Source organism: Martes martes (genome assembly GCF_963455335.1).
Source record: "Martes martes genome assembly, chromosome: 9".
In the NCBI taxonomy this organism is placed as follows: Eukaryota; Metazoa; Chordata; class Mammalia; order Carnivora; family Mustelidae; genus Martes; species Martes martes.
Genome location: NC_137896.1, coordinates 126,262,987 through 126,551,344, shown reverse-complemented (window position 1 = coordinate 126,551,344; position 288,358 = coordinate 126,262,987). Strand labels below are relative to the sequence as shown.

General features: G+C 40.4%; 4 protein-coding genes across 6 annotated transcripts; 2 read left to right on the top strand and 2 right to left on the bottom strand.

Moving 5' to 3' along the window:
- Nucleotides 1–21,911: 21,911 nt before the first annotated feature.
- Nucleotides 21,912–29,246, bottom strand: RAD51AP2 (RAD51 associated protein 2; the record flags this gene model as incomplete). Its single annotated transcript, XM_080814256.1, has 3 exons — nt 21,912–22,030; nt 25,559–25,639; nt 25,982–29,246. 3 exons carry the CDS (start codon nt 29,244–29,246, stop codon nt 21,912–21,914), a joined length of 3,465 nt encoding a protein of 1,154 aa, XP_080670382.1.
- Nucleotides 29,247–50,574: 21,328 nt separating this feature from the next.
- Nucleotides 50,575–151,584, top strand: VSNL1 (visinin like 1). 2 transcript variants are annotated; one of them, XM_080814181.1, is made up of 4 exons: nt 50,575–50,712; nt 93,711–93,877; nt 148,596–148,811; nt 150,358–151,584. In XM_080814181.1, exons 2-4 carry the CDS (start codon nt 93,716–93,718, stop codon nt 150,553–150,555), a joined length of 576 nt encoding a protein of 191 aa, XP_080670307.1. In that variant the 5' UTR covers nt 50,575–50,712; nt 93,711–93,715; the 3' UTR covers nt 150,556–151,584. The 2 variants fall into 2 exon arrangements, with proteins under 2 accessions (XP_080670307.1, XP_080670306.1); XM_080814180.1 differs by lacking the exon at nt 50,575–50,712 and adding an exon at nt 52,365–52,631.
- A 5,790-nt stretch (nt 151,585–157,374) lies between these two features.
- Nucleotides 157,375–234,351, bottom strand: SMC6 (structural maintenance of chromosomes 6). Of its 2 annotated transcripts, XM_080813222.1 has the most exons (27): nt 234,144–234,351; nt 225,486–225,628; nt 223,727–223,844; nt 221,530–221,635; nt 214,210–214,346; nt 213,550–213,611; nt 209,790–209,870; nt 208,222–208,323; nt 203,843–203,962; nt 203,646–203,744; nt 200,509–200,655; nt 200,143–200,231; nt 199,801–199,965; nt 199,002–199,180; nt 197,643–197,847; nt 194,424–194,538; nt 193,053–193,213; nt 188,116–188,251; nt 186,958–187,038; nt 185,708–185,878; nt 175,130–175,267; nt 173,846–173,991; nt 169,459–169,584; nt 166,260–166,365; nt 163,084–163,236; nt 159,750–159,847; nt 157,375–158,982 (listed from the first exon to the last, which is right to left on the bottom strand). In XM_080813222.1, exons 2-27 carry the CDS (start codon nt 225,621–225,623, stop codon nt 158,868–158,870), a joined length of 3,294 nt encoding a protein of 1,097 aa, XP_080669348.1. In that variant the 5' UTR covers nt 225,624–225,628; nt 234,144–234,351; the 3' UTR covers nt 157,375–158,867. The 2 variants fall into 2 exon arrangements, with proteins under 2 accessions (XP_080669348.1, XP_080669349.1); XM_080813223.1 differs by lacking the exons at nt 223,727–223,844; nt 225,486–225,628; nt 234,144–234,351 and having other exon boundaries at nt 214,210–214,341; nt 221,530–221,633.
- A 298-nt stretch (nt 234,352–234,649) lies between these two features.
- Nucleotides 234,650–264,338, top strand: GEN1 (GEN1 Holliday junction 5' flap endonuclease). The gene is made up of 14 exons (XM_080813221.1): nt 234,650–234,888; nt 242,263–242,438; nt 243,111–243,297; nt 247,194–247,370; nt 248,977–249,087; nt 251,330–251,403; nt 254,483–254,571; nt 256,480–256,630; nt 256,927–256,963; nt 257,055–257,135; nt 258,791–258,921; nt 260,433–260,494; nt 262,213–262,353; nt 262,874–264,338. The coding sequence occupies exons 2-14, from the start codon at nt 242,278–242,280 to the stop codon at nt 264,184–264,186; spliced, it is 2,715 nt and encodes a 904-aa protein (XP_080669347.1). The 5' UTR covers nt 234,650–234,888; nt 242,263–242,277; the 3' UTR covers nt 264,187–264,338.
- The last annotated feature ends 24,020 nt before the right edge of the window (nt 264,339–288,358 follow it).

Sequence of the window (288,358 nt, the reverse complement as noted above, 5' to 3'; positions counted from 1 at the left end):
AGCATATGCTAGAAGGGCAGAGATCTTTGGGAGACTTTTTCAAGAACAAAAGTGCTGGTGGGTGCCATTTCCCACCCCAACTCCAAACTAGACATAGGACACCTGAGAGTACCAGTACAGTGCAAACACTGTCCACCTAGTTTGTTAAAAGCATACCCTGAAACCACAATATTCTGCAGATCTCTTCCCTCCATCACAGACTTGGCAGTTTTCCCAGATGGCTGCAGGTCCATTCCCCCACCAGACCAGCTCAGATTTTGTTGGTAGCATGCACCCTGCCCCAGCATTCTCCTGCAGACCCACTTATCCCACATGCCACTGGGCAGGACTCTTGCCAAGTGACACCACAAGCATGGAAATATGCAAGTGCCCCAGTGGGGGCTAGTATCACGCCAAGGTGACTCCAGCCCCAGGGAGAGGGTAAGAAAACCACATACACCAGTTCAACTGTGGCCCCAACCATAGGCTGTGGGCAGACATCTGGTCTGACTACAGACCCCACCCACCAAAGAAAGCTTCTTGGAGACAACCCTGAGAAAACACCTGGTGAATGCCTAGCCTGATTCAACTCATGCCCCAGGTGATCCCAGACTGTCTGACAAACAACACAGGAAATAAACCCAACCTATCAGAAACACAAACAAGAATGCAGACAACAGGACTGAAGGCAAACATGGCTTAACCACAACAATAGGGTGCATGCAACACATGTAGGAGGAGCCCCTAAAGTGCCATGTTCTGTTGAAAAGGAGATGCTGCACTATTGGACACTACAGGATCTATTCATGAGGCTACTACTTTCAAGAGTAGGAGACGTAGCTGAATTTCCTAAAACATAGAAACAGATACAGAGAGATAGACAAAATGAGGCGACAGAGGAATATGTCCCAAATGAAAGACCAGAAAAAATATCATATAAGAAAGCCAAATAAAACAGAGATAAATAATATGCCTGATAGAAAATTTAAAGTAATGGTCATAAAAATAGTCATTGGACTTGAGAAACACTCAACACAATCGCTTATCGGCCTTTTGGCTAAGATCAAGTGGAGAAACACTCAACAAAGAGATAGAAAACATAAAAAGGAACAAATCAGATATGAAGAGCTCAGTAACTGAAATTAAAAATACACTAGATGGAATAAATAGTAGACCAGAGGAATTAGAAGAATGGATCAGCAACCTGGAGAAGAGAGTAATGTAAAGCAATCAAGGCTAACAGAAAGGGAAAAAGGAATAATAAAAAATGAAAATAGATTTTTAAGGGAACTCAGTGACACCAACAAGCATAATAACATTTGCATTATAGAGATCTCAAAATGAGAAGAAAGAGAAAAGGAGGCAGAAAATTTGTTTGAAGAAATAATACATGGGTTGCCTGGGCAGCTCAGTCAGCTGGGCATCTGCCTTTAGTTCAGGTCATGATGCTGGGGTCCTGGGATCAAGTCCTGCATTGGGCTCTCTGCTTAGCAGGGAGCCTGCTTATCCCTCTCTCCCTCCCCTCTGCTCATGATCTCTCTCTCTCTCTAATAAATAAATAAAATAAAATAAAAATAAAAACTAATACATGAAAATTTCCCAAATCTGGGGAAGGACACAGAAATCCAGATCCAGGAGGCACAGAGAGCCCTCAACAAAGTCAACCCAAGGAGGTCCATATATATAGTAATTAAATATAATAAAATACATAGTAATTAAAATATAAAATTAAAATATATAGTAATTAAAATAACAAAAAATAGCGATAAAGAGAGAATTTTAAAAGCAACAAGAGAAACAAAAACAATTACATTACTATAAGCTGATTTTTCAGCAGAAAGTGCAAGCCATAAGAAGACATGATATATTAAAAGTTCTGAAAGAAAAAAAGCCTGCGGCCAAGAATACTCTATCCAGCAAGCCTATCATTCATAATAAGAGAGATAGAGTTTCCCAGAATAACAAATATTAAAGGAGTTCATGATCACTAAATCAGCCTTGCAAGATGAGGACTCTGAGTGGAAAAGAAAGACCATATGCAGGAGTAAAAAATGCAAGAACACAAAAGCAGTAAAATTAAGTATATCCATTAAAAATCAGTCAAGGGATTCACAAAATGGAAGAATATAAAATATGACACCATATTCCTAAAACATGGTAGGGGAAAAGAGAAAATTTAGTGTTTTTAGAATGGATCCAAATTTAAGTGACCATCAATTTAATATAGACTACTATATGCATTAGATGTTATATATAAACCTAATAGTAACCACAAATCAAAAACTGGTAATAGTTATGCAAAACGTAAAGAGAAAGAAATCCAATTATGTCACTAAAGAAACCAGCAAACCATGAGAGAACAGAACAAGAGAAGAAAGGGACAGAGAACTACAAAGACAACCACAAAACAAGTTAAAAAAAAAAAAAAAGAGCAGTAAATACATACCTTACTTTGAATGTAAATGGACTAGATGCTCCAATCAAAAGACATAGGGTGATAGAATGGATAAAAAAGCAAGACTCATCTATATGCTGCCTACAAAAGACCCATTTCAAATCTAAAGACACATGGATTCAAAGTGATGGGATGAAAAACCATTTAGTCCAAACAGAAATGATAAGAAAGCCAGAATATTAATACTTATATCAGACAAAATAGACTTTAAAACAAACACTGTAACAAGAGACTAAAAAGGACACTACATAATCATAAAGGGAACAATTCAACAGGAAGACAACAATTGTAAACATTTATTCATCCAACATGGGACCAACCAAATATTTAAAGCAGCTAATAACAAACATAAAGGAAGTAATCGATAGTGATACAATAATAGCGGGGAACTTGAACACACCATATACCTCAATGGATAGATCATCCAAACAGAAAATCAACAAGGAAACAGTAGTTTTGAATGACACATTGGACCAGATGGAGCCAACAGATATATTTAGACCATTCCTTTCTAAAATAGCAGAATACACATTCTTTTCAACTCCACATTCTCCAGATTAGATCACATGTTAGGCCCCAAAGCAAGTCTCAACAAATTAAAAGAGATTGAAATCATTCCATGCATCTTTTCTGAATACAATGCAATGAAACCAGATATCAACTACAAGAAAAAATCTGGAAAGAACGTAAGTACATGTTCTTTAGGTTAAATAGCATTCTACTAAACAATGAATGGGTCAACCAAAAAATCAAAGAGGAGATCAAAAAATATACATAGACAAAAGAAAATGAAAATACAACAGTCTGAAATCTTTGGGATGCAGCAAAGAACTGTTTTAAGAGGGAAATTTACAGCAATACAGGCCTACATCAAGAAGCAAGAAAATCTCAAATAAACAATCTAAACTTACACCTAAAGAAACTATAAGAAGAACAAACAAAAACCCAAAATAGTAGAAGGAAGGAAATAATAAAGATTAGAGCAAAAATAAACAAAATAGAAACTAAAAAACAATAGGACAGATCAATAAAACCAGGAGGTGATTCTTTAAAAAGATCAACAAAATTCATAAACCGTTAGCCAAAATCATCAAAAGAGAGAGAAAGAGAGAGAGAGAGAGGAAACTCAAACAAAATAAGAAACAAAAGAAGAAAGTATGCCTGGGTGGCTCAGTTGGTTGGGCATCTGACTCTCGATTTCAGCTCAGGTCGTGATCTCAGGGTTATGAGATAGATCAAGCCCTGCACTGGGCTCTGCGCTGGTCATGAAGCCTGCTTGACATTCTTTTTCTCCTCCTGCTTCTCCTCTACCCTTTGCACAAGTGTACACACATGCTGGGTCTCTCAAATAAGTAAACAAATAAATAAATAAAACTGTAAAACAACTTCAAAAAACAACAACAAAGAAATGAAAGAGGAGAAATAACAACCAACCACACAGAAATACAAAGGGTTTTAAGAGAATATTATAAAAAATTATATGCCAACACATTAGACAACCTAGAAGAAATGGATAAATTCCTAGAAACTATAACTTCCCAACACTGAATCAGAAAACAATAGAAAATTTGGACAGACAAATTACCAGCAATGAAATCGAATCCATAATTTTTAAAAAATTTCAAAAAAGATGTGCCTGGGTGGCTCAGTTAGTCAAGCATCTGCCTTTGGCTCAGATCCTGGGTTCCTGGGACTGAACACTGTGTCCGGTTCCCTGTTCAGCAGGGAGTGTGCTTTGTCCTCTCCCTGTGCCCTTCCTCCTGCTTGTTCGCTCTCACTCCGTCTCTCTCTCAAATAAATAATAAAAGCTTTAAAAGTTTTGTAGATGAAAAAAACACTTCCCAACAAACATAAGTCCAAGATAAGAAGGCTTCATGGATGAATTCTACCAATTTAAAGAAGAGTTAATACCTATTGTACTCAAACTATTTCCAAAAAATTGAAGAGGAAGGAAAGCTCCCAAGTTCATCCTATAAGGCCAAATTATGCTGATACCAAAACCAGATAAAAACACTGTAACAAAAGACAACTACAGGCCAATATCTCTGATGAGCATAGATGCAAAAATCCGCAATAAATATTAGTTAATCAAATCTAACAAAACATTAAAAAAATCATTCACCAAGATCAAATAGGATTTATTCCTGGGTTCATTATTCACAAATCAATCAATATGATAAGTCACATCAACAACAAAAAAGAGAAAAACTACATGGTCTTCTCAATAGATGCAGAAAAACATTTGACAAAGTACATCTATTCACAATAAAAATCCTCAACAAACTAGGTTTAGAGGGAACATACTTCAACATAATAAAGGCCATATTGAAAAACCCACAGCTAACATCATACTTAAGGGTAAAAAAAACCTGAGTTTTTCTTTTAAGATCAGAAAGAAGACAAAAATGTCCACTCTCACCCCTTTTATTCAACATAGTACTGGAAGTCTAACCACAGCAATCAGACAAGTACAAGAAATAACAGTTATCTAAATTGGTAAGAAAGTAGAAAACTTTCACTATTTGCAGATGACATATTATATAAAGAAAACCCTAAAAACTCCATAATAAAACTACTAGAACTGATAAATGATTTTAGTTAGAATGTAGAATACAAAATCAATATACAGAATTCCATTGCATTTCATACACTAATGACAAAGTAGAGGAAATAGAAATGAAAAAAAAAAAATAGTCCCGCTTACAATGGCAACAGAAATAATAAAATACCTAGGAATAAACTCAACTGAAGAGGTAAAAGGTATGTACTCTGAAAACTCTAAAACACTGATGAAGAAAATGAATATAACACAAATGGAAAGATATTCTATGCTCATGGACTGAAAGAATAAATATTACTAAAATGCCCATACTACCCAAAGCAATCCACAGATTTAATATAATCACTATTAAAACATCAATAGCATTTTTCACAGAACCAGAACAAATAATCTTAAAATTTGTATGGAACCACAAAAGTCCCCAAACAGCCAAATCAATCTTGAGAAAGAAGAACAAAATTGGAAGTATCACAATTCCAGATTTCAAGATATAATACAAAGCCATAGTAATCAAAACAGTATGGTACAGACAGAGAAATAGACATCTGGATCAGTGGAACAGAATAGAGAGCCCAGAAATAAATCCATGATTATATGATTAATCTTTCACAGAGGAAACAAGAAAATACAATGAGGAAAAGGTTCGTCAACAAATGGTGCTGGGAAAACTGGACAGCAACATGCAAAAGAATGAAACTAGACCACTTTCCTACACCATAGACAAAAATAAACTCAAAAGGGATTAGGGAGCTAAATGTGAGACCAGAAACCATAAAGGTCCTAAAAGACAGCACAAGCAGTTATATCTCTGACATAGGCCATGGCAACATTTTTCTAGATATGTGTGCTGAGGCAAGGGAAATAAAAGCAAAAATGAACTATTGGTACTACATCAAAATAAAAAGCTACTGCACATTGAAGAAAACAACCAATAAAACTGAAAGACAACCTACTGAATGGGGAGAAGATATTTTCAAATGACATAAATAAAGAATTTACACAACTCAACACCTAAATGAATAAATAAATAAAACAGAAAAGACCCCAGATAATCCAATTAAAAATGGGTAAAAGACATAAACACATTTCTCCAAAGAGGACATACACATAGCCAACAGACTCATGAAAATATGTTCAATGTTACTAATTATCAGGGAAATGCAAATCAAAACCACAATAAGATGTCATCTCGTACCTGTCAGATAAATAAAATAAGCTAAATAAAAATAAATAATACAGTGATGTCTCTCTCCTTTACCCAGATTCTGCTTTTATTTAACATCTTCTAACATACCATATAATTTACTTAATTGTTATGTTTACTGTTGGTTGTCTGTCTCCCCTAATTAGAACATAGAATCCACAGGGCACTGGCTGGCTCAGTCAGTTAAGTGTCTACCTTCGGCTCAGGTCATGATCCCGGAGTCCTGGACTCAAGCCCCATGCCACGCACCAGGCTCCCTGCTCAGGAGAGAGTCTGCTTCTCCCTCTCCCTCTGCCACTCCCCTCCGATTGTGCTCTCTCTGTCCCTCTCTCTCTCAAGTAAATAAATAAAATCTTTAACAAACAAAAAAAAGGGATAAAGAAGATAGAGTCTACAAGAATAGTAAATTCTATTTTGTTCATTGGTATATCCTAAGTGTCTAGAACAGTGCCTTGTACGTAGTAACTGTTCAATAAATATTTTGGGGTGAATTAGTAAATTAATTCTATTAGTTCTTACATTAATAAATAATAATAAGTATTTGAGCAACTGTTCATGACAATGCTTAATTCAATGTTAATGGCTAAGAGACCCTGGATGGCTCAGTCAGTTAAGTGTCTGACTCTTGATGTCAGCTTAGGTCGTGATCTCAGGGTCATGAGATGGAGCCAGAGTCAGGCTCCACACCCAGCTTAAGATTCCCTCTCTCCCTCTCCCTCTGCCCCTTCCCCCTTTATCCCTACCCCCACTATCACATGTATGTGTGCTGTCTCTCAAAAAAATTTTTTGTAAATAAATATTATTGCTATTGTTTATTAAATGCCTACCATGAACCAAATAACGTTTGACAGTTTACAGACTTTATCCATAATTCTGATAAAAACCCTGAAAATTGCATTTTACTATCAACAATTTACAGATGAAGAAACAAGAGAATCCAAGAAGTTATTATGGATTGGAGCCAGATCTAGCTCCAAAACCTCATGTTCTTTCTGCTACAATATGCTGCTTCTGCTTTCAGTTTATGTGTTTCACACCCTTTTTGGAAATGCAGAGTATGATGTAACCAAAAGTCATTGCGATGCATTTATTTTCATCTCTTGTCTTATTCCTTTTCTACCACAAAACCATTACCCAAACTGCTGATTATGTCTCCACATGTCAGAGAAAGAAGTATCAGGCCACATTTTTCCACAGTACTCAAGTAAGAAGAACATATTTTACAAAAACTAGATATTAGGTTAGAAAGAAGAAAATTTAACATAGACTTTATTTTAAACATCAGTGAGGCCAAAAGGTAGCATATCCTTACTAGGAGAGAAATTTTTATTTCTCCATCTTGCTTAAGAATAGAAAAATGAGGCAGGCAGATTTTGTCAAATTCTGTAATTTCCAAAACTAAAAAGTCTTTCATGGCTGAAGGCCCAGCAATGTTAAAAATTTAAAAACTTGAATAGTGAATGTATGTATCAAGCAATCTTTTAAAATGTTTAACTCTTTTTACTACATACATTTTACCTCATATAGTTTGCAATTAGAAACAGAATGAAGTATTAAAAAGGATTCTTTATGAACTCATTTTTAGGGATTAACTAATGTTAAATAAAATCCTTTCTTACATATTTGTGAATATTATCAAAATATGACCTTATTATTCTAATCTTGTCCAGTGACTACTTGACAATTTGAGAAGGTTGTATTTTAATTTTTTAGTTTTATGCTCTATGCAATAGAACTTTCCCAATTGGAAAGCTATGCATCAACATAAATAAAACTAGGGTTAAAATATATGCATATATATATTTAAAGCAATATGAAAATAAGAAAATATGGACATGAACATAAATGGATTATTTTATATAATACTTCATTAAATAATTTTATATGCCTGAATTGAAAATATATATCAATATATTTATTAATGTCTCATTTTTTGCAATAATTTTTAAAAGATTTTATTTATTTGTTTGTTTGTTTGTTTATAGAGCATAAGTAATGGGAGGGGCAGAGAGAGAAGGAGAGAGAGAATCCCAACTAGACTCTGCACTGAGCACAGAGCCCTACGTGGGGCCCTATCTCACCACCTTGAGATTATGACCTGAGCCAAAATCAAGAGTCAGGCACTTAACCAACTGAGCAACCCAGGTGTCCCAGTCATATTTTTAAAACACAGAACTGGCAAAGTGCTAACATTTAACTAGTGGGTAATACAGACCAAATTTTTCTAGTTTGCTCATCAAGAACCCATAAACCATAACATCACTTAATGCCATGCTATGTCATCCCATTAATGTTTAACATAAAGATATTTTAATTAAGGAAATTAAATTTAACTTTTTCCTTAATATGTTTTTCATTTAAGCCAATGCTCTAAATTATGAAAATTTAAAATATAGTTTCATGAATATAATTGTAAACATGAAAATATGCTTTAACACTTAAAAGATTAATTAACATACTGTACACTACAGATAGATGAAACTTCTTTGGAGTTCTCCCTTTCTACTTCTTATCTATAAGATTTAAGAAAAAAGAACACTAGCTTTTATTTTTATTTAACTTTGTAATGTGTGACTACTGTTTCTCCCCAAACAGGTAGTCAACCTCATGAAAGCAAACATGTTTTATACTCATTATATATCCAGCAGTTAACTTTATGTCTTAGATATAGTAGCACTCAGTAAAAAAGGAAATGGGAAAATAGGGAAGGAATGAAGAAAAACAATAGGAGAGTAGGTTCCTTTGTGAATTTAATGGGAAGAGCATTAGCCCTAATTTCAGTTCAACCATTATTTCCCTGCACCAGGTACTATGTTAGGATCTAAAGTCTTATAATCTGCTTTCTTGAAAAGGTTGCTTAATCTAGATATTAATTTCATTATCTGAAAAGGAGGTTGGATAATGAACTGGTGAGAAGATTTAATGGGGCAAACTATAGAAAGCGCTATAAATTTCATAAAAACTATAGACATATACACAAAGATGATAATGATGAACTAGCTACAATTTTGCAAACATAATAATGAAAAAGAAACTCGTAGTTTAAGAGATAAAGTTAAATTTTCCAAGTTTTTATAAAAGAACAGCAAAATAGAAAAAGATATCCTAAAAAGAGGTGTCTGAAATAAACATTCGTTTTGCATTCCTCAATTATTATGTACTTATAAAGAAGGTAATTAGAGACAAAAATTAAATCTTTACCATCAATGATCTCATGGTATAGCAAGGAAGATGGTCCAGTAAAGTGTAAAACAGTTGAGGGTAGTAAGTCTTATACTATTGTGGAAATATTGATCATGAAGTTCCTTTCAGTCCTAAAAGCTTTGACTCCACTGACAAATAGTTTCCATCAGGAGAATTGTAAAAGTAGATACAGAAGCAGATCTAACCATGGGTATGTTAGAAAACAAATATGATTCAGGAGAGGGAGAATATGACATAAAAATAAAGGTAAAACCTTTGAGAAACTGAATCAGGATAGAAAGAAGAGAAGAAATAGAAAAAAAAAAAGGAAGAGAGGAAGGAAAAGAGGGAAGAAGGAAGAAGGGAGGGAGGAAGAAAGAGAAAGAAGAAAACTTGAGTTTCCTGCCTTACCTTTGAGTTACTCTCAGGGTAGAAGGCTTAGAGAATTTATTCAAAGGCATATGAATCACTTAAAAATGCAAGCATTCCTGGGGCACCTGGGGGGCTCAGTGGGTTAAAGCCTCTGCCTTCGGCTCAGGTCATGATCCCAGGGTCCTGGGATCGAGCCCCGCATTGGGCTCTCTGCTCAGCAGGGAGCCTGCTTCCCCCTCTCTCTCTGCCTGCCTCTCTGCCTACTTGTGATCTCTCTCTCCGTCAAATAAATAAATAAAATCTTAAAAAAAAAATGCAAGCATTCCTTATTCTTTAGGGGGGCTATACTGTGAAAGACTAAAATTTAATTTGTTCTAAATTCTGGAATTTCAGTATACGCTTCTTATCTCAGAAAGCCTCTTTAAATCTTCTCATTTATTGAACACAAATCAAATTCTCAAAATTAAAAAAAAACTTCAAAATATAAAATAAGAATTTTTTATTATAAGGGAATGAAGTCCTTCAACATATTTTCTTTTTAATCTATAATCCTCCGTAATTTTATAAAATATTAAAATAAAATACATAATTAGCAAGTTCATAAATCCTCAGCTAAACAAAATTACTTATCTTCACTCTTCCCCTCCCCTATCTTAATCTATAATTATTAAAAATCATGGGGCACTTGGGTGGCTCAGTCAGTTAAACTTCTGCCTTTGGCTCAGGTCATGATCTCAGAGTCCTGGGATTGAGCCTCTAGGTGGGCTCACTGCTTAGCGGGGAGCCTGTTTTTCTCTCTCTCCCTCTGCTGTCTCTCTTGTGTTCACTCTCTCTGTCAAATAAATACATAAAATCTTAAAAAAACAAAAAAACAAAAAAACTTAAGATTTAGTTTAAGTTCTATGTGTTTCACATAAATCTCCCCCTCCAGCCAGAATCAATCTTTCAAATTTCTGCACCCTTAGAACACTCAGATTGTTCTGTTCTATATTATATGCCAATATGTTTTCCCTTCAATTAGATTAAAACTCCATATTTTGTAACTCCCACAGTACTTACCAAGTGCTTTATATATCAAATCTTCAAAGAATGTTTATTCGATTGGATGTCTTATCTATCTTAATCTAACAATATTTCATATTTTCTTTCAAATTTACCAATATACATTATTTTTCTATGCCTTACAAAGCATTTTGTAATTTTATTGCATTTCAAGTGTAATCTCAGCTACTTTTATAATTCTATCCCAATTTAAAACTTTCCTCCTGTTGTACTATCTTTGTAAGAAAAAGCTGTTAAGCAAAGGAACTTTACGTCCAGGTTCTAACAAATACCCAAGCAGTTTTCAAAGACACATAAGAATGTGTTACCCATAGCTAACATAAAATCAGTTTGAGTTAAAAACTAGAAAGAATTGCAAAAGTGAGTTTTCTCCCTTCTGTTGTTATGAATTTATGATGTTGTTTTTGTGATAAAAAAGGAAATCCGAGCAAATATATTTTTTAAATACAGTGAAGTTTGAAAGTACTATATACAACAATGTGAATGTACTTAATGCCACTGAACTGTATACCTAAAAATCATTAAAATGGTAAGTTTGTATTGAGTATGTTTTACTGCAATAAAAAACCACTATATCCTTCTTTTTAATAATGTGTTTATATTAAAAGGACTTCCATGAGACCTGGCAGAGTATATCACACACATGAAAATAAATTGACCCAAACATGTATAGTGTTTAACTTGTTCCTTATAAAGAAGGTAACTTGAAAAGTAAAAATTCAAAACATATGATAGACTTCAATGCATAAAGATAAGTATTCCTCAGCCCATACCTCATAGGTGAGATCTCTTAAGGCATGAGACCCTATCAGTAATCTTTTTATTTACAGCTATAAGGGATGAGAAACCCCTTCTGAAATATTAATAATAGTTACTAGTAATTCTATGCTTGTTATGTAACAGGAGCTGTTGTAGACATTTCATATATAGTATCTCTAACATTGGTCCCATGAAAAGCAATGAAATAACCCCTACTCCACTCTCCAAGTCCTCATAATCATAAACACTGGAATTACTGAAACTTTTTCAAATCTAGTTATGGAAAATATGTCACATCCATAGGACTGTCTTCATGACAGTCTTCAGAAAATCCAAGCAACCATTTTTATGGTCCATCCTTTATTATTGATATAGAATAAGAATTAATTTAAGGGAGAGTTCCTTATAAATTAGGCCCAAGACATTCTGTGGGTAGATTCTCTTTTTTTAAAAAATGCCTGCTCTATAGGAAGAATGATAAGTAATATGCTCTGAGCTTTATAACCAAGAGACTTCACAGAAATAAGATCATTTGTTCAGTTCCATAGTCACAATATGTTCTCAATAAGTGTAAATTGAGGGCATAAATAAATGAATAAATGGATGCATTAGGAAACAGATAATATTCTTCATATTTGAGATGTATGAAAGATAACGGGGCACGTGGGTGGCTCAGTCAGTTAAGCATCCTACTTGGGCTCATGTTGTGATCCCAGGGTCCTGGGATGGAGTCCACCCTCGGGCGCTGTGCTCAGCAGGGAGTCTGTTTCTCCCTCTTCCTCTGCCCCTCCTCCCACTCATGCTCTCTCTCTCAAATAAATAAATAAAATCTTTTAAAAATGATAACAACTACTCCAATCTTTATTCTTTTTTATCATCCTTTAATAGCAAATAAAAATGCTAAAATATCTAAAAATATTTCACATTCTTTGTTTTTTACACTTAATGCCTTTCCTTCTTTATAGTTCTCCTTTTATTTCCAATGAACAACCCACAGTGTATTTCATTTGCAAAACAACAGAATATCAGAAATTATTTTAGTGATTACAATAAGCCAAATGAGGAAACATCTGAAAGCCAAATGCGGCTACATGACATATTCAAGATCATGCTGAGAGTGTCAGAACAAAATCTCGAGTCTCTTAGCTATTCTTTTAGTTCTTTAGTGGGTTTTGCCTCTTAGATTTTGCCAACTAAATTTGTATACTCTCTAAATCAGGCACCATGATTTATATATGCATATTCCATGTAGCACTTGATAAAGTGCTAGAAAATTACTGAGTCTAAATACATACTTGATGATTATTAACATTCAAGTAGTCACAGAATGGGAACTACTAATAGTATTCTGATGTCCATGCAGCACATCACAGGGCCTTCATTATACAAGACATCACAAGAGTAACACATTAACATATTCCCTTATATTGGCTAGTGCTTTTGATTTCCACTTCTAGAAATTTTCCAAGCCTAGCATAGACTTTTACAGCACCATGTTAATGTTGACCATTTAGTCTCTGGTGCATTTTGGCTCCTAAGTGCAGCTCTTGCTAACAAAATAAAAGATAAAACCTTCTTTGGAACCATTTTTTCATGGCTTAAAATGCTTTGAAATGTCTCTGTTCAAAGAGAAGCTTTTGTTACTGTTGACAGTGTAGCTCCTTTGAAGACTCCCCATAAGGAAAATCTATGAAAAAAACTTTCAGAAGTTGATAGGTAGACAGAGCCACAATTTTAAGTGATTTATAATTTCTGCCTTTTTCCCTGAAAGAAAATGGAATGATAGAAGGGAAGGCCTAAAACATTTGGGACTTTAAGTCTTTTACTAGAAAAATACCTTTTGCTAGAAAAGTTAAGATCATAGGAATCTTAAATGCATATTGCCATGTGAAAGAAACCAGTCTACATGATAAATAATTCCAACTATATGGTATTTTGGAAAAGGCAAAACTAAATATAGTAAAAATATGAGTGGTTCCCTGAATTTGGGGGAGAGGGGTAAAGAGAGACAAGTGGGTGGAGCAGAGAGAATGTTTAGGGCAGTGAAATGATTCTGTATGATACTGTAAAGGTGGATATGTGGCATCATACATCTGACAAAACTCAAAACTGTACAACACAAAAAGTGAACTTTCATGTAAACTGAACTTTAGGTAATAATAATGTATCAAGGGGTGCTGGGTGGCTCAGCTGGTTAGGTGTCCATCTTTAGGTCAGGTCATGATCTCAGGGTCCTGGGATTAAGTCCCATGTTGGGCTCACTGCTCAGTGGGGAGTCTGTTTCTCCCTTTGCCCCTTTCACTGCTCATGCTCTCTCTATCTCAAATAAATTTAAAAAATCATCTAAAAATAAATAAAAATGATAATGTATCGATATTGGTTCAACAATTGTAACATATGTACAACACCAATACAAAATGTTAATATTAGAGGAAATTGAGAAGATGGAGGGAGCAGTATAGGGGAACTCTGTACATTCTATTCCATTTTTCTGTAAATGTAAAACTTCTCTAAGAATTAAGTTCTTCAAGTTAGTATTATAAAAATCTTAATGATTTATAAAACTATGCTTTCTCATTTCTTTTTTTTTTTTAAGATTTTATTTGTTTATTTGACAGAGATTACAAATAGGTAGAGGCAGGCGGTGGGGGCGGGGGAGGGAAGCAGACTCCCTACTGAGCAGAGAGCCCAATGTGGGGCTCCATTCCAGGACCGGAGGACCATGACCCGAGCTGGAGGCAGAGGCTTTAACCCACTGAGCCACCCAGGCGCCCCTGTTTTCTCATTTCTTAACAAGAGTTTTAATCTAGCGTGAGAGAATTAATATCTCTTTAGATAAATGTATTTTCAGCATTGATGAATCACTGGTGCTGTTGAATCGTTTGTGCTATTACATCTTATTTCTTTGTAACCACTTCCAAACTGCTCTCTCTTTGTATAGAGCACCTGTGAAAATGTTCCTAGATCCAACTCCAACTCTGCAGCATTCTAATCAAAATACATATACTCTAAGAAATTTCTTCAGTATGTACCTCAAAATTACACATTGAGTTAATTTATATATTACTCTGCCACATGCAAATTAAAACTTTCTGTCAATAAGTTTGTAGTTTGTCATATCCTAAAAAGGAGACTTGAGATGTGCAGAGAAATTTTGTGAACGTACATAAAATATTTGAACAACACGCTACTAAAGTAATTAGAAAATGAAGCACCACCTCTAAGACTCTGACCCACCCAGCAGGCTATAAAAGAATTATTTGTTTGCTCCATTGCAAATAGGCAACCTCCAAATTTTGATTATTGACACTAAGTCCATATGTCCCAAGTTGTCCTACTCATAAAGACCCTTGATGGCTAACAATTATGATAATAATGATGAGGATAATCATTCCAAGTATAGTATTTAGAATAGCAGTAGATTTGTGAGGTACTATTTTGTGAAGCAAACTTTCAAAGACAAGGAATAAATAAATTTGTACAACATTCATTTTTGCCTATAGCTGAAAGCACACATAAATAATTTTGTAAAATTTTATTGAAAATCAGCATTATCAAGAAAAAAATGAGTGTGTAAATCAATTTAAGTAGGTGTTAGTCATATTAAAAGGTATTTATAAAAGCATTGTGAGGAAGAGTTGGGTTCTACTTTGGAGCTGGTCTCAATATTGAGGGGAAGGATAAATAAAGAGCCAAAGATGAAAATATGTCAAAAAGCCCCACTGGATTTATTGTATTTTCTTCTGCAACCAAACAAAGAAAAAAAGCTATAAACTTAGTGGATTTACCAATCAAAACATAAAACCAAACATAAGAAATCATGAAATAAATGCTGTATTAATATTTGACATATAAGCAATAAACCACATTTAATACAAAACCACTGATCAAATGCTTTAGAGACTGACTCTAAAAAGGTTTCTAAGATGATGTTTATGCAGAAGCTTAGAAAAGTAAAGGGATAAATAATATGGACAGGTATAATAAATGTTTTTTAAGTAAATTTTAAAAGAATGCCCTATTGTTATTCATAAGACATAAGATGTTCCAGTTATTGGTGGAAACATTATAGAGGCTGTAGTTTAAGGATAGGTGAGACTTAAATAGGTATAAAAGGAGAGCACCTTAGAAGAGGGAAGGCTGTGAACAGAATAGAAAATATTAGTTGGTAGAAAGTGAAGCATTAATAGAATAGTTAAGTTATAGGGAAATTGTGGCGTAGTCATCTGAAAAGATCACATTATGGAGGTTCAAGTGAATGGACAAGTATGAATAGGTCGGAAAACTCCTAAGGAGAAGAAAGCAACAGGTTTGATAATGGGAAGGTAGGGTCGAGTGGCTCAGTCTGTTAAGTGTCTTGACTCTTGATTTCAGCTCAGGTCATGATCTCAGGGTCATGAAATCTAGGCACCTGTTGGGCTCTGAACCAACAGGGAGTCTGCTTAAGATTCTCTCTCTCCCTCTCCCTCTATCCTTCTTCTTTCTCTCCCAGCCCGCACCCCCCCACACACACTCTGCTCAAATGTGCATTCACATACACTCTCTCTCAAAAAAATAAATAAATAAATAAATAAATAAATAAAGGATTTGATAACAGGGAATAAATGTTAGGTAGGAAACTGAATGAAGACTCATAAGACTTTAGAGTCTACTGAGTTAAAGTTATTGACCCATAGCAATATGGAAATTAGAGCAGTATACTCTAACAGTTAAGACCTTTGGTCTTGAGGCAGACTGCCTGGGTTTGAATTCTTATTCTGTCAGTTAATACTTTATGACCGTAGACAAGTTATTTAAATTCACAGTGTAAAAGAATGATGAAATAGTATTTTACTATGACGTTATTTAAGGATTGAATGATTTAAAATAGATAAAGAGCATAGACTATCTCCTGACTTGAGGCACCTGACTAGTGCTGTTAGTTAAGGACAGACTCTTAGTTTTGGCCCAGGTCATGATCTCAGGGTCATGAGATCATGGCCTGAGTAGTGCTCCACACTCAGAGCGGAGTCTGCTTGAGATTTCTCCCTCTATCCTTACCGCCCTGCATGTGCCATCTCTCTCTCTCTCTCAAATAAATAAATATATCTTTAAAAAAAAAAAAGAAAAAAGACTATGTCTTGACTTATACAATGCACTTAGTGAATATTAAGGTTTTTTTTTAAATTATTGTTATACAATTGAAATTTTAATTTAAGAAAGACATTATTTGGTACCAAAACCATAGATTTGATATGCTAGATGATGCCATGAAAATTGAAGAGGTTTCTAAGGAATATAAAGCAGAAGAAAGGAGCAAAAGGCCATAGACTAAACTGTGCAGTTTGCTTCTATCTCAGAATCAGAAAGTAAAAGAACTAGTATGGTCAGAGAAATAAGGAGTGGTGTATCATCACAGAGTGAAGGTTTCAAGGATGGAAGGCTGCTAACAATCAAAAAAACAAAACAAAACTTTAAAAAAATGCAAACTGAAAAATTGTCAAAATCCTCAGTGACTCTTAAGAGTGTCCTTTCTGGGGGTGCCTGGGTGGCTCAGTTGGTTAAGCATCTGACTTCAACTCATATCATTATCTTGGGGTCCTAGCATTGAGCCCCACATCAGGCTCCCCACTCAGCAGGGAGTCTACTTGTCCCTCTGCCTGTCCCCCTGTTAATGCTCTCTTGCTCTCTCTCTCAAATAAATAGATAAAATCTTCAAAAAAGAAAAGAAAAGAGTGTTCTTTCTGGTCAAAGGAAGCAGGGTAGGATAAAGAAAGATAATGACTCTGAGGAGGGAAGAAAGGGACTAGTGTATAAACATACAATTAGAAGCATACAAAAGAAATGAGTAGAAATTAAGCTACTGGATGTAAAGCAGTGAAATAAAGGAGAAATTGGAATGGCAAATAGGCAGCAGAATCAATCACAAAGATTTTTTTAAACTATTTTATTTTACTTTATTTTAAGATTTTATTTATTTATTTGACAGAGAGAAACAGAGTGAGAAAGAGAACAAAAGTAGGGGGAGTGGAATAGGGAGAAGCAGGCCTCCTGCTGAGCAGGGAGCCCAATACGGGGCTCGATCCCAGGACCCTGGGATCGTGACCTGAGCCAAAGGTAGACACTTAACGACTGAACCACCCAGGTGTCCCAATCACAAAGATTATGGATTATGTGATTAAGCATGTTATAAAACTCTATTTACTGAAATATAAACCTAAGTGTTATGTTAGAGTAGTATTAAGAACTTTTTAAAGTTAAAAGTCAGAATTTCTAAAAATGCTTTAAAATTACCATAAATTTGGCCAAAATGTCAAATTCATTAAATGCATTTGACTTCTTTTCAAGTTTCAGTTTCTTTAGCTTTAAAATATTTTTCTCCTTTTAATCTTATTTTTTTTAAAGTTTTGTTTATTTGATACAGAGAGGAAACAAAACAAAACAAAACACAAGCAGGAGTGAGAGGAAAAGGCGGAGGGGAAAAGCAGACTCCCCACTGAGCAGGGAGCCCAACATGGGGCTCCGTCTCAGGACCCTGAGACCATGGCCTGAGCCAAAGGCAGAGGCCTAACCAACTGAGCCACCCAGGTGCCCCTAAATCTTACATTTTTAACATGCTGAAATTTATAAATTACTGAATTTATTAAGTATGCTGTAAAAAATATGGGTATAAAACAAAAGACAACTAAAAATACTATAAATGCTTATTAATAATAACATATTATTCTTTCATGGAAATATATAGGGGAAAGGAATTGTTAACCATTATTTCCTCGGTTGAGGAAGACTGGATAGCTAAGTGTCAAAAAGGGGTGGGAGTACTTGTATTCATTGTTTCTTTTTTTTTTTTTTTCATCCTTTGCATTTAGTACCATGTCTAGCTATTAACTTTTCAAAAATAAATAATGTTTTAAAAAATAAAGCTTAAGAGATTGTTTAAAGAGCAAATATAAAAGTAAAAGGGCAAAAATAAATAAAAATAATACTTCTTTTGTACTAACACAAAAGAAATAAGTAAATAGGAAATTTTGATTTATTATACTGACTTTATTTATAAAGATCTTAAATGGGATCAGAGATAAAATTGAATTTTGAGAAGTATTTTTATAATTTAGTTTTCTAGATTATACATCCATGTTTTTAGTTTTAACTGATTTTTCTCTACATTAAAATTTAAAGAGAAAAACATTTAAAATTCTGACAAGTTAATGTCTAATTTCTGAAGAAAGATACATAGTTACTGTTCTAGATCCAAGCTTTGTTTTCACATATTTGGATCTAGCAGACATTGCAACAAAGAATACCAAAGAGACCTTTGGTATTCTAGGAGGACAAACAGTTATATGCCTCAAGAAGAAAAGTTTAATCAGAGCAATGTGTTTAAGACATACTCTTGTTGGCATTGTTCACTCTTGTTTTCAACTAACATTTATTATGTCAAGCACCTAGGCACTGGGGATACGGTAATAAAATAGGAAATGCTTTTGCCCTCAAAGAGTTTAAAATCCAGTGGGAAAGGCAGACAATAAATAAAATAAATACATAAAGGACAGAATATGTTGATAGCAAAGTATTAAGGAGGAAAAGATACAAGCAGGAAAGAGGCATATGAATGTCGCAGGAAGAAAAAGCACACTAACAAGGTGACATTTAAGTGAAGTTCAAGGAAGGGAGTACAGAACAAGCTATACAGATAACGTACGAACATTTCAGAAAAAGCAAATGAAAAGTCCCTGAGGCAGGAATATTCCTAATGCATCCAAGAAGCAACAAGGTCAGTGTGGTTTCAGCAGGATGAACAAAGGGAAAATGGTAGAGAGGGCGTTAGGGAAGTAAGAGAGATCACTGTCAGATCATTACATATAAAAGTAAGATTTTTTTTTTCTCTGAGTAAGATGGAAAGCCCAGAGAAGGTTTTGAACAGAGCTGTGATATGTTATGACATATTTTAAAGAATCATTCTGGCTTGTGTGTTCAGAATAGACTGAAGGGCAGCAGGTACTAAAGCAGGGAGACCTATTAGGACTCTACTGTAATCATCCTGGCAAGAGAAGCTAATGCCGATAGAGTTTGTTCATGGGTCAGCAACAGGTTATGAGAAAAAATGAAGTGCCAAGGATTACTCCAAGATTTCTAAGCCAAGTAACTGAATGAATGGAGTGACCATTCAGTGAAATGAAAAACCCTGGAGGAAGAGTTAGGGGGAAATAGCAGAAGCTCAGTTTGGGGCATCTTAAGTTTGAGAAACTTATTAGACATCACAGTAGAGAGGCTGAACAGACAGTTATGAGTCAAGTTCAGGGAAGAAGTTCCAATGTGTCCCTTTTAAAAAAAAAACAAAAAACTGATTTTGTTTGTTTATTTAAGAGAGACAGAGAACATGAGCAGTGGGAGGGGCATAGGGAGAGACTCTCAAGCGGACTCTGGGCTGAGCACAGAGCCCAACTCAGGGCTCAACCCCAAAGGCAGAGGCTTAACCCATTGAGCCACCCAGGGGCCCTGAGACAAATCTTGATTGTGATGAGGCTTGCCTTGTATAAAGATTTAAAAAAAAAAAAAATCCAAATGGGCCTTATAATAATAATAAAAAGAAAAAAAAGAGATATGTGAGGACCCTTTTAGAAAAAAAGGTAAAAGGAACTCAAAGGAATAGGCTTATTCCGGGAAATACTCTAAATCATGATCTCCCTACCCACCCCCAAAAAAAAATTCAAGAAAAAGTCAACCATTCTAAATGATTATTAATTATTGAGTAGTTACCATGTATCAGCATTTTGGTGTTCATTATTGAGAAGTTATTATGTATCAGAGCTATTATAAATACATAACATATACTAGCTCATTTAAACTTCACAATGATCCCATGAGCTATTGTTATCCTGCTTTTATAAATAAGGACTTGCCCAAGGTCATAAGCTATTAAGAATTCAAAAAGGGGCACCTGGATGGCTCAGGTCATGATCTCAGGGTCCTGGGATTGAGCCCTGCATTGGGCTCCTTCCCACTCAGCAGGGAGTCTGTTTCTCCCTCTGCCCCTCCCCATTCTTGTGCGCTCTCTCAAATAAATACAAAAGAAGAAGAAGAATTTTAAAAGACATAGGAATTATGAGCAGGTGTAGAAATTCTTTCATTCATTCAATATTTTATGGCTACTTACAAAGGTCAGGTACTATTCTAGGCACTTGGGCTATACTAGTTGGTGGATAGGAAAGAATCTTGCCTTCAAGGAACTTGCATTCATTCTAACAAGGTGTTTATAGTATTTAAGAAAGTGGTGAGTTCTGCCTGGGAAAAAGAAATCAGAACAAGATATTGAAGTTAGAAAGTGCATGGCTAGGGGGTGGTAATTAAAGACTATAGCTCAATTTGAGATATTTTTTAGTGTGTTTCAGAATCCTAGCTTGTAATAGGATAATTTAATCCATCCAGTCACATATGTTTTGTGAATTGGTACATTTAGTCTTCCTTCTGTATTGTATGCTTTCTGTTTTTTAATGTTTTCTTGATGCCTCCTTCCCTTACTTTTTGTTACATAGCCCATTTTATTCTTATTTCTTTGAATAGTGTTTTGAAAAGTATTATTCTACTGATGGCTACCTTTAAATTATGTATAATCTACATTTCTTTACCAATCTCAAGCAGAGAAAATTAGTTCCATAAAGCAGGCTCTTTACATATCTTCTTCGGTATTCTATCTCTGAATTTAACACAATGGTAGTATTAAAATGTTTCTGTTTTATGAATGAATAAATTATTAGGTATTAACTACATGATCATAATTCTGCTCTGGGGCCAAAGATAGACTCTGGGGAATGAGATAAAAATTATAAAATGAATGCAAAGAAAAGTAGGAAAGAATTCTTCAGAGAGTGCCTCTATCCCAATCCAGACACTAATTTTGTGTTCTTAAAAACTTACCCATCCTCTTTGCACCTCTAGTTTTCACTTGATAAATAAGGGAAGTGGATTGAAACAGTGTTTTTAACCTTTTTTATGAATTACAGATCCTTTTGAGAAACCTATAAAGGCTATCACTCTTCTCCATAAAAGCTTTATACACATATTATCATGAAATATAAGTTGACATGTTTTATGAGATCATGAAAAGCTTTTAATGTACATATTGTAATAATATGAAAACATTAATGAAAATTTTTATAACATTTAAAGGCAATTATATAATTCACACAAAACACACACGCACACTAAACCCTCTGCGTACTTCATAATAAATAAAGCTCAAAACTCTCAACCCAGGAGAAAGCATTTAACCAAAGTAAGAGACAAAAGATTTATAAATCTGTGAAACGTTTTTGAAATATTAAAGTCCAGTGCCTTCTTTTAAGTTCTCATAACATTTACTTCAGATACGGATGAAGTTGTTTAAGCTTAGCTTTTCTTGACAAACCAATTCTTATTGGTCGACTGCATGTCTTAAGAGGTAGTACTCTTGAAATTCCATGTGAAAAATTACTACCTAAAATATAAGACAATAAAAGTGCATGAGGGAATAAAAATCACTTGTAGTTTCTAAGCTTAAAAAATTCTACTTCTCGTCAACATCTAGCAATATTTTCTGAGTCACTGAGCTAAGTGCTTTAAATGCATCAGTTTGCTTATCCTATCTCCATTTTTAAAATGTGAAAACCTCAGCACAACAGAAGTTAAGTGACTTGCCCACATAAGATAGCAACTAAATAAAATCAACATTCCAGTCTGGCAGTTTGACTTAACAACAAAACTATACAGTTAACTTGATGTTGTCGCGTTAGAAACCAAGTCATTTTTCTACTAGAAGCTTAACTGTAGGTTATAATACAGATTATTATCAACAATACTGCACATATACATTTCACTATTATGTATAAATGGAGGGCTCTGATTTTGAAATTTTTATATAACATCATACGGTCATATTCAAAGTTCAAAGCATTTCATGGACCGGAAAGGTAGGCTCAACTATTCTCGATAATGAAACACAAAAATATCTTTAATTTTCCAAACACTTTTTTAAAAAAATAAACAGTGAAGTACATATGTAAAGCTAAAAATGTATCAAACTTTAAGCCAGTTTTAATCAAGTAGTATGATCTTAACATAATAGCATATTTTACTAAAAATGGTGTAATCAACCTAATAATACTTTTAACAAAAGATAAACGGCATGATTTCTACTAAGCTGAACCAAGTAGAAACTGTGTGTTTATCTATGTAAACATTAATGAAATACAATACAAAGTTTAACTGTATATAAACAGGGCGAAAAAAACTTACCACAAAAATAGTTATAAACCAGTTTATGATACTTTGTTCAACACTAAAAGTATGAAGTTAATTATAAAAATAAGAGAAAAAAACATATTACTAGTTTTTTTCAGTTTTTAGAGAAAAAGGGATTGTCCAAATAAAATTGTTGGATCATTTCTGATGCACTGGATTTGTTTATAAATTAGATAATTTCAGAAATTTATGCTAAGTGAACTTCTTCATTATGAGATTATGATTTCAAAACAAAGCCAGAATTAGTCTACTTGATTACTTTTTCAAAGAATAGCCTTCCTCTTTCATAGTCTAATATAAAAGATACTTCTGGGAATTTTGCAATGGGTAGGAAATCACCAAATCACTTTGTATCAACAGCGGGCCCTTTGCAAAGCATATGCCCTTAAAGAGTCATCAAGTTGTGGCTATGAGGATATGCTTCTTTGTCTTGTTGAAAGATTTCCTCCTTTTATATTATAAGTAAGTTGTGATCCCTTTTATTATTACTGTGCACTGGATTAATTTATTGCTTTGTACTACTTAGCAATTCTAAACGTTCAAGCATTAAATTATTCATTTTAAAATTCAGTGTTAACTAACTGAACTTAAATAAGTTAAAAAAGCAGTGTTTTAAAAAAGCCATAAAATGTATTAGTAATCTTCTAGAGATAATATTAACTCAAATGTTTTCTAAATTGTTGCAAGTCAAAATACAGTCCACAGGCTAGCAGCATCTACGTATGCTAGGAGCTCGTTGGGAATACAGAATTTTAGGGCCTACGGCACAAAAGAATCAGAATCATTGAACAGGACACCCAGATGATCTGTATATACCTTCAAGTTAGGGAAGTTTGTGTGCTAAATGATATATAAAGCAGCGAGTGCACTGACTGGCTGTCATATTTCACCTGTTCAAAATAATTTCAAACTACTTTCATTTTCTACACCACAGAGAAAGGAGAGAGAAACAGAGTGAGTCAGGATGCACTGGAAATATTAGGGGTAGTTTTAACTGGAGGCATCATCATGACAACTGGATAGGTATCAAAAACACTTCAGCATCACTGTGGAGCCAACCATTTCCCAAGGCCTTTAAGATCACACTGCATAAGCAGTCACCCACTCTACCTAGGCAGAATTAGTCCTTGTTTGCTAGCTCTGCTTCTCACCATTTCCCAACTTTTTCCTTACACTATGGATTTTAACAAGTCTCAGGAAAATCACTCCATTTTTATGCACTTTGAATGTAAATCCAAGAGGACTGTCTTAACATAGTACTAAATAACTCTGACTGTATGATTTTTCATGTTTCATGACAAGGCTCTTTTTCTTGTAAAGGCACAATAGAGTATTATGGGTTCAGATATTCCCAACAAATGTAACATTTCTTTTCCAATTTGTGTACATACTCAATTTTCCTCATATATCCATTCCATTATTACAATTATGAGCATGATGACAATATGAGTATGAGCTACCTCCTCTTCTTCCTGTCTATCTCAAAATACTTTCCTAAACCCAATCTCTTCCTGTTTGTCCTAGAAGAAACAACCTATTTCCTTTCCAAGCTAATTCTACGACTTTGCTTTGAATCTCAGAGTATCATTGTCTCAATTATTCCCTTTATTCAAAGGAGAAGAGACTACCGAGGGGCTTTTGACCTTCCAAGGAATGGGGTTAATTTTTAACATTATCTCATTGTAAACTAAGAAGAGAGAAACAGGTACAGTTTTCAAGTGACTGAATAAATTTATCAAGGATACATCCTACTGATGATGAAAGGTCAGGAAAAATATTTTGAGAAATGATGCATGACTAAAGATGTTTTGGTTAATATATTCACCTAAATCATTACTCTTTCTAGATCTAGTCTTGTGGTGTAATACCAGCAATTTCTGACCATATGAAAAAGTCATTTAGAAAACAGTTTCCTAATTTCAACCTTACCCCTACCTCACTCCCATTGGTATTACAAGTTAAAGTGGATATTAGGTTGGGTGAGCCTGGTGGTGGGTTTTATGGAGGGCACGTATTGCATGGAACGCTGGGTGTGGTACATAAACAATGAATTATGGTACACTGAAAATAAATTTTAAAAATAAATTAAAAATTTTTAAAAATTGGATATTAAACTTAGTGTGTTTTATTCAAGTGTTGTAGACCTTTTAGGCAATGGATAAAGTTAGTAGTTTAACTTCTCTTTAGTTTTATTTTTTTAGTACTAATCAAATTTTAAATGTCGTAGTCCTAGATCATGTTAACATATCTAAGTGATAATAATTTTTTAATTACTAAATAAAATATCCATATAGAAAACCCCATAATAAGGAACACAGACAAAAAATATGTAATTGGGAATAACATCTCATCAATGAAAATCCAACTTAGATAAATGTCTTTTTTGGTTTTGCCAATTAATGTTACACACATTAGATGTGTGTATTAGCAAAAACAAAAACAAACAAAAAAAACCACACTTCATCACAAAGTTATTGCAATGCATCACTGCAAATATTGAAATATGGTTTTGTAGAGCACATTTCCCAGTAATATTCTAAGTGGCATTTTAATTTTTAACTGATTTGTAACTATTGGAATTTGCATCAGTAAAATTTAATGGTTACAAAAGTGATAAATCTTTGTATTTATCTTCTCACAACCTGAGGATATTCTCCTCATGCTAAAAAATACAAAATGCAAAAATCATCCCTGAAGGTATTCTAGAAAATAACAAAAATCTTACCTCCCTTCAGTAAACAATTAAATTTTCCTTCAAGATCATCAGAGAAAAAAGCAGGCCTTTTAGGTGATGGTTTTTCACAGTCTGCAAATAAAAATCAATATGTTACAGCAAAAAGTAACTTTTACACAGATGTTAATCCTATAAATAAATTAATTTCTCAAAAATGTTTCCTCCTATTGGCTTCTAATATTAAATAAATGAAGCAGAAGCAGGTCTCATCAAGGCTCCCTTTAAAAAATTCAGGGTATTATTTAGTGTTTGACCAGCCAGCCTTTCATAGGAAAATAATGTGCATCTATAAATATTGTCTTACTCTTTACCTCACTCTCCTTTTTTCAAAAAATTATATATTTGGCCTACACAGAAAAAGGCAACATATTTTTTTCAGTCATGAGAAAAACCGTTTTAATACTAATTTCATACCTTCCTTGGATGTAGAATAAAATTCCTCTTCCAGGGTTCTTGGACAGCTATATTCATTTGGAACTTCCTGTTCTCCACGATCAGGTACTGTTTTCCATTTAAATGAACTTTGGTGTCTTTTGGGCATGTTAGGACATGTTATGGTATCACAGAGCAAGGAAGACTCACATACTTTGTTGACTGTAACCATTTTCAGATCTTTCTTTATCTCCATTTTTACCTCCTCAATATCATTATTTTCTCTAAAGTAATTTTCTTGCCCATTGTTTGTTTCCACGGCACTTAGAATTTTGTTTTCCTTACTAATTTTGTGAAACATATGAAGTTCTTCAAGTACTAAATCAAATTTACTCTTCATCTCACAATCATTCACTATTGTCAGAGCTTCTGTTGATAAACACTCAGCAGTTAAGTCCTGAAAACATTCATTGTTCCCTAGACTCAAATCAGTTTCAAATTGATGATTAACACATTCTGTAGAATCATTCTTTGGATGAAAATGCTTTGAAGTAGCCAACTCACTGTCTTGCAAAACACTCTCATATTCATTTCTGTCAGCTACATTATTTTGATTAACATATTTAGTTTCTTCATGATTTACTTTTTTACTCATTAATGAAACTGGTTGCATAGAAAACATGCCATCCACATAATAAAAATTATTTTTCTCTTCCTTTTCTATATTGATATCTTTGTTAACTTGACAACTGTTCCGTAAACTTTGTGCCATGACTTCTACTTCTGCCTTCAAGATTGAGTCATGTTTTTTTCCTTTGATTTCACTTAGCAAGCTCATAACATTTAGCACTTCAATTATAGTCCTAGGATTGGTTTGTTCACTATGTTTTAAGTCGGGATTTGTTGGTATGGCCTGTTGCCTAATATTGAAGAAATCTTCAAATATGCACTTAAAATTAAAGCTACTGATCTTAGTATGCTCCTGTTTTCTTTCAGTGTCTAAATCTGGGTTGTACATATTTATTTCATAAAATTTCTCATTAATGTGTCTATGGTCATTCTGTATAAATGGAGAGCCAGACTTAACATGTGTCGTAACAGTATTAAGATTACAGTGAACCCAATTTTCCTCATTTATGAATTGTTCAGGAAAACTCTTATTCTTGTAAATTTCTTTTGTCAGAGAAATTTCCTCCTCGTCATCAAAATCCATTAAAGGAGGAATTTTTTCATATATTTCAAAAATTGGAATATGTTTGTTTTTAGTTGTCAGACAAAAGGAATTGATGGTTTTTTTCTTAGACTCTTCAAAAACTTGATCAGTTTTAAATAACTTTTTTTCTAACATAGGTTTCATATCTTCTAATAGTTTTGAAAAAGTTGAAACCCTTGCTAGCTTTACAGTATGATTTTCCTCTATGTTTTTTGAATAATGCAAATGCACTAACCATTTGACAATGCATCTCTCCTCTAATTTAGAATCATTTTCAATTCTCATTAAAGATTCACAGTTACTGAGCAAAGAAGTTATGTTGTTTTTCAATATGTTATTTAAAGGTTCTGAAACACTAGTTTGTAAATGTATGCATAACATATTCTTTCTAATGACATTCATATTCTTAGTTATTAGATTTTGAAGATCAATTTGCTTTTTATCCTTGAAAATTTCACACCAGATTAAAATATTATCATCTTTTTGATTTCCTGAAATATTTTCATGAAAATAAAAAATTGCCATAATGAAACTTCTAAAAATATTGTTTAAATGAAAGTCTTTTTGTGTAGTGTATTTTAACTCTAGCATATTACTGTTTTCTCCCTTACCATTTAACCAAAAAAAAATTATTAAAGCCTTTTGGCTACCAAGTGTTCCTATCATGAGCGGTTTTGGTTGTTTTTCATGTGTATTCATGGCTTTTGGATAGTGATAATCTTCTTTGCTTAAATTATCTATTTCTAATAATTGTAAAAAATTCATTTTTTCTCCAGTTGTCTTAATATTTTCACTTTGAGTCTTGTAATTATCCATAATCCAACAACTTGCCCTCTTTTTTCCCAAAACATGTCTAATGTTACAGTCCTGGCTTTGAGATTTTTCTGATCTGGTAAAAATGTAAATGTCCAGGCATGTTTCTACTTCTCCCAAGTTTGCATTCCTTAGTATTATAGTGAAATCCTTTTCAGAGTCTGTTACATCAGATATGATACTACTGTGGTTATAGTAGTTTAAACTGATCAAGTCTTTTTTTCTCACACAAATATTTTGGTTGCTGAGTGACTGGTGGTTACTTTCATAGCATGCAGAAAAAATATTTTCTGCATCGGCTTCCACAATGTTTTTATCATCCTGTAACTTTTGCTTCTTAACATCAGGTCTATTTTTGGACCAGTAAATGTTTGTGAAATCCCTAACATATGCCTCGTTTTTGTCATTCTTTTTCTTTGCTATTTCCTTTAAATAGACGGAGGACATTTTGCTATTTAAATCAGTTGGAAACACGGGGATACTTATTGTGCTGCTATCTCTAAAATAGCTGGGTTTGGCAATTTCTATGCTGGGCTGGTTTTGAGATTTTGATATATTTAGTGTTGATGCTGAAATGTTATTTTCTTTTTTATTTGATGGCATAACACTGTCAACTTTACATCTGTTCTTAATATCATGAAATGTTGATTTGGTTTCCTTGCGAAAGGTAACATCCCCAAATAGGTTTTCTGTCTGTTTTACATAACAATTGTCTTCCTGAATATTGTCTCTCCCTTGGACTAAATATTGTTTTCCGTCAGCGTCTTTAACTCCAGGTAAATCGTGTATAGAGGAGTTGGGCAGCGGCGAACCGGCCTCGGCTTCAGCGCCATCGCCGCAGTGCGCACTGAAAACCTCTTTGTCGCACAGTCCTGCTTCAGGAGACCTTCCAGAAGCCCGCAAACCGGAATCAAAACTTTGTGAGGGGAGAGACTGCAAATAACCATTCATCTCAGATTTGCCATTTTGGCATCGCGGATTTGATATCTGCTCCCCACTGACAGGTTTCCCCGCAGACGAGTCTGTGGAGTGATCAAAAATCACGTTAGTTGAAACAAAGGGCGCCCTGAAGGGTCTGGGCGACAACTGCCAGACTTTTTCCACCTCAGACAAGCGAGGCACCAAAGGGAGCCTCCACTGCGCCTCGGAGGCACTGCCAGGTTCCGTTAGACGTGGCCGCTTACTACTGGGTGGCTGGGAATCAGGGTCCTCGGCAGGCGGTAAAAAGCAGAGAGGTTCCCTGAACTCGGCACCCCGCGCGCTGGAGTGTGTGAGGGACATGACAGCGAGCCGAGATGTTCTGAGGTTCCGGCGGGCTGGTCTTTTAGTAGGCTCCAGGCGACTCCGCCTCACCCCAGCCCTCGACGCCCTGGTCACGCCCCTGCCACGCCCCTTGAGGCGCTTTTGACCCCAGTCTCAGGGAAAGCCCCGCCCTTGCCACGCCCCTGCCACGCCCCAGGGATAGGCCCCGCCCCCACTCTGCCCTCCGCCGGGGAGCTCGTAGTCTCTCCCTCAAAGTACAACGTACCGAGGGCGGTTACGTTTTCTATTTTTAGCGCCTCTTGCTGGTGCCTGGACCGTAGCGGCTCTTAATATTTTCTTCCCTTTGGTAGAATTAAGGGAAAGGTCAGAATCTCTCTCTCTCTCTCTCCCTCTCTCTTTCTCCCTCTTTTTAAGTTTGAAAACAGAAACTTTATTTTTAAAAATTCTAAAATTCTGTTTACCTCAGAAGCGGCTTCTCCACAGTTGCTCTAGAGGGTCTTCTCCTTAAAAAAAAAAAAGTGTAGTTTTGTGAGCGCCGGACCAAACCGCTCCGTGTCTGGAGTAATTTTTAAAAAACGCTCTTAATCACCCCGGTAGCATTTAAAATCAGATTTCCACCTCACTAATAAAGTGTTGTTTAGGGGAAAGAAGGCACTGGTATTTAACAATCGGAATAGTTTAGGGGGAAAAATGTGTGGAAATAATTACGCAGATAATTATTAATCTTCACTTTAAAACAGTAGAAAAATCGTTTTCATATGTGCTGTGGGATTTCCTTCCCCAACATTGTGGATAAAAAAACTTAAAGATAAAAACTGTGTTTCAACTATTCCAGTTATTGTAAGCATAAATAATGATACAGTCTAGACTCCTACCTCATAAATCGTGTGGACATTATTTTTCTTTTTCCTCTGTCTTGAGAATAATTTATTTATTATTTCAAGTCAGTTCTGATTTTTTTTGTCAATTCCATAAAAAGAAAATGATTTTTGAAATGTTTATTATTATTATGTACATATTTATTAAGAAATATGTGATTACTGTTCATTCATCAAAAACCTCAGTGCCCTTAATGGTCTTTTCAAAGTTGGTCAGTTTTATGTGCCCTGGTAAAAATTTATAAGAACCACAAAAATGTGCCTGAGGAATCCTAATTTTGGAACCCATGGGAGCATATATGGCAAAATGTGACTAGCATACTACTTTCCGTAATAAGATGTTCATCAGTCTTGTAAATACTCTTAGATATATTGTGATTTCAATTCTGGGTATTTGCTATTACTTTGGCTTGTTAATTCCTCAAGAGAAATGTTTGCTTGGATTTGTAGAAAGCCTTGCAGTATAAGCACTTCATCAACATTAAGAACATGGCAATTGCTTAAATTATACATCAGTGAGTTCTCAAAGTGCTACTTCTATGTATCTTGAATTCCATTCCTTTTTTTACCACAGACTTGCCACAATTCTACATTCCATAAAAATGCAATCTGTTCTATGCTTGTGATCAGCCCATAAGGACTGACTTGCTTGGCTAACAGTGCACTAACATAATATTAGGAATAAGCTATCTTTTCTTTCTTCCTTCCTTCCTTCCTTTCTTTTTTTCTTTCTTTCTTTTTAAACTCTATCCTCAAAGTGGGGCTCAAACTCATGACCCCGAGACCAAGAGTTGCATGTTCCACTTACTGAGCCGGGGAGGTATCCCAAGAACAAGCTTTCTATTAAATGCCGTAGTTTTGTGCTAGATTGATTTGTAACTTGGTGTTTGTTTCTTCATCTTACTAGTTTTCCAAAAACATACTCTTTTTTTAGATAGCCATGATACCATTATTTAAAAACTATGGATTGTTTAAGGACTAGAATTCAAATAAAACCCAGAAGTATTATTTGAATTCAACAATTGTTTGAGAATTAGGTCTAAGACCCTGTTAGGTGTACAGAAATGTATAGTGTTTGTAGGTTTGTTTGTTTTTTCCTACCCCAAAGAAACTTCTAGCAATGAAGACAGAAACAAGAAGTCTTTTTTTGCATGTACTTATTTAAACATTACACTAATGACCACTGTCATTTCAATCAATGCCCGTTGAAACTATTATGTGTTTTTTGCTTTATTTTTTAAATGTTATCTTGAAAACACACTAGTTATAAGTGAGAAAGGCAAAAAGTTGCATCTTCAACTCATCAGAATCAAAAATACAAATGAGACTTGTTCAAATCTTATCTACCCTTCAAACCCTTTTCCAAATGTCACATAATCACCTTACATGCCTTTTCTTTGAAAGCTCCCACCTCCTTAACAACAGTAACCTGAGCTTTGAGGACAGCACCTGCCCTTCCTTTCAGTTTGCTGTCTTATTATAGTCCAGATCTGAATGAATGAGAGCATGAAGTAAACCCATACAGAAAATATAACACAAGCTCCCCTTAGAGTTAAGTCGTCAATTCACTCAGTACCTTGGAATGTTTAGTCTTATGTCCTAAATGTCATGGCATGGCATGCCAGATCTTCACAATTAGGTCCTACCTTGAGTTTTTTGGGTTCATCTTTCTTTCTTTCTTTTTTTCTTCCTTTTTCACAATTTGCACTGTATTGCCAATACCAGGCTCTTTGTTACTTTCTTGCTTTTCCATGCATGTTTTCAATGTCCTTCTCTTTCTCCAGCTGACAAATTCCTATTCAGCCCTAAAGGGTTCTACTCAAAAGTGACTTCCACTGTGAAAGCTTTACCTCCTCCCTGCTCTATTGGATCCCTGGGCAGAACGACTTGCACCCTTACCTGTGTTCCTATAGAACTTTATTTTTAACTGTATTATAACCCTTAAAACATCTTACTGTTGAGTTGTTTACATCCTCTCCACCAGATTTTATGTTAACAGGCTAAAGATTTATTCACTTTTAAATCCCCAGTGCCTCACATTGAATACTTCTGTTAAGGGGGAAAAAAAGGAAACAGAATATTATTGTTACTATACCTTTACCAATCCAAATGTGGTTTAGTGGTGTCTTGAGAGTGTCTTAAGTTTCCTGTGTTGGTTTTGGTTTTATATGTTAAAAATGGAGACTTGCTTGAGGCTATACCACCATCAAGGCCAAAAACTGACTTTGAATAGTACTGGTTTTAATATCACTTAAGGTTTTGTTTGTTGTTGTTGTTTTAAGATTTTATTTATTTATTTGAGAGAGAGAGAGAATGAGTGGTAGGGAGGGACAGAGGGAGAAGCAGGCTCCCTGCTGAACAGGAAGCCCAAAACAAGGCTTGATCCCAGGGCCCAGAGATCATGACCTGAGCCAAAGGCAGGTGCTTAACTGAGTGAGCCACCCAGGTGCCCAACATTATTTAAATTTAATGGTAGGTTGAGATATTTGATGTGGCAGTTTTTCTCTTTTATGTCTTCAAATAAATTATATACATGGTGAATAAATATACTAAACCTAAAACTTTTAGACTGACAAGATAAATATTTTTAAAAGACTTAATAAGAACCACTAACAAAAAAAAGGTAAACCAAATACAGGGCCTAGAGAGGAAAATATCATCACTGCTAAAAATATTTAAAACAAATATTGTAACATAAATAGCACATTTATCAAGTCGCTAAGAAGCACTAGGTGGGAAAATATTTCAGAAAACCATGATGGCATGTATATCTTCATGAGCAATTCAGCGTTCAGAAGAGCTCTAATGGTAATTTATAACATAAATATAATCTTAAATGAGACAATGTATGTGCAAATACTTTAAACTATAAATCATCACATTATTCTCAATTTTCATTAATGACATCATTATCTCCCCAGTCTCCTACCCTAGAAAATTTCAGTGTTCTTAACATTTTCTCTCTTTCACTCTTTACCCCAAATCCAACTCCTATGTAGACATTCATCAAATCATGTTAATTTTACATCAAACATGACCCTGAAACTAATTCTTATTCTTTACCCATATTATCTCAGCTTTATTCTAGGCCCTCATCATTTTGGGGGAATATTGTAGTAAACTAAATTTTTTATTAGTCCCCCTCAACTTCTACTCAACACTACTTACTATAAGGCTTTTTTTCTTAAAATATTCATCACGTTATTACTTCCTTAAGAATATCTTTTGATTTTTTTGATACTTAAAGAATAAAATACATACTCTTCAGTTGGGCATACAATATTCTTCATAGTTTATCTCCAAACTGTTTTTTCAGCTTTTGTGTCTACTTCCAAAATAACTCTCTTTCCTGCAGTTCTAAACTTCTCACCTTTCCTTAAGTATGTAAGGCAATTTCACAATTTCAATCTTGGGCATATACTGGTTCATTTACCTTAGGTGGAGTGGCAGGCCTTACTCGAAGTCTTTTGAAGTGATTCCAAAGTTTACAGCCACAGTTTTATCTGCAATCCCTTCTTTTTCATTTTTAAATCTTACCTTATTAATGTACTATTATATTTTCTGCATGTTTAGCTAGTCAAAAATAACCTTTTTCTTGAAACCTCAGTGTTAGAAAACCAGGTGGGAATGTTCAGCTATTTACAACCTCCATTTGATGTTCTAATAAATTTCAGCATCAATTAGAAGATTCTTTGCTGCTGAAATAAAAGCAAGAGTCTGTATTATTTTTGGAATTCATGCAATTGTAAATAACAGCTCTTTTAAAAAATAATTGCGAATTCTTTTTAATTAACTTTCCCCAAGAAATCTTTTCAAGATTTCGAGATGGTAAAAGTTCTATCACTTTTTTTTTTATTATACAAACTTGTAATTACATAGATTGCTTTTCCTTTTTGTACAGTTTTCCCACTGAGACAAATCACTTTGTTCTGGTTGGTTGCACAATAAATATTTAGCCGGACATTGCAAATTCATAGAACTACCATTTACCTCCACTTTTTAAGGAATTATACATTTGCATTAAATGCAAAATACATTTAATATGAAAACTATTTTAACTATAATTTTTTTTTTATCCTGAAAGAAATACAGAATAGTGTTTAGGTGATTAGGCTTTGGCATCAAATTGTCTGTGTGTGAATCTGTGCTCCACTTCCTCTTATCTGTGTAATGTGAACAAATTGCTTAACCTTTCAGAAATACAGATTCGTGTAAGTGGGAATTATAAAATAGAACGTATCTCATAGGCTGTTGTGTAAATTAAATGAAATACACCAGTTAGATGAGTGTTCGACATGTAAGTAGGTGTGCACTAAATTTTTTAAAAATTACAGTAGTTATTATTAACATCAAATTAGCTATGCGCTGGGCTAGCTCCTACAGGTTCAGATGAACTGATTGTCAGCATCTCTTCCTAACCATACATTTCAGAAATTTTATGTGAGTACCTTGGATTTGGACAATGACAGAAGTACTTACATCACTGAAACCAGCAAATACCACAAATCAGGGTTTGCTTTTTTCTTCCTTTCTGGAAAGCCCGTTGTTAAATAGTTACCAGTGTAATTCTGAATCAGAATCTATCTTCCATTAGTTCAGATACATTACTATGCAAATCAATTTTCACAACAGAAATGGAGCTGTAGCCAGCCAGGTAGTTTTTTGTATCTTGTCTGGTTGAGGTCAAAAACAATTTGACAGACTTTATATTGATGCCAGCACATACTGCAAAAACCTTATGTAAAAAAAAACAAAACAAAACTGTATTAGTTTGTATTAGTTTATTTTAATCTCATTTGATATTTTTTTAGGAGTGGAGAATCCAGAATTTGCCACAAAAAAGAAAGTATCTATTTCAATATTTTAAGTTGGTTCAGAGTTCTACGATTTCAAGATGGAAATAGGTTTGGTTCACGGAAGAATAATGGATCAAAAGAATGTCTCTTCCATCATTATCTAGAGCAGAGTGTAATCACTCTTTACTATCAATCAATAATCATTGACAATAGAATAATAGCATAGTTTTTAAAGTACTTTTAGTGGATGCTTTCACTTTTAGTGATTTAACTCCCCTTTGGTTTGCTGAACATTTATTATGTGCAAGGAAGTATGCCTGATGCTGAAGTAAATATTATGACATATAAAATATAATCCTTGTCTCTAAAGAATGTATTCTAGCAAGAAATATGCATATAAAAGGATAATAAAACATACATGGCCCGCTATATAAGCTAGTTAATCAGTCATTCACAACTTTGTCCTAAACTACTTTCCAGCCTGATCTCCAGCCATGCCATTTCCCTCTCCAGTACCTCTCACACTCTACCACACTAAACTGCTTGCAAATCCCAACTCATTTTGTTGTTATTGATTTCAGAAGACATAAAAGTATCTTCGTTAAGTATTAGGTATTGAAAAATTTAGTATTGTTGAAGAACAAGCACAATCTTTTTTTCAAGGAATTTGCAGCATAGCAGAAGAGACAGACATACAGAGTTTATTATAGTATAATACAGTATGTGCCACGGTAGAGGGATACCCAGGCATTGAAGAGAAGGGATCAAATCTAGTCTGGGAGCTTAGAGAAGGTGCCCAGACAGAAACAGTTCCCTCAAACTGATTCTTGAAGAATACATTCTTTTATTCTATCCCTCTGAGCTTATAATTTTCCTGGGGCACCTGGGTGGCTCAGTCATTTAAGCAGCTGCCTTCATCTAGGGTCATGATCCCCAGGGTCCTGGGATTGAGCTCCCCATCGTGTTCCCTTTGAGCAGGGAGGGGATTCTGCTTCTCCCTCTCCCTCTGCCACTTCCCACCTCTCGTGCTCTCTCTGTCTCTCAAACAAAAACAAAACTTTTAAAACAAAATAAAAAATTCTCCCTAACCATACTAGTTAATTTTTCATAAATGTATCTATAGCATTTCAGACATCTGTTGTAATACTTATAAAATCACACAATGGTCAGTTGTATATACATTATCTTCTCCAATAAATTATTAATTCCATGACAGTTGAAACAATTACATTATTTACCTTTGTATTCCTGAAGTATAACATGGGATCTGCCATACGATAGACAATTTTTCTTTAGTTGTTGGGTTGAATATATATCAAGTGAGTAATATATAAAATAAGTGTATTAAGAAATAAATAATATAAGGAATTTCAAGAATCATGAAATCAGTTCTAGATAGGGTAGGCGAGAAGGTATCACAGAGGACAGAATTGAACTTGGTCTTAAAAAATGGGATTTGGTGGACTCAGAGCAATAGTTTCAACTAGGAAACAAAAATTAACCTAAGGTCCAGAAAAACAGATCTCTGCTTTCTCAGAACAAAGAAGTAGAGAAATAGCCTTAGCACTAGACTGAGCAGTAGGAATAAAGATGAATTAATCAGGAAAGTCATTGACCCAAGGGATCTGGCTACAGGAAGAACTAGCCAGTCAGGAGGAAAAAACTACACAGGATAAGGGTTACTTGGTTACAGTTACAATGTCATCTTTAAGAAATTATTGAAAGAAGCCTGGCTGGGAATATAATATGTAGCTAAACAGGGACAGAACCACAGTAATCATGGTTGAGATGAAGATCCTCTTTCTGGTATGTGAAAAACTAAAAGATAAGAAGGAGAAGCAGAAGCACTGTGACCATACATTTCCAAGTTGTACTAATTGGAATTTAAAGGAAAAATAAGTAGGCGCATTCTCCAATACAAAAATGATAAAATAATCAAAGGATTATAAATAAAATTTTAGTTTAATATGCTGTATGACCATCCAATTTCTATATCAAAACAAAATAAAGTCTAAAAAGGCACAGAGGTTTTCTTCTTTGCTTTTGCTTATGAACCTCTGAAGGGAGGAAGCAAACAAAAATATTTCAATTCAAAGAATATTTTGTACAGAATATATGCTCAATACTAGACTGGGTGCCATGCTCTTCCAAAAAATTATAGGCTTATAGTCATGAACACTTAAATATGAATATGTCTTCCTACTAAATAACCCTCTTCTTACATGGTAATATAACAGCAATATCATCTTTTCCACTTTCGCTCTTCAAACTCCTCTCTGGTTGAATAACTTCTTTTAAAAAGGCCAAGTATTTCAATATCTACATGCCACCGAAGAAAAGACTGCTTCCATTAGGTTTGATTTATAAATTAATTGTCTCAAACTGTAATTACCTTCCTTGAAGTACTGATATAAGGTCAAACTTTGTCAGAAAATTTCATATGGAAACAAAATAGCCAGTTTAAACTCCAAACAGTAGTCCGTGTGTCTGCAGGATAGCTTGGTGGTGGAGGCTGGCAAACAGAGGGCTAGAAATTAAACTATGGCATCCTTCACCATGAGCCCTTCCTGTAACATTTCTCCCCTAGTGCTGATCTACAAGACCATAAGGGTTTGCATGTGGTCAAAACTGCTTAACTACCCTGTCCAGAAATGTACTTTTACTGACCTTGCCAGAGGATTTGTAGAATTACAAAACTACTTTTGTCTTTTTACATAATTAAAAAAAAAAAGAGAGAGAGAGAGAGATTTCAACTGTCAAGAAAACAACAAAATTCAGGCTTTTTTTCTTTCCTTCTTGTTTTATCCCCTGCTATGGCCTTTTGGGAATGAATGCTATATATTTGAATCAGTTTAAACTGAAATCATAGTAAGAACTTTAAGGTCATGAGAAATGTGCAGAAATCCACTGAGAGACAATGCAGAGAGAGGTTAAGAACTAAGATTATGAACTCTGTACTTCAGAAGTCCCATTCATGCTTCAGTTCTCCACTTCTTTACTTGGGTGGTGTATTCATCTCGTGATATATTTCATTGTGTTGTAAATTCAAGAATGCTATCTTTTTCTGTATCTATGTCTTATACCCACAGAAGGAAGGAAGGAAAGAAGGAAGGGGAAGAAAGGAAGGCATTGATTCTGAAACTAAACTAGTTTAAGATTTGAATCCTGATTCCATAGCTTCCTATCTATGTGACTTTGGATAAATTCCTTAACCCTCTGTGCCTCAAATCCCTCAACTATAAAATGCAGATGATAGTAACGGTACCTACTTCAGGTGGTGGTTATAGGATTTTATGGGTTAATATATGTAAAACGGTACTTCACACAAAGCAAATTCTATATAAGTATTACTCCTGTTAAGTTTACCTCTTTGACATTGTAGAATCAGAATCCTGAGATCATACTTAAAGAAAATCATCTAAGGGGATTTCCCAACTTTTCCCAGACTTTTCATTGATTTTTCAAGTTGCTCATTTTTTCCCCTTTGTTGTATGGAGAACCCCATTGAAATTAATTCTTTATCACTTTTTGCTCTACATTTAACATAAAAGGAAAAGAAATTAAAATATATACCATTGGATATTTCCAAATATTTTAATATCTTTACTGATACATAATTGCCATTCTGCTTTTCAAATATACTATTAAGTCTGTTTTTTAAAGTATTATACATATTTATTCATTAATCCTCATTTGATAATAATTAACCTATTTTTGTGACTATATATCCTAATTCTTTTCTGCATCAGTTGTCATCACTAAGTTTTTTCTTTTTTTTTTAATCTTTTTTTTTTAAAGATTTTATTTATTTATTTGACAGACAGAAATCACAAGTAGGCAGAGAGACAGGCACAGAGAGAGGGGGAGGTAGGCTCCCTGCCAAGCAGAGAGCCCAATGCAGGGCTCGATCCCAGGACTTTAGGATCATGACCTGAGCCAAAGGCAGAGGCTTTAACCCACTGAACCACACAGACACCCCTATCACTAGGTTTTTTAATGGTGCTGCTAAGTATAGCCAAATAAGGCCCTCATTACTGAGGACTCAAAGACGTTTACTCTGGGAGCCAGTTCTTTTTTTTTTTTTTCCCCCAATATTTTATTTATTTATTTGACAGACATAGATCATAAGTAAGCAGAGAGGCAGGCAGAGGAGGAGAGGGAAGCAGGCTCCCCACCAAGCAGAGAGCCCAATGCAGGGCTAGATCCTGGGACCCTGGGATCATGACCTGAGCCGAAGGCAGAGGCTTTAACCCACCTGGGAGCCAGTTTTAATCAATGAAACAATCATTAAGTACTAGTATTTATTATTTATTCAATATTGTGTCAGACATCATACCAAGAGTTTATGACACAGAGCCAAGGCATTAACAATAAAAACCTTAATAACAATATAAAAGTTTTTAAAAACCTTGTATGTAATTTTCAATAGATTATGTAAATGATACATATACATGTGGTTCAGAAGACTTGAGTCATTAAGGACTGGAGTAGATCCAAAGGGATCACAAAGAATATTTATGATTTGGATATAAGAAGAATAGTTGATATATTCCAGATAAGAATGAAAAAAAGCATGACTAAAGGTATAGACAAAAGTGTAAGGTATGTTTGGGGAATAGTGAGTAGGCAAGTGCATTTGAGAGAGAATATTTTTATAAGGAGGTAAAAGAAGATAGACAGAAAAAAAAACTGATTTTAGGGTATTCAGAACCTTGAATCCCAACCTAAAAAAAAAAAGTGTGAACTTTATGCTATAGGAAAGGTTATATCTGTGGGTTTGCTTCAGGAGAAAGACGTATTTAAATAGAATTTTGGGGCCACCTGGGTGGCTCAATGGGTTAAGCCTTTGCCTTCGGCTCAGGTCATGATCCCAGGTCCTGGGATGAAGGCCTGCATCAGGCTCTCTGCTCAGCAGGGTGCCTGCTTCCCCCTCTCTCTCTGCCTGCCTCTCTGCCTACTTGTGATCTCTCTCTCCGTCAAATAAATAAATAAAATCTTAAAAAAGTAAAATAAAATAAAATAGCACTTTAGAAAAATTCACCTAGTAGCCACTTTTAGGATGAATTGGAAACCAGTGGAAGAGCATGATCTCTAGTGAAATTAGGAGCCATGGCCATAGAATCAGAAATATTAAGCACCTGTATTTGAGCATAAGCCATAGGAACGGAAAGGAAGACACAAATGGGAGTGATATTTTTAAGAAATTATTATTAGAATTTGATACTGCTGTGCTGTCATGAGGGTAAAGAATCACCAATGATTTCTAGGATTAAAGCCTAAATGATTAGGAAAGTCAATAGAGATACCATTGATAGAAAAGGGGAATGGAGAGGTTATATTCATTTAAGAGTATACCACAGAATAAAGGTGAGAAGTTTGGGTTTAGGTATACTGCACTGAAGAAATTGCTAGACTTTTTCTAATTGGAAAAGCAGAAACGGAGCTCAACAGCGGGAAAGACTATAAGTGCAAAAGATTTTGTGTCAGTATGTGTGTTAAAATGCATCCGCATGTTTGTAAAGGGCAGAAATATCAGAACTGCATGCTCCCTGCAACTTTTTATTGCTGTTATTATGTTCTAACTATACATGGTAATGAGCAAAAGGATATAATTTATATTCTGTGCTACTTATATATACAGTCACATCACATCCATAAACTGTGTGGGCATAAAAACCTCTTAACTCTTGATGGAAATTAAACCTCATCTCTTTTTACTGGCATGGTTAGCTTGGTTTTAAAACATGATTGCAAAGTGTGATCCTTGCTTTAATATAGTCAGATTTTGACTGTATTGTAAGCTGGCAGAATTTTTACTGGGGGATGATGTCATCATCAAAAGGTTTTTAAGCAATAACTCCTTGAAGATATTTTACTTATTGTTTAATGTGGTAAGTCTTAATGTTTGAATTTTGGAATTCATTTCACAAAAATTAGTTTGAGTGAGTGGCAAAGAATCTTCAAATCTGTAGCATGTGGATTTCAGTGTTCACTAACATATTGACAATTTCTCTCAAAATATAAAAATAAATAACATTTCCCTTAGAAAATATAAAAGGAAAAACTACTCAGCTTTTACAAAGGCCTTGAAAAACTATCTTCATGTCCAAGAGAGCTACCAAATAGAGAAAAAAAAAATTAAGTTTAGAACAGCCTTCATTTCTCAATGGGGAAAAAAAAAAGAGAGAGAGAGAAAAAAAAAAAGAAAAAAAAGGAAAGAGAGGAAAAGACAAGAACAGGACAACTACATAGGGTAGAACAATAGAAAAAAAAACATATTCCTTGTGTTGGATATTATTGCACTGCTTGCCAAAAGGTAGTTCAGTTGTAGTGTCGAATGCCAATTGTAAACACTGTTGCCCAAATAAGCCTAGAAACTCCTGTCAGGTCTAACTCCCTCCTCCTTTCATAAATCACATGGTGTTCATGGAAATTAACTCAAACACTAAGTTATCTCTTCTTTAAATGCTTTTATAAGATATTCCACTATATCTGGCACAAACCTGCATTAAATAATAAAGATAATGAGCATAAAAGTAGGGTTACTATATTCTTTCCTCTCCACCAAAGTGGCAAGTCTTTCACGCAGCTTTTTGGATAGAATGAGCATAAACATAAACAATACCATTCTCTTAGATTAATATGTTTATTAGCTCCTAAGAAGAAAGAGTTTCACTCTATTTAGAAGTATTTAGAAAGAACTACTTGTAAAAATACATGTTGAATTCCTAAAGATGAAGAGTGAATTTTAGCTTTTTCAAAACTGATCTTCAAAACTGAGCCTGGATGGCTCAGTTGGTTAAGCAACTGCCTAGGGCTCAGGTCATGATCCGAGAGTCCTGGGATAGAGCCCGACTTTGGGCTCCCTGCTCAGCAGGAGTCTGCTTTTCCCTCTGACCTCTCTCCTCTCCCGCTCTCTCAAATAAATAAATAAAACCTTCAAAAAAACAAAACAAAACAAAACAAAACTGACCTTCATTCATTGGATTCAAATTGCTTTCAGAAGAACCATATTCCCGTTTCAGTTACTTATTTTTCAAGGAATAGATCGATGTATGAAAATTATAATGGTTACAAGTACCAGAATTTTAATAGCATGTGGCCTTTATAGATTTAATCCTTGGGTTGTATCTATTTGTGAATGATCTTAAAGATTATGATGACAGTAATACTCCATTTTGCTAAAGCACAGATATGAATCTTATGCAACCATAAAGTTGGCACTTGTAACTGAGAACTAAATTGGTAAGTCTAGGCCACGGATTATCCAGTGTCTACAGTTCAATGTAGCCTTGTTGTTCTTATTTAATTTATTGTCTCACTTCATACTCTATAAGGAGGCAATATTATATGGCCACTTTACCAATAAAGCAATTTTATAGTGCGTATTCATATATTGGAGAGTCAAGAGTGTCTTAAGACATAGCCCTCATAAATACCAGGGCCTAAAAAAAAAAAAAAAAATACCAGGGCCTACAATATATTAAAGAAGGAATACAGTTAACCTGTCATTTAGTCTTATTTTTCATCCAATCCACAATCAAAATGCTTGAATTTCTAATACTATGCTACAATCTCCATAATTGAAATTGCTAAGATCTATGATCACTGAATGTTTCTGAAAACATTGTCTTTGCTGCAAACCTAAAATTTGTCTAACTAGTACAGCCAAATTTAAAAAATCATTACATTGGCAAAGTGTTATATAAGTCTAATTTCAAAATATTGTTTAACATTTCAGTGTTACTAAAACTCAATTTTATTGGACCATCTATAAACCAGTCTGGGAAATCTTAAAAAGAATTTATATTACTTCTAGCAATGGTATTGTGATCAATGTACCTAATCTGATTTTTTATGAAAAAACAATATGAAAGGTCTCTAAGGAAATTATTCATAAAATAAACTCAAAACCAAAACCCATTTATTTAATTTACAGGCATGCATACTTCAGAGACATTGTGGGTTCAGTTCCAGACCACTACAATAAAGGGAATATCAAAATAAAGTCAAATGAAATTCTTTGGTATCCTAGTGCTATAAAAATTATATTCAACTTTACTGTAGTCTAAAAGTATGCAATAGCATGATGTAAAAAATGTACATACCTTAACTTAAAAAATCCTTTATTGCTAAAAAATGCTAACCATCTTCTAAGCTTTCAGTGAGTCATAATCTTTTTGCTGGGGAGGGCCCTCCCTTGATAATGTTTACTGATCAGGTTGCTGAAGGTTGGGGTAGCTATGGCAATTCCTTAAAATAAAGCAACAATGAAGTTTACCAAATCCATTGACTTTTTCTGTCATGAATGATTTCTCTATAGCCTGGGATGCTGTTTGATACCATTTTACCCACAGAACTTTTTTCAAAATTAGAGTCAGTCTTCTCAAACCTTGCTACTGCTTTGTCAACTAAGCTTATGTAATACTCTAAATCTTTTGCTGTCATTTCAACAATCTTCACAGCATCTTCAATATGAGTAGACTCCATCTCAGGAAACCATATCCTTTTCTCATCCGTAAGAAATAACTCCATTCATCAAAGTTTTATCATGAGATTATAACAATTCAAATATAGTAGTATTCATAAGTTTAAAATATTACAAGAATTACCAAATATGACACAAAGACACAAAATGGCATATGCTTTTGGAAAAAATGGCAGATAGACTTGCTCAATGCAGGGTTCCTACAAACCTTTAATTTGTGAAGAATGCAATATCTGCAAAGCACAATAAAACAAAGCACAATAAAATGAGGTGTGCCTGTAGTTTTCAGTTGGAAGGAAATAACTCAATATGATCTTGGATGCAAATTAGCACTATTCCTTCACTATCCAAAATTTTGTGGATGCCCAATACCTTGAATTTTGGAACTGTGGAGACCCACTTGTAAGCAGTTTTAAATCTTTCCAAATTTATAAGGAAGAAAATCAAGTCATGGAGGGAATTTAGGGGATTTGCCCAAGACTACATCTAATACATAGTAGAGTTGGTTCTTGAATCCAACTCTTAACTCAAAGTCCACTGGTTCTCATGGCGGGGCTGGGGGGGGGGCAATATCTATTTGTAGAAAACTTTATCTTCCTATTATCTCACTGGCAGAATATTCTTTATTGTAAACCTAAGTGTCAAATGCTGTATTTGAATGCAGTTCTCTCCTCTATATTTCTCAGGGCTTCTGTAACAAGATACGATAGAATGGGTATCTTAGAACAACAAAAATTTATTCTCCCACTGTTCTGGAAGCCAGAAATCTGGAATCAAGGTGTCACAATGGTCTGGGGGCTCTGAAGATGAATCTGTTCCATGCCTCTCTTCCAACTTCTAGTGGTTGTTGAAAATCCCTGACATCCTTTGGCCTGTGCATAACTCCAATCTCTGTCTCCGAAATACACCAAATCAGTCTAAAATAATAAACTGTATTTCAATCACCAAATTTCAGTGGATCACCAAATTTTCAGTGGAAAACTATAGACAATTAACCAATGAAATATTTCCATTTCCATTATATTACAAGTAATTTGAATAAAAGTGGATCCTTTGATGCCTCTAAGAGTGGGGCAAAATGTAAAAATAAGAAATGTTTTAATGAATAAATAATTTGCAGTTTAGGTAAAAAGTTCCCTGTGATTATACTGTGGACTGTTAACAGATGCCCAGCCCCCTGTGTCTTTGGGTTTGTAATGAACTGTGATTTCCTAAATCAAGGAAAACAAAGTGAGGCAAAAATTTGTTTTTTAACTTCAGTAGTCCGAGAAATAGTAATTCACCTTCTTTCTAGATTACAGTCTACTACTGCATGTTCTTGTCATACCAAGCAAGAACCTGAAACTGAAAAGATAGAAACTAGTGGAACATTTTGTCAGTATCAGAGAGTAGTTACTCTAATAGAAATAGATTACCGAATGGCACCTAGTTCTACCACATTATAACCACATAACTTCTAGAGAGCATTACAATTTGGACTTTTAAAAGAGTTGATAATCTCATGTATAAAATGAGGAAAGGGCACCTGGGTGGCTCAGTCATCTAAGCGCCAGACTCTTGGTTTTGGTTCAGGTCATGATCTCGGGGTTATGAGATTGAGCTCTGTGTTGGACTCTGCACTCAGCATGGAGTCTGCTTGGAATTCTCTCTCCCTCTCCCTCTGCCTCTCCCTCTCTCTTTCTCAACCTCTCTCTCTCAAATAAATAAATGAATCTTTAAAAATAAATTAATTAATTAAATAAAATGAGGATAATGATTTCTGGGGATTGTATAATGTAAGGATGGTACAATCATTTAAAACCTGAAAAGTATGGGGTATTTTATTATAGTTCTTTGCTTACAATTTATGCCTAATGTCCAGAAAAGCAAACAAAAAAGAACAGTAGAATAAAAAACTTTGAAAATCAGTTGATTTATAAGCGTTTTTAATTATGGTGAATGTGGATTACCTGTGTGATAGTAATTCAACCAAGGTGTAAGACATACATACATAAATGTTACACATTTCCTTATAGCAGCAACTAACACTAAATTCAATCAAGGACCATACGTTAGTTAAAACAGTTCAAGAGTTTTGTTTTTACACCAATATCATATATTCATTTTACCTTTTGAAATAAAAAGGAGGGGTGCCTGAGTGGTTCAGTCCATTAAATGGCCCACTCTTGGTTTTAGCTCAGGTCATGATCTCAGTGTCATGAAATCAAGCCCCAACTGGTGGGGTTCAACACACAGCCTGGAGTCTACTTGAAATTCTCTCTCTGTCTGCCTCTCTCCATCCCACACTTGCACTCACTTTCTCTCTCTAAAATAAATAAATAAATAAATCTTTTTTAAAAAGCAGACAACATAAAGCTTTTACTTAATAATTATTAGACAATTTACCATTACATCCCATCTTATGTTTAAATAGAGTCTCATAGTTTGAAATATTCTCCTATATACAATTTTAGTTAATCTGGACAACAACCTTGCAAACTATCTTCTAAGGGCTAGGAAGAAAACGATTCCTCTGTTAAGAAATAATATTTTAGCTGAACTTGAAGTATTAATAGAAATGTTCCAGGCAAGGCAAAGTTTCGCAGGAAGAGAAAAAAACTAGACTAGAGAGAAGGAAAAAGAAAAAGACAAGACTAGAGAGAAGTAGAAGTACAGCTCTGCACTGTGCTGGAGCATAGAACACTAACGAGATGTAGCAGGAGATGGCGTGGGGGGTGCGCAAGAGCCAGAATATAAGGAGTCTTGTATGGTATGCTAAGGAATTTTTATTTTTCTCATTTAAAGTGAGAAACTACTCAATAGCTTTGTTCAAAGAAGCGATGTGATTGTATGTGAAGTTTTGCACTCGTCATGAGAATAAAAAAGAACAAGTCCAGCAGGGAGATGATGAAAGGCTGAGTGAACGAACACAGTGGCAGTGAGGAGTAGATTTGACAGGCATTCCGAAAATGGAATTCACAGGATTTAGGAGACAATTTGACAGGAAATGAGAGATAGAAAAGCTAAAGGTGATGTTCCAGGTTCTGATTTAGAGCAGTGGGTTGATAATGGACACCTTCAAAATGCTAGGGAGCACAGGCAGATTGGTGGAAGTGGAGGGCAGAGGAGATAATTATTTTGTAGATACTGAGTTTAAGGTATCTGTGGTAAACTCCCATGTAGATATCATGTAGGTGTTCTGTAGGCCATCATAAATAAGGAACTGAAGAGCAAGGGAAGCCTGGGTGGCTCAGCCTGTTAAGCATCAGACTCTTGATCTCAGTTCAGTTCTTGATCTCAGGGTCATGAGTTCAAGCCCCATGCTGGGCTCCCCTCTGGTCATGGAGCCTGCTTAATAAGAAAGAAAAGAAGAAAGAAGGAAAAAAAAAAAAAAGAAAGAAAAGAAACTAAAGAGCAAGAGAACAGTCTGAATTTAAGATCACCAATAGTCATTCTTTCTCTTCTGGAATATTCCTTTAGGAAGGCATGATGAACTTAAAGGAGAAATATAATAAGAACAACAACAACTAAAAAACACAACAATAACAGAAGAGGGAGCCTTCAGTTTCTATTCTCTTTCATGCAATAGATGAAAAATGCAGGAATGCTGGGAAAGATGGACTTTTTTTTCTGGGCCTGTTTCCTCCCTCTTCCCCTTCCCAAATTCGATGCTCTACAATTAAGGTAGGCAAGTAGCCGTCTGCCACAGGGTGGAAGATTCTGAATACATGACTTAGGGTTTGAAGTTTTCTCAGGAAGCAATGGGAGACTACTGAAGAAAAATAAGATGATCACAGTATTCACAACATTTAGCTTGCACAGGTATATAGATGGATAAAAAAAAGTAGTACTATATAGAGGGAGTATCACAACTTTAATTGGAATGGGATGGAGAAAGAGAAACTGAGCTAACCAAAGAAGGCATCTGGAGATATTACTAACACATACATTGCCTCAGCTCCCTCCTCATCTGTAAAATGGCTTATAATAGTGCCTATAGATAAACAAAGTCATTGTGAAATGAAATACTGCATATAAAGTGCTCAGGACACTGCCTGACACAAAGTAGGTACTCAATAGGCGTCTGATAAATGAATGAGGGAGATCAAAAGGAATTCAACCTGTAGCCATTACCAAACACCACCATTAGTTACTCAAGCATTTTTTCCCCCTTTTAAAAAATCAATACAATCCACTCTCTTTGAGACTGTAGTACGGGTACTAAACCTACATTCTGGAAGGAAAACAAGAATCATTGACGATCACTCTCTCTTCCTAAACCTCCTTAGGAGGGTCAAATGAACTTTAAAGGGGGGATATGATAATATGATAAAACACTAATAATGAGAGAATCCTTTCCTCCATCAAGCAGTAGGTAAAAATATAAACCCAACTGTGAAAATCCTTTAGTAAAAGAGTTGTTTTTGTTTTTGTTGGTAGTCTCAAAAGGAGTGAAGAATTCATTATTTTTATTTTCCTTTATATTTTATGCTAACATTCTCTGTTGAGTTTAAGAGTATCATTAAAAGGAACCATATTAAGGAAAATAAAGACTGAAAGTAGAAACAAGTTAGTAAGATCTGTTTTAAGCAGGAAGGGCTTTTGAAGAGCCTTTGTCATTAGGTGGTTTTCAAAGTATGGAAGCTCCAGAATATGCATCCATGATTATATTTGCAGTGGGTGGCTATTCACACAACTAAAAAAGAGTACAGCCTAGTGTATAAGATCACCTAAAAAGTCACTGAAGGAAAAAAATAGATTTAGCACACTTCTGCTATCCCCCTTTCTTTGGTGTGGTGAAAACACAACAATAATGGTAAAAATTTCCAGCTTAAACGCTCTGCTGGGAATCTATAGATTAGGCCCAAATGTGGAGGGTAGAATGGAATAAAGCCTTTCTATTCTTAAGGCTGCGGAGCACCTGCATTTACCATGACCATTTCTAAGACTCCCCAAGAAAATTCCAGGAAACTCAAAGTTTTGACAGTATTCACTCAGCAGGGATTTAAGGAACTTTTATTGTGGATTGTTCAATTTTTAAGGGAAATTGGTGGCACAGCTAAGAATAATCTTTCAAAATTAATTTAGACTTAGTCATGGTTTAGAGAACCAGGGGTCCACTGGGAGAAATGATCAATGGACTTCATTAACACTAGAACTGCCAATCCCTCATCTACGTAGAGACCTGGAACTCACCCCCTAACTGCATGGGAATCACTCCCTCGTGGTCTTGCATTTTTCCACGTATTCTAGAAAAACACGTAGAAGGAATACAAACATATAGAATGAAACCCTTTCTGTTAGAAAAGTTACTGTACAGTTTTATTCTAGGTAATAATTTGCTGTTGACCTCAGAAAGTTATTTTATTTCGTTCATCTATCCGTGTACTGTTTAAAATAGGATAAATAAAACAGAACAAACATAATTATCTTATGTAATGCATCTCTGTAAGGATTAATACCCATAGCTTTTTGAAACAAAGACAATTTACCTACACAAGAAAATTACTATCATTATTCTGCATGAATTTAAATGAGTTTAAATCCATTTTTCCAATTCCTGTCTCTTTTCATTTTCTAATGTTGACTTTCAAACACTTCATTTTCCTTCCAATTTCCTAAATGCCCCCATGCCTTAAATTCCGCCCTTCTTGGCTCATATATTTTATACACAGCCTGTCTAACAAATAACATTACCATGAGCTCAGAGGACCACAAGCTCAGACCTGTTAGCCCCCTGGCGTTCTGTACTATCATTCTCCGTGTTCTACTTGTCTGTCTCCATTAAAGCGGATGCCAATATTACATGAGGTTGTGTACACCTAAAAAGTCGCTCTTAGTTTCATTTTGTTTGTTTGAATCTGGGAAAGAGTGAGGTGGGGAAGTAAGGCTACCTCGGAAAACAAATTGTGAGGAAAGGAAAATGGCTCCCCAGGAGTGTCTGAGCAAGTGAGGATTCTACTAGGTAGCCCCCCCAAAATCCCAAACTTCTCTACAGCACCTTCCTCTCCTCCCCAACCACCCCACCCCACCCCCGCCAAAAAAAACAACAACAAAAAAAAAACAACAAAAAACCTCCAGAGTATGAAAGCTGATAGGGCTATATCCCTCCACAGTGCTGGGGACGCGGTTTTAAGTACAGAAACTACTGCTACAGCTCGATGACATTCTGCACTCAGAAGGGTGCGGTGTTACTGTCCCTGGACTCCAGGGCTCAGAGCGCTGGACTGAGCGCCTCTGCTCTTGTGGGATTACCAGTGACACCTGCAAATGCGTAAAGAAGGAAAGAAACAGAGGGTTCCCTCATCGTTTAGCGTCTACCACGTTCCTCTTTTCCAATTCATTCTGTCATCCTAAAGAGGGGAACTGCTTTCTGTAATTTAAACGATAATACTCCTTTGTTATCTTTTAGAATTAGCTTCCCTATGGTGATTTCAGGCAGCACATGAAAACTCGACCAAAAGGCATCTCAGGAAAAAAAAAAAAAAAAAAGAAAGAAAAAGAAAAAAGAAAAAAAGAAAAAAATTGACAACAAAACATTAGGGCTTAAGAAAATAAAGTTGCATAATGGCTGGAGGTCAAAAATTAAAATACCGCATTAAGGACGCCAAACAATGCTTCAGTGCAAATGAAACTTTTTAAACATTGTCTGCCCACTGAGACAAAGCCGCTTCACAAAAGCGCACGTATCTAAATCAAATCTCCCTTACAAGAGAACAAGGTTTAAAGTATCAGTTTTCGTTTTTTCCTAAGCACAAGTTGAAAGTAAGTTATCTAAACCCGAACCTCAAAACGAAAGAGACCGCCAGGGCGCAATCAATAGGCACGTCTCTTCCACGCGGAGAAATGGCATCATGACCCCTTCCTTCAGCTGCTGCAGATTGCAATGCGGAGGCTGTTCTCTAGAGAGAAACCAGACAGCCCAGCGTAAAATGCTTTAGGAGGGAAATGGACAAAAGACGAGAAATTACTTTGAAAGCTTTGGAAGCCGTCTCCACGGCCCTCCAGAACTGACTTCTGACCCCACCCCATCCCAAGAAACAGAAAGAATCCGCCGACCGGCTCCGCTGCGCACTGCGCACTGCGGCCCGGGAGCGCGGAGCTGGCCGCCGCCAGACTCTCACTGTGCTCGGCTTGCCGCAGCGCGCCCGGGCGCGCGCCCTGTTCCGCGCGACTCCGCGCTCCGGGTTTCCGAGGTCGCCAGCACCCCGCGAAAGGAGCCCCGCCGGGAGGGGACTTCTGCGAGCTTCGTCCCGGGAGTCCCGAGAGCGCTTCCCCGCTCTGCGCCACCTTCCTGAGGCGTCTGTTCGGGAAAGCACGTTCCTGGGCTCCGGGCCGACCAGGTTAGCTTTGAGCGTCAGGCTGCGGCTTAGGTGTCACTCTGGGGGTCCTCACCGAGCATAAGCATTTAACAGTGCCAGAGACTGGTGGGGTGGAGTTTCTCCTGGTGTTGGTTAAAGTATCCTCAAGTTCTCCCAACCTGGACTCCTCGACTTGGTAGCTAGGAGTAGCTCCCTCCTGGCAACGGAGATTTGTCCGTCTGGAGACCTTCTGCCATGGGAGATGCTCTTGGTGTCCTCAGAACCAAAAAGGTTTATTAACTCTGCAGTTCTCCTGAACGTGCTAAGGTGTGTGGAATTGTAAAAGTGTCTAATTAAGGAGAACCTAGATATTCAATGTGGCCCCCAACCCAGAACTCCCCTTCCTAGAAAATAGAACTCCCATCTGAATGTAAATCTGATGATGGGCTTTTGTTCACTGCATTTATACCCAAAATAGTGGCCAATAGTAAGTAGTTGGTTAATGCATAATTGTTGAATGAATGAATGAATGTGCAAACATACACACTTGAAGAAGCTGATCGGGTTGGAACATCTGGGAATTCTTGTTTTCCTGGTAGGGAAGCGACCAAACATTTACTGGGCACTACTCCTTGCCAAGTCTTCTAGGCTTTGGCAGGACAGTGGGGAGAGGGGGAGGGCTAGCAAACACAGGCGTCCTTAACCGACACAAAAGGGGGCTTTATAATATCACGTAGTCCAAGCTCTCAACCCTGTATTCCAAGGATGGGTTATTCCCTCTCATCCATCCCCTACCCCCTCACCCTGCGGAGCGTATTAAAAAAAAAAAAAAAAAAAAAAAAAAATATATATATATATATATATATGTGTGTGTGTGTGTGTGTGTGTATGTGTGTATATATATACACACATATGTATTATATATATATATATAATACATATGTATTATATATATATTAACTGCACACTGCAGGCGCTGGTTAAATGTTCCTTGATGGTTAGCATGATTTGCCCAAGGTCACACAGGGCAAGAAACCTCGGACCCAGCGTCCTTCCAACATACATTTCTCCAGCCTCTCTGGACAGGACCGTCCTGGGCACTGGGGTACGAGAAGGCCCGGCTCCCCCTACTCCCAGGTTAAGACCCTCGGATGAAATGGCCCAGGAAAAGTGGCCACCATAACCATTCCTTCACAGGGAGCCGGGTACATATGCTCAGAGCTAGCTGGGGATACAATTTCATCTCGAGAATAGGATTTCTGCAGTTTTCTCCGTCACCTTCCAGCCTGACAAAAGGTGGGCCGAGGGCCCTCTAGGGCTGGGAGCGCGGGGAATAGAAGGCTCCAAGTGCCCCATCTCTGGCCTTCGCCTTCATCATCAGACTTCATAACGGCGGGGTGTGGTGAGCCCAACGGGCTCTCCCTACCGCCTGCCCAGGTGCAGGCTGCTCCGGTAGTCTGGCTCTCTTTTCCTATGTACTTTCCTTTTGAGTTTCTGCTAAAATCTGGAGACATGGAATCCACCGCGGGAACTCCGAGCCCCTCCAACTGAGCATGCGCCAATGCCAATGCTTTTGGTCACCGGCTCCAGAGCTCTCCAAGCTGGGGCTGCGGAGCTGGAGGAGGAGGGAGGAGGGGAAGGGGAGGGGGTGCCTCGAGACTCGGCGGCTCGCGCGCCTGCGCATCCAGCTCCAGGGACCCTAGGTTTTCTATGGGATTCCCAATCTGCAGCAGAGACTTACCCGAGCTTGTTGCGGCGGCGGCTGGGCTTGCGAGGCGCGATCCAAGAGGGATTTAAGCAGCCTAGAGCTCCAGAGCCAAAAAGAAAAAGAAAAAAGAAAAAAAGCGCGAGAGAACCGCACAGAGAGACGGCTTAACCGTTTATCTGAATTATACATATATATATAAAGAACTGTTGAGTTTTATCATTTTCGTTAAGTGACCGTGCGCAGCGCTATAACTGTAAGTGGAAAATGCAATCTTCGTTGCTTTTCTGCATGTGTAGTACAGCCAATTGTCTGAGAGATGCTTTGGCTATTGTCACATACTTTGCATAGATGCCTCTGAATGCATGGTGGCAATGGCTTTGGTTAATGCTGGCCATCTGAATGTGTTGTCAGTCAACGGGGGGATCTTTTGGGATAATGGGGGTGGGGGAAGGGGGAGTGTTTATATGCGGCGTGTTTGGGGGATTGTCTTAGGCTGGATTTAAGATAGGTGAAACAGAGGTGGTTTTTTAGTGTAAGCCTAAGCAGATTTCCTTACACGGATTTAAGTAGCTAATTGAGCGATTGTGAAGTTTTCCGGTTGCTGATAAAACTATTGAGCGGTTGCAGTCAAGTACCAACCTGTCATCCGTGGGGCTGGGGCACCATTTTTCTCACCGTGGAAGAGCAGTGAAGGTGTTTGCTAAGTGAAACTGAGTAGACGAGATGCGGTGTGGAAATCAGCGTTGGTTTCCGAGCGGGATGTTCGTGTTCAGAACCACGGAGCGAGGCGCAAAAGAAGCACATTTCCTAGTATTTAGAAACGAGAAGATAATTTTTCGGTTTTGATTTTTCGTCATGACGGTGAATGGGCAAAAAGGGAAAGATGTACAATCACATAGTCAGCCGTTTTCGACAGAGTCTGAGTCTCAGAGCCTCTGAATGGGAACTGTCAGAGCCAAACTAGTTACCTGCCTTTTCATCCCGTGTTCACATTCTGGTATACAGGGTTGAGAAATGTAAGCCCAGATGTGTTACATTTGGTAGTGTTTCTTTAAAGGAGAAAAGGTCGTTTTGTGTTTTGAGTTAAAATGGGTTGTTCCTTGCCCAGAAGCTGAAGCGGGGTCTTTGCAAGGTCAAACCCCCTTTGGAAACCAGGGGCACTGGTGAATGTGGCTGGGGGTTGGAGGAAATGGTGAGGCTCCGTACAAGTGCGGAGCACTGCACGGATCAGTGCCCTGTGAGATGGGAGAGTGGGAATCCATTTTTCTAGAGTTGTGCTCCTGCCCATATTTTGGAGACTAAAATGAAATGGAAATGCTAGTGGGTGTAGAAAACACAAGTGGATACTATCTGTGTGTCACATCTCACTTGAAGACAAGAGGAGGGAAGGAGTTATATTTCTACATATTAATTCTTTAAAAAAGTAAAGGAATTTCAGGTTGAGACAAATTAAAAAGGAAACTCTTGTGAAAACATATTTTATCCCCAATATCATCTGAACTGCTTACATATGTATGGTAGTGGTGGTGGTGGGGGGGGGGTCCTGCATCACTGTATACTTCACCCGTAAGTGTACTCTCATGAAGCTGGGGTGTTTAATAACTCCAGAAAATGCTGCACTGAAGCAGCTGGCAGAATGGCATGAGGTAGGCAGACAAGAGAAGAGCATGGCCAGTGTGAGTTGGATTTCCATGGAAAAAGCAGATTCGATTTCTGTAATGACATAAATTTTCCTTTAAATAAGGCAGTTCATTATTTAGCCCCTCAGCCCTTTCGGCAGTCCACATATTTCAAACACCTCAAAGGAATTTGTAATTTACAATGGATAAAATTTGAAATAAAAAATTCGAGAATATTCTCTCCTTGGAAACCCAAAATGTAAATCACTGGTTCTTCCCTTCCTTACTTAGGGCAGAAGGATCAATCTCTTGTCATAATTGAACCATTCTCCCGGTCATCACTGCGAGTTGGATTCTGCTTCATGAATGGTGCAGGTGTTGTTACACTGCATTGATAAATGGGTAGTGCAGGAAGAATGGGGAATCTGGCACTAAAATTCAGAGATGTTTAGTATCAGATACCCTGGCTTGTAGGCTGACAGTCACATCAGGCAGAGACGTTCAAAAGCATCTAGTCCAAACCCCTTATTTTACAGATGAGGAAACTGAGGCCCCGCACCATGGAGCTTAGAAGAATCAATTAACTTCTAGTCTATGAAATAAACAATTACAGAGTAATGGGGAGTGGGAATGTTCCCTTCTCCCTACACTTTTAGCATCCTCAGTGACATTGCTAAAGTCTTCAAATAAACAATTGTCTGGTCCCCAGCACATCTTTCAAGAGAATCCCAAGGATTCCTTTTCACACTACATCATTTCTCCTTTCTTGTAAGGCCGCTTTCTGTCTCTTTCCTATTGTCCCTCCCTTCCAACATATCCATCTTATTCAATGTTTAACATGGCCTTCCTGGCCTCCTCTGCATGTCAGTAAATTTGTTTGGAATCCTTGGATTTTTTTTTTTTTTTTTTTTTTTTGAGTGAACTGAGCTGTTTGAGCACTGGCCGGCCCCCCTCCATCTCCTCCATGCTCTCATCCTTAATGGACTCCAGCCTTCTAAGACACTGCAGGCACCATCCTCACTCCTCTGCCCATCTTGCATCTTCCAAAACTGCTGCAGCTGCAGGGCCTGCGACCTACCGGAGTGAGGCAGCTGCAGTGTGAACACACAATGGGTTCTGCCAGCTCTCCTCTGGCTCCTAGAAGGCAGAAGCCAAATCCAAGATGCCTAACCCTCCCCAGCCTTCATGGAAATCCTCCAGATGCAGCCACCTGCAGAGAAGGGGAGGGGTGGGGGGCAGGAAGACTGAAAGAAGAAGGCGGGAGCAGCTCAGCCTGAAGTGGGCGCTAGAGAGGACAGCAGTGTCGCTTGCAAAGGCTTTAGGGCTCAGAAAGTACTTGCACAGCTTCCCTCTGTTTTGCGGCACTGAAACTGCAAAGCAGGCAACCCTACCTGCCTACCTGGGCCTTCTTTTCGTTCCTTCTTTTTATTTATTTATTTATTTTTTTCCCTCTCAGTCTTTCGGTTTCTCCCTCATTTTCTCTCCCGAATGCCAAGACAGTAAAGCTCTAGGCCTTTTAAAGATAATCCAAGCCCTCCTGTTCCTTTTTGAAACATGTAATCTCCCACACCCTCAGAAAGATAGCACAGCCACCACAGATGGCCCCATCAGGGGAATGCCAGGAATTTCTACCTGCGAAAAGCTGAAGCATTAGGGAAGGCTTGAGGAAGACAGTCTGAGTTTCTTTTTCATTTGAAAGATGAGTTAAATACTCTTAGAAGTTTTTGTGGAAGCATGGAGGTGAGTTTCTCAACATTCAAAAATTTACAAGTGTTTAAAAATTTTATTTATTTTAAGTAATCTCTACCTCCAGCGTGGGGCTTGAACCTAGGACCCTGAGATCAAGAGTCACATGCTCTACTAACTGAGCCAGCCAGGGACCCCACCAATTAACAATTTAATTTAACCCTTCCCTTCATGGTAAACCTTTGCCAAATTGGGTTGAGCTCCGTCTTGGGTAGAGTCTGTCTCTAACAAATGTCACCTGGTCTTACTATCCCGTTCTGAAAATAGTCATGGCCAGACTGTTCTGAACACCAGGTAGCCTAGGCAGAGACTCGCAGTTGCTAAGTGCCCAGCTTTCATTTGCTATGCTGTGAATCTCATCTGTAATGGGATAACACGTTTAGAAATGTTGTCCCATGCAAGCTATAGATTTTCTGTCGGGGTTGCATATAGGTTTGGATTCCAAACATTGCTGAGGAGCTCCTTGGGGAGTTTCATAAAATGACAGTATAATGTCAATATCAAACAAGTGACCTAATTCAGGAGAGTAATACCTTTTAATGTCATTCTGCAGATCTTTTTCTTTGTATTGAGTGTTATCTATGCTCCTTAGATTAGTAAATATTTAGGAACATTGGACGGTTTTTCTTTCTTTTTTTTTTTTTTAAAGATTTTTATTTATTTATTTGACAGAGAGAGATCACAAGTAGGCAGAGAGACAGGCAGAGAGAGGAGGAAGCAGGCTCCCTGCTGAGCAGAGAGCCCGATGCGGGGCTCGATCCAAGGACCCTGGGATCATGACCCGAGCCGAAGGCAGAGGCTTTAACCCACTGAGCCACCTAGGCGCCCCTGGACGGTTTTTCTTAAAAAATGGATCACATTCAGTTTAGTCTAAGGTTGAAATTAACAATGTCCATCTCAATTACATTTAGTAGGTATAAATGTATCAATTTTCCAAAAGTATCAAATGGTACACAAATAAGTTAACAATTGGTATTTCTACTGTCCCAGTGGTTAATTCATGTAACTAATAGAGTAAAGGAACTTGATGGGATCCATATAAATTACTTAATCCGTCTCTCCAACACATAAAAAGTGCAGTATATCAAGGAGCATTTTCATCTCAAAGACATATCTACAATATCATAGCACAGCCCACAAGGGCAGAGATTTCAATGACCCTTTTCATATTTCCATAAAATTTGTACAATGTCTTTTATAGTAGATATTCTATAGTAGATATTAACATATGTCAAATATATTTAATATTTGTTCCAAGAATCAGTTGTATGCACCTTGTTAATTACATCAAGAAATTAAATTATTTTGACTAAAAATATGCACAACTTACATTGCTTTCAATATTATTATGTTACTAAAAGGAAAAGTAGGTTAAAGGTTATTATATAATTTGTTCTCACTAAAAATATAAAAGCACTATAATAACATCTTTAAGAATTCATTTTAATCCATGAATATTTTTCTGTTGATCTTTTTTTTTTTAAGATTTATTATTTATTTATTTATTTTAGAGAGAGAGAGCACTCAAGTGGGTGGAGGGGCAGAGAATGAGAGAGAATCCCAACCAGAGTCCCCTTTGAGTGTGGAGTCCGACTATGTGTGTGTCTCTATCTTGTGGCTAGATCTCAGGACCACTACCTGAACTAAAACCACAAGTCAGATACCCAACTGACTGAGCCACATAGGCACTCCTCCTTCTATATCTTAATAAGTCAAAATATAAATTATTTTTACCTATTTTCAAGAACTGATATTAACAGGTCAAGAAGGAAATCTAAACCCAGACTGTGGTGGCTATGTGTACCATAGTATCTTGTGCTATGGAATTACGGGTCTCTTGTGCTATGGAATTAGGTTAACATGTTCACACTGTGAAGGGACCACAACGGTACAGTCCTCATTTACAGTTTGTTTCTAAAGATAATTTATGCTCCCTTAAGTGAGTCAAAATAGTTTGAGTTTCTCCCAGGCTGGTTCATTGAGAACTTCACAAATGGGGATCCTGGGGGTGCTTCAGAAACTACTTAATGAATGAAACAGAAATGGAATAGCAAATTAGTCAAGAATCCTCACAGAGGTTTGACACTTTAATAACAAGGTGCCTGTGAATACATTAAGGAGATGTTCTATACCCTTACCAGCTAACTTAAAGCAAACAAGTTGGATAATTTGTCATGATTCTTATGCTTTCTCTGGATTTCTCTACTGCCTTACTTCACTGTGCTTGTAGCACAGATGACCTGCTGGGTAACCACCAACTGTTTATTTTTTTTTTTTAAGACAATGCACTGCACTTATAACCATTTGTTGGATTATTTTCAGGTCAACAATCTATTTCCTTTTGTTCTAAATTACCCTTAAGACTTGGAGCACTCTCATTCACCGACTGGCCTTCAAGCTCAATATATGTGATACAATAATTGCCGAACTTTTTATAGAAAGTAGGGCTCTCTTAATTAAAATGATTTCATTTTTATGAAGTATTACTCATAAAAGGCAAAGTGTTAACATATTGGTTAAATTTACTTGCAGTTATTACAGATCTATAGAGTGAATTTGGTTTTTCTTTATTCTTGCTCATATAAGGACTTTTCCGAAAATGGAAATCTTTCAGTTTAAATATTTTTTTTTTCTCTCCTTTGTTTGGATTTTATTATCGCTTAGACTCTGAAAGACAATGAGCTTTTGAGGAGCTGAATGTAAATAGATTTTTGCAAATGATTAACATGTTAAATGTGCTTTGGAGCTAGGGTGGATTTTTTTTCTAACCCAAATAGCTAGACCCTAATATTTTTGTTGTTTCATATTTTATTGCAATAGGAGATTCTTAAAATAGTAGACTGTGGTGCTACAGGAGTCCTTGGTATTTTATATTTTGTGTTGGTTTTATTAATTTGTGATTAGTGTGTTTATTTCTGATTTCTTGAAACCCAATCCTAAATTATGAGTGAAATGTCTCATTGAAGGCTTATAAAGCATTACCAATAAAGCTAACATGCTTATTAATTTATTTTATTTTAATGTCCCGAATAGTGCCATGCAAGTGCGACTTTCAGTTAACAATTTCTATTTGTTGGAATCCTTTGGCAATTGGTGTTATGAGTTAATGGAAGACCATCAATTTTGTTTATTCCAGAAATTCAAGAGTTTTGAAATTTATACTGAAGACATTTGATGTTTGTTTCTTGCTAATATAGGAAATTCTATACAAAATAAAAAAGACCTTGTGAAATCAGTTTAAATTCTATACAAAATTTTAGCTTTTCTTTTAAATGTTTATAAAGGTATTCCTTCCTCAAAGAGATGAAAATCATCCATTTAATCTTTACGCATTCTTAGTTTGTGAATGGGAGAATTCCTCAGCCCTCTCCAAGGTTTTAACTGGCTCAAAAGAAAGTAGGGTAGGAAATGTGTATCAGAGTTTTCAAGCTTGATACCCTTAGATAAAACCCCAGTTCCACAGGTTATTAGTTCAATGACCTTGTATAAGTGGTTCAAACTCTCTGCCTCAGTTTCCATTTAAAACAGTAATTCACAGGATTCTTGAACAGAACATGAAAGACTACATATATAAATATATAATGTTTCATTTGTGAAAATGCAGTAAATGATAGTTACTATCATTCCTTTCCTCGGAAATCAAGTGTTCTGAAACCATTTTATTCTCTTGAATTGTAGTAGAACCCACATTCGTTGTGGAATCTCTAAGGGAGGTATCGAGCTATGGAAAGCAGTGAACATTCGACAGTGCCTAGCCTACCTTGTAAAACAAGTGTCTAGGGAGTGAACGTGCCAAGCACAGTGTTGTCACTGTGGAATCAACATTAAATAAGATACAATCCCAGCCTTGATGGAATTTATGCCTAGGAAGACAGATAAAAGCAATTCACTAAGTCAAGTGAAATAGAAAGGTGGCCTGGATGCACAGAAAAGAGAGTTTCTGGAAGAAAAGCCTACACTGACACCTCAAACTAACATTTTTCTCATTCTTTCTTTCAGTGCACCTCTTTGCCATTAGACCTTTTCTTTACTATCATCCCCCTGCCGTATAATACCAGCATATAATTGGACCCAAAGAATATGGAACTAATAGCACATTTTTACATTTGTTAACTTATTGAATCTATTTTAAGACCATGTATTATTTTTCAAGGTCCACTTGTCTCCCCTTATCTGCAGTTTCGCTCTACACAGGTACAGTTACCCCTGGTCAACCCAGGTCCAGAAGCTGGTTCTCCTCCTGATGAGTGGTCAGAAGACCAACAGTAGGCTAATGCTAAATCACATGCCTCCATCACTCACCCCACTTCATCTCATTATGCAAGCATTTTATCAGCTCCGGCATCACAAGAAGGATCCGTACAGTACAATGAGATATTTTGAGAAAAAGGGAAGCCACATTCACATAACTTTTATGACAGTATATTGTTATAACTATTCTATTTTATTATTACTTACCCTTGTTAATCTCTTACTATGCCTAACTGATAAATTAAACTTCACTATAGGTATGTATATATAGGAAAAACCATAGTATGTATAAGGTTCAGTCCTATCTGAAGTTTCAGGCATTCCTTGGTGGTCTTGGAATGTATTTTTTGGGGATACAGGGAATGCTACAATAACTGAACGATGTGACCCTTGTCTCCCACTCAAGCCTCCAACCAATCATAGGACTTGAACAAAAACATTTCAAGAGCGCCCCGCCTTTTGATTTAAATATCATACTATCATACTTCTATCCTTTATTACCTTCCAAAAAAGGAATTTCTAATACTCTCCCCTCACCTCCCTTATAATTCAAACTAATTTCATGACTTACCTTTCAATGCCTGTCTGTGGGAGGACTTTTATGTGATCTATTCTTTCATTCTTTCTTCCCAGGGCTTTTATGATAAGGAAAGTGTTATCTCCCAAGCCTTCTTAACTACTGAGCTGAAAACTTGATTCTAACCCTTCTGCGCGCACACACACACACACACACACACACACACAAATCCAAAATGGTTTTCTTTTCTTTAGCTCTTCTAAGACCCATTTTTCTTCTCCTCAGCTTTTTCTCTCCTCTCCCCATATTTCCTGCTTCATTTACCAGGGAATTTCAAATATATTTCTAACCCGTGTTTTAAAAAAGAACATCCTTTTCTCCCTTTGAAATCTATAAAAGTTATTCATACATTCTGAGGCTCTTTTGTGTAGTAGGAGTCCTGGATGATTCATAGAACTGGGTAGGAATTTTGGTCCTAATTAATTTGGGGGGGCTCATTTTCTCACTTGTGAAATGGGAATAAAATATTTGCTTTATAGGGTTGTTGAAGACCATATATATGTGTATATACAGGTATGCATACACACACACACATATGCATACATACATATATATACACATACACACATACCACCTAAAAGAGCTTAGCACAGAGTAATCATTCTTCTCCCACTCTGGACCTCTACCTTTCCTCCTGCCATCCTCCTCGGTCTGCATTTCATCATTTATCTTAGTCGCCCGTTCTATGTTCTGCTCTTTCTAAGCGTATGTGTTCTAATTCGCTGGTAGTTACATAGTAGCTAATACCCACATATCCCAGGGAGCATAGTGAATATGGTCCTAGAAAAAGTATCCTAACTGAGTCAGCTTCTTAGCTTAGACCAGGGCTCTGCATCTGTTTGGGAAGCTCTTCCATTTACTTCAGACATGCCTCCTGCTCAAGCTCCCCCAGCTTCCAATGACTAACGTTCGGTTAATGAACAATCCTTCCCACGCCAGTGACTTATGGCATGCTTCGTAAATAATGTCAGAGGACGTCTGCCAGTGTTTAATTGTCTCCTGCCCTTAATCCTCTCTTTCCTTCACCTTTTGCTCTGAGGTGCCTCCAGCACCTGCGACACATTCCCATGACACCCTTACTTCACTTCTTTGGCCGAGTCTAGTATTATCACTTAGTCCATCTGTTGTCCGTCAAATAAATGTCCATCAAATAACACCCAGTTTATGGCAGAAGGGGAAGCGTTAGTGGCACATGCAATAAATGTTGCAGAATACGTTTGAATCAGGATTAGCCTATCAGAGCCTTCATTTGTTGGGTGTTTGTAGAAGAGCGCACTAACGCACATTGGCTGAGAGCAGAGAATGGTTCTCAAAGCAGAGATGAGGGAGTACTGCACATACACACACACATACGTGCGTATACAATGAGTCCAAGTACTGTCATCAATCGTTTCACATTTTTAAGCAAAATATTTAAGAGCAAATAGCTTTAGAACAAATCAGGACTTAGGAAAAGGTATTAAAAGAAAGGCCTATTGAAAGTTTGCTCATTCTCGGTGAGATGGCAGAGTTGAAAGGGAAGGTGGTTTAAATTTTGTAAGTAAGGACATTTTCAACTTTGTCTCTTTAGAGAAATATTTCAACGACCCTGATAGTTATCGCCCCTCGAAGAGTTTTGTGGAAACTTTTTTTGAGGGACATAACGCTTCCTCCATCCCACTTTCAGATATTCCTAGTGCACGTGTGAATTGAGTCTGAGTGTTCCTCTTGTAGAGAACCTGGTAGTTGTTGAGATTTGTTTGGCCTTGTTTCCAAAGTTTGCTCAGGAGCTTTTGTTAAATTATGCTGGCTACCAACTCAGTGTCTTCTGAGGAACCCAGCTGGTAAAGCTGCTTTAGAAGGACATGAGAGGAACTACGTAATGGAATGCCTATAAAACTGGGAGGCAGGGGCACCTGGGTGGCTCAGTGGCTTAAAGCCTCTGCCTTTGGCTCGGGTCATGATCCCAGGGTCCTGGGATCGAGCCCTGCATAGGGCTCTCTGCTCAGCCGGGAGCCTGCTTCTCCTCTCTCTCTGCCTGCCTCTCTGCCTACTTGAGATCTCTGTCTGTCAAATAAATAAATCAATAAATCCTTAAAGAAATAAAATAAAACTAGGAGACATCACAAGTTATAGTCATCATTCATGTGAATTCCCGGAAAAATTACTTAAACTTTTCTGAGTTTTCATTTCTTCGTGTGAAAATAAATATGGGTGTCAGTTTCTTAGGGTATAAAACACAAGCTATGAACAATATAGTCTATACCTTATGATATTCAGGGGCTTTGCAACTCCTCACAGTTAATCCAGCAAGGAAGGGTAAAGAGGAGATGCTTTCTGAGGTGTGCAGTGTTTGGAAACTTGCGTGGCACATCCCATCTCTCTGTGTGAAGGGCTCTGCCAGGTTCTTTGCTTTACTTGTATATTAACTCATTCATTTTCACAACAATCCAAAAAAAAAGTAGATAGCTCTACTTTAGACCAGGAAATTGGCACAAGGATTAGAGAATTTGCCTAAAGTCATGAGGTTTGTAAGTGATAGCTCTAAGATCAAATACAGATCTGCGCCCTTTCTACCTGCTTTACCCTGTTGTTTTTGTATTCACTATGTTGCTACTATCTATGTTATCAATGCATTCATTCTTGCAACAAATACCTGTTGCATATCTGTCATTTGCCTAGTACTCGATATATGAGGTAAACTAAAATGGCCATAATCTCTGCCCTGATAGAGCTCAGAGTCTAGCTAGAGAAACATATATTAAACAGATAACCACAAAATAACACAAAATTACAAATAAGATTGGGTACAATGGAAGAAAATACATGATACTATAAGAAAATGTGACAGGAAGACCTATTTTGAGCTGTTTGAATAGATTCCAGGGAAATCCAGTGAGATCTAGATTTCCAACTCAGCCTCCTGGGATTGCTACTAAGATGTGGTTATAGCTGCTGGGCCTTGAGAAGGCGATGACTACTGCATTTCTCCTTGAGAACAGGAGAGTAGGCCTTGCTCCCAGGTTTCAGCATCTCCTACTTTATCCATGATTCACAAGGTCCCCAATAATGAGGACAACAACAAAGCTTTTGACGGCAGTACATCTCCAAGAGAACCACGCTGTGATGCATTGTTCACTAGGACAGTTTCCAGACAGAGAAATCTGCAAGCACCTGTGTGTCCAGTGCTTTTGCCAAACCCTTGGCTGCTTTCAAGTGGTATACATATTTGGGTCTTTAAACATGCTTAAATGTTTCTGTAATTCCATTAAGTTAAATGTGGTTTTCATTTATTCAACAAGTGTTTATTGAACACTTACTATGTACCTTGAGGATATAAGACATTGTTTGCGCCCTCTCAGCACTCACATTTCAGCAGTGGAGACCAATAATTGATGGTCTGATAAGAATCATCATGGGAGGAGCATAGAGAACTATGGTTACACTTCTGGGGCACACAGAACCCAAATCTCCATATGGTAAGAATTGGAGATAGGCTAATTTCTGAGATGTCAAGAGAAGGAATTAGCTAGACAATGAGCAAAGGGGAGCAGGGATGCCATTATTGATGGAGGGAGCAGGAAACAAAGTATGTGGTACTGGCAGGAAAACACTTTCAAATTCATGTATCTGACATAACGTTTTAAAAGGTTATAGAATCTTGATCAAATAAGATTAGCCTGATGTTGTGAAAAGAAATATGGATTTTGTAATCAGGCTGTGTCACAAATTATTCTGAATTATATGAATCATTCTATCTATGACATTTAGATAATGATACCTATGTGGCAGTATTATCCTCCTGATTAAATTATAAATATTGCCACATAGTTATCATTTGATGGATTTTAGAGGTGAGTAGTAATGGTGTTTTTAATCAATAATACTACATACGGTTAAGTTATATTGACTTAATTACATGCATGTATTCATCTGATGCTCACAACTCATGCTAAGAATTTTTTTTTTTAAAGATTTTATTTATTTATTTGAGAGAGTGCCCAAGTGCAGAATGGAGCAGAGGGAAAGAGAGAAGCAGACCCCCGCTGAGTGGGGAGCCCAATTTAGGGCTCAATCCCAGGACCCCGAGATCATAACCTGAGATGAAGTCAGACACTTAAACAACTGAGCCACCCAGGTGCCCCTTTGCTAAGAATTTTTATTGTCCCCATTATAGAGATGAGGAAATGGAGACTTAGAAACAGCAAGTGACAAGCCCACAATCACATAACAATAAGTGGCAACAGCAGAGACTGACATTAGAGCTCTTTTCCTGATTGCTTCCCACTGTCTGCTTGCAGTACTCAATACACAACTATTATTATTATTATCATTAGTATTATTATGATAATTATTTTAAATTCAAAGCTCTTGAGACCATAATCAGAATTCTTTTTTTTTTTTTTAAGATTTTATTTATTTGAGAGAGAGAGAGAGAGAGAGAGAAGAGAGCATGTGCAGAGGAGGGGCAGAGGGAGAAAGGGACTGGGGACTGGGGAGCCTGATGATGCCAGGCTCTATCCCAGGACTCTGGGATCACAACCTGAACTGATGGCAGACACCTAACGCTCTGAGCCACCCAAGCAGCCCGATAATCAGAATTCTGATATCAAACGTCTGTTATGCTTTGTTTCTTTTCTTCTTTGTTCTTTGAGCCAGAACTTAGAGATCATCTTTAAGATACTGCATTTACACTTTTGTTGTTCTACCTTGTAATTTACTTTACAGTTAGTATTAGATCCAGCTTAAAATGATAGAAAATCCCAAATAACGAGGGCTTAAATAAGAGAACTTACTTCTCACCCATACAAATAAATCCAGAAGTAAGCAGTCCAGGGCTGATAAGGGGCTTCACAAAATCTCAAGGACTTAGACTCCTTCTACCTTTTACCCCTGCCCTTCTTAGCGTGTGGCTTCCATTTCATGGTCCAATATGGTTGCAGCCTCCATCAGTTAGAAGTAGGAAGGGAAGTCCTTGAAAGGGAAGGGGTGATGAAGAACATACCCCTTCCCTTTCAAGGACTTCCCTGTGCCATACCCAAAATTGATATATGTGCCATTGACCAGAGTTTAGTCCCATTCAGCAAAACTACTGCTAAAAATTAGGGGTTTTATCACTGGGGTAAAAGAAGGAAATGAATCTTGAGGCAAACTGGAAACTAGCTGTAACAAAAATTTAAAATTTTAATAAATACTTTAATTTAGAGGACGCCTGGATGGCTCAGTTGGTTAGGTGACTGACTTCGGCTCAGGTCATGATCATGGAGTCCCAGGACTGAGTCTCGTCTTGGGCTCCCTGCTCAGCAGCAAGTCTGTTTCTCCCTCTGGCCCTCCCCCTTCTTATGCTCTTTCTCTCTCTCTATCAAATAAATAAAAATCTTGAAAAAAATTTTAATTTAGATTTTTAAATTGTCCTTTAGTTATAGTTGTAATATAAAAACAATATAATATAATATTAAAAATCAGCACAAAAATAATAATGTCTTAAATTCATGTTTAAGGTTCTAATCACCAAGACTTTTACGAGGAACATTGTCTCAGGGACCATAAAATCTTTATATTCTTGCCTGAGCTTTACTTCTAGGTTTTCATCTTGATCAAATCACCTTCTCTTGGTGGGCGTTAGTTTCCTTATAGGTAAGAAGAGTAGGATAAGGCTAGAATGTCTCTAACATCCTTCCAGCTCTATCTACTAGTACTGAATCTCATAGGGAAATCTCTTACATTTTCAGAATTTTAAAGACATTCTGTACAGCAAAAATCTAGCAAGGAGTCAATTTCTCAGGAATAGATGCAGATTTGTGTCTATATGTTTATATCTTGCCTTGTCTCAGAAAAGGTTAAATACTTCTATTCTTTATTTGTGCAAAAGCTATATGATAAGAAAATGAAATAAGCTAAATAAATATTGGAAAAAGACTAAATTATTATTTTTTGCTGACTATATATAGAGAAAATTGGAAGACTGGAGTAAAAATAAAAAATAGCGAATATTTGATAAGGAGTTTGGAAGTGAATTAAATTACAAAAATAGTCTTTTCTTTTAGTCTATCAAAAAAATTCAGAAATTGAAAAGTGGAAAAAATATTCTATATATAATAGCAACTAAGGTGATAAAATATTTAAGATTAAAAATTATAAGAAAGGCAAAGTGCCTTGTGGAGCATAACTAAAAAATCTTACTGAAGAACAGAAAATATGATAATAAATGAAAAGATAATATGGACACATCATATTTATGTAATATATAATAATTATAATGTCACAGGGTTTTTTTTTTTACTATAGTCATCATTTATATTGTTTAACCTGGTTTTAAAGTTTATCTGGAACACTACATTCTCAAAATTGAATAGTCATGAAAAGTATTAAAATGAATAGTCAGTGTAGTCCTGCATTACCAGATGTTAGAACATACAAACATTATAGTCAAATTAATATGGAATAAGCATAGGAACAGGCAAACAGACCAGTGGAACAAAGTAAAAATTCTACAAAGATATCTCACTTTTTGTCTTCAATTACCAACAAAAGTGCCATTTTAATTTAGTGGGAATAGCGTAGTTTATTTTATAAATGGCACTGGCACAACTTAGAAAAAAAGAAATTTGGATCCCTATCTCACACTATATAAAATGTATTCCAGATAGAGTAAAGCCTTCAATTTTTTTTTAAGATTTAGAGGAAAATCCAGGTGATGTATTTGTAACCTAGACATAGTAGGAAATAAGCAATCAAGAAACCATAAAAGAGTAGGCATATTTGATTGCATAAAAGATGTCATTATGTTAAAAGATGTCATTAACATGGAAACGTGCAGTATATTTTAGTAAACTTCAGAAGACAAGTTTCTGTATCTGGATCATGATGCCTGGTTCACAGCTGAGTTTTAGATTAAAATATGACAGTAGAATGGGATACTTCACTACAAGAAGTATAGATTATATACTAAGAAAGTTTGGACATGGAAGAGCAAATTTGTTTTCAATAGGTTTCTGAGGTTGTCTCTTTGGGGCTCAAAATTTCTTCTGTAAGAATATGACAGGGGCGCCTGGGTGGCTCAGTGGGTTAAAGCCTCTGTCTTCAGCTCAGGTCATGATCCCAGGGTCCTGGGATCGAGCCCCACATCAGGCTCTCTGCTCGGCAGGGAGCCTGCTTCTCCCTCTCTCTCTGCCTGCCTCTCTGCCTACTCGTGATCTCTGTCTGTGAAATAAATAAATAAAATCTTAAAAAAAAAAAAAAAGAATATGACAGTTAAAATCCAGCTCAAAAAACCTGAACTGATTAATCCAGTTTAACAGACTTTGAGCGCTTATTATGGGCCAAACCCTGTCCTGGAAACATTTAGAAGCAAAAAGACTCTCTTCTGGAGCTTATGGTATGGAAAGGCAGGACAAACAGGTGATTAAAAACTGATCAGCCTGGAAAAAAGGGAAGATTATGTTCCTTTGGGCATGCATAACAAAGAGACTTAGTCCAAGGAATCCAGGACAGAGTCAAAATGAGATTTATGCTTGGATCCTAAGTGGGGGTGGAGGTTAGCCAGGTGAAGAGAGGCTCACAGAAAGAGTGCTCCACTCATGGGTCATATCATGTGCATGATTTGACAGTGAACCCGGTGAGAAACTGACGAGTGGCATTAGATGAGGCTGCAGAATTAGTAGCAAGCAGCCAGGTTCCAGGTTGCCATGAATCTTACAAGGAATGTTAGGATTTTTTTTTTTTCTTTTTGTTACTGCATCCTAAGAGCAGTGAGAAGCTATTGAAGATTTTTAAAAGGGCGTGGCTTGATCAGACTTGAATTGTCAAATGATCTTCCTGGAGAATGAATTAGGAGACCAGTTTGGAAGCAGTTGTAGTACCCAGGTGAGGAGTCATAGGTGATATTGGCTTGTTCTAAAATGGTGCAGCATAGATTCTGGGAGATGTTTAGCAGGTAATTCATACAGGAACATGACTATATTTGTGAAGACAAGGAGAGAACTGTGTTCGTGAGCAACTAGGTTGATAACGGTACAAATCTTCAGATAGAAAACCTATGCCAAGTAGGGAGAGGGTGGTTGGGTTATGGACATTGGGGAAGGTATGTGCTACGGTGAGTGCTATGAAGTGTGTAAACCTGGCGATTCACAGACCTGTTACCCCTGAGGCTAATAATACATTATATGTTAATTAAAAAAATTAAAAAAAAAAAGGAAACCGATGCCAAGTATCTATTCTTTTTTTGTGACTCTTAAAAATGCAGTCTGGAAGTTAATCAAGAAAATGACACCCCTTTACCTTGTTCTAAATAGGTATACTCATCAGAATAAAACAAACCCTCTCACCCAGTCATTGGGGTCTGCAATATGCTCAGCTTATGGAGTTACTATTGGAGTCTGTTGTGTTTCATTTCAAACCTATTGAGGTTTTCTCCAGTCTATACAGGTTGTATTAGGTGTCCTAATCTTTTCCACCACTATTTATAATTCTGGAACTTCTCTTCAATGCCAACAACTTTTTCAAGCTCCCAAGGTTAGTAAGTATAATTTCATTCTTAGCTGCTTTGAAAGAACCCATTGCAACAAATAACTACTTTGAATTCAACAATGTTTAAAATTCACATTTAAAGTTTACATTATTAATAGCAATAGCATTGACACACATTTGAAAAATAATGCAATGTTATATGAAAGATACACTATTCAGTTTCCAAGGCTGGTATTCATACCCACTCACAGACCCTTTTGAATAGCTAAGTGAATTCTCCCACCTCCAGACTTCACTTTTCAAAGCCACAGACCAAATTTAATCTTTCAGATGACCATAAACTTTTTTTTTTTTAAATTTCAAATAAGAAACAAAGCTAATGTTAACATGGTCTCTTTGAGAATTGCACAGTCTTTAGAAATCAAAGAATAAACTTTTGCTCCCCAGTGATGGCATTTAGACAGGATATTGGGATTGTGTAAACAGGTATTCCGTCTGTTCTGGCTTAAGTTGGGCCCTAGGTGTAGAACCTAGAGTCTGTCTCCAGTGAGGGCATACACTGCATTAAAGCGGTTTTATCTTCCTCTGAATAATATTATACAAAGGAGGCTTATTTTAAGGATAAACATGAGACCAAGACCTACAGAACCTTCAGGAACCAGCAATAACTCTAGGGATTTGCCGCTACTTCCTTTTCTTGATCTTTGGGATCCGAGATGCTCCTCTCTCTATGCATAGCCCATCAGCTTCTCTCTGTAGTTTAGCTCTGCATTCACTATTGATGAGGTGTCTGGTACCATCCGTCTTCCATTCAAATCTGTGAAAGAGCAAGTCTGATGACTTCCATCTCTGTGTGCAAGCCCTTCCCACCATCCAGCTTCATCAGCTGGCCTGGGTTGTGCCTCTTTTGGGTCAGTGACCCAGCTTTGATTGGATTTGTAGGCCATTTCTGCCTCAAAGCAACTTAACTCTACTTTCCTGAATATGAAGTATGGATAGGGCCACTGCAGCTCAAAGAAGAGATGGGACATATTCATAACTGATACATTTAGTATGTCGGGCAACGTATAACCAAGAAGATGGGATGAAGGGAGAAGGAAATTATTTCATGACAAAATTAATTCTGGTACCTCACCTACATGTGTTACACAATACACTGTCTTCAGGGCAACATGGGAGACTGTTACAGTAGAAAGACATAAAAATCATCCTCCTAATATTCAAAGCTAATGTGATTATTTGGCATTTTTCTTTCTGGCCTCTTTTTTATATGCTTATTTTTTACATAGTTGTCATGCTAATATAGGTAAGATTTACCCTCTTCTAAGTCTTCCTTTTTCAAACCAATTCAATTCCTTTCATTACCTCAAGTGTTTTTCCAGAGTCCCGCCCGCTCTTCTCCGTTTTCTTTTATCTAGTCGTCTTCCCTGCTTCAGAAAGGATTTCAGTTAGGTCTGGAAAATGTATCTAATACAGTCAAATTTTAAAAATGAATTTTTAAAAAATGAATTGGAAAAGAGAGGTTTCTAAAAAGGAAAACGAGGGTTTTCTTCTGATTTGTTCTATCGCACACTTCTGGTTGTTCAACAGAATTTTGCTTATGTGGTTTGGCAGTGTCCTCTGTATCTCCTCTGAGTCTCTCTGACCTAAAATACACTTTGGAGCCTATAAGCCGAAAGAAACTCTGTAGTTGGCCAAAGATCTTGTTCCGTTTTGGCAAAGAAATGGATATTTATCAAGTGGACTTTATTACACCACCTCATAAGGCAGTTCAGAGAGGCCTTTAAGAAATTATTCCAGGGGCACCTGGGTGGCTCAGTGGGTTAAGCCTCTGCCTTCGGCTCAGGTCATGATCCCAGCGTCCTGGGATTGATTCCCTCATCAGGCTCTCTGCTCAGCAGGGAGCCTGCTTCCCCCTCTCTCTCTGCCTGCCTCTCTGCCTACTTGTGATCTCTCTCTCTCCGTCAAATAAATAAATAAAATCTTTAAACACAAAAAAGAAATTATTCCAATACTCATGCTTAGGCTTCTGGAGAAACAACAACAGCAACTACAAGCCATTACATACTCATTTTATGTTTTAATCCAATGGCAAGAAACCAGGTGACTCAAAGAGTCGCTCTCATGCCAACTCGGAGTCTCTCGGAACCTCTCAAGATGCCTTGCAAATGTTGTTAAACAGCTGTGTCTAAATATGCCTATTCAGGATGAAAACTAAAGTTGTATTAAGTCATTTTTAAAAACACTGAGTGCCCACGTGGTGTAGGCATAGATGAGGAAGATGGGGCCCCCGTTTTCAGAGTGTTCCAAGAGTCTAGTGGAACCAGCAAATAAACAAGTAATTGCAATGCACAAAAATGACCTTGTTGTAGCTAAAGCATCAGGTGCTGCCCTAGATGTATGCATTGTATGTGTTTATGGCAGCATTGATCAGAGAAGTGTTTTTTCCTAAACTGAAAATGGGCTACTTTAAGTAAGTAAAAGTCTTAGAGGATGGCAAAATTTTCTCTTCGGCATTCTGCTACATTTCCTTTGAAACGGACATGACTGCTCTTTATGATAAGAACTGGAGGAAAATATCATTACCCCGAATCAAAAATGATACCCAAGCCATTTGATTCACGAATCTTCAGTGATGTAGAGTACTTCGGAAAAAGCCAGAATTAGAGAGAACTATGAATTCCAAATGCTTTAAAAGAAAACATTAATTTTCTATTGTGAACAATTTCAAACATACATTAAAGTTCAGATAATAACATAGTAAGTATGCACTATCCTACCACAGAGAATTCTCAGATATGAGTGTTATCTTTTGAAATTATGTTCACTTCTCTTCTCAGTTCCACTCACTTCTCTTTTTCTTCAGAAACATTCTATTGAACTTAGCATGCATTTTTTTTTCATGAACATGTTTATTCTTTTTACTAAATACATATGTCTCTACAGTATCATTTTGACTCTTTGATATTTAAACAGATGACATCATACTGTCTCATTCTCTGACTTGTCCTCTCAAAAATATTTTTAGACCACAATTTTTATTCATTTAATATCATTTATTCATTTTAGCTATCATGCAGTAGTACCTCATCAAGTCACTCTACCTTAAATTACTTATCCCTTCCCTATTTGATGATCATTTAGGTTGCTGTGACTTCTTAGTGTTTGCAATTCCAAACTTGCAGTGTACATCTTTTTCGTATATCCCTTTGAATATCTGTGTGTTTCTCTAGGGTATGTGTGTAGAAATAGAATTGCTAGAGCATGTTCCATATACACCTTCTGCTGTATTACAGATTGCCAAATTGTTGTCTAAAGAAGATGTACCAGTTAATATTTCCCATCAGTAATATATTAGAAAGAGTTCATATTTCTCTACATCTTTGTAAACACTTGGTATCAGTCTATTTAAAATTTTTTTATTATCAAACTAATTGGAGAAAATTGTCACTTGTTATTTTCCATTTCTTTACTCTTTATTGGCCATGGAGGATTTCTTCTCTGTAAATTATCCATTCTTATGCTCTACCTATTGTTAATAGGATTGCTTGTGTTTTTCTCATATATTATTTGGAATATTTCTATATTCTGAATACGAACCCTTTGTCATATACATTGCAGATACCTTCTCCTTGCCTGTTACTTATTCAACTTTATTCATGGTTAATTTTCTCTAAAAAATAGTTTTTAATTTTGACGGGGTCATGTTTATCAATTTTTTACCACGATCTGTGCATATTGTGTTCTTTGGGTTTTAATCCATCAGAATACATTTTTGTGACACTGGCATCAAATTTCATTTTTGCCCAAATCTTTGAGCATATAACTGATAATTTTCCTTAAGTTAAATTCCTGGGATGAAGAGTATTAACAATTCAGGGGTCTTGATGCCTATTACCAAAGATTCTATTTTTTTCTTTGCTAGTCATTAACAATTAATAGGCTAGAAAATTGAGATAACAAGTATAAAGTTAAACTACCTTTAAATTTTCGTTTCTTTTTGCTTCCTTACTCATAGTCAAAGATAAGGTTATATCAATAGGTTGACATATAGGTGGACCTTTGAGAGAATTCCCATATTCTTTCTTTTGGGAATGTTTGACAAGGGGGTCTTTTCTCAGTCTCAGATACCTGGCACAATGAAGGGCTACACCTCAAAATCTTGGCAGATCTCCAACGTGAGTATCCCTGTTCCATATAATTTTCCTCATGAAATATAGTGAAATGATTGCCCTTCTCACTTTGTCATCACTTCCCCTCCCCAGCAGAGCAGACATGATTTTTAAGAAGACACTTCCCACAAAGAAACATAGTTTTTTAGTTTTTGCTTTTTTTTTTTTTTAATCATGTAAGAAAGATCCTGCGTGCATGTGGAGGAATGAATATCAACAAAACGGCACTGAGATGTAGATACTTGGGAGAATCACAGCCAAGCTGAGTGATTTATTCCTACACACCTGCCCTGCACCAAGGATGTCTCAAGTACATGATCCAAAACACTTATAAATTGCTTCATTTAATGGGTCCATAAAACAATAGTCAGACTTCGAAATGTTCAATCTCTTAACACCAATGGTTTACTATATTTGGCATCAGAATTTTTTTAATGAATCAATCTGTGAATTATTATAAAACTTTTTCTGAATGCCAATGGAATGTACTGATCAATACCACCTGGTAAGGTAAGCCATAAAAGTAGATACTCTTTGTTGAGCATCTACTATAACAGGCACTGTGTTAGGTTTTTAACTTACGTTAGCTCTCATTTTACGAAAGCCTTTGAGTCATGTGGTATTATCACAAGTTTACAGATGATGAAGCTGAGTCTCAGAAACGTCAGTTAATTGCCCAAAATGTAAGAGTAATATAATCCATATTCAAAACCAGTCACCTTTCCATTGTTCATTCTTGCTTTGAAGACCTCCAAAAGCACTCTAGAATAGCAGAGGGAAAAAATGATGTATAACTTAAAAATATCCAGAATTCCATGATCCAATGGTTTAGCTATGGCTTATGTCAGGTAACTTCCCTGGTTTATAACTTACACTTTGCTCTAGATCCTAGGATACTATCTGGGTCAAACCTAACACAATTAATAACAATTTTTTTAAAACACTGTAGCCTCTAATCTGACTTAAGCCTGTTTATTTCAGTTTTTTCCTGAAGTTGGTAATAATGAAGAACTCTAGTGTGTTGCATATCCCTATTGAGCTCATGAGCAGGGAGATAGGGGAAATTAAATGTGATCTCTCCTTCAAGTAATTCGGCGTACAACGTCTTTGCACTGATATATGAAAGAACACATTCATAAGGTAACTATTAATCACTGTCACTATCAAGAAAGGAAGCTTATGCTTAAACATTATATTGAGTTAAGATATTCATTTTATGACTATTAAATACCTACTCAGTATCAGGGATGAGTCTAGAGAGAAAGAGTGGTACATAAAACAGGCCAGATTCCTGCCTTCATGGTACTAACATTCTATAGTGAAAGAGGAACACAATAGATAATCGTGAATTAATAAGTACATTAGCTAAGGTCAGATAGTCTTAAGGGCTACAAAGAATATAAAACAAGATAATGAGATAGTTATTGGAGAAGAAGCTAGTTTTAATAGTTTAAATAGAAGGATCTAAAAGTGACATTTGACCAGTGACTTGGTGAGAAGTCAGCCATGAAAGATCTTCGAAGTAGAGAATTCTAAGGAGAGAGAAAAAGTAATGCAAAAGTCCTAATGTGAGGATAAATCTGGTGCGTCAGAGAGAAGACACACAGTCTGTAAAGCCACAGCGTAAGAAATAAGGGAGAGTGACAGGAGATAAAGTTGGAGAGGTAAGGTGATGATACAACCCATTTTGCTTATGAAAGTCCTGAATAATACCTCTTGTCCTGGTGGAAGGACAAGACTGTCTCTGAGTGTGCTCTTTGGACAAAACACTATAGGATCTCTCTATTGAAAGTTAAGTAGGGGACAGATTATTTGGTTATAGACAACAAATGAGCAAAAAATTTTAGAGACTAGCTAATAATTGAATTCCTTCTTGTTCCATTGGCCCTTCCTATTTTAATCTGAGTTGGAGTCCAAACATTTTATTTTGATTTAGTGTGATATAGGCAGTAGGATAAGCGAGACATACAGATAAGAGCTGGTTGCTGAGCATACTTTGGAGAGGTTTTTAGATTTAGATCTGCAAGAAGCCCTTTGTCTTACCTAGTAACTAGAGCAGCCCAAGATACTGGTGTCAAACCAAAGAATTAATGATGAGGAAGAAGAGGGGGGAAAAAGGAGAGGAAGACAGATCTCCTATTCTAAGCTATTCAATTCTCAGTATTTTATATTATCTCATGTTTAATTTTCACCATTTTAAGACGAAATGGAAGCTATGAGAGTTTTAATATCTTGATTGGGGTCATACAAATAGTGAGAATTAACTCTGGGATTTGAATCTAACTCTGTCTAATGCTTTCCATTAGGTTATCCTGCCCACCTCAAGCGTTCCAGCTGTCTTCTAGTATTTCTTGATCTCTGCACATGCCATGTTCTTTGGTACCTCACTGTGTCTATAATTTCTACCTGACAATCCCTATTCATACATTGCAAATGTTGCTTCTCATGTGAAACTCTCCTTAATTCCCAGAAATATGGTTGTTTCCTTTGCCCTTCGAAAACAGCCATACAAATCTCTGTTACGCAGTTTTATTCATCCATCTATGCATCTATTCAGCTGTGAAATACAACTGCATACAACAGTGAGCAGAACAAACACAGGACCCAAATTCATTGAGCTTATGGTTGGAAAGGATTAATTAGCCAAAACATCAATGCCATTAAGATATGTCTTTATTAGATTTCCTTTATCTCATTTGTTCATTCGTCTGTTCAGCAAGTGCCTCCTATGCTAACAGAGACATGATAAAATATTGACACATTTTTGAAAATACAAATTCAGTGTGAGTATGAGTCTGGAAGTATGAGACAGGAATAGTAAGAGAGAAAACTGAAGGAAAGGTACTGGCAAGATTATGGCGGCCCCTGTGGGTATTTTAAGGAACTTAGACTTTGTTTTTAGGCAACAAAGAGGCATTGAATGCCTGAAATGGTCAGATATTTACCCTAGTAAAATCAACATGGCAGCAGTGTCAAGAACAAATTTGAAGGATAGAGTCTGCATATAGAAAGACTACTCAGATAGTCGTTGCAAAAAAGGTAGTGTATGAGGTAAAATAGAATTAGTCAAGGCAGAATTTCTGACTAGTTAGAATTAGGGTACATGGAATGGAGAAGCCGACTCCTGTTTGACCTCGACTTGCAAACTCATGTCTCTTCCCTAAATTATTGAGACAGAGATGAGGTCCTGCCCACTGTATCCTCCATTGCCCTTACACATTTTTAGAAGATGAGTAGCCTGTTTCTTCTGTCACCTTCTGTTTTTGTTGATGCACTCCCGGTGAAAGCCACATTTGAAGAGAACGCTGGACTTGTGATCAGGAAACGTGGCTCTGGAACTAGATGATCTTCTTCTTCTTCTTCTTTTTTTTTTTTTTTTTAAGATCTTCTACAGATATTCTCTACGCTCTCAGAAAAATCTTGTGTTTTCTCTAGGCATCGGGTTTCCATCTGGAAAAGGAAAAGCATTGATCTACGATCTATGTATTTACTCTCTGAGTCTCAGCCTTCTCAGCTTTATAATAAGGAAGGTTCATTAGATTTTACAAAGATCTTTTCAAGTTCTCATTTTTTAATATAAGTTAATGTGGTAATGTATAGGAGATCTTTACCCCCTAACATGTGTTACCATAAAATCTTGTACATTGTAGGAATATCCTTATGGCTCCTTATTATATATTGTAGATATATGTTTGCATATTATTTGTCTCTCCCATTGGGTCACTGGTCTCTATGAGAAATAAGCAGCTTTTTATTCATCTCCATTCCCTGTTACGTAACATGATTTCTGCACATAGTGTGCACTTCTTATTGATTTGCAAGGAGGAGGAGAGGAAAAACAGAGTTCATTATTTTTGCAAGAAATAGTTGTAATTATCATGTGTATTCAATATTGTATGTCTGCTTTTTCCACTTAGCATATCAAAGGTGATTTGCCGTGTTTCAAAACTGTACTCACGATTTTATATTCCATTGAGTTAATACACTATAATTTACTACCCATTTCCCTAATGAGGAATGGTCACAGTTCTAGAGTTTTTACCATTATTAAATAAGGCTGTAATAAATATATTCCTTTGTATAACTTTTTTCTCTCAGATTGTTGTTGTTGTTTTTTTTTTTTTAAGATGGCTTCCCCTGGAATCAAAAGCATTGATATTTAATACTTCTTGATTTCTAGTATTTTTTAGTGGGTTGCACAAACATGCAATTTTACCATGTTCGATTATTTGTAGGCTTGAACTTGGCCATTGATATTTCATCTCTGTTCATGTTCTGTTCACGTTGGTTGTCCAGCTTTCTATCAAATTCTCTTACCATTGATTTTTAAGCACCTTTAATATTTAAAATATATTTTTATTGCCTATTTTTTTCCACTTTGATATTTGCCCTTTTTTCAGGTGTTTTTAGACTCCCTAACCTTTGAATTTATGTAGTTATAGCTATCAACCTTATCTTTTATAGTTTCTGCCATTGCTTTTATGTTTAGAAAATCCAACTTAGCTTAGTAAATAGGTTAAACATGTTTCTCTGGGTTCGTTTACCATTTGTGTTTATGCTGATACAAATTTTCTGTTTACACTCTATCGCTTCCGAGTCTAATGATTCCCTTAATAATTGAAATTTGCTTTATATATAAAGCTATGGATAAGTGTGTATATATACACATAGCTATTAACATTTCATCTAGCATACTTTCAATTTCTATTAGTTTTCTTTGACATATTTTTACATTAAACTGTTTATTCCAAATGTTAATGATTTTTTAGAAGATGGTACATACTGTGGTTCTGACTTATATTTTCCCACCAAATTGCTATCAGATGATGATGGCATCATTTATACAATTATATTTCCTTTTCCTCTTGTTCTGAAAAGCTTCCTTGATCATACATTAAGTAATTATGTATAGCCAAGTCTATTTCTAGACTCTCCATTCTGTTATGCTGATCTATAGGTCTATTTTTATGCCAGTAAATCCTTCACTTATTCAAGGAGAGCTCAAATTTCCTTTTTTGAGTCCTTGCTTCTCCAGCTTAAGCATCCTCAGTTCCTTCCATTGCTGCTCTTGTATTTGGCATCTAAGTCCTACCTCAGGCCCCTTGGGGCCCAGAAGCAAGCAGTTGGGAGAGAACAACCAAAGCTTAGTACCCGAAATTGTCTTACTTGGGTAAAGAAATGCACAGATCAGGGCAACACTCAGGCAAGAAAAGAGAATGATGAACTTTAGATTAAGTAACAGTTTCTGTCCTGAAAAGTACTTTCTTCTATCTCATCTCCTTTAATAGAGCAGAATAGTGAACAGTAGATCAGAGCCTTCCAGGGTTCAAGTGCCAGCTCCACCATTTTTTTGCTGTGTGGGCTTGGTCACGTTTCTTAAATTCTCTAAGTCTCATTTGCCTTGATTGTAAAATGGAGACATCGTGGTATCTACTTCATTAAATTATTATAAAGATGAAGTACGTAATCCATGAACACATAGTAAGTAGGATGATATAAACTATGGTTATCACTGCTAAAATATCAGTCATATAGATTTATTGTTTCACTTAAGTTTTCAAAAAATTGCTTACTGCTGTAGAGTTGACCTACGAAATCAGATTAGTTTTGGTGTACAACATAGTGATTTGACAATTATATACATTATAAATGCTCAGCGTGATGAGTGTAGTTACCATCTGTCACCATACAAAGTTATTACAATGTTATGGACTATACTTCCTATGCAGTACTTTTCATCCTAATGACTTACTTATTTTATAATTGGAGGTTCGTACCTCTTAATCTCCTTCACCTATTTCATCCATCCTCCCATCTTCCCCTCTGGCAATCATCGGTTTATTCTTTGTATTCATAAGTCTGTTTCTGTTTTGTGTTTGTTTGCTTGTTTGTATGTTTCATTTAACCTTTTGAGGCACTTATTAGCACAGATATTTAAAGTTGAGTGAACAAGATGAACTTTCCCCAAAGCACCAGCTAATGGAAGCGCTAGCTTGGGATCTCCCTCTTTCTAGCTTCTAGGCCTACACTCTGCCTTGTAGATGGCGTCACTACACAGCATGACGTAAGGTACTTGTAGCTGGTTCTCTGGGTTCTGCGGTGGTTATGTAGCGGTTAAATTCTTAGGTAAAGTTAAGTATAAATAAATGTAAGTAAAAGGTTCAAATGTGTGATACGATATATAGGTCTTACAGTTTCCTCTGGGTTTCAACATGGAAGGGCATTCGATTAAGGGCTTAATCTTAATATGCAAATCGGCTGATGGGGAAACATATCCCTTCAAGTGATTACTCAACCTACTGCTCCAAGTGGCAGTGACACAGCCCAGCGGCATTTGTCATCCCCACGGGGTGCCAGAGGAAGAAGCACTTCCTCTCCCTCAGCACATGCTACCTGTGCTCTCAGAAGGCACACGGTGGCCAGGAGGGAGGCGGGTGGAGGATGCCACGTTAGCAGCCTATGTGCACAACTGCCAAGTCAAACAGCACCGGAAGGTCTAATTTTAGCCCACTCAGCCTTGGCATTGTCCCTTTTAGCCAAGATATTTTTCAAGCATCACAATAAAGTGCTTTGTTCCAGCCTTGCTGGATACTTCACAAAGGCCCAGCAAGGACAGGGCAAGCATAATTCAGACCTGGAAACATATCAAAGACAAGGAACCTCCCTGGAGAGGGTCAGCACTCCTCCAGCAACCTTTGGTAAATATACCCTTTCCATCCACCTCCCAAAGCTACAAGTGGCCCATGGTCGCGTCCTCTTCCCCCAGCTTCTTTGTCAACCTTCTGTGGGCTGCTTATTAACAGGTGTCTTTGCTCTTTCATGCTGGGATTTGCAATTTACTCCCTCTCTTTTTCTTCCTGCCTAACAAACCCGCTTCTTTCCATATATCTGGGTCTAGTTTCCTTTCCTGATGTGTCCAGAAAGTGCCCTAGATTAAGAGCTAGGAACAGTTTTACCACTTACAAATGGCCTCTGTGATCTGTCCCTTCCAATGACCTGGTGAATTAGGTGAGTTGGAAACTTCCATAGAACTTTTGAAGAAGATTGAAGCTCAAAATAGAAGCTGACCTTGGCTGAGGTCACACAGGAAAACACTGATGGAGGTGGGACTGGAACCAAGTTTGGTGCTTTAGGGAAGGGTGTGGTCAATGAACCTGTCAAAGCAGACAGTCAACACAGGACATTTGGGAGGGACCTGGAAAATTTTTTTTGAGAATATCAGTTGGCATCATAGCCAGCAGTTCCAGATTGAGGACTGAGAATGGTGGATTCCTTCAATAAGGAAATCACCATTTCCTTATTTCCTGGAAAGAAGGTAGGGAAGGTTGATCCACAGACACATCCGGCAATGCTACTGTTTCCAAAGTCTTTTTGGGAAGGAAAAATAATTACCCCTCAACCCTTCTAGGTTCTTGGCTAAGATTCCCGCCCCTGACCCCCATAATAAAAGATAGGCTAACAGGAGAAAAATAAACATAAGCCTAATAACTTGTATACCTCCTATAGACAAGGGAGATTCCCAGGGAAACTGAAGAACTCACTGAAATGGCCCAAGTGATCACTTTAAATACTATCTCCAACTAAACACAAAAGGGGATCGTGGGGAGGGGAAGCAGTCTGAGGGTACTGTCAGGCAAAGCACAGTAAACAAGAGTGTGATTGTTATGAACACTTAAGTCAGTTGCCTTCCCCACTGGCAAAAGTTTCTAGGGATTTAGCCTTCTCCCCCTTCATGCTGCAGAAGGAGACACCCTTACAAATGGAGATTTCCCTTATAAATCTAAATGTCTCTTTCTACTCATATTTTAGAGATTCTCCTATGTCTGCTGTTGGTTAAAAATAATCAGCCTGAAAGGATGCTATGCCAGAGAGACATATATTGGGGTAGCAAATTCTGTTCCCTTTCACCTTCTTGGACCTTTCCTTTGACCTTGGAGTAGATCTCTCTGGACCTCATTAGACAATCCTAATCTGGCTTTAGGCAACCAGCAGTGATGATCTATGGGATCATCATTTCTATCTTTGAATTTTCTATCTTTTGAATTTGAATTTCAGTCATTATAATGAACCCTGGATAGTGCTTTAGCATTTATAAAACTCTTTCCTAACACATTTAAACCATGTGCTAACACACCAAGATGGATATTGTTATCATCAATCTCACACATGGTTGAGCTGAGCCTCAGAGTGGTTTCCTGACATGGCAGATCCTGAGGGTCAGGGACTCTGACCTGGACATCCCCCAACACTGTGTCTCCCCATCTCCGGGACATTGAGACAGATCCAGGGTTCTTCTGAGCCGCTCTTCATATTCATTTCTTCACCTAGAGCTACCCAGGATGGGCGTCAGAACTAATGGTCTTTGGTCTGCAAGTGAACCCTGACCTATTCCTGTGAATTAATTGTTGGAAAAGGGAGTGGCTTCAATTGAAAGCACCGTGAAAGAACTTTCAGGACTCCCGAGACTGGTGATTTTATGAATAAAAGACATTTTGTTTGTTTGTTAGAATAACTTATGTATATTTTTCTGATTATAAATGTTATGTGCATTCATTATAAAAAGTTCAGAAACGTAATGAAAAGTGAATTATTACCATCTACCAGCAGTTAGAACCACTGTTAAGATTTTGATGTAAATTGTATCCTGCCCAAACATTGTGTGCACACAAGTTGAGCATGTGTATATATAAAGCAAAGGCAAGGTGATACTGCACATACTGTTTTGTGACTCCTTTTTTTAACTCTAACAGCATATTACAATATCTTCTCTTCTTTTTTCTTTCTTTTCTTGGACCTCAAGTGCACATTTATGTTCATCATACTCCTCTGTCCATGGCACACTGTCATCACTGCCTAACTAAGCCCCTCCTGGGTTTTAGTCTATATTTTTTTCATCTTCTGTACTCATTCCCATTTCCTCCTTCCATTCTATTGTGTTTAATACATGTCCTTGGTTAAGTGTTTATCTTTGAAAACACATAGTTGTTTTGTATACTTCCGTGTTTTAATTTAAATAAATGACATTGAATCAATACCAGTCTATGTCATTAAGTGTAGATCTGTATTACCACTTTTAATGGCTTCGAAATTACCTCTGTGTAATTCTTTTTCTTTTTTTTAAGATTTTATTTATTTATTTGACAGACAGAGATCACAAGTAGGCAGAGAGGCAGGCAGAGAGAGGAGGAAGCAGGCTCCCCGCTGAGCAGAGAGCCCAATGCGGGGGCTCGATCCCAGGACCCCGGGATCATGACCTGAGCTGAAGGCAGAGGCTTTAACCCACTGAGCCACCCAGGTGCCCTACCGCTGTGTCATTCTAACGAAATCAATTTAACTAGTTTTCTATGTGGACATTTAAGTTGTTTTTTGAAAAGGTGCGGTGTTTTAAAAGTGGTTTTAAACAATGCTGGAGGCAATATCCTGGTATCTACATCTCTGTGGATTTGTGCGATTGCTTCCTTGAGATAAGTTTGAAGGGCCACTATGCAAATAATTCTTCACCCAATTTTTCAGCTCCTAAAGTAGTTTTGTTACTGATTCCTTGGGGTTCCCTCTCGCACCCTCCTCTTTCTCTGTTCCTCCCTCTCCATCTCCACTTTGTGCGTGTCTCCCTAATGGCACTTAGCACATTCATCTTTGATCTCTGTTTCATATGTTCTCTCTTATCGCTCAGCTGATAAGCTCCAGCTAGTTGTTGACAGAGACCACACAGTAATTAATTGATTCAACAACATTTCCTGGGCACCTGTTCAGTGTAGTCTGAGGTGAACCTGACAATCACTCTGCCCTTGGGGAAGCCCATGTCTAGTGAGGTGGCAGACATGCCTAAGGCAACCAGATGTGAGGTACGGTAACCACACCCTGGCAGGTGGTATGGTGACAGCAGCATGCACAAACGTCAGGGTGTGAAAGAGGAAGCCAGACAGCAAAGTCACCCAGGTGAGGTGCCTCATCTATGTCTGGTACATGGTTTGGAATTTACTAGAAGGCTAAAGGGGAGCAAATGGCAGCTTCCCTCAAAGCAAGAGGAACAGCTGGTACACACCAGAGGTTTGAGATAATATAGCAAGTTGGAGCCTAGGATGGGATCATACACAGGGGTGAGACCAAAGACATCTTGCTTGTGGGGCAGCGGAGGCCCAGGTGAGCAGGCCTGGAGAGCCTCACTGAGGGTTGGATTCAGAGTGAGGCTAATAGGAGGCCACTGAAAGGGTTCCACAGGACAATGAATGGCATGATGAATTTGGTGTTTTAGAAAGGTCATTTGGCTATAGCGTGGAAGATGGGTTTCAGAAGAGCAGACTGTCAATGGAGAAGCAGGTTTGGATAATGATAAAAGTGAGAGATGATGGCAGCCTCAGCTGAGGTAATGGTGAGAGAAAAGTCAATGGATTTAGCGGGAGAGTTGGGAAGTAGGGTCTACAAATTACTTCACTTGATTGGTGTTGTGAGGAGAGACAGAGTCCTGGATAACCCCCAGGCTCTGAATGGAACCCTGGCAGATGGCAGGGCCATTTCCCCAGAGAAGAGCAGAGGAAGAGATGTTGAGTTTGGTATGGTTGTAGGATTCCAAGGTGGAGAGGTCCAGCAGGCAGCGGGAGAGACTGTTTAGCATCCAGGGAAGGCTTACCCTGGAGATAGATTGGGGAACCATATTTATCTTTGTAATATAGAGTAATATTGAGTAAAAGATTGTTGAATAACTGAATTATTGAATTAATTTCTCATGTCATACTTCCTTCAAATAGAACATTTTACTCTTATCAAGGCACCTCGACATGAGAATTTCAAAGTTCTCTGTATTTAACGTGAGTTAAACTATTTTTTAGAATTTCCGTAGAGATAACAATTTAGGAACATGGTAAATGCAAACAGCTTTCAGAAAGGAAAGACCACCAGCCTAACAGTTAAGAGACCTCAGTGATTCCGCAACTCCTAACAGACACTTGGATATGTCACTGGCCCCTCAGGAGAGCCAAGTCCTTAACTCTGAGAGCAAGGAGAGGGCTGGCATGGCTGAGGCCCAAGGCTGCTCCTAGCTCCGGGACTGGGGATATGCTGGTGACATGGGCGCCCCTGCTCTGTACTTCTCTCCCGCAGCTCCCTGCTGATCCGAGATAAGGACCACGGCCCTTCCCCACTGGGACTTGGCAGCACAACCTAGCACACAATCTGTTGGACAGAAGGCTGTGATTATTAATGAAAGCATTTCCTCTGTTACCTCACAGAACTCAGTGAGGTTCTGACACTGCCAGAGACGACCGTTTCCTTTCATAGAAATTGATGCTCAGACACACAGAGAAGAGTTGGAGAAAGACGCACAGGGGAGTAAAAATAAGATGCGGAAAAGTGGGCGGCTGCTTGAAACCCTCCCAGACGAAACGCTACCAGCTATTAATCAGCTACACTTCTGTTCAGTGGGTGAGCAGGGAATTAGATGGAAACTTCACTCAATAGTTGATGCTTTAGGTCTGTAGGGTCCTCGGATGACTTTCCTCCGTCAGGTGGGACAAGAAACACTTCACCTTGACAGAGAAGAAGCAGGACCACAGCAAAATCCCCCAGGTGTCACCATTTGCGTACTTCTGTTTACATGCACCAGGTGTGGTACACGGTGTACCAGGTGTGGTACACGGTGTCAAGGTTTAGGTGACGCCTAGATATATGGGCCTGGATCTTGAAAAGTCTGCCTCCCCATCGTCTGGAGCAGCCCAGTTTGCTGGGTCCCATGATGAGGCTAATAATAGCTACTGTTTGTTGAACACCTGCTACTTGCAAGGCACCGTGGGTAGGAATTCAGTGTGTTATCTCATTAATTCTCGTAATAGCCCTGTGCACAAATTTCATCATTTCCATCTGACAAATGAGGAAACTGAGCCTCCAGTGGGCCAAGTAGCTGCTCATAAGTCACATACCGTGTGCGCGGCGGGAACATCATTTGACCCCGGGTCTGCCCCCAGCCCACTTTTTTGTCCCACTCAACTAAGTCCAGTGAAAAATGAAAGAGACACTGTGACCAAACAGAAAGGGGAAGGGAACCCGCCAGATGGACTGAGTCAGAGTAGAAACTTTCCCCAAGTCCCAGCTTAACACCGGGCATCAAGGTGGCTTCGGGCTTAACCGTGCTTCCCAGGTGCTTGAGTGATGTTCTTTGTGCCTGGCAAAGGAGGACGAAGGCGGTAGAGTCTGACCCCCAAGGCTGGTCGGGCCACTTGACCCCCTTATAGGTCAGAGTTCCCGAGCACCTGCCACCCGGTTACCAGGAGGGTTTTAGTTTAGAACCACTTAGTCAATGCTTGCTTTGGCAGCACATATACTAAAATTGGAACAATACAGAGAAGATTAGCATGGCTCCTGCGCAAGGATGACACGCAAATTTGGGAAGCATTTCATATTTTTAAAAAAGAACCGCTTCGTCAGATCCAAGAGCTAATGTCCACCAGAAGCTGCCATCTTGGGTCAGGGCTGTCCCCAGGCACTGCCTTCAGACTCCACACCGGAGCTGCAGAGGGAGCACTCGGGTGGGAACTCGGCTGGAAGCAGCTAGGGCGGGCCTAAAGAAGACCACCATTCTTCGCAGCCCGGTCACAGGGACCTGGTGTGGCTCATTCCGGTCCTGCAGAGCCTAGGACCCTCAGCCCATGTCCGTGCCCAAGAGTCACAAGCCTGGGCACCATGGAAGCCGCTGTGTCGTCCTGCCGAGGCGAACTAGTCAGGGCGATGCTAGCTAGGCCCTGTTATGGACTTGCCCTATTCCCTGACACCAGTTCCCTAACCTTCCTGGGACGCTTCTAGAAAATGAAGGGGTTAGAGCAGATGATTGCTCCCTGGGGCCCACTTCGCTTTCACCTTCAAGGATTTATTGTTCTTTCTGGGTTGGAACTCTTGTCACTTGCCCTGACAGGGCCTTTGCCACTGCCGTCAAAACGTTTTCTTCATTGCAGATCAAACAAGGACTCTGGCCTTGAGTCCCCAGGGATGCCGTCTGCGTCCTCCTAACCTCCCGCCTGTGTTATGCTTGTGGGGCCAGACCTCGGCTGCCGTCCCACGAGGTTTAGGGCTTGAGGTAAAGTCATCAGAGAATGCCGTAAGAAAGGATTTCTCGCCTTTTCTGAAGCTTCTCTGGTCCCTAGAGACAGAAAGGCCAGCCAGGGATCCACACTCTGCCTTTAGAGAGATGCTGCTGGGGCCTTGGGAGGAGCCAGGCTGGAGGGGCAGATAGAGCCATCGTGTCAGATAATTGTTCTTATTAGAAAAGAAACCCCCACACAGTGCACTTGGCAACTTTGAGGTGTGGTTTTCAGGGTGGTTTTAACAGTCTCTGGGAACAAGCAACCTAGTTTCATTTGTTTATAGGATCCAAGGGAGGTGGTGATGGAGATTGTTTCAACATCTCTGCTCAGAGATAAACATGTGTCCTGGCTCCTAGGCTTTGGGTGTTTGGTATGGGGACAGCTCACTGCTGGGGTAGGAGGGTGAGAGCACCCAGCTGGGTCGGGAGACCAGGGTTCTCATGCCTACTCTGCCATTGGGGTGCCCGTGTGATCTTGGAGAGCCTCAAACTCTCTAACCTAAAATCAAGAGAAATAAACCAAAAGAGCCTGAAGGCAAATCTTTTCAAGCTTTGGTCTTCTCTAGTTGAGAGATTTTTATTTATTTATTTATTTATTTAGGGTAGGGTTAGAAGGAGGGGTCCAGAGAATATTAAGCAGACTCCGTGCACAGCGTGGAGCCCAACACGGGGCTCAATGTCATGACCCTGAGATCAGGACCTGAGCTGAAATCAAGAGTCAGAAGCTTAACTGACTGGGCCACCCAGGTGCCCCTTAAATCCTTAGTGTTAGTCCTCATTACAGGATCTTGAAACAACATCAGAGGTGTCAGGCAGAGGGAGCGAGACATCAGCGAGAACTTGGGTTATGTCTGTGCTTCTTGGAATGCTTCCTCCTCAGACTGTCTACTTTGATTCGTGTTCATGGTTTTCATCAGTGCTCCCCAAGTTGACCTGAGTCTCTTGCTGAGAGTATAGATTTGCTTCTGAGGGAGGATCTCGTGAAGCTGCATTTTTAACGACAGTAGCAAGGATGATTTTGTACTCAGGCAAGCTTGGGGAACACCAATTTAGAGCTCTCACCTGGGGACCAGTCAGGTGAACTTGCCTGACCTGGTGGTCAGTTGTCGCTCTGTCCCCTGTGCTCTGTATCTCTCTGATCTGAGCACTCGTCTCATTGTACCCCACATTCCAATGGGCAGGAATGTCTCCTGCGTTCAGTTCTGAGCTTTTCAAGAACCACGTCTTTCTCCCACCGTGCCTAGCACAGAACCTTTCTCGTATACAACACCTGCCAATGTCCGCCAAGCTGAGTGGCCCAGAGCTAACTGGGCCGTGGGTCATTATTGATGCAAACCGTTCGATCAAGAAGGAGATCAGGAAGGAGAAGAGGAGCTGGTAAGAGCTTGTGGAGAAGTGTCACAGAGAAGACAGCATTGGAACCTAGCCTGGCGGGAGGAGTGTTGTTTAGACAAGTGGGAAGGAAAAGGAGTCATCTAGGAGACTAAGCATGACAAGGCCTGTCTCTTCCAGTTATTTCGGTGTACAAGTGAGGAGCCCGGGGCTGAGGGAGAGCACCCGCTGTATTCAAGGCTGGCCCCATAATCTGACACTATAGCCGGCTCTGCTCTGCCTGGCGCTGGGCTCCCTCAGCCTCCAACTGAGCCCCGGAAGTCCTTCCTTCCTCTGCTCGAGCTGTACCTCCAGGCCTGTTTCCACACTGGTGTGCTTATCCTGTTGTGTATCCGCACGTGTCCTGAGCCTCTCCATCTCGGCCCCCAGGCTTTGCACGAATCTCGCCAAGGTTCAGCCAGGCTAATGGCCGGATTACCTGGGAGAAGCCAGGCCTGCCGTTCTGTGCACCTCCTCGCACTCAGCAGGCCCTGCTGTGTTCTAGGAGGCTGGACTTAGGTATCGGAGAGGGTAGAGGATAAGCTTGGACCAGCACACACATGCACATACACATGTGCTCCTTGAATTCTCTCTCTCTGAGATCCAAAGGTTTGTGGAGGAACGAAGCTTGTGGGTGTTTATTGCCTCCGTGGCCGGCCTTTTCCTCCTACAGGAAGCCTGCCAGATCTGTGCTAAGAGCACTCATTCACGCTCTGGTTCCTCGGCCCTGCAGTTCTGCTATTGAGACTAGGTAGGAAGTGGAAGAGAAGCAGGCAAGACTGAAGGCAGGCAGGCCAGTGAAAAAGTGGTTGCAGAATCCAGGCAGGAGAAGATGGTGGCCTGTGTTAGGAAACCAGTGGGGTTCTGGAGAACGACTTCTTTCTTTCTTTCTTTCTTTCTTTCTTTCTTTCTTTCTTTCTTTTAAATATTTTATTTATTTGTTTGACAGAGAGAGAAATCACAAGTAGGCAGAGAGGCAGGCAGAGAGAGAGGGGAAGCAGGCTCCCTGCTGAGCAGAGAGCCGGATGTGGGGCTCGATCCCAGGATGCTGAGATTATGACCTGAGCTGAAGGCAGAAGCTTAACCCACTGAGCCACCCAGGCACCCCTGGAGAACGACTTCTGTTCTGTACTAAGCTTTCTCTGCTGGTTGAGCTAAGACAGAGTACCCGTTCCTTCGAGCTTCAAAGCCCTCATCAGTAAAGGGGGGGGGGTGGTAATAATCTCTTTCTTACTGGACTGTTACATGGATAACTGTTGTCGCACGGAGCCTTTTGTAAACTATTGAGTATAAAAATGTGGTCTTTTCTGGGTATCCTTGGGAAGTTGGTGCTAGGCTTTCCTCACCCATGGGCTCATTTCTGCTTCTTTTGCCCACATCAGATCTCCCCCATCAGTCCTGTTCCTTGGCTAACACTGAGTCTCTCCAGTGCCATGCAAACCATGAGAAATCATTTGGGTTGGGGCTTAGCTGGTTTTTATCTTATAACCTGGAATGCTAGCTTTAAAATCATACATCCCCATGTCTGTCCCCTCCCTTCTTAGGCAACAAATATTCAAGTACTGACAGGTACCCAGGTAAAGAACGCACAGAGCCAACACGTGTATACTCTTTCAAGACAAGCCGATTTGAAGTCTGTGACTCATCTTTTCAACTTTACAAAACTTCAGCTGCTGATCAGTGAACGGTGCGGTTGGAAGGGCCTTAAAGGTCGTCTGGTCCAACTGACTTGTTTTTCAAATGGGGAAACTGAGCAACAGAGGAGGAAAGGATCTGGCCCAAGATCACAGAATGAACTAGAAACAGAATGGGAATTACCCGCCCCCCTCTACACACACACACACACACACACACACACACACACGCATACACACACGGATTCTTTTATTTTACTTTATGTGTGTCATGAGATCTTTTTATTGGGAATGCAATAAGTTTTACGGTCATGTTTCCCCTTTCTGTTGTCCTGGGTCCATAATGAGAAACACTGTGGGCCTCTCTCACGGTAGCTCCAGGACCAAGGGGGCAGAGGTGGGGAGTCTTAACCCATCCCTGCTTTCCTTCATGCATCCGACATCACTAAGCACCACCTTTATGCTGAATCCTGAGGATATTGGCTTTAAGATGTTCAAAATTTAGTGATGAAGGCAATAGCAAAAAAAAACCGTCTCTGGGTGGGCAGGCGATTTTCCATACGGTGAAATGAAAGATTCCTCCCATCTGTTGCCTGAGCGTTATATTTATACGTATGATGGCACTGACTCTTCTCTTATACAGATTACTATGAGACTGATTCTCCCAGAAAGGAACGTACTAAATACCACAACTTGAAGAAGACCAGTGCCAAGGTCCTTGAGTCCCTACCTCACAGTGGTTTAGTGTCCTTCGTTTATTCGGTTCCTCAAAAAATATTCGTCGAGCACCTAGTCTGAGGTAGCAGGATTGCAAACATAAATAAAAGACAGTCCTCTCCTCCAAGAAACTAACAACCCAGTAGAGAAACAAATAATGACCAGGGAAGCTTTTACCAGGGAGTGGAGATGCCTGGGAGAAAGGACGCCTACGTCAGCCTTGGAAAGTCCGCGAAGGTTTCACAGAGGGGGCGGTGTGTGAGCTGAGGCTACGTAAAGAAAGAGGAGAAGCCTGCTGAACAAGTGAAAAGACAGATGGGCAGCAAATGAGGATGTGAGTAGGCAGGACAAGTGCCAGGCAAGGGAGAAGGGGCCACATCCTGCAGACAATGAGAAGTGTTGACAGTTAGGGAGAGGCTCAGATGGTAAGGTTTGTATTTTAGAAATTCATTCAGGCAGCCATGCAGAAGGTGGGCTGGAGTCAGGGAGCACAGGGAGGATCATCAATCCAAACAGGGCCTGGCCAGAACTTGATTTTCCCCGTGATTCATCTCACTGCCAGGCACACCTGGCAGATAGTGGCTGACCATGACCTGTGACCAGGAAGCATGATGTTAGGCCTGTGAGTCTCCAAAACTGTGATTCATGGTCCTCACCATGTTCCCTGTGTGAGACCACCCTCTTTTTTTTTTTTTTTTTAATTTGTTATTTGAGGGTGCACAGGTGGGTCAGAGGGAGAAGGAGAGAGAGAATCTCTAAGCAGACTCCACGCTGAGTGCAGAGCCTGTTGCGGAGCTTGATCTCGCAACCCTGAGATCAGGACCTGAGCCAAAACCAAGAGTCAGGGGCTCAACTGACTGCACCACCCAGGCGTCCTCATGCTGTTGGCCTTCTAAAGGCATTTGGGAGAGGCAGTTTTTAATAACACTTAATCCACTTTCCCATCATGAATACAAACTCACTCTGGCTTGTGGTTTTGGTTAACTCCAACAGTCTTTTCCAAAATAGGGCCTGGCAAAGTGATGGGTCCTCCTCTCATCTCTTCTTTCATAGCCAAGAGGCACTGATTCAGCCTCACAAACCTTCCTGCTTTTGCTCCTCCTGTTCCTCCTGAGATGCCTTCCATCCACCTGTCAGTCTGTGATTGTGTACTGGAGTCTTACTAATCCAGGTTCAAGTTCTGGTTCTGCCACACATTACTTGTATGATCCTGTACAAGAGAGCTGCCCTAATCCTCACTGCTGAGCTGTCATAGGGTTAAAGATCGAAGGCATAAAGTTCTCAACACAGTGCCTGTCCCACAGCCAACACTCAGCGTTCAGCAGCTGTTATTGTTAGGGGAGATTCTGGTTCAGTAATGAAAATTTGTAATTCTCGACTGTAAACAACAAAGTGAAGCCCTGAAAGTTTGGTAATGCACCTTTTGATTAGCAGGATAACCACAGATTACAGTTTTCTCGCCCAGATTAATTAAACTTGACACCTGAGTACCCAACTTGATTTCCATATCCAGCTGGGGGATCCCACAGTACCTATAATTAAGAGACAGTTGCTAATAAGAGACATGGTGCTTGAAATTAAGAGCAAAAATAAGTAGAGATGCTCCATGATAAAGGGCATAGTGGCTGATCCTTGGGTCTCTTGTTCAAACAGAAGAGCTTGGAAGACAAATGGCCATTTTAATGATATCCTCTCATTGTGTTAGATTGCGATGATGCAAAGACAAAGCTTTCCTTGGAAGTAGCAAGAGTGGTTTGGTTTCATCACAGTGAAAGAATTGTTCAGTGTTAGGGCAGGTCACTGACAATGGGTATGGAATGTGTTGTGGAAGAAGGCAAAAAATTAAAAACAACAAAGTACGGGATGAGATTACCCCTTCCGGGATGATTGCAAGCGTAGACCTGCCTAGAGCCGAGGACAGAGTTTGTCTCCAGCACGTTGAAGGCCTAGGTCCACGTGGGTAAAATTTCAAAGCCTAATTCAGTTCCTGTATCAGGATTTTGAAGATCTTGTGACACTTTCCTTATTCTGGTGATCCTTCAGATTTTCACGTTTAACTTATTTTTTTTAAAGATTTATTTATTTTTGAAAGGGAGAGAGAAAGAGAAGGCAGGAGGGTGGGACAGAGAGGGAGAATCTCAAGCAGACTCTGCACTGACTGGGGAGCCCGACGGGGGTTTGATCTCACGACCCTGAGATCAGGACCTGAGACATAACCAAGAGTTAGACAATTGACTGTGCCATCCAGGTGCTCCTTGATTTGAATTTTTAAATCAATCTGTGGTTAATTTGTTTAGTTTTCACTCTTTTTTTTTTTTATTGTAACACCACAACATTAAAGGGAAACTTTAAAGAATCCTCTTTAATTTTTCTGCACTAATACAAAAACTATTTTAATTTTAGAATATTGTTTATCGTTATATACCTATTTCTTAATTAGTCCTCACATTTTATTAAGGAAGGAATTTAAGTGGCTCTTAAGGACTGGGTGGCTCAGTCAGTGAAGGGTCTGCCTTGGGCTCAGGTCCATGATCCCAGGTTCCTGGGTCGAGCCCCACATTAGGCTCTCTGTTCAGCAGGGGAGTCGGCTTCTCGGTCTCCTTCTAACCCTCCCTCTGCTCATGTCCTCTCTTGTTTACTCTCTCTCTCTCAAATAACATCTTTTTTTTTTTTTAAAGGAATTTAAGATAAAGCTGTTAACATATTTTTAAAAGATTTTATTTATTTATTTGAAAGAGAGAGAGAGAGAGTGAGAGCAGGAACACAAGCATGGGGAGTGGGAGAGGGAGAAGCAGACTGCCCGCTGAGCAGGGAACCTGATGTGGAGCTCGATCCCAGGACGCTGGGATCATGACCTGAGCCGAAGGCAGATTCTTAATGACTGAGCCACCCAGGCATCCAGCGGTTAATTAATATTGCTCTAAGTAACACACATGATATACAGTCAATAACCTGGCACATAACGGGTATAGGTAACATTATTTTATACAGTTTTATTTTTGCCTACCAGCCACAATCATATCAGAATGGAATTAGGTCACCTGGAATTCACCACTCAATCTCTCTAAAAAGCCACCAAGTTTGTCAACATTGACAGCAACGTCGTAGGAAACCTCTGAAGAAGAGAGGAGAAAGAGAATTAATTTGACTAATAAAAATATGCTGTTTCCATTAAAAAGAAAAAAAAACTGCAATGCTAGAACTAAACCAGCTGAGATTTCCTGCCATCGCCGATCAGATTTCCCAAGTCTGCTTGTAATCATTTGTCTGTAAAGCCCTCTCATTGCGTATGTCAATAATCCCACTTAATATCCTTATAAACTAAATGTGGAATTAGATACCCAGGCAGCAAATACTGATGCACTTTGATTCATACCAGGAGAATATAAACAGTGCCCGTGCACTTTACATGAGCAGCGCAAACAACAACAGCTGCCTCTCCGCGGGGGAGTCGACGCTGTGTGTTCGGGGACACGAGATGCGTGATGGATGGGAAGGAGCCCTACAGCCTTTAGAGCTGCTCGAAGGGTCTTTCTCTCTCATCTCCTTTCTCAAATGGCAGATAGAAGGAGGCCGACCTGGGGCGGCGGCGGGGGGCAGGCGGTTGGGATTTGATATGACACGCTGGAGGGAGTGCCCACCCACGGGCTGCTCAGACCTCGGACTTGGCTCTTAATCAAGTTTGAAATGATCGCGGCTAATTGCATTCATTTGCTTTTCTCCAGGCAGAATGGGGAAACAGAACAGCAAACTGGCCCCCGAAGTGATGGAGGACCTGGTGAAGAGCACGGAGTTTAATGAGCACGAGCTCAAGCAGTGGTACAAAGGTTTCCTCAAGGACTGTCCGAGCGGGAGGCTGAACCTCGAGGAATTTCAGCAGCTCTACGTGAAGGTAAGTGGTTTTCAGTCTCTTGTTTTCTTCAGGCCACGAAGCGCTGTCTTCGCGAGACGTCACAACTCCGAGGAGCCCGTTCATACCAAAAGGGAAAACGGACGTTTTTAAAAATGCACAGCGATGTGTTTTGTTCCAGGCTTAAGTCAAGTGGGTTCTGAATAAGAAGAGCAAGTGTTTAATCAAAACACTGACTAGAGTTCAGATGCCGGCACTGGGTAAAAGCACAGTGGGAATCTCAGAGAATAGTGTTTGCGGATGGTTATTGACGCGCTGCTAATTCCACTATTGCTTGGCTTGTTAAAGGTATCTGCGCCTCTCTCCATTAAAGAGAAAGTACACGGGACGCTTTTTCACCAGGAAATGGCCTCCTATTTGCAGATAAGAAAAAAAACCTAGATTTCCACCACCGCACATATGGAAGGGGGTGGGGAGGTCAGGTGCATATCTGGGCATCAAGGTCTTCAACATGGACTCTTAACTCAGCATTTTGTACTGTGTACGGGTTAATCTTACCCTGGACATTAGGTAAAACCATTCATCGAAGGTATAATCTCTACTGTTGTGGCATTATTTTGGTGCTTCTGAGTTTATCAGTTGGACTGGTTCTAGATTTGGCAAGATCTAAGACGTTCCATTTCGCATCTGCTTATAGAATGTCAGGCTTGTAGAAGAAGGGCATTGTTTTTCTTTGAACTTTTTCTGACTAAAATACCAAATAGTAAATATTACTTTCATCCTTTAAATGTAACAACTGTCAGGGGTGCCTGGGTGGCTCAGTGGGTTAAGCCTCTGCCCTCAGCTCAGGTCATGATCTCAGGGTCCTGGGATCAAGCCCTGTATCGAGCTCTCTGCTCAGCGGGGAGCCTGCTTCCCTCTCTCTCTGTGCCTGCCTCTCTGCCTACTTGTGATCTCTCTCTGTCAAATAAATAAATAAAATCTTTAAAAATAAATAAATAAATAAATAAATAAATAAATAAATGTAGCAACCGTCAGTTTGAGGAACATGAACCATCCATCCACCCGCCTCTCTGTGCGGGGCATGATTGTACCAACTACTAACATTGCTTTTCCCCTCCCAAAGTTGAGTGCTTCACCTTGCCTGTGCCCCAGCAGTTCCGTCCTTGCACGTGTACAAGCAGGGGCACGTATAAGAAAGCTCACAGCTGCACTGTTCGCAGTAGCAAAGCTGGGAAGCAGCCCAAATGCCCATCAGAGGCAGAGTGGAAAGTGAACTATGATCGATTCACATAGCAAAGCATTTGAACAAAGCCCAAAAAGTAAGTCTTAAAATACTTTAAATTAAACACAAATAAGATTTAAAAATATTTTATAGGACTACAAATAAACGTAGTAAAATCGTATTGGAAAGGAAAGCAAGACTGATGGACGCAGGATCCAGACTGATGGCTACATCCAGTGGAGAGGAGGCGAGGGATGGGAAGGGGGTAGGACCCCATCGTTAGATATAGATGGTATCTCAGTGGTAGCTATGGTTTTGGGGGTGAGTTGCAGATGGGTGCTTACTGCATTATTAAAAGCTCGGAAACCCCATAAGGACCACTGATGAGTGTCAGGGACCCAGGGTTATGATTAAGCCAAAGCTGGGCAGCCAAGGGCCCCAAGTACATACAAAACTACCTCCTTAAATGTATGTAGAAAGGTATACCTAGAGTGGCAGGTATAGTATATGCATATATATAGTATAAGACAGATAGTGTATACTTAGAGTATAAGATCACTTGCCATTTCTAAGACCTAAAACATGAGTTTTTATCACATGGAGCTTTTTCATGTAGAAGTGCTGAGAAATGCATTTATTATCCAATGGCTATAGATCGCTTTTGCCGAGAAGCAGGATAGTATGCATTTTTCCTATATTGTTCAACCACTCTCTTCAGTTTTCAAAGTCACATCTTCTCACATTTTGTCACCCAGGAGTGAGCCTGAGCTTCACCACTGTCTTCACTCTGAGCCCCAAGGAAAGTACAGACAAATGAGATTTGTCAAAGCTACTTTCGTATCACTGGAGGTCATGCGAGCTGTCAGTCCGTGTTTAAGAAACTCCGTGTGCCGCATTCCCCACGAGTCGTTTAAAATGAGAGAGGCTCGCCTTTGGAGAAGTAGTTGACATGCAGGAAATGAGGTATTTCCTTTATGTGCTGGAAATACTGAGCACTGGGACAGCACCAGCCTCAAGATGGAGGTGGGGGGGCCTGTAAATGTTAGAGAGAGTCTGCATTTTGGGGTACAACTGATGTATATATGCCAACATCATCTACCTCCTTCACCTTTCCCACCCACCCCAGAGTGGATTTTTTTATTCCAAGAAGAGAGTATCTGACTTTCTGGGTGTTTAGATTCTTGGCAGCCTCTTAACATCCATGTTCAAACTCAGCCTGTGTTCTTGTGTCAAATCATCAGAAAGCAGGAAAAGCCTTTTTTTTTTTTTTAAGATTTTATTTGTTTATTTATTTGAGAGAGAGAAAGCACCAGCAAAGAGAGGGGCAGAGGCAGAGGGAGAAGCAGACTCCCCGCTGAGCAGGGAGCCGGACTCAGGGCTCAATCCCAAAACCCTGAGATCATGACCTGAGCCACCCAGGCGCCCCTGAAAACAGGCACAGTCTTCTCCTTCCAGAGTTGTCCAAGGACAGACATAATACAAAGGAGAACCACAGAGGAAATATGTCATGTATATAGGGAGTAAAGAAAAGACAGCTCGGTAAGCTAGAAGGAAGAAGCCCAGAGAAAGATGTAGATTATGTAATAAGGCTCAAGAGAAGGGCTGACCAGAAAAGACTTCCTTTAATGCTACTGCAAAGTGCAAATATTCAGCAAGGCATCGTCCTTATCCTGGTGAGTAGGCACTTTTCAGTGGCTCCTTCTCTATCAGTGTGGACATGGAGACATTCAAGAATTTAGCTGAGTGAACAAAACTGCCCGTGGCCTCTGCCCACCGTCTGTGTTGTCAGCCTGGTGTGTCTACTGTCACCAGCATGACCCACTGCAGGCTCCAGACAGACACTTCACTGCTGTAGAACCCTGCTCTTGGGAGGGTGTGGGGAGGAGTGGGATAAAGAGAGAGACCCCTCTGCACGGCCAGGAGCATAAACTGTCCACTTTAGAAGCCTTTGTATCCAAAATAGAAAAGAACCCCTTCCTTAGGTCTAAGTTAAAAAATGTTTCAAACTGAGGTTCAGAAAAATGAGGCTTAGTGTCACAGAAAGAGTGAAGGTAGGACACACAGTAAAGATGGGCATGCCTGCTCTCACCGCAGCACACCACCCTGCCTCGCAACGGGCGTCCACGGCAGCCCCCCATCAGTCCCCTCCAGCCCCTCCAACACACAGCTGCTGGGGCGAGCTTCACGGAACACAGGTCTGGGCACAAACCTTCCTAGTTCAGGTCATTCCTTTGTCGTGTAGACCCTAGTCACCCCATTTCAATCAACGTAAGACCCAGTGGTGAGCACAGAGCCTGACACAGCCTGCCATCAGTAAGTGTTTGTCAAATGAATTATAAATAAAATTATATTCTGGCTCTGTACCTCCTTCTCAGGGAGCCTCGTAGTGGAGACATATAGAAATGACTGAAGGATGCGTCCTGCCTGCCCTCCGGGATCTCACAGGCTAATCGAGAAGGCACAGTGAACCCCAATGGAAGGCACAATGACATAAATGCTTGTTGGTGGGGCAAGAGGAGAAAGAAGAGGTTCATTTCAAAATGGGATATTAAATAAGAAGTTAACGAATGCGGTGATGAAAGGCAAACTTCCTTTTCTCTTCGCCTTTTAGAAGATAAAACATCTCTGAATAGACAGTTTTTACCTTTTCCAAGCTCAGTATCATGTTTACTTTACAAAAATATATTGGTGGAATTCCATTCAATAAGTAATTTTCTAGGCCTAAAGCTTTGGAAATATAAGTCTACTCACTAAAACTCTATTTTTAAGATTTTGTTTATTTATTAGAGAGAGAGAGCATGAGCAGGGGCAAATGGAAGAGAGACAAGCAGGCTCCCCACTGAGCAGGGACCTCTCCCCAATGTGAGTTCAATCCCAGGACCCCCGGATCATGACGGAGCCCAAGGCAGACACTTAACCGACTAAGCCACCGAGATGCCCCTCACTGAAATTCTATTGACACAGCTACTCAGAGACAAGTATGAAAAGAAATAAAAATAAATGATATCATAAAATCTGCAGCACCTAAACATTTTATGCTAAAGATATTTTAATAGAATAAGAAAGATTTTCTAGTTAATAAAGTATCACAACCATATTCTATAAATCTCTATAGAGTTTTAGAATTTTACTCACAAATTATGCTCTTATGCTTAAAAACCAGTATCGGGGCACCTGGGTGGCTCAGACGGTTAAGTGTCTGCCTTCAGCTCAGGTCATGATCTTTAGGTCCCGGGATCAAGCCCCATGTTGGGGGGGGGGGGTCCCAGCTCAGCGGGAAGTCTGCTTCTCCCTCTCCATCTGCTTGTTCTCCCTCTGTCTCTGTCTCGGTAGCTCTCTCAAATGAATTTTTTAAAAAAAGAAAAGAAAAGAAAAAGAAAAGAAAATTGAAAAAAAATAATAAAAACCAGTATCAGGAGTAAAGGCATGCTTCCTGAAAGTTAGATGCTAATATATAATAAATTTAGGATTTTAGGCATATAATCTTTGTTTTGTAGACTATAAAATAAAGCATTAGCATCTCATTTTGCCCTGTTTAAGATGTGACTTTGATCTAGTGACTTTGCAGATGAAAAGGTCGATCTACATCAATGGCCAATTCAAACTTGAATGTGTCTCAAAATCACTAGGGCTGACTATTTAATTGCCGGATTGCTGGGCCCCTTCCTTAGGGCTGCTGTTTCACTGGGCCGAGGACTGAGCCCCAGCAAATGGATTCCTAGGAAGACCTCACAGATAGTTCTAATGGAGAAAATCCCATGAATGACATTTTGAGAAGTCTAGAGTTTAACCCTGGAGTATCTTTGGGTAGGTTCCTGGAATTCTGTATACACTGAGATGGTGTGTGAAAGTTTGTACCTATGCTCTCTTGGGATAGCTTTCGTCAGGTTTATAAAATGTTCCACATGGAATTTTCCTTAAGAAAAGTTAAGAACCACTAAAGATGTCTCTAACCATGGACAGGCTTAACATTCTAATTCCCAAGATAGCGGAGTCAGTGGGTCTTAACTGACACTGAGACAAATGAAGAAATATCCCCTTTTAAACTACACTTTCAAATAAACTTCACTGGCAGGAAATAAGAATGAGTTTCTTCTCTGCACCTTGTTAAACTTCTTTCCAGTTTGCAGGTGATGTTTTCATGATTTGGGGCCATTAATTAAATTGTATTTTGTCCAGAGCCCCATGAAAATGAAAATGGGAAGGCCCCAGTGGGATAAAATGCAATCCCTGCTCGCCATCCACTCTCCCGAGCACATCTATGGGCCGGGTTCTCTGTAGGCCCTGTCTGTCGAGAACGTCAGGGTTCCCTTCCTTGGCCCACTGTGGTCTGGTCTGCTGTCAAGCAGCCAGCGGTCAAGTGCAGGCTCACAATGTCCATATATCTGCAACTGTGATGAGGACCACAAAAGATAAGGAAGGGCCTCTGGGCCCGCAGAGGGCTGGAGGGGAAGGTTATATTGAAGCTGATCCTCAAAGGAAGGGTGATTTGGACATAAGGAGCTGTGGTTATGTCTGGACACTCAAAAGTGTCACTGCCTAGAGTCCCAAAGGTGGGAATAAAAAATGGCTATTGTGTTTGAGAGCCCCTTCTGATGGCCTTGGCAGGAGGCCCACAGACTGAGCGTATTAGGCTGAAACAAAACATAACAAAATGAAACAAACGAGGACCCCTTGACTATCGGGCCGAGAGAATGTGAAAACCACCTGTGAAAGAAAAAGCTTGTACACAGCAGGGGCTCCGACCACACCTTTCTTGTTTCTCCCTCCCTCTATCCCTCTCTACGCTCCTTTGTCTAAGTCCCTTTCCTTTGTTGACACTCTCACGTGGTTCTCTCTGACGGTTCGCTCCCTTGGCTCTCACCTTGACCTACCGTGGAAGGAGACTCTGGAGTAGTGTTCCCTCACGTCAGGGCTTAGTGGCTGGAAAGTCAGGAGACTTGCCCAAGGCCCAAGAGAGACCATCGCAAATGAGTACTGCCACCACCTTGCAAGCAGCATTCTCTCCACCTTGCTGTGCGGCCTGTGTCCTCTTGGCTGCATTTAGGAGCAAGCAGCCGGAAGCTTTTCTAGTCTACTTTGTTGCAAAGCAGAATGCCTCAAATGCTCCCTTGTCACTCCGTCCCAGCCATGCTTCCGGGACCAGCTCAGAAGCTTCTCCCAGGAGAGCCGTCCTTGATCTCTCGGTTCTCAAAGCAGGAACAGTCTCTTCCTTCTCAGCCCAGTGACTTCGGTCCCCCCACCTCCTTCTACGAGGATATTATGTCTTTACAACACAATTATGCAAGCTTTTCTCACCTTGTCACTAGTTCGAGCCCTTCTCCAGGCCCCAGAGCCTCCACTGCTCTTGGTGTTTTGCCTGAATACACATAAATGCGGTGGGTTTCCCCGGAAGGCTGAATGTGTACCTGCCGCTTCCGCATGCTAGCCATGTGACCTTGGGGAAGCCCTATGCTTAAGCATTTGTTAAATAAATCAACAAACCACTCCAGCTCTCAGCTTCCTAATCTGTCCAACGGGGAGACTCTTGTGAGCCAGAAATAGCGAGTCATCTTGCCCAGGAAAGATGAAAAAAAAAAAAAAAAAAAAAGTGGCTTGACCTTCGGCACCTGGGCACGGGAGCGCTTCCAGATGCCAGCCTACCCAGAGATGGCTATCATGGCTTCTCAACATCGGATTCCAATCAATTTTGAAAAGAAAACTCTTGGCTCAAAACAGATTTTTGGATGATCAGTTTTCAGGGATTCAGACTCTGCTCGTTCCTAAGAGGTAATGAGGAGTAGACCTTATTAAAAATTTGTTGGGCAGAACTATATACAGAAACATCTTAATTCCTTTCGGGAAACAGATATTACATAAGACACAAAATGTCATCCAGATTGGGCTGGTGGGGACGTTGCAGTTTCTAGTGAGAACCTGGGAATTCATTTCCATTTGGAATGTTTGCCAACATGATCGAGGCTGCACTTCAACTTGAATTAATGTGCAAAAGAAGAGCTAAGGGCTGAAATCTCGAGGAAGAGATGACAATGAAGTTATAGTTCTGGGAAAACAAAGTCCCATGGGAGGCTCCGAAGGCATTTTATTATGGCGAGATCGTCTCAGGGAATAGCTAGCTACCAGAGCGTCTTGCACTGGAGAGAGCATTTATCCCAGAGGGGTGGCAATGATAACCGTCTCCTGCCTCACAGGGTGTGAAGTTATTTTGGATGGCTTCCACACCTTGGGATTTTGCTTTCCGGTGATAGGGCAGGTGTCAGTTCGAGAAATATCAATGGTCATTGCAGCCATGATATCCGAAGGAATGCTCTTAGATGATACCTCAACTCCTCAACTCCTTCGAAATAGCCCTTTCGAAGTTTCTCAGTCCGCCCAGCCCCCATCTCCCCCCATTTTACACAGGAGGAAACCGAAGCCCTTGGAAGTCAGGGGGCAGTCCAAGACTGAGCTACTTCTTCATTGCTTCACACGCCTGAAAGGATGTGTCACAACTCCAGCCCGATTATAGAGGTTACAAGCCAGATGGACATACTCTCCCTTTAGCTATTCTCTGCAGCTAATTGTTAAAGGACAATCCATTTCTCATTGGAAATAGAGCCAAAAAGGCAGAAATAGCCCATTCCTATAGCAGAATTGGACTTGAAGATACAAAATCTCTCTGGACCTCTCATTATAAAAGCTGCTTTACATTACTGGATTTTTCTGACCTTTGAGAGGACCAGAGGGGTTTGGATCTGATACCATTGACTCACCTTGGTGGGAATCATTTCCTCCCTACTTCCGTGCAGCGCATAGAGCACTTGCTGAAAGAATGCTTTCTGTCATTGATTATTCGTTCTCCTGGCTCCACTGGGAATGGGTCTTGAACCACAGATGTTTCCTTCTGAGGGTAGTTACGGAGCTTGGGGTTCCATCCTTGTGACCCCCCGATGTTGCTGTGAATCGTCACCTGTCCTGAGCTCTAAGTCACTTCTCCCCTCTCAGTGGAAATGCAGTCCTAAATGGGGGAGAGATCGGGGGGTGGGGAGTCAGGAGCAAAATAGGGCTAAGTCCAACTACCAAATGTCCAAGGGCCTCATTAGGTCCAGTGGAGGAGAATCCCTCTGTAGATGGTAATTCAGAGAAGCCGTTAGAAGTCAACCACCTTCAACAAGCACTTTGAGCAATATCTATAACAAATCTGTAGCCAAGAGCCAATGGGGGATGAAGAATTCAAGCCAGAACTGTCTCCCCCGTTTAAAGGACTAGCAGCCTACTCGAACAGTCCATGTAGAGAGCCAAAAGATCACAGAGAAAAATGGCATTTGTCCCAAAGCTGGTGCAGGTACTCCAGCCTAGCAAATGTTTGTGTAAATACCTTCACTGAAGATTTCAAGATACCTTGAAATGCAGATAGGATCTGTAGCTTTAAGGATTTCCTTAAGAGGAGGGACAACCTAAGCAAGGGCACAGGGGCAGGGAGACTGGTGGGTGGTAAGGGGAATAGTCAGCCGCTGTTGTCCCGTGACCGCCCAGGTATCAGGGGACAAGTGAGGTTGCAGATATGAGTGGGGCTCAATCACAGAGGTCATCAGGTGCCGGGAAAGCCCTGAAGTTCTGAATCTTGGGGACCAGGTGAACAGGTGCTTTCCTACCAAGAGGTGTTAGACGACCGCAGACGTTCTAACAACCTGGCGCTGTCTGCTTCTTAAGACACCATAATGACGGTCCCAGGCATGAGCCGTTAACTTTCATTTCCCTCGTAAGCGTTCTCGGTGACTCAGTGAGAGAAGCTGCAGGAGCTTGCCGTGTGCCCTCCTGTGAATGGCTTAGGATAGGTTGGCTGAGTTACTCATTGACTATTGTCTGTACCTTGCGTGTACGGCACAAGACTAAAGACAGAGAGAACCAACAGGTAGGACACCCAGGCAAGTCCCCTGGCGTCTAGGGACAGAAATGCCTCGCAAGCAGACAAGCGCGGAGAGCCAAGTGAGGATGTGGGTCCGCCAGATCTTTGGGAGCTCAGGGGAGGGGAAGGAAAATGGAGGGTCCGGCAAGGCTTCCTGGGCAGTGGGGAAGGGGGCTGCGGTCCTGGGGAGAACTTAGACAAAGTGAACACACTCCCTCCACAGAGCAGGTGGTAAGCAGGAGGTGGACAGGGCCCGGATCTCGGAATGATTGGGACCCTGTTCAGGGGCATTTGGGAATTGTCCTTCACATAGCCTGTCTGCCCAGGTTGCCACCCCACCTGTTCCCTTCAGTGGCAGAGGCTGACCCCAGCCCACAGGGCTAGTCCAGTTCTCATCCTGGTCCCGGCCCCAGCAGAACGGCGGGCTGGGAGCCCTCCACTCCCTTGGGGAGCAGGACTTCCCTGGGCCTTTGTTTCTGTCATGGTGAGGAGCCGGTGGTGACTTGCTGAGAAGAAGGTGAATTCATTAAATCTCTTGGGGTGACAACAGTGACATTGGGTGTTCCACGAAGCCTCTGGGTCTGGCTATGACAAGCAGCACCCATGCCATCAGGCCACCACGCCCATCTCCTCTGTAGATGAAATTCCTTCTTTCTCAACTAGAAAGCAAACTCAACATGTTTGGGCTTGAAATTATAGACAAACTAGGTTGTCTTATCAGTGTGACTTACATTGTTTTCGGGGAAAATGGAAGATGTATTTTTGTGTATTTGTATTACACTAAATGACCAAAGGATGAGGGTCAGATCATGCATATTATCATTTTGGGCTTGGATCCCTCTATCAGAGACCCAGAGGGTGGCTTAGAATTGTGCGAGGTATTTGAAAAGGCAGCTTCTTTTGTGGGAAGAGCAGCCCTGGAGCCTGACAGAGCATTTTGGGGAGGGGGGCTTTGACACCTCTGAAGTGTCAGAGCTGCAAATTCTTGCACAGGGCCCTCCACTTCCCTCCACTTCCCTCCACTTCCCATGTCTTCAGTTTTCAGAGCCGTCGAATGATTCTCTGTATGTACCTTGCAAGGGCTTGACATTAAAGGTGCTCAGTGAATGCTCAAGGTCATTCTCATTATTACTGGGGCCTTGGGGACTGGTGACAGGAGCCCAGAAGTGAGGACTCTGGCTTCGCTGTGTGCTTGTGCAGGAGAAATCTTTCATGGTCTGTTTGGCTCTGTGTGGCCTCAAGTGGCCATCTGCTCCGGGGGACTGTCCCTCCCTTTGGAGAGGCCCGCCTTGGCTTACAGTCATGAGAACCAGTCTTGGCCACATTTCCCTGCAAGCCCCCCAGGCTGGCCCAGGCACCACTGCTCCCGTGTGGGAGGAGGGAAGAGAGGAAGAGAAGAGCCTGTCCCAGGCGCAGGTGCTCCCAGCAGCGGACTCACCGGCTCACCGCAGAGAGGAGAGGCTCCCCCTCCCTTCCCCTTGCACTTCTCTGCATCAGACATTAACAGCTCGGAGCTATTACATTAACCCCAGAGAAAGGCTATGGGAGAACAGGACTTCATCTGAACAAGGCGCTCAGGCAGGGTCCCTGGGGCATGCACACAGGCCCCACCGAGGGCTGACCCAGAGGGACAGGATCCCATTTGAGGCAAAACATCCCAACACTAGATATTGAGGCAGGAGGTGGGGACCCTTTCTGTTATCCTAAGGATCAAGTTTACTGCCTGTTCCAGGGGGCTGTCTCCCTCTCTCACACACACACAGTTATCTGGCCAGTCAGGGTGGGGCAGCTGGTTGGCTTTACAACATTAAACACCATAGAAACTAGGCACACCTAAGGTTCTTTCTGGAATAAATCAAAGGATGGCAAGATGCAGAGATGAATAATAAATAGGTAATAATAGCCCGCATTAATTGAATGCTTATTGAGTGTCAGGCCCTGTTCCAAGCACAGTACTCTGCATATATTATTCATTTGTTCCTCACAAGGGTGTATGAGGAAGGTATCATTATTTCCTCCATTTTACAAATGAGGTAACTGAGGCACAAAGTGGTTAATCACTTTCCCAAGGTCATAAACACCAAATGCAGGCAGTTGGACTTGACTGCCGGTGCTCTTTCCTAGGTAGGTGGGTCCCGGATGGAAATCTCAGGGGGTCCGAGCCCTACTCATAAGGATGGTCTCTGTGGTTTATCTAACCATAGTCTTTAATTAAAAACACCCAATAGATGACCAGTGTGGTTCTAGATGACCTCTGGTTGGAACATGGCAGAGGGAAGGAACGGGAGGTGTGGCCTCAGAGCCAATTCCGCGTCCTGGCCCCTCTGCTGCACTGGCCAGTGGGCAATCCTTCATGCTCCCAAGTCCACAGTTCCCCATCAGAAAACAGAAAACCTGCCTTTCCTGCCCCTCAGCATACACATGTGGGCCAAAGAGACAGAGTCTGACAGCATGAGAACTCCTTGTTGGCTGTGCTGGAGTTGGGTCAGTGGAAACCCCAGTGGGCTGACTATGTCTATAAGGTTGGAGAAGCCCACCCACCACAAAGAATTGCCGCATCCTTCTCAAGGACATTTAATGACCATACATTATGGGATCATGCCCATAATGGCTGGCACTGACCCAAGGAGACACAAAGGGGTGGCTTGATTAATTGAGGTGTGAGACACAGTTGGTTACCTACCCAGCAGCCATCTCCCTCTCCCCACGCCTTCTTCTCTGGTTGTGGTCAACCTCCCACTGCAGAAGCTAACGACCCATGGACACACTTTCCTGGTCTGCTTTGCATCTAGGATGTGGGCATATTAACCGATCCTAGTTGAAAGAGCTCTGAGGAAAGATCTGCAGCGGGGCTGGGGAGGGTTGGGGGAAAGGTTTTCTTCTCACTCATAGAAAGACTGGCGTGCCGGTATTTGTGGCATCTGTGTATGACCCTGGAACATCTATAGTGGTGAGAGATATTGCTTCCAAGCTGAACATGGACAGAAAGAAGTTGGACACTTCGTGATATCCCAGATCTGTTGGATCAGTCCCGAAACTGTATCTGGACCATCTGTTGGGTGGGATCATTTACCTTTTATGGTTTAGGACACCTTTAGTTGGCCTTTCTTCTTTGTAGGAGAAAGGATCCTTAATACAAAGTAGAATGGGAACGCGAGGCAGAAATCCCGGTCCTCATCAGGATGCTGCTGCTGACAAGCTGTGTGATTCTGGGCCAGTTAATAACCTCTCTGAGTCATAGAATCTCAGTTTATTGCAAAGCCTGGTAATTCCTGCCCTAGCTCCCTCAGAACATGTGTGGGACCACATGAAACATTTTTTTGAGTCCCACCAGCTGCTTTGTTCTGGAGATCTAGAAATGAATAAGATAAGGCACAGAGGCAGACATGGGAGTGTACTCCGTGTTCGACAGACAGAAGGTCAATATCTGAGCAGAAGAGATTGAGGAGCTGAGAGGTAGAAGGTGAGAGGTAGGCACAGCTTCAGTTTCTTCCTCTGTAAAATGAGGGAGAGAACCACATGACCTCTTAAGTTCACCTCTAATGCCAGGATTCTAGAAGTCAAGTGGGACTGTCACTGTTAGATCTCTGCTGAACATGAATGTCCCTGTACCGTAGGTCACCTGGCATCATAGCAGTTTCCCTGTCCTACAACCCACAGGGACAGAGACTGTATCTTACCCATCTCTGTATCCCCAGCACTCAGTAACAAAAATCAGTTGGTTGATAGAACAAATTAATAACTACATAAAGGAATTTCCCTTATAGATTAACCGAAATGCGATTTGAAGAACAAATGAAAAGAGTGAAACATTTTATAGTGTGTTATCCAGAATAATAAACCACAGAGAGTCATAATGAACCATTTTGATATAGGAAGTTTCAATAAGCAGAATGGAACATAACAGGATCGCAACGCATCCATTCTCAGACTCAAGCGGTTAGCTGATTTTCTTACGAAGATGCGAGGCACTTGCCAGCGAAACAGAGCAGCCAATGAACTTCCTTAAATGTTATTTTCCCAAAGAGGAAATGAAAAGCTAAAATGTAAAACTAGAGACGTCTAGTATCAAAAAGCTAGCTGATGACTTGGAAATTAGGCTGCTTACGTTTGAGTTTGTAATGAGATTGATTGTTAGAGAAAAGTGTGAAAACTGAAAGAGTTTTAGAAAAAATGCAAGGGAGATCATAAAAGACATAGATGGTCTCTGAAAAATAAATAGCCATGTGCTTTCTAAGTAAATCTCACTGCATAGTCAAGGCAGGACTTATTTTTATCTGTATTCTTTTAAAAAAAAATTGTGACATGCCTACCAGGAGCACAATGAATGATGACATCTTGTTAGAGCTAATATATTGTGGCTTTATGGCTTGGCCTCAGTCAAATCTCTTGCAGACTCAGAAGCCGGTGCCTGGAGACATCTTTCAAGATGACACAGCTGGGTTGCCGGGGTAACTTGCTGGTTGAGGATCTAGCCAGCATTGGGAGAGCTTACATAAGACAAAACCAGGGGATGTCCTGGAGCTAAGGGAAGACAGGAGTTGGGACCATTGTCCATTTAGCTTTCAGGATGATGACAAGGTGGGGACTTTGGAAGTTGCATTAGCCACCTGGCTCAGCTACCTGAATGGAAAAATCTTAGTGTTCAGTGCCTTGGGTAACTGAGGATCCTAGTAGATAGAGCATTAACATGATATATATCAAGCAAGGATGAGTTTTCATAAGAATCAGTCTCACCATTTCCTTATAAGGTTTCAAAGATATTGAAGATGCCCTATTATTTTGTGTTAGAGACACATGTTAATATGCATTTATTGTTCAAATGGATGAATGACTTCCTTGAAGGACCAAAACTCAATTGAATTGATAACTGTCAATAGGAGAAAATGAAGATCCTGCTGACTGCGTATGTGTGAGAGAAATTTTATATGTATACACAAAAACACACATACATATTCAATTCATTTACAGACTCATGTGGTGTCAACATGACTGAAGATTGTTTTTCTCTCACAGAAAGTCTAAGCTAGTCTAGCAGCACTGCTCTACAAGCCACCCAGAACTCATTCCCTTTTCTACTGGTGCCCCTTCCTAGGCTGTTTCTCTGATTCACATGACCCCAAGGGGCTCCTCACAGTGTCACCTTCTAGGTAGTGGGAAGGACAAGATGGAAGGGATGGGAGAATATGCCCTCCTTTTAAGGGCAAGACCCAGAAATTGCACACATCACCTCAGCTGTATCCAGAACTTAGTTTCATGGCCACACCCAGCTGCAAGGGACACTGGGAAAGGAGCCTCAGTTTTGGATGGCCATGTGCCTAGTTAAGAAGTCAATTACCCTGGAAGGAGAAAAGGCTAGATGGGGGACAGGTAGCAATCTCTGCATAGAAGGTACGTTCCTGGAAGTCTTCTGTCCACCAGTAGCCTCTCTTCTAAAGGTCAGGTGCGAGATGGACAGCAGGGTTGGCATTTGAGCTTCTTTGTGGATGAGACTTGAGGCCAGGACAAGCAGAAATGGGCTCACTCTGTGTGTGCTTCTTTTTTGCCAAGAGTAGATGGTGCCAAGATCCTCTGTTCTGCAGCCTGAGCTGGGCCTGACAACCTCCCCAGGGCTTCAGTCTCTTTGATACAGTGGGGCCTGATGGAAGCTTCATCCAAATAGAGAGTTAAATTGGGGCCGTAAAGTTCCCAACCATTGGTCACAACTGCGGTTTGTTTTTTAAACATGAGAATCTGTTGTCTATAATTTGCTAATATAAGAATGCCCTGTACCTCTGCCTTCTTCTCGCACCTGGTGCTCGAATCTTGACCCTCACTGAGGTGCCTCTGTGGGGCACACGCTGGACTAGTGGAATGTGTTTAAAGGCTTGCATTTCTCTCCTGGTGTCTGTTTGACAGTAGAGGCCTTTATTTGCCCACATGACTTGAACATCATGTGAAAAGCAGGTCTGTGGTGGCATTTGGCAAATGTAATGTCACATAAGGGACAATCACCTAAACAATGGGTGAGAGAAGCTAAGACATAGGACCTGTAGTCACACTTGTAGTAAGATTAACCAGTGCAGAATATCTGCTTGGTCTTGTATTTCACCCATCCGTCCATCCTTCCTTCCATCCTTCCATCCACCCACCCATCCATCTATCCATTCATCTATCGATCGATCCATCCATCCATCCATCCATCCACTTACCCACCCATCCACCCATCCACCCATCCACCCATTGATCTATCCGTCCATCCATCCATCCATCCATCTATCCATTCATCTATCGATCCATCCTTCCATCCTTCCACCCATCCACCCATCCATCCGTCCATTCATCTATCCATCCATTTATTCATTAAACTTATGGGGCATCTCCTCTACAACACTCTCAAATTAAGAGCTGGGGTCACTGAAATGAACCAACAATGGCTACTGTACTCAGACTGCTCAGCTGATGGGGGAGCCTGTCAAGGAAACTGGCAGTGGTGATACAAGGAGGTAAATGTTGTGCTAGATGCATTGGAAAATGGGTAGTGCTGGGAAGAGGATCTAGGGGAACGTCCCAGAAGAAATCATACTCGAGCTCCATCTTAACATAATGAGCCAGTGGCAATGAAAAGATAGAGTTCCCAACAGCAGCAGCATTCGCAATCTTCTTCTTCTTCTTCCTTTTTTTTTTTTTTTTTTTTTTTTTGCTAGGATTCTTTTCCTGGTCCTAGTCTATAAAATCATCTTACAGGTCAAGATCCTAGCTACTTCTCAGCCACACTAAAAATACATCCATAATCTAATGGAAACAAGCACATTGGCAAAACTTTCCCCTTCCTGCCCATTAGACAGCCCTTTATCAGAACAGGCCTGTCGAGGACCGAGAACATGACATTGGATTGCAACGTGTCAGTGATATGGGGCTGGAAGCATCTGATGACAGGGCCTTGGCTCTCTGTCTCTACTGTGTGTTTCCAAGGAATCTTCCTCTGAACGCTTGCCAGGCCAGGGCCACAGCTCAAGGCCCTGAACCCTGCTTGCTTTGATCCAGTGGTGCCAGGTTTGGCCGCTTTTCCCAGGGAATATGAACATCTTTGTTCCATAAAACAAGTGGTTGTGACATTTCTCTGATCCTGATGGCAATTTTCAGAAAGACAAAGGAAAGGGAGCTAATATTGACTGAGTTCCTGCTGTGTGTCCTGTAGATGTTAAAACAGAAACCGAGGCAATAGGATCCTTTGGAAGCGATTTTGAGTAGTAACAATAAGGAGATCAATAATAATAGCAAACACTTCTGGGTGCTCACTAAGCGTCAGGCACTACTCCGTGTATGTTGTGCGTATTGATTCTTTTAATTCACAAAGCAGCCTTTTGCACTGGGTACCATTACTGTCTCCATTTTACAGATGAGACAACTGAACACGAAGACTAGCAACAAATCTAAGGTCACACACCGATGAATGGCTGAGCTATGTATCGGCTTTAATTTTGCATCTCCCAGCTCTGACCTTTACTGTGTGATCTTGAACAGATTATATAAGCTTCAGTTTCTTCCTCTACACCATTGAGATAGCAATGTCTCACACACAGCTCTATTGCAAGGATTCCAGTTATGTTGAGAGCCCACGAGTGCACAGAGGTAAAATGAGGGGTGATCACGCCATATGAAAAATAACGCTGTTACGCTCTCGTACGGCTGCTTTGGGGCAGGTTTCATCTAGGAAGTGGGGTTTGAGCTCAACCAAAAGGTAGACAGACTTCTTACCGGCTAGGATGAGGTTTGGGGGATAATTCTGAAGAGGACAGTGGTGGCTCCAAGCATGAAATGAGCCAGCTCCGTTTTCCTGTGCCTTATTCTCTGTGCCATAGTTCCCTACCCTGTGCTGTCCTCCACCACCCGTGGCCTCCCCTCACCCAAATGTTTCTAATTAATTTATTTATACTAACGTACCAGTGACTGATTAGACTTAATATGTACACCGTGCTAAGGGATTCACAGTTTCTCAGGAAAGCCAAAGTAATAAAGGTGAGATTTCAAGGCCTGTGGAGGGAACCTTTTCTGGTGCTAAAATTCACATCACCTCCTATGGGTAAGCAATGCAGGGCAAGACTTTGCCAGTCATGAGGGGTGAGGATTGGACAAACCGTGTTCTTCATTACAGGCGGATATGTGAATGTGTGTCAAAGGTGGGGGAGGAATGGGTGTGTTTGAAATTTTTGCCTTCCTTGACTTTGGCTCCTTCAGCAAAATAATCTCCTTGCAATGTAGTCCTTTGCTGGGCTGAAGCTCTCAACCTTTAGGAGGGAAGCAGGGGGTGGCCCCAGAGTGTGTCTGACACGAGGTAATCCCTGTGGCTTGTGAGGGTGTACTGACCAGCAAGAAAATCCCATTCCAGAATAATTCTCCGGTATAAAAGCCCCCTTTCCTGTCCATGAACATTCCACCAGACCTTCATCAGAAACCCCTGGGGTTGGGGTAAGGATGAATGTGGAAAATCTAAGTAGACAGTCAACCCTACAAACCTTACCAAATAGATCACCCCAGATATGACATAGATGAATCCGCTGCAAGGCCATCTCCAGAAGAGGCCAGGGGAGGTGGAAGAATCTAAGAGTCATTTCCAACCCCAGGGGTATGCATTCTTGATTTCCATATGCCTGATGGGGCCCACCCTTCCCTTTTCTGGTTCAATATAAAGGAGGTGAGAGCGACATCTATACTTTGAAAAAGTTCCAGGATAACTCTGAAATGCATCCCAAGGTACCATTGGGCTTTAGCATGATGCTAAATGGGGGCAGATGATTCTGGAGGACAGTAGTCATTTCATTTCCCAGAGAGTAGATTTGCCCATTCTACATTCATTCATTCACTCAACAAAGCGTTCCCAAAACCCATCTTGAAGCCAGACGCAGGCTCAGTCCTCAGTGCTAGGGGACACAGCCACATAAGACACATAATCTTGCCTCAAGTGACCACAGTCCCGTGATGCCATTTCTTCTCCCACACCCTGTCTTCCCACTTCCTTCCCTTTACTCCCTAGGCCACCCTCAAGTCCACTACCCTCACTGTTCCATCTGCCTCTCTCTTCTGTTGCCTTTGGGAGCTTATACTGCATAGTGCATCACCCTTCCCCCATAATCCATGTGCTCCCCCAATGGCCAAGAAGGCCAACCTAAGTAGAACAAGAAAGAACATGGCTATGTACATGTTGCACGAGTGACCTCTCGAATCTTCAACAGAAAACATCAAGTGAGGTAGAAAATAGGGATCATAGAAAGAATAAAAGAAATGGGTTGACAAGTAAAGTAAAATTCTTGGAAAACATTTGATGAATTATACACATGTCTACATTCCTGAGATCATAATGGCCAAATCCAGATGGTGACCACAGACAGGATAGTCAACAAGCAGCCAACAAGCAAAGTGAGCTGCGGGCTGGACGCTAGCAGACGGGGGTTCTAGTTCTAGCCCCACCACTGACCCCCTGAGACTTGAGACACTTCTGTTCTCTCACCACGAAAGGCATCAGGATGAAATTATCTTTAAGGACCCTTCTTCCTGGAGTGGTCACCCCAATGTTTCCCTCATGGTAAGCACTCTTCACTCACGGTAGCCCCCAGGCTTCTTTTCCACCCAGAAGTAAGACCCTATGCAGGAGGGTGCTTGCTTTTCCCCTGACTTGGACACAGCTCCTTGTCCACAGTTCATTCACTCACCTTCTCACTTTCCATCCCGTTGCCCAGAAGCAAAGGAAACACATCTCTCTGACCAGTTCATTCATTCATTTATTCATTCATTTGTTTCATAAAAATGTAAGTAGCTCCTGACATTTAAATGACTTTTAGGATGATCAAGACCTAGAAATCAGATAAGATTTGCCCCCAAAAAGCTCCCAGTCTAAGGGGCAGGACATAAATAATTAATGCCATAAGGTAAAATATGCTTAACTCCCTTCAAAAGGTAAATCACAAAAGGTTAGGGAAATGGCATGGGAGGTGGGAAACAGGCATGGGGAGGGGCCATCAGAAGAGACTTCCGGAAGAGGCCGAGTTAGATCTGGTCTCTGAACTAGGGTGGGATTTCCCAGGAGTGTTGGGGAGGGCATGACACCGGGAGAGCCTTTCCTACGGGCAAAGCCCCCTGGGGTGCAGCTGAGGGCTGGAGAAGACTCAGTGGTCTCCATCTCCACCTCCACTATTGCGTCAGCGTGGGAGGGGGATTGAAGCTGCAGCTTCCCGTTGTCAGACATCCAGTTGGGGGAAACATTGGCTTAACAATGTTCTGCAAATTGCATATTCACGATGAATCCCGTTGGCAGATCTTAGCAGCCCTGAGCACCAGCGATGCCTCTGACAGCATAATTACCCCTCACTGTAAGTTTTGCCAGTTGTCATTTTCCCAAGAGCTTCACTTAACAGTAGGCAAGGAAGCCAGCCTGATGGGCTCCACACGGCACTTCCTTTGGTTTTCTGGTCCCTTCTCCCTTTGCCTCCAAACCCATGCGAGGGTGTCGCTGCCTCATTCACTTAGCTTTGGCCAGCACCAAAGGTGGCAACCATCCTTCAGAATCAGGTCCATGGCATTTTGCCTTTTTAGAAGGACTCACCAGCAAGATGATTTCTGGGCCCCCAAACACGGCAGGGGGTGCTATTACAATAGGCCACCCATGGAAAAATGCAAACCTGCTTGTTGGGGAAACAGGGTCTTTGGGGTAGAAAGAACTGGCTTCTGATTCTGAGTGAGCCTCTGTAAAATGGGAATGATCTTCCAGAGGAGCTGGATAGGATGAAAATGTCTGGCATAGTGCCTGCATTTAGGAAGTTACCAATAGATCTCACTTTCCTCTTTTCATAGGAGAGGTTTTGTCTGATTTATAGATTCATGATTCCATATCCAACTTACCTTCCTTAAGTACAACTCCCACAATATCCTATCTCCTCAAAACCCTCCTGGATCCATGCTACCTCATTGAATGAAAAAGGCCAGTTGTAAAACACTTTATAGAGAGACATAGAGCATGATCCCACTTTTGCAAGATGTACAAGCATGTCTCACCACACCCCTCCCTTTTCATAATGTTTAACTTCTAGAAGTTCTGATGAGAGGGGGCCCTTCACTCCTTACTTTATATACTTCTTAATTGCTTGAACTTTTCATTACACACATGTATGACTTTCATTCTTAAACCTATCTTAGAAGCAACAACAAAAGCTCTTCTATGGGTTTCTTTGCCTACTGGAAAAAGAATGAGTTCCATTTCCTCACTCTGGACCTATGTCTGTTCCTTGGCTACCAATAACCAGAAACCCAATAAGCAGTGGCTTAAACAATGAGAGTTTCTTTTTCTCATATATTAAAAAGAAAAAAAAAAAAAAAGAAGTTTGAAGGGCCACCTCAGTGGCTTAGTCAGTTGAGTGTCCGACTCTTGATCTTAGCTTCGGTCTTGATCTCGGGGTCATGAGTTCAAGCCCCACTCTGAGCTCCATGTTGGGTGTGGAGCCTACTTTAAAAACAACAACAACAACAAAACTTAAAAAAAAGTTTGGAGATGGATGGAGATGGAGTTTGGAAACTTAAAAACTTAAAAAAAAAAACTTTAAAAACTTAAAAAAAAAGTTTGGAGATGGACATGTGTTTGGTAGTAGATCATGAGTTCTGAACATCCCTGGGACTCTCTTGGCCTTACCTTCAAGGATTCCAGCTGGTTGCTTCCATCCCGGGCACCATGTCACCACCAGAGTCTGCCCGGGAAAGAGTCAGGGGGCCAGCAGCATCAGCCCCTTTCTATCAGGAAATAAAAACATCTCCAAGAAGTGCTTGCATCCCAGTCGCCTTCACCAGACTTAACTCTTCAGTCGCTTTGGCCTAAACTATATTACTTGCCAAAAAAAAAAAGAAAAGAAAAAAAAAAAAAGCAAGCAAAGAACAGGATTGCTATTATTCGTTTTAGGCCATTCATTACCTTTTGCGTCAGGCTGGGAACACTGATGCCTTGAACAAAAGCCAAGTGAAAAATCAGGGAAGGGACAGTAGGCAGGTGACAGACAACCTGCCGAAGGGCCCCGTAGCCTCACTGCTCCAGTCCACACACTAGCTAACATGGGCCGCCTGCACCCACCACACACTCTTCAGTAAGGGCACTTCCAGCCCCGTACTCACGCTGTTCCCTAGGCCTGGGACATGCTCCGCTGGGAGGTCGTGGCAAAGGGAACAAGGCGCACACATACTGCGAACATCTTCCCAGAGCGCAGCGCGGCAAGCCTCACACTGTCACTCGACTCCAGGAGTCCCTGAGGCAAGCACCAGCTCCCGTTGTGCTCTCATGTTTAATTGATGAACTCCAGCTTAGTTATCACGAAGGGCTGTGAAATGGTGTAGCGTAGACTTGCCCCATCACTGAGACTATGTCTTCCTTCTACAGCGTTGTGACTAAGTCCCGCAAGGATGGCGGAGGACAGAACTTCTCCAAATATCCCACTGGTGACTGGTGGCACCAGGGTGGGGGCATGGACCGACGGAGCAAAGTAAATTTGCTTTCTAAACCTAGGCTTGACCGAGGGTCCATGTAGACCCTAGATTGCAGTTACCTGGGGGGTCGGTCTCAACTTTCCCGCTGGACTGAAGCTCCTGGGGGCCAGGCGCTAGTTCAGCATCCTTAGAAAAGCGGACGGGTTAACCAGATTGACTTGAGGAGTGCCTCCTGCTTTGTGTGATCTGGACCCCAGAGTTCACCCTGGCCAGCGGCAGGGCTTAAGAGCTATGCTAGGTCCCCGAGGAATAATAAAGGAAGCGACTCCCTCAGAGCTCAGCAGCCGGGTCGTGGACCCATGGCCCGTTCTCCTACTTCATTCACTGTGTACTGGGACACCCCTCTGACAGTGATTAACACAGAGTGCAGCTTCCTTCCACCTGGCTGCTCCTGGGGTCTTTCCTTCTGGTGGAGGAGGCTGGGTTTCAGGAACACAGAGGAATAGCCATCAACCTGACCATTCCTTAACTCCATGCTCTTCCTCAGCCTAAATTTAGCATCTCCCCATGAACTTAATCTCACAGCTATTAGAGGGACTCCCAGGGCTCATCCAGGCCAGCCTCTCTGTTCTTCGCACAAAAGAGGAAAATGGGTTCAGAGGAGGAAAAGGACACGAACAAGGAGATCTTGAATCTAGTGCTCTGCCTTCTATATCCTGCAGCCTCCCATCCCTGTCCTCACACCCTTTTCCTGTCTTTCCGAGTCCATGAAGTTACTGTTGAAAGAGGGAAAAGAGCAGAAGTGCTCCGGGCTTGGGTCTGCCAGACCCTGGCAGGGTGCTGAGCGGCTGAGCACTGGGTGCTGACTGGATTGCCCATGGGCAGAGCTGTGCTAAGGAGGCTGAGAGCAGAAGCCAAGGGATGCTGTTTCCATGGCAACTGCCATTTATCCTGGCCTGCCAGGCTGGGTGTCCTGAGTTGAGCAGAGCTGAATTATTGCCCCTATTGTATGACACTCTTTTTAGTTTTGAGATCCCTTCCTCTACACACATACATGCATACACAATTCCCTCTACTTTTGCCCAGGAGAGAAGAGGTGTGGTTCCCAGCGGTACATTTCAGACATAGTAGCGTCTTCTCAGCCCCTGACAGTATCATTAACCTGATGAAGGACTACGGCAGGGGGTGGCGGGGGTATGAAAGAAGTGGGGGGGAGGCAGCTATTGTCATAGTACCTAGTGATCAAAGGAGTCCAGTGGTCCTATCAGTGTTCAAGAATGTAGTCTCCTGGAGCCTGTTTCCTGCTGCTACCCTAACTAATTAGGACAAACCAAGTGGCTCAAAACACAAATGTATAATCTAACAGTTCTAGAGGTCAGAAGTCTAAAATGGGTTTCACTGGGCTAACATCAGGGGGCTGGCAGGATTGCATTCCTTCTGGAAGCTGTAGGGAGAATCTGGTTTCTTGCCTTTTCCACCATCCAGGTATTGACTTATGGCCCCTCCTCCATCTTTGAATCCAGCTTCTTCAGATCTCTCCTTTTGCTTATGTTTTCATATCTCCTTCTCTCACTCTTTTAAGGACACTTGTGATTACACTGGGTTCATCTGGGTAATCCAGAAAGAGTTTCCCCATCTTAAAGTCCTAAACTTCATCACATCTGCAAAGTCCCTTTTGCCACATAAAGGAACTTATTTATAGCATTCAGGAATCCGAATGTAGTCACCTTTGGGAATAGCATCATCTTGCCTTCTCCATCCGGGTTCTATGAATGTGGGTCTTTAATAACCTATTTTTTTTTTTGAGAGTCATAAATTTCCCACGTACTTAGGACCTAATATGTGATCAGCACTGCTAAATTCTTACACATGTTAGCTCATTTAATCCTCGCTAAAGCTCTGCAAGGATGGTATGATTATCTTAATTTACACGTGAGGAAATTGCATTATGAGACGCTCCATGAATTGGCTCATTGAGTTTAGGTTAAGGAGGAAGAGGAAGTAATGGCCTCAAGTGTCTGTGAATGCCTTCCATTATGCCACCCCCAAATTCTCCCAGCACTTTAGACCAACATTGCTGGTCAGTGTTGTCTCATTTCTAAACACATTGGAGGTGGAAGTGGATGGGAGAGGCTATGGAGAGCGTATGATGGTGGGGCTGAGAACACTGGACCTCCGCCATGTGAGTACACTCTGCTGGTGACCACGTAGGCCGTTCCACTGATGAAACAGTGCCATCACCCCAACCTTAGAGTTGACCACGGTGCCCAGAAGGGTTAAGTAACGTACTTAAAATCACACGATTACTAAGTCGTAGAGCCGGAATTGGATCTGGGCTTCTCTGAGTCCAGGACTCATATCTCTTCCTCTTCTTTCATTGTGTCTGACTGGTTTTCTATAGGGCAGTGAGTTGGGCATAGGCAGAAGGTAACTAGGGTCTATTTTCTCAGAATGCTTAATTTACTTGAAGATTGAAGGGTGATAGAGTAAGTTAACTGTAGATTAATTGTAAACATGTTTTAAATTTTTCCAGCTTTATTAAGACTAATTGGCATTTTAAAAAAACCCACCCATTTCATGTATATAAGGTCTAGAATTTGATGAGTTTGGGCATCCGCATACATCCATCACCACAGTCAAGGTAGCAAACATACCAATCACCTCTGAAATTTCCTTGTGTCCCTTTGCTTTTGTTTGTGTTTGTGTGTGTGTAACAGGGCATCTGCCCACCTTAACAAGCATTCAAGCTCACAATGCCATATTGTTCACTATAAACGCTGTGTTGTGAGCACATTTCTAGAACTGATTTATCTTGAATAGCGGTAACTTTATGCTCATTGAGCAGCAACTCCCATTACTCCTTCTCCCATTTCCTAGCAACCACTCTTCCATTTTCTTCTTTTATATGTTTGACTGTCCTGGGTACCTCATATAAGTGGAACCATGCAGTGTTTGTCCTTTCGTGACTGACTTATTTCACTTAGCCTAATGTCCTTCAGATCTCTCCACATTGTCACATAGGGTAGAATTTCCGTCTTTGGGGTGGGGGGATGAATAACTTTCCACGGCAGGTATATACCACATTTTCTTTATCCATTCATCTGTCGATGGACACTGGGTTTGCATGTTTCGATTTGTAAAAAAAGACATTTTAGGGAGCATAATGCAAATTTCAAGTAAATGTCAAGTAAAATGTGAAACTTACAGGTCAGCAGCTCTAAGCAGGCTGAAGCCCCAGGGGTATTCTCCAGTCTTGGGGCTACTGGTGGAAGCATCTGGGCATGGACCTCAACGTGTTCAATCAGGCCAACTTTCTCACATGGGTCTTTTTAGACAAGGCCCCTTCTCGGTAGAGAAGTAGAATAACCAAGTCAAAAGTAATACTACAGCACCCTGACCCGACTCCCACCTGGGGGTCTTTTTACTGCATTCTCGGCGTCTCTAGGTGTGCATTTCTGCCCTCGAAAAATGAAGTAACTCATTCATTCCCAGAATAAAGGTTTACGACCAAAAACTATACTAGACATCAGGGATTTAAAGTTGGATTAGTTTCGGAGCACCTGGGTGGCTCAGTGGGTTAAGCCTCTGCCTTCAGCCCAGGTCATGATCCCAGGGTCCTGGAATCGAGTCCCTCATCGGGCTCCCTGCCTGCTTCTCCCTCTCCACATTTGTGCTCTCTCACGTTCTCTCATTCTCTCTCAAATAAATAAATAAATAAATAAAATCTTTCCAAAAAGAGATGATTAGTTTCAGTCTGAAAAACAATTAATGCAGTCGCTATCCTCAAAGGCCCCCAGAACGTTGCAGATCCATCGTAAGTGATTATAATAGCAGGGGTCAGTGCCCTGTTGGGAGTCACACTCAGGCTGTTAACAGCATGGAAGAAGGGCACTCAACTTGGGTTTGAATTCAAGCTTCTTTCTTGAACTGAATCCCAGAGGATATGTAGGAAAATGCCGTTTTATTTTATTTTATTATTTTAGAGAGAGCGGGCATTCGAGCATGGGAGTGGGGGAGGGTAGTGCAGAGGGAGAAGGAGAGAGAAAATCCCAAGCAGGTTCCATGACCAACACAAAGCCCGATATGAGGCTCAATCCCAGGACCCCGAGATCGTGACCTGAGCTGAAATTAAAATTCAGATGCTTAATGACTGAGCCACCCAGGCGACCTGGAAAAGGCCATTCTAGAAAGTAATGAGAGTGCCACCTTTCTGTGTCATGGGGAAAAGATGGGGGTAAGAAACTATCTGCCACACACACCAGACAGGTGGTGGTACACTGGGAAGCACAAAAGTTCATTTTGCCGGAGCGTCAAGTGTTGCGATCCAGCTGGGAGGGTACCACTGTATGAATGGGTTACACCCTGGAGAAGTGACCAGGGCCCCTCTCCCAGAGGTTCTACAATTCAGAAAGTGATGAAAAACCCATGAAGTAGGATGACTCCGTGACATTCTTATTTTTAAGTAGCTTGTTCTGGCAGCAGTGTGGACAGTGGACTGGCAAAAAGAGAGGAGCAGGCTAGAGGCAGGAAGGCTGGCTGGCAGGTGCTGTTAAGGGATCCAGCTGGGATTTGAGAGCAGCTGCGTCCCTTCCCTTGGGAAGATGGGAAGTTTGCCTTTTCTGGAAGGTTTTCTGGGTGGGGGACTGTCACTGGCTTTGGTGTAGGAGATCTCTCCACAGATCAAGGCTCTAATTAAAACTGAGGGCCCACTGAAGAATGTAGTCTTCTCTGCTCCCCTGGGAAAAGGGGTGGGTAGGTGAGCAATACGCTACTCGTGATATTATCTTTCGAGAAAAAAAAAATTCACACCCACCACTGTCTTTCATCTAGTGACATTACAAATAGGTTCCAAGCCTCAGCAATCAAAGAGGGTGTATAGTAAAAAATAGCAAAGTTCACACACTCTTCACTCGCTTGTGTAAAAAAAGCACAGAGAGTAACCCCTAATACATTCAGAAAAAAAGAGTAGAGTGAAACCTCTCAATTTAAACTCACGGGGGAAGGCTTATTTGAATTTCACATCATTTCTAAGGAATGCAATTATAAAATCTCACATCTAAGCATAATAAAACCATAAGAGAATATTTGTGTAATCAAAGCTAATAAGTAGAATAAGGTAATAATAAAATCCTAAGAGACTTGTGTTGCATAGTGGTGAGTCACGAGCAGTCTGGTCACTTGGTACCTGAGAATGAAACTGATGAAGGAGAGAGCTTTCTTAAAACAATATCCAGCATCTCATTTCACAGAGAATCTCACTGAACAGGCAGTCCTATAAAATCTGCAGTTGCTGGGGGTGGGGGGCTACTGGTTCTTAGATTGGATTCTTCTGGAGAGCTGGGATGACTCTGAAAAGCCCTAACAGGAGAGGGTAATTCAAGTAGGTAGGGTTTGCGTCATGTCCTTTGTTCTGCTCCATTCTTCTGGGTCCCTTCCTTCTCCCTGGTAGGGGCCCCCACTCGTGTCAGAAACCAGACCCAGAGGCATCCCAAAACCCTCAGCCTGATCCCTCTTCATCTCTTAATCTAGCACCAGTCTTACCTCTACGTATATAAAAATTGTCAATGAGTCCTAATAATCCATATTTAATGCATATTAAAACAATCATTCACCACAATCAAGGAATACCCCCTCCCCAAGAGTTTAAGGATAGTTTAGCATTAGAAAAACTATAAATACTTTATAATATAATTACACCAATATTTTTCAAGCATGCAATCATTTGGATACATGCACTTAAAAATGGCAGCATCCTCTAAAAGAGAAAAAAAAACCTTTAATATCTAATAATGAAAGGAAATTCTTTAATTCGAGGAAGGATTTCTATGTTAAACCTATACTGGCATCACCATCCTTAAAATAAACACCCATTCAAACCAAGACTGAGAAAAGGACACTCTTGATCTTTGACCACAGTTACTTAATTTTGTTAAAGAAATTCTCCTCCAACCACTAAGGGAGGAAATTAGCACATAGTATTAAAAATTAAGAGATTTCATTATCATTATGGAGGGACCATGTATGCCCCCCAAAATCTATGAGAACCAACATAAAAAAATGGGTTGATAATGATTGATTTTATTTCTATTTTTTTGAAAGAGTGAGCATGCACACACATGAAAATCTCAAGCAGATTCCATGCCCACTGTGGACCTTATCTCAGGGCTCCATCTCAGGACCCCCAGATCATGACCTGAGCCAAAATCAAGAGTCAGATGCTTAGCCAACTGAGTCATCTAGGTGCCCCAATAATGACTGGTTTTAAATGGCTGGATATAAGTTAAAGATACAAGTCACTACATTTCATATATAGCCATCAATAATCAATCAGAAAACATATGAGGAAAAGATAACACTTATAATAGCAATAAAGTAAAATGCCTAGAAGTGGCCTTTAGAAAAAAAAAGTGTGGGGCTTATACAAAGAAAAAAAAATTATTTTTAAGATTTTGTTTATTTATTTGACAGAGAGATCACAGGTAGGCAGAGAGGAAGGCAGAGAGAGATGGGGAAGCAGGCTCCTTGCTGAGCAGAGAGCCTGATGTGGGGCTCGATCCCAGGACCCTGGGATCATGACCTGGGCCGAAGGCAGAGGCTTAACCCACTGAGCCACCCAGGCGCCCCTATACAAAGAAAATTTAATTGAGGAATGTAAAAGAAGGCATAAGTAAATGGAACCCCAGTGTTCCTGGAGAACAAAATTACATATTATAACGATACCAAGTATTCCTTAATTAAATATCAATTTCAAGTTATTCTGAATAAATAAGAAGAATAAATACTTGAGAACAGCTGACTCCTAAGTAAACGTCATATTTGCTCTGTTCAATGTGAAAACGGGTTTTTTTAGCTACAGGAATTAAAACAGGATGGCCCTAGTGCTGGGGCGACCAAGGAAATGGCATGAACAATTAGGTCCGAGCCCCCCCACGCCCAGCATTTATAAGAATGCAGTATGTGATCAGACGCCCCCATTGACTGATGACTGTGGGCACAGCTGGTTGTTTTCTCCCCTTCCACCAGACACTACATAAATTCCAGATATATTAAGGAGGTGCTCATATAAATTAAGCAATAAAGAAATTCTAAGGAAAGAGAAGTGGCTGTTAATTCATCGTCTGCGAGTGGGTGATTTCTAAGTGTGAAAGTGATAGGAATTGTCTCTTTGATCTGTAGTCCCACTACACAGAAAGTGAAGGTCGTGTAGGTCCAAATACCACAGGCCCAGCTGAAGGCCAGGAGCCACCTGGAACCGTGCTGAAGATGGACTTTGTGGTGAATTAGCACCAGGACGGAAGGAGCTAGTTGGAAACGCCGATTTCTGCAAGGCACCCCCTGGGAAAGGAAGAGCTCACCCCTTCCAGACTTGTTTCTTGGTTACGGCCAGGGTAGATGTTGGCTGATCAATGTCAGACCGGGTGCTAGGGAGTGCAGGCTCTGTGTCAACAGATGTGCCCAGGACATGACCAGACACTGGTCTGCTGCTTAAACCTGGGTAAACTTGGATTGGTCACTTGGCCTTTCTGTGGGAGGCAGGATAATGTCTTCCCCCAAAGACATCCGCATCCTAATGCCTGGAGCCTGTGAAAATGTTACATTATGTGGATTTGGCAAAGGGGAACTGAAGTTGCAGATGGAACTAAGGTTACTAACATGGGGGGCAACCCTGGGTTATCCAGATAGGCCCAGTGTAATCACAAGCAGCCTCAGAAGTGGAAGACGAGGTCCTAGAGGTGCAACGCGAGAGGGGCTCCACCGGCCATTGCTGGCTTTGAAGATGGCGGAAGAGACCACAAGCCAAGGAGTGTCGTCCCGCCAACACATTGATGTCATGAAGTTGGAGACCCATGTCTGACTTTAGACCTCCCAAAGTGTAAGACAATAATACATTTGTACTGTTGCAAGCCAACCGATCTTGAGGTAATTTCGTACATACAACAGATAATATTCAAATGTATGGCTAAGGTTATTAAACGAGAGCAGAAATGTGAAATGTCTACTCTGCTGGCTGCCACCCAAGGGCTCAGTTCAAAGGACTCTGGTTACCAGAACTATAGCAGCTCTAATGGCACTCAGTATGGGAAAGCAGATTTCCAGAAAAGTCTCCACTCGTTGACATATAAACACAAAGGGATTTTTATTTATTTATTTATTGTAACCGTACTTGGTAACCAAGCTGTGGTGAACTACTCTGACGTGTGTCGTGGTTACTTTGTTGGCATCTTGGCAAGATTCCCTCAGTCTGCAGTCACTATCTGTAATTACAACAGGCCCATTTCAGGTATTTAGGATTCAGTCCTATTTATCTCACAAAATTGCGTCTCCACCTCAAGTCCTAGCTCCCCTGGCCTCCTCCAGCACAGGCTGACTTCTCTGTGGCCGTGGCTTCTAGGGATGGGGTGGAGACGTCAATGACCGGGTCTTAGCGCCCCTCCCCCACCATCCTTCCTCTGCCCCTGGCCAGCTCCTCCACCCCCACCAGTGTGCCGAGCCAGGGAGAAAGTAAGAAAAGGAAGTGATTACCTCCTTATTGAACTGGGAAAGCTACGATCCTCTCGTTGGCTGACCGTCTGATTAGCTCACCGTCTCGGGGCTCCCATGGGCTGGATTCCAGTGCACACCACCTACAAGAAGGAGGCTTCTAGCAATGTCGTGTAAACATCAGCTGCCCTCTGGGAGCTGGGGATTTTAATGCTGCGTTCCAGGGAGGACACAGGGTGTCCCCCTCCAGGAATGGACTTGGGCCCCTGAAGGAACCATCGTCCACCCTGGTTAGGGACTTGGAAGGGGAGCGTCACTGGAACGGGGGCATCCCGCATAGACACAGTTCCCCACATCTCGTCTGTCTCCAGTTCTCTTCCCCAGTCAGAACACACAGGGGCCCACGCGGCAGCCATCTATGGAACAAAAGACCAGTCTTTCCCTTGTACAGAAGCCTCCATTTCCTGGTACTAATTCCCCTGGAGACACCCCTTTGTCTGTGAGGAGGGGAAGCACTCACCCGCCCCCTTCCTGCGCAGGAGGGAGGAGAACAGATTTTCTCAGCTGACCTGGAGACCCTGGTTGGACACAGGACGGGTTCTTGAATTAGCACCTTGTAATCAATCCTATCAGCATATGGCTGACCCCAACTGTGAAGTTAGCATGAGGGGTACTTAACGCCTGTGATTCCCAGTTTGGGGCGTTTGCCACCATTTGAGGACACCAGGAAAAATCTGTCACAGGCCTGAAGCTTCACGAGGATTCTTAGAAGAGGCTTTGTAAAGAGTCATGAGTTTATTCACATGAGGAAGAATTACAGCACTCGTAAGCCAACCTCACTTCCAAGTGAGTCTGACTGTTGCCAGGGCCTGCTGGGTCCAGTACGCCTACTGCACGGACCCAGGATGGGGGAAGGCCCGAGAAGGGTTTTTAGCAGTAATTAAAGCAATACAGGACTGTGTTGTCCAAGGCCTGCTGTTCTTGGCCAATCTCAGCAGTTCCACCCTCATTCCAACAACGCTGCATCCTAACAGCCTCGTGGGCAGCAGGCAAACCCCGGCCCACGTGACCCCAAACTTGGCCCCTTCACTGCACCACGGCTGTGCGGCTGCCTCAGGGCTGCCCGAGAAGGTTAGTTGAGCAAACCCCAAACACTGACACATATTGACATGCGGACAGACCTGCCTGTGCTTCAAGAGCCCATGGGGTTATTCATTCTTTCGAGAAGGCACCTGTCGTGTTCCCTCCCGGCTCCATGCTTTGAGGGGTCCAAAGGCAGGCAAGAGATGGCCTTTCTCCTTGGTGGTGTCCCCTAATCTCACAGGACAGACACAGACACAGAGCTCGAAAATAAGACACAAGGGGGCCAATGCCCTAAGAGAAGTGTAAGTAAGGTTAAGAAAGCGCAGATCCAGGAGACAGACTGTAGCCTGTACAGCAAGCTGGGACATCATGGGGAGTGAGCGCTTGAGGAGGCAGCCGCTTCTTATCTCTGTACACATCAGGGTCGGGCCCCATGTCTGACACACATCAGATGTCTAACTCCGGTGTATCCACTGGGCGCTGGAGGCACGAAGATATGAATAAAAACAAAAAAATTCAGGATGTTTGGGGTACAGCACAGGGAGGTGGGGGTTGTGACGAGAGATCAGCCGCCATTTTGAAGGCCTGGAATGCCCAGCTCAGGCGTCTGCAGTGTTTCCTGCAGACTAGAAGGGGCAGGAAAGGTATTAAAGAGAAAAGTGATGTGAAATTCGTGTCTTAGAGAATTTGCCATCCATGCCATCAGTGAAAGGCAGGGGTGGGGGAGTCGTTTTGTTTCAGGGGGAGAAGAGATTTGTGAGGACTGTGGTCCTCTGAGTGTTCAGATACGGTTTCGGTTTGTTATGATGCTTCCTTTGAAAAGACGTTAAAAGAGAAGTTCAGAGTCCCGTAGCCTGTCCCGCAGGCTCTGGGGTGCGAGTGAGATCTTACCTCTCCACCGAAGGTTCTCGAGTTTACAAGGGTCCACCAGGGAAGGCGTGTTTAGGACACGAGGAGGAGTGTAAATAAGACATATATGCAATATTTGTTTTATTTGTTTTTATTCTTTTTTAAGATTTTGTTTATTTATTTGAGAGAGAGTGAGAGAGAGATCATGGGCAGGGGGAAGTGACAGAGGGAGAAGCAGACTCCCCGCTGAGCAGGGAGCCCGATGTGGGACTCGATCCCAGGACCCTGGAACCATGACCTGAGCCGAAGGTGGACACTTCGCCGACTGAGCTACCCAGGCACCTGATACTTCTTTTAAAAGTGGTTTTTATGCCAGCTGTCTGTCCAGAGAGGGTCCTGCTGGTGGATGCAGTTCTGTGGACCCCAGCAGTGGAATTCATCAATAACGGGGGCTCCTGGGTGGCTCAGATGGTTAAGTTCCCGCCTTGGGCTCAGGTCATGATCTTCAGGTCTGGGAATCAAGTCCCGCATCTGGATCCTCATTCAGTAAGGAGTCTGCTTCTTCCTCTCCCTCTGTTTCTCCCCCTGCTTGTGCTCTGTCTCTAACTCTCTCTCAAATGAATAAATAGAGTCTTAAAAAAAAACTGTCAACGACAGAAAGCAGCTGGATTAAGGCCCCACAAGGCAGCAGACTGGTCAACAGGCAAACACACCTCTAAGAAGATGTCAGCGGCTAGAGAGCTAAAGATTGTCTCTCTATAATGTACAGCCTTCGAACGTTTTAAAACAGAGTTTCAAGGGCAGGCTGGCCCCTGACTTGACAGGAAGCTTGGCCTCCTAGCTGGTGCTCGGCCCCGCCAGCCTCGTTAAGGATCCAGGGCTCTGGAGCTGACTGTCCCTGCCGCCGCCTGCTTTCAGACCTTGTCTGGCGCCCTCATTCTGTCCCCTGCCCACCTGTGTTCATCCCTGCCACCACCATGGCCACAGAGCCTCGCCTTTTTCTTGTCTATATTTCAAAACTCCTGGTTCCCACTAGATGCAAATAATACTTGCCTTCAGCACAGGGCTCCAGAACCAGGGGAAGCTCAGTTGACCCCCGCCCATCTCCTGTCCCTACAATTCCTTTGGGTCTCCGCATCCTCCCACGGCCCCTCTCCCGGGCACCCAGCCTGCCTCCCTGCTTGAGTCTTCAACCCCTCCCGGGCTGGGTTTTTAGGCTGTTATTAAGTTCCTTAATGCTCAGGTTGTTTCAGTGAGAGACTCAGAAGTGGACAGATCTAGGACCCAATCCTGGAGTTTCAGCTACCGGCCTCGGGCGGGTCAGCGAGCCCTCGGCTCCTTCCGTGACATGGGGCAACACCACCCACCTCCAGAGTCAGCCAGAAGATGCTGTGAGATGCTCACACAAAGCATCTGCCAGGCAGACCGGCTCTCTGACCAGCTCTTGCAGCATCACTGGGCTCTGCATCAAAATTAAAATTCGTGTACTCTTTCCCCAACGATCTATTTTGGAAGATAACCAGAACAATTTTATGAATAAAAAAGTGTCACTCCGGTATTGATAACAATGACGTTTGTAACAATTGCCTAAGAGTTAAGATCTGGTGAGATAAATTATAAAATGTACCAGCCATTAAAAAGAGGGTCATACGTGCAAAGCCAGGGGCATAAAAAGATTTTCACAAAGTAGCAGTCAATGAGCAAATCTAGTTAAAAACAACAAATATATGTGTGTGTGTGTGTGCGTGTGTGTGTACACAGAACTCTACAGAGGCGCTTACATAAACAATGACCCGAGGGAAGAAAAGGCTTTTTGTGGGTGTGATTCACTACTGTATCCTGAATGCATGAAACATAGTCATTGTTCAAAAAACACTTGTTGAATCTGTGAACGAATGTCTAGAACAATGTTCCCTGTTAAGAATAGCTCTGAGTGGTAGGTTTTTGGATAATAATTCTTTATTGTTATGTTTTAATTTTTTTCAGAGATGTGTTTTTATCTTTGAAGTCAGAAAAATGTGGCAATTTTCATTAAGTGAAAATAAAAATCCTTTAAGAAATATCAACAGTGAAACTGCATTATGCACTGAACAGATCACTCATTAGGCAAGAATTAAGAGAACAGTGTAGAAATAAGCACGTAAAAATAACTCTTGGTTAATTTAATAGTAAGGTAAGAAAAGAATTGTATATGAGAGATTTCACAGGGGCTACCTCCACCCATTGTTAGTCAAGAGCTGTTTATTGAGTACCCCCCCGTATTCCAGGCATTAAGGATTCATAAATGAGTTAGGACTGACCCTTCTCTCGAGGACCTCATAGCAGAGTGGGGGGACGGGTGTATAAACAGATCATTACAATGACGAGTAGCGAGTGTCCTGAACACTTCGATCCAGGCAGGGCTTAGGTGTGGGAGAGTGTGGACTTAAAAGGCAAGAAGAGTCTAGGAGGCCAGCTCAGAGGAGGTGACCCGTGAGCTGAGTGACAAAGGCCTAGTGGGAACGAGCAAGGAGTGAGGGAGAAAAACGATATTCCTGGCTGAGAGGAAAGTGGGCAAAGCGTGCAAGAGAACTTCGGAAGGATTGCCAGCGGCTCAGCATGGGCCTGGGGTGCCCGAAGTGTGGGCTGGGAAGTGAAGCTGGAGAGATTCGCGGGTCCCCGGTGGTCCAGAAGGGTTTCCTGTGACTGGCTAGCCCTGTGCTTGGTTCAGAGCTTGGCTGTTGCCGTCTGGAAATTCTTCATAATTTTCTAAACAAGGGGCCCACGTTTTCATTTGGCACTGGGCTCCCCAAATGATGGAAGGAGTCCTGGCAAGACAAGAGGCCAGCTCCGTACTGCCGGTGACCAGGCGAGAGGACAGCTGTCCTCCTCGCCCTCCGACAGCCCTTGTGTTTAGGGGTCTTCTCAACACGTGGTCCTGGGAAGGAGCAACAAATAAAATGGCAACGTGTGGCAGTGGCCAGGCCAGGGAAGGGAAAAATGAGTCCAGGACAAAGACTTCCCAGGGCCTCTGGTTCCTCCCCCTACACCTGCATTTTGCTTCTGCTTAGAAATTGGGATTAGCCGAGCAGAAGAGCAAGGTTGTCCAGTAGGAGCTGGGAGAGTAGCAGGACAGCTGTTTTGTGCATTTCTTTTTCTCTCACCGGGAGCACAGCTACCGAAAAAGAGAAGATCGGGGGCTCCCTACTGGAGAGCACTTAGCCCCAGGCCCCGGCTACGTACCCTCAGCTGCTCCCACACCCTCTTGGGCTCCTGCTGCAGGGAGTTGCGGCTTTGGTCTGATCCCATATCCCACCCCACCCCCCCCACGTGCGTGCACCTCTGGGCTCATGAGGGTTTGTTTGTGTCACATGAGGGTTTCCTTCCACACATCTCAGTGTGCACAGCTGCTTAGCAACAGGCTGTAGGGCAGAGCTGGGAGTTAACGTGCCCCTTTGGTGCTTCAACCTCGGCTGCCCCCTGAGAGGGGAAGGGTCCACGGGAGTGGCTTGAGCTGGAGAGCAGGGGTGTGCGGCCCCCAGAACGACACTTCAGAGACGGTACAGTCAAGGCCCTGGGGCTGTGCCAGGAATCTCAGAGACCTGCTGGGAACAATGCTCCAGAAAATAGAATCACAACGCAAAGTACAGGGGAGCTGCAGGGAATGGCTGGTAACAGGTGGCAGACGAAATGTAAGAATCCAGAAGTATCTATGGATGGGGTTTGCTTTGATGGGATCTGGGTTCAGGTCCTCATTACGGCTGCCCTAAAAGCTTCTGCACTGGTTTGGGGTTCCTGCCTTTGGAACTCAAGTTCAAATCCCCTCCCCGTGGAGTCCTGCCCCTGGTAGAGCAGCAAGGCAAAAGAGATCTGCACCAGGGCTCTGCAGGTGATTTCCTAGGTTGGCATCTCAGCTCTGCCATTTACTGTGTGAACTTGAGAAAGTTACTTAACGTCTCTGTGCCCTTGTTTCCTCATCTATGAGCCCTATCTCTTAGGATTGCCTTGAGAGTTAAGTTAAAACAGTTAAAAGGCCTTGAAACAGTGTCTAGCACATGGGTGTGAGCCAACCCGTGTCAATTACACTTCTCCGGGATAAGAGTTCTTTGTCAGAGACGGCACAGACGGTAGACTCCCAAACATAGAACTCCGTGGTTCCAAGGGCAGAAAGAGATGTAAGCTACTCTTTCTTTCTCTCTTTCTTTCTTCCCTTTTCTTTCTTTCTTTCTTCCTTTTTCTTTCTTTCTTTCTGTGTCTTCTAGGCACCCGGCATTATACAAATCGCTTTACATAAGCTATTGTCTCTATCGTACCTGGGTACGATTTGGTCTTTCATACCCGTGGGTTTGGTCTTTTCATACCCTTGGGAACCGAGACTCAGAAACAAAGGGCCCTGCTCAGGGCCTCATGGCACTCCAGAAATAGAGCTGGGGTTCGACACAGTCATCAGCTCCAGGGCCCTCCCTCATTCCTCTAAGCCAAATTGTCTCCCCTATTGCTTCTCAGAGAAGTGTAAAAAAATTTTGTTCTCTCTCGGAGAGTCAGGACTTGCTAGAGAGAGCTCCTCCCCAGAATAGTGTTCCAGAAGTAGTGTATGACATCAGTGTAATGGCCCTGAGTCCCTGGGGCATAGTACCCGAGATGGGGAAATACTAGCCAGGGTTCTAGAAGCATAGGCGATGTTATCAAGATACGAAGACATTAGACACATGGATGTGGAACGAGAACATGAGTTTGTGCAACCATTCCAAGCCCCGCACACAAGCAGGAGACCCACAGTGGCCTCTCACTGGCCTTCAAGCCTGATGGGTCCAAGATCAGGAAGAGAAACTGGTGTCTGGGCCTGAGAGGTTAGAGGCTCACGGCTTTCCTGACGAACACACAAACCCCTGCTTCCCTGACCAAGTGGATGCTTGCTCTGGGATGCATACGTATTCCTCAAGTTCGTTTATAGCAAGAGCCTGAACGCATTCATTTGCCTCGTCCGTGTGTCCAGGCTGCATGTCTCCATAATGCAGCCCTGAGCTCTAGCACCCCGAATGTGGTGAGTGGGAAGGGAGATGCGCCCTACATAGGCCACACACACACTGAATTCAAAGATTTGGTCCCTCCAAAATTCGAACTATTTCATTAATATAGTTAATGTTGATTACATGTTTAAATGATATCATTTGATGTGCTTGAATATAGTGGGGTAAATAAAATACGTTGTCAGAATTAATTTTACTTGTCTTTTTTCTTACTTTTTAAGTAGTTACAGAAAATTTCAGATAATGGATGTGGCTCACAGCCTCTTTCTGTTGGACAAGGCTCCTCTCCAGGGGATTCATAACAGGCCTTGAACTTGGCGAATGCTTTAGTGATCATAAAACATCAGCCCTATTTTATGGTAGAGTTACAGAGAGTCAGACCTGGAACCTGGAGCCCCGAGCCATTTGGCTCACTGATGTAGAGGCACAGAAACTGAGGCACTCAGAGGAGAAAGGCTTGTGGCGCTCCAGGGAGAACACCAGCCGCCCTCCCCCGCCGCCCCGCACTCCCACACCCCAACCAGGGAGGGCTGCCCCACTCTGCTTCAGCACCTCCTGCCCTGCCTCCTCTTCCCCAGCTCCCCTGCTGTGCTCTGGGGAAGGCAGGGAGGACTCTCCTGGGAGAGTCTTGGGCATCTTTATTCATGAGCCTGGCGGAGGGCAGCCCCGGGAGCCTGTCGGGAGACTGCTCCCTGCTTTCCCTGCAGAGATAAATATGGAAATGTGGGAGGAGAGCTTCCCTATCAGGAGCCAGGACTGCTGCCTCGTCGGATGCCGACAACTAACTAGGCCTGCAGGAGGAGGCTCCTGGGGGCTGACACCAGCTGAGTCCCCTCCAACCGGCTTGGTGCCCCCTCCAGCCTCCCGCCCCTCACTGGGCAGAGCCACCCCAGGCAGGCTTGGCAGACCCAGCGGGTGTCTCCCCACGCCGATTCTTGATTTCTCTTCCCTGCAGCACCCCCCCAACAGTGGGTGCCCTCAATACCCCACAAATGCCCTTGGGCCTCCTTACCTCCTGCCACCCTTAGAACCCCACTCGAGCCCCCCAGCATGCCTCCCCTGACCTCCCCAGGCCGCCTGGGCTTCCTTCTTCAAATCTCAGATGCTGGGTGTCTACATTCTTGCTTCGTGTGGTTCGTGGATCAGCAGTTTCTGCAGCCTGGGGGTTGGGTGTCAGATACGCAGGCACTGCCTGCTGAATCAGAGCCTGCATTTACACAAGACCACCAGGAAACCCACGAGCAGGGGAGCAGAGCTGCGGCTCCCAACAGTGAGAGCAGGACGCTGTCAGGTTAGCGGTGTACGCTACGGACCCAGCACGGCGCTGAGCTTACAGGGGACACCGCGCACGGAACGAACGCCAAGCGGCATTTTCTCAGGTGCTCTCCACATAATCACCCACTGCCCTGGACAGTGCTGAGCGGTTAAGCCAAGAACCCTTGGCTCTGGCCAAAGCCCATGACCCCTAAGCAATCTCTGAGCAACTTGGCCCAACGGGGGCTGCCAAAGAACAGCTGACCTCACCTGCCCTGTGTCTTTTTTTTTTTTTTTAAGATTTTATTCATTTATTTGACAGAGAGGGATCACAAGTAGGCAGAGAGAGGGGGGAAAGCAGGCTCCCTGCTGAGCAGAGAGCCTGATGTGGGGCTCGATCCCAGGACCCTGAGATCATGACCTGAGCTGAAGGCAGAGGCTTAATCCACTGAGCCACCCATGCGTCCCCCCCACTTTTTTTTTAAAGATATTATTTATTTATTGGTTAGAAAGAGGGAACACAGGCAGGGGCAGCAGAAGAGGCAGAGGGAGAAGCAGGCTCCCTGCTGAGCAAGGAACCCGATGGGGGACTCGGTCCCAAAGCCCTGGGATCATGAACTGAGCCAAAGGCAGACACTTAACCGAGTGAGCCACCCAGGTGCCCCACTGGTCTAGCGTCTTGGCTACATCCGTCTGGCTTGGTGGATGTAGGTGGTCTGCTGCGGCTTTGTGGTGAGTGGTCAGAGGCACAACTGGGGATTTGCCCTTTTTGGTGTGTGTTTTCCTGGATTCCTTAGACCAGAGGCTTGTAACTCAGAGCCTGTGTAGAGCCTCCTGAGCCAGATGAGTTCAAATTCTGCCGCTAGAGGTATGTGATCTAGCCCTGGGCTTCTGTTTGCTCATCTGTGTAATGGGACCAGCAGTGACACCTACATCAGGGGTGTTAGAGGATGACATTGTTAAATATTGACAATGTGCTTAAACCACGCCTGGCACAGAGTGCTATAAAAGTTTAATTAAATCAGCAGCTTTTGTCAAGGATAATGTTGACAGTGTGCAGGTTTAGAATCATAATAGCAGACAGAACCCCTAGGGCTCGTAGAGAACCAACTCATTCATTCTACACAAGAGGATCCAGGCCCAGATCCTCACATCCCTCTCCCAACGTAGCCCAGCCAATAAGCAGCACAGTGGGAACTCGGACTCCGGCTTTCTTCTGCTGGGGGTCACGCCCTGCAGGACACGATAGAAATGAAGACCGGCTCCGGCCTCTGTCCTTGTTAGGGGGGAGGATTCCAGCAGCAGCCACTTCTGGCAATCCCTCCAGAGACTTCCCCGTGCCCTGAAATCTTATCTTTGAGTCAGTCCTTCTAGATCGCAGATTAAGGAGTCAGATGGCCTTTGCTGGGGGCACACTCCGGGGAGAGGAAAAGGAGCAGCCTGCCTTTGGGAGGAGAGGCACCCAAGGAGGGCTCCTCCCAGGGAAGTCTGGCTCACTCCTTATTCCGAGGCTCTGCTGGGATGATAAGAAATGGTGGGGTCGGGTGGGCACTACTTTGTGGGTTTTTTTCCCTGCACTGTGTGCCCCTGAGTTCTGGCTCTTGGCGCATCTCTGGGTCTTTCCAAATGAACCCTCGTCTGTCCCCCAGCAGGCTGTAACCTCTAGCGTGTCGAGGTACATAGGGCCCCCTCCTGGAATCTGCCTCTGGGGCCCAGCAAGCCTGGACAGTAGAGAGTGACAGTTTTCTGCATGGATCTGCTGTGACGGTCTGGTCTTTCCACTCTTCTGCCACGGGGCTGCCGGGGTACCCTGCCCTGCTGTTCTGGAGGGGAGGGGCTACCCGAACCCCTCAGCATTTATCATGTTACAAGATTCTTTGCCTCAACTGGATTTCTGGTTTTGAGCAAATCTAGACTCTGGTTGACATGGGTTTTGCATGGGCTTGAAGGTAATAAAAGGAAGATCTAGATACCGCAGGATGTATCCTCATTCTGCAAGACGGGACCAACAGACCCAGCCCTGGCTGGTGGTGGCTCCCTGGGCTGCTTTGCATCGTTCATGAACCTTGGGCATGCCTCTGTGTCTGCCACCCTAAACCGGCGGAAATCTCGAGCTACAGTTTACACTTATCTGCATCCTTTTCAACACCTAGCCCAGCACCCAGCACATAGTGGGTGCACACAATAGGTGATTATTGACTAATCAATCGATATATTTTCCCATGAAAGAATAAAAGAAAATCATTTCCTTTAAATGATTTTTTAAAAGATTTTATTTATTATTTGACAGACAGAGATCACAAGTAGGCAGAGAGGCAGGCAGAGAGAGAGGAGGAAGCAGTCTCCCTGCTGAGCAGAGAGCCCGATGTGGGGCTCAATCCCAGGACCCTGAGATCATGCCCTGAGCCGAAGGCAGAGGCTTTAACCCACTGAGCCACCCAGGCACCCCAAAAATCATTTCCTTTACTTGCATGTTTATAGTGTCCCTCAGTCTTCATAGTCTTGGTGCATGGAGAACACAGGCTTGCCACAACATAAAATAGTAATAGGAGTAATAATACGGCATCTTTCATTAGCTGAGAGCCTACTATGTGCAGGAGTTATTACACACATATCATCTTAATCTTAGAGCATTGTTCCTGGGTCCATTCAGAGAGAGAGTGCCCACTGCTCGCAGAGGCTCCTCTCCTCTTTGGCATAACTGGTAGCCAGTGGCATGCTGGGCATGCTGGGCATCCTTTCCAGCCCAGCAATCGTTCTCACCTCCAGTTCCTTTTTCATACGAATAAACTAAGGCTTTGAAAAAGACTATAAGCTGTCCCACATCTAGTAAACTGCAGAGCTGGTCTTCAATCCCAGGCCCCCCCAAGCACAATCTCACACCCCAACATGGCCCCCACACTTCCCTACACGATGTACTTCCTTTCTGTCTTGAGCCGCCGCACCCCACCTTTCCCTGTACCTCCAGTGGTGGAGATGGGAGCACATGGAACTGGCATAATTGGGAAGCAATTTTAGATACGTCAGTCTTGGGGGACAGTAACAAATTTGGAGAACCATCTTAGAGTAGGTTGGCAGATTCCTCCTTTCCAGGAAACGGAGGGCGCATCTTCTGAGACAGTGGCCCAGAATGTGTTCATTTCTCACAAGCTTCCGCTTGTGCAGATGGAGAGCGTCCCTTGCTCAGGCTGCTGGTACAACCGCTCGCTGGGCTGTGGACGGCTCCCTCTCTAGCGGCCTCCGGCGTGCTGGTAGGGTTCTAATTAAGACGCAGCCCGGCTGAGCATTCTCGTCATCACCACAACATTGCGAAGCGAGTTGGGTGGAGGGTAGAATGGGAATCGATCTTGAACAGATCATTTTGTTCTAGGAGGAGTGGGAGAGATGAAACCTCCAGTTTCATGACCACTTGCAAAATCTGCTCTATTCACTTTAGTTGGAGTAATTGAAGGGATACCAGGCCAGGTGTGTCTTTCCAGTTTTCCCCCATACCAACCAGCCTTCCACCAAGCACCTGCAAAGATCCTCACCCCTCGTCTGGTTTCAAAAATGAGCTCCTTTTTAAATTCATAAAACAGTCTTCTCTCTAATCAAACGGATTGCCTTTAAATGGAAATTCATGACCATTCCCAGAGTGTAATTTACTATTGGTGACCTCCTGTTTTGTAACACACGTTAATGGTGGACTGATTTATGTTGGTGGCTCAAGATTAATCAGCCAATGAAGTGCTGGAGGGAATCCCCTGCCCCAAATCAAGATGTCATTGATCCAATTTGTAATGTGAATTGGGTATTGGACAGAAATAAAGAGTTCATTTGATTTTTTTAAAGTCTGAGTAACCAATGAGTATCTGTCAGACTCTGTGAAACTTGGAATAAGAATAGAGATAGAGATATGATAAAGGGATAGAAATGGAGATAAATACAGAGATAAGGAGACAGAGCTACAGAGACAGAGATAGGGAGAGATGTTATAGATATATAGATTACCTGTAGATGTAGAGACAGAGACAGGGAGGTAGTGATGCAAATACATAGATATTGATACTGATGCATACATATATATAGATGGAGATAATATTTGCCCTTCAAAGTTTGATCCTGTAATTAAGACATACCAACACAAGGGGGCGATATGATCTGCTCTTTGGTTGATAAATGAATGCAGAATAATACAAGGATCATCCACTTGTCAGGTTCATTATTAATTAATTCTTCTTCTCTTTTATGAGATTTCACTTCCAGAAACAGAAAAATAAACAAAATAGTATAGCTAAAAGGAATTTTGAAGTTCATCTGATTTGTGCCCTCATTTTACATCATTTATAGGAAAATGGAAGTCTTAAGAGGCAAAAGGGCTTGACTTCAGTCACACACAGACACCTTGTCATTCAACCCAGCATGTTGCTTCCTTTATCCATCCAAAGCATTTATAGAGCATGTACAGTATTCCAGGTCCTAATTTGATATAATGAAACGCAAAGGATATTTCCCTTAAAGTAGAGGTGATATGGGCTGTTCTCTTGGTGATAATTCTAAAACAAAAGAGACCTAAAGATGAGTGAGGAGTCTGGATGTCTGCTGCCTGAGTGATGTTTTTCTATATAAAAAAAATAATAATAATAACAGAACTTCTCTAGGAGTTCGTGACCTTCTTGTGGCCGTGTAACAAGGTCAAAATGCACACAGAGAGACCTGGTCTAGGACAGAAGCAAAAATTGCTTCCCCTACCCCAAGAGGCAGAAACCCCCTTCTCTAGAAATTTAGTTCAGGACGAAATTTTCTTCTCAAAGAGCTGTAGTTCTACAAGAACCAGGACTTAATAGTGGTTGCCTTGTAGGAAAGTCTGGAGCCCCGAGGGAGAGAGCCAGGGGTGCAGAAAATGGATGTTGTTGCCCGACGGCTAGTGAAGAGTCAGCTCTGAGGGGGGCAGGGGGCATGGGGTGGGTGTGTTTGAGCCCCCCACCCCACCCCAAGAGAGCCCCCATGTGGAAGGCAGCTCCGGCTCTGGGACAGAGACCAGCTCTTCTGTTTCACTCCGATTTTTTGTTGCCTCTCCTCACCCTCCTTCCTGCCCCCTCGGAGCTCAGCATAGAGCCTGACCCCAACTAGGCTTTTGTGAGTATCTGTTCAGTGAAGACGTTGGTGGAAAACAGCTTTTGGACACCCCGGTTCTAATTGAGAGGAAGCATCTCTCTCCTCTTCCCGTCCACGTGACAGGTACGTGCCCGGCTCCGGGATGATTCACACCGTCATGAATCATCCGCTAAAGTCCTAATGGCAGTGACAGGCCTTAAGGCCAAACGGCGAGCCTCCTTTAGCACAGCCGACTTCAGACAATCTGCAGAACACATCCCCGCCCTCTGACCGGTCACCGTGTGCGTTCGCTGCTGTCTCCTCTGGCTTGAAAGACGCCCGCTGTGCTGAGTCGCTCGGTCGCCCGACAGACATTTACTCAGCACCTCCGGTGTGCCTGGCCCCGTACGAGGCACCAGGGGTTTTAGTGGTGGGGAGAAGCAGGCCATTCCCTGCCCTGGTTAGCTTCCAGTCCACAAGGGGAGAAAGGCATCCACCAAGCGGTCCCATGAACACAGAGGGATGGTCGCCGAGGGCGGGACTCCGTGCTGTGCACGCCTGCTTGGGAGGGTTCCAACCTAGGCTCCCAGAAGGCTTCCCGGGGAAGCGGAGACTGAATCACGGTCTGAGAAGCACAGGGGTTGACTGGGCCGGGGCAGGAAAGGATTCCTGATGAAGGGAGTAAGGGGACTGCGGCCGGCCGCAGGGCACAGCTAGGCCCCAGGCAGAGGAAGGGCTCAGGGAGCCGAGGACGACCGGACAGCACCTGGGAAGGCTCGGAGGCCTGGGGAGAATTTTGTTCCTTCTGAGAAGGTTAGACGGGACTGGTGGGTACGGGAAGTGGACACGAAGAAGCGGGCGTGAGAGGTTCCCTCTGGAGCTATGGGGAGGAGGGACCGCAGAGCCCTGAGGGTGGGTGTGGGGGACAGAGAACGTAGGCCCGTGAGGAAACAGGGATCCTATTCCTGGTGAGGTTGCACGAGTGTGAAGAGTCTGAGGCTAAAACCGAGTACCCAGTTAATCCTCAGGGGCCCCAGCTTGGCCCGCAGCCCCGGGTGTGTGTGCTGAGAGCCCACCACAAACCGCCTGCTCACCGGGGGTGGGAGGCGGTTGGGGGGCTGTAAGTCCGGGCTATGAGAGGCATCACGGCAGCCTTGGGCGGGGGCAGGGAGGAGGGAGCCTCCAACACGCAGTGTCCCAACTGCATGCGGCCTCAGGTGCCTTCCACATCTGTCATCTCCGGTAAATCTCACAACAGTCCTTCATGCTTGGAATTCATTCCTGTTGCCCCATTTGGTGGATGAGGAAACTAAGGCTCAGATGGGTTCACAGATTCAGCCACCAGACAGGGTTTGCGTCCTGCCTCTGCCTCTCCTTAGCCTTGGGGGTCGTCCTTTCTTTCAGGGACCAAGCCGAGGTCCAGGAGGCTTCATGGAAATCTTCGGGCTTGGCTGGCACCTCTCCCTCCCTCCACAGCAGCACCCGCCACAGACCCAGGCCCACAGCCCCCATCGGCCTGCCCTGGGAGTGGCTCTGTTGGGCCGAGCCATCCCACCAGGGATCCCCACCCTGGGGAGGCCGGGACGAGTGTGGACCTGTGTGAAGGCCCTGGTGGGGGCTCCACTTCCCACGGGCCTGCGGCAGCCCAGGCCGGCTGAGGAGAATGGAGACGGGAAGGCCGGGCTCCTGTGAACACAGCACAAGGCGGGAGGAGCACTGCGTGGGGAGGAAGGGCCCACTCGGCCGGTGAGGAGTCCTCGGACAGAGCCTGTTTGCCTGGCCTGTCGCGGCTCCCTGCCCTGAGTGGTTTAACCTTATGCAGTGAGTGAACTCAGAGTGAGGACCGTCGAGTCAGCTTGTTGAAGAACCAGCTGAGGGCGCACAGACAAAAGGCCTTCTTCGGGCTTTGCTCGCTGATAGACACTCATGAAACGGGAGCTGCGGCATTAGTGACAGGGCCTGAGGAGGGGGCCACGGAGCCAGGGATCCGCAGGAGGCTAGAAGCTTCTGGCCAGTTCCAGCAGAGGTGAGGGCGGAGAACCCCTGAGGTACAGTCGCCCTATTTCGGATGCCGGGGTAGGGGGGAGAGGAAGACGACGCCATGCTTGGGGAGGGGATTGTGTTTGTGGGTTCATTAGCCCAAGAACGGAGGCTTGACATTTGAGGACAAAGGTCAACAGAATTGACGTGAGTCAGCACGTTTTTAAAGGGACGGTGTTCTGTGAGGGATTGGATGGCAGACTTCTCCAAGCCCGTGAGCCATGGAGCATCCAAGAATACTCTTCGGTTCTTTGATCCCATCGTGAGCTCTATTTCAGGCAGACTAATGGGCACAAATCTATTCTGAGTTCTGAGGGCTGCTCAGCCTCAGCCGGGAGCTGGGCCTTGGGCAGAGCACTGGAGAGAGTCTGTCCTCCTCAGCGGCCTTGCAGTCACCCCTCTTGACCTAGCCCACCAGCTGTCACAGTGGGCCAAGGCCCTGCTGTGCAAACCTCCCTCAACCCGAAGGTCGGTTGGGGCAACCTCTAGGAGACCTGCAGCCTCCATTAACTTGAGGCAGGCCCCCGTGGCTGCGGGGAGAGGGAGAGGTCCTCATGGGGAATGTTGTAATGTTTTCTCTGCACTCGGTACAACTTCTGGAAGGGTGAGACGTACAGGCAGCAAATAGTGCAAAGGGCTGGAGCGAGCGGGTGGCGCAGAGGAAGGATTACGTGAGGGGATGGAAGCACTGTCTCTTCAGGCCGTTTCTTAACAGCCACCAAACCACCAAACAGCCCTCTGTGCCGGGTGGGGCCCCGGGCTCGCAGAAGCCAGTGACACCATGCCGAGTCACCACGAGGTGTCTGGGGCTCACTCACCACATATGAAGGAAAAAAAAAAAAAAAAAAGTCGCAACGGAACAGGTTATTGAAAAGACGGAAACGCAGGGCTTCAGCCCCTCTATCTGTAGTGTAGGGAAAAGCTCCTGGTAACTTTGGAACAAGCTGGTACATTGGTGCAAAGTCTCCTATTGTCTTCCTGAGGAGAGACCAAGTCCTCAAGCTTCTCCTGGGGTTTTCTCTTGCATGTTGGATGGTTCAGAGTAGGGATGGGTGGTGCAGTTGGATACAATCTAGGTGAAAGCCCAGCAAGTTTCAGTCTCTGAGCCCGTTCCTGAGCTACGATGAACAACGATGCATTGACAGAAGCCATCAGATTAGGGTGCAGGGAAAGGAACACACGGAAAATTTCTGTTTAAGTTTCAAGCTCATAAGATCATCCCCATCACTCATTTGACACATAGTAACTGTTCAATAAACGTTCAGTTAAAGAATGAATGAGTCATTTTAAAAAAATCCCTTTTAGCAATTTTCATGTAGTACATACATACTGCCAGAAGGTGGCGATAACTGCCCACCACCGAAGACTGCGGACCTTGGAAGGTAGCAAAGAGTTACATAACATAACAAATACATTCACTTCCTCCAATGTGGATTTAGGTGTATTGCCTCAGTTTGACAAAGAGAAACAGCGGGATGAAGCAGAAATGACCAGACAGATCCGTATGCAAATCCTACCTCTGTCACATTCTGCCAGGAACCTGGGGCAAATGCCTGGACATTTCAAGCTCCCTTCCTTGACCACAGTGCATGGTTTAGGGTGGCCGGTGTTGCTATAAGAACTGAATGAAGTAACACACATGAGAAGTACTAGAACTGAGCCCATTCCAGGGCTGTGTGATAATCATCAAAGCGTTCCAACAAATGCTGAGACGGATGAAAATCTGTCCCTAACTTTCTACCTTCTGTTTTGTACGTTCGTGTTCTGAAAAGGAGTGTCCCGTTTCTCACTGCTCGTCTGCATAACCTTGCGGCAGACTGACTGTGGGAAGAGAATTAACTCAAGGGTTTGCTGGACCTTTCCAAGTCCACATTTCCTTGTCTGTGAAATGGAGCTGAGGATGACTGCTTGACGGGGGTATCGTGAGAACTAACGACGTAGCATAGATCAAAGAACTCCATACAGAAGCTGGTGGGTGCACGTGGTTTTCTAAATTGGCAGGTTAATTAAATACTATTACAACATTCAGTTCTCTGGTTATGCCAGTCACATTTCAAGGGTTACTTTCCCCACTGTCCTCAATGCGGTGTCTTTTAAAAATTTTATTCCCAGCACCTATGTCAGTGGTACCTACCTACAGTAGGTACCATTTTGAACAGGACGGTTATTGAATATCTTTATAATCACAAGAAGTTCTAGTGGACAGAGCTGGTTGGATTATGATACATGTCCAATGAGTGGGGTCTGTTTTCAGCAGCAGTGTTCGATCACCTCGTCACCCTGAAGTTGGCACCGCAAGTGTCTCTCTCATGTGCTCACTCAACAAGACCATGTTTAGGCCCCGCCATCAGAGACTTGTGCTCTGTGTTGTGGAAGCAACGGTGAGCAAACAAGGCTTTGCCTTCCAGGAATTTACAGTTCAATAACTGACATTAAATAAATAATCCCCTTAAGAAATAGGAATGACAGATGGTGCTGAACCTCTGCCCTAAAAACCCGCCTCTCTATCACCAAGTCAAAGTGAAAGAGAACCAAACCATCCCTTTGGGCTGTCCTGGGCATTCTAGAAGACTGTGAATGCGTAGTCAACAGTAACTGTGCGGTACAGTTATTAGAAGGACAGTGTCAGGAAGAAATTGGTTCACTCGTTCATTCGCTAAGTCATTCCAGAGCACTTGCTATGTCGAGATTCGGTCAGAAACCAAATAGTGTAGCCGCCAAAGCTCTCTGCCCTCACAGAGTTTACATTTCTCATAGAGGAAGAAAGAGGATGAATAAATAATTGAAATATGTTGGATGGTCATCAGCTTTTTGGAGAAAAGTGAAGCAGTGAAGGGGGACAGGGAATTCTGGAAAAGGGAGAGCTGACATTTTAATGAGTCGCGCGTCATGGTTTTCGTCACTGTTGAGTTGTGGAAACCCATCTTCCTCCTGGGTGCATGAAAGCATTTAGTTAATGCAGCAGCTCCATTCCGCAGATGGGAGAGGGACACAAGGACAAATCCACAGCTGGGGGAGGCCACAGACCCCGCACTCGCTGGAGCCCTGCAGCTCCTCCTCGGGAGACGCTAAGCATAACTGTGGGGTGCAGGGGGAGCAAACCGTCCCTGCCCTCGCAGAACTCTCCTGCCAGGAGGGACACAGCAGGAACAGACTGACTGTGATCGAAGGCAGAGGCACCTGGGAACACAGTCGGGCACAGAAGCAGAAAGCAAAGGAATGAGAGAGACGGACGTGCAGGTTGGGGCATTCTCGAAGGGCCACGGCAGCAGGGTGAGAAGCTCAGACTTCAGCTCTGCTCACACGAGCCTCTGGAGAGCTGGGCCCCGAGCAGGACACGAGTACCGAAGGCAGGTAGTGGGTCAGATACGGAAGCTCTCGAAGAGCAAGCGAAGGAGTTCAGGTTTAATTCCACTGGGTGTTTCTGTAAGAGAAATGCGCAGTCTGAGCCGTGTTAGGGGAAGGTCAGAGCTGCTCTGGGTGCTGGACCCAGACGAGATCCGAGGCAGGAGGGGATTAGAGGACTGTAGCCAGAATCCCACGGGAGACGATCCGCCTCCGGCTGAGGCGGAAGAGAGAGAAGAGGGTAAGCTATATTTAATCCTCCCAAAGGAAAGTCGACTGGGGAGGTCACGGGGGAGAGAAGCAGAGGAGGTCCTGACCCACTGGACTTCACGGAAGGGCCATCACTGAGTGAGAAGGAGAGGTCCTCTGGGCCCGCTCTCCGTGGTGCTGGACGGGGCCCAGAGAGCTTCTCCGCGACACAGCTCTGAAGACAGACAGCCTTGCTGTCTCTGCGGCGCCCACCTGATTGGGCTCTGCTGAAAGCCCGAGGGAGGGGTCTGGTCTCCCCCCTCACCCTCAGGTAAAGGATGCAGTCCTTTTTTGCAGCAGCTCCCCACAATGTGATGGCCGGTACAACGGCAGTCCTTGTTCCCAGGCTTCCCGAGAGGGAGAGTCAATAGAAGAAGATGTGCGACCCAGAAAACCTATCTCAGGAGCTTCCAGAAATCAGTGCAGGCGAATTCCAAGAGGCAGATGCACGCTTCTCCTGTTTGTCATTCAGCAGGAAGGGAGCAGGAATGGGGAGATTTTGTGGGTCTCATGCTACACTCGGTGGGCCGGGTGCTCACCCCACTGCAGGCCAGCAACATGGAGAGCCTGAGTTCACAGGACAGCTGGGGCAAAGGATTGTCGCTGCGGTAGGGCAGGGACAGATCAGGGTGTAGACTCTTGAGGTCAGAGTCTCACCAGCAGGCCGGAAGTAGCCAGGGATAGAAGGCCCCTCCTGCCCCCACCTTCTGTCAGTCGCCCACTCCTCTGATGCTCCAAGCATCAGAGCAGAAGGGCTGTGGGCCGACACAGGGGGAGTCCTAGACCTGAGGAAGGGGACTCCAGAGAGCCCCAAAGAACTGCCTCTGGTGAACCATCCCCCACCCGGGAACCTGGGGGACCAGCCTGGTCATCTCTACCTGAGAGATGCTTTGTCCAACTGGGGCTGATGGTGCCATTGTCACCCTTAGACTTGAGTCTAGGGTTCTGCCAGCCAGCCCCTGCAGCAGACTCCACTCCACCCCCAAACCCTGCCCTCCGAAACGGAGACTTCTCCCGGGCACCCTCAGGAGGGCAGGCTGCCCCGAGGTGCCAAACCAGAGAGGAGTGGCCTCCAAGAGCCACCGGACCCAGGTGCCACCTCTGCCAGAAGGGCCTAGTTCCTGGATTCGGTCAGCTGACCGTCTGCAGCGGCTTCCCAGGTGGCTTGTTCCTGTCACTGGAAAAGCAAGATATACTGGACATAATAAAAAAAAATTTCTAAGATTTGTATTTATTTATTTGACAGACAGAGATTACAAGTAGGCAGAGAGGCAGGCAGAGAGAGAGGAGGAAGCAGGCTCCCCGCGGAGCAGAGAGCCCGATGTGGGGCTCGATCCCAGGACCATGATGAGATCATGACCTGAGCCGAAGGTAGAGGCTTAACCCACTGAGCCACCCAGGCGCCCTGATATAATAAAATTTTTTACCTAAAGTAGAAACACTAAGTGTGTATGTACACAGACATAAAATAGAAACTAGAAATTTATCAAAGACTGGCTAAATTCAACCATCTAATATAGTTTCTAAAGTTTCTCACAATGAGGTGTATCTTCTTTCCAACAAATCGCTCCGGACTGAATATTTGTGTCCCTCCCCAAATTCATATGTTGAAACCTAATCCCCAAGGTGATGGTGTTAGGAGATGGGACTGTGCAAGGAGTTAGGTCGTGAAGGTGGAGGCCGCATGAATGGGATTAGTGCCCTTATACAAAAGACCCCACAGGGGCGCCTGGGTGGCTCAGTCAGTTAAGCGTCCAATTCTTGATTTCGGTTCAGGTCATGATCTCAGGGTGGTGAGATCCAGCCTCACGTCAGGCTCCGTGCTGGGCGCAGAGTCTGCTTAAGATCCGAGGATTCTCTCTCCCCCTCTCTGTCTGACCTACCACCCCCGGAAAAAGAAAAGAAGGAATAAGAGACCCCATAGTTTCCTCGCTTTCTATGAGGACAAAGCAAGAATTTAGCAGCGTGCAACCCAAAAGAGGGCCTTCACCAGAAACTGCCCCCGCTGATACCAGGATGGAATCCTGGATTCCATCCTCCAGAACTGTGGAAATAAACTTTTGTTTATAAACGTCCAGCCTGGGACACTTCATTACAACAGGCGGGACGGACTAAGACACAAGTGGAATTATATATCATATATTGTGTGTTATGTATTATGTATTATATATTATATATACACACACATAAATATGACTTTTCAACCTCAAAGTTTTTTTTATTTATTATATAGACTTGCAGATTATTAGTGCCACTGAGAATTATTTCCACACCTACATGTAATACAGTTATTCAAGCAACATACATTGAATTTAAAAAATAAAACAGAACACATTTCAAGCAACAGTACTCAGAAAATACTTGGACTTCTCAGGGACTATCATAGTCCAGAAGTGAGTAAGAGCTCAAAACCCTGATTTCTTCCAGAAGACACTGAAGAGTGTAGTTTCATTTTTCTGTGATGATCCATCCAGAGGTGAATCATTTCATCAAAAGAAGGGGCACTCCCCTGATTAGAAAAACTCCTAGCTCTCAGAACATGACAGGGTGAGTTTTCTAAAGGGAACAAATTGCACCCCCCCCACACATGTGAGGGCTCCCGAGCACACGCTCAGTTCTTCTGAGGTAAACATGTTGGCTATCAAAGTCAGTCAATAGCCCTTCTACAGGGCACATGTAACTTTTATAGCTCCATCGATTTTTTCCTCAAGAATTTTCAGATCTACATTAATTTTTAATATACTGGCCTAAAGTTCCCTGCTATTTTTAGATGAAACTATCTGAAATCCTTTCCCTTTAAAGCTCCCTATGAGAAATAAAATAGTTAAAGCATTTCACAGCCAGAAACCCACCCAGATGGAGAAAAACACCCAGTGGTCTCAAGTCACTGTATATAGCAAGCTTGGTGGACACACAGCACTGAGAGATGGGGAGCTGCCGAGCGCTCACTGTGCTGTGCTCAGAGGCCATTTCACTGGGACCAGCTCTGCCCAAGACTCCTGACCACAGGGCAGATGGCCACATCCGCAGAGAGGAGAAAGGGGTGAAGGACATTCGTGCACAAGGCACTTGTGATGTGGTGATACAGTAAGAAATAAATACTTGGTCTCAGCTCCCAGTTCCTGACACCGGAGCTTCTAAGACACTTGGACTTTCTGGAAAGATAACTTTGCCTTTTGTATGCTAATGAGATGTCCAGTGACTGGGGGCCCTTTGGTAGCTTCGGGATGGGGAGCTGGTCAGAAGATAGATGGAGGCATGGTTAGAGGACTGGAACTTGGAGCTCCACCCCCTCCCCCGGCCTCTGGGGAGTGGAGAAGGGCTGGAGATGGAATTAAATCATCATTAGCCAGTGATTTAATCAACCATGGGTAAGTAATGAGGCTTCTGATCAAAGCCTTCAACTACATGTTTGAGGAGCTCCCCAGTTGGGGGCACACTGAGGTGCTGTTAGGGTGGTGAGCCCAGAGAGGGCTCTGTGCACCCTCCCTGCACCTTCCCCTGCACCCCGCCCTATCCGTCTTTTCCAATAGGCTGTTCTTGAGTTATGTCCTTTGAAATAAACCAGTAATAGTAAGTAAATTGTCTTCCTTAATTCTGTGAGTTGTTCTAGCAAATTACTGAAGGAGGGCCTTGTGGGTCCCCCGACTTTCTAGCAGATCTATCAGAAATATCTGGGACTGGCCACTGGCATCTGAACTGGGGGGCAGTCTTGTGGGACTGAGCCCTTTACCTGTAGGGGTCTGCATGGACTCCCCCCAGTTAGAGTCACAATGGGACTGAATTCAGTTGGACCAGGTTGATGTCCAGAAAATGGGAGTTGTTAGGAAGGAATAATCAAAAACCAAACCCAACCAAAACAAACCCCACACGTTTGGTGTCAGAAGTAGCTTAAGTTTAAAAACGTTCAGGGCACATGTGAATCAAACTTACCTCTTCAGAAACTCTTCAGTCAAGGTCAAAACTGTGCAGTTCAAAACTCAGCGCCTGGTAGCCTGTCCTCAGGTACCCACGGTTCTAATGGCATTACAGGGTGGGATGGGGAAACAGGCTGAGCCGGAAGAAGAGGACGGGAGCCTTTCCCTCCTAAAGTTCCCCCTTGAAACCAATCCCGTAGTCTTGAAGGGTAGGAACGTTAACATGTTCAGGGGATGAGAGAACAAAGGAGAAACTTGTCCTCCATAGCCTCAGAAAAATGTCGTTCGATTAAAAGAGAAGTGGTTGTCAAATCCTTCTTTTCTGAGATTAGTGAAATAATTGTTGTCTCAAGCCACTCCGTTTTGGCGGGATTTTTTTACCCAGCAATAGTAAGCACGACAGATCTTGGGGTCCAGAAGTGGGTGCTACTGAGATGCGGACCTCGGTCCGCTCCTCCCACTGCACGGCTTGTCCCTTCTCTGGCTCCCACTATGGGATCCGCAGGTGGAAATACCCATTTCATTTCTTTTTTTTTTTTTAAGATTTTATTTATTTATTTGATAGAGATCACAAGTAGGCAGAGAGAGAGGAAGGGAAGCAGGTTCCCTGCTGAGCAGAGAGCCCGATGTGGGGCTCGATCCCAGGACCCTGGGATCATGACCTGAGCCAAAGACAGAGCCTTTAACCCACTGAGCCACCCAGGCGCCCCACCCATTTCATTTCTGCATGGAAATGTTCCACCTTCCAAGGTGCTTGTAAGTATGGGAGGTGTGGGCAGCAAGGCCCAGGGCAGGAGGCACAGAGAGAAACGTGCGCTGAGGGCCCCCAGAGGGAGCGAGCCCCAGGTGGGCACGAAGCAGTCCCACTGTAGGGAGGCTGGTCTGCCTGTGCCAGCAACCAGGGACAAAACCTGGGAAGGAGCAGGGATACCCGTCACATCCTCAGACACCTGCTTTGGTCTTTGTATTTGCCCGATGGATTCTTGCAGAAACCTGTTCATCCCCTCTCTGCCTTAAAACAGCACGTGGTTTGTGTTTGCTTCTGGTTTGGGGTTTGGGGCTTGTTCCTTTCCTCCCCTCTACCTAGAGAATGTCCTTTAGCTTCTCTGGGTCAGCGGGAGGGGCAGTGTCAGAAACACCTGCGGTGTGTGACGGGCCCAGACTCCTGTCCCCTCCGCAGGCAGAGCCACCGCCTCATTCTCCGCGGTCTTACCTCCTCCAGGGTCCGCTCTTCCTTTTCCTCCTGTGTCCATTCTTTGTCTCCAGCGGCACTCTGGCCAACTGTTGGCTCTGAAAAGAAACCTCTTTATAGCTCGCAGAAATAAACCCAGTCATGTTCTATTTTTAATGGGTTTTAAATGTCTGTTCTACAAAAGAAAAGTCCTTGTAGAAAAGAAGAGAGCCGCTGGAGCCTCACCCGGGGAGAGGAGTGTGGGCGGGCCACGGGGAGCCGGGGGCAGAGGAAACCAGGTCTGGGCAACCTCGCGCTGGCCCCACGGGGCAGCGAACCTAGAGGTCCCCAGGGAGGCAGAGGAAACACATGCAGCACCACCCCGCCTGCGGATGGAAGTCGGCTACCTGCCTCAGTCCCCGTCCTTGCGGGAGAGGGGGCAGGGAAGCCACGGATGAGGGACCCTGGCTGCGGGCTTGAGGGCCCCGCCAACACGAAGGCCACACGCCCCAGCCTCCTCCACAGGAAACAGCCCGATGGACGCCCGCCCTCGGCCTTGAGCACCGGCCAACCCGCTGTCCGGGCGGGAGCCCTGCCGGCCACACCTGCCTTCCCAGCTGCCCGGCTCCGCAGGACGGCGCAGAGGCCGCCCAGGCTTTCCCGGACCCCACCGGGCCCTGAGGTTTGGGACCTCCCCCCCCCCCCTGAACCTGTGCCTTCTGCTTACAGTTCTTCCCTTACGGGGACGCCTCCAAGTTCGCCCAGCACGCCTTCCGAACCTTCGACAAGAACGGCGACGGCACCATCGACTTCCGAGAGTTCATCTGCGCCCTGTCCATCACCTCGAGGGGCAGCTTCGAGCAGAAGCTGAACTGGGCCTTCAACATGTACGACCTGGACGGCGACGGCAAGATCACGCGGGTGGAGATGCTGGAGATCATAGAGGTGGGGTGGGGGGGGCGATGGGGACCCCGGGGGCAGGGCCGGCCCATGGGCCAGGGCGGGGCCAGGACCCCCGAGGCTGGGGTTGAGGGGTGGGGACGAGGGTGGGAGGCCTGGGTGGGCGGAGAGGACGGCTGGGTGGGGGTGATAGTGGGGGAACCTGGGTGGCAGGGGCGGGGAGGGGGGAGCCTCGGGGCCGGGCGGGGCCGGCTGGGCTCCGGTGGACCTCGCGGTGCGGCTGGACTTGGGGACGGGGGCGGGACGGTTCGGGCTAGGACCAGGGCCGCAGGGCACAGAAGACAGACCCCCCAGGAGGAAGCTGGGGCGGGCCCCAGGCTGCAGCGACTTCTTTTCTTCCCTGCCTAGAGCCCGGGTAGTTGCGTGCCGGGCCTTGATTTCACCCGACCCCCGTCCCCTGCCTCAGCTCCGCGCTGGGAAGAGTCACAGATCCAAGCCGCTGGGCCCTGACGCTGGGCGCAGAGGGTATTAGCAGACTCGGTTCTTCTGCCCTTGACTTAGCTCTGCTCTGCTGGACGTTCCCCTCTTCCTCAAACCAGCTTTCCCCTGGTGGGCATCTTGGCTCCTCTAACAGGCATCTTAAAAAGCTTTATTGAGTTACAATTTGCAGACCATAAACTCACCCGTTTTAACTGTAAAACTAAATGATTTTTAGTAAATTTACCAAAGTATGCAGTCATCACCATAATCCAATTTTGGAACATTTTCATCCCCCCAGGAAGGCCCCTCCTGCCACCTGCCAGCTCCTATTACAGACTCAGAAGACTCCACTCTTTGTCTGTAGGGATTTGTGTCTCTGAACCTATCATATAAACACAACCATATAATATAAATATATGGTCTTTCCATCTGGCTTTTTTTTTAATTGTAGGATTTATCAGTATTTCATTCCTTTTTTTTCCCTAAAATAGTATTCAGGTGCACAGATCTGGCTTATTGTTCACCTGTCTACCAGGTGGCGAGTGCTGGTGTCGCTTCCACTCCTTGGCAGTTCTTAATAATGCTACTAGGAACGTTCTCCCGCAGGTCTTGGTAGAGGTGGGCAATAGAAAGTTGTTTCTATTTAGGAAATTCCCACGTTGAGAATTACTTATTTATGGTTAATTGAACTGGATAGACGAATTCTTTAACTTACGAAAGAACAGAGTCCCTGATCCACAGATCTGCCCACACTATCTTCTTTCTGGGCTAAATGTTACTGGCCCACCTTGGTTGATTGTCTTAGCCAACTGTAAGTTCATTACGACAGTTGGGACCCCATTTTCTGTTTTCCTAAATCCGCAAGGACCAGTGTACTTCAAACCCAGAATGTTTAAAACTTCTCTTGCTCCTACCACTTTTGTCCCCACTCCCTCCAGTCAGAAACTTGGGAGTCGGATGAAATTCTTTTATGCCTTATTAGTCACAAGACTCACACATATTTGATCATCTCACCATCTTATTTAAAACGATTTCGGAGTCCTTTGAAGTAAATTTAAATTCTTTATCAGATCGTGGGAGACCTTTACGCTCTGTTTCTGGTTTTCCCAAGGCTATCTATAAGATGGTAGGCACCGTGATCATGATGAAAATGAACGAGGACGGCCTCACCCCTGAGCAGCGAGTAGACAAGATTTTCAGCAAGATGGATAAGAACAAAGATGACCAGATTACACTGGATGAATTCAAAGAAGCTGCAAAGAGCGACCCTTCCATTGTATTACTTCTGCAGTGCGACATTCAGAAATGAGCTGAGATCAATGCTATGGACTGCACAGAAGTCTCAATGTTCCATTCAGTCTGCAGCTATACACACACACACACACACACACACACACGCACACGCACACGCACACAGATATTGCTTGGACTACCTATCAATGGACTTGCTTCTTGTGTTTGAAACACTTGTGTGCATGAGAATGTCATTTGCTAATGAATTTTAAAAGCATATATTATAAAACAACCTGCCACAAATGTGATATGTGTAACATCATTTCCTAAAACCCCTTCTCCCCTCAAGCCTGGGCAGAAATGTGCTGCAAAGAGTTCTATGGTTTCTTGTTCATGTTTTGCTAATGCTCGTGTCTCCTTGATTACATGTTAGTAGCACTGAGCCCCCCATGGTAATGTAACTTAATATAGGCTGTGTCTCCATTCTCCTGTAAAATAGTACTGGACAGGCCCATGGCGGGGCCTCAGCTCCTCTGGGTGGTCCACACTCAAGAGCCTGTGTTACCAGTGAACATAAATGTGCTACATTTGCATGCCTTTTAGGTTTGCCTTAATTCTTACCTCATTTGCATTCTATCAATCTGGAAAGAGCTATGTTGGAATTAATGCAGTATAAAACTTAAAAATCCTGCTAACTGACTCATTAATTAAGTATATCTATCTCTATATACATATACACAAAGATATTATTTATCGAAAGTAAAAAAAAAAAAAAAAGCTGGAAGTGTATTGATTTCTGCTTGGATTTTCAAAGGCTTCCAAAGAGGTGGCAATAGATGTCCCAAATAAATTTATAACATTTGACTTTTTCCTTCAATTCTTATTTCATAATTCTAAACCTGAAAGGGATATTCATAATTATCAAGGGTCAGCTAGCAATGACTTACCAAATTTACCTTGAATTACACATCTTTGGAATTCAGGGAATTAAGAACCACAAAAGGGGAAAAAAAAAAAAAACAGCTTTCCAACTCTTCATCCTGGCCCTCAAAAGAGGGACAATTAACGTGGTATGTAAAGTTTCAATAAAACATAAAACTTGTTTGTTCTCAAAAAATGCTCATCGTATAAAATTCAGTTTCATCTCGAAGTGCCTGGGTGCTAGAGACACGTCACCTTCTTCAGGGGCTGTGGAGGACATGCCGCCAGCTGAGATGCGTCCTCCCAAAGCACCTGTGGGAAAGAACACTTCTGTCTTTCCAAGTCAAAAGTATACTAGTTATTTTATTTTATTTTCTTTTTTTTTAGAGAGAGTGGGGGAGGGGCAGAGGGAGAGAGAGAATCTGAAGCAGACTCCATGCCGAGTCCTGAGCCCAACGTGGGGATCGATCTCATAACCCTGAGATCACGACCTGAGCCGAAACCAAGAGTTGGACACTTAACTGACTGAGCCACCCGGGCATCCTGCTAATTGTTATTTTTAATTATCGGACAAAATTCTGACCCTTTTAAGCCTGAGGAAGGCAGGCAGAAAAGATTCCCTCAAGAAGTCCAAGGACAGGTTGGTATGTTCAGAACACGTCTGGAGCAGCTCAGGTTTTTTCTACAGTGCTATGCAACAGAACTTTCTATGATGATGGAAAGGTGTATGTCTGCACTAGCTATGTGTAGCTACCGAACATTTCAATATGGCTAGTGTGACTGAGGAACTGAATTTTTCATTTTAACTAATTAAAATGTAAGGCTCCTGGGTGTCTTGGTCAGTTAAACGTCCGACTCTAGATTACGGCTCAGGTCATGATCTCAGGGTCATGACAATGAGCCCCATGTTGGGCTCTGCACTTAGCAGGGAGTCTGCTTAAGATCCTCTCTCCCCCTCTTCCTCTGCCTCTTCCCCACCCCCTAAAAAATAATAAATGATAATTAATTTAAATTTAACCTGTCACACGTAGCCAATAGTTATAGCATCAGACAGGGCAGTGCTATATTACTCACTTTTTATTGAGTGCTTTTTTTTTTCCTCAATACTCTTCATCTGTCTTAGGATCATTAACTAAGACCAGAGCCCAGGGCCTAATGATTCCGTGCATCCACTCAACAAGAAGCTGTGAGCAAGCACATCTCCCCACAAACACTCAGGACACCGACGGTACCTGAATCACTGATGGAACTGTCCCAAGGGTACTAGAATGTCCTTCCCCCTGTGCTTGGTGAGTCCAACGTGGGGGCAGGGAAAGAAGGGAGAGCTTCGGGGCCTCCGGATGTTTCCTGCCCCTAAGTGAGGTGGGGGGCGGGGAGGTGAGGAGCTAGGGAGGCTCCTGGGAGTGGTACTCAGTTAAGTCAGACTCTGACACTGCGTTCATAGCAGATCTTCACTGGTCACCTACTGGGCACCCAACACTGTCCTTATGGGGAAGACAGACAATAACCAAACACCACACACACACACACACACACACACACACGACCACCTGTGAGAACAATGAAGAACCACAAGCTCAGAAGGATGGGGAGTGATGGGATGTAGCGGTGGCGATTTGTGATAGAGTGGTTAGATGATATTTGAAGTAAGACCTCAATGAAGTGAGTGAGTATTGAGGGCAATTATGGATCCAACAGACTGACTAGTTCTTCTTTCTTCCTTTTTTTTTTTTTTTAAAGATGGATTTTATTTATTTCAGAGAAAGAGAGAGAGAGAGAATGCACACGAGTGGGGTAAGGGACAGGGGGAGAGAGAATCTTCAAGCAGACTCCCCGTTGAGCATGGAGCCCGAGAAGGGCTATTTCCCACAACCCAGGAGATCCCAACCTAAGCTGAAACCAAGAGTTGGACGCTCAACCAACTGAGCCACCCAGTGCTCCCCCCCACTAGTTCTTTTCATAAATAAAATGTGGAGATTGGGCCAGCAGGTGAGCACGGCACTGGTAGTATAGACGGGTACCGGGAGGCTGGTGAGCTGTCCAGGCACTTGGCTGGAATAAGGGGGCACGTGCCCTGAGAGGTGGCACTCCCACTTCTGGGTATACTGCCCCAAGAGGCTCTCCCAGAGGGTCATGAGAGGATGTGTCCCAAGATGTCTGTGACAGCTCTTTGCGGGAACTGCAGGCAATCTGTTGGTCCACTACTAGAGGACTAGGTAAGTACAATGTGGTCAGTGCACCTTACGTGTACCACATGCTGGCTGGAGGCAAGAGACGGACGCACACACAGCAACATGGACGTAACTTTTTATTTTTTAAAAGATTTTATTTATTTATTTGAGAGAGGGAGCGAGATAGAGAGAGAGAGCTTGGGAGAGGGGAGGGCCAGAGGGAGAGGGAGAAGCAGACTCCCTGCCGAGCAGGGAGCCCTACGCGGGACTTGACCCCAGGACCCTGAGATCATGACCTGAGCCGAAGGCAGACAGTTAACTGACTGAGCCACACCCAGTGCCCCAGACAAAGCTCTCTTAAATGCCGAATGGGGAAAATAGAAACAAAATCTTATGCACAGTATAATAAATACAAATGAAAAACTCATTCTCACAGGAAGAACACCAAAGCCGCGTAAAAGGAAAGGAACCGTCACATCAGCATCGTTTCTAGGGGTGGGTGGTATAGTAATGGGCGCGGTTCAGTTACTAGTGCGCCACAATAACTGCTCCCCAAAACGTCGTGGCTACAAACAGAAACAGTCATTTTGTTACTTCCCTGGTGTCTGAGGGTCAGGAGTTTGTGAGAGGTTCGCGGGGGTGATTCCGGCTCTGGGTCTGGAGCAGCCGGGGTCTGGCCGGCCTCTTTCTTCCTGTGGTCTCAGGCCTCCTCCCCCCCGGGGCTAGTTTGTGCTTCTTCACAGGATGGTGGCCTCAGCACACACGACTTTTTTTTTTTTTTTTTTTTAAGATTTATTTATTTGACAGAGGGAGGAAGAGTGTGTGTGCACAAGCAGGGGTAGCAGCAGGTAGAGGGAGAGGGAGAAGCAGGCCCCCCGCTGAACAGAAAGCCCTACACGGGGCTCGCGGACCCCAGGACACTGGCATCACAACCCGAGCGGAAGGCAGACCCGCAGCCGGCTGAGCCACCCGGGCGCCCCGGCGCTCACAACGTTCCCGGTGGTTCAGACTCCGGCACGAGTCCTCCGGCAAAGGGGTTGGGGGTCTCATCGATTTTTCTGACCGGACCTCGGAAGTCGGGACGTCTCGCTTCCGCGGCTTCCGCAGCATTTTGCTGATGACAAGACCGTCACAGACCCGCCCGTATTCAAGGGAGTTAGATTCCAATCTTGCTTTTTACAAGGGAATCCAATTGTTGAAAGACTTCGTACTTCCTGTAACTCATTCAGGAGTCTCCGGATGAACGTCGCGGACTTCTTTCCTAAAGAGGCCAGATGCTCATTTCCTCCACTTGGCCGGAACGCATGTCAACAGGTAAAACACACGCTGAAACAGATGTCTTCAGAGACCCTAAAGGCAAAGGGTGGGTAGGGGAGTAGCAAGAAGCGGATAGTTAGAGAGCTCTAAGTAAAATAATATGGGTTCCCTGAGGTCCTTTTTTAAAAAAGATTTTATTTATTTATTTGACAGACAGAGGTCACAAGTAGGCAGAGAGGCAGGCAGAGAGAAAGGAGGAAGCAGGGTCCCTGCTGAGCAGAGAGCCCCGTGGGGGGCTCGATCCCAGGACCCTGGGATCATGACCTGAGCCGAAGGCAGAGGCTTAACCCACTGAGCCATCCAGGTGCCCCATTTTTTTTTTTTTTTTCCCGAGGTCCTTTCTTGTAAGCAATTAAGCTTCTCCAATATTTTGGGCACACATTTCGGGTTTTCCCCAGCATCTTGCTGGCGAAATATAATTTCCAGACTCTTCAAGTCATGTTATTGCTTTCCATTCTTACACTCGCCAGTGTGACATTACTCAGCAAGTACCAATGCCCTTGCTCCCACCTCCGCATCTTCCCTGGGAACGGCACACTCATTCTTACACTTTCTGGGCCCCAGACCAATTACCCTTGATTTCTCCTCCCTCCTCCCTCCGTAGTATTCCCAGCAAATCCCACTGCCTCATTTTCCACTTGAACACTTCTACCTCCTTTACTTTGGCCCAAGTCACCATGACCTCTTACCTGGACCACTGCCAAAGCTTGCTCTCGTTGGCCAGACTCCAAACCTAACCTAGTCTCACAGCAGCCAGAGATTATTCGAGTATGTTGACTAGACCAGGTCTGAAAACTTGCTAGATGTCGAATGATTCTGCTTCCTTCTGCCTGACTCTGCACCTCATCCCCTCTACTCGCTGAGCTCTGCCAACATGGGCCTCACGACCCCTGGACATGAAGTCCATTCTCACTTACGGCCTCCGCCCTCGTGTCCTCTGCGTGGAACCCTTGCCCAGGTCTTCCCACAGCTCGTTCTCACCCTCATTTCAGCTCTGCTTAGATATTCCCCTCTGCAAAGTCTTCCCTTGACACTACTGAGACACCACCCCCTCCACTCAACTCCTCACCCTGCTTTATCACACAAAGCAATTACTGTTCTCGGGAATTATAGACAGTAGATGCTTCCCTGAACTAGAATTTGAGGTCCCCGAGGGCAGATTTGGTATTACTCACAGTGGTATTCCCCCTTTAAATTGTTGCAAGCACGCACATGGCAGGAATGTCATCATTTTGGAATGAATTAATTATCTACATTCCTGTACTTGAGAAAGTCAGGCAACAACAGCTTTCTTAAGCTTGCTGATCAATGAATATTCTCAGGCCCTATTAGTTTCTGTGGAATCTATCCAGATGCCTTAGCCAAAATGCAATAGGTTAGGTGTCAACATTATAAATAATGGAGAAAACTTCATTTGCTGACTCAAAGAAATAGCTAACTTATATCCACATAACTTTACCACTCTCTAAAGAACAAAAGCTGTTCCTATTAAATAATATTTTGATGTATCTTTCCGTCCACAGTCACTTAGTTCAAGTCATGACGTAGTTACTGTTTAAACTTTTAGAACTCTAAATTTCAAACCAATTCTCTGGAAAATCTGAGTTGGTCAAAGTATAGGCATCTTTGTTGATGTATATAAAACAGTCCTAAATCTAACCGGCTCGTCACAGACTCGTCTGTGAATTAGCCGATAACCCGGACTAATTCACGGGAAATCTGGATCACTTGGGTCTTCAGCACAGCTGGCGACACTTCTGATCCAGCTTAGTCCCAAACAGTTACTCACTCAGAATTGAAGCATTCTGGTTTCTTGACATCTTGAAGACAAGTGAGGTGAAGTGGGGAAGGCGGGGCAGGCGGCGGGAAGCAGCACTTGAGGATGGGATGGAGAGAAGTGAAAATACTTAGGAAAAAAGAAGGCAGTGCCTGAATCTTTAGTGTTATCGGTTTGAGTAACTCTATTTCTATCTTGGTTTACTACAACTCATCACATTTGTCATTTTGAGAACGATCTCAATCATGTCCACCCCACAGATTTGGGAAGGTAGGACTGAAGAGGCCAAGGGAACAGGTGTTCCCTTGTTTCCTGGGATCTCATCACTCAGCTCAGTCCTGACTAAACCAGGGGCCGGGGAACCCTCTGCATGATGTCGTGAAGTCACAGAAATTTTTATTTCTAGAAGTTGCACATATTTAAAAAAAAAAACAAAAAAAACCTTTTTCTTCTTTTACTCTAATTAGTGTTATTATTAATTAGAACATCAGTTGAAGATATTTTCACTTATGATAGTTGAAACCAAAACTTTGTGAGGCTAAAGCAATGAATCATCTTCAACTCTTCACAAAAGGTGTTCGGATACCTGAGGATTGTTATTTTCCATTCTGTATTCAGAACTGTAATGTTCAAAAACTATTACAAAGATTCAGACACTAAAATTACTTAGCTAATATGCATTTGGTATATTCTATTTCATTTTTTATTTGAAAAAAGCACATGTATGCTAAAATATAGTTTTGATACAAACTAGTTATAAACATACTTTTTACAAGGTCAGACTTCACATTGGTATGGGAGGTGTTTATTAACTTTCAGCATACATTATCTCTTTCTGTAAATTTTTAATTAGGAAAAGCACAGATTTGGGGGCTTTTCATTTGCCAACTGATCTCACTTTAAGGTTAATCAGATTCCCCCCGCCTACTAAAATAAAAAACAAAAACCGGTTTTTCTTAGTAACAATAGAAGTGCTGCTGCTTTTACAATACTGCTTTTTTTTCTTAAAATGCTTCCTTTTCAATTACATAAATATTTATTGCTAGCAATACAGGGAATGCTTCTTGGATAGCCAAGTCTGTCTTTTAAAAATTTAGCACTTACCCTAGTATCAAAGAGAAAATAGGTGGGATTTTATTCATGCCTTCTTTAAAAAAAAAAAAGTCAATAAATACCATTTCCTACAATATGCTGTATTTTATCATTTTAAGAAGCACACTCAACTCTAAAATCAGGATGTGTCTTTAATGATAGGGATGTCAGCTCACCATCAACACGCTGGCCTCTGGCTCTGCGCTGCTTTCCCGCTTGGGGGGGGGGGGCAATTTTCCCAGCCCTTCTCCACAGCGTCTCAGCTGAGCCCGAGCTGAGCCAAGAGTGCTGGCCCATGAACAGAGGGGTTTGAAACTGGGCAAGCAGGTCAGGGTGTGGTGCTGTGTCACAATCCCACTGTGACATGGGTTAGACGCTTAGTTGGGTGGACGAGAGTTAAAGGACCGAGAAAGGCTCCGGGTCAGAGTGCTGGCGCTCTGGTACTCCTTCCGAGTGCCATAGAGACAGCATCCGAAATTTGAATGAAATGTGATCATTAAAAGCACGGCCCAAATCCATAGTTGTATCTCTAATGATACGAAATGACCTGTGCAGGAATTCTGAGCTATGTTTTATAGTCCTGAGCGGGTCCCTCATAATTAATAAGCAAAAGAGACAATAAATCCACTGCAAACTGGTCCCTGTCCACGACCGCCTGTGTACCCCCACACCTGCAATGAGAATGTGATATTCTGGAAAACAAAACTAAATATAACAGGTGCTCAAACTTTTATTGTAATTCTTACAAAATACCATAGAAATGAACCCAAACTAAACAGATATGTACATGTACATATGTACAAAATTTTACTTCTGAAAAGCAATCTATAAAAGTAGATGGTTAAAAAAAAAACAAACTTAAAAAAAGATTTAAAACCAGTACTATGAAATTAATTTCCTCAAAGTAAAGTAACAGAAATTTTAAATTGCTTGTTGTAGTAGCCTTTCTAGAATTATTTACATATTTTATTGGGGCCAGATATATAAAGGAGTTTCTTTTATTTCAGATTATCTCCAGTTTCATTTTATTTCATCAAAGACTCCTGAATATGTTTCCCTTTACAAATCCTTCCACATGAGGACATGGCACAGGGCACAGGAAGTTACAGATCAACTTCGGTCGTCTTCTTCCTCTTGACCCACAGGTCGGAAGGGCAATGTAGTTTGTCCTCTTTCAGGGTCAGACATTCGAAGGATTCTAATCAGTTTACTTGATGGAAGTGAACTAGAGGAAGCAAAATTAATTACTCAGATTACTAGGAAAATTTTTTCACATTAAAAAAATTCTACTGCTGACTATCTGGAGTTCTAGGAGAAACATAATTTGCAATAAAGAAATAATTTGTTTTCATTTTGAAAAATTAACTTCCTGCTAAGTGCTGTGGGCTTTCAGTTTAGAAGAAAAAGAAGAAGAGATTTATATCCCAGCTATTTCTAATTCTTATTCTTGTCTAGCCAGGACGCAGTTACCTGACTATTCTCAATCATTAACTTCATAAATTTCAATCCCCATGGGGTCAAGTGACCACATTAGAGGCAGTGACACAATGCCTGACACCTTGTATGTCCACAACCCCTGCTGACTGACTACAGAACAGAGTTCTTTAGTTAGAAAGACTAGTAGCGGTAAGTCACCAGGAGAAGAGCCAAGACTAGGGAAATTATGAATTGTGTCTTTAGTCTAAACAGAATTACCAAAATTACTTTATTAGTTGGTCATGATAACCACAAAGGAACAGAGTCAAAATAGAAATAGTAACAATTCAATAATCATATTCACATCAACTTGCTTCTGTTATGGAAGGGAGATAACACAAACAAAATTTTAAATATTTAAAAAGGAAAAATTATCTTAAATCTCCTGACATTGGAACTGATTTTTCTTTTTATTATTTTATGTATTTGCCTTTAAAAACTTGAGATTACAAGAGATTTATTTCTTCCTTTTATATACTCGATTTATATATTCACAGAACAATTTTCGGAAGTTACCTCATGCTCTGAGGGGTGAGCAAGATGAACTGTCTGAAACGCTGGGAATCCGCCATCTTGAGGATCATGTCCATTGCAATCCTCCGGTTGACCATGTCCTGAAGAACAAAGTTAGGTTCGCCGCATCAGTCATGTTCCTGCAAAAGCAGCGTTCTGCTCGCTGCTCAACAAAACCCCCACGCTTTTGTCCAGGATCGGCTACTACCTTATGTGTGATGCCAAACTATCCATACAGGGAAAGATAACATCCAGAACTATTAGGGGAAAAGAACTGAATGTACGTGTCTTCCAGTACTGTAATTTCTACAGTCAAGTTTATTTGTAAATACAGCTCCCTCCCTCAAATACACTTAGCAACTAAAATAACCTGCACATATTCCAAAGACAAAACGAAATGTTAGAGAATGAATCTGATGTGTACAGTAATAGTAATTAATCCCTCAGGAGAACAATATCAAGTGACAGCTATAAACTTACTAAATTCTCTCAAAATTCCCCTCAATGATTAGGATGTTTTAAAACCTCTGTCCCTACCCCATCACTTTCTACAATGCGTACAATGTGAACCTATTTATTTACTTATTTAAAGATTTCATTTGTTTATTTGACAGAGAGAGAGAGAGAGAGCATGAGCGAGCGCACAAGCACAAGCAGCGGGAGCAGCAGGCAGAGGGAGCTGTGCAGGGAGCCAGACTCAGGGCTCGATCCCAGGCCCCTAGGATCATGACCTGAGCCGAAGGCAGACGCTTAACGGACTGAGCCACCCAGGCGCCCTGAACCAATTTAAATTTATAAACCAGTTCCTCGACTCAATCTTTAAAGTAAGTTAAATAGCATATCAGTGTATGTAAAAATAATGCTTCATTGTAACAGGTTTTGAAAACTAAAACTGTGGGCTTGCATTTTCTGAGTTTAAATAACAGTGAAAGAAAAAAAATCAAAGTATCTTGAAAACGAAAAGTTGAAAACATAACCAAATGTGTTTACAGGCATATATTTTTAAAGGTCTGTTTGAAACCGTCTGTGGAGGACGGCACGGGCTTCAGGACACATGGTTCTGGGGGCAGACCAGCATCCTGGTTACACTGCTCAGTGGCTTGGATTACATAATTCCTTCCCTCCGGCATATCTATAAAGCAATCTCACTTAAAGTTAACAAAAATAACGAGAGCTGGCACAAGCAGATGCTGTCCTTTCACAACATTGCCCTGGGGAGGCCTATCATTTAATAACAAAGCTGCCAAACCACCAAAATATATGCATTTGCTTCTGATTGGTTTTCAGAACTTGGGTACATTTTTCTCAGTTAATTCCAGTGAGGCAAAATGCCATTCTGATTAAGAACCTCTAAGTTTCTGAAAGAGAAAGAAGTTATCGGAATTAAATCTGACAAATAAAAGATGGGTGATAAGACTGCAAAATGGCATTTCAAACAAAATGAGCGCCTGGTAAGAACAAGTCCTCTTCTGTGGTTTGTGGATTAATTCTGAAACCAGTTCTCAGAGAATTTCTAACCAATTGCAGCAACAGTATCGCAGGGGAAAAATGACACTGAAGGATGGATTATACAGGAGTCACAGGTATAAAGTCCATGAATGAGCACTCTGTGAGTATTTATGATGGACTAGGCATCAGGCCGGTAGAAGTATCATCAAGACATAGTTGGTAGCGTCAGGATGAAAATGTGTAAGATACGTAATAGTAAAATGTATATAATATAAAATTACATAATAATACATTTTATATTATAAAATATAAAAATAATAGTATGAATTGGTGTGGGGTGGTCCCAAGGGAGCTCTGAGAGGTTCTTAAATCCTGCCTAGTGGTCACAGAGGCTGTATAAAGGTCACATCGGAACCAAGTCTGGAAAGAGGAGTGGGATTCTGACAAACACAAAGAAGGGCACAAAAGGCAGAGACACAGTGTTTGGAAAATCACAAGTAGCTTAGGATGGCCACAGAAGTAGGGGCATGTAGCATCTCAGTTACCCAAAGAAGTAAACATTCATCCCAGATAAGATAATTCACCACCACAGAGTTCTAAACAAGCAAGTGACCATGATCAGATTCATTTTAGAACTATAAACCTGGCAAAACAGGGAGGGAGGGACCACAGAAGAAGGAAAATTAAAGTCTGGGAGTCTGGATAGGAGGCAGTAATGACAGACAGGGTGAGGAGACAGAGCCAAGCTAACAGGAAGGAGCAGAGACGTGGAAGGTCAGGCGTGATGGGCAACTAAAAAGGAAGGAAGGTCACAGATACATCAAAGTTCTGGCAGTGAGAGGTAACCACGTAGGAAACAGCAATTTGCCAGGAATCAAAGGAGGGGATTCAGGAAAAGGAAGAGGCTCTGAGTGGAAGACTTGCAGAGTCTGAGGCACGGTTGTGCCAGATGATGTCCACCAGTGGTTGGGCATATAGGTCTGGAGCTCAAGAGAGGTGTCAGGAGGAGACACTCAGATTTGCTGGTATCTAGAGGTAGGTGGTAGTGCTGGAGACTGTGTGTGTGTGTGTTTAGTGTGTAGGTGTAGGTAGGGTATGGTATCCAGGAAAATGAACAACAGTATAAAAAACCGAGAGGCCCTCACACATTTAAGGGGAATGGTATTAGGGGAGGCAGCTTGGAACACAAAAAACCAGAAAAGAGGAGAGCAGAAACTGGCAAGACGACACATTATAGGAAATGGAGGATATGTCTCTGGTACCAAATACTTCAAAGAATTAAGATAATACTAAAAGTTCATTGATGATCCTCGCTAAGCAAGTTTTGCTGGAGTATCATAGTCTAAACCCCGATTACAGTGGGTTTAGGAAAGAATAAGTCATGAAGAAGTACACAGCATGGTTAAGAGCTGGCTGGTGAGGCCTCACGCTCCCTCCGCCATCGGAAGTGCATTTACACGTCAGACTGGAGCGTCTCACCGTAACGCTGTGAGATGGGAAAGATTAATGATGTTATTTTATGCATGAAGAAACTGAGGCCCAAAGTCCTCTGCAGAAGTTAGGTCTCAAACCTAACTTGTAACTTCCAGTTCAAATGTTTCTGCCCCTTGTGTGGTATCTGCTGCTCTTCTGGCCCAAGCAAGTACAAGGAAATGCTTACCCCTTTGAATATGGAAGGTGGAGACAGGCTAGGGAAGAGCCGGAAGCCCAGGACGGGATTTTGAGGACAGACGAGAATCCTTAGTTCTTCCCTACCACCTCTCATGGACTAAAGTGTCAGGGCAGGATCCCTTCTCTTGTGGGTAATACTAAAGAGAGAACTGCTTCCTTTCAAAATACACATTTCCAACAACAACAAAACTTTTGAGAATTCAAAATGTAACACTACCATGTAGACATCAAACTCATCCAGGCATCTGAAAGGAGACTCAGCAATGGACCACAGAGAAAGAATGAAGCAAACTGTGGAAAAAGAACGTTCTCCTCCGGACAAGGCTCTCATGTCGTTGAAAGCAGCTTTGTTTCCCTCTCCAGGCTGAACCTTGAATGAGTTAAAAAACAAAGTGGAGCAAAAGTCAGACTAAATTCTTTACAGAAAGGTTGGCTAGCTTTAGAAAAGAATGGGTTTACGGTCAAAACAAAAACAAAAACAAAAACAAAAACAAAACAAAAAAACCCAAAATCATTTAGTGATTTAGTGATTTGGAAATGACATCTATTTAACAATATTAATTAATTCTGACCCATGAATGTGGGCTGTCTTCCCATTTATTTATGTCTTCTTCAGTTTCCTTCATCAATGTCTTATGTTTTCAGTGTATAGATCTTTCACCTCCTTGGTTAAATTTACTCCTAAGTATTTTATTATTTTCAATGCTACTGTGCATGAGATTGCTTTCTTTCTTTAAGCATTTTCTATGGGCTAAGATAATCTTTTGTTACTTGAATTACAGTGACATCTAGTGGCTAAGCTGCTTTAAAGGTAATTACTGAACGTCAAGACAACAGGACCAACTTAGAGAGGCTCACACTGGCCAAGGAGTATCAGCAGCAACTAACTGAAACATGTAAAATCTCTTTAAAAAATTCCTCTAAGGAAGGGCTCAGAAGGATAATGATAAAGTAATTAATAAAATTACTAACAAACTGTTTCACACAATATCCCGGGGAGACAGTATAAAATAACGTTAGAAGGAATTCTATTTTATTTGGACAGAATTACAGACATACATATATACCCGTAAGGTGGAAAAATGGGGCACCATCAGCTTGTCCATCATGAAGTTTCACCATATGAGTTTTAGCAAACACATAGCTCCGCATATTTATCTCATCCACTATTTGAAAATTATGTGCCTCTCAATTAGCATTCATTTATAAAAGGGTTATAAAAATATCTGAATTTAAACATACACGGAAATTTTAATTTATCATCCGTAAACCTGAATCTGTGAGAATCCAAATGAAAAAGGAACTCAGTACTAAAAAGCCAAATCAAGCCAACGAACCAACCAACCAAACTACCCACATAAAAGCAAGAACTAAGTTAACAGGATGTGGTCCTTTGCTCCAAAACTGCATTTTGTATCAATCTAATAAATGAAACCCTAGACTAATTGTGGAGAACTAAATTTTTCCCCGATCTATTATTAACTTATCATAGGACTTTGGTTTCAGTGTCCTTATTTGTAAAATGAAGACTAGAGAACGAAAGGATCCTTAGAACAGTAATATTCTTTTTGAATAATGGGGTGATAATGTCAGAGGGGCTAGCTTCAGTTGTCCTGTACAGTTAGCTCTGGGAATAAATTATCCAAACACTCCTAATATTTTCTTTTTTTCATTTTTATTAGAGTATAATTTATATACAGTAAGGAAGATAAAGTTTAAGTTTTCAGCTCAGTTACCTGGGTAATTACTCAGATCAAGACACAGAACACTTCTAGCATCCCATCAGATTCCCTGTGTTCTCCCCCAGTCACTACAAATCCAAAAGGTAACAACTATTCTGATTTTATTTTTTATTTTACTTATTTTAAAATTTATTTTTATTTTTTATTTTATTACCATATAATGTATTATTTTAAAAATGTTTCATTTATTTATTTGACAGAGAGAGAGACACAGCGAGACAGGGAACACAAGCAGGGGGAGAGGGAGAGGGAGAAGCAGGCTTCTGGCCGAGCAGGGAGCCCAATGCAGGGCTCGATCCCAGGACCCTGGGATCATGACCTGAGCCAAAGGCAGACACTCAATGACTGAGTCACCCAGATGCCCCAACTATTCTGACTTTACTCATCACCATTTAATCAGGTGAATTTTTATCAGTTTTTGAAGAGTTCTGAAGAGTGGAATTGCTTTCATAAACGCTGCCAGACAGGTCTCCAAATTAGTTCTATCAAATTCTACGCCTGCTGACAAGGTACGAGAGTTCCAAGTCCGCACCCTCACCAACACAAGATGTTTGCAGCGTGGCTCTTTTTGGTCACACTGGTAGCAGTATGATAGTCATTTATTATGGTATAAGTTCGTACTTTTCTTTTTTCTTTCTTTTTTTTACAGAGGGAGAGAGGGGAGAGGCTGAGGGAAAGGGAGAAAGAGAATCCTAAGCAGACTCCCTGCCGAGCGTGGAGCTTGATGTGGGGCTGGATCTCACCACCCTTCGATCACAACCTGAGCCGATATCAAGAGTCAGATGTTTAAGTGAGCCCCCCAGGTGGCCCAAATTCATATTTTTCAGATGAATAATGATAATGAATGCTTTTTCAGGCACTTATTCACCACTTGGATACTTCATGAAGTTCCTTTTTAAGTGTTTGGACCATTTTTAAATACATTATCATTCTTTATTATTTCTTAAAGAATTATATGAGTCTTGCATATATGTCCTGCAAGTTATCATTTATTCTAACTATTAAAATGAAGTATAAAATTTACGGCAACTAAGAGCAGTAAGCGATTACTTCAAAATTTTGCCCCAATTACTTAGAGAGGTGGTTGCTCCTGACCACCTGAACACATAATTTTTAATGTTGTCTCCCACACTCCCTCTTCCAACTCATGCGCCCATGAAAGAATCCACAAACACAGTCTCTGCAAAGCTGCATATGGTGGCTTTGTTTTTCCAAAAGAGGCTGGATGTACAGACACCTTCAGAAATAAGTGCAAAGACAATGACAAGGGGTAGAATGTTCTTCTGAGAAATCCTTTCTTGGTTTCCTATAGTGACTTCCAGAGTCCATGGACTTTCTCTAACAGCCCACATAATTTAAAATGCTACATGAATTTTAAAAAGAAACCTGTGGAGTAGAAAGAGGGTTAATTAACATTTGTCACTGAAAATAAAATTCCTAGTCATTTTCTTGGTGGTTGTCTGAGGTGGGGAACGGTACCAGGGCAGCGTTAGCTAGTGAGATGGATTCAATTTTCAACCTTAGCCTTAACTTAAAAGTAAGTTCTTTTGTTTTCCAAACACAACAGGTTAAAGCTTATCAATGTATTATCAGAAGAAATGCAGCAGTTAATTCTCTTAATAATTAGCATACAAAGAGTTAAGACACTTACTGATATGCTCAGAGTTTCATTCTTGTGGTCAAAATTCATCTTTCCACAATAAGCCCGCTGAGACAGTAGGTTGTCAAAGTACAATTTGCATCGTAAAGTCAAACACCTTGGAGTAAAGAAATGGGGCACATTAAAAAGAATATAAATATATAAAAACTGTATATTCAGCATGATCTTTAAACCAGCATGTAAGACCAGAGAGAAATATGCCAAAATGTTAACTCTCATTGCCCAGGTAATAGGTAGGATTTTAAGACTTTTTTTCCCTCATCTTTATATTTTGTGTCCCCACATTTTTACCACTTCATTTCCTTTTATAATAAACAAATATCATAGAATGAATAAAGATGCTATCTCATATTTAATAAATTCTATTACATTACTGCCAATCCATGTGAATATATCAATCAATTCAAGCAATTTATGTGAGGCGTCGCCCTAATACAGAAGACATGAATCTTGTCCTTGAGAGAGTAAACTCTAGGAGTGTTAAGATAATAAATAAATGCCCTAATCATTTGCATATCTCCTCTCGATTTATGGAGACATTAAGGGTGAGGGCGAGTTCTTCATCATCGTTCTGTACCTATGATGCCTTACCCACAGCCTAGAACAATGCAAACTGCATTTATCACATGGCATTTCCACTGTAAAGGAAAATTCCGCCTTTCCCTTCTTCCTCAATTATTTATTTATTCACTTTTCTATGTATCAGGATGGAGTCACAGATTCTTATTTTATTCACGGGGTTAGCAACCATTCCTGCCTCAAACGGGCCCAGGTTTGGCCAGTGGGAGCTGCCGAGGCTGCCTCCTAGGTCCTCGCATCACGACTCCCCGTTTCTTCGGAGCACTGACTTTCTGGCATGGCAAGAGGCTCATCTATACCTTCTCTGCCCAGCTCTGGAAGCAGCCATTTCTCCAAGGGGGGAATGGTATAGAAAATAAGATCTAGATAGAAGGAGACTTGGTATCTTTCTTAACATCTCTGCTCCTTAATGAGCCCAAGGTTCATTTCTTCAGAGTAACTATCATTTTATTATTCTCCGTCCTAATTTCCTTGCTAAATTACATTGCATTTCCACCCCAGAAAATATTGATAGCTTGAGTTTTCTTTTGTGACACAGCAACCACAGCTAGCTGGTTTCCAGAATTTTCTGTAAACGTTTCTTTCTTTCACTACTGATAAGTATTCTTTAATTGCTTCCCTACATGAGATATCTAAGAGAGATTCATAAAATGGCAAGGTTCTCCTGTGTAAAGAGATAAACAATTTTTAAAAATTTGATCATTCTTATTCTACTCTTAAGACTGGGTAAAGAAGATAAAACATGTCACTGGTGAAGAAACATATCAAGATAATAAACTATAAGATGAGTACTTTCACAGAAAATATTTTAAATATAAATTTTCTGGATAACAATATAAAAGCAAACCCTACTGCTTCTGAAAAAGATAGAGAAATAGGCATTGGATATAGTCCTAGCCTGACACGTCCAAAAACACTGGACAGAATAAATTAAACAAGTTTTCAGACTGAACATCAGACAGTACAGGCAATTACAGTCAAAATGATCTCTAAAATACAGGAAACAAACAAATGAGCCTTATAGATGTCCCACATCACTACTTACAGAAGGAGTAAAGGGGAGTGGAAACCCAGGCGGAGCCTGGAGGTCCGTCTCCCTGTTAGAGAAGACAGAGCTGGGCGTCTGGGGAGGCCAAGCTGCTCTAGGTCTCAAAGCCTAGAGTGCAGCACAGGGAGGACCCCAGGGCACAGACAGAGTCTCCAGCTGAGAACTCTCTCTGCATGTGGGAAGCTGGGGCAACAAACATCCCAGTGCAGCAGGAGCAATCCCCACAGGTCACCTGGAGCCAGGAATAGTCCCAGTTCCCTCAGGCAGAAGCCTTCTAACTCACAAGGGTCCGCGGAGTACTCTGAAGGGCACTGCTGCACGGGAAGGAAGGAGCTGGTCCTGAACCAGCTGCTCAGGTCCCACCTAATGACACTTAACAAGCAGCCTCAAAAGGATAAAAATACATCCTATATAAGCGAAGTCCTAAAAACATGCTTACAAAAACCAACCAACAGTTTAGTTAAGGAATATGATGACACATGCAAAGCCTACTTCTCTTTATTGAATTAACTGAATTTCCTCATACATATTAGATACATTTTTTTTAAATTCTATAGTTTCAGGATTGTAGTTTTGGGTATAAAGACAGGTAAAAAGCAGGTCACTGAGGGAATGCCACTGGGGAAAACAAAGGTTAAGAGCAAAGTTTAGGGCTGCCTTGTGGGTCAAGGACCATCCCTACCTATAAACTGACCTCTGGTTTATTTCTGTTGTTTGTGATTTTCATTAGCGTCAATCTATCCCTGAGAATATGAAGATTTCTGGGTACATACAATATCCAGTTTTTCTGATCTTTTGTTCATTCTTTCCACCAATATCTATCAACTTGCTACTGTACTTCAGGCTCAGGAGCAGGTACTGGAGACACAGCAGTTAACAAATCAGAATCTAGAGCCATGGAGCCACACCATTCCATCAGATCCTAAACTGAGTACCACCTCCAGAGGTTTCCTCAAAAACTTGTATCCCTTAAAAAAAAAACCAACTCGTGTCCCTTAACAACACGCAGTGTCCAAGAGTGCAACAGGCTGTTGCAAAGCCAGCGAGCTCCCATTCAAAGGACCTATGTGAGCAGAGATGGAACAGCTGTCTGAGTTACTTAGTAAAGGGTATCTAATGGAGTAGAAAATCTGGATAAGCTCCCTTTAAAAGTCCCTTCCACGGGGTGCCTGGGTGGCTCAGAGTTAGGTTAAGCCTCTGCCTTCAGCTCAGGTGATGATCTCAGGGTCCTGCGATCGAGCCCTGCATTGGGCTCTCTGCTTCGCAGCGAGCCTGCTTCCCCCTCTCTCCCCCTTTCCCTGCCTCTCTGCCTACTTGTAATCTCTCTCTGTCAAATAAATAAATAAAATATTTTAAAAAATAAAAAAGTCCCTTCCAGTCCAGAATTTGCTGAGTAAATGACAGGATCCTAAGTACTGGCCAATAAAGGAAGACCTGGCAATTTCTTCTTTAATGAATCATGTAAAGTTCTTTCAATTTAATTTTATTATTTATAAGGGGTAAGTGACAACAAAGAAAATATGAACATGTAAAATACGTGGTAATATTTTTAAATGCACTTACCTTCTAAATTGTTGATATGTTTTGTATCTATGAGTCATTATTTCTTCCAGCAATTTAATAAACCTTTTTAAAGTCTTTACTTTATTATCCAGATCTAGGTAGGTTTCTCTTGCTTCTTGATACTGCCTGTTTTATGAGAAAAATATTAAGTCAGTAAGTGTCATTCAAAGAAACATAAAGAAAAGTAAAATCTCATATATTTAATGGGGAAGAAGGGAGAGTGCACGGAGTGCCAAGGGGCCCATCAACTGCAGGTGTCCTGTCTCCAGGCAAACTGTGCTCCCAGAACGAGCATGTGCTGCCCCAAAGCTGAAGAAGGCTGGGCAAGAGAAAAGTCCAGGTCCTGGAGAAGGCAGAGGAAGTAAGTGAGGAAAGTGCCGGGGTGGGGGGAGTAGCAGGGGGCAGAGTGGCAGATCGTAGAAAATGCCAGCCAGTATACACCTTCTAAAAGTGAAGGGATCATACCAGAAGGCAAGAAATGTTTCCCTGAGTGACAGCTGCCAGTGCAAGAACAGAGGAACACAGGTGGGCATTAGGATCTGCCAACCCCAGCCTGAACAAGACAAGGTCAAAGAGGCAGAGAAGGCAGGGTCCCTCAGAAGTGCTATTGCAGAGGGCAACAGCTCACTGGAAGAGAAGAGGAGAGAAAGTTGTTGACCGAGTCTGAAAGGCAACGTTGGCCAAGGCTCCACAGCTCCCCACCACAAGCTCATTCAGATGCCCAGTCCAGGAAAGTCCACGTAAAAAATGAGTACCACAAAAGGCACAGGCACAGTCTCCACACACAGATATTAATGGAAATAGGCTTGGGAAAGAACAGCACCACGGCCCCTACAGACAAAGAAAACTCAACAGAACAAGGCTGTTACAAAGCCGATGAAAACTGTAATTGAAAACCAGGAATTAGAACAGAACATGATCTAAATTCTAGCAGGAAAGGACACCTCAAAACAGACATAAAAAACCTGAAAGAATAGATAAATCAAAGTACTCAGAGAACAGGTAAACAACAGCAGGTGATAACCAGATAAGAGGAGGCAGCGGGTGGGAACCTGCAGAACCCAAGCTGGGGGAGGGGAAGGGGTTGGACAAAAAAGAACAAGGATATGAAGACAGAGTGAGGGGATGATGCACAGGGGAAAAGCAACAACACAGAAAACACTCACAGACACAGAGATCAGAAATGAGAAAAGCAAAAACATGGGGAAAAGGAGAACACGATGAGACAGAATGACTAGAAGACAAAGGACATACAACAGGTGTGCAACAAAGGCCTACGCAAAACCAACTGAACGACAGCACAGCGAACATGTACCAGTAAAATACAAACAAGAAATTTTAAGAAATAAGGTAAATCTACGGATTAAAAAACCACAGTGTACACCAAGGAAAGGATGACAGAATCTGACATTCTGGACAAGTTACAGCTCTCATCATAAACAGATGGTCAGGAGAAAAAGAATGTTCTATCAGGCTGAACTATCCCTTCAAATTCAAAAGCTACAGACACACAGTTCTGAACATGCCAAAACAGAACGCATTACTTCACACGGCCATTCTTAAGGATGCAATTAATTATAAGACAACCAAAATTTCAAACAGCTATGCAGCCCTTTGGAAAAAGATAAAATACACTCTTCACATCAAAAAAACTCACAGAAAAATGAAGTACATAAAAAGTTCACAGAAGAAGATATAAATAAATGGTCCTTAAGGCAGGAAAAGATGTTCAGACTCAGTATAAGTGAAACGGAAATTAAAATTACATTGAGCTATATTCTTTTTTTTTTTTTTTAAGGAAATCTACCCATTGGCAAACAAAACAAAACAAAACAAAAAATCTAAGGTTATCACACAGTTTAGGCTGAGGGGAAACGAGCCCTCGGACACACTGCCCTCAGGAGTGCCAACAAGCACAATCCCTGGAAGGGAGTCTTCCAAAATGGAGTCAATCCTATTAAAATAGCCGACTACACAATCAGACACATGTACAAAATTATTTACTGTGACCACCATTTGTAACAGCAAGGGATTAGATTAGAATTCGACTATCCATCAGTAGTAGATGATTCAATACCATGTAATTTTAAAAAGCAAATGAGAAAATGCCTGTGTACTAATATAAAAAGATCTCTACAATATATCATTAAATCAAAGAAAGCAATCTGTCCAAGTTTATTTACTGCGCTACCTCTTGTATCTGGCAAGAACGAAGAATAACAAATATGCTCACATTACCTTGCATCTACATAACGATGAAAACATATTTAACAAATTTAATTAGATAAAAAGAGAGAAAAGTGGTAGAGATGAGACTGGAGAGGAAGTAGACAGACTTCATGGGTCCTCACTTCCAAGATGACCAAGAAAAGAAGGAATAATACTGGACGTGCCACAAAGGGCCCTGCCACTGCCCCAGCTTCGCCTGTGGCACAACCCGGGATAAGGCTATTAAGTTGCTTATTCATTCGGGACATTCATTTGCCGCGTCAGGGACACTGCCAAAGCGAGTGTCTTCCGCGGCTGGGTGCGAGCCTACACGGCTGACCGAGCCATGCTCTTCACAGCAGGGCAGCCAGCCACCGCTCTCGGGAGGTACCACAGGACCCAACACCTCCGTCCCCGATGTGGGCCCATGGGCGCTGCCCCTCGATTTCCAGTAAGTGTGGTGGAAGGAGCCAAGTTCCTAAGGACTGAAGAAATACTGTTCTCTGGAAAAAAACAAACTTGGAGATTATACTTTATTTGTGTGTATGTATGTTTACTTAAAAAAAATTTTTTTTAAATTTAAATCCAATTAACATATAGTGTATTGTTAGTTGCAGAGGTAGGGTTCAGTGATGCATCAGTCTTATATAACGCCCAGTGCTCATTACATCACGTGCCCTCAATGCCCCTCACCCAATAACCCCACCCCTCTACCCCGCCCCTCCCCAGCAACCCTCTCCTATGGTTTGTGGAGATTATACTTTAAGAGCAAAACAAAACACATGAGGTATTAATCTATTGTAAAGAAAAACTACTCTTAACTATGTTTGTGTTTCCTCCGATTGTTTTTCACTATTTCTGTAAACAGAATTGACAGCATTCCTGTTCTTGAACTTTATTATAAAAAGCTCTCCATAAAGTTAAACAGATGTAATTTTCTACTATAATTCAACCAGCATCCTATATAGTTCTACATAATTTCTAATTTTCCAGCTTTATATAAATAATGCTACAATAAACATACCTAGGCACAAATAGCTTTTCTCGTTTTGGATTATAACAAAACTACTTGGTGTTTGACATATGCTGCCTTAATGCTTTTCAGAAAAATTTTAATAATAATCACGGCTAACATTTTATGTATCCCAATATTGTTTATTAGGGACCAACTCATTTAATCCCTGTAAGCAACCTACAGCTATAGTTTCCCTATCTTACAGACAAGCAAATTCAGATTCAGAGAGATTAGGTAATTTGCAACAGTCCCATAACTGGAAGTAAAACCGCAATTCAAACCAAGGTAGTCTCGCTTGAGAAACTGTGCTTTCACTACAGTAACATAGCTTCCATTTTTTTTTTTTAAGATTTTATGTATTTATTTGACAAAGATTACAAGTAGGCAGAGAGGCAGAGGCAGGCAGAGAGAGAGAGAGAAGGGGAAGCAGGCTCCCTGCTGAGCAGAGAGCCGGATGCGGGGCTCAATCCCAGGACCCTGAGATCATGACCTGAGCCGAAGGCAGAGGCTTAACCCACTGAGCCACCCAGGCACCCCCAGAGCTTCCATTCTTACCACTAACCTAAAAATAGCCATTTCTCTGAAATCTCACTGACATGAGACTGACACTATTTTTCATCTTGACATATATGAAAATGGCTTCTAATGGTTCTGATTTGCATTTCTTTTACTTGCTTGTGAAGTTGAACATTTTTCCTATATGAATCTTAGAGGTATAAAAATAGCATTTATGTTAAAATATCATTCCCTAATGAGTTTTCCTACAGTTCAGAAGAAAAAATGTTAATTATTTTTCCTAAAGATTTATTTATTTAAAAAAAAAGATTTATTTATTTTAGAGAGAGAATGTGTGTGTTGGGGGGAAGGGTGGAGGGAGAGGGAGAGCGAATCCTAAGTGGACTCCCCACTGAGCGCAGAGCCCCATGTGGGGCTCTGTGGGTCTCAATCCCATAACCCATGAGGTCAAGTTGGACACTTAACTGACTGGGCCACCCAGGTACCCCCATTAGTTTATTATGAATAACACATATATCAAAAACGAGCTTGGTTATAACTATATGCCATAGCAATACTCAAACCAAACTTAAGATTTACATATAAACATTTATTTTTTATGTCTTAATATATATGAATAATAAAGCAGAAAAGTGACCAACCACTTACCTCATTATTTCCTCTCGATCTCCATGACTAGCATGTTCGGCTTGTATCTTTTGTCTTAGTCTATTAATTTCTTTGTCCAGAATTGATGCAGATTTTTTTACTTCTATCCGTTCTGGGCAGATTTGTCTTGCTTGTGACATTTTCTCCTAAGGTTATAGACATTTAATATCTTTAAAACTTTTCTTTGACATAGTAATAAATTGTACTACTTGTGCCAACAAAAGCAAAGTAAAATTCTGAACTTAGGATCAGACTTTTACGTGTATTTTAATTACTTTTACTATCAATGTTATTTAAGCCTGACATTGAGAAGAGAGTTTAGACTATACATCTTCAAGAGAAAATTGCATTACTATGCACAACTTTAGTAATTTGTAAGATCTCCATATCTTCCTAGTGAAACCAATTTCAAGTGGCCGTTATGAAAAGTGTGGCAGACAGCTTTCTGTGTTTTCGAATGGCCTCTGAACACCAAATAGTACTGAAAATATAAACAAAAAGACCCTCATATTCATAAAATATTAAAAAACTCAAAGCACTTTTACATGTAGTACTTATTTTACATCCACAACATTCCACATCGTAAGTCATAAACAAGTGAGACAAGAGATTAGAGTTTAAAGGCTTTTCCTAAGAAAAGTTGGAATCTCTTCCAGTTAGACCAAGGTTGCCTTCAACTTCTCGTCTAAAAACAGGGCTCCTGCTGAGAGCTGTTAAAAAAGGTGTGTAGTGGGGCGTCTGGGTGGCTCAGTGGGTTAAAGCCTCTGCCTTCAGCTCGGGTCATGGTCCCAGGGTCCTGGAATCGAGCCCCACGTCGGGCTCTCTGCTCAGCAGGGAGCTTGCTTCCCCCTCCCTCTCTGCCTGCCTCTCTGCCTACTTGTGATCTCTGTCTGTCAAATAAATAAAGTCTTTAAAAAAAAAAAAAGGTGTGTAGTAAGCAGGAGCTGAATTTCAGCCCGGTCCACACCCATGCTGCTCAGAGGAAGGGGTGCCTTTTTCTGACATAAAGTTGCTGTCCACTTGCCAAGCTGGGCATGTAAGGAGCTAAGTAGCTGAGAGCAAGTGTCATTTTCCAAATCACTCAGAGGCATGAGATTAAACGTGCTGTCTGACCCACAGCCTTCTCCGTGGTGGGTGGTCTTGCTTATTCAAACAGCCGTCACGATACGGAAAAGATATTCATCAGACAACGTGTCTATATTTGGAAAGACGACATTAAGGAAAACACTTTAACAGCCCTGACTGAGGTGGTAAACAAAATATAAAAGAAAACTGCTGGATAACCTCTAGTTCTTTTTCTTTCATATCGAGTTCTCGTTTCTTTTTATTTAAAGTATCCAAGTGCTCCTTCTGTTTTTCCTCGTAATGCCGCTTCCCTCGTTTTTGAGTATCCACTTCAGAATCAGCAAGGTCTAATTCATCCTGTTTAAAGAAAGCCAAAATAATCTTTAAAGAAAAGATTGTTGTAAAAAAAAAATCACCAGCATAGGTACAAAACTAACTGATAATAAAGTGGACAGGGTTGTTTATGTTGCTTCCAGAGGCCAAGCGTTAGCACTCATAGCCAGGCGTGTGAATGGAAGTGAAGGGTTTCCACAAATTAAGAAGTCATATTATTATATTCAAATCCTAACACGAAGTCTCCACATATTATGGTGCTTTCAACTATATTTTGGGAAATAAGATAGTTTTGTGGAAAGTCAAAAGTTTTAAGCCTGAAAACACTTAAGACAATCCAAGTGCTGGATATTTACAGAGGTGATCTGGCTTTTTAAAAAGGTGAGTCACAGTGGAAGAGAAAAGGATGCAAAGATACTTTTCACTGACCTATTTATCAGTCTGAATATAACCTCACAATTTTAGCATTTTTAAGATGCTATTAAAAATAAATAATAGTGGACTATGATAAGGTAAAGATGCACATTATAATGCACAACAACCACTGGAAAAAGAAGAGTTATGGCTTAAAAACGAGCAGAAGAGATTAAAAAAAAGGAACACTAAAAATTACCAGGCTAACCCCAAAAGGAAAAAAAGAGGAAACAGGAATAAGAACAATTAAAACACAAATAGCAGCTAACCTTTTTTTTAAGATTAAATGCTTTCTTTTTAAGACCAAGTACAAGGCAAGGATCTAGTCCCATTCTACTCAACACTGTATTGCAGGCCCACACTAATTCACTGATAATGTAAAAAGGGAAAAACAATGTAAAAAGTAAATAAAAGCAAAGATATCGGAAAGGAAGAGTAAAACCACATTTAAAAAAAGAGATGACTGGAGCGCCTGAGTGGCTCAGTCAGTTGAGTGTCCAGCTCTTGGTTTCAGCTCAGGTCATGACCTCAGGGTTGTGGAACTGAGCCCTGCGTTGGGCTCCATGCTGAGTGTGGAGCCTGAATGGGATTCTTTTCCACTCTTTCTGTCCTAACCCCCCCAAATACATAAATACATAAAATCTTAAAAAAAAAAAAAAAAGATGATTGTATGAAGAAATTTCAAAGGAAAAGCTTTTAAATTAATAAGTTTAGAAAACTCACTGGATACAAAACCAAAACAAAAATCAGTAATATTTCTACATGTTAGGAATAATTTAAAAATTACTTAAAATCTATAAAATTCACTATAGCATCAAAAACATCAAACATATACTCAGAATACATAAAGTACTCTTAAAACTCAAAAAGAAAAACACATAACACAAGTGAAAAAAGGGCAAAGCTTTGATCAGACATTTCTCCAAAGAAGATACACACGTGAGCAATACGAACATAATTTGTTCAACAGTATTAGACATAAGGAAAATGCAAATCAAAACCACAAAGAACATTTCATTCTTTGGGGTGCCTGGGTGGCTCATTAAGCATCTACCTTTGGTTCAGGTTACATCCCCAGGGTCCTGGGGTGGAGCCCCATATCAGGCTCCCTGCTCACCCAGAGTCTGCCTCTATTTCTCCCCACCCAAACTTGTGTTCTCTCTTGCTATCTCTCTCTCAAATAAAATCTTAAAAAAAAAATTCACACCCAACAATATAGAAAAATATAGAAAAGGCATACAGTAACAAGGATGTGAAGGAAATGTGACACTCAAACATCACTGGTGGGAATATAAAATGGTGCACTTTTGCAAATAATTTCAAAGTTTCTCAAAACAGCATAAGTGTGTGGCCCAACAATTCTACTTCTAGGTAGGTATTTATCCAAAAGAAAGAAAAACATGTACATGAATGCTCACAGCAGTAGGACCTGAAGTACCATCAACTGATGAATGGATAATAAAATGTGATACACAATAATAAACAAATATTAATAATAAATAATATAATAATAAATAATAATAAAATGGCGTATTACTAGGGCATACAAAGTTACAAACTGCTGATACATGCTATAACAGGGATGAAGGTTGAAAACATTATACCAAGTGAAAGAGTTTGGTCACAAAAGACCACATATTGTATGATTTCACTGACATGAAATTTCTAGAATAGGCAAATCTATAGAAACAGAAGTAGTGGTTGATTAAGTGTGTATTCTGTACACAAATTACAGGTCCCGAATATATTTTGTTAGATGTACATAGAAACACTTCTTTTGAGGAACTGTGAGAGGTGTTTAGTTTTAATTTCAGCATCCACATGTTCATATGCCAGTGTATCAAAGCGCAATTGGCTTTTGCTATGTTTATCTCGTATCCTGTGACTTTGCTGAACTTATTTTTCAGTTCTAGGAGCTTTCTTGTAGACTCCTTGAGGTTTTTTTCCAAGTAGACAATCATGGCATATCAAATAGAGTTTTATTTCTTCCTTTACAATCTGTATATTATTTCCTTTTCTTGTCATATTGCCCTTGCTAGAACTTCCAATACTAACTACACTGAGTAAATACAGCGAGACAAACATCTTTACCTTCTTCATGCTAACTAGGTTGTTTCTGGTCTTTAATGTGTTGGAAGAAAATCTTTATTTCTGTTTTTCCAAGGACTTTTTAAAAAAATCATGAATGGGTGAATGTTATCAAATATTTTTTCCTCACTGATATATGATTTCTCTTCTTCAGCCTATTAATACAGTGGAAATAGTCTTGCATCTCCAGAATAAGTAAACCCCATGTGGTCACTGTGAATAATATATAATAAGGATATGTGTTTTTTATATATATAGATATAGACATAGATTTTAAGATTTATCTTCTTGACAGAGAGAGAGAGATCACAAGCAGGCAGAGAGGCAGGCAGAGAGGGTGAAGCAGGCTCCCTGCCAAACAGAGAGCTTGATATGGGGCCCAATCCCAGGACCCTGAGATCATGACCTGAGCCAAAGGCAGATGCTTAACCGACTGAGCCACCCAGGTGTCCCTATATATTGTTTTTCTAATTAATTGTTCAGTGCTGTAAATTTCCCAAATCACCTTCATTTTCATTTGGCTCAATATTTTAAAATTTCTCTCAATACTTCCTCTTTGGACCCTGGGTTATTTAGAAGGATGTTAAGTTTCATATATTTGGAAATTATCTTTCTATTAAAAGATTTTTAACTGATGATCTTTCAATTAAAGATTTCTAGTATGAATGCATTTTGATTAGGAAACACACTGTTTAATTTCAGTTCTTTTAATTTTTTTTTATTTTAATGGTCCAGGAGATAATCTATCTTGGTGTATATGCCACAGGTACTGGAAAATGAGGTGTATTCTGCTGGTGTTGGTAATCTTCTCTAAGTACTTCTCTAAGTACTAGATCCTGTAGGTTGATGGTGCCGTTCAATTTTCTAAATCCTTACTGATTTTCTGTCCTATCAATTATTGAGAGAGTTTAGTCATATTTTGCAGGTTATATGTTTGGTGCAGCTGTACTGTTTCAGTGCACACATTTACAATTGGTATCTATTCTTGGTGGATTAACCCTTTTGTCATTATATAATGTCCTTCTCTACCTCTGGTAATTTTATTTTGAAGTGTATCTTACAGATTTTAATACAGTTACCCCTGCTTTCATTTGATTATCATTTGCAAGATATATAAACTTCCATTTGTTTATTTTCACCCTGTCCATAGGTTACATTTGAATTGACCTTGTAGATAACATATATACTGGTCATGTTTTTAATCTAATCTGCTTATATCTGTCTTTTTTTTTTCAAGATTCTATTTATTTATTTATTCAAGAGCTAGAAAGAGAGAAAGAGTGAGACCTGCTGGTGGGGGGAGGGGCAGAGGGAGATGGAGAGACAGAGAGTCTCTACGCTGAGCATGGGAGACTGATGCAGGGCTTGACCTCATGACCATGAGATCATGACCTGAGCCAAAACCAAGAGTCAGATGTTTAACCAACTGAGCCACCTAGATGCCCTGTGCCTATATCTGTCTTTCAATTATTTATTTAGAGTACTTATATTTAATATAATTATTCATATAATTAGGGCTTAAGTCTGTCATTTGTCTTGTCTTTTTATCTTCTTTTTCCTGCTTCATGTGGGCTAAACATTTTTTTAGAATTCCACTTTGATTTGTCCATATATAGTACTTTTGAGTGTATCTCTCTGAATAGCTTTTTTAGTAGTTGCTCCAGGTATTATATATATATTTTATATATTTAACAACATAGTCTACTGGTCATAGTTTTTACCAGCTTGATTATAAATATACAAATCTTACCTCCCGTTCTAGCCCTTTATGCTTCCTTACTTTTTAGCATAATTGTCTTAAAATATTTCCTCTACGTATTTTAGAACCATCTCAGACACTATTAAAATTTTATTTGGTTTTAAACATAATTTTAAAAACTTGAGAAGGAAAGTCTGCTGCATTTACATATATGTTTAACTTGTTTATCTTCCTTCCTGATGTTCTAAAATTCCTTCTATTTTTTTTTCTATTTAGAGAACTTTCAGCCATTCTGTTAGAACAAGTCTGTTGGCAACAAGTTCTCCAAGTTTTCTTTCATCTGAAAGTATTTCAATTTTTCCTTAACTGCTGAAAGATACTTATGTTGCAATTAGATTATGGGTTGGCTGGTCTTCTCTTTCAGCACTGGAAAAATGTGCAACATCCATGTGGTCTCCATAGTTTCTGATGAGAAACTGGCTATCATTCAAATATTGTGTTTGTTTCCCATAGAGGTAAGGTTTCTCCCTTAGTGCTTATAAGACTTTACTTTCAGAAGTTTGACTATGATGTGTCTTATTGTGGGTTATCTTGGGTTTATCCTGTTTGGCATTCACTCACTTTCTTAATCAGTAAATTCAGACTCTTTGCCATATTTGGAAAGGATGCAGCTATTATTTCTTGGAGTATGTATTTATCCCTGTCCTCTTTCTCCTCTCTTTTGAGGACTCCAATGATACAAATGTCAGATCTTTGGTTATATAGTCTCACAAGTCCTTAAAGTGTTATTCATTTTTTTCAGACTTTTTCTTTCCTTTTTCTTTTTTTTTCTTTTGCTTGGTTCAGTCTATTTTCTCTCTGTTGTTCAGATTTATAAGGGACAATAAAGAAAAATTATGAACTACATGTTCAATACGTATGATAAATGTCAATGAAACAACACAATCCCTAAGAAGAAAACTTAAATAGTTCAGTATCAACTAAAGAAAATGAATTCGTAGAGAAACTATAGGCCACAAAAAAAATTATAGGCCAAGATAGCTTTGCTGGTATATTCCATATGTAAAAAAGAAATAATTCTAAATCTGCAAAAACTTTCAGAAAAGGGAAGGGGAAACACTTCCAAACATTTTATAAGGCCAATACAGCCATAATTGGAAAAAAAAAATCAAACACATCACAAGACAATCAAAGACTAATGAATAAATACAGGTCAAAAATCTTTAAGAGGATTTAGTACACACACACACACACACACACACACACACACACACAATGGAATGTTAGCCACAGAAAAGAAAGAAATCCTGATGTTTGCAACAACATGGATGGAACTAGAGAGTATTATCCTAAGTGAAATAAGCCAGAGAAAGACAAATACTATATAATTTCACTCATATGTGGAATTTAAGAAACAAAACAAAGGGGAAAAAGAGGGAGAGACAAACCAAGAAACAGACTCTAAACTACAGAGAACTGACAGTCACCAGAAAGGAGGGGGTGCGGGGATGGGTGAAATTGATGATGGGGAATAAGAGGTGTACTTGTGATGCACACAGGATGTTGTACGAAGTGTTGAATCACTATGTTGTACATCTGAAATTAATCTTGCACTGTATGTTAACTAACTGGAATTCAAATAAAAACTTAAAAAAAATTCTTCACTAAAATTTTGATGGATTTAAGAACCACCAAAAGAAGGTTTAGACTGGAAGACAGTTTGTTCATTTACTGTGATATACAAAGACTTGTACACTAACGGTCAAGGCAGCTTTATTTATAAAGCCCTCAATATAAATATTCAATTTATAATAGCCCCCAAACTGGAAACCCATATGTCCCTCAACAGGTAAATGAATAAACAAACTGTGACATAGCAAATATAATGGAATACTATTTGGCAACAAAAAGGAATGAATGACTGATTCAAGTAAAAATATAGATGAATATCAAAATCAAAAAGAATACTTTTATTCTATTCACTTTCAAAATATAGTGTAGATGTATGTGCTAGACAATGTGTTATATCCTGAAGAAGGTCAAACCAAAAAACAGTAAGAGTACGTAATGTGTGATTCCATTATACATAATTCTAGGAAGTGTTTAGACTATAGTTAATAGCAAGGAGATTGGTAATGAGGGACACAGAGTGGGGTGAGGAGAGAGAGATTACAAGGGACATGGGGAAACTTTTGAGCGTGAAGAACACATTCCATTCTCTGTGGTTTCACAGTTTATACATGTCAATACCTACCAAACTGTATACTTTCATGTGTATTCACTACACATCAATTGTATCTCAATAAAACTGTTTTAATTCAAAAGTGCCCTGATTTGGGGTGCCTGGGTGGCTCAGTTGGTTAAGCGTATGCCTTTGGCTCAGGTCATGATCCCAGGGGCCTGGGCTTAAGCCCCACATTAGCCTCTCCCTCTCTTGCTCCCCCTGTCAAATAAATAAATATTTTTTAAAAATCATTAAAAAAAAAAAAGCCTCCTGATTTAAGGACCACCAAATTAAATTTTACTCAGTGTGTTGGTTTGTTTCTTGGACCTAGCACTAGCCATATGCACTGTGATGATCATGGTCAGCCTCAGGAGCTACAGTCAGAAACAGAGAAAGAAATAAAAACCAACCAAAACAGTCAAAACAGACTCAAGAAAGACAGAATATTTGGAAATAACCCAAAAGTAAAAGAACTTGTGAGGTATCTAAAAACTGAAAATATTTACCTCATATAACACAGGATATAGGCTATCTTCTATTTGAAGACTACAATTTATTGCACCTTGTTCATACTGCTAAAAATAACTATCCCCCAATCAGAGAAAGACAATTATCATATGATCTCACTGATATGAGGAATCTGAGAAACAAGACAGAGGATCACGGGGGAATGGAGGGAAAAATGAAATAAGATGAATCCAGAGAGGGAGATAAGCCATAAGAGACTCTTAATCTCAGGAAACAAACTGAGGGTTGCTGGAGGGGAAGGGGGTGGGAGGGATGGGGTGGCTGGGTGATGGACACTGGGGAGGGTATGTGCTATGGTGAGTGCTGTGAATTGTGTAAGATGATGAATCACAGATCTGTACCCCTGAAACAAACAATACAGTATATGTTAATAAAAAACAAACAAAACCCAAAAACTATTCCCCATGGTAGATACCTGATTATAAAAGGGTTCTATGAAAACTAAAAACATTGTTACATCGATGGAGAAAAGCTGTTCCTTTACTTCAAACAGAATTTTTAAAAGTGGGTGCAACTGATGTAGTAGGAGACATTACAGTTAGAAAATCGAGTAATTAATGAAACATGATGGTTGAATCATTTGTGGTAGGAACTTTCACACTAAATATGCCCACATTTGTTTCAGGGAGCCAAAGAGTAAAGTGTTTCAGTCCACATTTGTGCTGGTAAATCTTCCCTCCCAGCAACCGTGGAAATGTACAGACTTCACTTGTGAAATAGGATGAAAAGAATCTGATCTGGTCGCTACCCCTTCCTCCACATTTACCATGACTGTTTGATCTGTCCTTACACACTTCATAAATGTATGTCAAATTTAAAACGAAAAGGGAAGCAAGAGGGTATTTTATTTCGTTTCATCTTATCGATGGAATGAAGGGCTACCGATATGAACAGCCAGTTAACGACACCCATCCTGGGTTAGGTGAGGATTACGAGGGATTAGGTCTAAAATTAAAGTCTGATGTAGTAGCCCTAAACCAGTAGCATTTCTAACCTTTAAGAAGTTACAGCCTTTAAAAAATAGGCTGGGATGGTAGAAGGAACATAATCATTAAAAAATGTTACTATCTTAGATGCCTGAGAAAACCAGTTTTACTCAGTGACATTAGATAAATTGTTACAGTGTTATTACTGCCACTTGTTTCATATAAACCTATATCAATTATGAGATTTTTAAAAACTATAAAACATTACCTTGGAATTTTTAAAAGCACATGATCACCCATCATCCAAACAAGCTATCAGAAACTGAGAGGTCTTCCTATTCTAATAATGTAGCCCATCTCTTCTAGTAGGCTCAATGTGGGTCATGTTCCCCATCCAACAAATTCAACTTGCAACTAGAACTACAGCATCAAGTTTGCAGTATAAATCTAAACAAACTGTTCAAAGTGAGGAAAATATTCCTCATACCAAAATTTCAATGACTATATATCTAAACGGAGCACTTTAGCCCTCACCACCCCTGACACAACATGAACAGTTGTCCTAAAAGCAAACAGATCACATCTAAAAGCTGCTAATGTATCATGATGGCAGTGTCTCAGGAATTAAATTATTTTGTTAGCTTGTTGGTCCTGCTGTTATTGATGGGCTAGTGTGACACGACACTGGGGAGGAAAAGCCTCTGGGCTGCTGGCTGACTGCAAGCAAGTTCACTGAAGGACTCACCTCCTGGCTTTCAGTTATTTGCAGCCAAGGCAAAGAGCCAAGATCGAGAACCCTCACTGCCCTCTGCCCATATTTTCTGCTTTTAAACTTTTTCAAACTCCCAATTCCAGGAGTTGCGTTAGCCTAAAGGTTCCTAAAAGAACAGAACCGAGCTCGTCATCATTTCTTGTTTTGAATTTTAAATTGTCTGGGATGAGTAATTTAGGTGCTGATCTTTCCTTTCCTATGTTGTTTTAACATATCTCATCATTTTGATTTTAAGTCACCCTGTTCTGTCCCTTACCCATTTAAAATATTTTTTTATCCTACCTTTGTTGTGACTTCACTGCTCTAATTCCTGAGTGCTGAATTCTACCTTATCTATTCCTGATGATTTTTAATATTTATCTTACTCTGTCTTACTTTGTTTTCTTTTAAAAACTAGTCTTGTCTTTTTTTTTAAACTTTTTGCCTTTTTCTTATTTCCTGTAGCAAATGCTCTAATAATTATTTTTCTCAATATTACCTTCAATACATTCTCCTTCCTCACAATTTTAATATTGAAACGTTATATTTTTGGGGGTGCCTAGGGGCTCAGTCGGTTAAGCATCTGCCTTTGGCTCAGGTCACGATCATAGCGGTCCTGGGATCGAGTCCCATGTTGGGCTCTCTGCTCAGCAGAGAGTCTGTTTCTCCCTCTCCCTCTACCTGATGCTCTCCCTGCTTCTGTGCTCTCTCTGTCAAATACATAAATGAAATCTTTAAAAAACAAAACAAAGAAAAAAAAAACTTTTTTATTAAGTTTTTTAATCTTCTTAATCAGGTAACTTATCAGTCTGTTTTCCCATTTTTTATTCTTATCACAAATAAAAAGGAGTTAAGTTGCTCTGGGTTATACATGAGGCAGGACCCCAGGCCCTGGACAGCAGTTCCAGAGAGACCACAGCAAACCGTTTTTCTAGGCAGCACATCTGGCACCTTCCTTTAATATTCTCCCAACACTGTAAGTCAGGCTTTCTAAAATTTTCAGTGGACACAAGTATAGTAAAAGTTATATGCACAATTCTTTAAAGCTATTAAAATATCTAAAAACCATTTTGATTCAAAGGGAGTTTTCCTGCCAAAAAAAGGGGTTTATGTTGAAACTGTATCATCAACATACCCCTCTCAGACTCTTAAAATACACTATTCATGCTTCTCAGAGTCTTGTAAAAAAAATTTAAGGTTCTGAGAATAATTGAACTATTCATAAAAATGATAATGACAATAAGCTATTGATAATTAAGCTAATAAACAACACAGGGAAATGTACATATTTAATTGTTAAATAATTTTATTTTCCTAAATTTGGTTTCAAAAAGCATGTGCTTAAAAAAAAAAACAGTATAATTGAGGCTGGAACATTAACAGAGACATATCAATAAATAAGAATTCAGTGGCATTTTATTTCAAATTGGCTTTTATATCTAATCTGTAACTCTATTTTTATATAACTAATCCCTGAATGACTGAAGGAACGCAAGGAGGGACAATGGAATAGGTGAGCACAGAGAGAGAACAGATGGACAAGATACCCGTGCTTCTGGTTCTCAAAAAAAGAAGAAGAAAATCACAAAACAAAGAGGGAACCAAATTGTAATCTTCTGGGGGAAACAATTTTGGCAATTTATGATCCTAAAGAGATGAACAGAAATGTTTAATTCTAACTGACCTACTGACGAAAATTTGGTTTATATCCCATTTTATGTGATTATATTCACATCTGACCATGAATTCTATTAGGGAATTATCTAGCAAGTACAGCACGGATACATAACTGAAACATAAAATACGCATATAACAGAATAACAATAACATATACCTTAAGTGGTTCTGCTAGGTCTGAGAGCTGATTAATTTTCTGTTTAATTGCATCATACTTGTTTTCTGCTTCTATTTTCAGACTTTTAAGATGTTCCATATTTTTTTTTTGTTGTTCCATATTTTTCTCAACCATTTTCATTTTGATTTTATTTTCTTGCGCTTCATCTTCCTGGTTACATTTACAGAGCATATGGAGTTAATTAAAATACTTAAGTTATGAAATAGAAAAACAGTACAAAATTCTGAGAGAGGAGACACTACAGGCTCCAGGCAATCTGATGAAAGACAAATACAAAGAACACTAGTATACTTTCATACCCTTAGTTGTTAATCAGGAAGTACAAGAAAATGACTCAACAAAAAGATGGACATTTGGGAGACAAGTTAAACTATACCTGCTTGAGGTCATCAACAAAGAGAAGAACTTTTATTTTATCCAGTTACACTGTCTTTCAAAATGCAGTGTACTGAACTAGCCCCAGCAAAAGTTAGATGCTGAGTAAACAAAAATGACCAAGACATAGCCCATACCTTTAAGAAATCTAAGGAATTAAAGCAGAAAAATAAACAGTGGACAACAAAATTACTGATAACAAATGAAGACAAATTCTCATTCCCAGAAAGCTCCCACACACTTTATGTCTTGTTCTCTGTGATATCCCTCAGCACTTAATACAGTGCCTGGTGCAGAGTGGATACTTAATAAATAATTATTCATTTTAACCAGACCCAATCTACCTAATGCACTGCTTATTGTAACTCAGAGAAGCTAAGCTGAATGTCATACACAGTTCCTTGGAGGGGGGGAAAAAAGAGTAACAAATGTGTGATAAATTAAAATGAAAACCAGTTTCTAGCAGAAAAAAAAACCAACAATGTGGAGCCCAGCTACAACTGACTAAAAGATATCCATTAATACTAATACTGATTAACTGTGAAATATACTATGCTAGGCAGTTTGGTTTAAAAGGCCACTGTTCAGAAACATACTGTTTAAGCTTTGATAGTTTTATTACATGTAGTAGAAGACAAAATCAATTATTATGCATGCAAGTTACACATACAAAACACTAAGGAACTTAAATGCCAGAAGCCAGGTAGTTTCTACCTTATTCGTAAATGAAGACAGCAATCATAAAAACTAGCTCCAATTAAAAGGATTAAAAAAAGGCTGAGCGAAGGTGCTATTAACATAAATGACAGTTTTGTCCTTTAACACTACATTTAAACTGAGAAAAAGAATCTTACCAACGTTGCAATATCTACAGACTGGTGTTCTTCTATATTCTCAAGCTCCCGAATTTCAGAAATACTTTCTGTTATTTTTACCTGAAAGAAAAGTATTTCAACTTTAGTAACATAAAATAAATTAAAGGGGGTGCCTGGCTGGCTCAGTCAATAGAGCCTGTGACTCTTGATCTCAGGGTTGTGAGTTTGAGCCCCGTGCTGGGTGTAGAGATTAGTTAAAAAAATAAAATCTTCATAAATAATTAATTAAAAACAAACAAAACAAAACCCCAGAAAGGATATATGAATCCACAAAGTTCTGATTTGCTTTTGGTACAGAGGGGGTTCTGTAGCTAATGAAAGAGACACATTAGTATTAAATGAACAAAAGGAAGTTGTGTATAAAGTCTGCCACTATCACCCTTATGACTAATCCACTCCCATGGAAAAAAAGAAGGAAGAATTCCATCTTAGCATTTAAAATGATGACAGTGTTGGATTCATCGAGAAAATCTTTTTCTGAAACACCCAGATTGAGGTTATGGCAAGATTACTCCAATACAGTGCTTCACAAAGTACGACCCAGCACGCTCTGGTGCTTCTGAGACTCTTTCAAGGGGTCATGAGGTCAAAACTATTTTCATAAAAACACTAAGACACTATGCAGCCTTTTTATCATTTACAAAAATACAAAAATGTCAATTTTCTCACTAATTTTTGGTTTTAGAAAAATATCCATAGAAATGTTATTTTTGTTAACACGTGAGTTTTTGTTAAGTATACCAGTAAATATTCTTAAAAGTTTGTTTTATTTTATTTTTTTAAAGATTTTATTTATTTGAGAGAGGGAGAGCAGGAGCATGAGTAAAGGGAAGAGCGGAGGGAGCAGACTCCCCACTGAGCTGGAACCCAGTAGAGAGGGGCTCGATCCCAGGACCCTGCCATCATGACCTGAGCCAAAGGCAGCTGCTTAACCAACTGAGCCACTCAGGCATCCCTTAATTTTTAATAATTAGGTAAAACCCACACACATGAAAGCTCTTTTAAAACTGTAAAGGGGCTTGAGGCCAAAAAGTCTGACAACTGCTCCTCTAAAAATAAATGAACTTGAAAATAACTGCAAAGTGGTAAGCTGAGAAAAACAAAAGTACATTCTTTTTTTTTTTTTTTTTTTTTTACCTTTAACTCTCTATAATGTATTTGGCACCTTCTAAGAAATTCTTCATTGCGCTTAATATCCTTTTCAAGGGCAGACAAATGTTGCTGAAGATTTAATATCTGGGCCTTTTTATTTTCAACTTCATTCTCCAAGTCACTGGGCAAAGAGGAGAGGATAAAAAACACCTTAAATCTATTTCTGAAAATTACAAATACTTTAGATCTTTACAAGGAAGAGCTTATTTGTAATAGCTTATTTGCAACTCTGTTCAGTTAAACCAGTTCTATATTCCTTCTGAGTTATTAACAACATGAAAATATAGAGATTTCAGGAGAATCTAAATGGAGTCATAGTTGACTCATTTCATTAAGAAATATTTATGATTTCTGTGTGGCAGGCATCATGCACAGTGACAGGCAGAGGTGGAAACAGAAGGATTCAAACAAAAGGGAAAAAAAACCCTAGGAAATAAACTGTAACGTTAAAATGTCAACATGACACTTTATATCCTCAGAACTACAGGAACCTAGGAGTGAGCCTGGGAGAAGTGACAACTAAACTGTGTTCTTAAAGGTTCCCTCAGCTGGACCAACTAAGGGACACAGAAAGACAGACACTGAAACACAGAGAAGTGAAACAGAGAGACTCGACAGCTCAACATGGGCTGTCGCTAGGTAAATGCTCTGAACATGCAGGAGTGGGAGGGATGGAGAGGGAGACAATGAAAAGGGATGGGAGAGGGAGACAATGAAAAGGGATGGAAGAAAAAGCCAGCGGATGCCAAAGCCATAAAGCGTCTCTGTGACAGCAGTCATTGTCTTCAGAAGTCACCTGTTCCTGCCTCACTGACCCAAGCACCTGTCTCTCAAAGTCGTGTGCCTGGTGGGAGAGAACCACCCTTGCAGTTAAAAACTTATCTCTGATTGACGGTATTGCCCACATTTTAGTAAAGATGCATATTTTTCCACATTTTAACATCTCTGAAATCATCTTCCAGTTCATGGCTCAATTAGCAGCATTTTTTTTTCTTTTTTAATAACAGGGCAGCTTAAATTTGATGAAATACTCTGTGTTACCTTGCCAGAATCCTCAGAATCAGAAAAAGACTCAAGAAATGTCGGCTGAATGAATGATAAACATGAGGAAAGGAGGAAAAGAGTTGTGGTACTTCTGGTAAAAACGGGGCCAGATATAAGAACTTAAGACGGCTCCTCAAGATTTAATAAGAAATATTTGAATTACTTGAATTACCATATATACATCTATGCCTATACTAACAAATGGTAATTTCACTAAAAACAATAGAATATTTACCAAGTAAACAAACTTTGAAACCCAGAACCTAAAGCAAAACTAAAAACCAGTGAAATAAGCACAAACAATATTCTGTTTTACTATTTTCTGAAAACTGCTGAATTGTACAACTTCCTTTTTGCTGGCTAGGATGAATTCTGTCACACACTTTCTTTCTTTTATTTTTTTAAAATTTTATTTATTTATTTGAGAATAAAAGAGAGAGAGTGGCAGAGATAGCGAGAGAAGGCACAAGCCTGCTTCTCCCTCTACTCCCCACTGAGGATGTGAGGCTCGATCCTAGGACCCTGAGATCATGACCTGAGCCGAGGGCAGATGCTCAACCAACTGAGCCACCCAGGAGTCCCTGTCACACACTTTCATATAGTGTTCCTCCTTAGTTTTTAAATAACCTTCACATGGAGCAAGAACCTTTGCTACCAATGAAATAGATAAAACTGAGCTAAGTGTGTGTACGCCGTTTGTGCGGGATGAACACACGCTCCAGAGCCGCCCATCCAGGTAGTACACTCCTCAGTCTCCAGCCCTTAACTCTGCTCTGTCTGTCTCCACAGCCCTTGACCGAGTTAGTATTCATCTACAGTCTCTGCCCACCTTCTTAATATAAGCTCCGGGATGAGGAATTTTTTGTACTTTATTTTGTGCAGTGTTGTGCGCCCAAATCAGAGCCTGGCACATCAAGTACTCATTCAATATCTGTTTTATAGAACGAATGCAAGAATCAATTTGAAAAACACACTTTGGAAAATTACATTAAATATGTTACAGTAGTTTGGCAATTCAAAAATCCACAGGTAAACTTTTTTTTTTTTTTCCCCCTGATCTTGTATGTAAGCGGTAACTGCTCTGGAATTATTCTGAGTGCTACCTTAGACATTTTTCTCGCACCTTCTGTGTACTTTCATCATGGGAAACCACACTGGGATAATTCCACTATTAAGAATTTAAGAATTAAGAATCCAAAACTATGCTGAGATGCACATATGTGTGTTCTCACTGCAGCACTGTTTTAAGAGGAAACAGCAAACAACTCCTATGTCCATCAACAGGGAACCGGAGAAGCAGCGTATCGATGCAGCTCATAATCTGCTTGGGTGGTTCAGATCATGATCCCAGGGTCCTGGGATGGAGACCTGCCTAGGGCACCCTGTTCAGGGGGAGCCTGCTTCTCCCTCTCCTCTCCTCCCCACCTATGCTCTCTCTCAAATAAATGAAATCTTTAACAACTGTAACAAAGTGATGAGAACAGTTCACTCTGTATACTTTCCTACACTGAACTTTCTCACCATATGCATATATTCCTTTTAATTATTTTTTTAAATGTCAACAAGGACTATGGAAAAACAGGATAATGAGCTACTTTTGTTTCCTGATTTATACTTTTCTGTATTTAAAAAAACTAGTGAATTTTTCTAAACTTCAAAGTATCAGGCAACTATGACACTGGTTCAGGTCAAAACAGATGACACGAAGTCATCTAAAATATCATTAAACTTGGTATATTCTTTCTTTTACTTAAAAAAAAATTTTTTTTAAAGATTTTATTTATTTATTTGACAGAGCTCACAAATAGGCAGAGAGAGACAGGGAAGTAGGCTCCCCGCTGAGCAGAGAGCCCAATGCGGGGCTCAATCCCAGGACCCTGACATCACGACCCGAGCCGAAGGTGGAGGCCCAACCCATGGAGCAACCCAGGCGCCCCTTAAAATTTGTTTTTATTTTCTCCTGAAAATCCAGGAATTTTACTTCCTTCAGTGCCTTCATCTCCTTCCTATATTCTTTCAGACTTGGCTTTTTTAGCTGTTAGCCTTTTTCTTTCTCTCTTTTTAATTGAGGTGCAGTTTACATATAATATTACATTAGTTTCAGGTGTACAAGGCAGTGATTCAAAATTTATATATATTATGAAGTGACCATCACAATAAATCTAGCAGCCGCCAGTCACCAAAGTTGTTAAAATATTAATAATCATTAATATTAATTATATTTCCTATGCTATATATTATATTTCTATGATTTAGTATTTTCCAACTGGAAATCTGTACCTTTTAATCCCCTTCATCTCTTTCAGCCATCCCCTCATCCCTCTCTCCTCTGGAGAGAGACTGTTCAACCATCAGATTGTTCTCCTCATCTATGAGTCGGTTTCTGTTTTATTTGTTCCTTTGTTTTGTTTTTTAAATTCCACATGTAACTGAAATCATATAGTATTTGTCTTTCTCTGTCTGACTTAAATTAACATAATACCCAGAACGGTATATTCACAATTAATAAAGTTTATCAATGTGGGAAACAATTTTTTAAAAAACCAGTGTTCAACTGCCTTTTGAAACAAAAGATGTGTCCCCTACACATTAATATGAATACTATTAGCTAAAAAAGGAAGCCATGTAATAAGTTGAAATGTTTATTTCTGAAATGTTGCAATCAGATACCCCAACTTGCTGCTGGGGTATATTTACAATCTTTTCCAATAATGCCATACTTCTTTTTTTAAGACTCAGAACACAAATACGCGAGGCAATTTTTGTTCAAAGGAACGTGTGAGCAAAATAGCGTAACACGACTATATTTTTATACATTTGCACTCATGTCTGCTTGGATACCATATAAGTTAGTCTTACCCAGTTAAGAATTAGGAAGACTGGATTTAAATGTCATGGCACAATGGAAAAAACTTACCACTTTACAGGTCACTTTTATAATGCATATTCACACATCTATCCTCTAAGACTCAGCATCAATGTAAAATGTGTGCTTTGTGCCATGACACCAAGTTGCTAGTCATTCAACTTTTTTCTGCTGCTAAATAAGAAGTTTTACCAAACTTTCTGATATCCATTATGGCTACGGTTCTTCATGCTGCTCTCAAAGTCACACAAAAATGACTAATATTATTTGAAAACAAGAGACATATATCAACAAAACTCTCATTTCTCCTAAATATATAAGTCATTTAGAATACTTTCACTTTTACTCAGTTTTCTTAGATATTTATTTTACTTAAGTTCTGAGTTCTTCTATTAAAGGTTTTGCAGGTCACTAATTTAGTTCCAACTCATCAATCTGTCAACTGAATTTGTTTGGTTAGAAAATCATGGTTTTTTTGGTACCAAAAATCCTTTCTGCAATGCTTGTGAATCTCATTAAATACACTTAACTAGTTTTTTGTTCAGCTTCTCACTTTGTCTCCTCTGGCAGCTCTATTTTTCCTAGATATGTGTTCTAATTATGCCAAATGATCTTTTTAGAACAGTGCAACTCAAAATACAGTCAGAGACAGAATATGAACTTGAGCCAGAATGTAAACCAGCACACTTGTACTCTCACTGAGCGAAGTCAAAACTAAATGACAGGATAGAGGTGTAGCTGATGCACGTTCTGAGTTCAGCTCCTATGTCCTTGTACATCAGTTAGCTGGTCAAGGGAACACAATTTGTGCTCTTAGCACAGAATACTGTTGTCAAAGCGATGATGGGAAACAACCATCAACCCAGAATTCTACATCCAGCTAAATGATCTTTTAAGCCCAAAGAGATTACTCACAATCCTTCCCTGAAATAACTATAATAGAGTAATACGAAGGGAACCAAACCCTACAGGAAGCAGCAGGACACCAGAGCAATGCTACGCTGACACTAACCTTATCTCAGAATCCACATCTTTGCTTAGGAATTTAGGTCTTGTATTTTCAGACGAATAGTAACGTCCTGCAAAGACTTGATCACCATCAGCAGTAAAAGCTTCTCTACAATTCTTGGGTGGTTTTTGAGACTGCATTACTGCACGAGCTACAGAATTATTCTAAAAAAATAGAGGGGGAGAAAAGACATTTTTGAAGTTATGCCATAGCACTCCTGATACACAATTTCAAAATGTTACCTACCATTATTTTAAGACTCAAGTATTTTTACTTAAACATTAAAACGTAAGTAAATTAATTCCAGAAAGTTAAATAAAAGAACTTCAAAACCAACTTTCATAATTCAAAGAATTAAAACTGACAACCTTTAGAACAACAAAGTAAGCAAGGCTTTATGATAAAGTGATTTAAGTTCTAATGCTGCTATCCATTAAAGTTAAAATTTTAAGTACATTTTCACATGAAAATACTTACTTTAGACCAGAGTTCATACAAATCTTACTTTTTCTAAATGACTTTCACAGCCTGAAAAGAAAGATGTGACTGAACAGCAAATGGCAATAAAAGATAAGTATACTGAATTATGTGGAGGAAAGCCTGGAAATAAGCCTGAAAAGAAGTAAAATAGGCATCAGGCTTTTGGAGTCCTCACCAACCTCTGAGGACAGACAAGAGGATTTCATTATTTCCCTTTAAGGATCCTTCTAAAATATGATTGAGCAAGGACCACAAATAATTACAATATGACCCTGCAACACATACACTGTATATACATATAAATTACTGATACCATTATTTCTCAGTTTCTGTTAATGAGGAAAACAAAGTCTATTATGTTTGTTTTGATTAGATCTGTTTTGAATTTCCTTGTTCCTTCTCAAAAAATTTATGTCAATGACGATCTAATCCAACAAGTTCATAAAAATACATAAATAGATGAAAAGTAAATACCGATTTATTTTACAATACTTTTAAAGTTTTAAGATAATGAACATAAAATATCAAGTAGAGTATTTGTTTAAAAAATAGGATAATAATACACTTATCTATAAGGATAAATAAAAAATGGATTTGGCAGCTAATCAAGAAGGAATGAGTAACAAAAAAATTACAGCATCATTCACCAAAATAATATGTATTTGTGAAAACAGTTGTACTGAGGAATAGCCAAAAATATAAAAGTTCCCTCGGGCAGAAAATGTATAAACCAGCTCTGTATTCCTTTGTAGCCTCCTATGAGGTAAAACTACAGTGGTAAAACATATTAACAACTCCATAATATAGACTAGATGGGGAAGCAGAATTTATACAACGAACTTCAGTTTTGGAAATTTAAAAGTAATACAAAATTCAGCAAGCATCTTATCTTACTTTGATCAGAAGCACTGTCTCTATGCTTCTCATGTCAATCAGGCTGTTTGCAACCACTGCATTATCTATTTCTAAAGCTGTCAGGACTGTTGGAAACTCTGGATGATAAGCAGCTCTAGGAGACAAAAATATGTAAGTACTAAAAAATTACATATTAATAACATGTAAGTACTTTCAAACTTTAATTTTATATACATCTGTCTTTCTAATGCATGACTATAGATAAGACAATGGAAAACAACTGATAACATTTGAAAACATCTGTAAGAGGTGAATTTTATCTAAATAGCAAACATTTATATTATGTGCTAGGCATTCTAAGAATATTATAAATAATATCAAGTCATTGAGTCCTCATAATAACCTTGAGATTGATAATAATATTCTCTAATTTAAAGGAGTTTGTTCTTAAGATGGGGGAAGCAAACCACTGGCCTAGGATGCTTAAAACCGAGAGAAGTCAATGGAGTAGGAAAGTTTAAGGTTCAGGACAGAGGTGAAATAATTTAAAAAAGGAGTCCAACAAACTAGGCAAGAAAGCACACAATTCAGAGCCTATGCAGAATAAAGAGCTTTCGAGAGAAAGAGCATCTCTTCTGCAGAGCAGGACAGGACGTACAGACGCAGACACGATTAGGGGTGGCTAGCATGCCGAGCACTTCGGCAGCCTGTACTTCAGAGGGAACAAAGCCATCTTAATAGGAAAGGAAACTATTCCCGGGATCTCCTGGTGAGCTACACACTCCCCCAGGCTCCTCTGCTGAGGTTCTCTAACGTAAGCCTGATATACCGGATTCATTCTAAATGTTCCAAGAGTGTTTTCCTGCTCTTTTCCACATTAAAATAACATGCCCAATTTTAAAAGTTAGTGCTGGAATCACAATATATACCGAGAAAGTTCTTCACCAAAAATCAGCCCTCCAAAACGTCTGTAAAGGGAGCTGAAGTTGAGAGAATATTAAACGTACCCAACCTGTCGATATTCTGTCAACATCCGACTTCCTCTGCTACGCCACCAACTTGAACTTTAGCGTCATTCCAAACTACTCTGAAGGGTAGATGCCCTGGAGCTGCCCCATTGACCTCCGACTTCCCGCTGTCACCAGGAGCCCAGCCTCAGCCATCCCCGCTTCCTGCACCTGTTCAACCTGCTCTCTGCCCGCAGCCAGCAGATCTCCAGAGCTGCTCCCCGGCCTCACAGTCCTCCCTCTCCAGCCTACGCCTCACCGCCACTGAATGAATGAACTTTCCCAGCAGCACCTTCTCAACTGCTTCCTTCTTCTTCTGTAAGAACCACCCGGTCTAACAAATCCAAATGGAGTACCAGTCCAACAGTACACATTCTCTCCTCAAACTTACTAAACAAGGTAAGAGTCCCGCAGCCACCATGGGTGTTTGAATGCTGAGCGGATGTCGGCTCTGCTTCCTCTCTCACTCTCCCAAACCTACCCAATGGCTGAGGCCCTCATCCTCAGCACACAGATTCCCCTATTTCCAAGCAGTGACCTCATGCTGCACAAATGGAGCTCAACCCACAGCCCTTCACGGAATGACACACTGCCAGGAGACTGGGAAACACGGCGTGCCAGGAGGGCCATGCCAGGCGTTCCTACTCATGGGAGTCTATGCAGCGGGTCACGGAGCAGTCCCGGCAGCTGTTCAGGACCCCTGTCCCTGGTGTCCAAAGCAGAGTGCTGGTGCAGGAGGATACTCCTCACAGGAGCCAATCTCTCCCAGCAATCTCCCAGGGACAGGTTCCAAGGTCCCCGCAGGGAAACCTGCGAGTCAGCATACTGGCCTTCTACCAGCTGTTCAGAGGTCTCTCACTCTAGACGCAGCTAGCCTGTCAGGGGACATCTTTACGATAAGCAATGTTGTCTGGCAGCACAACCGAAATTTCACTTTTATCAGATTTGAGAAATCAGGAACCAGAGCCAGAAACGTTGGGGTCATATTTTCAGGCAGACAGGGAAAACAGTTTACCTTGAACACCCAAATCCTCATTTCTAGCCTAAAAGTTCAAAATTGGCAATTCCACAACAGGACTCATCCACTTCTGACACTTAAACCTTCTCCTAAACCAGTTACGAGCATATCTGCTCGGTAGTCACTCCAGCCAAATACCTAGCAGTCATCCTCAATTCTTACATTCCCTTACATTCAAGTAACAAGTTCTATTGATTTTGTCCTAAATAGTGCTTTCATTTTTTAAAATTTTCTTAAAGATTTATTTATTTGAGAGAGAGAGTGCGAGCACGTGTGTAAGCAGGGTGAGGGGCAGAGAGAAGAGGAGAGAGTCCCAAGCAGAGTCCCTGCTGAGCGTGGAGCCCCAGATGGGGCTTGATCTCATGACCCTGAGATCATGACCTGAGCCAAAATCATGAGTTGGACACATAACCAGTTGAGCCACCCAGGTGCCCTCTAAATAGCACTTTTAACCTGCCCCTTGCTATCTATAACGCAAATGCTATTTTTTGCAGAATAATTTATGATGCCATGCCACTATGCGTTTTGCACATAGAATTCTCTTCCTTATAAGGCAGTTAACCCTTCTCTGTCACTTGACAAATTCATCAGGTTAGAGGACTGATCATTTGTCCTCTTTTCTCTAACTTCTTTGCCAACCTGCCCACTAATGTGTAACGTAATTAAACTCTCTCATTTGAACTACATCTGCATTTTATGATCCAATTTTATCAAAGCTGACAAAGAATAAACTGGAAAATATGTATTATACTTCAAAGTAAAGTGACTAGCCAATCAGCAGTTAGCAAAGAGGCCCGTTTAAATACTGTGTCCTTGAGGTTTGTTGGGCTTATCAAAGAAAACCACCACAGCTCTTTATGGAATCTGCAAAGCACCTTGAGAGTTGAACTGTGAGTGCTGAGTGCCAAAGCTCTTCCTTAGTACCCTGACCCCACATACCCCTTAATTTGCCTTGGTCTGTATCACTTCCCTCAGTATAATTTCTATGCCACACCACATCTCTTCCCCTCTCCTGACTCCCATTAATAGACCTCGTTTAAGGAGTTCAAGGGCAGGGAGCATGTCTTATTTATCTATGTGTCTCCAATGCCTAGACTGAAGTTAAAGAAGTGGCTTGATGAAATTTCATCAATTAGTACTACAGATTTGGTTGACGTAAATATGTCTTAATTCTTTCTGATTTTGGACATGATTAACCAAACCAGAAATGGCATTTAGCTACCAATGCCTCACCTGTGTCTTACATCATACATCTCATTCCGAAACTCAGAAACTATTATCTGTGGTCGTGAGGTCCCCCGTGAATAAAACCTTTCCATCAGGGCCTGAAGAACTCTTTCATCGGCATGGTTATGGCAACAGTAGGCCTGCAGAAGTCCTTTCAAGCAAGATTCGATAGCCAAAGCAAGTTCGGGGTCACGAAGATGAATGCAAGCTCCTAAAGGCAAGAGAAAATTATCAAAAGGCCCATAAATACTTAATTTGAAATATTAATGTAACTATCTTCTTATAACAGTTTACAAGTGACTTCAAAATATTTTCACATAAAGAAGCTTAAATGACATTACAGATCTTAGGTTAACTATATGGGAGATCCCTACATATCCACTGGACACACTGGGGCAAAAACCCATCAAATCCTGCGAAAAGAACTGCCCCAGTAACTCCAGTGTAAACCAACAGAGGTTTTTCGGTGTTAAGTGTATACTACTCGAGCCCCCGAATGGCACTTTGGAAAGTAAACCAAAAGGTTTACAGATTCTTTATTATTTTCTGTAAAACTGATTAACACTAGTATTTTTGGATGAGGAAAATACCAGGAATTGGTATTTCAGGAATAGATGAGGAAATGCAATTGAAACATCCATTGAAACAGATCCTGGTATAGAGGTACATATCATTTATATGAACAGACTTTACCGTAATACTTAACACCGCGTGTAATGCTGTACTAACACAGTAAGACAATACTTTAACAACAAAGGATTTTTATGTTGAAGCATCATTTTCACTTAACGATATTACACAATTAGAGATAACTCCTCAGGAGAATTCAACAGATACATATATTTTTTAATCTCATGTATAATAGGGATAATTCAATAAACCCAGTATTTATACTTGAAAAAGGACTTAGAAACAATGTTGTCCAACCTGAACAGAAACTAAGAAGATAAGTCATTTAATAAAGGTTACATAAAACTCAGGTGGTGTGGGGCCTTCTGATTATATTACTGCCACTGGATTTTCTGACTAACCAATTATTTTCAAATTAGTTCATTCATTTATTCATTCATTCAGGAAAAAAAATAAGATCAGATTATTCAACTCAATAGCTTTTTTTTTTCCTTTTCCTAAGTTCTCTTGCTTTTTACCCCCTTTTTCAAAGTTCTTATGCTTTAAAAATGCAAAAGGGAAATTATAAAGTTTAAAGTGATTTTTATCCCTGTATCCTAAAATATGTACAATTAAAATACACATACAATTATGTTCCTCTTTGACAAGTTTTAAAACTAGATTCAATAGACCCTTTCTGAAAATAAAACCTTATTTTTAATGTTTCTTATACCCTGACCAAATGGTGACAAATACCTAAAGGGCCCACGGGTTTACATGTAAAAAGCCCACGTCTATAGGCATCATCTATCGCTTCAAGAAGGGCTGGAACATGAGGGCCAAATCTTTTCAGTCGATCAGTTTTACTATCTTTTAATTCTTTCAGTTGCCTCTGATTATAGCTCAGTGTATGCTTGACATCTAATTCTTCTCCCCTAAAAAATAAAAGTGACAAACAGAAGAGATATGAGATACAGTTATACAGAAATATCCAGCCTCTCCCCTCAACACCTGCATATCAGTGAATGACTCAGCTACCCTAAAGACTAAAGTCATATTTCTTTATTTGAAAATGATGGTGTTACTAGAGAAAAATAGTCTCAAGTCCTTAAAACCTAGCACAAAAAAAGAAATGATGCCATGGGAATGAGGACTAGAAATCCCAGAAATGGCCCAGCTCTGCAAGTGTTAGAAAAGTCTGGGAAAAGTGATTTTTTTTTTTTTTTAAAGATTTTATTTATTTATTTGACAGAGATCACAAGCAGGCAGAGAAGCAGGCAGAGAGAGAGAGAGGAGGAAGCAGGCTCCCCGCTGAGTAGAGAGCCCGATGCGGGGCTCGACCCTAGGACCCTGAGATCATGACCTGAGCCGAAGGCAGAGGCTTAACCCACTGAGCCACCCAGGCGCCCCAGAAAAGTGATTTTTAAAAGATATCTTATTCAATATAAGAAACAACAACCACAATAAAACATGTTTTCTCTCTTCATATAAAGACCAAACCACCTGATTTTCAAGTCATTGAAAAAAAAATCATTCTAAGGATACTGAAACTTACTTAATTCTGATCCGTTCTTCTTTGTCCTTTTCTATGGCTTGCTGAAACTGTTCGATCTCTTGATTGATCGAGCTTTCTTGATTCTGTAAGGCCTTTACTCTCTCTTTTAACCAAGATATTTTTTTTTGCCTTTCCAATCGTTCGGGTTCCAAAGATTGATCAGTACTAACAGTAAATAATCCAAAATGGAAAATGTTAAGTGAAAAACTTAACATTTAAAAAATACAAAGCAATGTGATAAAATTCCTTTAGAAATAATATGGAAAATATAATACTCCACTTTACAACTTGGCTGTATTACAAAATGAGGCAATCATGAACATGGCAAAGTAACCATCTTACCTTTTCTTTAGTTCTTCAATTCTTTTGCAAAGCTGCTCATCATCTTTCATTAATGCTCTATACTCATTTAGGGAACGATTATATAAAACCTGATAAAACATTAGACACAGTTTGGTAAGATAAAAAAGTATATTAATCCCATTCAAATCCACTTTTGTCAAATCTTCATATCGGAGGCTAAATATATGCAAAAATATATTTTTAAAACAAAGTACATAAATGGCCATATGAAACCATTATTTTTTAAAGTCTGAAAGCAGCACAGATTTCTATCTAATTGCAATAACTCCACTTTTAAAAGTAAATGAACAGTATTTGTATTTGATACGCAGCATTTAATATTCCAGGTTGGAAAATTTCTCTCACCTCAGCTTCATTATAGACCCTTTTCTTAGCAGTAACATCTGTTTTCAACGCCATACATTCTGGTGCTCGTGCATTTGTCTCTTGCCTAATCTTTTCCAGTTTATCTTGAATATCTTTGTATTTTTTTTCTGCTTCATTAAGTCTAACCTTTAAGAAATAATATGGTTGGAGTGTTTTTTACTTTTCTTCAATAAACAGAAAAAAAATTTTAAACTTAGTTTCACTCTAAATAATCTCAAGATATCAGGTAAGCAAACTTAATTACATAAAATACTAAAATACAATTTTTTTTTAGGATTTTATTTGTTTATTTGACAGACAGAGATCACAAGTAGGCAGAGAGGCAGGCAGAGAGACAGAGGGGGAAGCAGGCTTCCCGCTGAGCAGAGAGCCCGATGTGGGGCTCGATCCCAGGACCCTGGCATCATGACCTGAGCCGAAGGCAGAGGCTTTAACCCACTGAGCCACCCAGGTGCCCCTAAAATACAATTTTTAATTCTACATTTAGTTATCCAACAAATGTGCTATCTTTTGGGGATATAAAGAGTAACAATCATTTGCAGGTAACACAATCAAACACAGACAGACAAAATTTAGCAGAAGAACAGACTGCTTAAATTGATCATAGTTTGGATAAAATAATGCTTAAGCTGGCTATGTCTATAATTGTGGAAGCCCAGGGAAAGAATCCAGAGGTCTGCCAGAAAAAGTCAAGAATGCCTCCAAGGCAGAAGTAGCATTAGAGCTGAGACTTGAAAGATTAATCCATATGTACCAGGAGAAAGGCTGGGGAAAGGTGTTAGAGACAGATGGGAAAGCATGCAGAAAGGCACTAATACAACTTTGAGCAATGAAAATATTTGGAGCTTAAACTGAGAGGGTAGTGGTGGGAACTGAGCCCAAAGCATGGAAGGGCCCAGAATTTCCTAACAATCAGCTTACAACTTAACCCTCCAGACCACAGGGAGACAAGACATGACCAAATCTGCACATCAAGTCACTGCGGAAGCACATGCAGGGTGGAGGGAAAATTAAAAGAAACAGTATCAGTAAAGAGGTAACATTCCAGAGCAAAATGAATTAGAAACCAAAACGGGGCACTGACAATAGGAATGGATTAAAAGAAACAAATATGAGACCTGTCTGGATCAGGGATTAGCAAACTTTTTAAAGAGTCAGATAGTGTAGCAGACACTATTTCTTCATAGCCCTTCCACTTAATAGTCATTCTGTACTCAACCACCATGCATAAGACTACACGAAAGGTTTTATGTAAGACATGGTAGGAAGATACAAATATAAAATAAGACAGTTCTTACCCTCCAGAAATTTACCATTTACTACAGAGTGCCCAAATGCTTAAGTGGGCCAAAGGCCTGCAGAACTGAAGTATCACCCAGCCTCAAGAACCTCCTCTTCTCATTTGAAAAACCGTGAACATTTATTACATTTATTATTCAGACTGGATTCCACTTCAATTACTTTTTTATTTTTTACTTTTTTTAAAGACATATTTTATTTTGAAGTAATCTTTACACCCAACGTGGGGCTCAAACTTAACAACTCCACAATCAAGAGTCATATGCTCTACTGACTGAGCCAGGAAGGCGCCCCAGATTCCATTTTTAGGTTGGAGATTATCTAAAGAGAAAAATAACTTAAGATCTTCCTCTATGACAGTTAAGAAATGAGGATAAGGAGAATTTGGTGGGAAAAAAATTCCAGAATATTCTCAGAGAAATGAAAATCTGAGGTGAGAAAAGGTGAGTGGGGCTGAACTTCCATTTGCTACCTGAAGAGGAAATAAGAAATTCAGCTTATTTCTGTTATTTTTACATATTTATTTCTTACTTTTGATGGATGAACAACACTTAAAGGGAAGAAAATATATCTGCTTGCTATAAAAAAGCAATGTGGGCAAGATTACATTCTATATTATAAACTAAGCTTAGGGGCCCAAAACACTTAAGTAGAACAAAATACTAACAGGTTAAGTCAGCCACACTGAGTTAAGTAGAGCTTCTGTAAAAATGAAAAGCCTACGAGTTCTACTTCTAGCATGACAAAATGCAAGGAATTCTGCACTGCCGGCTACATACCCTTGTGACATACTAAAAGACCACTTCAGTGCAAATTTTAACCTGGTGAATTACATGATGTATGAATTGTATTTCAATAAAGCTGTTAAACAAAGAATGAAAAGGTGAGTATGAAGAGTGCATCGGCTATATGATAAAAGGTCCCTGTGGACAGTCCTAACAGAGTATCACTGCTTTTATTTACCATCCAACCAACTTCTACCTCTATCCCAAGTGGAAGACTCTTGAATCATACATAAATAGCATAGCTTCCCCCTGGGATCTTAAATCTCAGGTTGAAATTAACCTTACCAGACCTAACAACTTGTCCCACACGTGCTCCGCCTACATAAAATCCTCTGATGGTTCTGGGCCTAAAACTTTAGTTCCCTCAAATTTCTGGTAGCAATCTCTGGGTACTGTGCTTAGTTTTGAAGTGTTAACTTCATGATACTTAGCTTTCTAATTGACTACTATCCTAGCACCTCAAGACTTTTTATATGTTGATACACCTAATGAACACAAGAGTAAAAGCTTCATATTGTAGCATCACTGGTTGATAAGGAAGTACCACTGTCTACATGCATGAGTTTAGGGTGTTTTATCACTGGGCTCAACTGGCTGATCATGTCCAAACCAATACTCCTTTTAAAAAAGAGTTGCAGGGGAGCCTGGGTGGCTCAGTTGGTTGGGCATCTGACTCTTGAATTTGGCTCAGGTCATGATTTTGGGGCTGTGAGATGGAGCCCTGTGTTAGGCTCGACGCTTAGTTCGGAGTTTACTTGAGATTCTTGCTTCCTCTCCCTCTGGCCCTCCCCCTGCTTATGCTGCCCACCCTCCCCACCAGATAAAAAAATTAAATGTAAAAATAAATAAATAAATAAAAGAGTTGCCACTTTAGTACTTGAGCAAAAGTTTATGTTAGTTTCACTTAAGTATAAATTCAAGCAGATAAATATATAGGTTGAAACTGCTCTTTCTGTAGGTCTTTTAAAATGGTCTAATATCAGTAATCTCATAAGATTTAACCTGCTAAATCTGTATTAAAAAAACAATTACCTGCTGTTCTTCCATCTTCCTGTCAAGTCTAGCAGCACGATCTTCCCCAATTTTGATATTATCTCTGATAGCATTCAATTGTTTTTCAATTTCATTGACCTAAAAAGAAATTATAGTGTAAATCACATCTAAGAGTGATTGTAACCAAATATTTTCTACATATTAAAAGCATAAGTGAATAATAGAGTAAAAATTACCACTGCCCAAGCCATTTCATGTTTTAAGTATTCTAAATTAGTCTTCATTGTACTTAAACCAGCAATACTTTGAAAACGTTCTTCTTTCTCCAAACACTGGCGTTTTAGTTCAGTAAGTCGCTTTAAAAAAGAAAAAAGGATTTGTTTCTTATCAACACTGAAAAGACAAGACTTTTTACAATTATATATTTTTTGAATGCACCCCCTTAACAGGTATAAAAAAAGATATGCAAGGGAATGACTTCCTTAAGGTAAAAATAAAAGTACCATTGGTTCTTTGGTATACTTTTATTAGGTATAATTATTTTCTAAATTTCTGCATTATAAAAATGGCCAAATAACTCTTCAAACGAAAATCAAAAGAATAAAAGGTTTAAGACAAGTATAGACAAATCACGAAACTCAGTTTCCCATTTCTCTCAACTCTTTATCTGACAGAGAGACTGGGATGTTCTTCTGGGCAAAGTATGCCCAGTACTCATTCCAAAGATAATGGAAGACACATAAGAAATTTATTTCTAAAAGCCAAATAAGTTATAATTATTTACTTATTTATTTACTTTATTTTTTAAGTAGGCTCCACACCCAGTGTGAAGCCCAACATAGGGCCTAAACTCAGAACTTTGAGACCAAGACTGAGCTGAAATTGAGTTGGACACCTAATCAATTGAGCCAGATGTCCTAATTTATAATTTTTTCAAATCTAAGCTCTTCTTAATAAATAAAATCATCAGGGGCACCTGGGTGGCTCAGTGGGTTAAATTTCCGGCTCTTGATTTTGGCTCAGGTCATGATCTCAGGGTCATGAGACTGAGCTTCCGCTGCCCCATCTCCTTGGGCTCTGTGCTGGGTAGAGACTGCTTGAGATTCTCTCTCTTTGTCTCTCTCTATGCCTCTGCCCCTTCCCCACTTGCTTGGATGCACATACATACTCTCCAAAAATTAAATTAATAGTAAAAATCATCAAACAAGTGTCAAATATAATGACATTAAAACAGCTTCTGAGGTGGTGTAGATTCTGGCACCTGGGTAGATGGCCTCCTCCCTTCATTTGTGCTTACCATCTGCAACTAGGGCCTCACACTGTGGATCTAATGCGTCCCTATCAGTCACTTTCCCAATTCTCCAGAATTATTTCAATCCATTATCACTCTCTTCAAGCCTCATACTCCCCCATCACCCTAACTCCTCACTCATTCTCACTGCCTCCTACTTCAGAGAACTTAGTGGCCATCGGAGGAAACTCTCTCCAACTTCCACCAACCTCATTTACAAATCTAAAGCAGGAGGAGGTGGCTTTCTGACACTGAAGTCCAGCCCCCACCTCCTACCTACATATTTTGGATCCGACCACCTGCTTCTGCCTTCTCAGGAGGACTGAATTAGTTCATTTTTCATGCCTATCTTTTCATCTTTGTTTCCACTTGGACCTCTTCACTGACTTCCTTCCATTATCATGTTTAGTCTTTACTCACTTATCTTTCCCATTTACAAACAAAACCACCACTACCCATGCTTGGGCACCTCCTCCTCCTCTCCTCCTCTAAGTTTTCTGAAAGTTATCTCTCTTCCATTTCCTCATATTTTCAGCCCCACAAATCTGGCTTCTGTTTTCACCACTACTGAAACTTCTCTTGCCACAGGCCTCTATGCAGATTATGTCACTAAATACAGGGAGCATCTGTCAAACCTTGCAGTGCTTGCCACTGACCACTGTCTTCTATATTCTCTTCTCTTGGCCTCTGGTTTCCATAAGCATTTTTCATGGCTCAGGCCTGGACCCACTTTCCTCTCCTACTCAGCAAGCTAAGTCATTCCTGCAGCTTGCACGCCAACAATACACTAATGAGTCTCAAATTTTTACTGAAGCCAGACTTCTGAATTCCTCACTCACATGTCCAATTGGATGTTTTGTAAGCACCTCAAAACTAATGTGTTCAAAATGAAATTCATTTTTCTAAAAAGGAAAAAAAAAGAGGGGCGCCTGGGTGGCTCAGTGGGTTAAAGCCTCTGCCTTCGGCTCAGGTCATGATCCCAGGAACATCGGGCTCTCTGCTCAGCGGGGGGCCTGCTTCCTCCTCTCTCTCTGCCTGCCTCTCTGCCTACTTGTGATCTCTGTCAAATAAATAAATAAAATTTAAAAAAAAAAAAAAGAAAAAAGAAAAAAGGAAAAAAAAGAAAGGAAAGAAAAAATGGCTCCTCTTTCCAAGATTCCTAGCTTAAGAAACTTCGCCTACTGCTCAGGTCATCCATCTGGAGGTCATTCAGTTACCCATTTATCTCTTCTGTCTCAATTTCACTCCTCCTTGTCCCACAATCACATCTGCTCAAATCATTTCAAAACTCCCCTCCACTAACCTGCTACTACTCCTATGTCATCATTATCTCTATGGACAATGATAACTCTTTATTGATCTCTACATTAGTTCTTTCCTTACAGCAATTCGCTCTCTTCCACAGCAGACTACAAATATTCATTTAGTCACTCATCCATTTCACATGTTCTACAGCTCTTAGGTTTACAAGGTCCTCTATAGTTTGGCCTCTTCATTCTCACCCTTGTGCACTCTGGCCAATCTGGAATTCTTTTAGCTTTCTAAAAGCACCGTATACTCTCTTGCCCAAGATGCTGCCACACTCTTACCCCCAGGAACCACACCCTTCCTTACTCTCTCCATCCCTTGCCTGGCATTGTTCATCCTTCAGTTCTCACCCTAGATATCATCCTTAACGACTACACCCCTCCCATGTCTCTACCCCCACTGCTGATACCCTCTTAAATGCTTTTGTACAAATCTAATCACAAGTCCTTTAGTAGGGCCCATCATACTGGTATTTACTATCTGTTTCCTGCTGAACAGTTAGGTTTCTGACCCCAGAACCCGGATATGTATTTGCCGTCATATGGCCACGGACAACACACAATGCCAGGAGGCACGTGCTGGAACTTGGTTTTTGTTGACCGAACACCTTCTAGTTTCTATCAAACCTTCACATACTATTTGCTACAGATTTAAATATTCAAGTCCAGAGCTTATTTTGAGAATACAGGACATTAATTAATTAGAAAAAAAGCTCTTATTATGTGCTTATTATATATAAGGAATTCTGCTACATGACATAAGGAAATGCTTCTTATACTTCATAATCAAAATTCCTTTAGTAGTTGATAACAAAGTATACCATAGAGAAAGTGGGTGTTCAACCCCCAGCTGTCTGAAGCAAATACATTTTTTCAAAGTCCTGATTTATTATTTTTAAAATAATAAGTAAAACATACGCTATCATTTTTTAAAATATGCAAATATTTCCTCTTCCCAGTAACACCAATACACCAAGAAATTGTGTTGTACTAATTCTGTGGTTTATAGTTTATAGTGTGCCTCCTGGCACACTACCACTATCCTGGGTTTGAAGGGATAATGTGAGGAATAAAAATCAATATACCCATCCTTGCTGTTAAGAGTTTTCAGACATCCACAGACCTAACTTTAAATATGCAATCCTCAAAACCTAAAGTAAAAGGGTCACTGTAGCACCAAATAAAGCTGACCTGGGTCAATCATTAGCACAATTCTGCGTCAAAAGAACAACCTAGGAACTAGCTGAAAGCTCCCCTGATTCTAGAAAACTGATTAGGTAACTAAAGAACAAGATACAGAATCACAATAATTGGTGAGAGTCAATGTACAGGATAAAAAGCTGAAATGTAAGCCTTATGATTTTGAGGTCCTTGATTAGCATAGAGAAGGTTGGATCTTCAGGAATCTGATGAAAGTACAAGAAGAAAATATAGCAGATGTAAAACCAAATTTAAGAAAGTCACATTGGCTTGAGTAATTTCAAATTCACACAAGTATACACAGCTGCCAAGCTGGTGAGTACTGATGTGACAGGCGCTACCAAGTTATCAGTGCTTCGTGAATGTTAACATTTCCCCAGTGTGAGGAAAGAGTTATCCACCACAGATATTGACAAATGCATATTATGCTTTTTATCAGCTTGAGGCATGTGCTTATTTTGCATTCAAAAGAAATATTATAGTTTTTAAATTACGTATAGTGGGAATTAGTGATACTTTACTGTAATACCAACTAGTCATCTATCAAGGCTTAAGTATGTAAAATACTGCTCTGTTCTCCAGTTTATGGCCTAACAGAGGAAAGCGTGTACATACCCATTATGCCAAAACAAAAAAGTAAAGGCTGATAAATACCCTGAATATAAAAACCACATGTCCTATATTTCATAGAGTGTATGAAAGTGTCATTAGTTTTATACAGATACACACCTACAGACAGGTATACAATTATACAGTACCACTTACAAGTACTACAGGAATTTGATCTCAAAACTATTTGCATTAAGTGTTTACAAACCTCTTCTCCTTGATTTATCTGCTCCTTTGTTCTTTCTTTTGTTTCCATAATATATGAATAATCTTCTTTCATCTGTTCAAGTTGGGTTGCTTTCATAAAAAACTGTATCAATAAGAAAAACACAATTAGGAGTTTGTAAGTTTCCACAGAACTGAAAAAAAATCTGTTGCTCTCCAAAAATATTTGAACAATTATGTGAAAAGATATTAAAAACACACTCAAGTTTTCACGCCCAAAATTTACTTAATATACTCTGTTCATATCTATACATTCGTTTGCAATAGCTCTTAAAAACCCATGTTAAGAAAACACTTCTGGTGTAAGAATAATACCATCTTGAAAACTCATTTTCACTGATTCTTTCATTCTTTAAACAAATATGAATAAAAAGAAAACATCTCTATTCTTGATCTTGGTACATCTTGAATCTTTAGAAAAGGAAAAAATGAAACCCATTCAAAAGTTATAGCATAAGTAGTAGTCAAATATTTTGTAAGCTTTCTAAATAATTTACAGTTTAAAGGTTATTATGTATGGCCAATCATTCCCTTGAATTTCCTTAAAGATTACTTTTAAAATAACCCATTCTCTGGCAAAGACCGAGAAGGCAAGAAACAAGAAATGTTGGAGAAATTGTGGAGAAAGGGGAAGCCTCTTACACTGTTCGTGGAAATGCAAGTTGCTGCAGCCATTTTGGAATACAGTGAGGAGGTTCCTTAAAAAATTAAAAATAGACCCTATGACCCAGCAATTGCACTACTGGGTATTTACCCCAAAGATACAGATGTAGTGAAAAGAAGGGCCACATACACCCCAGTGTTCATAGCAGCAATGTCCACAAAAGCCAAAATATGGAAAGAGCCAAGATGCCCTTCAACAGATGAATGGATAAAGAAGATGTGGTCCATATACACAAAGGAATATTACTCAGTCATCAGAAAGGATGAATACCCAACTTTTGCATCAACACAGATGGGCCTGGAGAAATGCTGAAGTCATGTGAAATAAGTCAGAGAAAATCAATTATCATATGGTTTCACTTATTTGTGGAACATAAGGAATAGCATGGAGGACATTAGGAGAAGGAAGGGAAAAATGAAGGGGGAGAAATTGGAGTGGGAGACAAATCATGAGAGACTATGGACTCCATAGTTGGGCGAGCCAACTTTCCTGGGATGGGTATTAAAGAGGGCACAGATTGCATGGAGCCGTGGGTGTTATATGCAGACAACGAATCATGGAACACTACATCAAAAACTAACGATGTACTGTATGGTGACTAACATAACACAGTAAAAAAAAAATAATAATAACTTTAAAAAAAGAATAATCCATTCTCTCTTAGAATTAAAAGCCAAAAAGTGAAAACAAGAATTTACCACGAAAATTATACTTCCATCATATTTAGACCTTCCCTAAATTAGTTCTACAGTATTACTGTAAACAGGTGGCTTTAAAAAACCCAACTCAATATTTATTATGTGAGCAAGAATTACGTTTGGTATATATGGTTTATCTATAAATGTACTCTTTTTTGATAAATTCCTATTTCCTTTGGTGCTCCTTACTTTGTATTTGTCTCCCTCATTTTTAGACTGCAAGAACTGCTTGCTCATCTCTTGTGTTAAAACAGAAACCGGATTATCCACCTGAAACAAACAAGAGAGGTTATTTTTGAATATTTCATTTTAACACCTTAAAAATAAATGAACTGAAATACAGCATACAATTCACCAACGGTGTCATCAAGAAGGCTAAGGTTAGAGTATTTAGGTAAATACACAAAGAAAAAATATTAGAACTTCTTAATGTGAAGAAAATGTTTCATTACTTCATGATACTAAAATAAATACCATATACAAAATTATTCTGCCACTCAGTGAGGGCACAGGCATATTTCTTTTACCTGTTTTATAGAATTTCACTCTTATGCTACTGGTTAATAATCAGACAACAGTGAGTAAAGCCCTCAGCTGCCTTGGGTTTTTGTGTTTCATGGCCCTATGTAGCCCTGGGCAAGTCAGTTTCTCCAACTGAATACAGGAAGTCCAACTAATTTCTGATTCTGTAGTGTTTATTTTTCTTACAGCAGTTCTTCAGATTTTCCATTTGTTATTATTTCTTCATGATTATAAAATAAACAGAAATGCTGAAGTCATTTCTACCTTTTGGGGAAGGAATCATTTTAAATAAGCCATTGCTTGAACTGCACTACCTATAACTAACAAGCTAAAGTATAGTTATATGACAGTAAAGTATAGTAACTGACCAAAGCACAGGGGAGAAAGTTTAAAACATATATATATATATGAAACTTGTTTCAGAAAGATTCAAGATCATTACTCATTGGTATCTTTAGTATTAGTAAGAAAGTAATTTGTGTATTAGAAAATAATCCCATTTGCAAGTTACAGAATATGTAAGACCAGTAAAAATGAAAAAAAAATTATTTTATTTTTTTTCAGGTTTTATATATTTGAGGGACAGAAAGCATGAGCCGGGGGGTAAGGTGGGAGAGGCAGAGGGAGTGGAAAAAGCAGACTCCCTACTGAGCAGGGAGCCCAATGTGGGGTTTGATCCAGTACCTTGAAATCACGACCCAAACTGAAGGCAGATATTTAACCACTGAGCCACCCAGGTGCCCCTAAATAAAAAAATTTTAAACTTCTTCATTTTGCCATCTGTAAGATACTAAATGTACTTTGTTAGCATAACAGTGGTTTAAAATCATCCCTTTTAAGTAAAATTTTGTGCTCACTTCAGTAGCACAAATATTTTTTAAGTAAAATTTTGGGTGTCTTCTTCTAAGATAACAAAAACATTTATAGGGTTATAAAGAAACCTCTACGTTACTTTATTATTACCATTATATAGGTAGACCAGACTGCCACATATTTTTGCTCTGTATCTTAATTTCACATTCTGTCTGACTTCTTAAAAATAAGACCTAATGCACTAGCTTTACCGACAGAGATTTTAACCAACTTTGAATTAGTAGCTTTACCAAAATTTATATTCTTTTGTCTACATCTTTCTGATTGTTCCTGAAATGCGGTTCCTAGTTCCTAATAGTCTAGGGATTTTGTAAGAATCTTGCAGCTTTACCTGTTAAGACTAGAGCAAGCAAAAGGCAAGCACAAACAGGTAAACTTCAGAGAAAAGATAAGAAGGGGAGGCACAGGGGCGCCTGGGTGTCTCAGTGGGTTGAGCCTCTGCCTTCAGCTCAGGTCATGATCTCAGGGTCCTGGGATGGAGCTTTCTGCTCAGCAGGGAGCCTGCTTCCCCCACTCTTTCTCTGCCTACTTGTGATCTCTCTCTCTCTGTCAAATAAATAAATAAAATCTTAAAAAAAAAAAAAAAAAGAAGGGGACAGAGGACAAATAAAATCAGGTACCTAAAGACATTAAATATCCTCCTCCCTCTGGGTTATTCTAGGTCATCATTGTCCAACAGATACATAATGCAAATCACACAGATAATTTTAAATTTTCTAGTAGCTACATTAAAAATATAAAAAGAAATGGGTAAAACTGGGGTACCTGGGGGGTGTAGTCGGTTAAGCATCTGCCTTTGGCTTGGGTCATGATTTCGGGGTCCTAGGATTGAGCCCTGCATAGGGCTCCCTGCTCAGCACGGAGTCTGCTTCTCCCTCTCCCTCTGCCTTTCCTCCCTGCTCATGCTCGCTCTCTCTCTCTCTCTCTAGCTCTGCGCTCTCTCTAATAAATAAATAAATAAAAATCTTAAAAAAAAAAAAAAGAACAGATAAAATAATTCTAATCTAAAATATTATCATTTTAACATATACCTATATAAAAATGAGATTATTCCTTTGCATTAAGTGTTCAAAATCTAGTGTGTATCTCACACTATAGTGCATGTCAGTTTGGACCACCTGCATTCAAGTGCTCAATACCCACATGTGGCAAGTGGTTATTGTACAGGTTAGTGTAGCTCTAGGCCTTCCATATGTTGATCAATGAACCCAAACCTTTGGTTTACTGCATCATACCAGAAAAGGACTAAAGAAGTTATGATAACAATCTTCAAATATTTCAAAAGAAATAAACATATTTTTATATTCCCCAAGGAAGTGGGAGCTTAGAGAAACAGGCTTTATTCAACTTTTCCATAATAAAAACTTCCTGATAGAGCTGTCCGCAGAAGGACTCCGAAGTCTCAGGCACAAGTGATTTCTCCACCACAATCCACTTAAGCACTTGCTAGAGGGACGGGGGGTAAATATGGACAGTGAGAACTCTACTGGATGCCCTTCAAGATGCTCCCAAACACCTGATTCCATACACTTTTGGTTTTCTTGATTCTCCTTAAAAATTGTCCTGTTTTCTAGTCTCAAATTTGATGCATCTGCTTTTCTCTAGATTTTAATAATTATTTTTCTAACCTTCTGTTGCCTGATATACAAGCTACTACCCACATGTAGTTTTTTTTTTTTTTACACTTAATTAAATCAAATCAAACACTTGATTTGTTAGGCCTACATTTCAGGTGCTCAAGAGCAATATACTAGTGGCTGACCCATTGAGCAGCATCATACAGAATATTTCTATCGTCAGTGAAAGATCTTCTGGATAGCTTTGTTCTAAACCAAACTGGAAAAAAGACCTAGATTCGTAATTATTCTTTGTCCCTGGTGACTAGTCTTGGTGTTCTTCATCCTGGAGTAACTAAGGCAGGGTGGTACAACAGAATAGGACAGGATGCACAGATCCCCAGCCAGGCTCTACCAGCAACCATGCCTAGACAACTGTAGGGTAAATTTACTTTTTCTAGTTCTATTATCACTTACAAAATAAAGGTGAATTAGATGACCTCCAAAGACAATTCTAGCACTAATAAGACTACATGCTCTACTTCTAATTATTCGAAGTATCTTAACAGAAAGGACTGGAGCCTGATCTCCTTAACTATGATCAGGAACTCCAAAATTATATATAAAGAATGTTTTATGTTTCTAGAATAAATTTTTTTTCTACGAAAATTTAGCATTGCATTTAGAAAAACTATGATGCTATTCTGACTAGGATCGCAGAAAGCAAAGAAACTTTATAGCCTTTATTAACATCTATTTTATTCTGTACCAGTATAGACTAGATGTTCTTGACTCCTCTTTCAAATCACAGGTGTTCTACTAGGCACTGAAAATTCCTGCTGAATTAGTAAATTTTAAGCAACTTTGCTAACAATAGTTGTACACGTTTGTCCTGTAGTCAATTTACTCACAGGAGCCCATTTTAATTCTTTCAACACTACAAATGAAATCATATGAGAAAGTGACCAGTTAATCTCAAATGAAAATGTAGCAATTACCTGTATGTTAAAATGATCAAGAATCGCAATCAGCTCTTCTTTTCTAGTAGAAACCACGGTGCCTGGTTAAGAGAAACACATAAAATGACCAGACTGTTTCTAGGGTAAAAATAGAGAAAAAAATAAGCACTCATTTGCAAATACAAATATTAACTATTTTGTTATGTCCTTAAGAACAGGCACACGTGGGAGAGAGCCGCAGGCTGCAGGCATCCTGAGCCAGGCACATGGAGGAGGAAGCAGCAGACGCAGGGACAGTGTTCCTCTTCTCCCTGCAGCAAAACACTTGCTTTTCCTTCTCATCTACGTCTTCACTTCTTCCTTCCTGTCCTTTTCCACCCTTGGCTAAGCCCCCTTTCTACGGGGGTGGAAGGAGGCCCGCAGGTGAGAACAAAGTAGCGCAGCCCGTTTCAAGGGGACCCAGGCTCTGATAACCGTGGTCCTGCCGCACGTGTCCTGGGGTAAAACAACTGTGGGTGCGTATCCGTACAGCATTCTGTGTATGTCATACATGCAGCTGACTGATCACATGATAAGAGAGAGGTTTCAAGAGTTTGGGAGGAAATTCCCTTTCAATGAATACCTGAGCAATCACTTTGCTCTGTTTAGCTGAATATTTACTTGCATTTTATATGAAATGGAAAGACATTCATAACAAACCTGTTTCACTTTTTAGTTTGTAGGACCGACTTCCATCCATGCTGATGTGCTGCTGCACGACTATAGAGTTGCCGTACACATTTGCTCTATAGGCATCATCTCCTCTGTTCCGTAATGTTATTGAGATATCTGCTGAGCTGAAGCAAGAAGGTTAAGCTAAGTCACATGAAGGTACAGTGCAATTTCAATACTAGGTTACTATAATTTTCAAAACCTCCAAAGTATTTTGCCTAATTCATTTGTGAAGTAGCTTTACACGAGCCATTGATGGCTGACAGGCTACACAGAACAACGTTGAAGATACCACATCTAACAAAAAAATGAAGTTGAGAATAAGGCACAAAAACACTGACTACCTTATCTATAATAGAAATATCACATTCACATAAAAACCACTTTTTAAAATATTTTACTTATTTATTTGAGAGAGAAAGAGAGAGCACGAGTTGGGGAAGGAGCAGAGAGGAGAGGGACAAGCAGACTACCCAATGAACAAGGAGCCCCATGCAGAGCTCAATTCCAGGACCCTGAGCTGAAGTCAGACACTTAACCGACTGAGCTACCCAGGTGCCCTAAAACCATTTAAGTTTGGTTGTTTCAAGTCATGTAGATAAATTATACATTTTCCTATGAGCAATGTGTATTACTATACTGCCTGACTACTCTAAATTACTTAACAAAGCATTACACTGACAGCAGACCTTTAAGAATGATTAAGTAACAATTATGGTGAAATAGTAACATTTTCTAAGGGCATCAGCATCAAAGAAAGCAACTTTATTCTTTCAAATTCTTGGCAATAAAAAAAAATGAAAAGTATTAGTATCAAGAAACAAATGATTCAAGTTTTATCAGATTACAGAAAAATTATTTTTAAAGTTTTAAAGAAGTACATATTTTAATACATTATGGGAAAAATATCAATCTTTATTTTTCTACTATTGTTAAAGTAAGATTAGTAGAAAGACAATGTTATCGAGGTACATTGCTAAATACATTAAAACTTCCTTAAACATAAAAGCAGACAATTCTTTTTTTCCTGGCTCATACGAACATCTGTCAAAATCCTAAAGTCCCTTAATGTGAAACTACTTCAACTGGTAATTAAATGGAATCTTTAATAGTATTTGTTTTCATGAATTTGTAATCATATTCCCAAAGTGCTCCCATTTGTAGGAACTGCAGAAAAACATACTCAAAATAAACTTTACTGTAAGCTGATATTACAGTAGGCACACTGAAAGGTTTCAACTTCTCACCCTCTTCTCCGGGAGTGCTCAAGCAGAAAGACAGGGCTCAGCAGCCATGAGTCCCCACCCTGACTCCCAGGGACTGAACTAAATACAGAAATCTGACACAAACTGAAACAGATTCTCTTCTTTAAGAATTCAAATTAAGAAGAACTGGTAAAACCCAAATAAGGTCTATAGGTTCCTCAGTAATACCAAGGTGAACCATATAGCTTTGATAAAAGTAACTTTGTTACTTAAGCTGTCAATATTAAGGAAAATTAGATGAAGGTCATACAGGAAACTATACAATCTTTGCAACACTTCCATAAATCTAGATTACTTCGTAGTGAAAAGTTTTATCAACAAACCCAAATGAAGGCACAACCAAGTCAAGAGCTGGTGATTCCTTGAGGCCTCTGAGGACCAGAGAAATCAGTTTGGGACATTACCCTCTGACCAGAGGAGAGCAACAGAAGCATACAATGGAGAAGCTCCTGGGAAACCACCAAGACAGACAGAAAGACACACCCATAGACACTGGCATTGAATCTGAGACAAAGAGAATGTAAGAGCACTTCCTTACACACACTGCCCCACAGACAAGGGCAGTAAGAGGTCAACCACAGACAAGGGCAGTAAGAGGTCAACCACAGACAAGGGCAGTAAGAGGTCAATGACTGCACACACGAAGACACAGAGTAACAAAGACCTGGATAAGTTATAAGGAAGAGAACACATACTCCAGAGATGAGAGAAACACATTTACAAACTCACACACTTGTCATAAGGAGAAAGAGGGAAGGGAGTAAAACACAGCAAAGCCCATTAAGTGAGGGGGTAAGGCGGGCTCGGACAGCAGAAGGGTTGCAGCATGGATCTAAAAGAAGGGAATGGCAGAGAGAGACCTACAGACAAAGACACAGAAAGGCAGACACAAAACAGAAAGGCCCAGAGCAGGTAATACTTGGTTCTGAGGTCTCTCAGTTCCAGTCACTCATGAGACCCAATTGTACTTCTTCCCTGCAGTTCTAAGATACGTATCTCTGAATCTTTATAATAAATCACCTTTTCTCAACTACTCTAAGCTGGGGTGTGTGTTTAAATCAGAAATACAAAATTAGGACAGATACGCTGCTGAAAAATTGTAATTAATAGGATTTTTAAAAGCTCCGGAGTTGGTTCTAATGAACAGTCAAGGCTGAAAACCATTAACTGAAGTATAGTAGGGGAAGGGCAACTGGCCTACTGTAAGGAGAAAAAATATTTTATTTCACTAGCTAGTATGATTACCTAGTATTAAGTGAATGCACCTCATGAAAACATTTAAAAAATAAAGTGAGTACAGAGAAACAAAAGCAAAAATGAACTATGGGGACTTCATCAGGATAAAAAGCTTTTGCATAGCAAAGGAATCAGTCAACAAAACTAAAAGGTAACCGACAGAATGGGAGGCGATATTTGCAAATGTCTTATCAGATAAAGGGCTAGTATCCAAATCTACAAAGAACTTATCAAACTCAACACCCAAAAAACAAAAAATCCAGTCAAGAAATGAGCACAAGACATGAGCAGACATTTCTCCAAAGAAGACATATAAATGGCCAACAGACACATGAAAACATGCTCAATATCACTTGACATCAAGGAAATACAAATCAAACCACAATGGGATACCACCTCACACCAGTCAGAATGGCTAAAATTAACAACTCAGGAAAATAGATGTTGGTGAAGATGCAGAGAAAGAGGGGACCATCTCACACTGTTGGTGGGAATGCAAGCTGGGGCAGCCACTCTGGAAAACAGTATGGAGGTTCCTCAAAAAGTTGAAAATAGAGCTACCCTACGACCCAGCTGTTGCACTACTAGGTATTTATCCAAAGGCTACAAACACAGTGATTTGAAGGGGCACCTGCACCCCAATGTTTACAGCAGCAATGCCCATGCTATCCAAACAGGGAAAGAGCCCAGACGCCCACTGACAGATGAAGAGATAAAGAAGTGGTGTATATCTGCATCGGAATATTACTCAGCCATCAAAAAGAATGAAATCTTGCCATTTGCAATGACGTGGACAGAACCAGAGGATGTTATCCTAAGTGAAAAAAGTCAGAAAAAGACAAATATTGTGTATGATTTCACTCATATGTGGAATTTAAGAAACAAAACAGATAAACGCAGGGGAAGGGAAGGAAAAATAAAATGGAAACAGAGAGGGAGATAAACCATAAGAGACTCTTAACAACAGAGACAAAATGAGGGTTGCTGGAGGGGAGATGGGTGGGAGGATGGGGTTAACTGGCTGATGGACATTAAGGAGGGCAATTAATGGAATGAGAGCACTAGGCATTACATGCAACTGATGAATCACTAAATTCTACCTTTGAAACTAAGAAACTGTATGTTAATTAAATTAAACTTAAATAGAAAATTAAATAAAAATAAAGTGACTATGTATATTTCCTCTCTGAATCATTAAACACCTCTCTTGATCTACAGCAAACATCTACTTTATTCTTTTCATTCCTAGCTACTCCTTGTATTTACATACCTTTAGTATTATTAGAACTTTGGAGGCACTGATTTCCCGTTGTGACAGAATTTGAATAAAGAAAGGCAAGTTTTTAAAAAAAAAACTATGGCTGAGGAGAAAAGCTCCATAACTGCTCAAAACACCTGTACAAGGAGAGACACGGACAACTTTACTGGGCACTAACTGCTGTCTCCTCACCATCCTGATGTAGCTCATTCTGAATTGGGGTTAAGAGCCATGGAGCCCAATGTCTGTAAATATGGGAGACCCTTAAGTGAAGAGACTATAGACGGTAGTTCTTTCAGAATGCCAACACAAACCAATAGTGCCACGGAAAGAATGTGGCTTCTTTCTCAACTCAGGAAAAAAATCGATCTGCACAGAGGTACTGGCAGCAGCAGACCCACGGGAACAAGGAACAAACCGTGTAAAACTATGACGCATCTGCTCTGTCCCTGAGTAGCCAGCTCATCTGCAGGAAGTTCTGCAGCCTTGACTGAATCAATCAGAAATGCAGAGTAGGAGAGTATGAGTTTTTGTCCATCCATAACCCACTCCCAGCGGCACAACTGATGTCAGAAATGGGACTGCTGCAAAGATCCCAAAGCCACCAGGGCTAGTATTCGGAAGGCCAGGGGAGGGAGCCATGAACTAAACATGTTCAAGAAGAACCTGAATAACAAGGGGCATGAGACCTTGGATCACTGAGAGAGGCTTCAATGGAGGAGCTGCATTAGGCCCCAGCACCACTGTAAAGGGTTGGTGGCTGACAGAGGGCTGACTCCCAGGTAAAGTACCTCAGGGCACAGTTCTCGGAACCTCACTGGACAAGCATTGCTACAGAGAGCTGAAACCCCCAACAACTGAGAGCCCAGGTGCTATCAATGGGGAGTGTAACGTTTGGCGGGGCAAGGGGGAGCAGTGGGGAGGAGAGTCCCAAGGACTCTCTTGAACCTGAGCCAAACCAACAGACCTTCTTCAGGCAAAGTGGGACAGCCACGATTTTAGATACAGAATCGACTAAGACTAGAACTGAAAAGCTCCATGAGCTGATTCTGTAAAAAAGTGGTGACAGAACCAGAGACTATAAAATAAGAAGAAATTCACAGATACTGAATATTTTAAGCAGTTATTTTAAAATTACTTATTTGTGAGAAAGAGAGAGAGAGAGAGAGAGAGAGAGAGCAAGCATGCACGCTCCTAAGTGAGGTTTAAAGGGGGCGGGGGGAGAAGTGGAATCCCCAATGAGCGTGGAGCCCATTATGGGGCTAGATGGATCCCACAACCCTGAGATCATCCCACAACCCCTGAGCTGAAATCAAGAGTCATACCCTCAACTAACTGAACCAACAAGGCTCACCATGAAATTCATAGATATCGAACATTTTAAATGAAGAAGCGATGACTAGAAGAATAGTAATGGGTTTGAAAAGCTGTTTTTAAGCTACTTTTTCAGACAAGGTCAGTAAAAAGAAGACTGAGCTCAGGAAAAGCTTTTAACTGTTATTAACTGTTTAAAATACATTAAGATTTCTATCTACAGGAAGCTATGTCCTTGAAAGTTGGTGATTCATGTAAGCTGGACTTTTCCTTTTTCAAGGGATAATCTGAGGACAAGTCTCAGAAAGAAGTTTCTGCTTTGGTCCAGATACTTCCCAAGTGGCTAAAAACCAAAAAAAAAAATTTAACTGAGACATAAAGCATTCAGTCGTACAGAAAAAAAAAAAATCCCCCCCCCCCCCCCAATTTCCTATTTGAAAGAGCAATGCGTTATCTGGCTAGGCAGACCATGTGATTGTTCGGACAACTAAGAAATGTATAGTTAAGTATAATGAGTTGAAACAGAGCTGGGACCATTAAAAATGTTGAAATAACTTATATTTGACTTCAGATATCATTTGGTTGGGGACTACCGAGAGGAGAAGACCTTGCTGGGCTGGGACCCAAATAAGATAAGGAGAAACAGAAAATATGCTGGAGAATTGTTAACCAAGTAGTTCTTTTCCAAGGCCATACAGCATGGGAAATTATTTTCTGTATATCTTCACCCCTTCTCCTGTGTCCACTTGGAACTCTGGCTTAGGGTTAAGACTCCCATGGTTTTCTGAGAGATACATGAGAAAACTGCAGTCCTGGTTTACATCCCATCCCTGTTCTCTATTTTCGTAATAAAACTGAAGAAGTGAAATGGATATGATACTGAGCAGAAGGAATGTCTATTATACAGAAAAAGATCACTGTTAATTATCAAAGTTCCAGAGGTTCTAGGCATGGGGCATGCAAGAGAGAAACAAGAGATGCAAGCAGCCTCACTCTGAGACCTAGTATAACAGAGTTTTGGGCTTCCAGTTTTTTGGAGACACAAGGATCCCTTCAGAGTTACTTAAAGCTGTATTAAGAAGAAAAGGAGGGGCACCTGGGTGGCTCAGTGGGTTAAGCCTCTGCCTTCGGCTCAGGTCATGATCTCAGGGTCCTGGGATCGAGCCCCGCATTGGGCTCTCTGCTCGGAAGGGAGCCTGCTTCTCCCCTCTCTCTGCCTGCCTCTCTGCCTACTTGTGATCTCTGTCTGTCAAATAAATAAAATCTTAAAAAAAAAAAAAGAAAAGAAGAAGAAGAAGAAAAGGAGATCAGCCTGAAGAGTGCTCTTAATGGGCAAAAGGACTTAAGTCTAAGACAATGCAAACTAGGGAATTAAGATAAAGTTACATGAAGGCAAGTTACATCAAAAAGAATTACAAATGGGTCACCTGGGTGGCTCAGTCGGTTAAGCATCTCTTGATTTCAGCTCGGGTCATAATTTCAGGTGTGTGGGATTGAGCCCCACACTGGGCTCTGTGCTCACTTGGAGTCGGGTTTATCCCTCTGCTCCCCCCACCCTTGTGCCCTCTCTTTCAAATAAATAAATAAAATCTTTAAAAAAAAAAAAAGAAAGAAAGAAAGAAAGAAAGAAATGTAAGCATAGAGCCAATAAGAGTAGTTACATGACCATTCTTCAAGGGTCAAGATAGACCACAAATAGATGTGTGGATGTGGTCCTCAAATCAAACTCACTGGCAAACCACCTGAGTAAAGGACGTAAAATCAAAGACAGAGAGTAGAATACTTTTTTGGATTCCTAGGGACTGGAGGCAGAAATTTGTACAGGGACCCTTGGCTAGTCATGGACTCTCTTTTGCCTGTATCATACCCATATGGACTTGGTGAAGTTTAGGTCAAGAGCCAGGAAAGTCCATTGTTTATAAATATTTCTTTAAACAGAAATAATGCTGATTTATCACTGTTAGTTCTTTCTTCCAAAAAGGTAACAGAAACAAGAATATAAGTGGGCAGGCACATAGTAATATCTTACACAAGCTTTCTGTCTGGAGAGAGTAACAGACAACAGAGGCCATGCAGGCAACAGGGACCAAGAGAAAGGAATGGAAAAAGAGGACTGTTCTGCTCTAGTTCTGGGAAGTCAATTCATTTCCTACCATGTTTATACGAACTACAAATATACAGTAAGCTGCTTCTTACTAAAGAATTGAAAAATCCATGTAGAACGCAAACACTTACTTCTGTCCATCTTTCACAAAACCTTTCAAAGAAGAGCCTCTATTAGTAGCGACAGCTTTTCCTCCAAGGCCGACGATGAGAGCTGTGAGTACTGCGCTCTTCCCACCTAAAGAGACAGGTGTTGAAAAAAATCACACTCATTAAAGAGAGAGTAATGAAAAGGCTGACTCCTACCATTTGATGTACAAAGATTTCTGAATGAAAATGTAAATTAGTTCTAACCCTGAAATGAAGTGTTACACTTCCATTATCATTTTCTTTCAGCGAACTTAAAAAAGTTATACCTATCATGAGATATTTAGCTGCCGCTCTTAAATAAAAATTAGTACGTTTCAGGAATCAAATTTTTGGCACTAACAGGGAAATGGAAAAAATGGTTGCTATCTTTCCAACCTACAAGTCTCATTGTTGCATCTTGGTCCATCAGCCTATTAAAAACAAGTCTTTCTAATTACACATGTATACTTGATTCATCTGATTTTTATTACATTCTAATTTAGGCATAATTTACTTTTTCCATAAATTCGGAGAAGTCAGAAACTATTTTAACAACCCTTAAATGCAAACAAGCCCCACAGGGACAGGGATGTTGTTTGTTTTCTTCAATGCTGTATCTCCAAGAGCAGCCCATCACAGGCACTCTGGTATTTAACAAATGAATGAACTTAAATATGAAAAAATCATCAGTCATACAGATGAATGTTTCTGTGTAATATTTTGACAATTATTATTCATAATTTGAATATTACTCATCTCCTAGCTTTCTGAAAAGTACACTTATTTTTATGCCAACAGATATAAAATATCACAAGCTGAAATTTCAAAATCTAAACAATTACCCAGGATATGTAATCATTTTCTGAACTCCACAATCAACCAATTCAATCAGCTCTTACCAGGCCATCATTTTCCACAATATAACCCAAATTAACCCAAATATACCACTGGTTAAGCTGATCTAGTTCCTGGAATGCCTTTTGAATCTCTAAATCTCTGCTTCTTCATTTCCAAATTCATTGCCTCCATTATTTACATTATTTCTTCTTCTCTTGGTTTTATTAATAAAATCACTGCTTCAAAATTAAAAACAAAACAAAGAAAAGACCTAATTGCAGAACCCATCAGTCTTTCCTTATTTCTTATCCTGTGGGACCTCCCAGTAGCAGGGACCCCTCTGTCCATTCTCTTCTTCTTATAACATTTTCCTCTTGACCGAATATAGCACAGGAGAAACAAAGAACACCTACTAAACACTCAACAGAATTCAGAGCTGCACTCACCTAAGGTCCCTTCTAGCACACCACCAGCTGCAGGCTCTGAGAAGCCTCCTCTCCCTGTATGGCTCAATCAAGTGGTCAACAGCTCAGGCCTGGCTGGTCCATCACAAAAGCTGCCTAACAGGTCTTTTTAACCCCTGTGTCTGCCCCCTTCTAGTCCATTCTCCACAATGTGGCCTCTTTGTTTCATAAATCTTGACCATGTCATCCCTTACTCATAAACTTTAACTGGTCCCCCCACTGACGTTTGAACATAACACCAAAATCTTTATCATGGCATTGAAGATTCTCACCAATATCACCTACAACAGGACTCTCCAGTGTCAGCTTCTACCCCTCCCCATCATGTAGGATATGACAAAGCCATGTAAGGTTGTTCACCACTGCCCATGCACATCTATTTCTACTCCCTCGAACCTGTGCTGATGAGCAATCTTTGCCTGAAACATCTCAGCCTCTTCTTCCCCAGTGAGATCTGCACAATCTGTCATTTTCATTCAAGTACCACCACAAATACCATCTCCTCTTCAAGCTTCACTGGCCACAGTGAGAATTAGTTTCTTTCATGTTTGGATTCTCATGGCACTCTGTTTAGGCTCTATCATAACATTTAATAGACGTAAGATGCAAGGCTGTCTCAGTCATAATGAGGGTAGCTTGTCCACTCTTCTATGGTATGAATTTCAAAACAAATGGATTAAAAAAAAATAAGCAGGAAATGTTTATTCTTACTACATAAATAATAAACCTACAGTTAACTCCTAATTTTCTTAAAGTGTAGACTGACAGCAAATACTGAAAATATTCATGACTTAAGTTTATAGATCTAAAACTTAGATCACCTATTTTACAAAAGTTAATGCATTCTAACTGTAAAGTACTGCTCAAAGTCAAATAAGGAGGAGGACAAAAGCACTTACTTCCATTGTTACCAACAACAAAGTTGACATTAGAACCAAATTTAAAGGGTCCAAGCATCGAATGACACATAAAGTTTCTTAGCTGAATACTCTCAATTATTCCAACTTCTGCTGCGGTCTATCAACCCAAAAAAAAAGGGGGGAGGGCGGAGAGAGAAAACAATTAATCTAATAAACTCACTATAACCATCTAAACATTTGGAGAAAGTTCAGTGGTGTAATTAATGAAAAAAGTTATAGTAAGTGATTAATGAGTAAGATGAAATTAAATGGGAACCTTCTATGAGTAATCACTCATTCTAAAGTCCTTCAAGGATCTAATAATTGTTATCACGTAGTTTCTTAACAGGACAATGCTAATATTTTGAGTCAGATAATTTTTTTGTTGGATGGGGGCTGCCTGGTGCATTTTGAGAATTTTAGCAACATCCCTACTTTCTACCCACGAGATGCTAGTAGCACACATCTAACCCCAAGTTGTGACGACCAAAAACATACCCGGACATTGTTAAATGTCCCCACGAGAGGCTGGGGGTTGCGAAATCCCCCCTTGATTGAGAACCACTGGTACAGTAAAATTTTTAAATCTTTTTTAACAGTGTGTTTAAAAACTCCTGGTTTCTCTTTTCTGGACACCATCTTATTAAAAAGCAGAAACACTTACAACCTTGTATGAGCAGATTATTGGAAATTATGGTTGAAGACTTTTTAACATAAATTTTTATTCTGATCTAACTGTAGATGCAGTTGCAAGAATAGAGGGATCCTGTGAATTCTCTACTCAGTTTCCGCCCATGGTAAATCTTACAAACTGTAGTACGGTATCACGACAGGGATACTGACATTGATCCAGTAAAGACATAGAACATTTCCATCACCACAAGGATTCCTCACGTTGCCCCTTTTCTAGCCAAGCCACATCCCACCCAATCTACCTCCATCTTAACTCCTGGTCCACTAATCTGTTCTCATTTCTGTAACACTGTCACTTCACAAATGGTACAGAAATGTCTATTGTTGCCTACACTGGGGTTTCACTGCTAAGTAGTTTTTCATGGTATGAATGTACCAGTGTTTAACCATTCACTCACTGAATGATATCTGGGTTGTTTCAGTTTTGGGCTATTATATGCCCATGAATGCTATAAACATTCATGTATAGATTTTTGTGTGAAGGTATATCTTCATTTCTCTGGGATAAATGCTGGATTTTATGGTAGGCTGTTGTCACATGTTAAATAAGAAAAAAAAAAGAATGGCCAAACAATTTTTCAGAGTAGCTGTATCATTTTACATTCCCACCAGCAATCCAAGAATGATCCAGTTTCTCTACATCCTTGCCAGCATTTGAACTTGTCACTGTTGTCATGTTTAATTTCAGTCATTCTGATGGGTGTGTAGGGATATCTCATTGTGGTCTTAATTTGCACTTCCTCAATAACAAATGATATTGAAAATCATGTCATGTCACGTCCCCTATTGTCCTTCTGAAACCTCCTAAAGGGCTGATGTTACAGGTTTGTTCCTGTTACCAGTAATTTGTGCCTTCTTTCTTTTCTTCCCTTTGGTGACTTTATTAGAGGTTTGTCAAACTTTTTGATCATTCCAAAGAACAAGCTCTTTGTTTTCTTTACCAATTGTTTCCAATTGGTAAAGATATTGAATTATCAAGAACATTGAATTCTGATATTGAATTATCAAGAATATGACATATAAACCAGATGCAAGAACCACGCCAGGTCCCAAATTTTGCACTTACCAAAGTAGAGGTACCATTAGTGAAAGAAACTGTACATTCATCTTCATCACCATCTTTGTCAAAGTCATCCAACTCTTCTTGTCTTGGTCTTTTGGCATTTTCGGGAGAGAAGAAATTTTCTTCCTTTCTTTTGGCCATCAGGTCTGAACATGTATTAGAGTAACAATGAAGTAAATCCAAGAAATCCATATGATTGTTCCATATATATTAAACTTAACAAAATAAAGGAGACAAAGCTTAAATTTTAAGTACTATGTCCATTAGTTTTTACTTTTAAAAAAGTAAAAATATCATCTGTGAGGAGGAGAAGGCCATAAGACAAAAAACGCCAGTGGCTACTAGAGACTGGAAAGGCAACAAAATAGATTTTCCCCTCAAGCCTTCAGAAAAAAACACAGCCTGACCACCACCTCAATTTTAGCCCCAGGAGTCATGTCAGAATTCTGACCTGCAGAAGTATAAGGTAATAAATGTATGTTGTCATCTTTTTAAATCATGTGCATATGCTACACTAGCTGATTTTACTTCAGAGTTATTCATGGCCAAGATTTTATTGATATGGGCCTACCTGAATGTTCTGACTCCTGAACTGACAAATGGTAAAAGATTCTGTGAAATTATGGTTTCTAGTTTCCTAGATCTAACAGAGATGTCATAATACCTTCTGAAATTATCCCAGAGCAATCATTTAATTTTTCAGATAAAACTATTAATAGTTCCCTTAATCATTCCCTAAAGAAATAGTCCATGCTGTCTTTTTTTAACCAATGTGCTATGAAATTTATGCCTAGAAAACCAATGTATTTGAAATTACACAAGATCTTCTGAGCATATGAAAACTGCACCTCAAGTCAAACCTGACAGTCTGTGATTAAAATTAAATGCTATGACTACTGATAGCTGCTTTTATTTTTCTCTATAAAATACAGTTTAGACTTACAATATGTACTTAATAACTATTTGCTGAGTAAACAGAGAGAAAAATACACAATATAGGTAATCAAAAATGTCTCAGATACAAGGAAAGAACAAGAATAGCAGCTCTAGTCTTGATCCATTTAAGTCCTTCAAGTACTATACCAGAGCAACAAGGTCTGTACCAGGTACTGGGCAGCAAGAGAGCAACTGAGGTTTTCTCTCTCTTGATTTTGGACTGATGAACTCCAGTTAGTCCTCACTAGAGATGACAGCCCCATGTGATGATATGCACACAGGGCAGCAAAGACAGTCTTAGTGTATGTGTGTCCGAAGAGTGGGAGACTAGTGGAGTGGTGTTCCAAGAGACATGCAGGAACCTGAATGGGGCCTCTAGAGAAGAAAAGGAGGGTGAGAGAAGAAGAGACATCCATACAGTGTTTAATTTTTTAACCCACTGCTTTCCAAACTTACATCGATATAAACAATCTTGCAGAAGTATCTGTGCGTATTTGGGGAACTATCTCTGTCAGGCTTGGATATCTTTTTTAAAATTTATTTATTTGACACAGAGAGAGAGGGAAAGAGGAAGCACAAGCAGGGGGAGTGGCAGGAAGGGGAGAAACAGACTCCCCACTGAGCAAGGAGCCCGATGCTGCAGGACTTGATCCCAGGACCCTGGGATCATGACCGGAGCCAAAGGCAGCCACTTAACCAACTGAGCCACCCAGGCACCCCAAGGCTTTGTTATTTTGACAATGCATGCCTCATTAAATGAACTGAGTGATTTTCCCAACCTTTTAAGGCTCTGAAATCACTTCTACTGCATGACACATTAAATGTTTTTTCAGAGAGAGAAAGAAGTAGAATTAAAGCTATTACAAAGTGGAGACTGCTTGAAAGTTAACTTTATGAAATCACTTAAATTTCTTTCTTGTACACCAGTTTTCACAGTTCACTATATCCTCCTGAATCAATTTTTCTGTAATTTTATTTTGCAAAACCTCACATTTACTCCACAAGGTTACCTTATGTTTTGTAAAATCCTCAACTATAGTCATGACTCTTTCATGCAAATTCTATTTAATTAAATTTGGATATACTTTCTTCAAACACTAGATCTTTACTTTATCAAATCTAGATTTTCCTTAATGGGAATATTTTAATGTTTATTCATATTTTTTATACAACAAATATAAAGGATATGCAGTGAATCTAGAGTTCAATCTTTTATTCTTTCTCTCGAACTGCAAGTTAAAAAAGCAATCAGAGGCTTCCACTTCTAGGAAAATGGAATAGATATACTTCTCCCTATTCCTCTTGCTAGGTAAAACTAAAAACTTTGGAAGTTACATATATAACAAACATAAGACAACTCTGAATAAGAAGGAGACGGATTGGCCAGGGACCTTAGGACACAAGGAATGACATCATGATGAGTTCCCTGAGTTTTTGTTTTGCCTCAAATACACCAGACTTGGAGAAGACAGCAACTGGGGGAAACACCAACAGGTGCAGGGGGAAAAAAGGGCTAATGAAAGCTTGCTCTCTCTAGCCGAAGGACCAGAAAAAGGGCATCCTAACAAGACAGAAAACTTTTAGACAGTAATTGTTCTACTCCAACCAAATACCACAAAACAAAAACAAAAACCAAACCAAACCAAACCAAACAAACAAACAAAACTATGATGCTCCTTCTGCTCTCCCAATAACACACATACTAGCAAAAGCCAAGCAGGTAGCCTGGACTTCCACCTTTTAAGGCCATAAGGAGCCCAACTGGGCTAGTGTCAGAGAAGACTATGTAGCCCAAATAGAGAGCCATGATAATGGTGTCAGTGGGGCCCACCTGGGAAGCCTAGAGGTCTATCCTGATCAGGCAGTTACAGGGTGCTACTTACTCCCATTTTCCTTTGGGTAGTATTACATGAGACCTTTTACCACTGCCCAGAGAGGTAAAGTACACAAAAAACCATGAGGAACGCCAGAATTCCCATTCATCCCATGTGTCACTGAGGCTAAGGAAAGAGCTCTGGTAAAGTTCTAGACCTGAGTCTTTGCATCTACAGCCTAATACCATAGGGCAGCAGTTCTCAAAGGTTGTGGCTGATCTCTTCTTAAAAAGTACTCAGGACTTCAAAGAGCTTTTTGTTTATACCTATCAATATCTACAATACTGTCAATTAAAACTGAGAAACTTTTTTTCTTTTAGGATTTTATTTATTTATTTGACAGAGAGAGACACAGACACAGCGAGAGAAGGAACACAAGCAGGGGGAGTGGGAGAGGAAGGAGGGAGCAGAGAGCCGATGCTGGGCTTGATCCCAGGACCCTGAGATCATGACCTGAGCCGAAAGCAGAGAGGCTTCACTACTGAGCCACTCAGGCGCCCCAAACTGAGAAACTTTTAAAACAAAGAACACACATGTCACATTCTATCAATCCTCAGAGCAGTGACCTCATCAAGTCTCATAACCTCTGGAAAACTCCGTTTTCTCATAAGTGAATGAGAGTGAAAAAGGCAAATAACATCCGACTTTTAGTATGAACTATCTGACTTGGCAGACCCTTTGAAAGAGTCCTGGACCACACACTGGATACACTGGTACAGTGGATACCATAAGCAAGTCCATGACACAGTGCCATAAACTATAAGGTATAGTAAGCAAGCAAGCAATTAGGTTAGAGCAGCAGAGAAGAAGCCAATCATATAATGACTTATAGACTTTATATTCAAGTATGGTCCAAGAACCAGCCAGCAGCATCTACATTTCCTGGGAATGTATTAGAGATCCAGAATCTCAGGCCCCTTCCTAAACCAAATGAATCAGAATCTTCATTTTCAGCAAGATCTCAGGAGATTCCTAAGTGCATTAAAGTTTAAGAAGAATTGTTGTAAACAACATTTAAAAACTTGGACTTTATCCTATCCTGAAGGCAATGAAGAGCCTAATCATGATGAAACAAATACCATCTAAAAGGCATTTATTAGATCAAATCTGAAGAACATTTAACCTAAACAAATACCTGAGACAGTATCAGCATTACAGTCACAATTACATAATAATCAACATCTGTTCTTTTAACAAACAATCGAATGTTAATTTTGAATCTCTTAAACAAGTCAAACAAAACTTGAAAAATCTAACCTAGTTCTCAAACTATTTAACAAGAGTCAATGTAGGGCGCCTGAGTGGCTCGGTGGGTTAAGGCCTCTGCCTTCGGCTCAGGTCATGATCCAGGGGTCCTGGGATCAAGTCCCACACAGGGCTCTCTGCTCAGCAGGGAGCCTGCCCCCCACCCCCCGCCTGCCTCTCTGCCTACTTGTGATCTCTGTCTGTCAAATAAATACATAAATAAAATCTTCAAAAAAACAAAACAAAAGTCGATGTATATTAGTTTGTTGTTGCTTGTTGCTAACTTAAATTCCCTGGAATACCACCATGCCATTATTTTCCCCAAAATACTTTCTCTCCTACCCATTCTCTATTTCCTTCTCAATTACTGAGCAGTAATTTATTTATTGTAGGAAAGCAGAGAGGACAAATTACCATTTGGTTTTCCCCACATTAAATTCCTTTTTAGATACAGTTTTCATTAATGCCCAATATTATGATCTTGCAATTAGCAGGCACTCAGACATCAGCTGACTGATTTTAGTATTTTACCATGAAAACATGGTAGTTTTTCAAGTAAAACTGGGGGAGGAAGGTGCATGTAGATAAATGTGGTTAAGCTTCTTACAATGAAAGTGAGATTCTGTACTACACAGAAGATGGTGTGCTACATGATGATGATATTTTTTATTTGCTGTGTTTGGTCTAGGATTTGCAGTTTGCTACTAGGTTGCCATGGTAACATGCATCTGACAGATACTGAAGGATCCTACTTTTTAAAATACAAATCACTCTGTAATTTAATGATAATGGATTTTTAAAAACACATATGAATGTCCTGACAGTTAGACACAAGTTAATACAGTAAAATTGTTTCCAAAAGGCTAAAGAGACACATAAATAGATGCAAAGAAAAATACCTCTAATATTCTGAAATACAAAAGGGAAAAAAATCTCCTCTGGGATTTTCAATACATTATTTTCAATACATCCATAAAGCTCTTCATTTGTTTATTTACAATAAAAAAGTCAGAATTAAGGAATACATCTCTCTCTCACAGGAAGCAAATCAGAGCAGAATAGTAACATATATGTAACTATCAATAAAAAATAAGTTCAAGAAGGAAAATCGGTAACCAATTCATTACACCAAGTAAGTGAATAGGAAATCTGACAGATCAAATACACTTCAACAGGATTATAAATGCCTAAATTTTAAATTTTATTGTGAGCCATCTAATAATTCATACTTTTCATTAATATCCAAGTAGGAACTAAGAGCAGTCAGAACAGATGTAACAGAACTGTATAAACAGTAGGAAATAATGGTCAAAAAAAAGGCAAATTGCTGCCACATCTGAATCTGCTGTGGACTGTGTTTACGGTATCTCCAACCCTGCCCCTCCCACCACCTCCGACACACTCAGTTCTGCATTAAACTACCTAATTTTTAATGTAGTGAACTAATTAAGCACATTGCTTGGGATATACCATAAAATCATAAGATGCAATACATAAATAATAGAGTTAAATGAAAAAAATTCAAAAGTCCATCTGTCAAACAATTCTAGATCAGCAAAACTGGGAAGCACTAAGCACAACATTCCAGATAATAAAATCTGAACACTGGGATTTGTGTTTTAGTAACATTCCTGTGGCCTCAACCTAGAGGACAGATAAAACAGGGTGAGTGTGAATAGGGCCAAAAGAGCCCAGCTACTAAGGGTGAGGGGGCACTAAAGGAAAGCAGTGACAGTATCAGGGATGAGAGGAACAGAAGAAACCAAGAGATTTAAAAGTATGGGTGAAATGGGACAAGAATTAACATTTGTTAAATATCTACTTATCACATGCTTAGCTTTTGAGATAAACATTTTATCTCCTTTAATCCTCAACATCCTTGTAAGTACTGTCCTTATTTTACAAAAGGGGATATTGAGACTCAAGAAGACATTTTGCCGGGGCACCTGGGTGGCTCAGTGGGTTAAAGCCTCTGCCTTCGGCTCAGGTCATGATCCCTGGGTCCTGGGATAGAGCCCCGCATTGGGCTCTCTGCTCAGTGGGGAGCCTGCCTGCCTCCCCCTCTCTCTCTCTCTGCCTGCCTCTCTGCCTACTTGTGATCTCTGTCTGTGAAATAAATAAATTAATTAAAAAAAAAAAAAAAGAAGAAGAAGAAGACATTTTGCCCAGACTTGTGTAGCTGTAACTTAGCAGAACTCATATCTAAACCCAGGTTTGTCAAAATCCAACGACAAACCTCTTCAACGCCCAGGTTCCTCCAGGCATGAACAACCAAGTTTGCTTATAGGCAGTGAAATTGGCTATTAATTTATTCGTCTTCTTATCTATCTTTTGTTAATGTATAAAACTACAAAAAGGATTGTACTGTGATGTGTCCTTTTTTTTTTTTTAAGATTTTATTTATTTATTTGACACAGAGAGAGAGATCACAAGTAGGCAGAGCAGCAGGCAGAGACAGAGGGGAAGCAGGATCCCTGCCAAGTAGAGAGCCAGATGTGGGGCTCTATCCCAGGATCCTGAGATCATGACCTGAGCTGAAGGCAGAGGCTTTAACCCACTGAGCCACCCAGGCGCCCCGTGATGTGTCCTTCTAATGTTAGTATTTGAGCCAATTAAAACTTGGGGCTTTAAAAAACTTCATTTTGTGTTTCATTTTTAGAAATAATCTTCACACAATGCTAAATGCCATAATAAGTACACAGTGCAGGTTTGGAAAGAAAAGGGGTAAATAATACATTTATTTTGCCTGGAAACACGGAGTTGGAAGTGTTTCTAGGCTATTGAGAAGGAGAGGTTAATAGGCAGTAAAATATACTCCGCAGTAAGGGTAGATTTGGGAGTGGTGCTGAGAAAGCTACAGAAATTATTCTGAATTTGGTCACCAGGGAAAGTATGTTAAATGAGAAAAGATGTATCTCATTAACTAGTGAATCAAAATGCTAACATTAACAGAAGTGACTATACTTGACCCTCAGTCACCTGGACTTACTAATGTGTGTGTATACAGAACTATGAAATGTAACTAATTATGCCTTAAATATAATGCATACCATTATGATAAAATTTTGAGTTTCTTGTTTATTGATTCCTGAAAGTAAGTCAAATACAGCTTTGATTAATTTGTCTTAGTTCTAAAAAATGCTCAGTCAACATTTAGGTAGGTTTTATATAAAATTCTACGTCTAGACACTCAGTAAAATAAACCTTTAGGGAATTTGTACTTACTTTTGTTGCCAACCTCAATACTAAATGCTTTATATTTATTATAGATAAAGACAGGGCTATAAATATTCTCCTCCCACCACACACACATATTTAAGAATCCTGCTGTTAGGTATTACAGCTATTTTCCTCCAATTACAGAAAAAGAACTAAAACTTAAAAGAGGTGATACCAAAGAGCTCTGGGTCACATAACAGTCGTTCTCTTACAAAAAAACATGTTTTACAAGCAATATTCTAGTGATCTCCAAATTTTCTATACTCATACCCAGTCAGAAAAAGAAATTTTGAATACATATTTCAACATAAAATTATCATTCTGTGTATTTCACACAGTACTAGAATGAGACAAAGTAAATCAAAGTAGAAGTTCTAATATGCTCCCTTCCACCCACACACCCAAGGAACTACTTACTACATAACACCTGCAGGCCAATGCATATGCTATTGAATTTCTTTCTTTTATCTTTTTTTTGTTATTGTATATTTTAAAAGACTATGTATACGGCAGTTACCTAAAAGTTACGGAGTTTGGACTTTTTTTTTTGTTTGTTTTTTGTTTTTTTTTTGCTTTGAATATACATTCCGAAATAGCTTGTCTTAAAACACCCGCTTTTAATCTCCTACTCATGAAATACACACGGAGTAATAAGCGCTCGCGTAAATTCTGACTTCAGGGTTTATACACAAAATTGTTACTCTTTCCAGGAATCATCACAGAATTATCTCAAGTCCTATGGGTCCCACAGCCGTTTTTCTATCCTAGTCTTCCGTTCCCCAATTCCCAATCGGGATTCCTCTTCAGTTCATTTCCACAAGAAAAGAGGGAACAGAAATGCCATCACAAAACCTCCAAACATTACAAACATTGCAATTTAATTTTCCTACATAATACAATCTGCGTTGTCATGACGCTGGGGTTTAACAACAAATCTAATTAAAGTGCTATTTGCATACACTCGTAAACAGACTAAGTTGCCGCTGGTGAGGTATCAGATTCGCTCTACGCGCCGGAGGTCCGAGCCCACTCTCCCCCCAAGACCGCATCCCCTCAAGCTACTCCTCTAAGCCGAGGGCCGGTAGGGGCCGGGCGCCAGGTCCCACAGCCCGAGCCGAATTTGCCAGCCCCGCCGGCGGAGCCCGAGGAGGGCCCCAGCTGCCACCGGCAAGTTTCCCGCGGTTGAGGAGACCCGTGTCGCCCGCAGAGAAAGCCCGAAGATCCCCACCGGCGGGCTGGCCCGCTCGGGCCCGCGGGTACACTCTGGACACCGCCGCAGCTCCGGTGACCGAGCCGCCACCAGGTGGGCTGGAGGGCTCCGGCTGAGGGGGCAGCGAGGGGATGGATCCGGAGCAAGGGAGAGCGACAGCTCGCGCCCTCACCTTACCTCGAACAAGTCCAAGTCTCCCTAAGGAACCCGATCGGCGCGGCTGTCTCGGTGCAGCGGGGCGCCAAGGGCACCCTGGAGGCGTCGCGGCCTCTGCTAGCTGCCGTTGGCCCGCGCGGAACCGCGCGCCCGCGGTGGGAGAAGGCAGGAGGCTGGCCGCCCCGGCACCCACCGCCGGACACTCCGCGCCTGCGCCCCGCCCCCCCCTCCCGCCGGGGCTCAGCCCGCGCGTGCGCGGTTCGGAGTTTTCGCGCCACTAGAGTCTAAGAGGAGGGGCCGGAAGTGCCCCTCAGCCGACGGGGAAGCTGGTAGGCGCGCAGGGCTCTCGTCGGCGGGACGCGCGAGGCCGGGTGATTTGCCTAAGTGAAAGGGAAGAAAACTCGGAGCACCCCGGTAACAGTTCCAAGCATGCGTAGAGCCGAGCGTCTGGGAGCCCGGAAAGCCTAATGAGAGACTGCGGTCGCGGGAAGGGGACGGTTACTTCCCGGAAGAGGCGGGGCCACGAGGGAGGGGGCGCGGAATTAGAAGTGCTCCGGCGACTTCCCGGGTCCGGGCGCTGCAATCCTAGCGTTAGTCTTTGCTTAGGGAAAAAGGAAAGAGCACTTTTCCTTTTCTTTCGCTTATTTTTTTTTTTTTTTTAGAAGAGAAAATTTGTAAACTTGGAGGCAGCAGTAGTTAGGATTCACGCCAAACTGGTAAAAGACGGAGGGGCGTCTTCCAAAACCGAGGAGAAAGGGTTGTCCGGGTAAGTCCGGCGGACCGTGGAGAGGCGGCCCCGACCCATTCCTTCCTCTGGCTCCTTTGAAAGGCTGGGTTGGGGGCGCTCCTCCGAACCCCCGGTCAGCGGCTTGGCTGGGAGTACGGTGGGAGAGCCGCCTGGCCCCCGGGCGCCCCGCGCTCGCTCCTCTCCGCCGAGGCCGATGGCCCCTGGGATGTTCTCCCCGGGCACCCTTCGTAGGCGAACGCCCACGCCCCGTTCCAGGCCCAAGCAGGCGTAGTCTAACCGGGGTGTTCCTTTTTCAGTGTTGTGCTCTGGAAATACTTCCATGATAGCCGTTCCCTTAAGGCGTTGTGGTTATTTACAGTCTTTTCCCCGCACCGGCCTATACTATAAATCCCTCCCCCCTCAATAAATACGGGAACTAACGAAGTTTTAAGTTTCTTGGCGTAGCTTTCAGTGCTGTTCTTACCCAGACATTAACCGACCTCTTAGGTCTTTACAAAACTCTTTAACTGAGTACGTTGATCTGGTCAAATACTCAATTTCCTGTATCCCACTGTCTTCCCTTGTAGATGGGGAAAAGTGGCATTTACCGCTACGCTGCTACACCCCCAAATAGATGACAAATGTCTGGGCTCCAGTAATGAATTCCTTCCATGGAAGTGACCTTTTGCGTCTAAAGATAATCAAGTGTATTTTATTCCCATTGTGGCCCTTGCCATGGCACAATGAAAAGTAGGACCTGGTCAAAATAGACTAAAACAGTACAACATCCGGTCTTAAGTGGTCCTTGTTGGTAAACAATGGGGAACAGTTGGGTGGTTTCTGGTCAATGTCACTTCCTTTAGGAAGCCCCTCCTTGATGCTCAACATTAGGTAAGGTATTTATGTACTCTTGTAGCTTACGTTAACTTCGCCTGTCCTTGTCACATTGCTGTAATTCTCTTTCCATCTCTAGTCTCACTTGCCCTAATAAAGTCCTTAAATGCAGGGCTTTATCTCTCATTATTGTATCTAGGATGTAGAGTTCCTGGTACATAATAGGTATTTATTAAACACTTAACTATAAGTCTGGCGTATATTATGCTTCAAAGTTTATACTAAATTCATGTGAAAATAAAACTGAAGAAAGAATTAAAAAAACAGCATTAATTAGTGAAATTAGGTGGAAATCCCATACATCCAAACTTGAACTGAAATAAACCATTTACCTATCTTTATGTGAAAATAGTCTTGTAAGTGGGAACTGGGAAACTTAAAATATTTCTCATTTTGTTGTTAAAGAGTTTTTTCCTAATGTTTTTGCTTAAAACAAATAAAATTGGAAAACTGTTGGTTTAATAAAATGTGTATTTTTGCATAAATCAAACCACTGACCTCTTTTTATGTTCTTTAAAATTTGATTCATTAGTGGAATTAGCAAGGCTCTGTGCTTTTCTCACCTCATTCAGTTTTATAATTAACCAATAAAAGCTTATTAGCTTTTAAGGAAGTTTTAGGATCATAAATTGATTTATGGGCACCATATGGTTACATCAAAGGATTTGTTTTATTTTAACTTGTAGTGAATTCTTGAGGGCTTTTTTAAACTAGAAATTTGTGTTCTTTCTGTCAAGCAGTAGTATCTAGAATAGACTGGTTTTATTTTAGTACAAGCTACCAAAATTGGTCAGGAGGTTCAAAGAATATCAGAATCCTATAGTTCATCTGGTTTAGTACCTCCCATTTTGTAGATGGGTTAAATGTCTTCCCAAGGTCATACAGCTTCAGTATTATATCTAAGACAAAAATCCTAGGTTTCTAATTCCAAGTCTAAAGCTTTTTCAGTAAACTAAATAAGTTGAAGCCACTAATAGGTTATAAAGTTATTTACTGTGGGTTGTTATGACTTTGTTGATTCATATAAATATTCTTGTGTCACATTAGTTCTTAAGAAGTGTTAATATGTTAAGGAGACTTTTTATATGTAATAATACACTGATTGTGTGATCAAATTGGTGTCAGTAAAAGTACTACATTATGAAGATGGGAGTAGAGACTCACAACATCCCACATCACGATTTTTTCAAGTTGTACCTTATTGAAAAATAAGAGAAAATTTTATGTAGTTGTGAGAGACGTTGATATATGTTGTGTTTAATGCTGAGCTATTTTCAAGTAACCTCAGGCTGATGATCATGACCTCATTCAAAAACCATCTGTTCTATCTTCCAGTGTAGTTGTACTTGAATATCTTAAAAGCTGTGGCATTCTGTCCCTTTTTGGAACATTATATGCTTTTACAATGTTACTGTTGAAGCTTAATGTACAGAGGAAGCACTGGAGCAAAGAAAATGGCAAGGAATGGAAAACAATAGATCCCAGGAATAGACATTTAGGATTAACTGCATTCTTAGAACATGATGTTATTTTTCATAAAATATACATTTTACATAGTTTTGCCCTTTCTGGACTATTGGGTATTCTTAATATATTCTGTTTTTAGGAATGATTTTCAAAAGGAACATGCATTCTAAACTTAACTGATTTAGATCATAGATCTAATGAAGATAATCCTAAAATAGTATTTTAAAATAATGTATTACATGTAGAACACTTATGTAATTTTACATATTTTTTTTTGTATTTTATAACTGGCTCTAAGATAGCACCATAAATGAAGAAGTAAATTAATGTAATAAACAGAAGGAATAGATGCACATGTGACAAACAGGCAGATGATGATCTTAGTATGTTTTAGGTTTTTAAACAGGATCACTTAGGCTTCTAGAAGGAGAATGATTGTATAGGAGAGGAGGGTAGTAAAAAGTGGAAGCAGGGAGGCAATTTGGAAGACTGTTAAAGTTTGTCTATAGGCAACGCCAGAGTTCTATCACTAGATATGGGCATTTCGGGTATATCTTAAAGGTAGAGGATTTGCTGATGGAGCGGGCATTGGAGAGCTGAGTAAAGAGAAGAATCGAGGACTGCTAGGTTTATGGCCTAAGCAACTGGAAGTAAAACAGTTTTGAGGCGAGGTGGTGGAATCAAGAGTTAAATGCATATTATGCATCACACGAATGTAAAGTAGGGAATTTGGTATTCTGGTTAACAGCCCAGGGGAGATGTCAGATGAAGTGGGCTAAGTAATATGAGGGAGACTGGAGAAGAGTTCATTATAGAGTCTTCAAAGGAGACTCAGCAATAATGTCATTTCCAGTGTAGTCTGCCTCTGCCTCTAAAAATATTTTTCCTCAAATCTTCCCGCTCACTTTGCAATTCCCATGCCCACTCCCAACCCTTTTAATATGTTGCTTGGCATAGTTCTAATTCATGATTTTTTATTTAAAAACAGTGAAGGCTTTATAAAATCTTGTAATTCAAGAAGGTTTAACAAGTTCATTAGTGTAAAGTTAGAGAAAAAAGATTTTGGGGGGCATGTCATAGAAGCTAGCTCCTATTACAATTTTCCCTTGATTCCTATCATTCAGAGAAAAAAGTGAGGAAAAAAAATATTTCACAGTATCAGGAATTCTACCATGATGCTAATGAAAGAAACTGAGCCAAGCATTACTCTTCTATAGGTATGTGTTTGGGGAGCACAAAGAGACTCTCCTCTTTTTTGAAATCCATTTCAATAGCTACATGGGGACTGTGGGGTAAGGTATCAAAGTCTTTTTAAAAGCTTTGAGATAGATTTTAAAATATGGTGACCAAAAAGATTGGCAACAAAAGAGACAGTTTTCTGGAAAATACCACATAACTTAGGAAAAGTGGAGAAGAAAACACTTTAGCTAAGAGATAGTAACTCAAATTTTGCTTTCTGGGAACCAACAGATAATTGTTATTCTTTTTGCCTACATGGTTCATAACAGTTGTGTTGAAGTAACTGTGGTTACAACTTTGTAGCTTTCTCTCACATTTTAATAAAGGAAGAGCCAAAATGGGTATCCTAGGTAGACATTACTGGTAACTGTTCAGCTACCAGTGCTGGCGGCTCTGTAACCTAACTGTGGATGCTCGTTCTTTAAACCAGGTTTATGCTGACAAAAGAAAATAAAATGGCATGAAGAATTAAGTTTTAAATGTAATAATCATGTTATATTAAAAATATTATTGGGTTGCCTGGGTGGCTTAGTGGGTTAAACATCTGCCTTTGGCTCAGGTCACCTATCCCAGAGGCTTGCAATGGAGCCTCTAATCTGGCTCCCTGCTCAGCAGGGAGTCTGCTTCTCCCACTGCCCCTCCCCCTGCTCCTGTTCCCTCTCCCCCTGCCCCAATAAATAAATAAAATCTTTAAAAAAACATTATTTATGAGCTTAGTTGAAAGCCCTCTTGGTCTTGCTTAAGGGATCCAATCTGTGGAATTTTAATATTTTAATAGAATCAGTTGTAGTCTTATTTTTTCCCATGCTTGGCTGCCCTAGTGAATAATATTTCATTAAATTCTTTTAAAAATGTTCCTAATATGCTTGAAATATTTAGAGGACTACAGTTTGTAAAATCAAGACTCTACCTCATCAATGGCTCTAATTTTTTTCCTACAACCTTCAGAAGGAATATAATATGCATTGCAGTCCTTTACATAAATGTGTGTTTATCTGTGCCATCATAAACAACACTGCACTAGATGGGAATCTTCAGTCATTATTACTTACTTAGATATGTGTAGTCAACTCATGTAATGAAGCATTAGAGATAAGACTGGAAGGAAGGAACCTGTGAGCAGGAAAGGCCAGAGGAAAAAATGAGCCTTGTCTAAGTCCACATGACTAGCTCCTAGAGAATCTGAAGGAAACAAGAGATTGTGAATCACTCATCCCTAGAAGAGCCATACTCAAGTCAGATTTGATACGAGGTACTTGTAAATCTGCAGAACCTTGCTTTTTAATTTGACCCATGACCTATAGTCATATTTGATCTGTTAATATTTAGGCAAGAAATAAACCACCTAAAGATTTCTAGTTTTATTTCCCCAACCTTTATAGATTTTTTTAAAAAGATTTTATTTATTTATTTGACAGACAGAGATCACAAGTAGGCAGACAGGCGGGCAGAGAGAGGGGGAAACAGGCTCCCTGCTGAGCAGAGAGCCCCATGCGGGGCTCAATCCCAGGACCCCGAGATCATGACCTGAGCAGAAGGCAGAGACTTAACCCACTGAGCCACCCAGGTGCCCCTATTTCCCCAACCTTTTACAGATACTTTTTTTGAACTTTTTTTTTAATTTGAAAAATAATGTATGCATATGATTATTTAAAAAAACAAAGGTGTGTACTTTGAAGAGTAATTCTTCCCCTTCCTAAACTATAGTCATCCCTGATACATAACCTATTTTGTACCTGTTTTCATTTGAAAACTTGGAGACTGTACAAGTAGATCTATCCCATTTTTTTTTTCTGTTCTTTTTCAGCATGCCATAATTTATTAAGGTACTCCTTGATGGACATTTGGTTCTTCTTATTGTTTTACTATTATAAACAATGCTACAGTTGATATCCTTTTATATAAATCTCACAGCTAAGAGCATATCTTAAATTCCTGGGAGAGCTTTTGCTAATCAGAAGATAACCTGCATTTAAAATTTTGACAGCTAGAATCAGGGTCACATTTAAATGAAATATGATAACATTCCTCCAGAGAGAGAAATTGCAGAATTTCCTTCAGTAACAATCCATTCTGGTATATACAACTTGAATCACAAATAAAAGGAAAGCAAAACTGTCAACAAAAATATCCCTCCCAAACTTTCTACTTCTGAATTTTATACATTCTGATATTTAAGACTGTGAAAGTCTTATTTCCTTTCATAGTAACTTAGAAAATACATGTGTCTCCACTCTGTCCAGAATTAACTACAACTTTTCACATTAACAGAGATAAAACCTTATCTTCGAATCAATGCCACAATGCAACATTGAACCAGTGGAGCTGCTTATGTGAAATAGACTACCTAATTCTTTATACTTTGCATTTAACAATGTGTATTTTTTCTTTGTAAAGTGACATATCCGCAAATATTGGATCAATTCTTCGTTAAAAAAATGAATACACAAAATACTACTAAAAGTGGCCCTAGCCACAATATAAAATTAAGATTCAGAAAAGTACAGAGAAAATAACAACAGCCCAGCGTTTGTTTTCTTTGCAACTATGTATAATTTGAGAAAATATGCTTTTGCTGTGGAATCTGTTAAAGGAACAGACAACACAGTATTTTTTATTTAGAGTGGGTTTGCATTGGTTTGTGTTTTGCATAGTGATAAGCTTTTGTAGTATTTTTTGTATGCTACCTGTGTTTCTGGAATGAATTAAGGTCATTATTCAGAGGATGATAATCTCAATTATGTTTGTAGAGTGAGACTGAATCATCATTGCAAATACTACATAATACACTCATCAAATAATAACAAAGTAAGAGAAAAACAGATATAGGTGTTTAATAAGGAAAAAGTAGACTGTAGAAAATACCAAAGCAGGTTAGAATAGCAGAGTTTAAGTCAATTTTGTTTTTAAAATGCCTTGTAAACTGAAGAGTTTAACGGTTTTCTTTGAATAGTGGCACTATAGGTGATTTAAAATTTTTTGTTCTTTCAAAGATTTTTAAAAAAATTTTCCACAATAAACATGTATGACTTTGCAATTTGAAAAGCCAACTTTTTAAAAAGATAATTTCATATGCCTCCAACTCCACTTTATGCCCCCTCATTTTCCATTGACCTCCTAGTGTTTTTGCCTTAGTTTACTTATTTGCATGCTTCTTTGCTTTTGTTTTCTTGTATTTACTGATTATGATAGAAAACTAGTCCTATTCTTGCTTTAGGTATGTAAATCAAGGAGTGAATTCTCAAGAAGACAAATATGATTTGCAGCATCGCTGGTACCCATCTCTGCATTTGTTATTGCTTGTTAACAGCTGGAACAAAGCCAATTACTACCATTTGGGGTTTTTTTTCCCTTTTATCTTCTGAATTTCATGCAATCTTAATATAACCATGTAAGAAACATTATTCTCAACCACTGCTAAAGAGAATATAGACAAGAAGAGAGAATGAGGAGGGATAAGACTATTGACATTTGGGTTCCATTAAATTTAAAAATAACTTTATTTTTCAGTACTCCAAAGAAACACATATTTGGCGAGGAGTAGATTTTTAAGGACAAATCCAGCATGGTACCATTTGCAAATAACTTAATCCATTAGTTGCATCAGTATTTTTGTAGCTAGTAGGGAAATTACCATCACTGTTAAGGTTTCAGATGTTCTTGAAGCATTCCAAAAAGCTGTCTAATGAAGGAAATAAGGAGAGTTCTCTATTTGTGAATTATCCTAAACAAACAGAATATATTGTGTGAATTTCTGTTCTGAGCTCCTGTGTCTTTATCAGTCCATATTATGAAGTGTGTTTCAAATAACAGCAGGCGATCACCAGAATGGGCGTGAATGACTTGTGGGCAATTTTGGAGCCTGTGAAGCAGCACCTCCAGTTGCATAATCTCTGTGGGAAAACCATTGCAGTTGATCTGAGTCTCTGGGTATGTGAAGCACAGACGGTCAAAAAAATGATTGGAACCGTCATGAAGCCCCACCTCAGGTATAGTAAATGTTCTTAGGACATAGATGTATGATTGCATAAGCAGGTCATGTCTTGGTTTTGCTTCCACTTTGTTTCTTTGTTGTTGCTGTCCATTTGGGGATTTTAAAATATGTTATTAACATGTCGGTCTCTGCCATCTCTAATAAATCGATGGCTCACACATTTGAGTTCCAGATTCACAGACCTAGCTGCCTACTTCCCATATCCACTAGGATGCTGTGGTGACTGGAAGCCAGAAATTTGGGAGCCATTCTCTGTTTGGCCCCGCCTTGCATCCAGTCTATCAGGAAGTCTTGTCAGTTCTACTTCTAGAATATTCCTTGTGTTCAGAAACTTCTGTCGACGTCCAGAGGCAGGACCTCAGTGTGTGACACCATCATCTCTCATCTGTACTGAAATGTCTTTCATGAGTTTTCCTTCCTCAGCTCCCGGCCTCCTCCTCCTCTAAACTGTTTTCCATGTCGCACCGAGAACCATTATAAATCTCTCCTGCTTAAAAACATTCAGTGGTTTCTCAGTTCACTGAAAACAGAATATGAATACATAAAATGTGATTGCATGTAAACTTTTTGGTAATCGTCTGATGTTCTTGCCATTATGTCATATTGCTGTGTTGACTTTTGCCATCAGCATCTGATTATTAATGGGTTACTGATTTTTATATTTAAGGAACTTATTTTTTCGTATCTCCTGTTTAACACTGATGGATGTAAAACTGGTGTTCGTTATGGAAGGGGAGCCCCCAAAGCTGAAAGCTGATGTCATAAGCAGGAGGAATCAGATTCGATACGGGCCTTCAGAAAAAACATGGTCTCAGAGAACAGGGAGATCACATTTTAAATCAGTTTTAAAAGAGGTGAGTGTTTAGATACGATTTAATAATTCTGATTTGAGTTAGAGAATGCATTTTATTCTGATAAAGGTTGTTATATCATAATCTTTAATACTCACTAAACTTACTGTAACTAGAAGGGCCAGTGGGGATATAGATGAGAGTTTATATTCTGTAGTGAAACTCACCCAAGTTCAAGCCTGGTTCTGGCATATGGAAATTCTGAGATGTTGAGCAAGGTTTTTAAATTATATCTGCTTTACTTCCTAACCTGTGCAATGAGGATAGTAACACTTTGCAGGAATGTGGTGAAAATTTAAAAAAAAAAAAAAACAAAAAAAAATATCCAATATCTAACTCAACTACTACATAGTAGGGAGTTGATATATATTACCCATTATGACATGTTCAGCACTTAAAGTATTTCCTAGAGTAGAGATCTAATGAGCTCATACTTTACTCATTCACTGGGGGGGACTCCAGAGGGAGAGTCTGGAGGGAGAGAATCTTTTTTTTTTTTTTTTAAAGATTTTATTTATATATTTGACAGAGATCACAAGTAGGCAGAGAGGCAGGCAGAGAGAGAGGAAGGGAAGCAGGCTCCCCACTGAGCAGAGAGCCTGATACAGGGCTCGATCCCAGGACCCTGGGATCATGACCTGAGCCGAAGGCAGAGGCTTTAACCCACTGAGCCACCCAGGTGCCCCGAGAGAGAGAGAATCATAAGGTGGCTTCCTGTCCAGCACGAAGCCCACAACCTTGAGATCATGACCTGGGCTGAAAGCAAAAGTCTGACACTTAATTTACTGAGCCACTCGGGTATCCTCACACATGATTTTTATCTCGGACTTTTAACTTAACATATAGTACCCATGTTTCCCTTTTGCCACATTCTATCCGAATCTATAACTTGTAATGGTTGTGTAACACATATGAAATACTACAGGAAGCTATGAAATCATCCCCCCATGATTGCATATATGTTTGCTTTTCATTCTCTATTATTTGTGAAGTTATGATGAAGATTTTTTTGTATACATGGTTTTATCTTGTGACTTGGGTTGTTAAGATAAATTGCCCAAAGTGGGATGGATAGACCAAAGTTTGGGAATGATTTTATAGTTCTCGCCAATCACTTTCACCAGCACAGATCTGAGATGTGCAGTTTCAGTGCGCCTGAAGAACATTGGGTGCTAGGATGCTTATCTTTGTATTATTTAGTATACAAAAACAAAGATATTTGTTTATGTAATACATATAAATACATATAATACATACTTAATGTGTATTGGTCTTTTAATGGTAAGGTTAAACATTTTAGTTTTTAGTGTCTCAGTTGATGAAGGGCCATTGTCCTTGCCTGACGAATCTTTTGAGGTTTTAATTTGTTTTTGTTGTTCAAGTTCTTTATGTTAAAGATATATACTTCTATTATATTTGCTTTTAACTCATATCTCCATTTTTCTTTTCTTTCTTTCTTTTTTTAAAAGATTTTATTTATTTGACAGGGAGAGAGAGGGGGAGAGCACTAGCAGGGGGAGTAGCAGGCAGAGGAAGAGAGAGAAGCAAGCTCCCAGCCGAGCAGGGAGCTTGATGCAGGGCTTGAACCCAAGACCCCAGGATCATGACCTGAGCCAAAGGCAGATGCTTAACCAACTGAACCACCCAGGCGTCCCAATTTTCTTTTTAATTGTGGTTAAAATTTTCATTTCTTTTAAAAGATATTACATAAAATAATAATCATTTTTCTCTTAAAATTTTATTTTCTATTTGTAATGTGATCTTAAAAAATTGTTTCCAATTAGTGATCTTTCCACCATAATGACTATCAGTAGTTGAAGAAAATATCTGTACTAGATTCTAATTATTTCTTACATTGTCTGTTCCTGGAAATATCTGTGGTCCACATACTGAGGGCATGAAATAGCCAGTACAAAGTAACAAGACGTTCATCTCTTCTTGAGAAAATTGCTCCGTTTCTATTTCTTTATTGTAGTAATTGTAGTAATTGTGGTGTTCCTAAGCATTTTGTGTCACTGTTCAGTGTTGCCTGAATGAATAAAAAATTCATTTTCATTTATCTGTACTCTTAGTTACTAGGCCCTACTTCTTGCTAACCCACTGCCATCTTTTAGGTATAAGGATGAAACACAAATTGGTTTTCCTCTAATACCACCCCACATGATAGACTTGGGGTAGGGAGATTTATAACCAGCCTCATCACAAATTCTGTGCTGGTTTTTGAAGAGTTGGAATGACAAATAATGCAGGAATCTGAAATAAGTTCCAAACTCTCTTGTTTATTATGAAAGGATCTTTCTTGCTTCCTTGCTTTCTTTCTTTCTTTTTTAAGATTTTATTTATTTATTTAAGAATGAGAGAGAGAAGGATCTCAAACGGGGGAGGGGCAGAGGGGGAGGGAGAAGTAGACTCCTCGCTGAGCAGGGAGCTGGACACGAAGCTTGATCCTGAGTTGAAGGCAGATGCTTAACCAACTGAGCCACCCAGGAGCCCCTGGAAGGATATTCCTTATCTAGAGGAAGGCAGAAGTATCAAAACTATCTCCCTAAAGTCACCCAGCCAGAGACCTGGAAAGTACCTTTTTTTTCCCCCAACATAGTACTTTGTCTTTTTTAACCCTGTCTGCCTTGGGCAACATCTGGCAGAGGTTTTTTATTATGTAATAGTCATGCAAGCAGTCAGTTAAAGCAAAACATGATATTTACAGCATCAGTCTCTAGAAACTACAGGTTAAAAGCCTCTTTTCCTCGCCATTCCCAGTATTTCTCATTGTAAAGTGCATGAGTGACAAGAAAGAGTGCCTTAGGCTGTTAAGGCTAGACTACAAGCTGTTCATCTGGATTCAACTCGTAACACAAAGGAAACTCACTGAGGATTATTTATAAATCAGCACATGGCTAGAACCACCCTGCATAGACATTTGACTTCGGGGAACAAATCAACAACTGGTCCCTATGTGCTTTCCCACAACATGAGAGTTTCATTGTATGGACATGGTAGAGGAAAAGAAGAAAACTGTAAGGTCTCAAGTAAAATTTGATAACAGCATCTTCTTTGGAAGAGCTCATATTAAGTTGACCATCATGTGAGAGGAATTTTTGTAGTTTTGCAGATGTAAATCTTAATGTAATTAATAATCATTTAAAGATTTCTTTTAAATCTTGAGATAACATTGAACAAAACAATGAAAATTGAATATTTAATGCTTTTTCTAAAATAAAGCTTTTAAAAAAGATTTCATTTATTAGAATGAGTGGGGTGGGTGTGGGGAGCAGAGGGGGAGGGAAAAGCAGACTCTCCGCTAAGCAGGAAACCCAACTTGGGGCTCAGTTCCAGGACCCTGAGATCCTGACCTGAGCTGAAGGCAGATACGTAACCAACTGAATCTCCCGGGCGTCCCCAAAATGTAATTTTTAAATTAATTTTCAATTGAATGTGGATTGCTCTTTAATTGACATTTTTAAAGCTTTCGTTATAGAAAATTTAAATCAATATAAAAGTAACCCATCATCAGTCTTGACCAATTAGCAACTCTTAGCCAATCTTGTTTTATCTGTGTCGCCACTCACTCCCTACTCCCACGTCATTCTGAAGCAAATCCCACACATAATATTGCCTTAGTTTCAGTATTTCAATATCTATGTCAAAAAATAAGGACTCTTTAAAAATAAATAAAAACATAACCAAACTACATTTCTTAATTATCACACCTAAAGTTTAGCATTCTTTAATGCCATAAAGTATTCAGTATTCAGATTTCCAATCGTTTCTTAAAGATCACAATTTGTAAAACACCTAAATAGTTAACAAATTATAACCCAGAAGTCATTTACTGACACTGGAAAAAATAGCAATAAAATGGTGTTCTTAGATTTCTTGCATCTGTGTTTTCTTTTCAGTGTCTCGATATGCTGGATTGCTTAGGAATTCCCTGGGTCCAAGCTGCTGGGGAAGCGGAAGCCATGTGTGCTTATCTTAATGCCAGTGGTTACGTAGATGGCTGCCTCACTGATGATGGGGATGCTTTCCTCTATGGCGCCCAGACCGTTTATAGGAATTTCACTATGAATACCAAGGTACTTTTCTTTCTCATTTTCAGCATTTGTTCCACAGAACACCTTTTGAAAAGTGATTATTAAATGGTGTAAAATACTTACCATAATGCCTGGCACATAACAGTTGCAAAATGAAATGAAATATGGTTACAGATATTGACACATAGTTCATTTTCTCTGAAAAGTGGATTTCTCTTTTAAGGGCTTGATTTGTTTCACATGATTTAATTCTAAGGCAGTTTCAATAATGTATTATAAAAATGCATATGAAATGTCTTGCTTTGACCCAGAATTTCCATTTTTAGTAATGTATCCTCAAAAACACCTGTAAGTATGCAAGAAGAGATGTACAAGGATGTTAATTGCAGCATTGTTAGTAAGTACAGAAATGAGGCAAACAACCCGAGTGCCCTTTTTTTTTTTTTTAAGATTTTATTTATTTATTTGAGAGAGAGAGAGATCGCGCATGAGCAGGGGGAAGAGCTGAGCCCAGATCCTGACACTGGGCTTGATCCTAGGACCCTGAGATCATGGCCTAAGCGGAGGTCAGGTGCTTAACTGACTGAGCCACTCAGCACTCCTCAAATGCCCATTTCTAGGGAATGATTAAACACAGCCGTGGTTCTCAGAGAGGTATTGCCAGGGGAAATTTTGATTGTAACTATTCAAAGTTGGGCAAGGGAGATTATATTGACATTTGGTAGATTGGAGCCAGGAAAGCTAAACCTCTTGCCAGATAATTCTCTGATCTTTCTGAAAATGCTAATAGTGTTCCCACTGAGAGACATTGCCTCAGAGTCCATTTTATTAGTAGCAAGCAGTCATTAAAAAGATAGTATTGGAGCACCTGGGTGACTGAGTTGGTTAAGCAGCTGACTCTTGATCCCAGCTCAGGTCTTGATCTTTAAAAAAATAAATAAACAGATATGTTTTATTGATATTAAAGATGTATTAGTGAGCAAAAAATGTTACAAAATAGTGCTTTTATATAATTCTAAATACAACCAATAATAATAAATATTTGTATACATATGTCAAAGTGTTTTTTGGAAGAATATGCATGAGGGGGAGGCAAACCATAAGAGACACTGAACTCTAGGAAACAAACTGAGATTTGCTGGGGGGAGGTGGGTCGGGGGGAAGGGGTAGTTGGGTGATGGGCATTACGGAGGGCACTTGATGGAATGAGCACTGGATGTTATATGCAACTGATGGATCACTAAATTCTACCTCTGAACTAATAAAAAGAATATGCACTATACTATTAATAAGAGTATAATGGTTAACTTTAGATGTTGAAATTACAGAGAATGTTTACTTTTTACAATATTCACTTTACAGTGTCTAATTCTGTAAGACGAAAATCTTTTGTAGACCTCAAAAAATAATAAAGAGGAAAATTTTGACTATTATAGTTTATTTTTCAAGCCAGTTTTTGAAACTATGACTTTATTTCCAGATATTGAAGTGTTATATTCTGTGAAGATTCTGGTGATCAGGATAATTTTTTTTTCCTATTTTAGCTTTTAGGAATAATTAAGCATTTAGAGACAAATTCTTTTTTGTAATGTTTAATCTACAAATGCTTACTTATTGAAGATTAAACTAAATCTGTACTTTTTTCTAGGATCCACATGTTGATTGTTATACAATGTCATCTATTGAGAGTAAACTAGGTTTAGATAGAGATGCTCTGGTTGGACTAGCTATACTACTGGGCTGTGATTATCTTCCGAAGGTATGCTTAGATTGTTGTATTTACTTACTAGTCATAATGTGTCTTTTTTGATACCTTACATGCTGCATAAATATGAAAATAATATAGCTATCTGATTAAGAACCTAATTTAGAGTATAATTTTAGGCATAATAAACAATTTACTAAAGAAAATAATCAGCATTTCAAGTGACATTTAAAAAACTGGCTCATTGTGACACTGAATGTATAAATAAGAATGGAACAATAACGAGTCCCACAGCTTGCATGTCAGTAAACCATTACTCTAAACTAAGAGATTGGCATTCAAGTTTTACTACCATTTAAAAAAAAATACAGGAATTATTCTTTTCTTGTGTCATGCCAGTATTAATTTCTATCACTGTTTTGTCTGTTTTTTGGTTTTCAATCTCCCTTGCAGCTTTCCAGCTGTGCACATGCTCAGTATTATTACTGTTGCTAGGCAACATGATTATTGGGGTAAGCCATTCATCCTTCTTTGCCTCTTAGCATTGAATTGAGCTTTGTTCATGAAAATATTTTATTTAAGATGCAAAGTAAAGTACCCTGTAACAAATAGGTATTCTAATAGGTGAGCGATAAATTAAGAATTACAAGGAGAGGTGGGTGGGAGGGATGGGGTGACTGGGTGATGGACATTGGGAAGGGTATGTGCTATAGTGAGTGCTATGAAATGTGTAAGACTGATGAATCACAGACCTGTACCCCAGAAACAAATAGTACATTATATGTTAAAAAAAAATTACAAGGCGAACCCCATTCCTAAATATATTTAAAAATATGGAATGCCTTGAATTGTAGTTCTTACTATGTCGTCCCGTCATTAGGTCCCTACTGATCATCTGTATGTTCTTATTAAATCCTTCATTATACTATTATTCTATCCCCAGGAGAAGTCTAACAAGGATGACATCTCTATGTTTTTTCATCAGAGTTTAGGAGAGAGGAAAAAATAGCAGGATAGTAAAATTATTAGCCATCATTTCTAACTTATGTCATCAGTGACCAGAGAGAGAAATCACTTTTTTTAGCTAATAAGAAAAGGAAGCACAGGAGGAGGGAAACCTTTAAATAAAGCAAAAGTAATTATCTTATTATAATACTTATTCTGAAATAGAAGATTCTTATTTCCCATATGTAATTATATCATAATTAAAGTTTAGAAACAGCCAAATGTTAAATGTAAGAAAAAACTTGCAAAATGAAACTCACAGAAACCAATTTTATCTACAGTGATGTTACATTATGTATTCCTTAACTATTTTGACATTTTCTATCCTTGGTATCTGTTTATTTTGTTCTACTTAAAGATTTTTTACCACTTATGGACTAACATGATTTACCTTTAAAAACTTAACATGTAGCTAAATGCTAATATAAGAAAGGTGATATACAAAATGTCTAGCAATGTGTATGCCTAAAAGATAGGCTGTAGCCATGAAACAAGACTTCTGGGGACCGCTGTCACACCAGGTGCTACCCTGTTGGTAGCTGATCCTGAGTGTATGGGGATTGGGAAGGGGATTCAGGCTGGAGGGAGATCCCTTTGCCAGCAAGCCCTTAGGATGCTTGTGCAGTAACCAATTTGGAAATACTTTAACACTGGTATGTCATATGTCAAGTACATATTGACTAAATAACAGCCCTGCTTGTACAGATATATTCATAAACTAGAAGACTCAAACCAGAAATTGTTATGCAAATACACGTGCATTAACATTTTTGTGTGTCGGTTGGCAACTTAACACTTGTTTTCATTTTTCTTAAGTTATTAACTTCAAGAGTTAACTTGGAACTCTTCTTTGTTCTCTTTTGATGTCTGGCTGTATATTAAGTGTTCATCTAAGTGAATGAACATGCTTTTTCTGATTACAAATATAACCTGAAGTTAGGTCAAATTAAAAGACTATCAAAATAATTAATGTAAAAAGTGAAAGCCCTTTAAAGTTCTGTTCCTCCCTCCCTTAAAATAAACACTGTCAGTGATTTAGTATATAATCCTGTCACTTTTAGATTTGCACAGATTAACAAAATCATAGTCATTTTACTTACAAATCTATTTGGTGGGCTATTCTGCAGTTATTATTTTACATGTGGCAAGGTATCTTACACATCTTTTTTCTGTGATTACGTAGTTACCTTATTCTGTCAGCTGCCCAACCTCCCATTGAATGGACATGTCATGCTTTATTTCTCCATTCCCCAGTGACTAAAATTTGCATTTCTTTTCCACTTTCTGAAAGGGAGTCCCTGGAGTTGGCAAAGAGCGAGCATTAAAACTTATACAGACTTTGAAAGGGCAAAGTTTACTTCAAAGGTAACTAAAAATGACTCTCTTCTTGTGACATTAGACATTTATTTTTGTTGAACTGAATAGCGACTATTACAAAAAGTATTATACAAAAAGTATTATATTACAAAAAGTATATATATTCAATTCAGTTGTAGTATAAGATTTTTTATTTTTATTTATATTTTTTGAGGAGGGGGAAGAGGGAGAGAGAATCCTAAGCAGGCTCCATGCCCAGCGCAGAGCCCCACGTGGGACTTGATCTCACAACCCCAAGATCATGACCTGAGCCCACATCAAGAGTCGGGTGCTTAACCAGTTGAGCCACCCAGGCACGTCCTAGGTTTTATATTTTTAAACTGCTCTATATTTTCATTTAAAGTTGCTGATTTTTTTTAAGATGTTATTTATTTATTTGTTTATTTATTTATTTATTTATTTGAGAGAGAGCACATGTGTCAGCGTGAGTGGTGGGAGGGGCAGAAGGAGAGAGAGAAACAGAGTATCAAGCAGACTCTACTCTGAGCACAGAGCCTGACATGGGGCTTCATCTCACTACCCTGAGATCATGACCTAAGCCAAAATCAGGAGCTATTGCTCAACTGACTAAGCCATTCAGGCGCCCCTAAAATCACTGATTTTGAGGATGGCTGACTGGCTCAGCCAGTGGAGCATGCTTTGATTTTGGAGTTGTGGGTTCGAGCCTCATGTTGGGTGTAGAGATTACTTAAAATCTTTAAAAAATCGCTTTTTTAAAGATTTTTTATTTATTATATATTTTAGAGAGAGTGTGTGTGGAAGTGGGGAGGGGGCAGAGGGAGAGAGAGGGAGAGAATCTCAAGCAGACTCCCCACTGAGCATGGCACTCCACCTGGGGCTCAGTCTCACAACCCTGAGATCATGTCCTGAGCTGAAGTCAAGAGTCGGAGGTTTAGCCAACTAAGCTACCCAGGCACCCCCCGCAAAATAAAATCTTTAAAATAAATAATAACAATAAAATAAAAACTTTTTTTTTAATTATGAGATTTCCAAAGATAAGAATATACATCCTAAACCATACTATATTTTTTTCACTATTAGGTCACTATATACAGAAGTAGTAAGACGCCAAATGTGTTTTTTATAACCATGTGCTTTTACCACAGGCTATTTTAGACTGTTTTACCACCAAGGTAAATATAACCATAAAATAATTTTATATTTAAAATTATTTTTGATATAAAATATTTTTGATACCTTATTTATTCTCTGAGTGAAATGCCTGACATATTGCAAGTATTTAAATACATATAACACTTGATCACAATTTTTACTTGAATGCCCTTTGTTCTGTAGCCACGTATTTAGTAATATATTCTAATCAATTTAGACTGCGCAATTTGAGGATTCAAAAAAGTTAAGGTATGGAATATATGGAAGTTTACCAACTGTGCTATTTAGTTTTGAAAGCATGTGAAGTATGTTTACTTAATGAAAGCAATGGTTTATATTAATGTTAATTATGAATTAATGATAATAAAGTTTGGAGTGAATAAGAAGGAGCTCTTCCAGATATAAAGCTACTGACAGATCTAAGACTTTAATGAATATGTTGCTGGTATTAGTGAGTACTGTGCCAAAGCAGGAAAAAAAGCTATACTTTGTCATGGAATCATTTGGGAATTGTGAAGAATAATATGAAGAATGAAAAGAAGGTGTGGGACTTGGCTGACTACAAATCATCCTTATTGACGTAGTGTCAGCAAATATGTGCTTTTGGCAACATTTTATGAAATGTTTGAACATTTGAAAAGAATAAAATTACCTTTCTTATTATCATTATGTATCATTCTAATTTTAATATAGATTGACTTTCCCCCTCTTTTTCTCCCACATTTAAAGTTCTGTTTATTTATCCAGAATCTATTAATGCTTCATTTTTAGCAAGCTCATACTTGATCTTTGTAGTAAATGGGACAGAAATTCCAAAAGCCAAATAATAACTCCTAGTACCAGACACTGCACAATGAACTGAAGAGATAATTTAATTTTTTGTTAGACCTTTAACTTCTGTAAGTAGAGAAACATAATTCAGAGCACTTGTTTTTATGAGGAATACTTAATTATCCCCTTAATTATCCTCTTAATTATCCCCTTGGTGGCTTTATGTTGCCTCGAACTTTAGCCAAAAATAAAATTAACCTTTATTTAGTAGAAACCTTAACAGATACACATTTTCCTTAAAATCATTCGTTGAACAGGCAATGTTTTGCAGTTTACATAAGAGATTAAGGAAATGATAATTTCAGATCTAGATTTTTTAAAGTTTTTACTTAGAAACTTAATGTTCTATTTAGTTTTATAGTTTACCCTTCACCCTATTCCTGATATGGGAAAATGTTCACGTACATCATTCTATTTGTTTTGTACTCACACAGAAAAGAGATCAAAAAGACATATATACAAGTCATTCTCCTTACATCTTTTTTTTTTTTTAAGATTTCATCCATTTTATTTGACAGAGATCACAAGCAGGCGGGGGGGGGGGGTTGGGAAGCAGGCTCCCTGCTGAGCAGAGAGCCTGACGCAGGGCTCCATCCCAGAACCCTGAGACCATGACCTGAGCCAAAGGCAGAGGTCCAACCCACTGAGCCACCCAGGCGCCCCTATCCTTACATCTTGCTGCCTAACTTAAGATTCTCTAAAAAGGAAACATCCCCAAACTGAATGAATATATGAATATATACGTATGAGTACGTGAATATATGAGTACATATTTTTTTTCTCTTCTTCTCCTTATCCCTCCTTCACCTTCCCTCCTTCACTTTCCTCCTCCCTTCCCTTCCACTCCTCTGTCTTCCTTCTTTTTTCCTCTGTAACCATCTGATTCTCTCTTCCCCCTGTTGCAACTCTGTTATCCTTGGGGCCACATTTTTAAATTGGGGTGCATAGATTGAGGGTTTTCCCAGGCTGGGCCAGTGACTTTATCTATCATCAGAGAGAAAACAAGTGGGAAGGTAAGGAAGGGAACAGAATAGCCTGGCATTTGAGAGCAGAGCATTTTGGTGACCTTGTTTTTGTTTTGTGTCATTTTTCCTTTTAATATCTTTTTTTTTTTTTCTTTCAGGTTTACTCAGTGGAATGAAGAATCATTCTCTGATCCACAACCACTAGCTATTAAAAAACCGGCCCATTGTTCTGTGTGTTCCCATCCAGGTAAGCAGACATAGGGAATGAAATCTCTAGAACATTACTGTCTGATACCCACATTGTCATCCTGTTCTTATAATACTTGTTACTTACTCTCTTCCTCAGTAGCCTGAAAATCCTCAGTGTCAGGAGTTGTGTCTCATATGCATAATAGACATTCAATAGATGTTATTCGAATGAAATAATAGGATGTAAATGATAAGCACAGCGTAAGTGCAGTTTCAAACTATGATACCAAATTATATAGATGTTAAAATTACGTTTTCAATATAGAAATCCATTTAAACAAAAAAAAGAAATGTCATGCTGCTAAATCTTAGGGGGAAATCAAACTAAAACCATTTGGTTTTATTTGCATAAAAAAAGTGACTTAAAACTAATTTCTAGGGTGTCCAGGTGGCTCAGTTGGTTAAGTGCCTGCCTTCAGCTCAGGTCATGATCCTGGGGTCCTGGAATGAGTCTTATGTCAGGCATTCTACTCAGCAGGCAGTCTGCTTCTCCCTCTACCCTCCCTACTGCTCGTGATCTCTCTTCTCCATGAATAAATAAAATCTTTAAAAATAACACTACTAATTTCTAGTACATGTTTATTATTATTGAAAATAACTTGGTTCCTCTTCATTAGTCTTGGTAAAAAAAAAAAAAAAAAGATGTCATTAGTGTGTACTAGATCAGAAACACAATTTGCTCCCAGGAGAGAGTAAGAGATCTTATGAGCTCATCTTTTAAAGGAAATTCTTGGGGTTCCTAGGTGGCTCAGATGGTTAAGCATCTGCCTTTGGCTCAGGTCATGATCTCAGAGTCCTGGAATTGAGCTCTGTGTTAGGCATCCCACCCACAGGGAGACTACTTCTCTCTCTCCTTCTACCTCCTCTCCCCCCAGTTCATGCTCTTTCTCTCTAACTCTTAAATGAGACCTTTAAAAAATAACAATAAAAATTAAAAATAAAAAAAATTCTTTGTCTATTTGTCTCAGTATGTGTTTATAAGCATTATTATATTACAGATGAAATCATGGAAGATATAAATGTTTCTATAGGATACTTTATAGAATTCAATTCTGTAGTTTTTTGATACTTTATAAATGACAGTTTTAGTTCCTATCAATTATGTGTGCTCTTCTGTGTTCTCAAAACAATGTTAAAGGTGGTCATGCTTTCTTTCGAAAGGGAACTAGGGCCCTACACCTGTGCCATAGTCATAATTCATTCATGTTCCAAGGACAGTTTAAAAGTAGCTGTGAAGTTTACTGAGGGCTAGACACTAGCATAGGTAATTAACTGTTACATTCTTTTAATATTCTCATTAAAGAAACCATTTCATGAATTATTCTGTTAAGTAAAGAATCCTTTTCTTTTAAGATTGTATTTATTTATTTATTTGAGAGAGGTGAGGATAAGCACAGAGGGAGAGTTAGAGGGAGAAGCAGACTCCCTGATGAGCAGAAAACCCAATGTGGGGCTCAATCCCAGGACCCTGGGGCTATGACCTGAGCTGAAGGCAGATATTCAACCAACTGAGCCACCTAGGCATCCCATAAATAAACCTTTTTAATGTTAGTGATTACATCCTACTTTTCTTGCATGTAGTTACCAAATACACCACAGAGTTTTCTGTTGTCGATTATTATAAAATTATAATCTCTAGTTATAAGTTAACAGTTTCAGATAGAAGAATATTCTATAAAAACAACAAAAAATTGTCATGTAAGAGCTCAGGATCTACGTTGTCTTAAGAATTATTATAGTATGCATTATTCTATTCAACCTAAATGTATTAGAATCTTTCTATATGCTAAGGACTTCACTACACCATGTTAATTTTTAAAAATTTGGATAAGAGCAAAAAAATGAAATGATATAGAACGTAAATCAAAAAGCAGTGAAAATCATACTTCTTTGTGTTTTCATAAAGGTTCATCTAAGGATCATGTACATAATGGATGCAAACTCTGTAAAACTAATCAGTATTGTGAGCCACATGATTATGAATACTGTTGTCCTTGTGAGTGGCACCGTGCAGAGCATGACAGACAACTGAGCGCCATAGAGAACAGCATTAAGAAGTAAGTTCTTTCTTTTGACTCCTTTTTTTCTGTCCTAACCTATTTATACACCTCTAGTTGAATTACCCTTCCCCCGTGTCTAGATTAGTAACATTTCACAAAATCCGCTTTTTGATTCAGTTCAAATTTTAGGCTATCTCAGAAGACAGTGACTTAGTAGTTATTCAAAGAGAAGTTTGATGACTAGGATATTATCCAAGGGCATTTTTCATTAAATCAGCAGAGATTGGATGAAATGAATTTAAAATCTAAAATTGCCTGATGATATTAACAACATGTATATAATTTATTTTCAGAAAAGCTTGCAGTTGTGAGGGATTCCCATTCCATGAGGTAATAGCTGATAATTCAAATGTATGTCTTATTTCAGAAGTTCTTTTAAAAAGTCTGAAGTCTGAATTTCTATTTTATTTTCTCTTGCTAGGTTATTCAAGAATTCCTTCTTAACAAGGATAAATTGGTGAAAGTAATCAGGTACCGAAGACCTGATTTATTGTTGTTTCAGGTATGGGAAAATAAATACTTACTTTATACTATGTAGTTGTGTACTAGGAAGATAAGAAGGGATAATCACTTTGGTCTGAGAGGAGATTTAAAACAGCTTTGACTCTTTGACTGCACATGTATTTTTAAGCATTTCTTTCTTTCTTTTTTTTTTTTTTTAATTTATTTATTTGACAGACAGAGATCACAAGTAGGCAGAGAGGCAGACAGGGAGAGGGGGAAGCAGGCTCCCCGCTGAGCAGAGAGCCTGATGCGGGGCTCCATCCCAGGACCCTGAGATCATGACCTGAGCCGAAGGCAGAGGCTTTAACCTACTGAGCCACCCAGGTGCCCCTCAGCATTTATTTCTAATCCTCATTCCTTTGCCACATAAGAACCATACTTCGCAGACCACAAGACAAACCATAATTATGCCCTTTAGAAGACACCTTATGTACCATGTACAGATTCATTGTATTTGAGAAGATATTGGGGGCAGGGTGTAATACCCAGAGAATGTGAGAAATAAATATGTTGTTATAAAAGTTTGGGGCACCTGGGTGGCTCAGTGGGTTAAAGCCTCTGCCTTCAGATCAGGTCATGATCCCAGGGTCCTGGGATCGAGCCCCGCATCGGGCTCTCTGTTCAGCAGGGGAGCCTGCTTCTTCCACTCACTCTCTCTGCCTGCCTCTCTGCCTCCTTGTGATCTCTGTCTGTCAAATAAATAAATAAACATTAAATAAATAAATAAATAAAAGTTTACAAGGGCAATGGAATTTTTTTTTTCTTTATATAGTTGACACACAAGATTACATTAGTCTCAAGTGTACAACTTGGTGATTTGACAAGTTTGTACATTATGCTATGTCGGCATTGGGATTTTTAATCAGTGAACTAACTTTAAGTTTGGACCATCTATCACTTACTATGTGACCTTGTATATGTGTTATCCTCAAAAGAGAAATAATACTACTTATTTTATGAAGTCACTATGAAGATTAAATGAGATTTTTTTTTTTTAAGATTTTATTTATTTATTTGACAGACAGAGAGCACAAGTAAGCAGAGAGGCAGGCAGAGAGAGAGGAGGAAGCAGGCTCCCTGCTGAGCAGAGAGCCCGATGTGGGGCTCGATCCCAGGACTCTAGGATCATGACCGGAGCCGAATACAGAGGCTTTAACCCACTGAGCCACCCAGGCACCCTAAATGAGATTATTTATAGTAACCCCTAATATAGTGGCTAGGGAAGCAGAGTAGTTCAATAAATTGTAAGTACTTGTTGCCTATCCCTACCAACAACAATAATACTAATGCAACCAGCATTTATTGAACATTAAAATTTGCTATCATATTTGATACATTACATGTAACCTCACTTAATCTTTATAATCTCTGAGTTGGGATATATTTTATGATGGAAATCCTGAGGCTAAAAGAAATTAAGTAATTTACCCAACATCTTGGAAATAATCATACTGGGGTTCAAACTGACAAGTCTCACACTTACTCCTTATGCAACATTGCCTCCTTAGGAGGCTTATTGTTCTTTCTGGGAATATTCTCATTGATACTATTTTAACTAATGTTAGTTCTGTAAGAAAAAAATGATATTACCTGAGAGGGCTGTTTGTCTCTAATAGATAACGAAATCTTGTTTTATTTGTTTTATATTTACAGAGATTTACTCTTGAAAAAATGGAATGGCCCAATCACTATGCATGTGAGAAATTGTTAGTGCTTTTGACCCACTATGACATGATAGAAAGAAAGCTTGGTAGAAGGAATTCTAATCAACTACAGCCAATTCGGTAATACGAAGAATTGTACAAAGAAGTCTCTGTGTTTCCATTTGAGTATCTTATGATCTATATAATAATCTTATTAATACCTTTAATAATCTTAATACTTTTAGTAGTGGGATATATAGCTCTTTGTTATATAAAAATGGAGTAAAAGTCTAGTATGAAATATTCAAAGTTTATTCAGGGTTTACATTCAAGATAACAGTAAGTTCATGTCTTCACATACTTTTCTGCTTCAAATAGTAATAATAACAGATTATTAAAAGAAATAAATATAAAATGATATAGCCAAGCTTAACCACAGAACTATTTCAGTGAACCAGAAAGGGATCAAAAATGTAAAGTGGAGGCATGGGAACTGGGAATTAGTAAAACTCAGCAAAAGGTATATGAGTATTCAATGTGCCATTCTTGAAACTTTTCTAAAGATTTAAAAACTTATAAACTAAAAGTCGGGGAGGAATTATCAAAGAAAAATGATAAACTACAAAGGAATGACAATCTGGTAGCATAAATTTTTCATGACAGAATGCTAGAGTCACATTTCAAAGTTTTGAGTAAAAATAATTGGCAGCCTAAACATCATTTAAGCCTTATTTACTGTTGGTGAATAAATCACAGATCCTCATTAACAGCACTCTTAAAGGGGGTACCTAAGCCAGAAGAAAAATGAACCCAGAGGGATGATGTAGATAACAAAAAACAGTAGTCAACCATAAAGAGAAATGAATAAAATGTATTTAGCTTATTTAATAAACTAACTGGAAAAATACATATATAAATAGCTGCAAAATGCTTGATGATTAATATGCAATGATGATAATAAACTAAAACTTCCAGAGCATGCATGTAAACAATGAACAGTAACCACTAAAACACCAGAAGTGCAATCTCTATCTTTGAAACCAATACATAAAATAGGAAAGTAAGACTGTCAAAATAAAGAGTACAGGAAGGAGGAAAGGGGACATAGCAAAGAAAAAGTTGGGTGACAGAAAACAGAAAATAAATTGTATAAAAGAATCCAGCAAGATCAGTGATCACAATAAATATAAGTGGATTAAACTCATCTATTAAAAGGCATTATGTAGGAGAACAAACAGAATTCATCAATATTCTGCTATTTATAGGGCATGTGCAGAATAAAACTACACAAAATTTGAAGATAAAAAGATTTAAAAGATTATCATATAGATATTTACCTAAGTGATGTAGCAAAATTAACATAAATAAAATAGACTTTAGAAGAAAAGTTATTATTATGGAGGAAAGGATGCTGAAATAATAATGAAATCTACTGATAGGATATTACCATTATCAACTCTGTGCATCTAACAATAAAATTATCTTTTGAATAAACTATTCAAAAAAATAACTATGCCATAATTCTTTAAGTATTTTTAGAATATTATAAAAATAGAACAAAAGTCAGAGAAAATTTAATAATTCAGTCTACAAATTGAAAATTTCAAAATAACTCCTGCAGTTAGACCTCATTGAAAGAATTTGTTTTTCAGAATTGTTAAAACACGGAAAAGAAATGGAATTCATTGCTTTGAAATAGAATGGGAAAGGCCTGGTATGTATTTACTCTAAGCAAAGTTTGTAACATTTAACCGTATATGTTTAGCAAATATGATATACATATGTAAAACATGTTGGTAACCTTATTCTCTTCGTGAGGGAGGGAAAGAGACATATCACATGCACTGAGGATTGATTTTGTAGTTTATCTGTGCTATTTAAATAAGTTTTGACTAATAGTAAATATTAAAAACTTTAATTTTATCTTAATATCTTACATTGACATTTCTATTGTAATTAATGTTTAAGAATGTAATATGGAAGTAGTTTTGGTCCATATTTCTGAAGAAAATGCTGCTGCAAGTGTTCTCCTTTCTTTACTCTGTTTCGTTTTCATGAGAATTTATAGTTGTCAAATTACTCTTATTTTGCTGTAGGCAAAAATGCAGTGAACTCTTGAATTAGCTCCCAAACTGAAGGCAAGGAAAGCACAGATCATTTAAAATGGAAAGTAATTCAAAATTCATTTTTATTTGCCTTTGAAATTAGATTGTGTGATTATATGTGAATGAGTGAGGCTGTAGGTTGTCAAAGTTTAAGTTATAGGTAATTTTGAAGAATGAAATTATACGGAATTTGATAAACCATTCTAAGCAATACTAAGAAAACAGAAAGCTAGAGAATTTTGAGGATGTTTAGCAACAGTTCCACCAACTGTAGTATATTTTCAGGAAAGAAAATTGCATTAACCCAATTTGGCAGTGCATCTCTGTTCAGAACTGAGCATTGTCAGGGACGCCAGGGTGGCTCAGTCGGATCGAGCCCCATGTCAGACTCCCTGCTCAGTGGGGAGCCTCCTTCCCCCTCTCCCTCTTCCACTCCCCCTACTTCTGCTTTCTCTCTCTCTCTCTGTCAAATAAAAAAATAAAACCTATTAGAAAAAGAAAAGAAGAGAGCATTGTCCTTTGTGGGTGCTATTTCTTAAGGGAGAAAATGTACTCCTAGCCAGTTTAACTACGAAACACTGTAAGTTAATCTGTTTCCATTTTTTGTACTTTAAACTCATCCACTAATATTTCATTATAGTGTAGCTTCTCATGCGATTTTTCCCATATGTAGGATAAACATAAGGATCTAGTCTATTTATATATCACATTATAAATTACTTTATAAATTTATTATATTTTATAAATATATATATTTTATATTAAATTTATTATAAATTACATTATAAATTTATATGCAAGCATTCTCATTTTCATTTAGTAGCTGTTTATGAGTCCAGTGAGCCTGGATGTAACCTCAATTCTGTTCTTTTGAGGAACCATCACTAAAGAAAGTTGATGTTGGAGTTCTAAGAAACTGTTTATTCCCAATCTTTATCTGGAAATTTAACACTCATTATACTAAATGAAAAGCAACCAACCTTATCTAAGCAAAGTGTTCTATCCTGTAGGTACCATCTTTAGATAAGAGAATTTAAAGTTCTCATTTTGAAAGGAATCTTTTTCCAGGTCTTGCCAGGCAGAAGAAAATCAATTCTATACTAGTATCAACTAGATTAAAACAGTGAACTAGTATCAACTAGTATTATCTAGCATTATCAACTAGTATCAACTAGTATTAAAACAGAGATGTTGTTAAGCAACATCTGTAATGAATTATCAATTTGCACATGACTTTGCTTACCTGGTAAACTTAATTTTACCTAGAAAAATTGAAATTTACAAATCTGCAATTAATGCTGTTTTTGCTATATTTTTTATCTTTTAGAACATTATGCTATGGAGGATAAACATGGAGAATTGGTTCTACAAACAATAGAAGAAGAATCATTGTTTGAAGCAGCTTATCCTGAGATTGTTGCTGTTTATCAAAAACAAAATTTAGCACTGAAAGGGAAGAAACAAAAAAGTAAGTATTTGATAGCTATTTATGCCACACCCAAATGTCACAGAAGAGTTACCTATTCTGTTGGAATCTTATCTTGCCCAAATTTTGCTGAAAGTTCTATAAAATCAAGAGTTAGGAATTTCCTCTTGCTTCTTTGTCTTTTTAAAGCCACGAGTAAACCATTCTGCTTCTGCTCTGCATCTGCTAACTTAACCTAAGTGGTAATAGTAACTTTACTATTGCTTATTGAGCAACTAGTATGCATGACATGTTTTGAATCATAAACACATTTTCTTTATTTCCTAGAACTTGATGAGGAAAACAAATTCAATTATGACATTGTTTCCAAAAGAAAATAGTTTATAATATTTTATTAAGAATTATGTTGTTGTTATAACAGTTTCCAGGAATGCACTGAGACAAGAAAGACAAAAATAAGAATTACTCATACAGAGGATTTCTGATCTGGACTCTTTATTTGTTTATACAAGTTAAGGAAAATAAACTAGATTTTAATAGTATTGTCTTTTTTCCTTTTCAGGCATGAAAATTAAGTCTAAAGAAAACAGTTGGCCAGAATCAGATAATGTGACGAGTTTCCAGTCACAGATGATTTTAAACCCCACATGTGAAGTCTTTTCTATGCAGAATTCCAAGTTAAATTTGGAAATTACCCCTGATTGTGCAGAATCTATTTCTGCATCATTGAATAGCTTGATTTTACCTGAAGATACTCTCTGTTTAAATACACAAGAGCATTTAATGTCTTCTCCAAGACCTTTGGCTATGCAGCAAGTTACAGCTGTCAGTAAGTCTCTAATTCCAGAAGCTAGTCAACCTAGTACCTCATCCCATAACATATCAGTGATTGCTGATCTACAGTTAAGCACCATTGACTGGGAAGGTACTTCTTTTAGTAATTCACCAGCTATTCCAAGGAACACTTCCTGTCATGGTTTAAAATCAGAACTTGAAACAGCCATCCCTGAAAATTTTAAAAATTTCCCAGAAGAATTATCATGTGAATCAGAATGGGGTACCACAAAGATTAATAAAGTGTTGGATCAGGGTCTTCAAAAGACTAATCCTGAAGAGCATCTACTTTCTGGCATTACTCATTTACATCTTCAGAATTTGCCTTTAAAGGAACGAATACGTATAAAATCATCCTATCCTCAGGATAATGCACAACCAAATGTTGACCTGAAAACTCCATCCCTAGGTACCATAAAAGAATCTTTAATTGCTAAGAGTGGTTCTGATTGTCCATCACATCCTTCAAAGGATCTTCTAGGAATTCATTTGCAAAATGAATCTAGACAATCTAAAGTTCTAAAAGGAGATCAGCTATTTCAAGAAAACTATAAAATGAATACTTCTAAATCTTACTCTGTCAACAACCCAATAGTAAAGACCTCCAGTGTTAGAGTTGGACCATCAAATACTGCTTTAGATCATAGTAGAAAAGGTGATGTGCAAACTACTCAGAAAAGTGTAATGAAGAAGAGCGTTTGCCTTGACAGACATTCCTCTGATGAAGAGAGTGTCCCAGTGTTTGAGAAAGCTAAAAACACAACTCAGAAAATGAAGCCTAGTTCTCAGCAGCATAACCCAGCCCCATTCAAGAAAGATGATGCCAACAAGTTGAATAACTCTAAAATATATATCAAAGAAACTGAACAGTGTGTCCAGGCTTATAAAACAGCTGGAAATGAAGAGGACTGTTTCCCAGATGCAGCTAAAAGTTCTCTGAGTTTTCTACAGTGTCATAAAGACAGAGGTGACTCTGGAAATTCTCTGGATAGTCCTCTTCCTTTAAGGCAAAGATTAAAACTAAGGTTCCAAAATTCTTGAAATGGAATTAAAAATATTTAAGTATGACTTAGTACTTTAGGACCATCAGCACTAGCAGAGGCAGAATCTCTACATTTGGCATAAAAATGTAATGTGGTTCTGTGTATCATGAGACACCTTTTCCATTTTAATTAAATTTATAATTAAAAATATTGTCTAAAACTTTGGTTTTAAAAGGTGATCCTTGTGTTTGAAACTTAGGATAATGTATTTTTTTAAAGCATACTTTTGCCATTTTTTATATCTTTATTAATTTTTCTTTAAAGTTTTAAAATTTTAGTACAGTACTAGAGTAAATGTTTTATCCATTTGCTCACTTTTGTTCATTTTTTCCACAAACCTCTAAAGTTCTCATTTATAGTTAAGCTTGTTACCATGAGGATAATTCTTTGTAACTGCCTACACTCCCTCAGTGTCTTCTGTTTTGCCTTTCCTGGGAGTTTTATTTTCTCTCAATATGAAGATACAGTTATTGTGCTCTTCCAGTGTTGGTAACCTTATTCTCTTTGTGAAGGGCAAAAATGGAAAAGGAGGAAGATTCTCAGTATAATCAGTAAAAATTATAGTTGTAATGGCTAAAAAACTTGAGGAATGCTATTTCTTACATAACCCCAGGAATCACAGGTATGCCAAATGGAAGATTTTCAATATAGAATATAATGATAAGAGACTTAGAAATTTGCTCAGGATCACACAACTAATTAATAATGGTGTGGGGACCAGAATTCTTGCCCCTAATTTATTGGCTTTTCTGTTTTCATTTTTTTCCATAGCACTTTTTTTCTTTTCATTTTAAAAGATTTTTGTACTATGTTGACTTCAGTAACTCTAAATATTAAATTGTGCATTAGTTTATTTGACATTCAAAAAGTCTAGGGTAACCAGACTGGAAAGTAAAAAGTAAAACTTGCTATTTGCAGGTGACAAGGTAGTTATATACAAAATTCTAACAAACCCACTAGAAACTATGAGAACTAATAAATGATTCAGCAAGGTTTCAGGTTACGAGATCAATATACAAACATCAATTATATTTCTTATGTCTACAATGAATAATACTAAATGAAATTAAGAAAATTCTGTTCACAATAGCATCAAAAAGGATAAAATACTTTGGGACGAGTACACTCTGAAAACTACAAAATATTGTTGAAAGAAAGAAAACCTAAATAAATGAAAAGACATCCCATGTTCCTGTATCAGACAACTTGATATTAAGATATTTCCCAAACTAATTTATAGAGTCAAGGCCATCTACATCAATTTTAGCTGATTTCTTTGCACAAATGGACAAGCTGATTCTAAAATGATTATGGAAATTTAAGGGACAGAAAATAGGCAAAACAATCAAAAAAAAAATTATGGGAGGACTTGCCTCTCCTGATTCTGATTTCGAAACTTACTATAAGTTTTCAGTAATGAAGAATATGTTGTAGTGGCATCAAGGAACACATATAGATCAATGGGATAGACTTGAAGGAAAAGATATATACTCTAACATTTATGTACAATTGATTTTCAACCGGAGTACCAACACAACTCAATGGGGAAACAGTATTCTTTCATCAAATTCTACTGGCACTACTGGATATCTGTATGCAAAAGGATGAATTTTGAATACTACCTCGTACAATATGCGGAATTAACTCAAAATGGATCAAAGATCTGGTTGCAAACTATAAATTCTTAGAAGGAAACATGGGCATAAATCTTTGCAACTTTGGATTAAGCAATCATTTCTTAGATAAGACACCGAAAGCTTAGACAACAAAAGTAAATACATTGTACTTCATCAAAACTAATAACTTTTGTGTTTCAGAGGATACTGTCAGAATGAAGAGACAACCATTAAAGAGTAGAAAATATTTTTAAATGATGAATGTGACAATGGACTCTTGAATAGAGACACATGTCTAAAAAGCTCTTACAACACAATAATAAGACAAAAGTGAATAAAATATCTGAGTAAACATTTCTCCAGAGAAGATGTACAAAGGGCCAATAAACACATGAAAAAAACTCAAATTCATTATTTATCAGAAAAATACAAATCAAAATCACAATGAGATACTACTTTACACCCAATAGGACAGCCAGAGTCATAAAGACAAGTGTTGGTGAGGGTATGGAGAAATTTGCATTCCTACCAGAAATAACCTACTGATTGGAATGTAAAATGGGGCAACCATTTTGGAAATAGGTGATTCCTCAAATGGTTAAACATAGTTACCATATGATCCAGCAGATCCACTCCCAAAAATATACCCAAGAGAAATGAAGACATACATCCATCCAAAAACTTTTACACAAATAACCATAGCCCCAAAGTGGAAACAATCCAAATGTCCATCAACTGGTGAATGAATAAGCAAAATGTGCTATATCAATACAATGGAATATTGGCAATAAAAAGAAAAGGAAGTACTGATAACCTGTTACAATATGATGAACCTTGAAAGCATGCTAAGTGAGAGGCCAGTTGGAAAAGATTACATATAGGATTCAATTTATGTAAAAAGTTCCAAATAAGTAAATTTATATAGAAGCAGGAAGTAGACTCAGGGTTGCCAAGGACTATGGGAGTTGGGGCAGAGGAGGAGAGCTTGAGGAGGGAGAAGGGAAAATGATTGCTAATGGGATGTTTTTTTGGGGGGGAGTGGGTGGATGAGGAAAATGTTCTAGAGTTGATTGTGTTGATGGTTGCAAAACTGCAATTTACTAATTAAATTGTGCAATTTAAATAGATAAATTCTATGGTATGTGAATTATATCACAATAAAACTTTTAAAAATAAAAAGAAATTACAGAGAATTTTATCTGTCCAAACTCCTTAGTATCTAAAATGTTTATACTCCCATCTCTCCCACATATGCAGTGCCATTATTATTTTATTGTTTTATAGAAAACAAGTCCAGAGTAGTGAAGAAATTTTTCCAAGATTGGCTATGAAACTTTGGGTTATTAATCTAGCATTTGTTACATTATGCCATATTTTAAAGATTTTATTTATTTATTTGGCAGACAGGTCACAAGCAGGCAGAGAGAGAGGAGGAAGGAGCAGGCTCCCCACGGAGCAGAGAGCCAGATGTGGGGCTAGATCTCAGGACCCTGGGATCATGAGCTGAAGGCAGAGGCTTTAACCCACTGAGCTACCCAGGTGCCCCCAACATTATGCCATATTTTATAATTAGATTTAAATTTGAAATATTTTGGAATTTTTGTGCCTTTTCTGAAGTTATAATTTTGGTTTTTCAACATTTCACTAAAAACATAAAATGCTTTGAATCAAGTTTAACTTTTAGAGAAGTGTCATATTTGTGGAACACTTATTATATATAAATTTCTAGGCAAGGGGAACCCTAAATGCAATCCGTCCTCTCAAGGATCCCACCTACCCTAATTGAATGATACATCTATCTCACATATATTTGATATGGTTATTCTTAAGTTACTTACTTTTTAAGGTAGGATTTTCATGTAGTTAATAAAAAAGGTAAACTAGTACAAAAAATACAGAGAATGAAAAAGTCAATGTCCTTTCTATTCTAATGACCAGAGCACAATTCTTGCATCTAGAGGCAAGCACAGTGTCTAATTTCCTGTAGATCCTTCCAGAGGTGTTCTGTACCAAAATATTAATGTATTTTAGAAATTACTCCATATCAATAAATACGGTCTGTTTTACTCTTTAATAACTCCAGTGTCACCGCATGTATATCTTTGCACAGTCGCCTAGTGGTGTGTAATGGATATGAACATCATGTTAGATTTTGACTGTTGAGACATTTTTTATTTTTTATTCCCTAAGGCCATCTAAACTATGAAATGTGAGCTAAATCATTCAAGTGTCTCTTAAACACATTTGATTTTGGTGTAAGCTTCCTTTTTTTAAGAATCCCCTAAATGTCCTTAAATAGCTTAGAATGATTATAAATTACATGAATTTACATATAGAAATAGTACATTTGCTTTGAAGATCTTACATTAGAAAAACTTGACGATATGTCTACCAAGAATGGCATTTTTTTTTTTAAGATTTTATTTATTTGTCAGAGATCACAAGTAGGCAGAGAGGCAGGCAGAGAGAGAGGAGGGGAAGCAGGCTCTCTGCTGAGCAGAGAGCCCAATGCAGAACTTGATCCCAGGACTCTGGGATCATGACCTGAGCCAGAGGCAGAGGCTTTAATCCACTGAGCCACCCAGGCGCCCCAAGAATGGCATTTCTTTGGGGGAAAAAAGAGTTTCAAGTTTAAGCTAGAACTCACATAGTTCAGTAATCTCAATTTTAAGTGCCCATAAAATGTACATTTTGTAAGTTTTATTTATTTAATGCACCACAGGAGCTCGAACTCACAACCCCCAAATCAAGAGTCACACGCTCCTCTGTCTGAACCAGCCAGGCACCCCATATGCCCATACAATGAACTTTTTAAATTTTTTCAAGGAACTACATTTTGACCTTACTGCACAGGTGTGTGTACAGCTCTAAGTTCTGTTAACAGTTGCACAACCTGGTAATACACACTGTAGATGAGGGTGAAATTTTACTCTGGAGTAATTGGTTTTATTCTGGACTGCTCACTTGATCCCACATGCCATGCTAAATATCTTGATTATGTCCTCACAAATATAGCTAAGGACTCAATTCCTTTTTTTTTTTATATTTTATTTATTCATTTGATCGTGAGAGAGAGAGAGATCACAAGTAGGCAGAGCAGCAAACAGAGAGAGAGGGGGAAGCAGGCTCCCCGCTGAGCAGAGAGCATGATGTGGGGCTCCATCCCAGGACCCCTAGATTATGACCTCAGCTGAAGGCAGAGGCTTAACCCACTTAGCCACCCAGGCGCCCCAGGACTCAATTCCCTTTTAACTCTTGACTTTTTTCCTTTATTGAAGTATAGTTTACATACAATAAAATCCACTCATTGTAAGTGTAAAGTTAGGTGAATTTCAGTAATTGTGTATAGTTGTAAAAACTCTACCATAATCAAGATATAGAAAAGGCCCTTCACCCTCAAGTTTCCTTATGTGCCTTTGCAATTAACCCTCTCAGATTACCTTGATCCCAGGAAACAGCTGATAGACCTCCCTTCACGATGTCTTTGCCTTTTCTAGAATTTCTATAAATGGGACCATTCAGTATGGAGTCTTTGTGTTGACTTTCTACTTAGCACATATTTTTAGGACTTATCTATGTTGTGTGTATTAATACTCTGTTCCTTTTCATTGCAGAATAATATGACATAGTATTAATATACTGTAATTCTTTTTTGATCAGTTGATGAAAAATAAGATTGTTTTTACATTTTGGTTGTATGAAAATATAACCATGAATACTTAGACACAGGCCTTCAGGTGGACATACATTTTCATTTCCCTTGGATAGATGTTTATCCAAGGTTGCTGGTTCATACAGTCAGCATATGTTTAATTTTTTCACATACTGCCACACTCTTTTCCAAGGGCATAGAATCATTTTGTGTTCCCACCAGCAGTATGTGGAGGTGACAATCACCTTACATCATCACCAAAACATAATATTGTCAGTCTTTTTCATTTTAGCCATTCCAGGAGGCATGCAGTGATATCTCCTTGTGGCTTTATTTGCATTTTCCTGAAAACGTGAAGAATCTTATGTGCATATGGGCCATTCATATATCCTCTTTTGTGAAATTCCAGTTTTTTCTGGCCAAATTTAATTGGGTTGTTTGTCTTCATGTTATTAAATTATAAGTGTTCTTTATTTTTTCCAGCTATAAGCCCCTTGTTAGATGTGTTTTACTAATCTTTGCCTGACTCTGACTTATCTTTTCATTTTAACTGTGTGTTTCAAAGAGTGAAATGTTTTAAATTTTGATATTTATTTTATTAACTTTTGTTTCCAGTGGCATATTTAAGATATCTTTGTCTAACCTAGTGTCCCAAATAATTTTCCTGTTTTCTTCTACAAGTTTAACGTTTTTTTTTTACCTCTTATATTTTGGTCTGTGATTCATTTCAAGTTAACTTTTGCATATGATATGAGGTAATGATTGAGGAACATTTTTCCCCCTTACAGATAAACAGATGTGCCACCACAATTTGTTACAAAAATGTATCTTTTCCCTCATGAATTATCTTGGTGCCTTTGTTGAAAGTCAATCATGTAGGTCTATTGTTAAGTTCTCTTCTTTCCACTAATCTATCATTGCAATATCATATTACTGTAGCTTTAAAGTAAATCTTGAAATCAGGTAGTTTATCTTTGTTTATTGTTTATATTTTCCTGTCAAAGTCACCAATTTGGCTCCATGTTACTAAAGCTAATAACTTCTAGTCTTAAATTTACTTGTCTGCAGAAAAGTTTCTACGGAACTTCCCTCTTTTTTGAAAGTTTCTGTTCTCTTGTTTTCCATATCAACACTGGCTCTTTATGGTTTATGTACCCCTTCTTGGCTTTAATTTAATTTAATTTTTTTATTTTTTATTTATTTTTAAAAAGATTTTATTTATTTACTTTTTCAGAGAGGGAGACAGCACAAGCAGGGGAAATGACCCAGCAGGCTCCCCCTGTGCAAGGAACCTGATTTGGGACTCGATCCCAGGACCCTGGGATAATGACCTGACCCAAAGGCAGAGGCTTAATGACTGAGCCACCCAGGCATCCCTCGGCTATAATTTTTAAACTCATAGGCTTAAATATTCATGCTTCTTAAATACTGGTATCCTAGTTCTCTCTCTTATTCTCTCTACAGTCTAGATATTTTCTACTCTCATGACTTCAACTGTATATGCATTTCTGACTCAGATACAGATCTTTAGCTAAAACTTCCCTCCTAATCTATAGATCTGCTTATTTAACCAATTCCTGACATTCCTGGGGATTAGAGTATGGCAATAAGATGGTAGAGGCTCCAAGGTGCCTGACACGTTTAACCTTTGATGTTGTTCCAAGCCTTGCTGTCGCTGGTTCCTGGTTCCAAGCGAAGTCATTTGGATGGCACGCATTGATTGATGCCAGAGCTATTTATTGATGGTCAACTGAGTAAGTATTACATGCATCAAATGCCAAGGACTGCCAGGAAATACAAAGTAGTGTGAAACCCAATTTTTATGTGCAAGGAATTGACAGTCTAGAGCAAGATAGGGAAGTGTGGCATAGTTACACACAGTAATAAATTATATTGGCAAGCACAGAATTGTTTGATGAATGGAATGGGCAAGCAATACTACTTGCATCCTTCAGAGGAGAGACGATTTGATTTTTTTTTAGCAAACATGAGAGTTGACTGGGCTCTGAAGTATAGGCAGAAATTCAAGTGGTAAGATTGGAGCAGCATTATGAGCAGGGGACATTTCGGTTGATGAGGGAGTAGTTTGAGGCAAGGACATGGAACCCAGGATGAGGTTGGGCATGCTTATGGAATAGTAAACAGTCAGTTTCAACCGTAGAGTCTTACTTGGAGCCAGTCTCCAGGGAACAAATGCCTCTGCAGGCAAAGAAACTGCCAAGGATGGAGGAGAGGTGATGACGAATCCGTAGCAGAAAACGAGCTAAGGTATCTTAGGGCAAAGGAGAAAATAGATAGGACAAAATATAGCAGAGAACCTGACCAGGGTGCTAAAGGATTCTGACCCTATAAGCCACATGTAATAGTTTGTATGTGAGCTCATCAATTCACACACCCAAACTGCTCATAGAGGAGGAGGAAGATACTGAATTTAAACTTGCTGGGCAAGAAGGAAAAGGAACACATCTTGAGTACCTACTATGTGCAAATTAGGCTCTTCACAAGCTGTTTAATCCTCTCAACAACTCTGTCAGGGCTGTGTTGCAGTGTGTTGAATCTTCAGAAGCAAAAGTAATCCATATTAAAACATTCCTCAAAAGCAAAACAAAGCAAACAAAACCCCCATATTCCTCCAGGGATCTGCTTATCTTGACTGTTCACTCTGGGCATCTACAGGTGTTCTTAACTAGGGATTTTATGAGACGGAAACAAAATGAGTTGGAAGTGACTGAGCTGGGTTCATTTTACTCCATATCGAATATAGGCATGAATAGATGAACTCTGATGTCAATTTTTGGTTTCTCCTCCTGAAGGATTTCTCTTCTTTCATTGTCCAGATTATACTTTTTTTTTTTTTAAGCCTCCTATGTTGTTCCTGTTCCTTGCTGATTTGGTCTATGATATCACTTTACAAGTAATACAGACTTCTACCCTACAATACTGCTTATGTACATGCTTGTCATGTCATTGACTGTCTTGCTTTACTCCAAAATGCTCTTCAAAGATCTGCCTCTAAGCTACCAGAATCCCAGAACTGGTTTCTCCCTGTTGGCTTCAGACAAAGGCCCTGTTCTGTCCTAACTCCTCTGAGCTTTCTATGATCAGTCTTAAGGTTTGGGGTTTTCTTCCAGATTTAATAATAAGGAAGACCCTACGTTTGTGCGTGAGTGGGAGGTAACATGGACCATGTTCTTGGACATTCTTATTTCCGAATTCTTTTCTGCAGATTTTCTATGTGAACTTGGGGACATTTTCTGACTTTTTTGAGACTCATTTATTCAAATACTTATGTAACATCTATTATGTGATAAACACTATGCTGGGTCCTGGAGACACAGTGGTAAATGGTATTCGATAAGGTTGTTTTAATATCTGTAAAGTGGCTGCCACCACTGAGACATTATAGGCTCCCAGTTAATGGTATCTGTGTCAGCTACAGTCATTTGGAAGGAGAGCAAACTTTCAGAGTTGGATTTAAGCTGAATGTAGCCAAGCTCAGCCCTTTGGGTAAGAAAATGTGGACATCATAACATTCTAGTAGGGAGCCATGTGAGGGTGGGAGAGGTGTTTTCAGAAAAAGGAAGCTGTCTCTAGGTTAGCATCATCAGAAAAGATATCGTAAAATGTATGGCATTTGAGATAAGGTTACAATACTGGAAACAGAATAATGTACTTTTTCAGATATAATTGGTAATTAATATTGATCAGCCACCTAACATATTTACTGAGGACCTACTTTGTGCAGGCCTCCTGTGCCTTTCTGTGTCTTAACAGTGGGCTGAAGTCTATGGAGTTTAATATAATTTTCCCAAAACCCCCAGCTGGAAAGAGCTTCAGCTGGCACACACAATCTTGATGACGGCAGGGACTGAATCCTTTTAGTTCACAGATTCTGAAACGGCGCTCCGTACAGTAACTTCTAGCTGTGTGAATGATCTCCCCACTGTGCCAAGCATGGCTGCACAGTCCTTGCAAAATAGCGTCTCAGAACTCCAGCATGGCTCATGAGGCAGGGGCAGTCTGGCCCCAACACATCTCTCTAGCTTCAGCTTAGACATTCCCAACCATGAACCTTGGCTCTAGCTGCCTAAAACCACTTGTTATTCCTGGAACAGATGCTTGTCTTTGCTCATGAGTTGCTCACTACCCCAAAACCTTGCTCCTTCCCTCTGAGCTAGACAACTCCTCTTCGTCCATCAAGGACCTATTCAAATGTCATAACTTCTCTCTAATTCCAACCAGAATCAGTTGCTCTATTTGTGCTCCCAGAGAAATTGTGGGTCCCTCCATGAGAGTATTTATCACATTTCATTCATTCATTCATTCATTCATTCATTCATTCAACAAATACTAGTTGGGTGCCTTGCAGTCAGAAGGCACAATATTCTTCTTGATAACCGTACCTATCTATTCCTAAGACAAGACTGAGAACTCTTCCAGGGATCAAATCTTATATATTTTTGTATCCCTTGGAACTCTGTCCAAAGTTTGACTTTCTGCTTCACCAACTCTTGTTTACCCATCAAGACTCATTATGAGTATGGTTTTCTCTCGGAAGGTTTATCTAGCTTCTTATGGGTCCCTCCTATTTCCAACAGACTTCTACGTTATTACCTGTATATAGTTTTGTGTTGATTCATTTGTGTTTTTGTCTCTGACACCAACCATCTTGTCCATCTGGATCTGTAGCACCTGGGAGAGGAGCTGGTACAGGAAGCTTCCGTGAATGGGCGTGGATGCCTGGTGGTGAATTCAGGGTCTTAGTTCTTCCATTCTCCATGGAGAAAGAGCAAATCTGGTTGGATGCCTCCCTCCATCAGCTTGATCCCTGGCACCCCTTAGTCCTTTTAAGATGCCAAGGCGAGAAGACGTGCCTTCTGAAGGTGGAGAGGCTGAACCAGCTGCTGACTGTTGGTAGCACTTGGGGTCAAACAGTATAAATAATATCACTGAAGGCAACCTCCTTTCATCTGCAGATTAACCCTCCATGTTTATCACCTTCTTCGCCAGGAAAAGCTTTTATCAAGCTCAGCTAACAGCTTGAGTCAGCCTCTTACAAGGACTTGCCACATTGCCTTCAAACTGACACTCTGCAGAGTCAGCCCCGGTAAGAGTCCAAAAAAGTGGAATCCTTTCTGAGGATGGTCAGAACGGCTGGCTTCTTTATCTCCAGGCCAGAGAAATTCAATAAATTGCCTGTTTGGCAACGGAGGGGAGGGTCATCAGCGAAGTAGGCTGACCCTTAGGTGAGCAGCCCGACTTTGAATATTTTGCTAATGTTTGGAAGAGTTCTTCTTGTAAGCACCGAGGAAGAACTTCTTTAATAGAGATTAAGTATCTGGGATTCCTCAGCATTATTCTGTGCCAAGACCTGAAAAAGTAAATGTTGACCCTCCCCTCCCAAATGGGAAAAACTGCCTGCGTTGTTAGAGTTCTTTGATCAGAGCCCTAATGGAAGAATGCTATAGTGTTTGCCTCATCATGACATCGATCTCTTCTCCCTCCACCACTCAGCAGCTCTGAGCGAAGTTGGGAAGGGCTGTCTACACTATGAATCTGGAAATGAGAATGAGTGATTTATTCCGTGTCCATGGGAAGGTAGGGTTCACACCCTTTCCCTTTTTGTTTTGTTTTGTTTTGTTTTGTTTTGTTTTCAAGTAATCCCTATTGCAGTAACTGCTCCAATGTGGTCATTATTGCTAAAATCATTTAGATCCCTATTAAGCTGAGAGTGTTCTCTCTGCAGAAGACTTATTTTACAGGTTGTCCAAACACTGGCGTCTCCGGTCCAGGCCCTGTGAAGCCTCCACGACTTCACAGCTGGCATAGTTCTATGGGAGGTGTCAAAGGATTCAGTACAACCTGGTCTACATCCTGTGAAACAGACCAAAGGCCCCTCTTTAGCCTCGGAGGCAGTGGTCTGAGTAATTGTCCTAGTTCCGAACAGACTAGCTGCCTTCCTGGCCTCCCCTGTTTCTCCTCATGGTGAGAGAATGATACTTCCTCCTTTCTTCACACTCATTTACATATTGGGGATGAACAGACTCTTGAAAGACATACATTATTAGCGTTACTGATTCTGGTATGCTAAACCCACTGATGAACCACAAGTGATGCCTTTAAAATGTGTTCCATTATAATGTCTATGGTTATTTTGAAATGGTAATTATCTCTAGTTTATGTAGGAAGACAAGACAGAGTATAATGGGCAATAAAGAGTTTGAGTAGATTCATACAGTTTCAAAAGTTTTTTTGATTTCTTTTTTTTTTCCAGTTTCAAAAGTCTCTTATGCAAGATTAAGCATCTACCTTCACCTCAGGTCGTGAACTTGGAGTCCTGGGAATGAGCTCCAAGTCTGGCTTCCTGTTCAGTGGGGAGTCTGCTTCTTCCTCTCTCTCTGTCCCTCCTCCTGCTCATGCTCCCTCTGTCTCTCAAATAAATAAAATCTTTTTAAAAAGTCTCTTATGCAAAACATTAGTGAATCTCGGTAGAAGAGAAATAACAGAGACTGTGTGTTTACTATTATGTCCACCCACTTCATTAAGTCTTCAAATTCCTCATATATGTCCCACAAAAACTCTGAAAAGCAGACACTTGTATCCCCTATGTATATACGAAGCTAAGGGAAACTGAGGAACTTAGCCAAGGTCAACAACTAGTAAGCGGCAGGAGGAGGACTGGAGCCCAGAGCTGGTCTATCTCCAAAGATTCTTTGGTAAAAATTAAGCTTCTATCTACTCTGCATTTATCTAAGGCTATGGCACTCTTCAAGAAACAATCTCACCCATCAGTGAGATGGAATGACCTGTACTGATTTGATGTATAGAAATCTGGCCACTAAATCAGAGTGGTTCAGATTCCCAGAAAAGCGGTATTGTGGATATTCAAGAAATGATCATGAAAGTTACTAGAATTTTCAGAATTAAAAAATAACTACCAAAGTCAACCCTTGCAGAGATTAGGGGATTTGGGTGTGTGAGGAAAGAGGAGGATGTAAGGGACAACAGGACACTGAATCTCCCAGAGCTTTGTCCCTTCCTGCCAAGCTCTAACCACCAGGGCCAAACATCTTCAAGACAGGTCACCCACAAGTTCCCAGGGGAGCATTAGTTAAGACTCTCTCCTCGTCAGCAGTCATTTCTGATCTTAATAACCTTTGGGCAGGGCCTACAATGGGCCAGGTCTTGTCACAATCAGCTAAATGCATGGCTTACGAATCTTGAAAGCAACCAAGGGAAGTAAAGCGACCCGCCTGTGGTCACAGGACATACACTTCCTTCCAATGGTGTTGTACCTACAAAGGGCGGGTACCGGCAGCCCTTGTGTGAACCATGAAACCACTTTCAAATTGATTTCCTTACTTCAAAACACTCGAGCCCTTCCCAGAACACACGTCAGTCAGATAAATCTACTGAAATTGCAAATCACGTCCTATCAGCCCCCAATGCACACCTGTGTACAAGCTTCCCATCATGCTCTGCATAAATTCCTAAGTCCCAGGCAGAGCCTATAAGATCCACCATGGCTGACCCCTGTCTATCTCCCTGACCTTCTCTCCAACCTCTTCCCCCTCAACGCTTGCCTTGCTCTAATGGTGCTGGTTTTCTTTGATTTCCTTAAGCCCGTCAAACTCTGGCTCTTGAACTTGCTGTTCCTCTGCCTGGACTTCTCGCAGATCTCTGGACAGTAAGCTCCTTATCACCCTTCACCTGGTATTTTTGAAGGAATGCTAGCTAAGTAGCTACCTCCACTGCTTAGACATACACTCCCCCACACTTGTCTCTTACTCTGCATTATTTTCTTCACAAATCATGAGACTTTTTTGTTCATTTGGCTCTTACCGCTGGAATAGCAACACAAGAGGAGAAACTTCATTTTGTTCTTTGTTATATTCCCAGAGCTTTCAACAGTGCCTAGCATGTGGCACTGTTAACACACCCTTGTTGAATGAATGAATGGATGAAGTTAACCTCTGAACCCAAATCCACCTGAAGCCAAAGCCCATGGTTTGACCACCAATACGCTGCCATTTCTTGAATTCTTAAGATGGATTTAGTACTGGGTGAGGCATGTTGCAGAGTACACACGGATAATATCTGGTCCCTCCCTTCAGGATGTTTCAAATTTAGTTGTAATATCAAACTCATATGTTCTTGGGATAACAACGCCACGGAGTGCTGTGTAGAGGGAGTGGTGTCTGAGGGCATCAGAATGCAGAAGAGAGTGGTCAGTGAGGACCCAGATAGTTCTCAGAAGTTTTCTAGGGGTGAGTGATTGGTAGGAGACTTGCCTGGTGGATGCAGTTTAGAGTTAGGGGGAGGAAGACTCTCAGGTCCTTGGATAAGACTTAGCGTCAGTGAGTTTATCCAGGATAGATGTGTTTTTGGTGACATGTGTTTTAGGTCATCCAAAACTGGGGACACTTGTAAGAGACGTTTTGGGAAAACCCCACTCACCCATTATGTACAAGTACATTTTCACAAGGAAACAAGGCCAGCAAGGAAAGAGGAGGGAAGAAAGGAACTGATGCTCCATGCTTCTGACTTGTGATGGGGTGCGGTGAGGGAGATGGACCTGGCACACAGTGAGCGTCAGATAAGTATTGGCTCTCTTACCCTCGAAGTTCCTTTTTGTGGAATTCACCTGGAATTCTATGCCTTCTTCAAATATAAGTTACCAACAGTGGGGACTCATAGGAAGAGGCCACCTCTTTGGGGCAAGTTGTAGGGCAAAGCTGCTCTGAAGTGTCATAAACCCCCAGGCATGGGGCTGCCCTGGCCACTGGAGATACCATCCAAGAGTTTGTCAGAGAGCCACAGCTGACCCTCAGAGGAGGTTCCCGCACCTTCAATCATGGCTCCCAGTGAAGTGTAGAGCAAGGGTATCCTTGAGAGCTAGGTCATCAACTAGTGAAGATAACTTACTATGCTCAGAATAAACATCCATCCATCCATCCACCCATCCAACAAGCAGGTACTCTATGCCAAGTATCATGTAAATTGCAGGGGCTACAGTAAGGGTGAGACAGCTTCCTTGAGAACTTGTGGTCTATCCACAAAGAAACCCAGATGCAATGGTGTCTTAACTTGCTACTCATGCTTCCAGGTTTGGGTTGAATGGAAACATTTATCCCATATCCAGACTTGGCCACAAAATCACACCAAGCCAAACCAAACTACTCCATGAAGGGAACGACTATGCTTAACCTCCCCCCCACCCCCACCTCTGGAGCTCTTCCCAGAAAGGTGATAATGGAAGATTTGGTTCCAACAGGGCCACAGGCAAGGGATTTGCATTTTAAAGTTTGACAGATATTTATAGGCCTTTTGATCTCCTTTTTCCCCTCTACCACCCACCCCCAAACTTGCCTGCCTCCTCCCCCACCCAGTTCTCTGCATTGTACCAGGTACAAATCTAAGAAATGACGGCCCCAGGTCCAGAAGACCCTGGTGCTTTGGTGTGCAGTGCTCGTGGTCACAAACTGAGTATTGAATATCAACATATTGAGCATCAACTATCTGTCAAGTACTTTTCTTAATTTCAAACCAGCACCATCCCCCTGCAAGGTTCATTTATGATTTGCCTTTTGTTGTTGTTGTTAAGGGAGGAGGGACATGAGGCTGGGAGGGGTTCAGTAACCTGCCTGAAGTCACTGAGAAATGGTGGAGACAGAATCAAAACCCAGGTCTGTGTGTCCCAGTCTGAACTTTTCATTAAGCCGGGCAAATTCCAGCAGACAAGGCTGGTTCTTGCAGGCTGCTTAGCTAAGTTTCTTCTCGGAAAGGATTATCCTGCATTCCAGTTTTGCTGGTGTTATTCTGGAAATAGCCCAATAAATGTCACCATTTGATTTACTCAGGACAAACCTGCAGCTGCCTTTTCCTTTGCGGCTCTTCTCGGGCTCGGAGCTCTCCCTGTGCTTCGACTCCTCGTTCGCACAGATCCCTGCCGTCTGACAGCTGCAAGGCTCGGGTCAGCCCTTCAGGTTTGCTGATCCTACACACCAGCTGGGACCCAGAGGCTCGGAGAATGACTTGCGCAGAGTAGCTGGCACCAGATTGATGAGAATCTTACATATTTGCTCTATTAAAAGTGGACAGATGGCAGCTCCTCTGGGGGTGAACAGAGCCTAATGTCTAAATGTGTCAAATCACTGAGTTGTACCTCTGCAACTAATGCAATATTGTGTGTCAACTACGCTCAAAAAAAAAAAAAAAAAAAAAAGTAAAAGGCGAGGGAAACAAATCACATTAACACCTCTGTGTGCTGCCTGCTTTGTCCTATTTCATCTTTTCCTACAACCCAGTGAGGTATAATTAATTATTATCCTCGTGTTACAGATGAGTCCTGGCTTAGAGAAATAAGTGACTTATGGTTCTTAAGTCATCCCTGGTGGAACTAGGATCTGAGCTCGGGCACAGCAAGTAATGCAGACCTTTCCTTTCTGACAGTGGACAGGGTGGTGGGGGGGATGAGGAAGAGCACGAATAATACCCCCACTGAGGTGACCGGCCGAGGAAATCCGCTCCTGTGCTGAAGAGCAAAGAAGTCAACAGAACGAAGTGATGGATGCAATCATTTCGAGGTCAGGTCTGTAATCTAAAATCGTCTGGCATTTGCCAACCACTTGGGTAGGATTTTGACCTGTAGCTGAGAAACAAGGACGGCGGGCTCTCCCCACACTTTCTGAGGCTCTCTGTGACAGGTCCGAAGATTCCACAAGTCCCCTTCCTCCTTGGAAAATCCATCCCCCACCCCCAGAGAGGGGGCCTTAGAAGTGCCAAATTGGGTGCCATAAGAAAGTTGTTGCTGGTGCTGGGTCTTCCTGTTGACGTTGAGAGATCACGTTCAAAGCTCAAGCCGCTCAAGCCACAGCTTCTCTCCTCCTCTCCCCATCCTCTCCCATCTGAGAAGGAACGCCTCTTCCCTTCCCCCACCGTCATTCCTCGTCAAAGCCTCTGGATTGTGCTGAGATGGGGGGCAGATTGGGAGTCTGAGGCATCCTTTCTGCTCTTTTCAGATAGAACCCAACCTCATGGCAGGGGCTTTTGCAAAGGTCCTGTCCAGAAGCAGAAATCTCCCCCCTTGAGCACCCAGGGCAGATTCCAGCATGGACCAGGCTGCTCCTAAGGAAGCTCTTTTCTGAATGATTCCCCATCGTCCCTGTAGCCATGGGTCCCAGTGTTCAGAAGAGCAGGGGCGGGGGGTGACGCTGGCCCAACAGCTTCAGATCTTACCCAGCCTGCCCTCGCCCAACCCCATCCACTCTTAAGGTATAACCTGCAACCTATTTCTGCCAAAACACGTTTCTTGACCATCATCAGTACTAACCTCATTTTACCCACACATAACTATCAGGAGGAGAGACTGTGGCATTTAGTTGTGCCTCGAGGGACATCTTTGACCTTGACACCTAAGGAAACCTTTCTGTATCTTGAAATCACCCATTCTGGGGTAAATAATTGACCTGCTAATGAGAAGGTTCCCCAAAATCCCAACTTGGCATCATTTTGCTAGCTTGCCAGTGATGACATTTTCTCTATTTGGAAAATACTCATCATTGTTATCCATCCATCTGGTAGCTCTTAGCCCTTTTTTGTGTTATACAAAACTTTTAACCCTTTACAAAACCTATAGATCGCCTTACCAGTATAATACACACGGACACATACACGGTCATTGTTGTGTGCTGTATTTGACACCCTGAAGCCTATTCCCGACCTCCATCACACTGTGGATGTCTGTCCTAGAAAGTGAGCACCCTGGGACAGGGACCTTGTCTGGTTCCTGGGATGTCTCCTGAATGTAGTGAGGTTTCTGGTACATCGTAGATGGAGTACTTGGGAAATGTGTGTTGTACGTCGAATGCATCAACCCATCTGGAAGCGACTTCGTGAGAGCAAAGCTAGCTTGGTGACCCCACGAAGGATGTTGTTGCTCTTCCAGCCCAGTAAGAATGGCGTTGAGTGATGTTGCACAGCTCAGAGAGCCCCCAGGGCTGTGCTCCGGCAGAAATGAGGGAGGGTGGGACGGATGAGGCTGACAAGCATCAACAAGGGAAACACCGTGGGCCTCCATGTACAGGACCTGGCGCTAGATGAGTAACCCTGGGGATTGCCAAGCGCTACCCCAGTGGTTCCCAAAGCCAACCTTCCTAAGAGGACTCATCTGAGGAATCTGTTATAAAATCAAATGGTTGGATTCCATCCGCACAGATTTTGAGTGAGGTGGTTTTGGGCTCCCACTTAGAGAAGCAGTGCTATGGGCCAGAGAGGGATGTAGGCAGCTGGAACTAGACAAGAAAAGAAGGAAAAGGATGGCTTCTGGGGGCCACAGATTCATTCACTACCCCTTGTGTCAGCCTGCACAGAACCCAGTGTACGTGCAACAGAGGCCACCAAGGTGTTGGCTGGAAGTCAGAGTGGACCAGAAAGAACACTTTGGATTGGGACAGGCAGTGGGCTGGCACCACAGACCCCAGGCAGGAAACCTGCACTAGCCAAGGAATAGCAATGGGGGGCATGGCCTGTCTTCCCTGAAGAGTGAGAAGGGCAGGTCCAGACCCGAGGAAAGGGAAAGGTGGGGGAAGGAATGGGAACCTTAAGGACAAGTCGGATGGGTAATAAGAATCCAAAAGAGAGCACAGAAGGAGGGCTTATCTGCAAGCATAGCCCCTGCAGCATCAGAAAAGATGTTAGGATCCATAAGATGGCAACAGCTGGTGTCGTGGGGGGAGGCACGGAAGGGGAGGGAAGCAAGGCGTTGACCCCCAATCCCACTGTCTGTTCCTTAGACACTCTTCGGGCTCCCCGGCTCTGCCAAGAACATCCTGCTGCAGGACTTATCACACGTGCTGATAGTTAAAAAGCTTGTGCGGCCCTCAGACACGCTGCTTTCCATTTTGAAGAATGTCCAGGGAAGGCGAGTAAGACCCTCCCTCCCCTCTGCTGGCTTTCTCACTTGTACTCACCGAACCCCGTCTTCCTGTAAGGAATCATGACATCACGTCCTTAGAACGCTGGGAGCTCCAAGAAGGGAGAGTATCACGCACGTACGCATAAGCACACTTATTTTCACAGGATTCTCTTTGCCTGCTCTCTTTGAGTCCACCTCCCAGTAACAGCTGCGGGGCTGCCTACAGCCAGCAGCAGCTGCCGTCATGAGCCCACCGTTTGAGTCTGTGGATGACAGAGGCTCTGACTGGAGATGCAGCTGTTCTTTAAAGCCCTAGGGCTTGGCCTTCCCCCTACCCCGGTCTGGACAACAAAGAGAGTCATTCATTAACCCTCCATATTGGAAAATTTCATGGGGGGGTGTATCCCCGATTCCCTTTACCAGTGGTAAAAGGTCTTTTAATTCTGCCATCTTTGGGTGGTTTTGCCATACGTGAGTAAGAAAGCCTCCCTCAACTTCAGTTTCCTCAACCCTCTAATGGAGGTGGTAACATTACCCACTTCCTGTGGCGGCGGTGAAGAGCTATAATAGATACGAAATCTTTTATGTACTGTAAGGTCATACTCCTGTATCAGTTATGAGCAGGGGCCTTCTTCCTGAGTTTGACAAATAAGTTACTGAGCAGTATAGGGCAGAACAATAACTCTCTGAACAGGGCCGTCCATACAAATGTGACTGAGGTATGGGCCTGGCACAGGGATCTTCTGGAGGAGAGGGGACTCTTGGCTCAGGCATAGAGGGACCGGTAGAATCGGAGAGGTTAAGGGAGGGAGAGGGAAGTTTGGGTGAGGGACCCAGCCCATACAAAGGCCAAGGAAAGAAACTGTGGTCTAGGAACAGTGTAGAGCCATCTTGGAGTGGGGTAGAGAATGTGCTTGAGGACAGGTTGGGGCGTAGGGGGAGAGATGGGGACATAAAGTTCGAAGAGTCAGGATGGGCCAGAACATGGATAACCTTTAATGTCCAGCAGAAAAGTTATCAGGAGATTTTAACAGTATGAAAAATTCAAGGAGCTATGAAGGCCTAGAGGTCATCCAGTCCTGCTCCCTGCGTCCTGAGGTTCATGCCTAGTTAACTATCGAGACAAAGAGACCTGTGCTGGACATGCTCTTGGCTTCCTGGTGCCAGACTTGGGAGCTCTTGAACTCCTGGAGGTCTTTTATCTGTCCACATCAGAGGTTCCCAACTTCCCTGTTTACTAAAAAAAAGAGATTACCTGGCCCCAGCCTAGACTGACCCACCAGAATCTCCAGGAGATGGGACCCAGGACTCTTGCTTTTGAAAATAATTCTTCCTCTTTCCCTAGGTGATCTTGTTGTGATGCAAGTGAGGGAATGTGTGCATGGGAACTATATGACATGCACACGAACATGGAGCTCCAACAAGGTCTCAGCAACCCTCACTCTGTCCTACTGGTCAATGTCTTATTAGCTTTGCTAGAGTGCTTCCCCTCAATCCCCTCCCTCCCTCCTTCCCTTCCTCCTTCCTTCCTTCTTCCTGCCTGCCTGCCTGCCGTCCTTCTTTCCTTCTTTGCCTTCTCTTCATCTTTAAATGAATATACAACCCAGATGCCTTGATTCAACTTGAGGGTAATGTGGTTCCCGAGTCTTTTTCCTTCACCCATGGACCCACTCAAGCCATTCCTGCCTGGTCTCTGCCTTGAAAGTTCCAATTTTTAAATTAATAGTTTCTTAAATTTAGAAAATACCAACAACTCTAAGGAATGACAGCAGCTACCAACGATTGAGTGTTCACTCTACCCAAGGCCAGCATCATGCCATCTCTCCACATGGATGAACCTTCACAACAATCCTGTGAAATGGGTACTCTCATTACTCCAAATTGCAAACAGGGAAGCTGAGGCACAGAGAGATTCAATTACCTGCTTATGACTGCGTAGCTATAAAAGGAGAAGGGTCACGATTTGAACCTAGGAACACTGGCTGACAGTTTTTGCTTCAAGAATGACACTAGACTGCCCCTTAAGAAGAAAGTAAGGTGAATGAAGAAAAATTACCCTCAATTCCTATTACCAGGAACAATCACTCGTAAACCCTTAGTCATTTTTCTATGGAAAAAAATACAGTTGGATCAAAGTATTAATTTTATATGTCCTGCTTAAAAACTCTCTTGTTAGATTGCATTTCCTCATGTATGTGTTCTCGCAAACACGATTTTTGTCAACTATGTGGTATTCCATCACGTGGCGAGGACATAATTTATGTATCCCTCCTTGGTTGTTAGATATCACAGTTGTTTCTCATTTTTCACTCTCATAATATTGTGATAAATGTTCTTGTTTATAAATATTTGACTGCAGCTTTGTTTAATTCTAGAGGATAAATTTCCTGTGCCAAAGGTACTCTTAAATCTAAAATGCACTCTGGATATTTTAAAATATTAAAACAAGTTAGCCAGTGTATTCCTCCAGGAGTGGTGTCTGGGCAAGACCACTTCCTTACCCTTTTGCCAACTTTGCCAGCTTGGGAGGTGAAAAACGGCCTTTCCTCGTGGTTTCCATTTCCATATCTTTGATCACCATGGAGGTGATCTTTTCTTCTGTGTTTACTAGCCCCTTGTACTTCTCCTGTGAACTGTTTATCCATTCCCTTGTTCATTTCCCCAACGGCAAGCCTGTGTTATTCTTATTTGTATGAGTTCTTCAGAACAATACCCTTTTGACCCTCTTATTTATGAGAAATATTTGCCCAACTTTGTTCTTTGCCTCCTGTCCGCTTTTTAGGTGCCAATCAACTTGCAAATAAGGAAATCTGAATTAAAAATGGCCCCAAGGAAAGACCAATATTCTTGAAAATAAGCAGGGTCATTATGCAGATATCCTCCTACAAACATTTTTAGTATTCATTTTAACATCAGCAGTTCCAGCCTCTTAATTTCTGGCATTGGGGAGGACTAAAGAAGTAATTTCACACGTTTTTGCTCTTCAGGCTGGTAAGAACAGAGACAAATCCTTAGAGAACAACCTCAGTGCAAATTGCTTTCAACTTTTTTGACATGGGTATTAAAACGCCACCCCAAATACCACTGGTAATAAAGAATCCAACTTAAAAGGGGAGTAGGTGTAAATGTAACACAGGAGATTTTTTTTCTCTTTTTCTTTTTTTTTTTTTGAATCTTGCTAGCCAGTTGCTGAAGAAACAATGGAGAACCACTCGAAGCTGTTTCCCCTCCCTGGTCTGTGAGGAAAACCCAAGCTTTTCGGGGCTAAATATGGACGTGAGATTTTTGAACCAAGAGGAAGTGCTTACATTCCCCTGAGCTTATTTCTGCCCACCGCTCTCAAGGGAGAATTGGCTTCACTTCCTCTGTTTACTGCCCTTTCCCCTTCTTCAGATGATTCTTCACCCACATGTTGCAACCCCCTCTCTCCAACCCTCCTGACTTCCACCTAAATGTCCATTTTGTGCAGACGGGGTGGCCGGATTTTCTTTCTCCCCAAATGAACGTATTTATTTATATTTTCAAAAGAGAAAGAGAGGTAGAGACCCTGCGGGGACATGGCTGCTCAAGAAGGAATTCTTTCTGAGGGAAGGACACACTGGCTTGGTTTCCAACTCTATTCATGTTGCAAAGAAAATTCCCACAGCTCTTGGCTATGGAGTGGGTTGATGAGTTAGAATCTTGAGCTCAGGTTGTCCAAGTGCTGAGGGAGAAAGGCAGCCTTACAAATACTTGGGCGGGAGGATGCTGTCTTTCCTCACAATATGGCTTAGCAACGGGGTGGCGATAAACCTAATTTGGGGTCAGAGAATCCTCCTCACGAATGGCTTAAGAAATACACGAGGGGTTTGTCTTTCGGTTCTCAAGGATTTCTGTAGTTCAGCATGTCTATTTGCTGTCTCTTAGCTCTCCCATGAGATAAGCCAAATTATTTATTCCTATTTTTTTTTTTTACCTGCTCTTTTGTCCTGGTCACATATTCAGCCAGTGAAAATCATCTACTCGTTCACTGCATGATGCTTTACAATTTATTTTTAAAGGGATTAAGACCAAAATATTAGTTTCTGGCTTTACAATGAGCCTCCAACTCAAATCAGGAGAGCCCCAAATGTTTACTGCTTCCCTGGTTGGTAGGGCACATAATGGCAGACACGAAAGTAACCCTCCCAAGTACCTCAGCCTGGCTTTGCTAAAACTCTCACAGGCTCGACCACACAGGCGCTCTCTCCCTAACTGCGCAGGAAATTGCTGCTTTTATTTCTCTTTACTAGCTGGAGGACATAGGAAGATATCACGTAGCACTTAGGTGTTTTCTTTTATCACACACAGATACACAGACACGTAGACAAACACACACGGAGAGACACATAGGGACAGACAGACAGACACATACACACCATAGCCCCTTGTCCCCCAAGCACTATCTGGGTTTTTTGCCGTTGTTGTCGCGTGTCCGTTGGGTGCGGAGATTGTGTGAAGAGGTGAAAAGTCCAGGTTTTCAACTCAGTCCTGAGGGGTTTTTGAACATGGGCTCTATCCCTCGCCTACTAAGAAGGCCAGGGGCTGGCCTGGCCAGGGGGGCTCTGGGCGGCTATGGCCGGGCCAAGGGACTGAGGGAGATACAGAGTCCGGGGTGGTGTGTGGAGCCCTGAGCAGGCAGGAATCCCAAAGGCTAAGGGAAGCTCTTAGAATGAGGGCCTCTGAGGGTCCCATACTGAGTGCAGACCTTGAGGCAGGGAAACAGGCCCCACATGGGCCACAGAGTTGGTGGCGGCAGGTGTGGCCTTGCCGAGAGGAGTGGCTTCTGTTGACCCTGGGCCAGTCCTTCGCATCTGAGTTTGGCCTCCTCTCTCGTAAGCTGAGGACGATGCCTAGCTCACCGGAGCGGCGAGGCTCTCCTCTGTGGCTCGGCACACGCTCAATGCTGTGAGTTGGCAAGAAAGGACGGTGTCCTCACTGCTGTTATGGTCATTAATATTGCAAAGTGTTTTATTTACAAGATTATAAGACATTCTTTCTGAATTTTCAATTCTAGGAAAATATGCTGAAATACCAACGTTGCCTGTTGTTTGAGAAAGATAATTGCATGGCCTAAGGCCAGGGAAAGTACTAGAAAGTGGTAGGGGGATGGACACAGATGTCTTCTATTCTAGAACTGTGAACCTAAAGTTGTAAAACGGCTGCAATCCTCAGGACATGTGACAGGGGCCCCTTTCGAAACCTTCCCTCCCCCATGTCCTCTCTCATGGTGTAAAATCGCTCCCTAGAGCCTGGGGCTCTGGACTCAGACCTCCTGGGACTAGGCCAGGTCTCCTCCACATTTTCATCTCGTGGGTTTGTGCAACTTTTCAACTTCTCAAAGCCCCAGTTTTTTCTTATGTAAATTGGAACAAAAATAGTACTTCCTTTAAAGGATTTTTGTAAGATTTAAATGAAATGAATCATACAAAGCTTTTAGTACTAAATGCATTTATTATTGTTTTCATCACTGGGTATAGCTCAGAAAGGGGGTGACTTTCTGGGGGTGCTTGATTTAGGAACCAAGACAGAGAGCCTAAACCTACTACATCTTTTCAGCCCCTGCAATGCCTAGTACGCTGGGCCAGTCTCAGGGGCTCTGTATACATTGGCTACGTGACTGAATGGCACCAGTCTTCCCATATTTACTGAGCTGTAGCTCAAGCTTGAGTTCTGGCTTTAAGGGCACTACAGGGACCATGATGCTGGTGCCTCCAACTGTCGTCAGTTGTTTTAGCCAGTGGATAAAAGCCAGGAGCCCAGACAGGCTGCGTAGGTTCAAATCCTGTGCTACCAGTCATTGTGTGTGGGGTCTTAGGCGAGGGACTGAACCCCTCTGTTACTCAATTTGGATCAGGGATGCTACTATCCCCGACTTTGTAGGGTTGCTGTGAGGATTAGTAGGAGTTACTCTAAATTGAGTACATTGAATAAAATCTGGAGCAGCCTTGGTTTCCAGGCTTGTTCT

Coding starts and splice junctions, on each gene's coding strand:
- SMC6 (XM_080813222.1), bottom strand. CDS start 225,623: ATGGCCAAAAGAAAGGAAGAAAATTTCTTCTCTCCCGAAAATGCCAAA. Junction 203,963..208,221: donor AGATAAATCAAGGAGAAGAG/GTTTGTAAACAC, acceptor TCTTTTTTAAAG/CGACTTACTGAACTAAAACG. Junction 169,585..173,845: donor GATCGAGAGGAAATAATGAG/GTAAGTGGTTGG, acceptor CTCATAAAACAG/GCAGTATCAAGAAGCAAGAG.
- GEN1 (XM_080813221.1), top strand. CDS start 242,278: ATGGGCGTGAATGACTTGTGGGCAATTTTGGAGCCTGTGAAGCAGCAC. Junction 251,404..254,482: donor GGGCAAAGTTTACTTCAAAG/GTAACTAAAAAT, acceptor TTTTTCTTTCAG/GTTTACTCAGTGGAATGAAG. Junction 256,964..257,054: donor AGGGATTCCCATTCCATGAG/GTAATAGCTGAT, acceptor TTCTCTTGCTAG/GTTATTCAAGAATTCCTTCT.
- VSNL1 (XM_080814181.1), top strand. CDS start 93,716: ATGGGGAAACAGAACAGCAAACTGGCCCCCGAAGTGATGGAGGACCTG. Junction 93,878..148,595: donor TTCAGCAGCTCTACGTGAAG/GTAAGTGGTTTT, acceptor TTCTGCTTACAG/TTCTTCCCTTACGGGGACGC. Junction 148,812..150,357: donor AGATGCTGGAGATCATAGAG/GTGGGGTGGGGG, acceptor GGTTTTCCCAAG/GCTATCTATAAGATGGTAGG.